The following is a 205892-nucleotide window of genomic DNA, read 5'->3' on the forward strand; positions in this document are numbered from 1 at the left end:
GTGCCAGGTGATACTTGTCATGTTCCCAGGATTTTATTTTTTAATTTTTACATGTCAGGAAGAATGCACAAGACAAGCACTGCATCTAGGCACTTCATTCCTCCCACTGCAACTGATGTTTCTATACCACTGTTGAGGTACCTGCAGTCATCCCTGTCTGTCCATGAAAATACAGTGAAATGGAATAAAAGCAGCTAGAACAGTGCCTTTTCACACCTGCTCACAAGCACAGAAATGCAATCACATAAGCCAATGTGTAGCAAAAATTATAAGCAGACTCACACAGATATAGGTGACTTATTAGACCCTAGTAGCCTTAGTATTATTATGACCTAGTAGAAAATAAATGATGATGTGTCAAAACAATGATTTAACACAGCAGAACTTAGCTATTAGTCATTACAGAGCATACTTAAATCATAAAATCATAGAATCATAGAATAGTTTGAGTTGGACTGGACCTTTAAAGGTCATCTAGTCCAACCTTCCTGCAATGAGAAATGAGGTCTCCCACTTGATCAGGTTGATTACAGGCCTGTCCAACTCTCCCTAGAATGTTTCCAGAGGTAGGGCAAAGTAAAACAGAATGCAAATCAAACTTGCATATGTGGGCACACACACAAAACAGCATGCTGCTCAACGTGAAATGAGACACAATTAGGAAGCCACTGAAAACAATCTGTCTCAAGCTATTATTTACTAAAATTACAACAGCCAGGAAAGATCCCAGAATCACAGAATTACATAATTTTTAGAGTTGAAAGGGACCTCTGGAGATCGTCCAGTCCAACCCCCTTGCCAAGGCAGGGTCACCTAAAGCAGATGACACAGGAACACATCAAGGGGGGTTTGGAACATCTCCAGAGAGGGAGACTCCATGATCTCCCTGGGCAGCCTGTTCCAGTGCTCTGCCACCCTCAGTGTAAAGAAGCTCTTTATCATGTTGAGGTGGATACAAGACACAAAGGAACACCTCTGGAGACATTTTTCTCAGACACATTGCTATACACAGCAGTGATGATTACACAGCAGTATAATTTTTTACCCTTGGTGACAGTAAGGCCCTAGGTAAGGCACCTCCCTTTTGACTCAGTGCTGCAGATCCAGCACCACTGGAGCAAAAAGCAGAAGTGCACTTGGGATTCTTTCCTCTTCCACTGGACACCTGCAGGCCCACTTGGGGTTGACCCTGGGCACCAAATGGCACCTTCAGTCACTGCAGAGACTTGCTCAGTCCAACCTCCTCTGACTGGCCGTCCCTCAAATTCAGCTCCTACTGCAGGAGCTGTTCTAAGAATGAAACAGTGGGACAATTTATAGACAAGACTCCAGAGTGGGACCACCATTATCCATGTTATGAAGAATGGAAGATAAATGCCTTGTGTTAGCACAGTGCCCAGTAGCACAAGCCAAAGGCTGCTGAGGTGTCCCCTCCTCCACTCATGCCTAAATTGTAAAAGGAGGGGAAATATGTCCAGCTCTTCTATCCTCCCATGCGTTCCTATTTCTGACTGTACAAATGAACTTGGGGGATGTGCTCAACAGAGGTCACATTTTCCTACAGCTCCTGGAGGATTTGTGGTTCATTCAGTGCAACACACTCTAACACTGGGCTGATCTTCGTGGCACTAAGCTCTTAATTACTACTCAGATGGATATATCAACAAATAATAAATCCTCTTAATTCAACTGAGTAACAAAGCAGAAAAGACTGTAGTCACACTATTATTTCAGTATAGTTAATAAGATTCTAAAGTACATGCAATTCATCCATGTAAAATCTACCAAAGGAAAAACAAAACCCTGATCCAATTCTACAATGGCACTAAAGTGCATAATGAGATCCTGTAATTCCAAAACAGTTTGCTGCATTTTAGTCTGATCATTGAGTTGTGTGCTGTACAAGAAGCTACAATATCTTGAAGACAATCAGAACAGGAGTGGGAACTCCAACCCTAACAGGAAGGCAACTTTTCTTTTCATTTTGACCAGACAAATATAAATGGTGACTAAAAACAAGCAGCCCAGCTTCTACCTAGAAGTCATATGCTCATTTTCCTGCTTTGAGACTGCTCAGTCTTTTCCCAAAGAAACTTCCATTTCTGCTAGGCAAAGTTTACTTTGGTAAAGACTACAAATGAGGATTTGAAGGTGGCAGTGCTCTGTATCATATAAAAGCTATATGGTGTGTCAGTGTGTGATAGCAGTATTTGCAACCTCTGGTGCAACACATCAGTATTTCTAAGATGTCACAGTTTTAAGAAGCCCAGTTCATTTACAGGAGCAGTCTTAAGGGATGTCCTACAATAATTTTAAAACATTGGATCAAACTGGCTGTAGAGAGTGTGATGGCCATGATGTCCCATTAATGGGCCCCTTTTTATTTCAAAATTAATGCCATCCAGAAAGGACAAAGGTGTGAGAAGCAATTCATTGCGTGGTGATGAGTAATATTGTTTTGTCTTTATGTTGATCCCTTTTTTAAAAAGACAGAACTTAAATATATAAACATATGAAATCCATAGATAAATATATAGAGATAGCTATATTAATATGTGGTTTGATCAGAACTGGATTAAGCAAAGACAATGTAAAGACACCACAACAGCATGATTAAATAAAATACTCATTACAATTTGCATTTCAGTAGTTCTGAAACCAAGCAGTAAGAAAGCCATATACAGCAGAAAGCCTCATTATTTTAAGTTCAGAGCCTTGGCAACTTAGATTCACTTAATGATGAGCCATAATCAAAAAATTTCAGGTGAAGAATTCAACTGTTCTGACTCTTTTTTTTTTACCTAGTTAAGAATCAGAAAGGCTTGGGAGCAAGATAAGAAAACTAGAAATACAGAGGATTTTTACTTGAGCCTGTACACAGAGGTAATAATGAGCAAAGCACTGACTTCCCTCTTTGCCAGTGGTCCTAATCAGTTAAATTAGCATTAAACAGATTAGCTGATATAAAATCACTCTCTGTTAAAATAACTCTGAATTATATTTGCATTTTGGAGAACAGGGTCTGCACGAGTACAAGTGAATAGTGCCTTCTTCTCTTTCTTGTTTAATTAATCCAAGTGTACTTACAGTGAGCAGTAATTCATCAGGCAAAAAAATCCTGAAATGTACTGTACCACAGTCACAGCAAATTCACCTGTACACAAGGAAAGCCTCATTTCTCCCTTCCACTGGTGTTACATTAACATGGCTTTAACATGGGCTGAGCTAATCCTTAACTCATTTTAGTGTGATAGGAAAAACAAACTTCAAATCTTCTGCCGAAGGCAGCTTTCAATTTGCTGCAATTTTTTTGGGCTTTGGATTGTTTTTGTTTTTTTTAATTATTTGACTCTAGTGTCAAATGAACCTTGGCTAGAGATATAACATAGTGACAGATTGCCTTCTGGGCTCAGATGAGAAACACTTAATTTTACATGATAATTTAAACTTTAAGGAGCCTTTCATAAGTAAATGAGGACATAAGACTAGATAGAGAAAAGTTCATTATGAAACCAAGCTAATGTAGCACTTGCAGGATTGAGAACAGGCTGCTCCAGAAGAAACACGTTCCTGCAACACAGGGAAATACTTTCCTTCTTTTAACAGCTGAATAGAGAAGAAGCAGCTCCACAATGCTGGGACTTGTCCTGCAACTAAAGTGCTGTTGGTCCATTTAGTAGAAGTCTCAGTCATGGCAGGGGGTTAAAGCACCAAGACCACTGATATTTTCAAATCTCTTAGCAGCAGTAACCACACAGCAGCTTTTCTGCAAAATAAACAAAACAAGAATCCAGTTAATTCAGCAATATATTTTTTTCATTTGGTTAAGTGTTCTGGGATGACCACATCGTGGTTTCTTTGTGCAAAAAAGCAGCACTGAAGCCTCTTGCTTACAAAGGATTCTCTCAGCCACCTTTTCTGTGAAATGTTTTATACAATATTAAAAAGACAAGGCTTCTTTGTTAAGTGGAGAATTGATCCTGGAGGTATCTCTTTAAATGCAGCTACTCTGCTTTTTTTACCTCTCTTGTCATACAGATCATGGTATGCAAAGGCATGCTGCAAACCTCTCCATTTATTTGTGTTACCACTGCAAGCATTTATAATGCCAGGTTTAAATCAACTGGCACTTGACTGCATTATTTTGGGTTAAATGTGGTAACCATACTACTTGCCTGATAAAAATAGCTAAAGGGATTCTTTGAAAATAAAGCACAGCTATGACTTTAGATCCACTCATTAAGTAAACTCAAATAAACTCCAAAAAGAAAAACACACTCAGAGGAAATAACACTGCAAAAGCCAAAACCAGATTTTCCTGCAAGTTAGATCATGGGTAGGTTACTATGTTACAAAGCTATTAAAAGTTTATTTAAAAATAATTTTGACTGCTGTTGGACAGTCAATTTATCTTAAAGTTGAATTTGGTTGTAACAGAAAATTGTGTAATGCAGTGCTTCCTGCATTACAGAGGGAGAATTTTCACCATTTTGTTGTTGTGTTTGTTGCCGCAAATTAGTGGCTTGAAATGGGAAACCCAGATACAAGCACTAATCTTGCAACAGGGCTGGAAAACCTGTTTAGAAATCTGCTGTGTAGAAGCACACAGGTGAGTGGACCAAAGCTTCATGGAATCTGTCTCAGCAACAGTGAAGTGAGGGTGAATACTGAGGATCACAAAGAGGTATAAATTCCCACTGGATTTCTTCTCCAGAAGCTAATGTTCAGATATTACCATATCAGGAAGTTGCATGGCTTCAGAGAGCAAGTGGGATGTGATAGTGGTACCTTAGTCCTTATTGGCTTCCACTGTATGCACTGAGAGGCATCTTCATGTCTTTGAAATAGCTCATGTAAAGATCATTACCTTCTGTGTTATTCCACTATTCTGCATAAAATCTGCTCTAATCTTACTTAGAACAAAAATTTCAACCCCTCACAATACTCTGTTTTCGACGTGTTCCTGGAAAAAACTTGTTGCAAAAAAAGCCAGTATATCACTTGTCCTACCAAGCAGATGATGGATGATGGCACCATTAAAAACTCGCCTTTTGGCAAGTGGTGAAAGGTGGACTACTTTTATTTTGGCATCCTGTTGTTACTCATGGCTCACTACTAAAAGGAAGTGGTTTTATAGAGTATGTGTGTGTTCTCAGCCTAATTCACATCTTGAACCTCCACTGAGTTTTGCCCAGAGATGGCCTCCAGAACCTTTGAGCAGTTCCCCTGGTCCCTGAACAGAGCCACCAATTTTTGTGGTAATTGGTGAAAGTGGTGGTGGGAATTGGAGTATTGGTTTATGGAGAGACTGCAGCGCCTGAGGCAGCGCGATTTCAAAGTGGCCAAGTGAGTCAAAGACCAGGGACAGAAAAAGAGAGCAGACTTGAGTCTGCCTCATCCCCCGGGGAGGCAACCAAGCCAGGCTGAGAACCACTAATGAACTGTTTGTTAATGAAAGGGCAAAGACAAGGAGCCATGGAGAAAGGACAGAGAGATGCTCTGTCAGACTCGTTTGGGTTGCTGAAGGGGGAGGTAAGTGCCCTGTCAGAACTGGGTCCTCAGACGTGTGGAGCAGCTTCTTTTAGGGGTCACCTTGCTTTGATTTTGCTGCAGTTAGTCAAGCTGCCCTGAGGGTCTGGCCTGTGCCTCTGCTAAAAAGTTTTTATTTTTCATATTTCTACCCTTTTTAAAATTGTACTTATAACCACAGCATGAAAACCTGAAAGCTTTCAGCACTGAAAAATTATTGGGTGAAATCCCTGCCCCATGAGAGCCAGTGGGAGCATAACCATTCCCTCTAAAATGGCCAGGGTTTGCAGCACATATGGCTCCATAACCATTAATTATTTTGCACGTTGCTGTTACTTGGTATAAGTAATAGAAACAGTTTACATTTTGAATGCTTTCCAGACAGCAGCAGGGATGGTGGTGGTGAATACAGTTTGGACTGTGCACTTTGTACTACCCAAGGTTTTCAGCTGTCCACTGATCGCTTCCACAGGGGCTACAGATTTTACATTTGAAGGAACATTTGGGACCTGAAACAAACCTTCTGTTTGGCAGCTCTTTCAGAGAGGTTATTTAGCCAGGGGTGCTTGAGACACACAGTCACCTTTAGCCTTTCTCTAAGGGGAAAAAAAAGAAAAGACACCGTTATTGGAGCACTAATTGAAGATCAATCACATCTTACTTCTGCTTAAGGTAATGGCAGAAGAGCACTGCAACATCAGCATGTTTAGTGAAGCTATTTTGCAAAGCACAAGTATGACCAAAAAAATATTGGGGGAGAAGATGCAAAGGACAACATGAGCTGTAAAGTTTGCATTAGGGTAGGGTTTCCTGAGAAAAAAAGATGGTGATAGGAAGGACAGCAGTTTGTGTTCTTGCAGCATTTGGAAAAGACTGTTCCCCAGATTGCAGAAATCAGAGCCTCACTGGAGCCCAACTAAAGGAGTCAAATTATATCCTACAAAAACCTCTGAAGATAACCATGACAAACTGTCCTATTTTTACTGTGCACACTAACTTACAAATCGTCTAATAATCTCATGGGCATTGCTGTTCTGGGAAATTACAACAAAAACTAAATTTAAGTGAAAATTAGAGTAATTTATTTTATTTTTTTTTACATCCTGTTTTATAGTAATTCTAGTTATCCTTAGTCTATAATGGGAACATCTTGCAAGGACAGATCTGACAAGATGCTGTTCAGTCCATCCCATTGCCTTACCAGTAGGGCTACCTCTGCTTGATTAGCATCATAATTTTTTTATTTTAATAACATTATTTTGTTAATTAAAAATATCATCTATTAATTCTTAATGATGGCTGTATATGAAAATGCATCTTGACATATACATCCTAGGCAATACAGCAGTCATTTTATTTAACACAGAAGTGCTTTGCCTGCAAAGAAAGAAGTGAATATTGCACTTTAACTGCTGTAAAAATTCTGAAAACTGCTTAAAATTATCCCCTTGTGAACCACTGAACCACGGAGTGAACTCACTTAGAAACAGCCAACAGAGGTGTCACCAACAGCGTGAATCTCCAAAAATTACTGACACAGGAATAACCAAAGTGATTTAAAATCTTGTTGCTCCTCCAACTCAGCCCAACTGAATTGTTTGCTTGAGCAAACAACTTCTTCTCTGTTGGCCACTAAACTGGCTACCACTGAAGGGCAAGAAGGTGTTTAGGTACCAAGGTATGCACCAGGTGAAGTTCCAAGCTCTGTAGGGAAAGGTATCTCTTTGGAAGAGGTAGGATGAAACAGCACTCAGGGGATCTTCAGGAGAGCCTGAAAGGGTTTTCAAAGTAGGAACAAGAATCATCCCTAGCTGGAAAATTCTTTTCATATGGTAATTCAGTGCTCATTTTGTAAATACTTTCATTTTGATAAGAAATTGATCCACTCAGCAACACACAGCATTGCAGGATCTTTTATTTCCTCCCAGACATGCAAGAACTCATAAGCAAACCGTGAGCATGCAAATTCTAACAGCTAAAAAAAAAGCAAAGGGACACACGTGGCTCACAGTGGCAAGAAATTAATCAGCAACAAAGACTCAAATGAAGTTAAGAAAAATGTCAAAGCAAAATAATGTGGCAGCACAAGAAGGCAACAGTAGATGCACAAGGATATTTAAATGTAGGGACCTGGAGTCTGCAGTGGAGCCTGTGGTCTGTTAACCATGGGTGTTTTAAGGCAGCAGTTGCACTTAATCTCCAGCTAGAGGAAAACCAGAATGCTATTAAGAGTTTTTCCCAGAATCTTACAATTCAGCAATTATCTGCTACAGGTCATGTGTTCTGCCATCTTGCAACACTGTCATTTCAGAACAGTATGACAGACAGCAGATTAATTAAGTTTTGTTTCAGAGCAAAAATGTATTCAGGTAATTTCAGAGCATTTGATGGATACAAGGAACAACATCAATGAAGTGTCATTATAATACTGTATGTGGGCATAAAAAACTTATAAGTCATATTAGTTCTGCAGTGGAGCAGCACAAGTGATACAAATGTGTCATGATGGCATGAAATACACATTTCAAAGATACAGGATTATATACCATTTTTCCTTGATGAGAAGCTTTGATATGAAATCTTTGGCTTCATCAGAAACATCTCGAAATTCCTCATCTTCAAAATCCCAGTTACAGGCCAGGATGTTGTTGAGGGTCTCATTGTCATCATCACCCAAAAAAGGAGACAATCCAGTGAGGCTGAAGTAAAAAGGAATATGTTCAGTCCTCCTGTCTTTCCCTCTTCCTGTACATGGTCTCCAATGTGCCAGCTAAGATTGTTCTGTCGCTCTGGCCTAACTTACAAAATACTACTCTCTAAGAAGGTCTCCAGACCATTCCCATTTTCTCATCTATTTACATGTTTAATCACCCCTCTCCTCTAACACACCAAGCATTATTGTCTTTCATGGCATTACTGTCTTTCATATTTTCTAGACCTCTGACTAGTCTTGTACTAACCACTGGGAATTTACCAAGCTGCTTACATTATTCTGGAAGTGTGATGCCCAAACACTCCTGAGATATGTGCAAAAAAACAAAGACAAAAAGTTCATGGCAATTGGAAAAGAGGAGAGATTTCTCAATATGGAACTTGGAAAGAAGTCAAAATTTCCTATTTTGGGTACACAGTTGTTCACTCTTCCAGTATAACAACAAACTTGGATGACTGACACAGTTCAACACAGAAACAGCTTCCAAAGCAGATACTGAATCCTACTTACAGCATATAAGCAATGACTCCTAAACTCCACATGTCTGTAGGAAAAGAGACAAACTCATAATTCACAACTTCAGGAGCAAGAAATTCTGGAGTCCCAAAGTTAACTCGAAGTTTTTCCCTGGGTTTATATCTAGGAAATGGAAACATTAACAAAGGACATCAATTACAGTTCTTATTAAAGCTACATCATCAATTGTCTAGCACTTAGAGGAATTCCAGAAGCATACAGAAAATTCAGTAGGAAAACAAGGACAGACAGAGGCTCAAACTAAAAGAAATATACCCACATATAGAACAAAAAGTATTTTCAAGCTTTGTATCATACTAGGACAAAATGCAATTGCTACAAAAAGGAAGAAATTTGTAATTTGAGGACTTCTTAGAGCAGGTCTTACCATCCTTTTGGGATTTCTCCATATCATAGGCATGAAATTTTTAACCAGTAAATCCTTCACTGAGATTATAGCACCTAATTAAACTAGAAAGGGATATAGCATGGGATATATTGTAAGACCCCTCAATGGTATCTTACACTCTCTTTTTAAGAATCTCTTAATACTGGAAGCAAGAGACTAGAAAAGACGCACCACTGGTTTTGTCCATTTTACCTGTTCCAAGATACTTATTTATATGCATTCTTAGTGAAAATCAACCCTCTTTCAATCATCTACCTGAAAAGAAGGTTTCAGGACAAATCTTTTTCATTCAGCTTCAAACATTGCGTATTACAAGATATCCCTGGTTAAGAAAAACAAATTTGTCCTAAGAACACTAGAAGACCATTATGTATCAAATATATCATTGCAGGGATGCAATACTCTTTTCATTGTTTCCTAATTCATTTATGGTTAGTGAGAACACATGCATGTACCTTCTTGCCAATCCAAAATCAATAATTTTTATTTGATTTGCCTCTCGGTTCACACATAGGATATTCTCAGGCTGCCAAGAGAAACAAAAAAAGAAAAAAAAAACTTGAATGAGAAACAAATATGAAAAACTGGGCTTTTAGTAAACTATAGGGAGAAAAACACTAATAACAGTGCAAATATCTCATAAGCACCTTCTGCTTTCCTCCTTGTTCAGATCTCTCTGCATGGATACCCCTCTTGCTGTCCCACAGCAATCAGAGCCATGCATTTTGTGCCTTCCAACTGCTTTTTCTACTCTACAGCTTTTCACTTTGACATAAGGCAGCAGTTCAGATAAAGAACTCATTAGGGGGAGGGGGACAGGGAACACAGACTTCCAAGAAGGGGTTTCAGGATGCTTTCACTGTGACTTTACAGACCTTAATAAGCTCACACTGATTTTTTTTTTTTAATTACATTTTTTGGGCTTTGAAATTTGTCTTGTAGCTTTACATTTCTGAGTGCCCAAATGTTCTGTCAGATTGAACATTAATATATTAAGCCGCTCACATCAACTTTATGTTTTTTTCAGGTGTTATAGCAAAAAATAGGATTCACAGGTTAAATCTCTCTGGATTTCCATAGGGCTAAATGTTACTCTTCACTTTCCTGGAAGAATCAATTAACTTCCAAGAATTACTCCAAATTCTTACAGAAGGAACTGAGAAAAGGATTTGGCCAATTGTCTTTGAAATGTAAATACCTAAAGCACAGTCCCATATTCACTGCCAGCACTTTTATAGCTACTCTGTCTTGTTGCTCAGTGAGTCCTCTTTGAAACAAAACAGCCCTCAACACTTAAAACATTAGTTAACCTTTGTCACCATTACTAATTCATTTTACATGTAGGACTTTTAAAACCATCTGTCCATAGTTTCTGAGGTCCTGGATGATTATGGTCAAGACGATTTTCTTTCAATTTCAAGCTTTCTTTCCCAAACTCATTTATTACTGACAGCAATCTATGAACAAGCAAAACAGAAGGGAGAAGCTGTAGCTGGCGAGCACATGAAAAGAGGTCTTTGGGATTAATTTCTTGGATTGTATATTTATCTTTTTGTCAGCAGTTTGACCTCATATTAAAACCGTGCCATCTCAAGATCATAATTAATGTGTCCCAAAGAACTGTGTGAACTTCTGTTTGACAGGTTTCTAGGTAACTGGATGTTTATAGAGAAAGAGAAAAGTAAGTCTGGTCATCGATCGGCTACAGAAGCAGGTCCCAACAAGCATCTGCTCATTTCCTTAACCACTGCAATAATATGTATGCTAACAACATTAAAGATGTACTATATTAACTCAACTATTACAAGCCAAAACCAGCAGCTGTTATAAAAATCTCACCAAAGAGAAAACCATCTTGTGCACTCCTTGTTTCTTTTTATTGTATTGTAAAGCACAGGGATCACTAGGAAGCTTTCTAGCCAGTCATAAAACTAAAGACATCATCCCATTTTATTCTTGCACTAAATAGAGGTAAGAAACAAGTCCATTACTTAATAAAAAATGGGGCTAAGGGAAAAAGACCCAGCTCAAGTGTACACTTTAATGAAAAATAATAACAAATGTTTTCTAAGGGGTGTCACTTGACCATTTGCAGTTGACCAGAGTGAGAATGTGCAATTACACGGTAGAGTACTTGTACATGTACACGTGCATGGTAGAGGATCTGCGACCTTTCTCTGGGCTTTCAGCTACACTAGACATATTTGTTACATTAACCACTGACTATTTTTATTCCTTTCATTTCAGAAAGTACTCTTTAATGTACTTTCCCTTAATCTAGCTATCTATTGATGCCTTTTCATGACAACAGCAGTTGAGTGTAGTCTTCAGAAAATTGCGTGGGCTTACATTGATCCTCAATGACCCTTGAATTTAGTTCTACTCACTCATGCCTTTCTGCATAGTAAAAAACAGGGACAATTGCCACCCCACAGCTGATGTGTAAAACATGCATCTTGTGCAGTTGAATTAAATAATATTTGTACAGTATCTTGGGACCTAAGTATTGAAATTTAAAATAGCAATGTATTTGTAGTCAACTGCTGGCTTTCTATGAAATCACTCTGTGGAAAATTTAGGCACTATGAAGCTTGATGACATATGACCACAATTTTCATCTAATTTACTTAGTCCTGTAGTAATTTAACCGATCTCAATGTGGTTAAAGTAAATATGCATTGAAATAAGGAAAGCAGAATAAGGCTCTTTGTTGTTTCTGCCACAGGAATCTGCTAAGCTTTATGGCCTACCATTAAGAATGGAATTTCCACATCTGTCATTGCACAAAACATATATCTCAAAACTCTACCTTGAGATCCAAATGAAGAATGTACATTTGGTGCATGTACTGAATTCCCTTGCAGATCTGTTTTATGAACGAGATTGTATCCATCTCTGTCAAATTGTAGTTTTCATCAATAATTCGGTCAAATAACTCTCCTCCTTCCACGCTGAGGAGAAAAAGACAATAAAGCAGTGACCAAGTTCAAATCCCATCCCATACAGTAAGACTAATGCAGAAAATACACTATTGACTATTTTTATCATTCACAGTCAAGTTCAGTAAGATGAGCTTGTACTTTAATCTGAACTTTCTGAAATCTGAGTTCTGATGCATACTGGCCTGAACGCCTTCAGGCCTAAGAGTCGAGTCTCTCATCCATTGAAAACCATGAACATCTTGAAATTTAATATTATGCTGTCTTGAGTTCTCATCTTGGACCAGTGAAATTAATGACGTTCCATGGAAAACCAAGACAACATGATGGAGAATCTGCATTTAAATCTGTGGTCTCTTCCCTCTGAGTTTAAGAGCGACAGGATCTAAAAGGTCAATCTCAAACTATCTAAAGTCAACAAAATTTACTTAATTTATCTTCATATTTCAGTATGCCTCTAGCTTATCTGTTCATAGGTGCACAGACACTTTCTTTTGTGATATGTTAATCATATAGACCAAATTCAGAGTACAATCTGAGAATGTCCAGAATAGTCAAATTCACCTAACTTTGAACCCTTCTGCCACACATTTCAATGTTTTAGTTTTGGCCTTTTTCGCTTCCTTAAGACAACATCTGCTTAACCTGAGCTTAAGGCAGGTATTTTGTGCCTAATTAGCCTGATAACCCAGCATAAAAAGCAGGTTTATCCTTTCAGGCACCCAATATAAGGATTAGGCACAACACCCACATCTGGCTCCTCTTTGATGCAAGATGTCTTCTTGTTTGCCTCCCAGAATAGGAGATATTCTAAGAGGTTTGTTTCTTGGCTGACACAAATTAAAGTATTAAATTAAAGATAAGATATGTAACACAGCTCTATCTGCAACTGAAGCAGTTGCTTTACAGCACCAGGAGTGTGGCAGACTGCTGGAAAAAATGCAAAAATGGCTGCATGGGAAAACTTTTCTCTTAAAATCCCTTTTTTTCCTGTTGTTCATGAGAACATATATGTGTTTTCTACCTGTAAGAAGCTCTATTTCTCATTTCAGGAGAAAGCAAGAAGGAAATTGACAATTCTAGCAAAAGTAGTAAACACAGAAAGGAAAAGTCAAGAACACACTTACTATTCCATTACGAGTACAATATCATTTTTAGATTCAAAGGCATCATATAGCTGGATGAGGTTGACATGATTCAGCTGGTTCATGACATTGATTTCATTTTTTACTTCATCCTGTAAAGAGCCATGTATATTGCTTCAGATACTTTTTTCCTGAGATGGCTACATTTGAAGCAAATCTACGTTATCTTCACGTTTTCTCTTGTGGCAACCAAACTCAGGGCTCCTGCAGCAGTAGATGTCAAAGCTATAGGAACTAACAGGCTGAACTCAGAGCTTGATTGGGGTGTTTACTAAGGTATTTAGTTACCTAAGGTATTTACTGGAAAAGAAAGAGAAGAGCCCACATGGACAAGAGGCAGGCTCCCAGGGATGTAAAGGAAAAAAAGAAGCAGAAGAGGATTTTGTTCAAACAGCTGTAGGTGTACAAAATCAGGCTGAGAGGAGTCCAGAACAGTCCTCAAAACCTAACTTTACAGTCGGAGGACTGGTACCTCCATTCAGCCCAACTATTTTAGGCACACTGAATGATGATGTCAGTCTCTCTCCATTCACCATAAAGGGACTCTTAGAGATCAGCTTGGTCACAGCTATACCTTAGCAACCTCAGTTACCTGAGACAAATCCCACTCTTGAATGCCTTTGATGACACCCATGACACACAAAGGATGTCATGCATGTCTTTCCAGTGAAATCCAGTCCCAGATGGTCGAGAGATTTGCAAAACAGCCCAGACTAATTCCTCTCATCTGTATTTGTGTTGATGTCAGGTGCCCAGATCATGTCTGCTATCAGCATCGCCCCCACTGACATCAAGTCATTATAACAAAGGCTACAGTGTGCTTGGGAGGGAGTACACTATGTCACAGGCCTGACAAATATTTTTACCATTAAAGAAAACACTAAGAGAATTAGCAACAGAAAGGAAAAAAAATATATAATATTTAAAAGAAACAGAAAACACCCCAAAAATAGAACTTTGATGAGTTATTGGAAGTTTTGGAGGAGAAGGGAAATAGAACTGGAATTAATGGTGTTGCAGCAGATCCTATGAGTGTGATGGCTCGTGAGACACTTGGTCATGGCCTGCTGTGTAGCTGAAGAACAGTGTGTGATCCATTGGGGAACAAAAGACTAATATCATTCTCCACCAACCTTCTGTTTTGGACCTTGTGCTTTTATAATTTTGGCTGCCAGCTTGAGACCTGTTGCTTTCTCTTCACATTTGTGCACTTGCCCAAAACGCCCTCTAGAAAAAAGGAGAAACAAACATCATCCAGTGGTACAGGTGTCAACTCCGAGTGTAAACTTCACTATAAAAAACCATAAATTATCCTCTCCCTACGAGCTTTCATTTCAACTGCTCTGTTGCTGCTCTTTTGTTGTGTAGATTGTACTTGCTACTACTCATTTAGGCATATCAGCATCACACAGTGTTCTATCTGGTACTACCCCATTTGTATGATTCACTATACTTACCTCATAATGACCAATCCCAGGAAAGTCAAGGATATACTGTAAGGATAATGGCTCACTTCTATGCATCATCTGCCCCTCTCCATCACATCATTCTCCTCCTTGGGAGGGTTGTGTTTTCTTGATGATATAAAGCCTTATCCAAGAATATGCTGCCATGAAAATTACAATATCCCACTCTCCTAAACAATGACAGCACAAGGGGTAAGTAACTCCATGGCCTGTCAGATCAGCCTGCTAATCTATCTGAAAATAAGAATGTGTTTTCAGGGATGAGACTCACTGAGAGGAAGAAGACTACAATATGTGTCTACATACTGCTGGCTGTAATTTGAGGTAAAGTATTTCAGCATCCTAGGAGCCCTGTCATAAAGCCTGATGGCATTTGGCTGGCCTAGAACACTGCCAAACACAGGCCAAGTCTGCTGGTGCCAAATAGCAGGCCAAAATTCACTCTCACTATAAAACCAGTCTCCTCTTTTCGTCCCTCTACAAAGCACTTTAAGAGCTTATACTTTCATGACTTCAGCTCTAGTGGGGCATGTTGCCTCCATTCACCTCCTAGGGTGCTTGGCTGTAAATTTGTGCCTTGCTTTCCAAGTTGATTTATTACACCTGACTTACCCTCCCAGAATTTCATCTTCGTTGACATTATAGTAATTGCTGATCCCCACCCTTTTGGCTGAGACAATCCGGTGATCAAATGGTGCTGGTGGAGTAGGAATATCATCTAAAAAAGACAAAACCAACAGAGACCATATTAGCAGTCACATGCAGTGCTTGTCTACCCCCTATTTTAGTTCCTCTTTTCCCCAGATAAGTTCATTTAAGAACTGAATACACTTACTGTAAGCTTTATAGAGAGGTCTTTCTCTGTTATTGAACAAGGGTTTTATTCCATAAGCTTTGGCTCAGAAATGAGGTGGTTGTTGGGAGCTACACTACCGAGACAAGGACTCCTTTTTTTAAATTATCATCTTTCATACAACAGTTGGGAGAGGTGAAGACCACTAGACTGTACCAATGTAGCTTCATATCCACAAGGGGCCTCTGCAATTCAGCCTAATCTCTGATTTTTTAAAATATTATTTCCTCCTCAGGGGCTGTTAATAGATGAGTATGCACTGTAACTCTCTGGTGGAATAGGAAGAGAAACAACTGTCCTGCAGGCCCAGCTAAGAGAGGCTATTTCCTAGCTTCTGGTGTTGACAGTGACTCCCCTTCTCAACTGACTGACAAAACTTGTCCTTCTCCACAGTGTGGTCATCACCTTTAAAGATTACATTTAGAGCTTGTGTACATGAGGGAGTTTCACCATGGTGGACAGCACTTGGGGTTTCCAGTATGCCTCAGGACACAAGGAAACTCTCATATGCTGCTTTGAAGAATTTCTGCCCTTAAAAAAAGATGGCAGATAAAAGGTAAAGAGGGGCACAGAGGAGGGATGGTTCCCAACATTGCACTGCAGCAGCTATGGAGTTTTGGCAGGTCTCAAGTGTTACTTTCTGGACCTCCACATGCTGGACCTTTCTGCCATCCTGGTCAAAATCCCTGCTGGAGACCAGCCCTCCATGCCTAATTTGGACTTTTTGCAGGCAGTTGTGACTTCAATTTCATACCCAAGTTGTTTTTCATTTGATTGATACTCCTGAGAGTGACCTTTGGCTGACCAAGGTGACAAATACTTCTTCAACCATTTGGGAGGGCTACAGCCCCAGTGTTTCAATATGAGCTTTCTGGTTTGGAATGCCAGCTCCTTTTTGTGTGAGGCTTGTTGAGCAATTTTAAAACCATTCATTACTCCAGTGAAAATGATCAAAAACACAAACAAGAAACCCCACGACAGCATGTAGCTGGCAGGAACACTTTGGTCATTAATGTGGCAGTAGATTGTCCTTATTCACAGTGAATGTCCATTTTTCCAGGACACCAGCTGTGTACCTAGATTTTTCCTTGACAGTGTTAATAACTTACATGGTCAGGAAGTTAGTTCATGGTCAAGGAATTGTGAAAAGCTGGGGCTTCTGGAAGTTTGCCACCTACTTGGGATTCTGCGGAGTTTGAATTGCACTACTGTAAGTATGGGTCTTTGCATGTTACTGAGACCCAAAAATGCCAAGAAAACCTCTAACCTAAGGCAAAATTTGACTCTAACACAAACTCCATCAGCACCAGCATGTAAGTGACAGAAGAAAATGTATTTCTGAAAGCTCAGCTAAAAACATTACCAAACTTTGGGCAAGGAAATATTTTTTTAAAGATGCCAGACTACTTTTCAAAACTATGTTTAAGTTTTTGCCTTCAAGATGTTCCCCATTGCAGACCCCATTTTTCTTTTCCCACAAACCAGAGATGTTTCCCTGTTCAAGAACAATTTCCTATTGCAGATCAAAGATGTTCCAACAGAGACACTATAACCTTAATATCATCCATAAAAATCTCCCAGAGCTCACAACAGTTTATGGATTTAAAAGTTTTAGTGTGTTATCTCCTGTTTTCTGCTACAAAAACCTAGCACAACCCTGTAATAAATGTTTCCCTCCTACACTCTCCCCCCTTTACCAAAGCAGATACATTCATCTTGACTCTTGTGTATGCACATGCACACTCATATATTTCCAAGTCTTTCAGGCCACCTCCTCACATGCCATAATCTCATTTACAGCAATAGCCACTGAAATGCTCAAGATGGAGGTCTGATATTAGAAATCTCTGCCTCACCATGGTGAGCACTGCTTCAAAGTTTGGTGCATGAGCACCATTTATCTGATTGTTAAACAGCATCATTCAGGCTTACACACAAAAGTCTGTATTTCTTTACTTTGTAGCCTGCAGTTGTTCTCACTTCAGATCACAGTGGTATGAATATGAGCAAGCTGTTTTTTCAGGCTATGTCCACAGCATTGCAGATTCCCTGTTAACACACATTCTCAACACTTCCTCAGGCTGACCAAGTTTGCCACACCTGATATAATTTCTCCCTCCACTCTACACTTAGGGATTTTAGCTCTTTTGTTAAAAGAAGAGGGAGAGAGGATAGTGTTAGTGGAGCAGTTGTGGCAGAAGCAAATTAATTTTGAATAATTTCTGACAGAGAAGAAGCCTCTAATATGAAAGCAAGCAGAATCGTGTTACTTCTCATCAGCTTAAGATGCAGCCCATGAAAAACTGTTTCCCATCAGAGCTACCATGCACATCTTTTTCCCCTAATAATTAGAATCACAAAGTCCTTCTCTTCTACAGATCTCTGTCTCTGTTCATCACTGTAATACCAAATGCATTGCCTTTAAGATACTTCCTTTAAGAGCTTTTTATAGTTTTACATATGCCATCAGCACTTTCTGCAACTACTCTGCTCTTTTTGTTGTCATCTTTGACAAGACTTTCATCATGCACTTGATGCTCACTTCTACTACTATGCTCAAATTGGCAGGTCTGCCCAGGGATTGAACTAGAATTTCCTGTACCTTTTTCGCAGCGTTTACACCTGCAAGGACAAAACATGGTATTAGTGCAGAGTACATTTAAAGCAGAGCAACTTTAGAAACATAGGTGAAAAATGCCTACACAGATATTGCATTTGAATAACATTAAGCTATTTTGTTTCATGGTGTAAAATTAACTGGTTTAATATTCATTTTGAGAAATAAAAATGGCCCTTAAATTAATCATGACAGCAAAACATTTCTCAGTTACTGAAAACCTCACCTGAGGTCTTCTAAACTTGACATTAGGCTATCAATCTTGCCTTTAAAGGAAGGGGAGAGCACTGAATTTCCCCTTTGTTCATACAGGTTCCTGAGGCCTTAAACTTGTTTATCCCTGAAAGGCTATATATTAAATCCAGCAAAGATAGAATTGCAGTACACAAATTTATTAGGTCAATTGCCTAGGCAAATTTTTTATTATTATTTTTAATAGTTTTTATTAATTTATTTTATTTAAACATTTTTATGTTGTCATTTAAATTACTACATTTGCAGTAAGTTAATTCCCAGTTGGCAGATGGCCTAATATATTTTGCTGATGTTATATGACATTTCAGTATATAGACATAACCATGGGAGAATTCTTCTCAGAGATAAAGAATAGCATAATGTAATTCCAGGGTTTCTAATATATTTCCCAAGCAAACAACTACAGCACACTGCTAATACTGTGTGTGGTGGATTGTTTGCCTGGCTTTTTTAAGAGTATAATTTCACTCAGATCACAGACATAAACAAATTTTTCACTTTTGTATTAGGCTAAATTTTCACCAATATTTGTATTAATCAGCCACTTTGACATGAAACTTGAACCACACATTTTTCTGAAGCAAAGGTCTCTTCAGAATGTGTAGTTTTGGTTTCAGACCTTACCTTCCCTCTGATACCTCTTCATCATAACTTTGTTCTGCCTCATCTTCCTTTTGGGAAGGAGCTGGTGGTTCCTCAGCACCTTTTTCACTCTTATCAGCATTTTCCTTTCCTTCACTCTCTTTCTCCTCTTGTTGTTCCTCAAGTGCATCTTCAGGCACCTGATGTTCCTTCGTCTCCTCAGCTGCTGGGGACTCACTCTCTATCTCCTGCACAGTTAGTTTTTGACAAGCATCATCAACAGCATCTTCTTCCTGCTGCTTTTCTGGAGTGAAGGATTCCTGAAAAGAGTTTCTCCTATATTCGTAATGGCTTTCTAAAGACAAATTATCTTGTTTCTCCTCTGACTCTTCAGTATGAAACCTGGGAGGATCCACTTCAAGCACAAGGGAACTTTCCCTCTTGGCATTTTCCTTGTTGAGCTTATCAACTTCTTCTTCCTGAGAGCAGGATTGACTCTGTTGGATGTCCCCATCTATAACAGATTACAAAGTAATATGTCAGTGGTTTTCTGATAGTCAGTAACAGTATTAAAGTAGGGCTGCACACTTAGCATAACTTCTGTTGAATTTTGAGCTAGGTTTTTGTTTTCCTCTCCCACCTTCAAGGTCAGTACAAGTGTCTCCTAAGCAAGAGAAGACTACTTATTTAAAACTGGGATTTCATGGGTCCCAAATGCTTTCTTTGAGACACAGCACTAGAAAATGTTTCTCTCACTCAAAGTTACTCTCAGCCAAGTCAAGGTTAATAAACTCCTCATGCAAAGCAACTTATTGAGCAGTTGGATACCCTGTGCTCACTCATGCTGATGAACACATGCATAACCCAAGCAACTCCACTGGAGTTGCTCAGGAAAGTCATGGCTATTTCTGTGTTATTTCTTAGGAACTAGAAGCTGATCAGAGAAAAAAAATAGTCTAACCTGTTGAATCTGGTGGCTTCTTTTCTTTTGTTTCTGTTTCATTGAAATGTGACTTTTCTTTGATGACCTATGAAAAAGGCAATTGACGTATTAGTCAATTTATACAGTGCACATGTTGTATTGGTCCTCATGAAATTGCAGCCTGATTTTTTTTTTTTTTATCAAATGCAAGTACTCTGTGTTCTAACTCACACATTTCCTATAAATGATAGTCCTTATTTTATTCACTACAAGCTGGTTGAATTAATACCAGTGCAAAGCAAGAGAAATTATCTTGGTTGTAATCAGCATCAGTGTTGCCATAAAAACAGCCTAGAAAAGATTAGGACTGAACCTCAGAGACTAAACCAAAGAAGCATCCAGGAATCGGCTGCTGCCCTGCCCTAGCTTTTGCTGTTAAAAAACTAGGTTAAACCAAATCTCAGAAAATTTAATATTCTAGGAAAATGTTTGGTAACAATCTTACTGGCACTTATCAAAAAGTTTCTTGCTGTTTAATCAACAGTTAGTAATGACTTCTTTAATGATGCAATGATTTATTAAGGGCTGACTGAGACAGTAACCAGGAACTGGAGCGTACAAGCCGTAACTTCAGCTTTGTGTCCTTCATTTACTTACATTTTACAATGTTGCAGTGACATCTAGAGGTGCTTCAGACCAATCCAGGTCCTCATAAAACCTCTGCAGTTCCTGTTACCTTTGTGGATATTAACTCCTGTTTCTACGCTATGTGCTCCATGTGTTTTTGTCCTGGCCACTCCTAGCCTTGCCAGAAGGTGACCACAGTACATGGTAGCTGCTGTTGCTCGGTGCTCCTTTTTTTACCTTCTTCCTCTCACACTGCTATGAAACTACCACCGTTATTACTATTATTAGATCCACATGGTGTGAAAAATGCTTTCACCTCAAAATATTTTCCAGAGGGGCTACCAGCTAAAGCAGTATTGTACATATCCCAACAAAATATACAAGTTCAGGCACTTAATTTTGAGTGTCCACCATGTGATCAGTCCCACAGCCCTGGGCACCAACCACTCATGTTACTAAACATTTGTTCTGGTAGGTCCTCCACATTTTTAATGCTTTATTTTTTTATTTTAATTTCATCAGGCTATATAGAAAATAGGCATGAAATCAAAGCAATGTGTATCCGCTATAAACAGAGTTCAAGGGAAAGGAAATTCCATGAGAAGCCAAAAGAGTTGAGACAAACTGGATGTAACTGCATGGAGGGATTTCAACAGGGCTTGTTCAGAAAATCTTGATCCACTAGGGACAAGGAAAATGTAATACGAGCGTAAGACCTGAGACTGACAATTATTTTGGATGCAGTTTGTCCCAGGAAGTTGCAGGCCATAAAATGAGAAAGGCCACAATACAACAAGGTAAATACCTTTGAAATATAAATCGAAGCCTTGTTCCCACAGAACTTAAATATAATGTAATGTTGCCAGATGGAACACAGGGAATCAACCAATGCCCTAAAAAGCACTAAAAAGAAATAAAATCGGGAAAAGCCGCAGACTGATTTATTCTGCACTGTGTTGGCAATTAGTAATGCACTCGCACTCCTGTAAGTACGTCAGCCTCTCCATGCCACTGAGAACATCAGCTCTGATCAAACACAGTCAGCTGAGCAAATAACCAGAGAAATGGCCTCCAAGCTCTTTGAAGCATGAGGCCAGATTTCACTTCTGCATTCAGAATTAATTGCAGACACACAGCACTTCCAACTAAATATTGCTGTAGTTTGCAGGTGTGAAATACAGAAGCCAGCTTTTGAAAATCCGTCAAGTGGAAGGAACACTGGACAGTGCTGAATACCTGAGACTGCCAGGGCATTACATAAATTACTACTGTGTTTATTCAAGCACCATTTTTGATCTCCAACATTTCAAAAGCATATGAGGACTTCATACTAATTTAAATGAAAAAAAAATTACAAATGAAATATTTACTGATATCTGTCAGAATCAATTTGCAATAAATATGGGGGCAAGAGTGCTCTAGAGTAAGAAATACTGATATAAGGACTAGACATTGAAATAACTGTAAATACATGAGCAGTCTATACATGAACAACCCAGTTTTCTCCACATTTTGTTGTTTGCAGAAACATGTGACTTCAACTTGTCAAATCTTGACCTGGCAATAAAAACAAGACCTTTTGCCCATTATTTCTTCCCTCTAAAGGGTGGGGGCTCACCAAGTTCTTTGGAGCTGCCAGAAGTCAATGTATCCTTCCTATCCCAGCCACAGGCTGTACAAAGACCTCCTTGTGGTTTCTCAGGGGCGTGTGTGACGTCCAGCCCCAGGCAGCTGAGCAGCTGCTCTGAGAGTCCACAATTCCCAAAAGCCATCACACTCTTTGAAAATCTCATCTGAAAGGTTTGGTGGCTTGTTAAAGACATCTATCCCACCTAATTACTCTTCATACCACCCCTCTTCCCTCAGTCTGTTAGAACTTTCTTAAGGGTCTTTATAACTTAATCCCTAATAATATTGTATTTATTTATGCATTATTCGTTGCAAACTATTCGTTACATGACTTTTTTTCAGTCTGTAATTTCTAAAATTACAGTAATCAATATTTCTTAGTAGAAAACATTTTTCCCTTTCTTTAATGACTTGAATATGTAAAATCAGGTAAATGGCACTACAGTAATTTTTCCAAGTCATACAAGCCAAAAGCTTCAAGAAAAGCTTTGTGAAGTACACTTTTTTTTTTTTTTGGGAATAAGCTTTTATTTCACAAAAGCTTAAACATCAAAGATAATGTTGTGACCCTGTAAAGTATACCACAGCAAAAATGTGTCTGTATCTACATAATTTTGTATTGTGTCTTCAAAAATATGTTTTCTAGACTTAAACATATTATTTCATAGAGTAGTGCCAGACCCTAAGTAAGAGAGACAGCATAAAAGCCCAGGTGATGATACAGAAAGCCCAGGTGAGATAGTCCAGAGGCTTAAATTTCAGTACAGACCAATGGGTAAAAAAAAATAAAAATTGGAAATTATTTAAATTGACTTTAGAACCTGCAGAAATCAAGAAAAAGCAATAATATATAAATATAATATATTCTAATTGAAATTTCAAATGCAGCAAGAAATTAATGTCTTTTATAGACATCTGACTCCTTTTTAATGAGCCCTACATGGTTAAATTCCTTCTTTATACTGCTGCAGTCCTACCTTTGGAATGTTTTTTTAGCTAACTTTCAGATTTTTTTATTCACCTAATAAAACTCTTTGATTCTTTTTTTCCTATTGCAAAAATTTTTGTAATGAATGGCCTCATGAAGGAACCCCAACCATTTAATTAGAGGTCCTTTATCACCCCACCACATTTCATTTTATACCAAGACATTATCCTCAGCTTCCATCTCCCAATAGCAAGACACAAACCTTTGCATGAGCCTAAACCACATTTTAACTGTGTCACTTTCTCATATTATTGATAGTTTGCAGAGCTGTATTATGGCAAGATAACCTGATTTGGTGTAAGATCTGATCACCATTCATTTATCAAAATTATTAAGTTACTTGAGGTTTGCAATTAATGAGTTTCCCTAACAGCCAGAACTCAGCCATGGGTTTGCCTCTAAAGGTGCTTCCAGTATCTCTGAGGGTGCTCCTAGCATCTCCTCAGCAGTTCCCAGGAGAGTGCAGAACACAACACAGAGACCTTGGAACAACCATGTGTGTGGTGATGCCTCCTGTGCCATCCATCAAAGCTGGAATCCATCCCCACCTGCCCTTTCGTGTTCCTCTCCAATACACAGACCTTTCTCCCCACCCCCAGCAGTGTAAAATAGTCAGTGAAAGCATTTTTGAAACAAACTTATAAATGCTAAAAACCACACACATGGGAATTCTGCTTTCATTGGCAGGTGGTGCATCTGCTTCCATGTAATTTTATTTTTGGTACACTATAACAACTGCTCGTACCTTCAGGCAAAGATTTTGACTCTTGCATGATTTTTATAGAGCTCCTTGAACTAAATAAAGAAACTATTCTTTCATAAAATCCAAACTCAATCTACAAGTATCTTTAATCACACACAAAAATAAGCTCTGAACCATGATTCCTTCAATATGAAATACAAGAGAAGTTTTATGTGGCCTGCTGCTTTGAAAATACATAGGTAATGAGGCAACAACCTTTGCATGAAAAAATCCCTCAGAACAACAAATTTATAAATGCTAAAAACCACAGACATGGGAATTCTGCTTTTATTGGCAGGTGGTGCATCTGTTTCCATATCATTCTTTTTTTGGTTCACTATAACAACTGCTGCTACCTTCAGGCAAAGATTTTGACTCCTTTATGATTTTTATAGAGCTCCTTGAACTAGATAAAGAAATCATTCTTCTATGAAATCTAAACTCACTCTACAAGCATCTTCTAATCACACACAAAAATAAGCTCTGAACCATGAGAATCATGATTCCCCCAGTACAAAATAAAGAGAAGTTTTCTGCGATCAGCTGCTTTGAAAATACATAGGTAATGAGGTAACAACCTCTGCAGGAAAAAATCCCTCAGAACAACATCATCCTAGAGAGGGAAGAAGCTGAAAATCAGTGAAGACAAAGCATTGTCCATTCCCCACTAAAGTTTGCTGGGGAAACTTCCCACCCACTGTGCTGGAGAAGCTGTGGCTATCCTGTTTCAAATGGATGCTTACTCATTCCAGGCCATTCTTCTCAAAAGAGGGATCTTACACTGAGGAGTAGAAAAGGCTTTCATGCAACCAGACTCCCAACAGAGCCCGTGGCCTCAGTGAAGATGCACCAGGTTGCACAAACAGGGACAGGTTGATTCTAAATGTCTTTACTTTTTTCTTGAGTTCTGACACTTAACAGAGTCATTTTTAGGCCTAAGAAGGCCTTTGGAGGTAGATTGATAACTCCAATTGACTGGTTTACTTTTAATGTCTCTGGAATGCATGGAGGCCTGTAATAATCACCGACAAATCTGAGGCTATCATGACACCCACTAGGACCAGAGCACTCAGCGTTACCTGGCTTTGACACATGTCCTTTCACTGCATTTGGGAAATCAAATCAACCAGTCACTGCTGGTTTGGAGCTTTTCATCTGAACAAATAAGGGGCAACAACAGGCAAGCACAAGCACTGGAGAATTCAGCTGCTTTTCTTACCAACACATTGGACAGCCTCATATCTATCCCTACTCTATACTGCTCAATTTCCTCACCTGTGTAATGACTGAGAGGGTGCATGTGTGCCTCAAATGCACCTGTGCCATAAGCCTAAAAGTCTTCCATGCGCTACTCTTCACATTTTTACTGTTACTATTAAATAGGACACCCTCCTAAGTGGATTCCACTATTGACACAGAAGAAAAAAAATCCACCTTGAAAGCAAAATCACTGGCAGATCTTTTTAACTGTGGGGATAAACTACCCACTTGTCAAACTACTCAGACAATTTTTTTTTATTACAGTAAGTAGCCTCACTATAAAGAGAGCATTTCTCAATTTAACTAACCCAGCTGATCTAAGCAGGCATTGGTATGGATGGCAAACACCTTCAGACTTCATGAACTGCTTAGGATGCTAAGCTTTTCTCCAAAATCACACAGTTGGGAGATTTCTATCCAAAGGGTTATAATCTTAAGAAATCATCTCCTACAACTTTGATGACTCACTTTGAATTGGACTCCAGAAATGCAGATTTCCTAAAAATTCATTTAACAAGAAGGGAGCTTGGGTTGTGGGGAAAGACTGCTTGGATCTTTTTTAATTTTCCCTTTATAGACAGACCATGTTTCTGTGGCACCTCACCATGCAGAACCCCACTATTAGAATGGGGTGGGGCTCATTCCAGGCTCTGCTGGGGCTGCTGCCCAGCCACCCATCTCCACTATTTCTCACTGCTGCACGTGTATGCAAAACTCAGCTGCCAGGATGGCACCAAATTAGTTGGGTTTCAGAGCAGTCACCCTTGTAATTAAAACTCAGTGTGATGGAGACCCCACATTTAGTTGAAATGGCACTCTCCTACCAGAGGAAATAGTCAGGCGTGGTACCCCTACACCTTCTGATAGGGGCTGAGAGGAGCCATTACCAGAAAACCAATTAAATGTCTCGGATATCTGATGACAATGGGTGAATTTTAGATGGCTGCAGTGGACAAAGACTTCCTGCCTGAGGAAATCCCTCCTACCACTGTCTCACCTCTTTAAGGAACTTTCTGCTTTTCTGCTTTCTGCTTTTCTTTCCAGGACTTCTCTGTGATGAGCTGCCTTGCTTTGCTTCCCTGCACTTATCAGTTACCTCTTTATTTTCATCATGTGGTCTCCCTAGTTTTGCAAAGGAATTGTAATGGATTCCTACAACTGTCACTCTAACACATAGTGATTTAGAAATTAGCTGTGTCTACTTTGATTTCACACATTTTCAGAGTTGCAGAGACAGCAAAAATCCCAACTGTGTTCAGGGAGGGATCCTATGCAGGGAACATTGTACAGCAGACAGCAAGTTCTGAGGGTAAATGGAAACAAAGTTAAACTGCATTATGAATTGAAAAGGCATGAAACAACTCCTGTGGCTGTCAGCAAGGGAGAGAACAGGGCAAAACAAGATGAAAACATTGTCCTAAGAAAACATACCAGTTTTATGACTGGTACACAGACAGGGAGAATTTTAACTCTGATATACTGCAGTTCACTCAAAAGCTGAAATTCTTCTACCAAGAACATATTTAAGTAAAGGCATCAGTCCTGAGGGAAAGAAGAGCATTCCCAAGTATAATGGCACCAGTGGGTGCTGACCAGTTGCATTGCCCAGGCAGCAGACAACCCATCTGTTGAGATTCTTCAAAAATCTCTACCCTTGAAACCACCAGTTCAGCAGAAACTCTTGCAAATAGAGGTTAAAAAAAAAAAGAAAAAAAAAAAGAAAAAAAAAAGAAAAAGAAAAAGAAACATTTCCCACCTATTTGGCTGAAAGATGAAAAATACACAGAACATGGCCATTTTGGAGAGAATTTAAATAATACATAAGAGACCTGTTAGCATTTGTAGGCAAAATGAAGGAATCAGAACAGTTATAGACTGAGGCTGAATAGATCTTAAAACACATGTGGCAAACAGCAGTTTCATTATGGGCTCCTACTAAAGCAGCCAGTGACCTGCAACTGCAGTGTGATACCTGCACAGGAGGTACAGAGGGTTCAAACAGAAAACATAGCTCCCACTACTGGCATGTCTTTAGTGTGGGAAACAGCCCCAAACTGCTAAAAGTTGTTATTCCTACAGCAAAGCCGTCGAAATATCAGGAAACCAAAGATACAGTCACCTGCAGGCAACTGCAGGAAGTTCAACACTACTTTATGATGGCAACAAAATGGACTTTCTGACTCTCCAGATGAGTATTTGCAGGTTAATAGTATAGAATCTCTAAAGTCTTTAATTTGGAGGAAATAAATGAAGTATTATTTTACCCCCTTTCTTTATAAGTGGAAGAAGTAGGACTAAAAATGGAGTTATAGACAGGAACATTTTGCAACAGGATTATCACAGACTACTTAAAAAGGTGAATTTGAGGAAAACCTCAAGGCTTTTAAAGATGCTAACTGTAGACTGCTGATTTCCCTGAGCAGCAATAGTGACAAAATAACTTGTAATTACTTGTGACAAGTAATACACACTACTCCTCTCAGCCATGTGGTGATAAGGTCACGCTGCCCTCAGTGGAAAACGGCTGGGAGACATTTGGCAGCATCGACAAAGCATGAAGTGTCTCCAAGCTACACCATATTACAACTTCAACCCAAACCAGAAATAAACTAAGCTCCTGTATGAGGCAGTGGAGGTATTTCAGGATGGCAATAAAAGGCAGGAAAGCAGAAATTTGCTTCAGAAGAGAGCAATCCCTACATTTTTCAAGAGCACAAAATGTGCCTGTGGAGCCTGTGATTAGCAAACTGTTACAGCTGCTGCTGATGCTGGGAGAGCAATTACACACCCCAGCTGCTTATACCCCTCCTTTATCTCTCTCTCATTCCCTCTCTTCCCTCTCTGTTCTGCCTCTTTCACAGCTCTCTACATAATATGGTTGTGCAAAAAGAGGCAGTTAGGAAAAACTGAAAAAACAGTACTACATTAAGCAAAGAGCAGCACCTCTCTAGAGAAGGAAGGATGGAAAGGCAGGTGAGCAGCAGGTCAACACCATACACTGCCTTATCCAGTTGTGCCCATGGCTACCTACTGCACCACCTCCTAGTCATTCATTCATAAATTATGGTTGGATTATTTTGCAGAACCAGGCTGGGGACAGACAAACATTTTGCAGACAGCTCAGCTATTAGAACCAAGAGATGGCATTTACCCGTAGCTGCAGTACGGTGGATGGCAAATAGGAACATCATCCAAAATATCTGATCACCTCCAGTAGTGCATAGAAGTGGGTTCTGTCCTTCTGAGCTAACTGCAGTGAATGGATGCCTTGTTCATGGCTGTACAGAAACAGAATAGGATTGTGCATGTCTAATGGGATTGAAGGGTTACTCAGTGTTGCCACAAAAATTCCATCTATGATACAAGAGATGATGTTCTTGCTTTCTTGCTGCCTGGCAGCTTGCACTTCTATGGGCCAGCACTGTTTAAAACTATCATTGTATAGGACTAGAGAACAAAGATCCTGTTGAGAGAAGCAAGGATTGGTATCTCCACATTTGGTTAAATGGGTTCATTGCTATGTCACCAGATACTAGTGGTGCATTTTAGGTGTAAAACTCTGCAAGGGTGAAATCCCCTCTTTTTTTTTTTTTTTTTTTTTTTTTATCTTTAATCACAACTATATAAAACAGATAGATAAATAGATAAATATGTAGATCTAATTCAAATATGGAGGTACAAGCAACCAATGTCGCAGTGCCTCATGGACCAGTATTTTGATGAACTCGCTCAGCGCTCAGAGATCCTGTCCCTTCCCTCTCACCCAGAGGAGAGTCTGTTTGCCCTAAATGCTGGTACACACTGTCTCCTACTAAGCTGACAGCTAAGCTCAGCAGTCCCTGCTGAGGGTTATCATTCCATGTTCTGTTACTCCTAATGCAGAGCTGACTTCAAGTCTGTTTTTACTTAAACCTAAGATGACTAAGTGTTTACCAAAGCCAGCTGTTGTTCATAGGATAGCTTGGTAATTTTATGATGGCCCTTTTCTAATAAATCACAGAGAGAGGAGGTAATGACAAGCTAACATATGTATGCTATCTCATAAAACAAACAAAATATAAACAACATAATAACATCATCAGCATGATTCCAGACATGCTCATGCTGCCTTTCCTAAGCCCACATGCTAGGGAAGTTCCTACCAAGTCCACTCAACAGCGCCAAGAGTCTGCCTAAACGAAAATGGATCAGTGAGGGAATTACAAATGTAGCTGCTGTTGGAAAAAAGACAGAGACTCCACTTTCTCCTCTCTTTATTGGGTCCTTGTCAGTAGGCTACCTGTGTTTCCATCATGTTCAAGGCCCCTTGTCTCTAATTCCAGGTATTTTATAGCCCTGAACTCTCCATGGGGGGCACCTGCATCTCTGCCATCCTGTCTCTCCTCTGACCAGTCAGGAGCACAAGCTCCTCATGTTCTGCTATGCCCATTGGTTCCCACAAACTCACTAGCAAAGCCTGCAAGGTCCTCTCCTTTCTCCAGCCCCGTGTTTCTACTGCAGAGAGCCTTGCACCTACTCCAGTCTCCAGGAGGTGCCAGTTCATTAACATGCCAGAGCTGATTCAGTTTACATTTATAAATAGTTTAGATGAGTATGTGCTTTCACTGAGATAAGTAGGTCTCTACCACAAACTGCAGTGACAGCAGCATTACAGAGATGACCTGTGGGTCTCACTCCAATGGGGATTTTACAACAGATGTTTTCATTGATGTTTTGAAAAGTAAAAGAAGCCTTAACTCAAATAATCAAAATAAATAATCTTTTCTTATCAAAGTAATTGTATAAAACAAGAAAACTTCTCTTCTGTTGAAACTCCTTTTTTTAAATCCGTCCAGCCTGATGTTCAAGAAGGACCTGTAATGACGATTTTTGTTATCAGTCTTCTCTGGCAAGGAAGCTATTTTTCTCTTCAGTTAATGATGCTCTGGAAGCAAGTTTGCACAATTTATATCCTTACATAGCGACAGATCAGTCAGTTCAGCTGACTGAGCTTTATAAGTTGCTCCTCTGCTGCTACTCAGCACTGACTGATATTTTTATAGTTTCCTTTGAAGGCTCAAATGCTTCTTGTCTATCTATGAAGTGGGGTTGCCTTAGGGTAACCAAGCTGAAAAGCACATGGTTTCCTGACCAGGTCATTCTGAGTAATATTGGCTGCAGTGCTTCTTTTCTTCAAGATATGCTGTTTCCAGTAACACCTTCACACGATGTTTTCCCTGCTCAAAAACTTTAGAAAAACAAACTCAAGAATTAGTCTTCAAATGAATCAGAGACTAAAGCCTGCATGTGACTTTTTGGGAGAAAAAAAAATAAGCAAAATGGAACAAAATATGAAAAGCAACCTTTTTGGTTCACTGTGTTTAATTAAATACCAACATATTTTGTCAGAAGAAATTCCCTAATTTTCTTACCCAAAAAAGAATATTCAAAATACCTTACAAAAACTTATTAGAGTCAAGAGAGTCCTTCAAGAGATTTTGGTGTCTTTTCATCTGAACTTTAAAGAACATGATGAAACTCTCATTATGGTAACAGAGGCATTTTTTACCCAGGGAAGTTTACACAAGCCACAGCTCCAGTTACCGTAACCCTACCTCAGATCCCAGTTTAGAAGTCCCCTAGTCCTCACCAATGGAGAGAAATACCAGATAGGAAGAGCACACTTAAGATGTTCCTTGAAATAAAGAACAAACATATGTACATGCCCTGACCCAAGGAGGCTTTTTACCAGTTCCACTAATCTCTAGACCCTGGTGCTCATATCACGACTGCTGCAACTTGATTCCCCCAGATAATTATAAATCCAGAAAAGATCATTGTAAAATTCATGGCCAGGACCCAAGACTCCTAAAGTCTGTCAATCTTTTTTATGTTCTTTGTTGTTATGTTTTACAGCTGCGAAGGAAAAATTAGGAAAAAAATAAAATGTCTTTATAACAAGTATATTTTTTTTATATTTTTTCCACATAATTTGCTCAGCTTGTACTTTTTGCTTTTAGAGCACATTGGTTGTTCTTTCTTAAATGCCAACAAAATGAAAAAGCTGAGCACGTAGCAGAACATATCCGTAGCTTGCAATGATTCCTGCCAAGATGAAACACAAACCTGGGCTCACCTTTTCATTTTTCTTCTTGAGCAGATCACCAGCTGTTGTCTCCGAGAAAATGTGCATCCTAAAGGGATGTCCAGCTCCTGCCTTGCAAACTTTACGTTTTTTAACATGATGTTTTACACTTGAATTATGAATTATTAATGTTTTCACCTTTTCTACCAGAGGTCCTACAAGTTTCTGTAGTCCAGAAACACTTTGTTCAAGTCCATCTAGCCTTTTAACCTGCTGCTCAGCTTTCTTGTTTATATCAGAAAGAGATTTTTGCATTTTAAGGCAAAGTCTCTTCATTTCATTATTTCTCATTTTTTTGTTTCTTTCCGTCCTTGATCCAGGTTCAGATGTTTCTGCCTTTACCATCTCCATGTCTTTTTCAATGCAACAGATTTCTTGAGAAAAACTGTTAAGCTTCTTAAGGACACTGTCTTGCAGAGTCAACAGTTTATCAATTTTCTCTTCAAGGGAGGCAAACTTCACATCCATGATGTTGAAACTTTCAGATGTGCTGACATCACTTCTCTCAACATGAAGAATTTGAGGAGGTTCCATTCCATTACCTGGCCCTTGGTTTTGCAAAGTGTTTGGATCAAATCTTTTGGCCAAGTTGTTGACCATAGACGTAGAAGAGCTCTGCCTGCTGGATGTGGTCATTTTGCTGGCTTGGGTATGGGAAGGAAATGCTCTGATGATCAGCTGCTTGAGGACAATATCAGTTGCAAAGGCTTTCCATCCAGGCTGCTCAGATATACAGCCAAGTTTGGCAACTCCAGCTCAACTAATTTATAAACTACTCTCATGTATTTGACTAAAACAGAGAGAAGAGACACCCAAATTATTTAGCAGAAAAAAGCCTTTCATCCATTCTTTTCTTTACATATATATTTAACTATCTATTTCGAAATGAAGTGAATATAGAGATGCATATCCTAAATGCACTCAGTCCAGTGACATCAGCCCTAGCAAGGACCAAACTATTTGCACTCCAATGGCATTTGACAGCAAAAAGGCTACGCGATATGTGAGAAGTCATTAAGGGTAGTGAAACTTTGGCAGTGGTGTTGTTGCTTTTCAAAAGCCTAGTATGTAATGTGATCCCTGCTCTGAAGAGAATAAGGGTCCTTACAGGGAACTTAAATCTGGCTGCTTGAAATTGCTGTTTTAAGGTAAACTTTTCAGATGAAAATTTTGATTCCTTGAAAAGCCTGTTACGCCAGGCAGGAAGTCAATAGAGTGGTTAAAAAACAAATACATTAAAGAAAATATAACAAGAAGGAGATGCTGGAATGCAAATATTTAAAAAAAAAAAATAGAGCCCTATCCTATGCCTCAGCTACCACATAGCCACTATATGCACAATTAGTTCCATAGCTAATATCTTCATTTAGTTCTGTACTTATCAAGACTGTTCTAATTTGTCACAAATTAAGAGGCTTATGTTTTACTATGATCTGGTCATCCAAATACAAAAATAGAACATTTGATAGAGACTCAGCTCTTTTCTTTGTTTTCCTGACAGTAAATGTCTCATGATCAGTGATTAATATTACTAGCTCAAATAGTACATTTAAGTTTTGCTTTTGCAAAAAAACTTTGTTTCTTTCAGAAAGACAACACTGAACAAAAAAGAAAGTTTATTACTGGGAACAGGTTTCCCCTAAGGGTAGGTCAGAATTGTTGAACATCTTTCATGTTGGTTAGAAAAATAAAAACAGAATTTAAAAGACAGTATAAACCCAGAATTTCTCAAGTCAGCTATACTCCACAGGAGCAAGAAGTAAATCAGTATGGATCAGCTTGATGGAGACAGGCTGCCTGTGAAACAAAGAAATAGCTACCTTGGACAAATGACTGTCATAGATTGACCACACATAGGTCAGTGTGCGCTGTTGCCACATCTTTTATAGAAATAAATGCATGAAGTTGGCCAGCTGGTTGAAAAACAGCCCGACTGTTGCTCTGCTCAAAGGATCAAGAGCAGAGCAACAGTCTGGCTGAGATCAAGAGGATCTTTTGTGATCCCTGTGAACTATTTCTTTTGCCAACCTCAGTTTCTCCATCCTTTAAACAGGGAGCATGAGGGATAATTAGGTAAGGGATATAGTGACTTCTGAATACCTAACACACTAGATAGTCTTTCAAAATTGCATGGTCTTCTCTTCAATTTTAGGTGGTAAACATGTCTTTTAGAGTCTGTAATTTCCAAAAGCTTCCAAAGGCATTCTCCCATAACCATTTGTGACTCAACATTTAGTCAGTGTTGATAAGGATAAGCTAATTCAGGAGCTTGTTCTCTGGTTACTGCAGGTTCATAAGCACATTTGTCACCTTCTGGGATCAGCATGTTACTGCAAGTGAAAGTGAACTGTGTTCATGCATGACCCTAAAATATGGACTGAAATCTCTTCTTTAAATAACAGACATTACCAAGAGGTGGCCATCATGTGTTACTTTGCACAGCATATTCAACTGAGAAGGTTAACTATTTTTAAAATAGGAAACAGGATTAAAAAAAACCAAAAGAGTTTAAAGATCTCTATTTCATGAAAAGAATAATAATACAGGACAGCAGTTAAAAAAAGAGGAAGTAATAACAAAACAAAGAACATCACATCAGTACCAGCAAAGTAGTTATGTTTGAAGCCCTTTTTCTTACTCTGTTCATCTCTGCTAAAAACATGAACTAAACTCTCCTGACAGTTTCATATCTGCAGAAGCGCCTGCTGGACACAAACTTCCAGAAGAAGCACTTGCATGTTGGTTAACTGGCCAGGTTTGAAAAGCCATTCATCTTGAATGAAACATCCTGCAGGAGTTCACGGTCAGCTTCCCCCTGTCCCCTGCCCTCCCTGCACACACACAAAAAAAAATGGTTAAAGGTTTATTAGACCTTGCCACCCATTCAGCTAAGATTCCTGGTCTGGGGAATTTCATAGGCAAAGACTGTCAGGCACAAGGATCCTATTCAAAAGGAACACTTTGTTAAAGCAAGAAATTATTAAAAGAAAAAAGAAAAGGACATACAGATAACAATGGTAAAATCATGTGTTACATTACTGTGCACAGCCACATATGTTAAACATTAAAATCTCTCCTAACTGTTGCCCAGGGAAATAGTATGTGAAATACCTCAAACCAGTACTATAAACACTAATAAAAATTTTAAGCTCTGTGAGGTAAGATCCTATTATCAAGTATCATCTATAAAGTCCTACTGATTTAATATTTTACCATGACATACACTGAAAGGGTAGAAAGCAAACTATAAAAAAATGCTTAATTAAAAGCTCATCAGTATGTTAGCACTTCTGTCTGAAGCTGAAGAGAAGTGGAAGAGAGAACTCCTATGTAGAGGCTTGAAAATAGGAATAAATGAAAGAAAACTAACATCAGCTTGCTTTCTAGGCTCAGAAAGCTCTTGTTCAGAAAGCTCCTTCAGAGCTGGGAATCTGTAATCCCTGCTTCTTGGACTGTAAACTGCAAATAACTTTACTCATCCAGATGCTTTTCAAGAGTCCAGTAAGAATTAATTACTTAAGGCAAATTGTTCTGTAAAAAATAGTGTGATTTAAAGTATTTGAATATTTCCTTCTTAGTGCTGTGAATTATTACTGCTACGTTATGCAATTCAATAATACTATATGCAAATAATTTGAGCCATTTATAATAAATATCTGAATTTAGTTTTCCTAGTAACTAAGATAATCTCTTAGAACCTGTACCTATCATTAATGCACAAAATAAGCCCATATAACAGCATTCTTATTTTTATCTCACAAGTTTTAGTGATGATTGACTACTGGATTTGCACAGCACCAAAGATGCTTAAAAGCCTGTTCGAAATTAAGAGTATGAGCTGCAGGAATATTTACTTTTCTGTAATTGAAAAATTTTCTGTGAATTGAAAACAAAGAAACACAATTGATTGAAATACATTAGAAAGAAAGCAATTCCACTGGTTTTAAAGATGACATGATTCCCCATGTTCCAAATATTGCATAATACTACAATTCAGAATATTAATACTAGGTCGCTTCATCATGGCAGTGACAATGTCAGCTCAAAGGCTGACACTGAACCCTGGGAATTTCTGCATACAGGTGTAACAAACACCTGCAAATCAAATGAGAAAATGTATGGTTTTACTTTAATAAATCTGCCATACAGATTAATTTCTCTATACAGTTGCTGCCCTGTTGATGATGAATTCTTTTGAGTGGCTTTTACATAAAAGAAAATTAACCTGCAGCTCTCTTTTACTTCAAAGAGAAAAGGCCTTGGAAAAGGCCTTAAAGCAGCTTATACAATTTTCCAAGTGTCATGGTACTGAAAATTTGGAAGAAATATCAATGAAGTACCAATGGATACATTGCTGCTACTGTGACTTTCACATTTTTAACATGTCTGTGGACATGATACAATGAGCCTGTAAGAGATGCCATAAAACTCTGTACCTTACATAGACATAGTTAAACAGGGTATAGGTGAAGATTCGACAGACCAGAGAAGTAAATTTTTCCTTCTGATTTCTCTCTTGAACTCAAATTTCAGCCAATGTTTTTTTCTCTGCACACACAAATGTGGAAAGCTGGCTAGCATTAGGAAATTATCCCAGCATCAAAGCTCTATGAGCTGTCTGCTTCTGAACAGTGATCCTATAATTCAGAGATGCCTAGACCAAGATTTTAGCACATTCTGCCCCAAGCCTGTAAAAGGCAGGAGTGTAGTCACATTTCTCTTCACAGAGAAAAGCAAGGCACAATTCATCCCAAGAATATTTCTGGGTTTCACATTCTCTGAACCTCAGAGAAAGAAAAAACAATTCTTATCTTAGTTACTGTGCCTGTGTTTGTGCCAAAGTAGAATGCAATATGGAGATTGTTTACCCAAAGTGATGGTGTTTTGTTTCCTTGGCCTATCAGGGCCCAGTGTCTGTGTGTGTCAGGACTGTCGGCTGACAGTCACGAGATGCTGTGCAGTTGTGTGCAGTTAAGTGCTTAGCAGATTCAGTTTAGATGTAATGTAATATACTGTAATATAGTATAAAATAATATAGTATAATAAAGTAATTAATTAGCCTTCTAACAAGATAGAGTTAGATACATCATTCCTCCTTTGTCAGGGGCAAAAATATCCACTATACAGGAGGACCTCAGTTCCACGGTGTTTAGATCTCAGACTCATAGGCATTGGAGAATAAAACATTTGAAAAAAAATCATAGCCCAAAAAAATGTAATATTTGTGGTTCTTTTAATTTCACATGACAACTTATCAGTCCAAAGAAAGCTTGCTTTCTGCCTAACAAAGTTGTTCACTAAGTTTTGATCAATTCTTGGTCCTCCGATCAGACAGCTGAGCTGTTATCTACCCTGCCTTGCCTTATCTTGTCCTACTGGACCCATGTTGCCAGGAGTTACCCTCTCCCTCCATGCTTTTTTAGACTGAGTCTCCTCAATTTAGTTCAGTTCAGTTCTCCATTTTTCTTAACAATTAAAGGTCCAGACAGTGCACCTCATAAATTTATGTCTGCTGGCATCAAACATTATAAACAAAAACACAAGTAGAAACGTTTTACTTGTAGACTCTGTTTCCAACTTTTTTGGGCTGTAAGCCATGTATCAGGGTATGGCATATTTTGTGGAAGAGTGCTACAACTGAACTTCATCTGGAGAACACAGTATGCCTTCAAAAATCTTGACTTGTTCTAAACAAGGTATCTCCAAAACCCCCATGTCCAGTTTAATATCTTATTGCAATGGAGGATTGGGGTGTTCTTCCCTCAAAAATAACATGGGGCCACCTGCCATGCATGAGTTTGCAGCATGTGTGTGATGCATGCTCCACGTTCCAGCCATTCCTCACTCATGTTCTCCTCACATTTCTGTGTCTGTGTCCTGGCAAGGATTGGGTTTACACAGGGAATATATTAAGGGGAGTGGGATGCAGGTATGTGAACAATTAACTCTGACTGACTTTCGGAGTTTTCCAAAAATACTATCTAAATTTCCCTTGGTGCAACTGAAGTTGATTTCTTCCTGTGCCATCCATGTGTGACTTGAATAATCTCTTCTCCTCTCTTTTGCAAATACATTTAATGTATTTGAAGTTTATTATTACATCTCCTTCCTAGTGTTCTCTCAAATATATACTTATATTGCACACAAAAACATATTAATGTTTCCTAGAAGTGATTGGTATTGAGAAAATTCAAGAAAAATTTTTCTTGAATACTTTTTTGGAGAAGTTGCCTTCCTAGATGAAAAGAAATCAAAGATATTCTGTGTTTCTGGATTTTTTATAAATTCATTTGTGAAATTTGTACAAGTTAACATGTTATGCTGTATCTCCCGGAAAACAATGTAAGATTTTGCTTTCCTTAGAAGATATTAATCTTCTTCTATATTTAAAAAAATGCTTAAATCTTTAAAATAAAATCTCAGGACAGAGAAAAGAAAAACTTCATAAACATACAGCAGGATATTCTTCAGGACCCTACATAAAAAAAAAGATTATCCATTGTTTTATATTTCAATGAGTTAAATAAGACCCTTGTAAGATTATCTACAATTATCTCACTTTTCTGCTGATTTTTCATTTATTTTTATTCTTTTAAATGTCTAGTTCATGCCTATATATCCCCTGCCCTACATATCTGGAATTTCCATATTCTTCTTCCTTCCTTAAAATTAATTATCTTCTGCCATCCTGACCACTGTTTCATCTTCAGCATTTATCCTATGGTTGACCTGAATTCATTTGATGAAAACCCATTCATAAATTAATCAATGTCAGTGAATATTCGTTATCCTACTTTTATGAAGTTCTAGTTCAAATTAACTATTCTAATGATCTATCTTCTACAAATTTTAAAAGCAAATACCAAACATAACCAATTAACCACTCCTTTTTCTGAAACTCTGATCAAGAGAAATGCAAACTTTGTTCTCAGATTTTCCCCAGCAATGCATCTTTTGTGGCTGGACTGGCTACAGCATATAGTAGAGGAGTTCCAATAGTATCTTTTATATCTGAATCACCAATTGTGTTTTACAGATAAATCATATATTTGTATTTTTCCCTATTGTGATAGTGGTCATAAACTGTAGACATCTCTAGCAAAAAAGTCTGTCTCCTTTAATTATTTGCAAACAAGGTGTTTTGAAGAAGACCCTTATATCATGCACAGAATATTTGTGTAGAAGTCTCAGTAAGATCCATATCTCAGTAAGTCTCAAAGAAGGAACAACTTGAGACTTTGGGGAACAGGAAAGCCACTGTCCCAAACACTCAAAGATTTCTATGTGGTAGTCACAAAGCTGAGAATGCCTGTACACAGTAATGCATGTGAGAGCCAAAGCACGTCTGCTCTTTCTCTAGTGCACAAAAACATCTCCCTGAGAAACAGTATAAACTTACAGCTGCCCAGCTCTGAAACAGATTAGAAATCAAGCATGAAAGCAATGAACCAGATTCAGAAAGTCATGCTGTTTACTGAAAATTCACAGATGCCCCTGATGGTAGAACAGAAAAATCATTCTCTTCCCTCTGCCCCCATTTCTCCCACCCTTCCCAATCAAAAAAGAACTATCAAGGATAGATGAGGAAATTTATCCAAAAGGATGTATTTCTGCAATCAGCAGTCATGTTGGACTCCTTCACCATGGGGGCTGAAATAACTGCATGCCTAAGATTAAGTGACATACTGTATCATAAGCGATATACCTTTATGACTCCTCTGGGGCCTGCCCAAAACACTTGTCTGCAGCTCTGCTCAGGGTCAGAAAAGGAAACAGCTTCATACAGTGCAGGAGCATACAGCAAGAAAAGTCTGGCACTGAACTTCATGAGGTAGGACTAGGGAATTTACTGCTCCACAGGGCTCTCTGCATGCAACTACTCTACGACCTGTTAATTAATTATGAATTCTGACTTCCTGTACTGTAATGACTCTGGTAACTAAGTACCCTGGAAAATCCTAGGGATAAATGATGAGAGCAAGCCTCTGAAACAAACTACAGAGAGATCCCAATACAGTTCAATGATCAATCTGCAGATGTCTGGTACTGGTCTTTCAGATACACTACCACCTTCAAATTTCGAGCCTCTCTGTAAGCATTTATGTGACCATCTTTTGCAGAAAAATAAACGTTAATTGACCTGTATATCCTTCTGTAGAAAATATCTTTGAAGATTAAAATGATAACAGGAGGCACAAGGCATGTTCTTGGGGTGAAATCTCTTGTACCCTGTAACTCTGAAGATCTCCTTCATGTGGAAAAGCATTTTTACAGGAAACATAGTGAAACTGCAAGTTGCATGGTGCAGCATGCAGCATTTATCCAGGTGAAGAACAACTAACTAATACATACCATCCCAGTGTTAATGGGTTTGTTTGGATGAATAAGAACTGCACAGCAGGTAAAAAATGCCACCAAAATCAGCATCTGTCTGCTTAGCAGCAAAAGTTCAAAGCACTTCACCATCAAAGTGCACAGTGTTCTTTCACTGAGGCTTGGTATCCACTATCATCTCCTGCTGTCAAGATATCACATCAAGAGTCTCACCTTTGCTTAGCTGTCCCCAATTAACTACACTAAAAACAAAACAAACCTCAAAACCCAGAGTTTCTTAAGGCTGAAAAATACTGTGTGATAAATTACCCATTAATAGCCTAAAACTCTATTTCCAGGAAGCCTGTTTAAAGGAAAATTCCTGACTTTCTGAGGCTAAAGCAGAGGTGTCATAACTCTGAAACAGAGCAATGAAAGAAGTACTGTCTCCAGGTGCAGCAGGAGCTATACCTCATTTCATCTGCTGGGTAGACTGGTTAAAATCTTTGGTTTCAGTCCAAAACTTTCTGGCAGCTAGCATCCTGTATTAAAATTTATAAACTACAAAAGGCCTTTTCTTACAAAAAAGTTAATTCAGGATGGATAGGCTGAAAAGACTTGAAAGGGACAGTCATCAGAAGTGGTTATATGGAAAACTGGATGTAAGTAACACCTTCTGCTTCATCAGAACATACTAAAAATACAGTGAATGCAATTTCAGTGAGAAAGGGAAACTGTACTGATTAAAAGATCTTTAAAAGAGCTGCAGAGAAGAGTCCCATGTGTACCTCAGGATGTCACTCTGCGGTCAGCTGGCTTCACAAGCTAACCCTTACAATGCAGAGGCAATCATCTTCTGATTCCCTCAGAATTAACCCATGTTCTCTGCTATAAGAACACTCCAAAAGATAACACCACCAGCCTAGTGAAGATCCCAGTGTGGCAAAGAGGGGAACGTAGTGCTCTTCTGGTGAATGACTACTGATACATTTGCACTCGTCATGGTTTGTTCCCTGCTGCCTTCTCCTGTGAGACCAGCCATGGCAGTGCAGAAGTGGGAAGGAAATTTTATGGATTTTTGCTTGTTTGTTTCTTTAACATAACACTAAACACTACCCACAACTACTATTAGCCCAATTCTTTATCATACACTTACTGCACCAAAAAACAGGAATTCACTCACTGTAAGCAAGCCAGGGCACTGGTTATTTATCCAAGCAGAGTGCTGAAGCAAACATTTTTTTACCAGTGGGATTGCAAGCAGATTTGGAATTAAACAGACTTTAACTAAGTAAACCAGCATAAAAAGCTGCATGCAGAAAATGCCTTGAATCATCTCTTGAAAATCTAGCATCAGAAAAAGTGAAATAAATGGTACATTCATATAAGGCATGGATGTCAGAATCCAGGACTGTGCAGAATAAAAAAGAAAAAGCACCATAAGATGCATATAGTGGTGACCAGTGTTTTCAGGGAAGGGGCAAATTGAACTTATTTTATCTCTAGGGTTGGCTAATTCTGGTCAATGTTGATATTTTAAGAGATTTAAGCTGACCCTGGCAAGTTTCCATAGCATTACTTTATGCTTTAGGGGTGAAGAATTCAAAGGAAGGGTGTTACCTAAAATTTAACTTCTGATCTATACTAAAAGGCCCTAAAATCCAGAAAGCTAAGTATTAAACTATTTCTCCCCTTTGGTCTATTTGTTTTATATCAATACAAATCGCCCATTTTACTCAATTTCATGACAGACTGAATGGACATGAGGTAAATAAAGGTCACAGAAATCTTTTTCCTAGTCTTTCTGTCCTGCCCAGGGTGCACATGCTAATATCATTTTTCACTAGTGGATATTTTCAGCAACAGAAATGCCTTTTAGTGACATGTCTTCTTTTTTAGCTACTTTCACCCCTAAATTATTCATTCCAAAATGAAACATGGCAAGTTCCCAGCCTTACAGCTGAACTTTGAAAGCCATCAAAATCATCACTTATTTTTGTCTCCTTTAAACCCCACATATTTTAACTAAATGATCATTCCAGATGCCTGGCCACCTGGCTGCAAAGATTAGCCACATTCAGTGCCCAACCAAAGACAGTAAATTAAGAATATCAACAGCTGTTACAGAGACCCTGTGTGTCACTTCTTCAATTTTGCATTTTGTGGTAAGTTCTAAAAGGTTCTCTGGTGCTGGTAGGACACTGATATACAAAACAAGCTGAGATTCACCAAATATCTTCTATAATAAAGCTTTTTGATTTTAATTAGTCAGGTTTTGTTCAGCTTGAAAACTTCCAAAGAAGAATATCAGTCTTGGCCTTATTGTTCTGAGAAATTTCTAATTAAATTATTTCCAAGAAAAAAATTAAAAAGATGTTTTGTGTGTACTAAATATACTCTTATGATCGTTTACACAAAATCTTGGGAGAGGACTCTCACTGCCAAGTGTTTGCCTTTGCAAATGGAGGAGGACTTTCCTGGCAGATGTAGGGAGTTTGAGCAGGATTTACCTTGCAGATGCTTCTTTCACATTCAAGAACCCACAATGGCCCTGGCAAATGCATCCCTGAACACTGATATTTTTTCTTCCCATGCTTTCACTTCTGTCTGTGACACCCTTCAGGCATTCTAGGGTAAGTAAAGAACCTGTTTAAATGGAGAAGAGTGAGTATTACAAGGAAGGATGCACTAAATAAGAAACAAAAGTTCTGAAAGTCAAGCTGTTGTAAACAGGCTTCTGTTTACCATCCAGGAAGGTCCCAAAAAAAGTAGTATGCATACAGATGTTAAGACAGTCCCTAAGAATTGGGGGAGAAACTCTGAGGCTGCACATTTGCCATTTTTCAACTTCAAGTGCTTTTCTTGGGAAGGAGTGTTCCCCAAGGCAGGCCAGAAATAAAATAACAGCTGTGTCATTCAGGAAAGAAGAGCTAAGGTTTTAATTTGTGGTGATGCTGCAGGAAAACTGCTTTCAAAGGTCAGTTTGGACATCTGATGAGCACAGTGACCCAAAGCAAACAGAGCTGGATTGCAGTGCCCACAACTGAAGTGCTATTTCCCCACCTTAATGTACAGTTTAAGTAAAATCATGTAAGAATTAAAGTGCTTGGCCTTTGGGCCAACTAGCTAAGCAAAAACAGCACTTCCTTTGGCCAGCTGTTGCTTTTCCCAGACAGAAGTTTCTTTTCACAGAAATTTTATCAACATGCAACACTGGATAAGTCTGCAGTTTGAGTAAATAATACAGTATACCAGTGCTACAGAAGTTGGCTAATTAAACAGAAGATGGTATTACTCATTTATTAATGTTCCTGAATATTAATGTGTTTCAGCCTTTGAATACTGAGGAAATATTTGTTTTTTCTTTTTAGGAAAAAAATATTTTATTAGTTCTATGCTATCTGATGAGAAGCCTCATCTTCCTACCACATTGTATCACTTCCACACTTGCAGTCCTACCTCTTAAATCCCTGATTTCATGCAACTATCAGAGTTTAGTCTTTTTTCTTCCAGAATGTCCGATGCAGTCTTTCATTAGACTTTCAAGAGCTCAGTAGTCAGATTATTAAGCTAGATCCCAAACCGAAAGCCTTGTGTTAACAGAATGGCTTAAGTTAGATCACAAGTGCTGAGGGCCAGATATTTTCTCTCAGTGAGTTCAGAAGAACCAAACCAATGAACTCACTCTGTCTACCAAAGCTCAGGAGTTGTATCGCTCCTTTGCCAAAATGCACACATTGTGCTTTCCTGTTGACACCTGCTCCAAATTAAAACTCTGTTACAGTGCACACCTGCAGGCCACCAAAGTGGAGGCTTTAAGCCTTTGCTTGGTCCTTGCTGTGGGATTTAGAATTAGTTTTATGAGGACAATTTTAAGCTACAGACACCAGAACTGAAGTATGAACCATTTAGGAGGGCCTATCTATGCAGGTGGTCACAACAGGTGCGAGGTAACCTTTGCCGACAGTAGCCATGTTTCAGTGTTTCACCATCTGATGTCATCAGATGCATCCAGAAGCATTTCTGACTGCTCTTTGAAAAGCCTTTGGGGAGAAGCTGTGCTTGCTGTTCATACTTACTTGCATGAACTTCTGAATTCTAAAGCCTTCTGGAGTGTTCAGGTGGAAACAACCGTGCTGCTGTGTGATAGGAGTGGGAACCCTTCAGAAGCTGAAGAAAAGAGCATTCTGAACAACTCATGCAGGACACCAGCCATATGCACTGGTAAACAGGCCTGGCTTCTCAGTGAAGCAGATGGTCAGAGCAGTGCTCTCCTAGAAACTTGTCCAGCAAAAGGAAAGACAAGTGAGGAGTTTGTACCCTTATTTTTCCCCATTTGCTCCATGTAGTTGGCCCAATCACTATCTGGATTTCTTATGCTGTCTGAGAACACAAAAGGGGGTGATGATGTTTAGACAGCGTGGTTTTCTTGCACCCATAACTTCCCCATTGCTGCATGAGAGGGGCTATAGGCTCCCTAAATTTGAATTGTTAAAATGCAAAGAAACAGCAGCCAGAAAAGTTAGGGCTCTTGCTGCATTGCACAATTCACCACGGTGAACATCCTATGTTATGTAGGAGTACAATAGTTGATAAACCTCACAAATAGGTAACTCTGACTTGAAAATACAGCAGGAGTAAGAAACATCATACCTATGCAATACAAGAAAACTAACATTTCCTAGGAGCCAGACCTATTGCATTTACTGAAGTGTTTTCAGGCTAATTTGTTACATATTTTTGTATTGAAAAAAAGGAAACATAATATTGCTTAGAATAGGTTTGTTGTATTTATGTTAATGAAAGATAAGATCTGGATTCCTGAGTGTCTAGTGACTGCTTCTGGGACAGGGAAACACGAGAAGAGCACTCATATTATGAAACAAACTCTCCTCTTACCTCAAAGTCACTTTCCTCTCTTCTCCTGACTGTCCTCATCTGTTCCCTGCTTCTATTTACAGAACTCCATTAACGTTACACACTCTAATTTGATCACAAGTTTTTGGGTTCCATACAGAAACCCCCTGGCCAATTTCCATGGCCTCTACACCATGGAAGGGCAGACTGAAAGATAAAAATGGTCCTTTCTCATTTCATGCAACTGATGAAAGCCTATGTTATGGGCCTTTTTACCTGTTAAACTCTGTAATATTTTTGGGATCACAGATACAAGTAGCATCCTCTTTCTCTCTCCTATTTGAAGGGAAAGCAGAGACAGATAAAGCCTCTGTGGCTTTCCTCTTCTCTTCAACAGGATAGCCAGCTATTACACGGGTTAAAGCCGAGTATAAACACAAGGAAAATGAAGTTACAGAACCTCTAAACCCCATAAAATAACGCTAGTCATCTAAAAGATGTTTAGCCTATGTTTAGCATTTTGTACAGTCAAGGCAGAGAAACAGTGAGCAATGTCTAAGGACAGTTCAACCCCAGATTATAATGGAGGACAAACGGAAAATGTCGTAGGTGGTATTGCTCTCCTTCCTGACTAAAGGAGGAGACCCGCTACTGTTTCAAGGACTAGGGGCAGAGAAGACTAATCTCCTCTTTTGTCCTCACTTCCACAAAGCTTAGAAAAATGTCTGTCATCACAGGAACTTGAATCATGGCTTTCAGCACTGTTTAAGTTTTGTCTCTCCCTATCTTGGGCAAGAGCCAGCCTTATAACCTTCCTTCTACTGCACTGTTGTGTTAGTCTGTAATGAGAGAGCACAAAGAAACAGAACAGTTTAATTTCATACTGAGTTCTCATTTCAGAACATCAAATAGTGGGGGTTTGATTTTGTGAGAAGATGGGGCAGATGGTATTTTTATAGTGACTTCTATCATGTAACTCATGAATGTTGCTTGGAAAAATGTCATGGGTGGGAATCATGGATTAACTCTTGTCCTAAAGGTAGGAAATATATGAGATCTGATCAGAAACCAAATATTAATTCATCACTCTGCCTACACAATAAAGAGCAGCACTGCAAAAGGGATTGTTCTTCTCAAAATACCTGATTTTCACTCTTTGGAAAGGCAATTTTTAGAAGCTGGAAAAAATCCACAGTCTTTGGAAAGGTGGGGCAATTTCACAGAGCAATCTCACTTCACAGTTAGACTACGTTGTTCATTTTTTTATTAGTGTGCTTACCTGGTTTAATGGTTTCATAAAATAGTTCGTTCTTCTCTCAGCTGCTCTTTCTTCCCCCCCTTTTTATTAATAAATACATGGTTTCTAACTAATACTTATGCCTTCACCTCAGTACTCACTGAAGAGTCATACATCCCCCTGTTAGAAGTACCATAGCTCTAGAAAATCATGATTTTTGTGACAAGATGAATAGGGACTGACTGACTGCTATTTCTCCCAGTGCAAGAGGATGCAGACACTCAAAACAAGTACTGCACATCAGTTTCAAATCAGAAACAACAGATTCTCACACTAATTACTTGTGGAGGACCTTACTGATGCAGGATATAGATGAGGTGGTGGAATAAGGGCAGATAAAAAGGAATTGAACAAAATTATGGAGGACAGTTGCATTAGGGGCAATAGCAAAGATTAACTTCTGGCCATGGTCTGATGTCTGACTGAAGCTTGGAAGGTCTCCCCAGGTAAGAATTTCATCTTATGTTCCCCAGTTTTAGATACTGCTACTAGTCACCTGCAGCTGGGATGCTAGCCAACCTCTAACTCAAAAATACTCACATGAAAACCCCTGCTTTATTGCTTGTAAGACTTTCTTTCTGCCACTAGAACATAGTGCTTGCACCTGGAAACATTTGGAAGCCTTGCCATGACCTCACTCACCTTTCTGCCTCTGGGATTCAATTTCGTGACTGCTACATTTGTTTTTACCTAAATTTTTCATCTGACACTATGGAAAATGAACTGTGATTACCCAGAGCACAAGCCTCTATTCCCTGACCAATTTATATGATCCAACATGAAAATTAAAAATAGTTGTCACTGGAGCTAAGCAAAGAGTTTTGAAACAAAACACTGGAATGTGTTGGAAAATGATGGCTCATGAAAACAGAAGACTGATCAACACATGATGTGCTAAGTAAAATTAAATAGGGAAGAAGGCAGAGCAATACTTGGAACCCTGCTGGAATGAAGCATATCTATTTTTCATTTCAGTGCAGTTTTTCTTTTGCAGCCTTCTCTTCAAGGGTGTGAAATTATTACAATGAAATTCAAAACCTTATGAAATGAGCCAGATTATAAATTTCTTTGAAAACTAATTTCAGTCAGCTTGGTTAGTCAAAAGGCTTTTTCTGTCTTCTAGAGACCCACTGACTGAACTGAAATGTACTTACTGTGAAATAGAGTCAACTAAACTTGACATAAAAATTTTACACGAACCTGAAGGAAGTTAATTTTTGTTTTAGATGCTGTTAATCTGAATACACCATACAAAGACAGAGCCTGAAGCTCTGACAACAGGTAGAAGTGCTGGGATCAGCACTGATTTTTTTAATATTTCCTCTTCATTTTCTCCTTTTAACCTCCATCACTATTTCCTGCTATTTTCCTTAAAAGATGGCATTTCTTATCAAGTTTCATCCACAGTATCTACAAAGCAAAACAAAATTCTTCAATTCTTTGGTTCTGCTGTACTTGCTGTTTTGAGTTTACTTTCAGTGGTAAACATGCCACAATGGGGAACATCACCATATATCAAGTAGCTGTAATCAGACAGATCAGGTACCAGTAGTTTTCCTAATAGAGCCCCAGTGTCAGAGATCAAGCATGAAGGCTCAGATGTCTGCATTGCCACCATCCAGAATCAAGTGTCAGGGATCAGGACTGTAACTGCCAGGAATGAAGAGTCACGTGTGGCAGAGCAGAGAGCAGATCCCACCCCAGACCTCAGTGGGGAGGCTGTGTCTCCAAAGCTTCACCACTGGGAGTTGAGGACTAATGCAGCAAAGGCAAGGGAGATTAAATGTTTGTCCTCCGAGGGGAACCCAATGCTTCTTTGCCAAGCGTTGATTCGTTCATGCAGGTGTGTCTCTGGGCAGGCAGCACCTGCAATTCTGTGTGTGCAGTTAGTCTTTTCAGTCACTGCTCTTTGTATGCTCAACACTTGTATGTTTTCTTAAGGAGTACACCCTGAATGCATGTACTGACAGGGGAACATCCCAAACTAGCACAGCAGTGCGCCTGAAGGGAGCTGAAGAGGCACGATTTCTTGAAAAGGTCCATTTTCAATCTCAAGGACCTGTCAGTGCCCTCTACTGCTCTTGAATATATTATCAGTATGCCCAGTGCTGTAGGACTTAGCCAAAACTGTAGTAGAACATGAAATAAAAAAGAAAAATAGGAAGGAAAAAAACCTTGGATTTTTAAAAAAAATAAAATATTTCCTCTCATTTTTATTATGTTTCAGGTTCAGATTTTTGAGATCAAGGGAAAATAACAGGGAACTAAAGTCAGTCAGTACTTGCTTGCATCTCCCTAAGAAAGTTGTGTAATACCTTTCTGACTCAGTTTCTCCTTTTTTTCAAACAAGGATAATAATACAGAAATGTCATTCAGAGGATTCATAACATGTTGAGTGCTTTGAGATTGGAAGGAAGCATCCAGCCATGAAAATGCACAGACTGTTAATCTGAAAGTTCTCCACAGGAGGAACTTTAACTGTCATGGACATAATTAGAGCTGGAGTGGAGTGGATAAGCATCACACCAACAGAAAGAATAATTATGCTTCTTTTAAGAAATGATAGTTAAAGTAAGCAACCTCTTTTAACCTTTCCATTTCCTGAAGAAGTGCTCACATATTTGCCTACTACTGTGGACGCAAAGCAATAAGACAAAGAGACATGATTCTTTGAAATTTCAAGACATGATTCTAACTTGAATATCAAGGACCAGTCAGCCATCTGCACCTCTCAAACACATCATCACTGTGTTCATGTTGCTGTTTAGAAGTATTTTGTGCAAACCTGTTGAATCCTGTAACCTGGGTGTTTGGACATGACAGAACATCCACCAGCAGCATGCTCCCTGCCTCTCACTAACTCCATGCACAGCAACCCTGAGGTTCTCAAAGTATGCAGAAACATTCAAAGAATCATTGACTTAATATAATACTAAATATATGAAGATTAAGTAGGGAGATCCTAGTAGGTTCTAAATCCGCATAATTTCAGCACACTAACACATGTTCACCTGCTTGAACACACTAATCCAAATCAAGAAAAAATTTCACTGGGCAGGGGCACTGAGGGAGCATGCAAGAAACAATTTACATGAACCCTGAATACCCTACTCCACTGCGAGGTACAACATGTGATTTTCTCCACTGTGATTTACATGTCCCAAACAGAGACTTAGAGGTGTGTTTTAATATGAATAAACAATGCAATTTGTTCCTTGGGGCCTCAGAATTCATTAGAAATTGCAGAGACAGAGTTAAACCTGGTAGCAAAGTAAAAGTTTCAGATGTTTCATTAGTTCTGCAGTCCCTCCCATGGCACTGTAAGGTAGTCTGCCTAAGTTCAGGACAGACTATTTGAGTACAATTGTTTTAAAATTTAGTTTGGTTTTTTAAGTACTTAGCAAAAGAATCTGAGGCAACAATGTACAAAGAAGAAAGAAAGGTAGAATGAAAAATAAAATTTAAAAAAAATTAATTTTTTCCCTCTTTCCTCTCTCCCCACCTCCCCTCCCCAAACTAAGGGTAAATATAATTGTGATATGAAACCCTGCAAATGCCTTCACATTGCAAAGAGCTTCAGTGGCTTGCATCCCAGCTTTCCTTTATCCAACGTGGGATAGACACAAGTTTCTAAGGAACACATTAGAAATTCTGTTTAGAGTGATATTGTTCATTCCTTATCTGGAAGCACAAATCTTATTTCTGCCCTGCTTCATCTTGAGTTGGCAAGTAACATTGCTGCATGCAAACACCTTTAACTTTTTTTTTCTTAAGCTAATACACAAAGCCACAGATCTGTAGATTTTAAGATAGGATGGGCGGCTTATAATTTTGGATTCTAATTAGTTTGCATTAGTTCCTAAAGATTATCTTGTGATTCTCAAGAATCACTCTGAAAACAATTCATTGTCAAGATGCCTACCACTGCTGAACCAAAAGAGGAAACAACCGTTGTCCTCAGGAAGCACTTCTGGAAAGTACTGGCACAAGTAGGTTCATGGAAAGTATCCAAAAGTATGGTTTGAAGCTATGACACCTTTTCATAGTGCTCAGTATTAAGTCCTGGGCATATGAGCCATCTGTAAATCACATCTATTATTAGCAGGGATAAAGAAATATGACTGGAACCATTTAAGGAACAGAAACAATTGAGGAGAGGTGGACTCGTTATAGTTAACATTCATAGCACTGAACACCACAATTAGAAAGTCTCATAAGGCCACGGGCTTCATCACCATCTGCAGGTACTTCAGTTCCCAATTTGCTTTGATGTAAATGACTTATAAGCCAGAAGAGCAGAGCCAGCTACAGCCATTGCACCACCACATTTCATGGCATAGGTCTGAACCTTTGTCACTACAACACCTGCTGTTCTGCTGACAACTACAGTCTTCTAACTTTTCAAGCTGCTGTGACACATCAGCATCTCTTCAGCAGTCCATGGTCTCTCAGAAAGGCATGAAACCTGATATCTGTGTTCCACTGCCCAGAGATTAGCAGTGAAACCTTACAGGGAGAGCAGCACATGCCTGCCACAGCAGAACTGTCCATGATTATGTTTATCACCAATTCTTCATCTCAACTCCAATCTGAGCCTTGCTGTTTTTGCTGGCCTGGACAATAAGATGAATGGACTATTTTTATACATGTTTACTCCACAGCTATGAGAAATGTGCACTCCAGTTCTAGGCATTTACAGGGCTTGCAAGGAGCAGGCTAAAGGGAGATTCCCAGGAAGCTAGGAAACACCTTGCCAGCATGACACCCAACCTCCTTCCCTACAGGATTAAAATACTCCCATGTACAAGCATAGTTGCCCCCTTGCAGCCCAGAGAAAGGAGTGCAGAAATGTGGTCAACACACCCTTTTCTTTTACAATGACAACAGGATCTTTCACTGTCAGTCACTGGGGTTGTGGCAAAGGTACAGCAAACCTCTGTAAAGGAAGTACAACAGCATCCAACTGATCTGTTTGGGAAGGATTTAGAAAAGACCTAGCTCAAGCACCGTTTGTAGTAGAATATTTTGTGCTCTCTTTCAGTGAGCTGCTCTGCTGTGTTGTTTAATTGCTCAGTTTGTTTTCCAAATTCTAGCCTATCTAGAGGAAGACAAGGAACTCCAACAACATCTCAAATACCATTTCAGAGGTCCAAAGAAAGTCCATGAGTATGAAAGATCCATAATAATCAGCAAAACTTAGGTCAGAAAATCAGCAAACAAGACTGTGCAAATTCTGAAACCTGATCTTCAGGCCTGTTTGTGTTTTATTCTGTTTATATAGAAATTCCCAGGAAAAAGCAATTCCCGGTATAACCATATTGGCAACTCAGAATATGTCCATTCAAGTAATGCACATGTGGATTTACATTCACTGCAGCTTTCTTAGGCCTGCTGATTTCTGATCCCTTGCATGTCTAGTACAGAGCACATTTACTTGGCATACATACAAAGTGCAAAAGAATGGAAATCATCTGTGAAAGGCAAGTGATTCCAGTGTCATATTAACTCTAAAAATTTCTTCTCCACCCCGTAAAAACACAAATTACCTGACATCTTGACTGCTCTTTGTAGAATTCAGCTCCATTTTCATTCCTGAATATAGCTGTCTATTTTCTACAGGGAAAGGTCAGTAATGCTGAGACGTGGAAGTAAAGAATTCAGATTATTCTGTGCTGCCCATAGTACAGAAGCCAGTGTGGGCAAAGACAAATATTCCTCTATTAAAATTGCTATGAGGGACTCTAAAGCAAAAAGGTATATTCTGCCTGGAAGAATATGGAAATATTTTCCCTTCACTCTCAATGGCACATTGCAGCATCATCAATTCCAAAAATCTATTCCTTCATACTATTTGGGGGGTCTAGGCTATCCAGATGAGTAAACATTTGCAGAATCAACTCAGCACAGACCACTGAAGAAACCACCTTATGCAAAATGGAAAAAGTCCTCAATGAACAACATATGTAAATATATGGAAAAGACAGAAAGAAAGATGTAGAAGAAGCTTTAAAGAAATTATGTACATTGAGAAGACTATTAAAAAATCAAGATTTCTGAGGGAAAGAAGAAGAGAACTGATCTTATGCCATTATACCAGGAGACACCTAATCAAGCAAAGCTTCATAGCTCATATACAATATGGCTCCAGTAGGACCATTGTCAACTATTGTCAACCCAAAAAGCAAAAAGATTCTGAAACAAGAAAGAGCAGAAAGAAGAAAGATCCAAGGTTATTTTTTTTAAAAAAACCAACAACAGAAACACAGCACAAAAGATGATAAATCAGAATGTATTATGCTGTATAGAAGTTGCATCACCTAAACCCTCTGAAGAATGACTTTCTGACAAAATTGGGTATTAGCTCTGTTCTTCTTCCAGAAGAGAGTTTTCACCACTGGAGGTCACTGTGAACTGTAGTTGCTCTTTATCAGCCTCTCAAAAGAAAAAAATACTGCAGGCAAGTTATCTAGAATGCAGAACCTGAGGAGAGATAGAAATGGAAGAACACTTGTAGAGTATTTTTAAAACACCCATAGCTAATTGGTGAGGACTTGTCCTTGCTGGACACAAACTTAGTCTTGTTTCAACTCATTCCAAGCAGAGCAACTGGCAGACTGCTGAGAGTTTAGACATGAGCCTGCCTACACACAAAAGCCTCATTTTGCATGTCAGCTTTTCTCTCTTACTGGCCTTGCAGACACTCCCTGAGCACTGGCAAGCTAATAAAAGCTATGGTGATGAGCACACAATGGGAGACCTATTACTGCAAGACATGAAAATCGCAGGGTTTTTTTAGAAAACAAGGGTAGGATTACCTGCATTAGGATTAGGACCTGTTAAAAAAGACAAAGGTTCGTCAAGAGCTCCTAATAAAAACAAAAGCCTCTAGGTTTGAAGGTTTACATCCTATGTAATCCATAAATTACAGCTCATCTGAATGTAATTTTCTTCTCTCACTTCATTGCATTCAGAGAACCATTGCTGGGAACAATCTTTCAAACAACCTTTCTAGGCCACCACACTCAATCAGATAGCAGGGCATACATACTATATTCATTGCTGATTTTAAACTGATGCTCAGACAGTGGAGGGATGTTTGTCTGAGTTCCTGTCTCCCATACTGTAGGAGTCCTACTGATACGAATATCAGAGGAACAGCCAATGCTCACAAAACAGTGGTGGTGGGTCACTTTTGGGGGAAATAAGTAAGAAAGCACTGGAAAAGAATAAAGATAAATGAGCTCAGCTAATTCCCAATGTATTACAAAAAAAATCAGCAGCTTCATAAACTAAAGAATTTACATTTCAAGTACACATCTGAAATGCCTACTTGACCACAATTTTGACAATCAATTAGTGACAGCTGGGCAAGTTTTATCTGAAATACACCATTTTATACACTGAAGTTTGGGGTTTTTTTATATGGAAGGGGAATCATCCCAATGGAGGTTTCTGTATTTTCTGGTCAGTGAAACACAACAGACCAATTCTTGGCTTATGTCAACCAGAATAACACCAAAGGAGTTTGGCCTTGTTTCACTCAAATTGAGAACTTCTGTAAAAGACAAGTAATATAAGTGTCTGAGAAATTGAAAATAAATTGAAAAGTGACAAGCTTTTCTTCACTCCTCTGATTTACCTTTTACTTTTCTCTTTATTCTTATGCACTTTAACCCATTTCAAGGAATCAGCAATTGAAGGCTTATCAACACAATCCATGGTACAGCAAAATCCTAACAAAGACCAAACCCCATGGAATGAAGATTGTAAAAATCCTCTGATATGATTAAAGCATCACCTTGTCAAGCACAGACTAGCTACAAAAACAAGTTCACTGAACAATAACGTTACTGCTTTGTTGTGCCATTCTTTTTTCATTTACCTTTACACACAGAATATGAGCTCCTTAAAATGCAACCTTTCACTGGATGTATGCTCACACAACTTCAATGTACATGAATACGTGATGCCAAACAGCACTGATTTAACAAAGCATTTCAGCACATGCCTAACTTCAAGTATGTGAAGAGACTCACTGTAAATAATGTGTAATCTGAGACCACCCACTTCGTGAAGCATCTCTGGCTATATCCTTTAGCGTATCATTTTGGCTTACTGGAAGGTAGAAAATCCCATCTTTCCTCTGGAACAAACAGTACTAGCTTATTTGCAATTATAATTGACAAACAGAAGCAGGACATTAAATGTCTTACGTAGTTCAGAAAGCTATGTTTTCATTTCAGTTAGTTCTTTCTAATACTGGAGGAATCTTTTAAGATACATGAAGTACCACAAAGACCAAACAAAGGATGCTTTTAAAAGTTGAGGGAAAAAACCCCAAGGACAGATACTGAACAATGGATAAACAGATGCTCCAAAGCAATGATTTTTGTAGGGTTTTTTTTTCAGAAAACATTTTTTTGGCATAACCTTCAGTGCTTCCTTTGACAAATTAATTCTCATTCCAAATTCATGCTGATAAAAGTTGTTTATAACACTATAGAATCACATTTCTCTTCTTCCTGACTTCCCTGGTATTGACAGGTCTTTATAAATTATTATGATTTCTAAGGTAAAAGATAAAATGCAGTTTCTAAAGTCAATGTTATTGAAAGATAATGCCAAGAGGTGGTTAATTTTGAGAGTCTATTTTTTTCTTTGGTGTCTGCTGAACATTTTGGGAAATTCATCGCTCCAGACACTGCATACATTAAGAGTATGATTCCAGATGCAGGATGATCATGGGAACTATAGGAGCATTGGCAGACATGGAAATAGAACTTAAATCATTATTACCAACCCATATTCCTTCAATTATGCATTCCAATGATTTTGGAACTCAGAGACAGCTAAGAAGCCAATACTCTCTACTGCAGTCACATGATGCTGAAATGGAGATGACTGGATAATTCCTGGGGGAAAAAAGGATCTCCCACATACTTGGCAAATGCTAGCTGACAACATGAAGACTTTCATACAATGTGTCTCAGAGAATACAGCTCTAGATATAAGAAACAGGTGTGATAAACAAGGCATTTCTTTTATTGCAAGGGGGTCCTGCTGCAGTAGCAGCATGACTTGGGCCACAGTCTGGAAGTGAGAGTCTGACTTTCAGCCCTGCCTCTGTAACAGATCTGTTGGGTGACCTTGGATGCTTATTTCCATCCTTCTAAGCCCCTGCTTCTCCACTCAGTTTCATAACAGCCTGTCTGCTTAGACTGTCGTGCTTCTGATGTGACAACTGTCACTCACAGTGTCCATAAATAATCTCTGATACATTTAAACTTTGTGTTGTCTGGGGACATAAGGAGCAAATTCTCATCCTGAGCTGGCTTCTGAAATATCTAACCATCCATGCAGTTACTGCTAACAAAGCAGGGGGACCTTGTAAAGCACAGTGTGAGCCAGGAACAGTGCATGGCACAAGCTTTCCTTACAAGTCCCATGTTGGCCCTCACACACTTTAAATCAATCTGTTGGCAGTCGGCGGCAGATAGAATTCCAAGCTAAAAATTTTCATGCCTATTCTCTGGAGTAGCTACCTGATGAAAAAATCATAGTGCAATTTTTATGCAGCCTTTAGTGCACAAGGTGTTCTCCTTAAGTAAGAAAAGTGATGCAAATACTGTCTTTAACAAGCCCAATAATTTACAATGGCAGGAGAGGCAGTAGTTGCATGCGGAATCAGTAAAAGGAAGAGCAAACCTGTTCAAAACCTGCTCAATTTAAGTTTTTGGATAAATTCATGCCTTTCTATGTTTCTCTATCTTAACAGACAGTGAATTATTCTACAACTAAAAATGGAGTGCACACACAAAGGAGATTAAAGATACAGATCTTGGCTGTAGTGGTGGAAATATGCATTTTAGGGGCTAGAATATTGTCTTGAAAAAAACGACAGCTTAAAGGATTAGAAGTTACTAAAATAAAAAATAAATTAATCATTTTAGTCAATTTTTCCTATTCATTTGTCCTAATCTTCTGAATTTTGTTCATTCTTCCATTTTAGTAATGCCATATGAAATTATGTTTAGATCCCCAAGCTCTTTAAAAACTCTCACCATCAAGTTACATTTCTATTCTTATAGAATAGGTTTCTTATGAAACCATTATAAAACCCTGCTAAGATATGAGTGGGAAGAAATACAGAGGGTAGGTATAAATAGGAGAATATAGGATTCCTCTATTATGGTCTAAAACATGCAGGACCAAGAGGCTTTAGGCAATTGCTCCAGATTTAGAATTACCAAACATGGGTCTACTACGAGTTTCAGAAAAACAGCAGAACACATTTGATTTGATAAAAGCAGTAATTCCTTCAGTGAACATGTCTTTTAAAATGTAGTTATGATAATAAGGGCTATGGCAGCATCAAAGGTCAAGAGAAAATCAACCCACAACTTGTTGTCTCCCTGCAAAATAGTTAACTTTAAAGGCTAAGATTTTTCTCTATCATCTTCAACTACAGTCCCTATTTAAGATACCAAGTAAACTACACAGAGTCATAACTAGGTGGGATCATAATTGAAATTAAACCTATCTGCCCACATATCTGCTTTATCACTGTTTAGTGAATATCTGCTCTATGACTGTTTAGTGATAAAGCATGGTGTCAGGGAGATCTCACGTACCAGAATATCTGTTTAGTTAGCCTTGAAGACAGGGAACGATGGAAAAATACTATTTTTATTGTCAATAACAAAAAAATCTACGTGTATTATAACCACATCCCATGCATGTTCTTAAGCATGAAGTCATATTTTAAAGCCTCATTTTCATTTCTCTCAAGAATTTAATTTGTAAATGGCAAATAAGCACTTAAAAGTACCTGCCTAGATAATACTAGAAAAAATCCTGCCTTACATAGTGTACAATGCATGTTTTCAATATAAGCAATTTCTTTAACTTGGGAGAGTTAAAAAAAACATTTTCAGCAAACACAGAAGGACCAAACACCAGGAATTACATCAGGTTGTCCATATAAGTGGAAAAATAAAGATACTGAACCCTTTAAAATGCTCCTTACATGTGAGGTTTCCATTCAAGGTAACAGAAATGCGCCCCTCCCAAGCAAGGGCCCTTGTTTGGAATTTTCATGCCACATTCAGTGCTGGAAAGTCACTTTTACTGCATCGTGACTTCTGCTGCATGTGTCCACAAGACATTGCACAAGGATGCCAGAAGAGAAAGGTCACAGGGACAGGCTGAATGTCTCTCCCAATCTACTCTCCGTGTAGATTACAAATTGGTTGGGTAGGTAATCTGTAACATGACACCTCTGAATGATTGTGGCCAAAAGAATTATTTGCTAAACTGTGGATCCAGGGTCAAAAAGAAGTTTTCAAGGGAAGATAGACAAGATGAAACATCTTTTACACAGAAATAAATATATATGCTTTGCTGTATTGAAACTGATCTTTCAGATGTTTTAACAGTCATGTATTCCAAAGGTTCAAATAAGACTTTAACCATGATATTCATTGGATCTAAATAAAAATCAAGCAGAATTAACAGGGAGAGGATGAAGTGAATTGTACGTAAATGAACACCAGAAAAATAAAGATATCTAGAAGATGCCATAGATTTTTGAAATGTTAGATCCTGGACCAAATGATGTATAGGAGCTTTGCAAAGTAATCAGCACTCACGAAATGGCTGGGATCCAGAAGTCTGAGGGTTCAGAGGCATGCCTCCCCTCAGATCTCAGCATAGAGCCACGTAAAGAGGACACTGGACACTAGACAGAGAGTCAGCAATTTCATTTCCACATTGTAGATGTCTCTGCACAGATGTCACTGACTGAGAGCATGACCTTAGCACAGTCCTCATCCATGTCTGTACCTGTTTCTCATTTCACTTCTTCCTTATCCAGATGTTCAGACAACAAATTCTGTGGAGTAGATCCAACCTGTACTAAGCCTCTCACAGTCCCAGTTAGGGACTCTGCTTGCTCATAATAACACACTTTGGCAATTATTACCAAAGGTCCTTCACAACCTGCTGAACAAACACAGGGTCACCAACACTCCAGCTACCTCCCACTGGCAGTAGTGTTCTGCTTTAGCATCACACACAGAAACAAAATGGATTTGCTGCTAGTTACTTGCTATAACTCTAAACCTTTTTTCTCAATTAGCACTTCTTTGGGGAAGGAGTATCATGATCAAAGGGTAGAACTGTTCCCTTAAAGTCTCTTAGGAAGCCAAACTCATATTTTCACCAGAACTGCAGAAAAATGAGCAAGACCCATAGAGTTCTCTTGATCAAATTCCCATTTTTCCTCATTTTTGAGTTCAAGGAAGAACCATTCTGAAATACGAATGCTGGTGAAGATCACCAGGCTTTCTCATCACAGAAAAACCTTCCAAACTACAGTCCAAAACCTCCACAGGTCTGAGAGCCACGGGACACATATCAGCATGCACAGCGACACGGGAGCTCGAGGAACTGCTTTCTTGCAGCTGACAACAATGCTTCTTCAGAAAGGAAGAGGGAAGGATGAGTCTGGAATGGACATGCCATGGGGTCCTGAGATGACAACACAACAATCTTGGTTTCAGGCAGCTGTTGCCTCATTTGCTCCCAAAGATAAGGATTCCAATTACCCAGGAATCCCTGCATAAACACAGTCCTACTGCCAGTTCCTGGAGAGGACACTTGCCCTGCCCTTGAAATACTTGTGAGTCCATGCCACCTTTCTTGTATGAGGACTTAGGAGACAGCCTGGGAAACTTGCACTTTATGAAGGAACTTTCAACTCAAAAGAACAAATGCAACATACACAGAGCAATAAAAAAAGAAGGGGGGGGGGGAGGGAAGTCTGACAGATAATGCCACTCTGAATTTCAAAAGTGAGTTAATTATGTGCAAGAAAACTGGCAAAGAGCTCTGACTTATGCAAAATTCAGGAAAAAAACACTTAAGTGCTAATAAGGACTAGAAAACAATCTCTGGTAGTCTTAACACAGGATATTTTAAAATCTGTTTTCTTTACAGTGCAATGGATACAATTCTCTTGTTACCAAATACCATGTATTTTGTTGGCCTTAAGTCTTAAAAACTGAAAAACAGATCGACAGTAGCAAAACAGTAGAAGTGTAATACAAATGGAAGGAAATTAACAAGAACGACATTGGAATGAAATTAATTTCTTTTTAATTTCAAATTACAATTCACTCAAGAGGAAATGCAAAATTTTAATGAGCTAGGCATAAAGAAAAGAGTGGATCCTTTTCAAGCCCAGGTGCAAATGCAGGAACAGTTTCAGACAAAATGCAAACTATGAACAACAGATTTGATTTTTTTATTTGCCAGGTGATTTCTTTGTGAATCGTATTAATCTTGCGTGCTGATATATGTAGCAATATTTAAATTAGTCTCCTTATCACTATTGTGTGAGGTCCTTATACTATGTGTGATAAATTCTGCTATAAATTCATACAATAGGTCATGACTCTTTTGGCTGATAGCACTAGAAGAACATACAAGTGTAAGGTTGCAAACTTTTCAGACCTCAAACCTTTGTCATGAAAACACTTTTGAGATTCTGCAAGTGGCTGTCTTCAAGGAAAAAAAATGTCATTTGTAGCAAACTAATTAAAATCCTGAGCATTTTGGCAATCTACATCATTCGGAATACTTTAGGAAGAAAATGTCTTCCTTTTAGCCTTCTTAAACTCATCTATTTCTTTTAAGTAATGTTTCCTGTTAGGAATTCTAAAAACTCTCAAGTTACCACATGATGGGTATCCCCTGCATTACTTTCTGGGAAACCACAGCAAACACGCATACTATCTTTGCAACGTGATGTAATAACAAGTGATGCCAATTCTTTGGGGATATAACGCTACATTCAATTGACCACAACAGGAAAATAAGGGGCTTACTAGGGATCTCTGCATCCCGCAGCAAGAAGGGCTGGCAACCTTGCTCCCACCATGGCCACGGACGGTAACCTTGAGGCACTCCCTTGTACTGCACCCAGTAGAGGTCACTAGAGGATGTTTTAATGGCAAGACAAAGCCCTCCGAATGCAAGGGAAGAAGCGATGCACCTTCCTGAAAAGCACATCATCTGCCTAGGATTTACTGCCAGCCAGACCTAAACACTGCCAGTATGAAAGAGAGAAATAAATGCCGCTCCAGGAAAAAACAAATAAGTTTAACTAGTTACATCCGAACACAAGCAGCATTCATCCAGTTAAACAATACTGAGACTGAGCAGTGAAATGTATCTAATTTATTAAAAGTATATCTACTACCTGTGCATTTCCAGGTGCAGGGATCCCTTTCTTTCTTCCACAGCTTAACACAGTCCACAATGTGTGCCAGAGATATGAAGCCAAAAGGCAGAAATTAGCTACAATCCAGGCAGCATTTCTTTGCAGGATTAGATCCATCCCTTTAATTTTAATCATCTGATTAACTTGGTTCTCCTGCTCTAGCAGATGCAATTTGGCAGGCACCCTCAAAACCCTCCCCAGCTCTCTAAGTACCACCTAGCTAGACAAGGTTCGGACACACCGCAGGATCCCATCTCACACTTCAACGCATTCCCTGAACCTATAAGGAAAAGAAGTGATGGATCACTGACAAGCGTGAAACAGGTGCAGGGATCTACACGGGATGTGTATTGCACTTGAAGGCAATTACTCCGACATTCCAGAACTTCTCCAATGAAAGCAAACTCTTAGCACAATCCATTTGCAGTTAACATTTCAGGCAATTGAGAATCTTTTTTTTTCCCCTTTTAATAGGCAAAAAATGGAAAAAAAATTCAAGGCAATAACCTAAGACATGTCACAGTGCATGTGCATAGAAAGGTCAGTTTGAAATGCCATAGTTTTACTGTCTTCAGTGCCTTCTGTTCCTGTGCTTGCAGTGTATTTCCATTGCTTCCATATCCAAACCAACACTGTGCAGAAAGGGAGTCCTAGCTGTCTGCCCTTTCATATCCATTTGCTCACCTGTGGACCGTCAATTCCTTGATCTGAAGGATGGATGGTGCCAAGTTATTTCAACAACATGGATGTGAAACCCTCAATATTATCATAAAAGTATCTTCTTTCCCCTAAAATTCCCAGAAGCAGATAAACTGTTTTAGTTGAACTTTCCCAAGCAATTCAAGGTGATGAAAATTCTGAATGGAAAATATTTGCTTGAGCAGACTAAACCTGGGAAATTTCTAAACAACTAAAAACAAGATATTAAAACTAGAAATGGTAAGTAACTTTAACCAAAAAAAGTCCTGCTACCAGGCCCATTGTAAGCCCAGAGATATTTATTTCTAGAGATTAAAAAATTAAAATCTGAGGAACAAAGCATGTTGTAGCTTATTGTCTAATAAATAAGGATATAAGGATATATATAAGGATTGTGCAGAACCATTACGTAAGGTCTCAGGTCTATAGTTATGGAAGTAATCCTTATATATAATGATTATATTTATTCCGTGCAATTCCTGCCCATAATTGCAGTGCACTAAGAGTCATTGAAGAGGCAAGAAGAAACGGTGTCATTTCTTCTCTGCTTGAGTATTTACTGATCAGAGGTGAATAAGCAAAATATATAAACACCGGGAATCTCAAGTGCTAAAAATTCACAAATCATTTGTCACGATTACAAATATCATGACATCATTTGGAAAAAAAAGTCATGAGATTTAAAAAATTAAATGACTGTTGCCCTTTCCTTAGTCAGCTTCTGACTTCTGTGACTCCAGAGCGGTCTCAAGCCACTTTTGAGTTTGTACATAGCTGTTATGCTGGGAAGGGTCAGTGTAGTGATAGAGGCTTTTTCAGTCAGAAAATGTTGATATTACCTTCTTTCTTTCTAAGAAAGACAGGAAAATATTCTCACAAGCATGGGAGCTGGGAGCATTAGGTAAAACACAGCCACCTGAAGTCACAGAATCACACACACATTGCCACATGACAGGAGAGCGTCATGAACTTGGGACATGAAGAGGGCACCACAAAAAGGATATTCCATAAAGCTGCGCCAGGCTGAGCTTGGCAGCGTGGTATCTCATGACAGCATTCCAAGCAAGCTGAAAAGGTGCTTGGAAAAACAAAATAGACTCAAACTTGGCTGAAGGCCACTTCCAATTTCCTGACCATACCAAGGCAAGCTTTAGACATAGTGCTTCAATTTCAAGGCTAAAGAAAGCCTTGAGGGTTTAAGAAGTTTTACTCCAAATGTACTGAGTCCCTTACAGGGTTTTGTTAAAAAGCCATTCTTGACTAAAACTGTAAAATCGGAAATAGGTTTCTGTCAAAATATATAGCTCGATATCTTGAACAGTGTTAGGTGCCAGAGGAGAGCTATTTGGAGTTCATTGTGTGACAGTGATCATTTTTTCTCTGTACAAAATATTGCCATGACTATGGCCTCCCTTGGAAAAAGGAACTTGTAAAAGTATCCTTACCACCACAGTCATTTCCAGCACAGAACCTGCAAGGAAAGTAACTGCTAGATAAATGGTGATGGTGGTGGAGAAGGAAGCGACAGAAGGCTCAAAGGATACAGGGAATTAGAGGACAATTAGTTATCCCCAGGCCTAGTTTAACTGAACATCAAATACCAAGAGCATCCAACAGCTCTAGCTACACTAAATATTTATAAATTAGTCCTAAACTGTTTACAGAATATCAGTAAAAGGATAGCTTTGCATAGAAAATGCTGTAAAATTATCTTCTTCAGGGTCAGTGACTTGTGTTTAAACCCCAGCTCCATAATTCATGAGTGCAACTTGGTTGTTTCACAATAGCAATGTTCAGAACTATAGAAGCTCCCAGGCTCCTCTTCACCCAGTTAACTCACCCACACTTGATAATAATTTCATGGCCACTTTTTGCAAATAACAATTCAAGATCAAACAATTTGAATTGCATTCTGACATCAATTACACAAGTAAGGACCAGAGGGAAGAGACAACAGGTTTGTGACCAACAGCAGACAGCTTTGGCTGGGTCATCAAAAGCAGCCCAGGTGTAAAACATGGAGCTCATTGGGATCTAATGCAGCTGGGTCAATTCTGTGGCAGTTTCACAATCAAGTTATATTTGCATAAGCTGGTGCTGTTGTCAAAAGGAATTACTTCTCACACCTGCTTGTTCCTACCCTGCGCCTTGGACCAGCACCTTCAGATATCTCCATGTGTCTGTTCAGTGCAATGGGTCAAGGATAGGTCTGGATTTTTAGTCTTCTTTTAATTTGGTCCTCACACATGAAAACAAAATGTCTCTTACTTGGTAATGTCTAACCTGAAGCAAAACTTCATAAAGTTCACTGAAGACAGAACCTAGCCAAGATACAAAGACACGTGCTGCCAACAGTACACATGGGGGACAGGAGGGCATTCTGAACAAAGCACAAGTAAAACACGTAGGGAGCAGTTCTGTCACGAGCTGTTTTGCCATCCTGTCCAAGAGGGAAGTGGTCGATGGAGAGCTGAAGTGGCAAAGGGTGCCATCTAGGGGGCACAGACAGCAGAACTGCTCGACAGCACCAACCGCTCATCATGGATGGTCAACGATTGAGGGGTTTGCTTTCTATTGAAGTCTTCTAATAGCTATGAAATTATTATTATTATTATTATTATTATTACCATTACTACTACTACTACTACATTGTGTTTGGGATTGAGCTTTTTTTACAAAAACATCCTGTACCAAAAGACAAAAATTGTGTTTGTTTCTTTTATTTAAAAAAAAAATCTAGAGAAATAGTTGTTTTGAGGAAGTGGATAATTTTCTTCTTTAGTTATAATTCAGTAGTTTCAGACAGAATTCTTTTCTCCAGCAAGTGCAGGCTTGACCACTGTCCTCTATTCAGTCTCTTGAGTTACAACACACTCCCATTTAAGTGAATGGATGTGTTGTCATTGCTTTCACCTTCACCCACAGAAATTACATTCACAAGGACATACATTTGGGCAAGGTTTACCATGTTTCCTGCCAACACACTCTTCTTTCCATCCTTTCCCGGTCAATATAATAAAACTGCTCCTCAGGCCAGCAGACTACACTAAGACCTTTTAAGGGAAGGTCTTGGTTTTCCTTTTATCAATATTAACAGACAGTTAGGGCCCAGTTTTTGATCCCATTGAGAAATTCCCAAAAAAAAAAACCAACAACCAAACAAAAAAAACCCCCAACAAACCAAAAAAAATCCAAACAAACAAACAAACAAAAACCCCCCAAAACAAACAAACCAACAAGCTGTGTGACAGTGAAGTTTTAAAAGCCTAGGAGAAATATAAGTAATGTTTATGTATCTGGAAGGCTCACTCTGGTGAGGTATATTACCAGAGTTCAATTAGATTGTCTTTCACCTTTGAAGTCTTGTTCCCAGGAGACTGACAAGCTAAAATGGGAATACAGAGCTATTTCTCCAGCTTGCAACTAGCCACCAGCTGTTCATCTTCTAAATGTATTCCTTTCTCCTCTACTGCACCACCAAAACCTCCCTACCCTTTCTTACAGCACTCTTAGCAAAGGGCCAGTTCCAGCCATCAGACTAAAGAAGCAAACATCAAGACAATGAATTAAGAGACTCTGCAGCACAAACTAGCAAAAAAATCCCACCACCTTCAGTTACTATCTGCAATTCAGCATCAAACTAAGATACATTAATACAGGCAAAGCAGCTCTCAGTCCTTTTGCTGATCTTTTGGATCACTGGAAGAGCTACAGGGCAGAAACAGCAGTTTTTGCTGTCTCACCGTGCAACTCATTTTCACATTGGAAGTATACTCTCTTAAAAGAGCCAATAACATCTTCCAAACCTCAAACACCCAATTGTAGGGGTTTTTTTTAGTTCTCATTTTCACTGTAAAGCTAAATGAAACTCTCTAAAATAAACACATCCTACTTATATACGATTTGTTTGTTTCATTATAAAGTTCTCTTTCTATGACTACAAAGTAAAAAATTGCAGTACCTTCCTCAAGACTGGAATAATTTTGAACAAAAGTGACTCAACAGATTAAGGAGTTTCAAAAATTCAATTTCTTGATTTGATAATACAAATGGAAACACCATGAAATTTACTTTACACCAATGCTCCAGGGTATCATCTGAACACAAAAATATTCAGAACACTCGAAAAACTGCTCTGTCATATTAGCACAATCAGCATACAAACAGCCAAAGTACAAATTTTTCAAGTATTTTTACAAACTGGTATGCAAAATTAATCTCTCATTCTCCTACTGCAAGTGGATTTTCTCAGTTCTTATCTAAATGATGTGTCAGTAAAAATACTGCTTCCTTTAGATTCTTGCATAGAAAAAACCCATAATACAAGGAAATGTGCTGTTATTTCTAAACATATTTTGGCTGATAACTGAGCCATTTTCCTACCAGAGACCCCATACCATGATGCCTAACGTTGTGGTTTGTTCTATGTTTGTTCAGTTTTCCCCTAAGTTGTTGTGTTAATGGTTCTGCCCGAAAAGTTTCAGTACATGTCAATCTCTGTACCCCTCCCACGTTGTCATGGTTTCCCCAATGTATCTCGTGTGTTCCCCTCCCCTGGCCGCCTGCCTGTCACCCAGCGCCCCTGCCTCTTTTTCCAGAAGCTTCTGGCTGGGGTGTTGGGTGATTGGTTCAGGGGCCAGGGCCCCACCCGCAACTGTCTCCCGTTGGCTTCTCACCACTGTCAGTCTTCAATGTAACTCCTGTACCCCTCTCCTGATTTGTTGTTCCAAACCCCACCCATTCCCTATATAAGCTGAGGCTTTTCGCTGCCTTGGGGCTCCGACTTTGGGTCCCCGACCTGTCGCCTTCCCTTCCAATAAAATCTCCCTTCCCAAGAAGCTGTGAGTCGCCCTTTTTTTCAGCGTCCTGCAGCTTTGGAGTTCTCTACCTGCGGCCACCTGCCTTCAATCTCAACACCGCTTGGGCACAGGGCCTGGGTTTCGCGCCTAGGCAGTGCTCGACTGGCTGGAGGCTGGCTGGACGTTGCTTCTCTAGCCTGGGCATTCTATATCACCCGGCCGCTGCTCCAGCCTAACACCATTCTTACTGGAGACAGGTGAAGAACAGAGCCTCACTGATAACACTCAGCCCTGCAAGTGTGGCAAGCAGCACGCGACCACGCTCTGCTCACCAGGTAGCAGGGAGCAAAGCACAAAGCTGCCTCAGTTCCTCTGGGGAATCTGCTCTTTGCATGGGATTCATTCAGTCCCCACTAACTCCAGAGCTGTTAGACAGGACAGATGCTTTCAAAACATGAATCCAACAAAATCCATGTTTATCTTCTGATTTTGAAGGGTGGTAGAACCACACAACCCTTTTACAATTTCTGAATATTAAGTCCAGTGGTAATTAAACCCAACATGCAACAACACATGCTTGCTTCTATAAACCCAAAAGATTAAAAGATGCTAACCAGTCTGTAAGAACTAAAGATCACAGCTGCCTGTCCCAAATACTGTTAGGGCCACAGAAGGACTTTGCCACAAGATAAGGACAGAATGGAGTAATAGTGTGGTGCTAACTCGAGACCGGGTGGAGGCAAGATCTGGTTAGCACACACTTGGTAATTCATCCAGACAAAAATTCCCAGTGTGGCAAACTGTGTAAAGAAGTAACTGCTTGTATGTATATCACCAGTCAAAGATCACCCCAAGTTATGGGACAGATGGCATCTGCCACCACCAAAGCCCTGCCCCAAATAGTTAAGCCACTATGACAAGAACTTGAAATAAGATAATGGGTGTTATCTCAGACTGAGGAGGAGGTTAACAAAGCCGGAGGAGAAGAATCTATCAATGAAAATGGACATGAAGAATGCAGAATTTAGGGGCCATGAGGAAAGCTTACTCAGCAACTGTGCTGAAATCAGCTCTGACTTGGTAAAAATTCATTCCAGCAGGGGGAGATTGAAACCACCCACAACTCAAGAAACCCACTGACCCATAAGACTCAGCATGTGCACTAATTAGTATTAGAAGTGAGACAATCATTTAACCAGTAGAATAAGAGAACTGTGTAGCCAATGAACATTAATTCCTTTCTCTGCTAAGACATATAAATAGTGAAAAGTTTTGAATGACATCAGGACCTCCACCACTGAGAAGCCATGGGTGAAAAAGGACCAATGGGATGTCATTTGATCCACAGATGGTGACTAGCTTCTACTTAGCCTCTCTCTCCCCCTCCTCTTTTCCATTTCTATCTCCCTACCTCAAATTCATTGTTAACTAAAATCCATACTATTGACTTTGGCATGTGGTCTCATTTGCACCTTAATTTGGGCAGAGGCATCTCTCAATAATCAGATCTTAACGCAGTCAGTCTCTCAAAGCTGCAATACATTTTCACAGATGATAATGAAAAATTCAAGTTTACTGGAAAATAACACAAAGTAAACTCCTTAACTAGCTGAAAAAAGAAAGAGGCAGTGGTTTTGGGAAAACAAAATTAATTGTGCAGTTAGTTAGTTACCTTTTTCTCTTCTGTTCCAGGATCTGATTCACTGAATTTTTCTTCCTGAAAGCTTCTAGTCATCTTCATTTTCTCCACACTCTGAAAAAAGGCTGTTTTTTCTAGTCTGCTTGTGCTGAATCGTGTATTTATTTCTTCCAGCCTGTTAATCTTAAGTAGCTTCATACTATGTCCAGTTAATTTACTGTCTGTTCTCCTCTCCACCTTAGATTCATAAACCAGTGAACACTCGTAACTTCTGATTTCTCCTCTTTCTCGGCTGTACAAAAGAAAGACAAATAAGAGGTCTTAGTGTTATTCATGCATTTTTGCTTAGAAAATTACCATGTTGCAACACTTTATATTTCAGCTCTCTCTCCTTATACTTGCTGAACCAAAACTCAGAGTATACAGCACTGCCTGTTCACAGAGACTGTTCTACACTGAACACCAGATAATTGAAGAAGGGTACAAGACCAATATAATTGAATTTGTTCATAGTAACTATTTAGCTCAATGAAATCAACACCTGCTGCTGTTGCTGCACACCTTGCTTATGGAGCACTCCTCACTTTTAGCCATCTCAGTGGTTCTCTGATGTTCAACAGGCTCTCTTTTCTGTTGCAGTTCCAGCAAGCTGATATGCAAGGACCCTGCTTATCAGGGGTCCAGAAGTCCATTAAGTCCAGAAAGATTTTAGAAACTAAACAAAGTAGTACAGGCCTGAACACAGGCCTTTTCTCTCTCTTCCCACCATCCTCTACCACAAAAATAGGCAGTTGCCAAAATGGTGGCAATTTCTGGCCCTCTGTTGAAGGCTGCAGAGGAGCACAGTCCTGAGCTGGGTTCTTCTCCTCTGCAGGCCCTTGTGATGTGCCTGGCAAGTACAGGATGTAGGATCACTGAGGCTTGTCTAACAGTAGGATCGGTTGGAAGGCCGCTGCAAGTCAAGCCTTCTCTCTAGAAGGCTTTTATTCCACAGCAAGGTCGTGGGTTCCCACCTCAAGCAAGCACTTGGTTACACTTGGAATATATGTCCTTCTGAACAACTAAATTTTTTTAAAAGAGTACTCTAAAATTTCACTTAGCATCTCTTTATACACCCAGGAAATAGAGGACCAAAACATTTCTATTGCTGCTTTTGCAGCCCTTCCTTCATTGTACTGGAAACCCAGCTACAAAAGAACAGTGCTAATGCCTTAGCTCTAGAAAGCTGAATCTGTTAAATCTCATTACACAGCTCATAGTTCAACTTAACTTGCATAAACACCATAAATTATATGGTGTAATTAAGAACTTATACACAACCTTACAGTCACTGGCAGCAGAGAGAAGCAGCTTTCAGAGTACAATCAAAGACCCAATTAAATCAGCTATTTTTATCCAAGCACCTTCCAAAAGAAAATGTTCCTCAGTGTTTTGACTCCACATCTGTGCACATGCAGCAGATCAAATGTGTACCTATACCAAGTAGCTGCTCTGCCCACAGTTAGCCCTCCAAGCTTCCCAGATGTGAAAGATGCCACATGCTATCCCATGTGACACGAGAGATGGTTGGATAGTGGTGACATTTAAAGATGATGGACAGCAAAGAACCACATAAGCTTGTAGTTTTCAAATGAGCCTTCCAGAGAGATTCCTGCTACCATGTTGTTGCAGACTGTGCTGTTAATATGGGAGATGCAGGCACACCATAATGGGCCTGTAAGGCATTCGTCATCTGAAGAAGTCATGCATCCAGTATGTAAAAATAGCCAATCTGCTGCATCTAGCGTTTGTCACCAACTTTCACAGCTCTGACATCCCTCCCTTTCCATTGCCATCAGCTGAAGGAACACACTAGGAGATTTTCTTCACCCATTTGTCAAAAGCAGGTTTGTGGATTTCTGAGAATTGCAGATGAAATACCCAACAGCTCAGTCTGACCTTTGAGCCATTGTTCCATGGATCATCTGATCCACTCCATGGCAAGGGATGATAAGATGTAATCAAAAGCTGTCAGAAAAAAACAGGACATGTTTCCAGATGCCCTTCTGCTACCTCCATGTCTACAGCTACTCAAATCCTACAGTGATTGAGTGACCTGGCTGTGAAGACCTTGTGGCCTGACAGGACTTCAACCAAGGAAAGCTGATTCAGGCTCTCCATAGCTCTCCAAAGAGCACATCATCCTCTAAGCTTTGATCACCAAATGTGGCCATCTATCTTATGAAAATGACATGTCCTAATTAAAGGAAGTTTCTTCAAGCTGACCAGTGAGTTAGTTATCTGGGAAAATATTAATGGGATGGCAAGCTCAAGTGTCTTACTGGGCTCTGTTACCAAGCAGAGACTAGAATTGAGTCCAAACATGATTGTGCTCTTTACCATTATTATCTTAATACATCCCTGAAACAAAAAGATGAACAATAGAATGTGAAATTTGTTTGCAAGTGCCTCCTCCAAAATCCTAGAGAAGAAATCTCACCCTGGTCTTGTGCCACTGAGCAATGGGAAACTATGACCTTCACGTGGCGTGAAGTTCCATTTTCCCCCAGAGGAAGGTGAAAACCCTTCCCCAGTCATCTACATTTCCCAGCTCTGGCCTGGGAGATACTTTCTTCTACTTTTTGGGTCATCTTTGGCAAGCCAATCACTCACTCCAAGCAAAATATCTTGCTTCATGAATCACATCTTCACTTGCACACTCAGAGACCACACATGCCATAAAAGCACTGCTTAGCTGTAAGCACAGGCAGTGCATACCTACAGTCTTGCTGCTTTTTCTACCCTATAGCAGCAAATCAATATGTTTGCACTATAAAAATATAAACAATATAGTAATTGTTTCTAAATCTGATCAGGAATAGAAATGGGCAGGCAAATAGGTATAAGCTGGAAAGTGGAACCCACAAACATCTCATTTCACTTTCAACATCTGCATTTAGATTGTAATCCCTTCAGTAAGAACTAGGTTTACATGATAGGCTGTAAAGCACTTTGCTTCAAACTCAGTCCTTTGGTCTCCATCATCAGTTCAAATAATTTTTTTTTTTTCTGACCTGCTGGCCACTTTCTAACTAGCCATTTTCAAATTTTAAGCCTGGGGGTACTGTTAGCCAGTAGCCAGACTTGTTTACCTCCTAATACAGCTGACATTAGATTGACCTGAATTTTACAAGCTGGGAACTATTATGTCACCGTGTATAATTAAACCTAAACATATACTTTAAGAAAGAAAACAAGATGTAATGTGGAAAGAATTACCAATGGGTCAAGTTCGGGTCGTAAATTAGGATGCGAATGGTACAGCTTACTGTGCCCATCTTTGAAATACAACCTGCCCTACATTCTGCGGAATACAAGAGTTCGGGTTTGAATCTAATTTTTAAAAAATTAGTAATTTATTGATTTTTTTTTTTTCACAGAGAATGACGTTTTCACATACTTCAATGAGAAACCAGGTGGATCCCAAGTCCAGAGAGCTCGGCGATGTTGCCCAGCAGCCGAGGAGCAGCAAAGCCCGGCTGCTGGGGCGGGGAGCAGGCCCGGGCGGACTACAGCTCCCGAAGGGCTGCGGGCGGCTCCGCTTCCTGCCCGGGCCGCGGGAGCCCATGGAGCCGACGGAGGGGGCCGAGGAGGAGCGGGTGGTGCAGTGCCCCGTGTGCCTGCGGGAGCTGCCGGGCGCCGACATCAACGCGCACCTGGACCGCTGCCTGCAGGCCGGAGGCGCCGAGGCCGAGCCCCCCAGCAAGCGGCCGCGCCTCGCCGCCGCCCCGCCGGGCAGCCAGGCCGAGGGGCAGCCGGAGGAGGCCCGCCCGCCCGCCGCGTCCCCCGTCTTCTCCCTCTTCCACAAGGGCCGCGGCGGCGGGAAGAGCGGCGCGGGGCGGGACGAGGCCGCCGTGCCGGCGGGCCATGGATGCGCGGCCGCGCTGTGCGGGGAGAGCCTGGCGCAGAAGCTGGAGGGGAAGCCCCTGGCCGAGCGGCTGCGGCCGGACACGCTGGGGGACTACGTGGGGCAGGAGCGGGTGCTGGGGGCAGAGACCCTGCTGCGGTCCCTGCTGGAGTCCCACGAAATCCCCTCGCTCATCCTCTGGGGGCCGCCGGGCTGCGGGAAGGTGAGTGCGGGCGGCCCCCTCGCAGCGTGCGGGGTCGGGCCGCTGCTGCTTTACGTGGCTCTTGAGGCCGCTGTACCTAAGACATGCTCATTTTCGGACTCTCCCTTTTCTTCGCTCTTCTGTCTTCTTGGTTTCTTCTGTAGATTCCTTATGTTGGCTGATGTCCATTAGTTTTCACTTAAGATTACAAAAAAACACAACCTGCCTCGTGAATAAAATAGAATTGGTCCGCCCTCATCAGCCCCGCTCCATGCAATTTGCTCTTTGGTTACACAAGGCCTCTCTTGCTTTCAGATAATTCAGATCTCGTAACTCCAAAGTCCATACCTACAACATAAGCCGTGGTTTAATTAATGGCTGAGAAGCTAAAAAACAGCCGGAACACAGAATCTCTAAATACGTTTAGGAAACCAGCAGGTTAATACAGCACAGTTTGTGAGTACTAGATTTGTTTTAGCCTATGAATTCTTGCCCCTAAGAGAAGGCAGCACTGGTGTGGAAGGCAGATAACTTCTGGCTATGCACTCATCCACCTTCAACCACTTTTAGGCTGGTGGGTCTTTGCAGGATCTGACCACTGCATCTTCATGTTCTGCCTCCTTTAGCATACCAGGGGCCATCATGAATCCCCAGAGACCGTCTGGCACAGCAGTGAAGGGATTCACAGTTGTTGTGAGGGAAGGACCAAAGGAATGCCTCAGGTGTGATTGAGCAGTGTTTACGATCTCGCCTTAATTTTGTCCTGTACTTCCATGTATTTCAGATTTGTTGTGTGGCAGGGCAAACAAAATACAGTTTTGTCTGTCACTCTAATGTGTTCACAACATTAAGTTTCATGTATTATATATGTCTATAATATGGTGTGTTGGTTGTGTGAGAGTGTGTTTGAGAAATCTGGGATAGGGGAAGCAATTAATGCTTAGCAGAGAAGGACAGAGCAGCAGCTTGCTCTTGTCAACGTACTTAATTGAAAAAAAAAGCAAGCACTTGCTATGTGATGTTTGAATAATAATGCTAGTCAATCACAGTAAATAAGGAGCAGGTGTTAGAATGAGATGAATACCATTAGCAATGATGCAGCAGGTTTCTTAGGCTAGATAACATACACCTCAAAAGAACCAACTAGTGAACTTCAATAATTGCCACTTCCTTTAAAATAACAAAGTAATAGCAGAAAGTAAGAGCTCAGAATAGATGGGGTGAAGAAGGGCTGTTTCTGAAAACTTATTAAAGGAGAGGTGGATTGACTGAAGTAAGATGGCCAGAGAGAGAAGTGGAATTCAGTTCTTCAATAAATAGGAATTCTTCTTTCTGAATAACACATTCAGGGGCTTGCTTCTATATTTTTCATGGTCTCCTGCCTTTTGTTTCTTGTTATCTCTGTCAACAGCATGTGCTGGCTCTTTCTTGAAGCCCTCTTTGCTCAGGAAAAAAAAGCTGTACAAGTACAGTGGTAGCAAAGCAAAGGCTGCAGAACAGCCTCTGCAAACTGGCACTGGCTTCAGTGGCCTTTGAGTTGTGATCTGATGAATGCACCTGGCTTTGACCATGGAAGTGCTTTTTCATGAGCTTATGACAGCTTAACAGTTGTGTTCCAGGTCTCCTTTAGGAACCTTCTGTGGTACTGAAAGTGTCTTTAAGTAAAGGGTGATCTGTTTTATGCCTGTGATGTCATAGCTTTCGTTCTCCTTTTATACGGCGCATTGTCCTCACCCATCTGCTTTATGCATAATTGTATTTAGTAAGCTTGCTTTTCACAGAGTTTAAATTCTGTTGTTCGTCAGTTGTCTGACTTGCATCATTTCTGTGCCTTTTGACCCTTCAAAGAACAGTTCCACAACTCTTCTGTTACATTTTTACTCACTAAGTAAAAATATTATTGGGTGACTCTTCTGCTTTCTAGGTTATTCCTTCTCAGCAGAGTTTTGAGTCTATCTGCTTTCAGCTGGCTCCTGATGAAACACCCATTATTGGCTGAACCAGAAATTTCTTCTGCAAAAAGTTGAATTTTGCCCCTTCACCCACATTTATCAATATTTCTAGGATGGTGCTAGCGTAGAGTTTTATCTCAGGCCTTCTTCCCCATAAATCATAATGTCTGTTTGAGTTAAATAGCTAAAAGTTCTGTTCTTTTTTTGGATATGTCCTTGTAAAATTCCTCTCCTGACAGATTTAACATGCAAGCAAAGTAGTCGACCTGAAGATGAAAAGGAGATCTGTTCTTGCCTGCCTATCCCACTCACTTACTGTTTGAGTTGTATGTATATAATGTGTCTAAGAAGACATTCCATGAAAAAGCAATATTGGGCTTGAAAACATGAAAGATCCTGTAGAGGAGAGTTAAGCTCACTGCCTCAGAACCTGGTTGGACTGATCAGCAAAAGCTGCTTCCATTAAGTACAGTGCTTTTCAGCAGTAACAAGGCCATATGCTAAGCTCTGCCCATCAAAGAGCTAAAATAGCAGCATAATTAGATATGTTGGTCTAAATTCAGAAGTGCTGTGTAAGGTGGTCATACATTTCTTAAACCTCTACAGGCTCTTGCTACCCATGGAATCTGGTTGTTGCAGCCCATCTATGCCTTCTTCCATTTCTACAGCCAAATGCCATGGTAACTGATACTTTTGAAAAGGGTAGAGCAGGACTAAGTAAAAAAAAATAACTGAACATGCAGTAAATCATCAGGGCCAAATTTCAAATCAATTTATGTATTATTTTTCAATCTGGATGTTTATGAAAAATTGTAGTTCAACAAACTTTTTCTAAGCAAGAAGAAAATAATCTTGCTTGTTAAAGTGCTATAGATGTAATATTTCTTATTGTAGGTCAAGAGTATTTTTGGAGAATCTTTATCATGACAGCAATAAAGCTAGGTGCTAGAGTAAAAACATGTGTGCTATGTAACTGCTCTGCCCAAGTCGATTTTGGCCTCAGCTTCACTTGAATATTGAAGGAAACATCCTCAGAATTGAAAAGACAAAATTGGGGTATTTCTGTTGCGATCCTCTTTTCCTTTGAGTTTCCATCTGTACTGAGTCCTCTTACTTTAAGGGAACATGATCTTTGTACCTTGAATCTGTCATCCTAATTATGTAGGAAGCCAAGGTGCTCTGATGAAAAGACTTTGACTTTTTGTTTGCCCTTTTGTCACTCTAAAGTGTTGAACACAAGAGCCAGTTTTCTTCTTTTAAGAAACTGATCAGACTCAGGCCAGAAGAAACAGTGCTTCAAAGAGATGCCGTGGTTATTAACTTAGGAACAGTTAGCTTGTTCATACTGACTATGCAAATTTTTAAAGGCCTGTATAAATCTGAGTGTAATGTGAGTAAGCTGTGCTGTAATTTATGGCACCTTAATACAGGGATTTAGATTTTTGCATGTCTGCCATTGGGGCACCAATTTTAGTAAAGAGTTAGCGGGGGGACACAGCGTAACTTGAGCACCGAATAATTTTGCTGCCACAGATGAAGTTTAAGCCTTATAAACCTGAACATTCCGTATTTAAGTACAGTAAACATTCCCTCTTATGGCTGCTGTGTAACAAGAAAAAAATAGGTAGCAAGTGGCATGAACCCACTCCTTACAGAAGATAAGACAAAGAGTGTTCATGCATGATTTTTTGAGGTTCATGTGTGCACTCCAATAATAAGATAAAATATGCAATGTGGGTATAAGTGCAAAACATTAAAAACCCCAGTAAGTGGTCTTTGAAGTTTCTATCAGATCTTCTCTGACATTACATTTTATTTCTAGGACTCCCTGTATTTTTTTTTCTTTCTTTGCATTCAATAAATGACCTATTGAAACACAGACAGAAAGTCCAACACCTGTTTTGGTGCCCACGTATTTATCATCACTTCTCAGTGCTTCCTATTTTGCTGATTCAAGTGGTTACCTAATGGGCTGTTTGATTGCTTGAGTGTATTTTATCTTCTGTTACTCATACAGCTTGGGACCTGATTTGAACAATTTGAACTAATGAGTTCTTTCGATTGATTACCATGAAATTTTAAACTAAAAATGCGTCATGTCTTTTACAATAGTGTAAACTGAAAGTCCAGGACAGCTCTGGAAAATGGGTTAGTCTTTGCAGTTACCTGTGTTTGCAACACTTCCTTTGCAGGGAGCAGTGTGCTTGGTTTTGCTTATGTCAATCTAAATCAGGAATAACTTGGGGTGGCTCTCTAGGAAGAGAACGCTGGAAGAGAAAATACCATTGTATCCATACAGCAGTTGGAATTCAAGTACACAATTCAGAATAGAGCAAATGGAGATACAGCTCCATTTCAACAAACATTATGCAATGACCTTGCATCTGTTTATGCTTGGTTGGGATTGGATTCTGGAAGTGCTGTAAAGCACATACTGTGTCTCTTGTTCAGTGACACTTACTCCTCCAGTAGTATCTCAGTGGGCTATTTGGGGTTTGAGGAACCAAACAAGATGGGTAAGAATAGCATCTGCCCTTATATAAACACCAACTGCTGCTACTTTTGATTGTGTTTATCTCTATAGACAGTGTCCCCAGGCCATGTTCACCTTCTGTGCTGCCAATTTCCTTTAGACACGGCCTGGCTTATCTCCTGTGACGCACTGTGGCACAGAGAACATCCACAGAGCTACATCCCAGAGAGCTGCTGCCCTGTGTGGCATCCAAGGATGCTGTTGGTGTCTCCCTCAAGGCAGTGAAACAGAGCACGGCCTTTCATGATTGCTTGGCAGCCACAGTGTGGCCCTGCTGCCAGCAAAGGGAGGGTTGAAGGTGAGGGGACACCATTGATGGCAACACCATGTAAACAAAGATTTGGAAATCCTGGTCAGAATAAAGGAAGAACAAAAAATAGCTGCAAAGTCATGGTCAAACAGCAGCAAAGAAAATCAGGATGCTAGTTCAGCACTCTGATAACATAGCTTAGACCCTACAAGTCTGTAGGTGTAACTAGCCTGTTGTGTTTTGCACTAGGCTTATAAGTCTCTTGTCATCCCTGCCACAAACATAGTTTACATTGTGATTTGCTCTGGAACAAGCCAGCAAAGTTACTTGTTGGGGAAACCTACATGCCAGCTAGATTATTCCTGCACAGGAATAATCCATGCTGTGCTGCACTTGTGCCAGTCTGTGCCAGATCTGCTTTGGTCACCTAAACGTGGCCTGGCAGAGCCTACAGCCTTCCAGACTTCCTGGGAGAACTGTGTAGGACCTTAGGTTTCACAGTATTCTTTATATGGTCTAATCCTGTGTTCTAATCCCTTCCCAGGTTTTTCCAATTCCACTTCCTGAAGTGAGTTTGGCAGTACCACTCTTCATTCTTGTAAGGAACTTTGGTGAGCTAATTTGGAGAGCATAGTTTAATAGCCTGGTGCAGAACTGCAAAAATCAATAAGATCATCTTACTTGTGAGCAGGTAGCATTGAAGATCAGCATCAATAAGACTGGCTTAACTTGTACGGGCTTTTAACTGTTTCTTCCAGCCGTGGATGTGAGAGAGCTTTGACTACTGGCAGTGCAGAGAAGAGGGAAACAGGTCATACCTAAAGTGTGTTGCCCAGTCAGGGAAACTTCTGGGTGTACAGTAAATTCTTGTCTCCTAGCACAAACACCCAGCTTACCAAACAGCAAATCTGATGGACTTTTCTGCTCTGACAGTGGGAGGTGTGTGGAGCCAAGCATGCTTTGTGGGTTGCTTTTGTTTCATCCGTAACTTGTATCAAAGCCTAGAAAAATGAGTAGCATAGTTGCTGTGAGTCAGCTTGCTTGTTTGGGGTTTTTTTTTGGTTGGTTGGTTGGTTGCTGGCTGTTTGTAAATCTGAGACAGTTTCAGCCGCTGGGAAAGGATATTCTCATTTGGGCTGACACAAAGCAATAGGTACAGGATGGTGAAGGAGAGTTTCAGTAGTTAAGTGTTTGTTCTGTGTGCAATGGGTCTGGAAATAAATGACCATGGGCTGAAGTTAAGTGTTATTCATTGGTGAATAATGGTTCGGAAGTTTCTTGGTGAATATGTTTTTGTTTCAGAACAGCTTTTTATGATGTCACTGCTTTAGCTTGTCTAAACAAGTAGGTCAGTAAAGTCTCACAATATTCAGCATAAAAGTTGAGATAATAGGTAGGAGTTTGAATAGTTTGGCATCATAGTAGAAGAGAACTAAGACTGGTTTCTAGAAAGGGCAAGGAGCTGTCAGCTCCTTGTAAGGTGTTATTTTTAGTGAAGTTAGCAAAAGGTCAGTTTGCAGGATCACTGGATCACTCCTATTCTTAATTTGTGGGAAACAATATTCCTGCTCCTGCCCATAAAGAAAAAAACATGAACTAAATAAGAAACACCTGTATAATAAAAGGAGCACATTACCAACTTGTTTGAATTTTCCTTTTGTGCCTGTTATGCAGGTTCTGATTCAGGGGTACTCACAGTAAATTGCAACATCAGTGTCACTATTTTAAAAGATTTGTTTTCCAGTGTAAGAATCAAACATCAAAATTTATTTTAGATTATGAAGGATAATCAGTGTATTTTCTTCTGCCTTATTCCATATCAGATTTCTAAGTTTCTTCTTGTCCCTTAAATACATTGCCCATGGGGGAAAACTAGGAAATTAGCATATGAGTTATAGGTGTTTTGTGCTAGTGCCTTCATACTTAAGCTACTTTGCTTACATGAATTCTCTACTAGGTTTTGGGTTCCTTTAGGTTGTAACCTGGAGTAACAAAGAGGGAGAAAACTGTAGCTTGTTACTGACTTTTGCTTGAGATGGCAGGACAAAAAGCAGCATAAAAATCCTGAACTCATGGGAAGTCTTTCAGAGGATCAGGGAAAGTTTTATATCTGTGTGATAGGCAGTTTGACTTGCTGAATGATTGATTGTGCAGAACAGAAGGAAGAGGTTGTGAACATGCCTGTCCTTGTCAAGCATTGCATTTGAAAGGCAATGTATGTTATTCTTATTGCAACCTTTGATGACCCACAAGTTGGCAGAGGGAGAAAGGTATCTGCTGGCTGAGATTCGTGCAGCAGATTTCAAGTAGATTCTTGGTCTAACAGTAACTTTCAAACAAATCTCTTTGATTTTTTTCCCCTAAATTAGGGTAAAATTGTGGACTCCTGTGCATGTGTATAAAACAAAGTCTTTACTGCTTTTTTTGTAAATAACAAAACTCTCTGAGTGACAGCCAGGGTACAATGTGAGCTACCAGTCCAGGTGAAGCTACAAGAAGAAGAGCTGCTTTATTTTTTTTTCTTTGTCCTCTCACCACTGCCACTTTTAGAGAAGGAAAAGCTACATTGTCTTTTTTCATCCTCAGATTTGATGTATTGGATCTTTGTGTGCTTTCAGAGATTTTTAAGGCATGGATATATCCTCTGAAGTTACATCCTGATTCAAGGCCCTTTTGTAAGGAAACATGAATTTTGGTTTTAATTTGATAACTCAGTTTCAAAGATATTTTTCTTTTGGTTTTGATGGGGTGGGGGTGGAATTTGCTTGTTTGTTTATTTTCTCAGATCTTGCTAATATCTGTAGGCTTTGCTGCAAACACTTTCCAAGTGTTTTTCCAGTCTTGTCTTCTGCAATGATGCAGCTTGGGGATGGGCTGGTGGATTGAGCTCCAGGAAGCGAGGAAGGATCTGACATGGGATGCGAGTCTTGTGTCAGGACCTGAAATGACACTGCTTCTGAAGGCAATCAGGAAGCCCTTATTAAAACTGAAGCAAGAATAAATAACAATATATCCTTCTCCTTAGCCTCCCATTTTCTAACTTGGGCTGGTTGCGGTTTCAGGGACAAGGAAATCCATTAAATGGACAGAGCAGGGTACTGCAACACTGTTGGTAGCCAAGTGGTAGGTGCTTGTTTCTGCAGCCTCCCTGCAAGAGGATCAGGTTGACACCACCTGCTGCTTTAACCTCAGCACTTAGAATATCTTCTGAGGTGGTTTTGTTGGCCCCTGTCCCTGTCCTCATCTGCTGAGACTCTCCTGTCTTCGGTCTCCTTTGGATCCTTCTCTAATAGAACAGTGAGCTTGATGGAAGAATCACCTGTTTTCTCTAGCAGTACTTTCAAATAGAGATACACTCTCTTTGGTGCATACACCTGTGTTAACTAAGGTTGTGAAGGAAAGTCTCAAAACCATGTCTGTGATATGTTCTGGTGTAATCAATCTACCCAGGAGGTTGGTGGAGGTTGTATCTGTACTTTGGTAGGCTAAATGAAATTATAAATAAATTTGAATTTGAAGGGGTTGTTCATAAGGACAGAAAAACAACATAGCTGCTTACTAAAAACAGCCAGTTTGTTCAGTCAGCTACCTTTTGCTTCTCTGGGTCAGCATTTGATTACTGTTAACTATTTAGATTTAAGAGTTACAGTTTTTGAAGTACACATGTCAATTTCTAATGCTAATGTTCTCATGCTTTTGTAGAAATTGCAGTCTGATTAATTTCATTTTTATATGTATTTGAAATATGTAAGGGTTTAGTTAATAACATTGTAGCTTTTTATTTCTCACATGCAGTTGCACTGTAAGCTCTTAGGCAGGTGTCTTGGGGTAGTCCAGCTCTTTATCCATTAACATGCTCTACAAAATAACTGCAAAGGGAATTGCAGTCAGCCCGTCTTCTGTGACAGAAATGTATTTGGCAGAGGGTTCTTCCGTGACAAAGGAGACAGCTGTCAGTGCTGTCCTTTTCAGTACTGAGGCTCAGTGGGTCTGGTATGGAAAAGTGCAGGCATTGGAAATGCAGCAGAGGAATTGGCAGCTACCTCTAGCAGGAAGTTTTTAAGTTTTCTGTGCCCTAGAATAACGTGAGCTAAAAGCTAAATGTTAACTGTAAACTGTCAACACTGTCCCTATGTCCAAAATATATAGCTTTGTTCTTTACATATTTCCTTTAAATTGGTACTTTCTGTGTCTGAAATGATTTTACAAAGCTTTCTCCTATTGCTGTTTCAGACTACACTGGCACACATCATAGCCAACAGCAGCAAAAAGAATGGCATGAGGTTTGTTACACTGTCAGCCACAAGTGCCAAGACAAATGATGTTCGAGATGTCATCAGCCAAGCCCAGAATGAAAAAAGACTCTTCAAGAGAAAAACTATCCTCTTTATTGATGAGATCCATCGTTTCAATAAATCTCAGCAGGTATTGTACTACACTGCTTTTTTAAAAGAGCCTTTGTCAGCACTTCTGTAAAATCTCCCACTTTGCCTTAAGGTGATACCTTCCTCTGGGCTTTTGATTTCAATGTTAATACTTGTAGTAGATGAATTTGGCAGAAACATAAAAATTAAATTCCTTAGCTGACTTCCAACCAACATTTAATTATTGTGATTCAAGGATTTAAATAAAAGACTGAGTTATATATATATGCCAGTCTTTATATGATACTTTTATGAAATTTTATTTTTTGCAAAGTCATGTTAGTAGTGTTTGCTGCACACATCTTCATTTTAGACTCCATCTGGGGGGTAGCATTCTGTATTACCTTTACAAAGGTCTGGAGTGTGAATGTGCCAAAGGTGGGTATTTTAATGTTGTCCTCTCTTCTGTGTAAGAAAAAAATAAGTCATGGCATGGTACTTCAGGATAACACTGCAGCCATCACTTGGGGTTTTTTTCTTTTTTCTTTCCTAGGTATAAGGTTCTTTTCAGTTGTGCCATGGAAAGCTTGAATTCTGTACTACAGGTTACAGTTTTTAAATTGAACTGTTCTGTAATCTTCCTGTAGTTTACTGCGTACAGAATTAAGCAGGGAATTGTAGCCCTAAAGGTTGATTCAAAGCGTATTTAGGAGTAGCGTCACTATTTGTTATCCTTGATAAGGCAATTTCATGATTTCTTGTGTTGCCATGCAATAAACCAAAGTCACACAAACCCAAAATTTGCAGATTTCTTTACCGTATTTCTTTTCAGCTGGCAGGATCATTTTCAGTGGAGTCATTTATTATTTCCATATCTGTGCACATTAACTGCCTTGTCAATGTGGTTATTTGTCATATCAACAGGGAACCCAAAGTCTCACAAGATGCAAAAAAAAAGGTAGCCTACTCACATGGGGTGTTTCAGGTTGTCATTGATCGAGATCAGCTTTTTCTGCTTCCCTCCCATGCTCAGGACACTTTCCTTCCTCACGTCGAGTGTGGGACGGTGACCCTGATAGGAGCGACCACAGAAAACCCTTCCTTCCAAGTCAACGCCGCTCTCCTGAGCCGGTGCCGGGTGATCGTCCTGGAGAAGCTCTCGGCTGAAGCGATGGAGGCAATTCTGATGAGGGCTGTCAGATTCTTAGGGCTCCAGGTTTTGGGCCAGGGCGACCAGCACGGCACCCCTGCAACTGGCAGCAGCAGCAAGAGCTCGGAGTGAGTACTTTATGGGCTGCGGGGTGTTAACGTGCACAACCCGAGGAGCTGACTGCCTGCCAGGGAGAGAATGAAGCAGTTGGGGGTGGGAAGAGAAACCCTAGCCACTTCTGATAGTAAAGAAAAGAAGTGGCAGCATATGGCAGGGGCGGGGGTGACAGGAGAGAGAGAATTCAAAGCATTGGCTCTCTCCATCCAAAACATAATCTCACCGTCTGGATTAGGACAGAATTTTATACTTGGATCCGTAACTCCTGACTCACCCTCTCAGGATATTTAAATCTGTTGTGCTGCTGAGGATTTGCTGTGGAAGCCTGTATCTGGGTCTTTGTCATGTCTTAATGTGTGTTACTTCTCGCTACTGATTGTAAAAGCATCATGTTACCGTTAAGTGCTGGATGGGCTATCCCCTCTTAATTTGGAAATGCCTGTCAGAAGTTTGTTGTTTTCCGAGAATATGTTTTTAATGAGATCAGGGAGGATGATGCTGCTTCTGTTCTTTGGTTGTAGGATAAGTCCTGTGCTGTGTTTTAGGATATCCAATGACGAGAGGAGACTGTTGCTGTGAGACATTAATAGATTGTTTTAAGACAGACTTTGTTTTTCTCTGCTCCTTGATGTCCAGACAGATAGATTCATATTAAACACTTTAGAAAGTTTTAGAAAAAGAATATCCAGATTTGTCTACAAGAGATGTTATCTGCCTTCTGAAACAAGAGGCTGGCAAATAAGAGTAATGCGTGGTACTGTGGTACTCACGTGCAAGCTATTACACTTCCTTCGTGTTGGTTCTTGGCTGCACTCCTGGTAATTTACAGTGCGTTGGCATAGTGGTGATTGACAGACTGTATGAAATAAATGAGAGGGAATCCACTTGAACTTTGTCACAGAATATAAGCACAAAGAATTGCCAACCTGAATGCTGAGGTCAGGACAGGTAAGGAAAGGTATTCCTTTTTTATTTTTAGGTTACCTGCCTCATGATTTACTCATTTGTAGCTTTTATGTGTTGTAGTAATGTGAATTTTAGAAGAGAAGGCAGTACTGCATGTCAGCATTAATGTAGTGGCACAGCTGTGGTTGTGGCTACACCCTGACTGGGGTTCAGAGGCTTTCCTTTCTATACAGGATTAAAGTACAAGGCATAGTTTCAGCTGCAGTTGTTTGGGTTTGGATTTCGCTAGACTCTCCATGTCTAACCTTCCAATAGCAATGGATGATTTAAACAGCACGGTGCTTCATCAAACTGAAAGAAGTCTGGCAGGCAGACATCAGACTAACAGTTTCAGAAATCTCTCCCTGGGGAGAGAGGGCCACACTCCAAGGCAGTCATGGGAGCCGAGCCTTTAAAAATAAAAATGGGGGTTTGAATTGAGGAGGTTTTGTTGCAGTTGTGTCTTTCTTACCTTTCATTATGCAATCTGGTACTGAGCTACAATTCCTACACTCTGTTGCTGATAAGTTCAGATTTTTATAAGCCATTCACCCTCCCATGGTTCTGGTTTGGATTTCTCATTGATTCCTGCTTCTTGCTTCAGTGTCTGTACCATTTCTGCTTCTTCATTTCCTCTCCACTGCTCTGCAGGAGCAGCTGTCTCAGCTTTTTACACCCTTTCCTCTATGGAACAGGACTGTCATTAGATGCAGGCAGGTAACTGTTCATGCTGTCCTGAAGAATAAATGGAAATCACCAATTACAATTTATTTGGTTGATAATGGTGCTCGCCTTTATACCAGACTGAGAAAAGGAGCTGTAAGGCAGCGCGTCCCCAAACCGTGGGGTCAACCCACTTTGAAAATGCTTCAGAGATCTAGCAGGAAGGCACAAGAGATGTGTACATTGAATTTTGGGTTTCATTTCCCATGTTAGTCTCCCTTTCCAAGCCACAGCAGTGTAGTATGAAGTACTGCATGTGCTACTTGGCCTCAGTTAATCAGATGGTTTTAGTATCACATCAGTTGTCTGACAGGATGACTTACCTAGGAGATTTTGAAGGAGAGGACGATTCTTTGTGGTCTCTCCTATTACCTTGAGGAATAAGGTGAGGGTGAATCTTCCTTAGTCTTTACAAGCATCTTCTGTGCTTGGCAAAGATGCAGCCGTCCCCAAGTGATTCAATGGATTTCATCATCTGCGCTCCACAAGGAAAGTGTGCTCTACCCAAAACTGTTTCCCTAGATTTTCTTTCTGGATTTTTCTTATCTTGCTTCCACCATTGGTGCAGGTTTCTGATAAGGTTAGATCACCTGGATTCTCTTTCACTCCACTGTGGCCTTTTCTTGCTCTAAAGCTAGAGCAACTAGCAGTGAGTTTTACTTCTTGGATATCTTTCTGTTGTGTCAGCATGGCTCACAAAGGTTCTTTGACAGTTTTTATGTTAATTACTGGATTTATTTAGGATAATATGTGCTTTTTGTTATATTTGCATCAGCATTACTGCCATCAAACTGTGCCTCTGAAGTCTTGAGTAAATCTGAAGACTGTACTTTACTGAAGTCTTTACAATCTGAAGACTGTACTGAAGTATAGTCTTCAGTATACTGAAGATGAAGAAATGAGAAAGGAAGAAACATACTCATGATGAAGGAAAGTAAGAAGTCAATGTTAAAGATGTTTTTTATTGCTGCCACTGCTTGTGCTTTCTGCAGTTTATGTAGCAGTGTCAGTAGCAGCACCAGCTGTTCCAGGTGTGCACTGGTACATTACACTTGTACTGTGTCAGGTGGAAGAAACCATATTCTTCTCGTGGCTTTTTATTTTTGCCATTCAAGTGCTGCCCTCAGAATGGTATCTCTAATTGAAGTCAGACAGTAAACTGGATGGTTGATTAATGTGTCTGAAGCTAGATAGCACAGAAGGCACACAGCTGAGGGAAATGGAAGGAACCCCAGGTTCCTGTTGGCAAGCCCAGACATCATGCAGTTCAGCTTGCTACTGGCTGTATTACAAAGTTCTGGCGTGTTTTGAATTCACTGGTTCGTAAATCACAGCACTGACGGTGGAATTCCTTTGGATCTTCGGTGTTCAATACTTTCTTGAAAGTTATTCCTTAGTTGGAATATCCATTCAATTTCCTTGCAGGAAATGAGTTGCTGAGGTGAGAGGCAATACTGGGAGACAGTGCTGTAAGGCAGTGAGCAGTGCATATCACGCTGCAGTAGTTCAGTTGAAGAACTGTTTGCCTGTAAAAGTGTTGTAATCTGCCAAGGAGTGAACATAGTGAGAATAATTGCGCTGAGAAAGTAAGAAAGTACTGATTTGTACGGGAAAGAAGCAGTGAGTGCTTTATCTCATGTTTTGCTCAGTAATTTTTTTAATCTTTGATCACACAGATTCTAGTTGCTTGGGATTCCTTATATTTACTCTCTGATTCTGCTTATGCTCTCTTGTCATTGGCTCAAGTGCAGTGGTGCTGTGTAGGTTTAATGGTTTGTTCATCAGACATTTCATGTTGGTTCTTGGCACAAACTGTCTCAAGGGAATGGCGATAAAGAGGACCTGGAAAAGGATTTATTATCCTGTAGTGGTAGTTTTCCATTCCTTGAGCTAGTATATCACCTTCAGCCCAGTGAGTGAAGGATCCCAGCACGTCCCTTTTGGCTTGTTTATGTTTTGGTCTCCGTATCATTGGTTACAAGGTACCAATATTGACCCTTGGCATCCAGTGGGCGTTAGGTGTTAATTTTGGAAGTTGAATAAAATATGGGATTGCCCATCTGCAAGCGTATCAGGAGCTTGGAAAGAAGTCAGAAAGCATGGCAGTTATTCTGCCTTGTGATTCTGATGGATGCAGAGGTTGGAAAAACTGGAGGGAGTAGGGCACTTGAGCTGAAGACAGGATGGGCTTAAAAATTTAAAACACAACAGTGGTTTTTGGAAGCCAAGGTATTGAAATAATTGCCATCCTGATTTTGAAATTAGACTCCTGCCTAGTGAAGTTAAATCATCAGAAAATGGAATTTAAGGTCCTAATTGCTCAGAAAAAAAATCTCAATTCAGTTATTCTGAGTATAACATTTTTTATTTTGAAATACCGAATGTGTATGGAGCTGAGATTATGCAACAAGAAAGCATTGTGTTATTTCTAATCAGTGATTCTCATCAATGTGCTGTGCAAACAGTTTGTATGTGGAAGTTTTCTCCATTTATTCTTGTTCTGTATCACATCCTGCATGTCATGCTATTTTAGGCATGGACTGGATCAGCCAATACATAATGCATTATTTGGATTGGAATTGCCATTACCCTTAGGTTACAACTGAATTTTAGCATGGAAATGAACAAGGCCATTGCTTGTAACCAGCTTTTTCATACTTTCTTGTTGCAGTGCGATTTCCTGTTTCACCTATCCCAACCCCCTCAGGTGTGCCACCTTTCCCTCTCCCGCTTTTGCCCTCCTGCCTAAGAGCTGTCCATCAGTCTTAACATTCCAGCAAGGGCATCGTGTGGTTGGCAGATGCTCCTCTGGTCTGGGCTCATTGGCCTGTCCTAGTGTCTGTATCCCTTGACCCTTCCCCTCCTCACACCTGGTTGGCCCTCACATGTCCCTCCCCTCCCCCTGTCCCCGGGGCTTAAAAGGACACGAGACCATGCAGCAGTGGTCTGTCAGTGAGCTGTTACCACATTCAGAGGTCTACCATGATGCAGTAAAACTCTACAATAGAACCCGCTTCTTTTCACTGCCGCTTGAACCTTTTCCACCAGCGGTAAACTGAGTTCCTGTTTTGCCTGGATTTGTTCCGAGTGCCCAGCTGCAGCCTCCAGCCGGCCAAAGGTATCTCTGGGGTGAAAACACCACAGCTGCCGCCTTTGGTCCAGCAGCAAGGGTCAGAAGAAGCCAGGCACCCCACACCCGGAAACATCGGGACTAATATTCAATACTTTCTTGTGTATATTTGTTTCACTTTCTGTTATATAAATTGCTTACGTTGAGTCAACAGGGCAGCTAGAGTCCTATAGTGAAACAAGAGACAGGAATACAACCCAGCTTTAAATTAGCAGATAAATTGGAAAAGTGCTCTGAGGCCTCAACTTTTTTTGGAAAAGACTGCACTTAGCTTCTTCCAAGGTAGTACCTGCCTTTTAGTGCTCTCAATGCTTCCCCTTTCTTGGAGTCTTGGAGTCTGCAGCTGTGGTATCGTGTGAGGAGGCCTCAAGCACAGGATGTGTTTCTTTGCAAGCAGCAGGCAAAGAGCTTAGTCCTTGAAGGTGAAACCCTCTCTCAAGTATGCCCTGCTGGTGTGTGAGAAGTGTTTGCTCATCATGTTGTATATTTGAAGTTGTTTCTGTTGAAGGAGGTCTTAGCAGCAGGATGTCTGTGTGTGGTGCCTGCTGTTTTTTTAAAAAGAGCTTTTGCTTTCCTTGCTGGCTTTTTTAATTTAATGCTTATGAAAGATCTGTAGTGCTGAGGGATGAATGTTGCTTCCTGATTTTCAAGGAATTTGATGCTTGAGATAATTGACTACCTCTCTGTGCAGATGCATTGTTCTGCTTCCTTGTTCAATGATGGTGTTTGAAACACCCTGGCAAAAGTGCCACTCTGTGTGTGTTAATATCTTTTATTAGATTCATCAAATACATGAGAAATAAGGAGATGGAAAAAAGTCATGATGAGATGCATGTGATGCATCTATTTTGCCAGGATGTGATGTCTACTCTCTGCAGCATGGGATTTGCCCCTAGAAGACATTTGTCAGCTTTCACTTGCAGTCGTAGATTAAGATTGCAGCTCTACTAATTCTTCCTTTTTATGTGTGGCCATGAAAGACTCAAATATTAACTGCTAAAATTTTTCCAGAACCTGCAGATTTTTTCTTTTGTGTGACAAGTGCAAAGTGGGTTTGCAAGGAGGACGAGATGGCAAGTAAAGAAAATCAGTGGACACATCTGTCAGTGAATCCTGATGCTGCCTTTTTCTACACCACTGGAAGTAATAGTAACACATCTTTTGGTAAATGAAGTGCAGGGCTGTTGTGAATCCTTAATTATTTGACACACAAGAGCTTCATAAGAAATGGCCTCTCACACCAAGCCCTATGTGCTAATCCTTACTGATACCTGTCACTCTTGATTTACAGTGCAGCTACTAGAAGTGGCTCAGTTAGGGCCCTTAATGTCATGTTTTAATTCCATTAGCTGCTGTCTCCAAATCAGATCAGTTACGCCCTCTACCTGGCAACGCCTTAGATGTTACCTTTTCTACATAACTGAGGTTTGAGCGTTAATTCCCCCAACAGGGTGCCTGGGAAACATGCAGAGGTGAACTGGTTTGGATGTGTCCCAACAGTGAGGACTGCAGCCTAGCAGATGAAAACCTGGAGACAAAGCTTGTGGACTTTGTTATTCTCACAGATTTTTCATGGACTCATTAGAAGATCTCAGGAGATCCTGCTGCTGCATTTCCCATCTTCATAGAATCACTGAATATTCTGAGCTGGAAGGGACCCACAAGGATCATCAAGTCCAACTCTTAAGTGAATGGCCCATACAGGGACCAAACCCTTGATGTTATCAACACCATGCTCCAATCAACTGAGCTAATCTCAGTGACTTGTTAATTTAGATTGTGATTTCACCAGAATTTGGCCTTTTTCATGTTTGTATAGTTCTGGCACACTTAGAGCAGTAGATGGCAAGAAGAGTGATGGACATGTATTGGGATGCAGCTTCATTCTAGTAAGATTTTTTTTTTGTACCCCAGTGACTAAGTTGTAATACCAAAAAAGTAGGATGCATGTGTTTTACATTGTAAACAATCTTTCCAATTGTTGTTTTCTAAAGAACAACTGATAGCACCTCTTGCTGTTGTTAGTAGTTCAAAACGTTATGCTAATGACTTTATAACTCACTATATTCTCCCACCTGCATTTGGATAGCTTGCTGCCTTTTCACTATTCTTCCACCAAGGAATTTGAAGTGCTCCCAGTGAAATGCTGATGGAGTAAAACTTTGTAAAGTTCAGCTGGCTGTATCAGAATTGGACTGTGGTGAAAACCTGACCCTATTTTTGTTGAATTTATTGAGGTGAGGAAAAATAAGGGAGTTAAATAGACGAGAGCTCCTGCCCTACATTTTTCATGCACAATTGTATTTAGCAGGCACTGGAGCAGGAGGAAGAGGGTGGGCGCCTAGTTCTGCAGGACAAGTTAAGACAGATCTTAAACCCAGCTGTGCATCAAGAAACTTTGTAAAGAAACATCATCTCCAGCACAACAGGCAGGGAGAGGAGTGTGATGGGGGCTAAGGGTGTGTGGTTATTCTGTTGCAGATTCCCGGTGTGCATAGAGGAGAAAGCTCTGAACACACTTGCCTATCTTTGCGATGGGGATGCCAGGACTGGGCTGAACGGACTCCAGCTGGCAGTTCAGGCCAGAGTAGCAGCAGGAAGGAGCGCTCCTTTGAACACCTCTGCCAAAGGTGGTGCTGCACATGGCATTCTGGTAACAGAAGAGCACGTAAAGGAGGGGCTCCAGCGGTCTCACATCCTGTATGACCGAGCAGGTGAGTAACAGATGCAGTTTCTGAGATGCAATGTTCTCCAAATGTGATAGCTTCTCTAATTTCTCTTTCTTCTCCCTTTTTTGTACCAGCTGCTCTACTGAAACAGTGGTTGTACTGAAGTTTGTCCCAAAAGTTACTTTTCCTCTACAGTGCAGTTCAGCTTGAAATTCCTTCTCAAGCAGGAAGTGTAGATTAGCTGAAAGACCCATTTGCTGTCCTGAGAACAGTTAGTTGCATGGTGAAATTATTTGTTATTTAAGGTCTATGAGGGAGGTTGGATATCTTCCATTGCACTTTTACTCCTTTGAAAGTCTTGGAAGTGCTCACATCCACAGCAATATGTTATGTGAAAACCTGAGCAGTTTGCTTTATTTTTAGAGTTGCTTTTTAAGGTAATGAATCCTGTAGCCTGCTTAGGGCAGGCCACATAAATTGCATTGCACTTAATACTTCCTAGAGTGATAACCACTCTTGCTAAATTTGTGACTTGGCAATCTTAGGCATCACAGTAGTTGGCCACTAAACCATTTTATGTTAGAGGGTTAAAGATCAGTGAGTGTCAGATTAGGTGAATCCCCTTGAATGAATATGCTGGTTCTTCAGCAACACTTGATTGACTGTGCAGAATAGTATGAAATGATTATGCCAAGCAGTATTTGGAGAACTAATTTTTTTTTTTTTTTTTTCTTTTTTTTTTCTTTTTTTTTTTTTTTTTTTTTTTTTTCTTTTTTTTTTTTTTTTTTTTTTTTTTTTTTTTTTTTTTTTTGGGCGTCTGTTTCTGATATCTGCATTAACTGCCACTGTTCAAAATCTGTGATGAGAGCTTTCTTGAGGCTGGTTATAACATATGCCCGCTTGCAGCCTTCTTGCTACAAAGAAATAATGATGACTCACTGTCAGGAGAAAGGCAGCTGGGCAGATACTGATCTAATGGCAGCTGAGAAGACGAGGGCTGGCAGGGGGAGGGAGAAGAAACATTTTATGGGGTCTGTGGCAGGAAGAGGTCATGATTAGAAGGAAGTGGAAAATCTGACTGGTTCGCTGGTATGAGTCTCTTGCACAGTGTAGGGTCCCTTGTGTGTTTGCTGTCGCCTTGTGGCCGGTGTCACACAGAACTCTTGGCTGTGTCACCTTCTTGCTCTGGTAGAGATGGCACAGAGTGCCTCTTCCTGAGGCTTGCATCAAGTCTGGGTAGAGTGTGTCAGGCTCTTCTCTGTTTCAGTAATCTTTGTTGTGGTTTATTGTGGGGTTTTTGGTTACAGATTTTCAGGATGGTGAAAGCAGTGAAGACTGTTTTTCTGGGTTGTATAAATGCCAGAAAGCCTGACACAGGTATTGTCACAGTAGCAGGTTGCCCAAGTACATGTCTTTTCAGAATTTCTTCTGTGGAATGGTCTATGTTGACCACTGACTGTTGACTGCAGGTTTACCACTTTTATCCATAGTAGAGGTAGCTGTCTGTCCTAAATACAAAGGACTTTCAGATGGTGGCTACTGCATAAATTTTATATTTTTTTGGTAGCACGTTTTAGCTAACACATTTTGAATCACAGCTGTGGTGATGGGATCTACAGTCCTCTAAAATAAAATGCTTCAGTCTTTTAAAGTGGAGGATCTAATCATGATAGCAACAACATACATGTGTTGCATGTTCATGTAGAAAACACAAAATAGTTTATTAGTGTTCAAAGTGTAAATATGGACTTTTTATTTTACATTCCTTTTTGTTAACCTTCTGCAGAATTTGCCAAATACGTGTAATTCAGCATTCTCTTCTGTATTTTCATCAAGTAATCTAGGAAAGAAATCATTCATAATGCAGTTGTTAGGCTGTTGTTCTAATCTATGTGCAGACATGTAAAGAAAAGGTCTTTGTGCAGATAGTTTATGCATTTTAGCTGGAAGGACAAAGAAACAACTTTAATCAAATTCCACTGCCAGCAGCTGCCTGAAGCCCTTGCAGTTGGAGAGGAAACAAAAACTGTTAGTCATATTTTAGCTTTTAATTGCAGTTGTTAAAATTTTGATCCTTTTAGAAAAATGATCTAGCTACCAAATTCATTGAAGTTTACCAGCAGATGGGCAGTGACTAGATCTTTTAAATAGAGTTGTACTGTTGCCCCTTCCTTTTACAGTTTGTATCACTCTGCTAGCACTGATTTAATAAGATAAACATAATTTCACTGCCTGTGTGGTGACATAACTTCATGTATGGTAAAGACTGGGAATGTGTTATGCTGAAGTTAATTTATTCTGCAGTCTGGAGCACAGTTTTTCCTTTACCTTCTCAGGAGGAGAAAAGAGAAGGCATCTCACTCTCCTGGGTTTGCTATCAGGGCAGAGCTTAGAGCCATGTGGACAGGAATAAGTTGCTATTCCATACCATGCACATCATTGCTAGGGTAGGGGAGGGGCTTATTTGGAGTTGGATTCCCAACTGATGTTAAATCACCACACTCTCACCATAATGGTTTTTTCCAGCTCAGTTTTTTTTCTGCTGGATCAGAATGAGAAGTCTTCTCATCCATGCTGTTGGTCTACTCTTACTTCTAGGGCTTTCTTCTTTCCTTTATCAGTGAGCAGTTTGATGTTTACCTTTGCCTAAGATAGAATATAATTTGAGGTGGGGACTAATTTTAGTTTTGCCCACTGCTTTGTGAATAGAAATTGTTTAAGAAGCTCAAATATTAATTATGGTCAGTGAACAAGGCTTTTTCCCATATCTTCTACCAATATGACCTGAGTTAAATCAGCATCTTAAACTAGCATGAAAACTCCTCATGAGCACATAAAGCAATCTGTGGGCATACGTCAACAAGATTCATATATCTGTATATGTCAGACACTAGAAAAGCCCTCTCTTCCACAAAGCCTCTTGTGCAGTATCTTGTTTCAAAAGGTATTTGCCTTTGTGGAAACTGCACAGAGAAAATTTATTTTGATTCAGAAAATTCTTCATAGTTTTGATTTCAAGAGGCATCTGAGATACAGCAGAGATAGATAAACTGGTATGTGTCTGTCTCTCAACTGAATTGATAAGGCCCAAACCTATATGTTAGCTAACCAGCATGAGAAGGCTAATAAATAAAGGTCTACTAAAAGTTCTAGGTTTCTTTAAGCTGCGTTTGGTATCTCAGGCTATCTATAAACTGTATTTTTAGACAGTTTAGAAATGTAATTTTAGACATTTTAGAAATGAAAGATGTCTCTCCAATGCACATCACTGTATTTTGTCTTTAATTGATAGTGCAACATGACTATACTGAAGTATTGTCATTGTAGCTCTGTCACCAACACGAACTTTGTAAGGAAGGAAATAAAAAGCAAAAACTAATTCCCTTCTCAGCCTGAAGTCTGAAGTTCCCTGCAGGTTTATATATCTAGACCAAACCTATCTGCTGGATTCTTTCTGCCTCTCCAGCTGATATCCTCACATATGACACTTTACAGTAGCCCAAACAGCACATAAAAGCCTCCAGCAGAAAACTCTGGATGAGTGCAACCTCTGGAGATATTTAAAGGCCATCTTCCTTACTTTTAAGAGACCAAGAGACGCCTCTTGCAAGAGGATGATGCGAGTTCAGCTGCTCGGGGTTACTGCTCCTGACTCAAGTGTTTTGGTGGAGCACGGACGTGCTGTTTGTGTTGGCTCCAGTGAGGGCTGCATACCAGGGCTCTTTGTGTGGAGTCCTAGCAAAAATAGCTGTCTGACTGCCTGTGCTCACCAGCAGCCTGTTGAATTCCCCACAGAATCACACTCCAGCAGGAGCAGAGATGGGGGCAATGGACCTGGGAGTTGAGGTCTTGCTGGCTACAAAAGAAACAACTACAGCAGCGTGGTGATTTTGCTTCCCTAACTCACTCAGGCAGCCCTTTTATTTTTCAGGGCCTACAAGTCACTGGTGTGTTCTGATTTGGCCAGGCTGTAAATCCTTTTAGCCTTAGGAAGAAGAGGAATATTAACAGATGGCTGTGCATGCAGCTAGTTGCCTTTAAAACACATACTTAGCTGTGAGCCAAGGAATGCCAGGCACTTGAAAAAATAAAAAAGGCAGATAACATGGAAAGTTTAACAATATTGCAGCAAAAGACTCTTACAAGTTTGATTAAAAGACATGCATAAGAATCAAAACCAGTTGAACAGAGGAAAACTGTAAGCAGGAAGGGTCTCATTCAGTGTTTGTAATACTGACTCCCTATTTTTAAGTGTAGCCCTAGAAGATCTGTGGAATAGCTCTGTTTCTCCTTGGAGTCCAAATCTAATCATAAATTAAGCTTAAATATTTTAAAAAAAAATTCCTTTTATTTCTTTCAGTCTTCCCACTTTTTACTTAGAAGCCTGGCATTTCAAGTGTTGCAATAGGGCAAGTGTCCACACACTTGAACTCAGCATTTCTTAGGGGTTTGGCAGGGTTGTGCACTGCAATTCTGTTTTTTCTAAATTGTATGATGTTCCATCATTGTATATCCATGGCATTTCCTTTTTTCTCACCCCTATACAGCACATCAAACTCGTGTTTTACTGCGCACTTCATTTTCAAGTTTTAGATTATATGAAATGTTGTTTTCTAAAATATCACTACTGTATTACTGTATCCAGTGCTATCTTGTATCTCTGGATTTCTCTGATTCTTGTGTTGTCTTCTCAGAGCTCTGTGTGTGTCCAAAAGCAATGATCAGTTATTTGTATGTGCTTGTACTTTTTGGCAATTACAAACTATTTATGTAGAGTTTTCTTCCTAACTGCTTAAGAAATCTGGGGTTATCTTTTTTTTTTTTTTTTTTTCTTTTGAAGGGAAGGCAGTTAGCTTACAAAACCCAAATTGTTTGCCTAGCAATATTAAAAAAAACAAAAAACAACTTCCTTTTCATCAGTAGTTGCTCTGATTTGCTTATGTAGTTAGGGAATGATTCACATGGGAAACTATGAAGGCCCTGAAAACAATAATGAATGCTGTAACCACATATCCCTAAAAAGAGCTTGAGAAAGCAGCTTATGTTTACAGATGTAATCTAGTAAAATATATTCTGTTCCCTTAAATGCATTTGAGTTAATTTCCTCCTAACAGCTTTGTGTATTGCTTCTCCCCCATCCATGAACAGGAGAAGAACATTACAACTGCATCTCTGCCCTGCACAAGTCTATGAGAGGCTCTGATGAAAATGCTTCCCTTTACTGGCTTGCTCGAATGCTTGAGGGCGGTGAGGATCCACTCTATGTGGCAAGGAGGCTGGTGAGGTTTGCAAGTGAAGATATAGGTCAGTATTTGCAGTATTTCACATGGGAAAATCATGTTGAATGAAGATCTGCCAGGCTTCTCTGGTTTCTAAAAGTTGGCTTCTGAAAAATAAATGCAAAATATGCAGAATAGGTACAAAATACTGAAATGCTGCACATGGCATAAAAACTTTGTATATGGAGGCAGAGACCTACATGAGGTGTCATTGTGATGATTACCTATTTCAGGAAAGACAAATGTTTTTGAGGTCAGGGTTGGTGTGTATTAATATGGATTCTTTTAAGCCCTGCTGATTGTAGATCACCGGTAAGCTTGTGCCACAGAGAGTGTGTATTTCAGGGATGTCTGATTGTCTGATAAGTTTTCTAATAAGTTCTGGCACATGAATACCTACCCTGACCTGCATTCCTTAGGTTTGATAGCTATAAGGCATCTTTATTTACTTATCCAAAGTAGCAGATCCAGGAACACTTTTAGCACATATGTGATAGGTGAAGAGTTAGGAGACCTTTAAAGCTATGTCTGTATATTTACCCATTTCTTTTTTAACTTCAAAAGGTAGGATAATCATTTGTGGTCAACTACTGCTCAGGCTACCACTGTGTGGCAGTAGATTCAGTCTAAATCGTACACACAGCTTAGACTTCTTTTTTCCTTTTTCTTTTTTCTTTTTTTTCCTTTTTTCTTTTTTTTTTTTTGTGGATGGAGGAAAGCTTGTAGATGGAGGGAGTGTATCTTATGTATGATTTGGTATTGTACCAGGAATTCCAATATTTGAGAAAGCAGCTCTGAAATGTGCATGGATACCTTACAGGAAAGGGAAATAAGAGTTTTTTTTAAAAAAAGACATTGAGTGAAGTAAATTGACTTCAACCTGCTTTTATCTGATTCCTTTCTGTAGGACTGGCAGATCCTCTGGCTTTAACACAAGCAGTTGCTGCTTATCAAGGCTGTCACTTCATTGGAATGCCTGAGTGTGAGGTAAATGCTTCATTAATTCACTGATTTGAAATTCTGCAATCTGTAAAACCTATCTGCAACTATAAAAAGAAGCAGATTGCAAGGACAGGGCAGACTTAGTTACTTGTTCATTCTGCATGTCCCTTCTTTGACAAGAGAACATTGTAGTTCTTAAAATAGATGCTGTAGTTTAAAAAGAAGTCACTGCATATTTATTGTTAAAATGTGATGCATGAACATATATAATTTTTTTGGTTTTTTATGATAGATAAAGTGGCTATTATTTTCTAGTAGTGAAAACCATGGAGCTATGGTATTGTTAAATAATTCATATTGTTTTAAGTATTCATATTATAGTAGCAGGCAGAGGTCAGTTTAAAAACAATCCCTGCCATGCTGTACAACCAACCTGAATAGCAGGCCTTTTCCCAAAGAGCTTAAAAGAAGTCATTTAACATTTCCCTCTGCTTGTTTGCAGGTGATTCTAGCACAGTGTGTAGTGTACTTTGCCAGAGCCCCAAAGTCTATAGAGGTGTACAGGGCATATGGCAATGTCAAGGAATGCCTGAGGATGCACACAGGACCACTGCCCCCTGTTCCCCTGCACCTGAGAAATGCCCCAACAAGGCTCATGAAGAACTTGGGCTATGGAAAAGGCTACAAATACAACCCCATGTACAAGGAACCTGTGCAGCAGGACTATCTGCCAGAAGAGTTGAAAGGAACAGACTTCTTCAAGGAACGAAAAACATGACTGCTGTGCTCAGAATGGGTTTTGATTTTATGACTCATACATTTCCACTGGGATCAAAATTCCCCTTACAGTGTCAGCTGCCTGTTACCCTGGTTGAAAGGATTAAGCCACCAAGCCTTCCAGATTCTTTTTTATCCTTCTGCTTTTATTGCTGTTGTTCAGAAGGTATTTTACAAAGGATTACAGTTAGGCAGTGTAGAAATGCAAAAATAAGCTTTATCCTATATAGTGCTGTCACTGGTTTAAATGAAATTAAGGAAAAAACAAGAGACTTGTGTTGCTGGCTCTTGCTGTGAGACAAGAAATATTGCTGTGCTGCTTTTTAAAATCAGTGTTTAGTTCAGATTTTGAGAACATTATTTTCCAGAAAAATAGTAAATTGTACCCCCTCAGCTAAAGTACTGTACAAAATATAATTACAGAGTAATTTTTGCTGTTACGATCTTTCAGAGACCAATTTTGTATGACAGTTATTGAACCAATAAAGCTGTTACAAATACTGTCTATGCATTTGTTTAAATAGTCCTATGACAGCAGTGTGGTTTTCAAAGTTTGATCTCCCTTTAATTTTATTATCCCTTCTTTCCAGAGCAAGTTTCATTCATTTTGTAAGCAGAATAGTCATGAAAATGACCACTGGAGTGATACTGAGCTCTTTGCACCTCTCTCCAGCTGTGATATGACCCAGCCACCTGCAGGTCAGCTGTCTGGACCACATCAGTTACAGGTGAGTATGTCTTGACAGCAGAGGTATTTGTGCTGTGTGGGGTTTAGATCAGAGGGATTGCCACAGCCACGTGTCTGGAGCTCATTCAGAGCAATGTTCACAAGCCAGGAGGTCTGTGGGCTGAGAATGCAGTGCCAAGTCCAGAAGCCAACTTTATTCTGCTTATTGCTCTTAATTCTCAAGACAGATTGCTGCCCCTTGGCCTTGATCAAAAGTTTTGGATATACTGCCTCCAAAACTTTGTGATTTGTATTGGAGGTGAATTTTTTTGTGAGACTCCCTTCATACGAAGTTCTGCATGATGTAGGAGTGAAGCCAAAGATCCTGATGTAATTGAAATGTTCCAGAAATGGAACCTTTTGCATGACTGTGTATTGTCAGAGGGTTTCACTCCTATTCTTTAAACATTTCTATGTTCTCCTACCTTAAATAAGTAGTTTCTGAATGGGCAAAATGTTGCTCTAAAGACAAGCAAGTATTTCAACAAGCTTTATTTATGTACATTTGCATGCTTTTCTTTTTAACACAATTCACTTTGTTGTTGTTTGGTTGGAACTTGCCTGTTGCATAAATTAAGGGGGTAATTAATTAGATTCATATTTTTATCCTAATGGTCCTCTGAAATGCCTTTGGAGGAATAAAGCAAGGTGTGGTCATTTCCAATGCTGAACCAGCATGTGCTCACCTTCAGAGGGCAGCACAGGTTGGCAAAGGGTTCAGACGTGGTGCTTCATTCCTCAGCCTCCAATGGAGGCAGAAATAGTGCTCCTCAGGTCAGATCCATCAGACAGTGCTGTTTAATTGGCTACCAAACGATTGGTAACAAGAAGTTAATGTTTCAAAGCCATCGTGTCACATGGCTGCTCTTCAAGCCAAGGGTTATTTGCCTTTTCCCTTCCTCCCTGTGGTAATTATCAGCACTGGAGAGTGGCTGCTTCCTGCTCTCTCCCTGCTGCTGATGTGCATCTCTTTTATATCCCCTCATGGAGGGTAATCTCCTCTCTTTGAAGAGCTCCATACTCCATTAGAAAGTCCATCAGGACCAGATGTACTCAGAGATGGACATCTCCCATCCCTCCAAAACAGACCCAAGGCAAAAACATCCATTTCCTCTCTCAGCAATTTATGCAGTCTCCACACGGGATTGGCAATGCTGCTTTCAACAAGCAGAAGCCAGTCTAGTGAAACTGCTTCAAAAGCACAGGATGAAAGAATGAAATCAAAAAATCATGGAGTACATTTTCTTTTGTGTTTTCTGGCTTTTGACTACCTGAAGTTTACCCTGAGAAGCTTGCTGAAAGGCAGAAATGGTTATGAATTGCATGCTGGTGTAGTGGTGTATTTATTTACTCTTCAGAGTGTAGAGTTTAAGGAAATACCAAACATTGCAGTGTCACTAGAAAATTTGGATTCCATCAGGTAATGCTTGCTTCTGCTGTGAGGAACACCATCAAAATCCATCATGCCATGGTCTCTTTTTCTCTTACATAAGTTGTGCCACTAAGAAATAATGTAGATCATGGGAAAGGCCATGCCATAGCTATTCCATATTGGGGAATTCAGTACTCTGAGAAACAAATTGTACTGATGTAAGTTGTTTCTTCCAGTAGTAACATGCTCATGTGAGAGATATGGATAACCACAACAGAAATATCAATTAAATAATTCCCCAAATTAGTTCCATTGCAAGATTTTTTTTAGAAAATTACCTAATGAATATTGTTTCCAGCATTTAGCTTGTTTGCCTCTTACAGATAAAAATTTGGATGACACAGCTGGCAAGGAGTTGTTTTATACTAAATATTTATGTGAAATCATTACTTGAATTTTATTTTTCTTGTCCTGTTTTCTCTGCACAAATGTTGAAACCCTCAGTTTAACCTCTGGGCTGTATTTTTTCCCTTTTCTGTGAGCGTTTTCTCTCTTGTTGAAAGAAAAGCGCTTGACCAAAATGACTGCATTCCATTTTCCATGAAATTACTTATAATATAAGTGTTTATACAAACTGGTTTTTTGAATTCCCATCTATCCTGAAGATACATTTTCTGGCTGCTGTGATGAGTTCATTATCTGAATTGCCAGCAGCTACCCTGCATCTTTAGCATGTTTCCAGACAGGCTGTGCTCTCCAGGATTTTGGCTGTGGTTTTTGTCTTTTATTGTACTAAGTAGTCTGGGATTGCGTAGGCTTCTTAATGAATGTGGCTAATAGCCTGCATTTAGATGGTACCACGAGATAATGTGACAGAACTAGCAGTTCACTACAGTAAAAAAAAAAAAAAAACAAACAAAAAAAGAACCTCAAAAAAAATTAACAAAAAAAGAAGGAAACCCAAAGCAAAAAGTGAGGTTCTGATTTCAATTGTACCCTTTTATCTCAATAGGTGCAAGAGAACTGGACTGGTCTTATTTCTGTAATAAACCATAGTAAATCAACTCAACCATCCATCTCCAAGACTTGATCAGGTTTATGAACTTTACAAGGATTTTGGTCATATGTAGACGTGCACATACATTTAACAGCAAAAGTATAGTTACACATGCTCTGAGTTAACTCATCTATGTAAATTTATCTCTAGTATAAAGTGACATAAAATGCAGAGATAACTGTCTCTTCCTTATCTACATTATGGTATGCACTTCCTAGGATGAGCCATTTCAACTGTATGAATCAGACAAAAAGCAGACAATTGGTGGTGGGTGGTGGTGGTTTTTCTGTGTTTAAGTGACAAAACCAAAGGGCTTTCCTAGGAAGTCTGTTAGCAGAAGTTCAAAGTCTGGATTACTCATCACAGCACAGTGAACAAATATTTCTCAGAGTTTTGTCTTGTTATATAAAGGCTAGTCTGCTTGGGAGAGGCCAAAATGGAGAGGGAAATACAACTACTGTAGTCCTCTATTTCACTGGAAGAAACTCACATGTTGTCTACTCAAACCAGCAGCCTGTTGCATATTGGTTTTGAACAGGAAAGTACTCAACGTGCTCAAGAATTTAGCAATTCCCTCCTACGAAGTTTAACTGCAGTCAGGCTGACTTTTTAATGTTGCATTCCTAAGGGTAATGTAAACCAAAGATTTTGCAAGCAGATTTTTTTTTTATGTGGTGCTTGTGAATTTATGAATGCTGCTTTGCTAAGACTAAGGCTAAGTTCCTGATTTTATATTGAGACTTCTGATGTTTCAATCTCTCATCTTGTATCTCTTTAACTCATTAAAATTACATTTTCTACCATTTTACTCAATTAAAACATCTTCTCAAAATTACCCTGCTTTGAACTTAGTGAGGCCTGTGTTCATTCAGTACTTCTACTAACAAAATCCTTCTCAAGAGGATAGTTGAAGAAGCTTATTATTATTTAGAAATGTGAATACAAATAGCATGCTGGTTTTCTCTGTTGCAGTCAGCCCTTGTCAGTCATTTGTTCTGACAAGAGCACAGGAAAAAAAAAACATGGAGTATTAAGGAAAAATACAACTATCCTATTGTGAGACATAAATTATGGGAGGGGAATAGTGGCCGGTAGGGTTGCTGGGTTTTTTGAAATGGTTCAGTGTGAAGCTGATTTTATTGAGATTCTTATTGCTGAAATTTTGTTTTGTGCACCCTGTCTGTAGAAAACCAGACTTGTTTTAATGTAATTGAGTTACAGTTCAGTTACTGAATGCTGATACCAACACAATAAATACAGACAGACATCAATCTCCTCATAAAGCTGATTTGTACTATTATGCAAGGTTTTATCTTTCTTCTGATTTCCTGGTAATTGCTGCCCTAAAAGCCTTCAGTCATGTATCCTGCACACCTTGACTGAGTTTGTGCAAATAAAGATAAGGATGTAATTAAAATGGAGTTTTTGAGCCTTGCTTTGGCAAACCCCGTCTACAGCAGCAGCAGCTTTTTTTGCTAAAATGCTGAAACAAAGCCCAGAAACTCAGAACCAACACAACATCAAAGTGTTCCAAATTCTTGCATGGGTTTTGTGCTAGTATTTTTTGTTTGCAAGGCATTGGGTTTTCAAAGCAGTGGGTGCAGAGAGTATTGCATTCACAACTGCAGGCTGCAATACACACTCTCCTCTGCAAACCTACCAGAGCCTTTGCAACCAGGTATTGCAGACGAAGATCTTGTGCCATTTCATAGAACCATGACTCTCCCTGTTCCCTGTGGGGGTGAGCAGCTCAGCTTACACTTCCAGGGGAAGCTGCTGGTTCATGCAATCATCTCTTCTATTGAGTAATTTGGTTTTCAATATTTTCACCTAATCTAAACTTCAGACAGCCGGTCACAACGGCTGTGCCAGTGGTTTTCTGTGGCTCTACTCATCACACAGTTATTTTGGTACTCTGAAATACTAAATCACATGCAAAAAAATTGCCATTTTGAACAAAAGTTTAGGTTAAAGACTTTTATTTGTTGCTTAAAGACAAGATTAAAATACAGTTTGCAATTACATCAACTATTGTGCCCCATTCAGAGCTGAGGTTGTCCGGGTAAATGTTACAGTACCCAAGATACAAGCAAATAGCCTCCAAAAATAAACCCGGAACATGACAGTATGAAATTGGCTACCAGGAATACAGTAACAGAGGTTTCTGCATAAAGAGGTAGTGGAAGTCAGCTCAGTAAATGTAGAATCCTTGTACATGAAGAGAAACATCAGATATTTCTTGCAGATCCTCCTCTGGGAAGCTGAAGTATCTTCTGGGAATGACAGAGGTACTGGCCGGAATCTGACGTCATATTGGCAGTTTCTGAACTTTCAAAAAGGCACCTAAAACCTCTAATCCCTGAAACATTTTAATATTTAATTTAAATTTTAAAAATCCTCTTTAACCACATCACCTAAAGTCTTACTCATTTTTTCATTCTCATTCAAAAGCTGTATTGCAGTTTTTCTGGCTACTAGCTTCAAGGGGTTACTTTTGTTTAAATAGCTTAATCCATTCTCTATTAATAGACGTCTCTAAACAAATGTTATCTGACCTTCTATTTCATGACAGAACTGGGTATACCCAGCTGTTTGAGACATGCCTTTTGGTGCCTAGAACGATTTTATTACAGTATTTTTGTAAAGCAAGATTTTAGGGAAGGGATAGCTCTGCAAGAACAACCTAGTATTTATGCATAAGGAGTGACTGGATTATTAAGGAGTGACTGTTTATCGCAATGGGGAGCTGTCAACACAGAAAAACCCATGTGAGGATGCAAAAGGCTGATACTGTGCTTTGAGAGATATGCGCTTCTTCCAAGAAAATTTGTTTCTACTCCAAGATTTTCCTTGTTCAATTAAAGATTATGTCAATCTCCAGAAAGAAAAATAAATTACTCCTCATTTTCTCTGAGGCTGTTTAAATGGAAAGGCAGAATCTCAGTCAAATTACTAGGAACTCACAACAGGAGGATTAACTTGTTCAGGAACAAAACTTCCATTAACAACAGCGGGAACTGCTGCAAATGCTAAGTTTTCTTTTATGGGGAAGCATATCTGCCCAAGAAAAGTATGCTTTGTGTTGGGTTGTGGCGAATAAAGAAAAGGAAAGGGTGGTCAGCATTGAAATCCTCTTCTATGGCCATGCAGAGCATAGCAATGCCAGCAGTGGCAGCTGCAGCTTCCGTGCCTTCCTCATTCACTTCCACAAAAGCCTTGTGGACAACTGCAGAGAGGAAGAGGTCACGTGCCCCCGACATTCCCGACAGGTCAGCCTTGCCACTGTCAAATACATCCAGCAAGCCCATAGCAGCTAAATCTGATTTAAGGTCATAGCTTTCCTCCAGCTTAAACTTTGGCAAACGCACGTGAACATCAGCGGAATACAGATGCTCTGGGCGTGTCCATTCCTGGAGCTTCTCTAAGGTAAGCTGCTTTTCCATCTAGAATTAAAGGACAGAGAGCATTACTTATCACCAGTGCAGTATTTCATTTTCAGTAACATTTATGAGGCTTTATTTATGGAACATTATACAAGGGTAAAGCAGCTCTGCAAAAATGAACATATGCATATCTTTGATAGCCAAACAGAGATTAAACAAATACTATTCAAATTAGGTGGAGTCAGTGCAGTTTTTACTTTACAAAGTAAGGCAGACATTTGCTTCTTGCTGCAGTGTACAGAAGGGAAAATCATGCACTGATAGCAAGCCAATCTTCTTACTGTTTCATCTAACTAAATGGAATTACCTAATTAAAAACAAGTAACAAAAATCATAATCAGAAAGCTCAAAGAAACTGGTCATTTAATGAAAAACAGTCTCACTACTTCATGGTTAAAAAAAGGAAGTCTTTCAAAGCTACTGAAAGACAGTCATTAAAAACAAACAAATGAGGCAAGGTAATTCTCACAGTTAACTCTGTTTTCAGTCTCCACCATGGTTCATTCAGTTCAGCAGAGGACACATGAACACAAGCTACAAAATTAGAACACAACCTCTCTTCCTGATGCAGTACATCCATTTATTCTTTATTGCTGCACTAGTAGAGAGTTGTCTAAAAATACACCAGATAGATCTGGTGCCCTGAGAACATGGGTTCACTAAGGCTTTCATTTTGAATGGCCAAACTTAAACATATTGAACAACTGCATTGGCTTAGATGGGTCACCTTCTGCAGTCCAGTGGAGTCCTCTTCAGTGTCATCAGGTAACAGGATGATCATACTAAGTTCTCTTCCATCATAAGGCAGCTCTAAAACACGGATCTTCTCTTCAGGGATGTATCCAAAATTAAATTTTTTTTTCTGATACATCATTTTTACTGTCCTTCTTTCATTCTGGATGCATAAAAGGCATAACAGTTAAGGAAATACTCATTTAAAGAACCAATAGAAGACAAGTAAGTTAAAACTGCATTTATGTAAACACTTATCCTCCTTTATAAAACTTTCTTCAAACTTCTGACTGCCTATTTAATAACGATTTCTTCTGAAGAAATAATGAGTTTGTATTATATTGGTTCTCCTCTGGCTTCTATAGCACAGTCCTCACAGAAACTGAAACAGTTTCTTCAGACTGTTGTACGAAAATTTTAAGCCAACAAAGATCAACTCTGTTTAGCATAAAGCAGATGACTGCATACAGGAACTTGTAAAGCTGTTAACATAAGCAGAATATAGAACAAGAAGATGGGGCTTAATCAAAATGTCCTGTCATTTTAAGACTGCTTACCTATCATCACAGACACAGTTCGTAGCTGCTGATCTGCTGCAGATCAGACAGAAAGCCTGCTAGGTCCTAAATCACAGGTGAGAATTGTCTCTAACACCGCTCTCGTAAGACAACAAATAGCTTGCTGCATATGGAAAAATACTAAAATCCATAAAAAATAATTATAATATTAATAATTTACTTTGTATTTTTAAAATATTTCATTTGCAAGCAATGCTTCACATTACCACCTATATTTGACCTTTTCATTAGATATGTCCTATCAGGATGTATCTGTATTACCTTATTTAATCGAAATGGTGCATCAGTGGTGTCAGCTTCTTGAAATTTCTCTGCCCAGTTTGCTTTGAAATAAATAGCATTCACCAGTACCAGCTTGGTCATGCTATCAACTGAGCCTTCAGCCAGCAGATCGGGGATTTTGCCTTCAGAGGTAGCAGAAAAAGGTCACAACAGAATCATGGAGTAAGTTGATGGCATATAAAATATACATTGAGAAACGGATGCCATAGAAATACTACAAATATAAAACCAATCCTGTAAAAAGGTGTATTTCAGTACCTGTCTCACTACTTCACCATACTTTTTCTTAACACACACTACTATAGCTTTTGATATACAGTGATTTGATGAAAACGTAATATTGTTAGTCTAAACTGTCACATGCAACTCATCTACTCCTCATACAAGAGCTACAGAATGCCCACATTAAGGAATACTGAATTTAGAAATACATATACAATATATATATGGATCAAGACAGACTAAGACAAATTCTCCAACTCATGTGTACATCTCCATGTTTAGCCATCTCTCCTGCATTCATGGCCTGAACACAAAAACAGAATGGAAAACTCTCAGGACTTATGGAACTGTTTAAATGTCTTGCTTAGGTAATTCCTGGTTCTGTCCATGCATCAAGTAAGTGTCCCAGGGCAGAATTAAACTGTTTGAAAGACAGCAGAGAATAAAGCTCATTCCTTCTCCCAGTACATCAAACCCTGCCAGTTATTAGCAAAAAATTAATTTACCTTCCGTTTTCTCCTCAACCCACTGGTTAATTTCTTTCCTGGCTTTATCACAAGCCTGAAGAAAATCAACTGTAGCCAAGTCAGCTCCATATAATTTCCATGTATTAGTCAGGAAATCCTAGATTTTGGAATGATAAGAATAGCTTTCACTGCATGCAGATTAGAAAACATCTAATTACTAGGTAGATAAGGTGTACTCAGATTGTCACCGACTCTGAGGTGGGCTTCTAACAGTGTGTTGCTTGGGGGAATTCTGAAGTTAAGGTTTTTTCCCCACTCTTAGAACAAGCCTCACAGTACAGCAGCCATGTCTAGAGCTGATAAGCACCATGTGGTGCTTACTACAGGTGTTGCAATATTTACCAATCATTGTCCTGAAACAGGCTCAAGCACAACTGGGATAAAACAAAACTTTCCAAAACAGCTGAAGAGGGACAAAAATATCACACAAAGTCGTAATTCACTGGCAAAGAGGCATGTTGTTAAAACATATTGGAGATCTCCTCCCAAATAAATAGTGTTTTCAAAAAGATGGAAGTTATGTGGTACTGCTACGATGAAAATCCTAAAAAGCTGATTGCAACAGGAACAGAACTGGCTACAACCTAAAAAGCTGGTTGCAACAGAGTGGGATGTCATGATGGTTACTGTAAATTAAGAACATAGACCAGTGATTCTTCTCTTGAGGACAAGAACAGCAGAAGTGAACAGAAAAGGGTTTACTGTGTTACACCCTTCAGGTGAGAGGCACAGAGGCTCACAGCTATGGAAATGCACACAGCAAGTATTAAGCACTTTTGTCAACTTTCCAGAAAAATTTAGAAATAGGCTTGGAAATAGTTCTACTTCATAAATACTCAAGTAGCTGCACTTTCCCAGCAGATCCCAGCACATGCCATCCTGATGTGCACCAGGATCACACGCCATCCTGATGTGTACCTGCAGAAAGCTGTAGGACTTCTCTCCAAAGAGCCGACTGGCCAGCCGTAAGAGATAGGGAGCATTGCTTCTGTTTATGTCTGCTGTCAGAGCCTGGAATCCTGAATGAACATCTTCAACTTTGTCAAGGTGAAGCGTCTGAAATAAAAAGAAATGAACTAACTGCCATTAATACTGTCTTAAAAGAGCATACTGTCAATCTGTAGGGTAGGCCTGATGCAGCAGGGTAGGATCCAGTAGGTAGGCTGAAGAAAGAGAAAATAAAAGTTGGAAGCTGTGAAGAGACTTCTGTAAATCTCAAAGAATGAGTCAAACTGTCCCTCAGTGCTACACTGCCAATGTCAGCCACTTGTATTGTGACCCTGGTTTATACACAGTCACAGCTCAAGCTCTTGATCACAACCCCAAGTCCTGTCTGCATTTCTGTGGGCCTCTCCTCTGTAGGCTCAAGAACTCGTTCCCAGGTGAGGAATCAAAAAGAGAGATGATGCCATGGAGACTCTTCTGCTTTCTTGGTTGGCCCAAGGGGATGTGGAGTTGTATATTTTCACAATATACAATCATCACTACCACAGGTGAGGTATTAAGAAAACTTAGAGAAATTATCTTTTATAATTTTATGAAAATGTAACTTAATAAATATATATACACTTCATATATACTTTATATATATATAAAAGTAAGTATTAGGTTTAAGATCAAATGTATTACTGCAATATCTCTTTATCAGTACCTTCTCTTCCAGAGGCAAGCTGGCTGGCCAGGGCTTAAAGATATGACAGCAGAAGCTGCCAGACCTCATGGACAGGGATGGCTACACCAAAGCAGGGACATTCATATTCAAACTTAAACCATGTGTTTCCCAGTAGGGAAGACTACTGTGAAGGAGTGATTGGATTCAAAGAAAAGCCTTCTCTTTCTCTCACTGAGTTTTTGGTCAGGCTTTGCCAACCACCTCAGCACAAGCTGTGCTGTACAGGTGCATGGCTGAGCAAGAACAACACAGGCAATACAATAGAACTATGATCCCGGAAACAAATTTTTTTGTCCCTGCAAACAGCTCTTGACGATTGCTAATCGCTCCCTCTTTAATTAGCACTGTGTTCATAAGTGAAGTATTGTAGTACAGAAACATGCCCTGTCGAGGATGACTGGGTTTAAAGACATTTATTTTCCCCCCAAGTTCCTTTTGCATGATTTGTGCCGTCAGTAGGTTTATCCTAGGTGGGGCTGTCAGTCTGATTACATGAAATATGTTCAAAGTCTGTTTGAACAAGTAGTGGGGAAGTAATTCTATTGAGTAAGCCCAGCAATACTCAACAGAATAAAACAGTCCCTCCTAAAGTCCAGAATACAAAGGTGAAATTATTCATAGGCAAATGCATGAGGATGACTGCAATGAGGAGACTCCCACACCTTTTTGCAGGCATTAGCCTTACGAGGGTGCAAAAATAACAGTGACTGAGTCCCTTTCATGACAGAGGTTTCAGGGGAAACTGGCATAAGCCTGTGTGCACCATTTTTACAATTTATAAGGTTTTTTTAAACTATCCTACCTACCCTAAAGCTATGGTAAGGATAACCATGCAGACTTAGCTCCTTCAAGATATCTGAGTGCCTGTTAAGTAAGAGATTGGTACTTAGGTAGCATCACCATGTATCATCATAGCTTTAGATATAAAATTATAGAATGCTACTGTGTTTTTTACAAAAACACAAAGAACTATTGAAATTGAACATACCATTGGTGATCTTGGGTTATGAAGTAATAGTCTGTCAAAATGTCTCATGAAAACTCATAGAGCCTTGCTGCTGGAAATTATGATCAATTTAAAAGGAGACTGACTAATGTAATTAGTCTCCTCTGTCAAGAATTAACTACTGAAGTTAAATAACAACAAGGGCAGTAGAAAATATAGACAGAGGGCTCTGGAGCAGGGTAGGCAGAGAGTAACTAGCTGCAGAGTCTGAGGAAACCTGAGTGTGCATGACAGAAATCTTGTCCTGAACAAAAACACCCTCAGTTCATCTTCCCCCTCTAAAACACAACCCTTTTTAATGTAAATAAAATAAAAAATTAATGACCATTTTATTTTAACTAACCTTCAACACCTGGGCTTCTGTATTACCTTTGGCCCCCAAAAGGACCATGGCCAGAGCAGCAGAGATACTGACAGGAGAAAAGAAGACATTTCCCGTTGGGTTGGCCTCACTAAACCTTCTGAGCAGATCAAGTGCAAATCTACTGTTGGCAGTGGACAGGTTCTCCATGGTTTTAGCTGAAAAATAAAACAGTTGATAAGGACCCTGGGAAGCATTCTTCAAACACCTTGTCTAACCTTGTGTGACTCACAGAGTAAAGACTGGAATGAACTGGATGCAGCTGCTTACAGAAACAGCAAGAATATCGTCATCAGTGCACCTTATTCTTAAAAAAAATCAGTCACACTGAAAAATGTGCTTGGGGAGAAAAATGTGAAAGGGGATTTTTTTCCATGCTACTGTTTGCTCCAACCTTCCTTAACATACTAACTTTATAGACGTTATTTTCTAAAAATTCCTTTCCTGCAGACCTGATATTGGAAGTGTATGTGCTGGTAGGGTTGCAAACGCCCCTCAGCCTCACAGACCCAGCACAGGAGGCCAGGGCTCTCCCTCCTGCAGCATTCCCTCTGCTCCTCTACAACGCACAGAGGACATTCAAAGTATCTGCTCAGGAACGTGCAGACACCTCTCAGTAACCCGCCTGCCTTCATGCCACAAATCCATGTCCCTGAGCGGTGTCAACCCTGCCAAAGGCTTCCGTGCCCGCTGACTTTCAGCAGTGGAGAGCAGAGCACCGCTGTACCCCGCCCGCGCTGCCAGGAGCACGGAGCTGCCTTCCCGCCGCATCCAGGACCGCCGGGGCTGGGCGGCCCTCAAGGCTCGGGCAGGGAGCCCGGGTCCCGGGGGCTGCAGGTGACCCCCCGACCGGCGGGGGCGACCCGAGCGAAGCGCAGAACAGGCGAAGCGGCAGGGCTGGCACTGAGCAGCGATGCGTTTTTGGGAGATGCTCGGGAGCAGGCTGAAAGGCGCAAGGGCCGGGTCAGGTACCAAACCCCACCCAAGGGCCAGCGGCGGCACCGCTGGAAGCTGCTCCAGCTTCCTGCCCGCCCAGCTCACAGTCCGGCTGCTCTGTGCTCGCTTGCAGCCGGAGTCCCGGTTTGTTTCTTTCTCTCCTCTGGACGCAACTGCGTGGAGGAGTTTACACCAAAATTTGGATGTTTCCTGCACAGTCTTTCTACAGCAATTGCAAATCATCACTATCGGCTTCCTCCGTGCCAGACAGATAAACATTGTCTGGCAGGCACCTTTACGACGTACTTACCGAGCTGTAGGCTAAAGACAGACCACCAACACCCCTAAAAATACACAACCCCATGCCCCAAGGCGTACTTTCACTTTCGCTTACCCACACCTCACTGCGCAAGCCTTTCCCCCAACCAGCTGTCCGACAGCGCCCACCCCCGCTGCCCGAGAAGCGCCCCCCGCCCCGCGCAGACCCCGCCCGCCGAGGCGGACAGGAAAAATTTCCCCTTCTCGTCCCGCAGGATGCGCCGGGGGCAGGAGCGGAGGCAGCCCCGCGGAGCCCCAGCGCAGCCCAGGGCCGCCTACCTGCCGGGCAGCGCGGAGCGGGCTGCGATGGGACGGGACGGGATGGATCGGAAGGAGACGAGCGGCGCAGTGACACCGCAGCGGGGACACCGCGGTGTCACCCGCGGGGACCCCGCCGGGGCGGGGAGAGAGGGCGGGGCGGGGCGGCAGGTGTTACCCCGCGGCCGCTCCCGTCCGGGTGTCCCCGATCTTCCGGCGGAGAGAAAAGGGAGCTTCGGGAGAGGGATTAACCAACAACCCCCAACCTGCCCCAGCGGTAAGAGATCCAGGTGTTTTAGACCCATGGGGCAAGCGCACCCCTGCAGCCCAGAGAGGCTCCTCTCTGCCTTACTACCCTGTGTCTCCATTTACACTCATCTTTTATAAAGTTCTTTTGCTTTTTTTTTTTTTTTTCATTTCAAAGAAAGTAACTGCATTGGGGAAGTTTCCGTGGTTTCTCACGATCTCCATTCCCCATCAGTCCTCAGGAAATCCCCAGCTGTACTGCCCATATTGGCTTTAGGTGCACAGCCCTTCAACTGCAGTGTATGGCATGTGTCCCTGTGACAAAAGTGTTGGGTCTCATCCCTCTCCCCTGCACATAATGATTTTGTTTGCTTCACCTGAGACAGCTGGCTTACTGTGCACTGAATAAAGATCTAGCACCTTTTGGATAATGTCCACCAAGCCTTGGCGTCAACCTATGCAAAAAACCAAGAGGAAGTATTGCAGTGCTGGCCAGAAAAAAAATTGTTATCTAGGGAGCCCCTTGGTATCCTTTGAAATACCTTGAAATCCTTTCAAGGCCAACCAATAATTCATGGTGAGCCAAGTAAGCACTTTGGGTTCACTATCCAGAAAAATCTGTTTTAGCAAAGAACTCCAAACAAGCTACATAGAAGCGGGTATTACAAGAAATAATTTTCAGAAAATTGGTTAAAAGATGCACTGTTAATAGTAGCAAAAAGAAACAGATCTCTACAGCACTTAGAGTTCTTTCAGTATTTCAAAAACAGAAAGTGCAAAAAAACATCCCTGTCTCAGAAATGCTGTTTCGGCTGTGTCCTTGGTATTCCACAGTTAGACTACATTCTTGTTAAAGGACTAGAACCAGGTGAAAAACTCAAGATCTCCTGTGGTGATGGTTCTCACCATAAACACCCTCTAAGGACATCTGCTGCAAAATTGTTCTTTACTAAGTGGTGGTCCAGTTGTTAGCCAAAACCACACATCTACACAAGAAGCTCAGCTAGAACCTGGAACAGGCTGCCAAAAACTCCTTTCAGCTCCAGGCAATGTCTCAAGGTACTAAATTGATGAGTCTGGAAGATAAAAGAGGAGGGCAGCTACAAATGTGCTCCAGCCTTGTCACAAGCAAAAGTAACTTCACTGCCATTAGCTCTCACTGCCTGACTCTGCCTGCTGGACACCAAAAGTGAAGTCAAGCACAGAAGAAGTGCTCACAGAGCAAGTGGGATGGTTCTTGTGTCAGCAAGAACCTGGAGGCCTCTGCACACAGGCACAGGAGGGGTTGGAGATGACAGGTGTTCTGTTTGTCTAAGCAGCTCACTCTTTCCTGCCAAAACCAAGATCAAGAGCACAAAAGAAAATCAGGCACAGCTGAAAGAGACAATTAGTGCAAAAAGGAGTCGCTCTGTTCCAGGGAAATATAGATTTATTCTGTGAGGGCACCTATGCAGCCAAGACATCTCCTCCTTAGGGACAGCAAAATCTGCCACAGAACAAAATGCTGCAAGTTTTGTTGTGCCGGATGAAGAAGAGGAAGGGATGATCAGCAGTGAATTCCGGAACTATCATTGCACAGCAATTCATGACCAGCCCAGTGGCAGCAGCTGCTTCAGTGCCTTCTTCATTGACTTCCACAAAGGATTTGTGAATCACTTCAGAGAGCACCAGCTCATTACCAGGTGAGATTCCTGAAAAGTCAGCCTTCCCTGACTCAAATGCATCAGGCATTCCCATGCTTCTTAAAATAGGTTTCAGATCATAATCTTCTTCCAGTTTAAATCTGGGTAAATACACCCTCATGTGTGCAGACTTCATCATTTCAGGGCTGATCCAACCCATCAGCTTCTCATATGTAAGTTCTCTTTCCAGCTGAAGAAAAATCCAAATTTACTTAATTACAATGAGAATTGAGATCATATTACATAGCCAAAGTACTGATTTCTGTTTGCTTATTCACATAGCACATAACATGCATCTTCTTTTTCTGTGGATTAAGCATGAAGACTGTGGGAGTTTTAATTTTTGATACTGGATTAAAAGGCACACAAAACCTCAGAAATAAATTCCTGGACGAGATTGCCAAAGAGCCCAAACAGGTATCCTACCCTCCCCACAAAAGAGATCCTGCCCTTTCCTCTGAGCCTCTTTCAAGCCAGTGAGCCACACACCACCTCCCAGCTGCTCAGCACACAACACCTACAGGACAAGCCACAGCACTTCCAAAGAGCCCACCCAAAATCCCCTCTCCACATTCCATCATCACCATACTGTGCCTTCCCCACAACCACAGCTGACCTCTGCCCCTGAGCAGGGCCAGCTCTGCTTCCAGAGCCTCTGCCTAAGGGAGCAGCACATGGCCTGAGCAGCACTGACATAGCAGGGGCTGTGGGCTGTCCCTTTGGGGACAGGGAGGAGAGGGACATTTCTGCTGGCCTTGAGCACCAGAGACACAATTGCTCTGGAACTCAACTGCAGGTCTCTGTGCAATATCAGACTTTCTTCCCTGGAAGGATTCAGGCTGTCTTTGCACTCAGCTCAACTACTTACTCTCTCCAAGCCTGTGGAGCCATCCTGGATTGCATCAGGGAGCAGGATGATCATGCTCACTTCATTACCCACATAGGGCAGCTCCAGGATTTTGGTCTGGAAGTCCCCAATGTAGGTCATGTTAAAATTTGCCTCCCTGAACATCATCTGCACAGGTCTGGTCTCGTTCTAGAAATCAAGAGATGCCAACAGTTAGTGCTGAGCTTCTCTGCTGGTCTCACACTACAAAGCAGGCAGCAAGTTACTCATGGCCTTTTAGGATTTGACCAAAGGGAACTGATCACACACCACAGAGTGCAGCCCTAACACTGCCTTTTGGAAAGCATGAGGTACAAACAGTGCATCGTATCACACCACAACTCAAAAGCAGATTATTCATCAGCCCTATATTCTTTTGGTGTTGCATCTTGATAGCTGGTTCTAAGCTTGCACAGCTGCACGGAATAGAAACAGCAACAGTGTCTTTGGATACTCCTGCCAGCTTTTCCAACACATTCTAATAGGGAGAGAACATGGTGGCAGGAGCCTAGTCATTCCAACAGTCTCTGAAATGCTGTTGGAGGTAGTCTTGGGGTAAGCAGCAACATTCCGTTATTTAGAAGTTATATCAGCACTTTCAAATACTCCTGGATTTATTTCACCACTGCAGGGAGGGACAGTTTCCAGGCAGGCATGAGGGCTTCAATTTTCCTCAATGGTTGCTTCAAGCAGGTGAGTTAAGGAAGGCACATTACCAGGTCTTGTTCATGACTCCTGGAGGCCAGCCCTGGGCTGCAAAGAATCCTGAGGGGCAGCCACAGCCTGCCCATGCCAGAGGCCAAGTCCTCCTCAGAGCAGTTCTAAAAACGAGACTGCAGAGCGGGTCTTCAGAGGAAATTTGCTTTCCATTTCATATGGATTGGCTCAGGGACAGGAATGCAGCAAGGAAGCTCTGACTGAAGAAGACTTAAATTCACAAACTTTCACGCCTGTCTTTGTGCTATATCAGAAGTTCTAGTAATGATGTGAAAGTTCAGAGAAAGTCAGCAAAGAGAGACTTCAAACGAAAGGGAGGGGGAATAAGGAATCTCACACAGCCTATCCGAGGGAACCCTGATTGAAAGATCTAATTTCTTCCTAAAGGTGGTCATTTCAGACAACATCCACCTAACAGTCTATTGTCAGCATTTTAGCACATCATACCTTATTAATTTGGAATGGCCACTCTCTGGTACTCTGTTTGTTGAACTGCTCTTCCCACTTGCCTTTGAAATAGATGGCATTCACCAACACAAGCCTGGTCAGGGAATCAAGAGTCCCCTCTGCCAACAGGTTCTGAATTTTACCTTTAAGGCACAAAGAAAAAACACACATTAATTAAGAGGTTGACATGGATCTAATTACTATCCAAGATAGTATCTGGTCTGCGATTAATAAACAATAGAGAAGAGAATCATGTACCAGACACAGCAACAGCTCAGCATTTGAGTTGTTTGAATTCCCAATCCTATATCCTGAACTAGGTGTTTACCCAGACAATGGCTCCCATTAAACACAACTGGGCCCTTGGAAAAGCACTCACCTTCAGTTCTTTCCTCCACCCAGCCATTGATTTGTTTCCTGGAATCCTCCCAAGCATGCAGGAAGTCCATCTGTTCCAGGCCAGCATGGTAGGATTTCTGACTGGACTCTATAAATGACTAACAGGGACATTCACAACAGATTTTCAGCAAGAGATTCACTCTCATTCAGACACAGGTGATTCTTGCACCCCCTAAGGAAATCTGCTGCTTTCTTCCTCAACTTCATATAGAGCCATTAATGTTCAGGCTGACATGTTCCTACTAGGAATTATACCACTTCTTTGAACTAGGTATTTATTTTTATGGCTTATGCACTATACTACAAACGTCTACAGTTCATTGACAATAATGAGAGTGTTTTTTTCTTGTATTCATTTTGTGCTTCGTTGGCACGACATATGATTTAATATGTTTTCTTTGTAAGACTTTTGCTAAGAGATACATCAACCATTTGTCCCACAGCCAAATAGATGAATGGATCACAGAACCCTCAAGAGACAAGCCTGATGGATTTTACCCTGCTTAGCATCACTTGTCCAGTTAGAACACAAATTATTTAAAAAGGAGATTCTCCACCAGGTTTACATACCAGGCTCTGGCAGAATCCATTGCACTCCTGACTCTCAGCACAGAAACATTGGAAATCAAACCCCAAAGCCTGCCTTGATCTCCAGAGGAAAGAGGCAGCAAGTGCATTGTCCTAAGAATCATCACAAATTTAATGGCTACTCACTGCAAGAAACTCAAAGGTCTTTTCTCCATAGAGCCGGTTCGCAGTTCTCAGGATGTATTTGGTGTTTGGATCATTAATTTCAGAGAGAAGGGACTGATACCCATTGTGAGCATCCTGGGCATTCTTCAGAGAAAGCACCTGCACAAAGACAACATCCACAGCAGTGTCATTAACTTCTCTAAACACACTTGCTTCAGCATGATCACTTTTATATTAAAATTACATTTAAGTTACATTTAAGTTAAACGCTGTGATTTGAAGCCATCACACCTCCCATCTGGAGCTTATCAAGGAAGGCATATCTGATGTACCCAGCAAGGTATTGCACAACTCATAAATTGGGGAGCAGCAGAGTCAGCAGTCCTGATTTTCCTTCCCTCAAGGCAAGCACTACAGGATCATAGAATGGCTTGGGTGGGAAGGGACCTGTGGGGACAATCTGCTCCAAAGCCCTGCCCAAGCAGGGACACCTAGAGCTGGTAGCTCAGACTGTCTCCAGAAGGATTTTGAGTATCTGCAACTATAGCAACAACACAGATTTCCAAGAAATTTTTATAAAGTACATGGAAACATGATTTGAGTTTACACTCCCCTCCTACTTTGCAATGGAAGCAAACCAAAAGGACTGATCCTGCACTTTATATTGTCACTTTCTACATAACACACAAGTCAAGAGATATTTGCTACCTGAACAAATTTTTAAAAAGGAACAAATCAAGTTGCAGTTACCAGTCTGAAATGTAGACTGTAGGATCTTAAAAATATTTTATTGTGCCTGGCTTCATTTTCAGAACGTATATCATATCATAATAAGCCCAAGCAAGAAAGGAAAGAAATAATTTATGTAGCCACCTATTGACCAATAAAAACAATTCCAGGTACATCCTAATTACATTATAAGGAACATCAGTCTCAAAAATGACAGAAAAACTCGCCCATATTGAATCCAGAAAGCTCTTCATTACGTACTGAACAAAGCTCACACTGAAAAACCAAAGAAAACAGGTTCTGTTTACACACACACTCCAGAGGAAGAGCTCTGCTCTCTCACGCCACAGTGACGATCACAGTTTAGCACAAGTGCATGTCACAGACTGGAGGACACATCTCTTCCTCATATGATCCCATCAAATGCAATCCAATAACTTTATTGTGACCTACCTTACGAATTTGGGCTTCAGTGCTACCTCTTGCACCCAGCAAAACCATAGACAAAGCAGAAGAAATACTAAATGGTGAAAAGAACACATTCCTGCCCGCTTTTCTTCTCACACAGCTTTCTTAACAGGTCCACAGCAAAAGTGCTGTTTGCTGCACAGAGGCTTTCCATGCTTCCCAGCTGGGACATAAAACACAGAACGAGAACGATTCAAATTTATTTGAATACAAAACAGTTATTTGTATACCTTCTACACTTCCCAGCATAAACTAGGCAGCAAAGGCTGGAAAATTATCAGCTCACTGAAAACTGATTTGGTGCCACAAGCACCTGAGATCCCATACTACACATTTGAGTTATTTTACCAGTTTAGTGTCTGCTTTTAAATTTCAGTCCCATGCCTACACAGGGTGACATCTTTTGACGTGATCAGGCACAACCGATTTTTGGTCATACAGAAGGCAGTTTCTCTAGACTTCACAAAGCAAATAATTTCCCTTCATTGGACCACCAGAGCCAAAGTTAGAACAGCAGAATTACCAACTCTTACCTTCTCTAAGTCTACAGACCTTCAGTGGTAGCTGCAGCTTGCTTCTGTGTATGCACGCTGGGTTTTAAACCTGCCCACCAGGCAAGGAGAAGCCAGCAGAAGGACTTTGCCTAAAAGCAAGAGAACAAGCAAGAATTTCATTGTCATTAAAACAATCTTTTACCGAAAAATAAGAAAAAAACCCCTCTCAAACAAATCGAAAAAAAAAAAGAATATTAAGAATATTATAAAAAAATAAGAATATTCTTTCACAATAAGAAATCCCAAACAAACTAAAATCCCCAACCATACTAAGCAAATATAAATCACATTATAATAGGATATTTCTTCTGCACATTACCAACAACTTTACTAATCGCTCCAAGTTAATGGGACTACATATAAAAGAAAAATTCGTTGCATTATAACTGGAAATTGGAAGGATTTGTGCCGGCAAACCCACGTTAAAACTCTTCTGACTGACACACCCCGCATCCCCACACATTTCACTCACGCAGCAGCTACCCCCACACTTCTTGAAGCAGAACTGGCAGATTTGCTGCTTCCTTTTATACCCAAATGTGGGCAGAAGTTCGCATCAGAATTTGGGGATTTCCTGCACTGCCCTCCCACAGAAATTCCTAATATCGATGCCAGCTCTCTCAGGCAGACACACAGTCGGCACGGCAGCTCTGCAAAGGTCTTTTAGCAAGCTCTGTGCTAAAGAAAACACCGGCACCTCCCGAGCCAACATCTAAAGCAACTGCCCAGTGGTGCCTTCGCTTCCCTTTGCTTCCACCGCCCGTGCGAGCCCCGCACCCAAACCCCTTCACAGCCCGCACCCCTCGCTGCCCGAGCAGCGCTGCGGTTTCGGGAGCCGAGGAAACAGTTCCGCCTTTCACCGCGATACCGCCCCATTCCCGCAGGATGCCCCGCGGGCGGGGACAGCGCGGAGCTGCCCCGGGCCCCTCCCGCCCCGCGCAGCCCCAGCGCGGCCGGGGCCGCTTGGCCGCGCCCCTGCCCGGCCGGCGACAACCGCGGCGAGGAGACAGCGCCCGCCGGGCCGGGCCAGCGACACCCAACCCCGCCGGGCCCTGCCAGAAGGCTCTTCCTCCTGCCACAGCCCGACACATACGGGTATAATTTAGAACTGAAAAAGGAGACATAGAACCATGCAGTGCTTATACTTCTTTTATTATTCCAGGAACGGGACCCACAAAATACATCCCAATATAAGGAAAGCTGTTACATCTCTGTCTTTGGTATTATACAGGTAAACTATGGTGTTTAAGAAAATATTAATAGGATAAACATATAACAGTAGCAAAAAAAAAAAATTTGAAATTAACTTTCTCCTTCAAATATTCCATAGGCAGCATCTGCCCTTTTATTTCATTCTTTGTTAAAGGACCAGAACCAGGGGACAGGTAATAAACCCAAGTGTCCTGGAGTGAGGAATAAAGGTACTCAGCCCCACAAATACCTCCCAGGTACATCTCTTATAACAGCATACTTTCATTCCCATTCATGCCTAAGTGCGGCTCCAGTTGTTAGCTAAAAGCCCCCATCTATGTAGGATGTTCTGCAATACCTGGAACAGGCTGCCAAAAACTCCTTTCAGCTCCAGGCAATGTATCAAGGCACTCAATGGAGAAGACTGGAAGGTAAAAGTGGAGGGCAGCTACAAATGTGCTCCAGCCTTGTCACAAGCAAAAGTAACAATCCCATGGGCTCTCACTGCCTGACTCTGCCTGCTGGGCACCAAAAGTGAAGTCAAGCACAGAAGAAGCACTCACAGAGCAAGTGGGATGGTTCTTGTGTCAGCAAGAACCTGGAGACCTCTGCACACAGGCACAGGAGGAGTTGGACGTGGCAGGTGCTCTGTTTGTCTAAGCAGATCTGTTATTCCTGCCAAGCCTACAGAAGAAGTTCAGGCACAGCTGAAAGAGACAATTAGTGCAGAATGAGTCACCTTGTTCTAGGGAAATATGAATTTATTGTCTGAAGGAGGGCAGCTACAAATGTGCTCCAGCCTTGTCACAAGCAAAAGTAACAATCCCATGGGCTCTCACTGCCTGACTCTGCCTGCTGGGCACCAAAAGTGAAGTCAAGCACAGAAGAAGCACTCACAGAGCAAGTGGGATGGTTCTTGTGTCAGCAAGAACCTGGAGACCTCTGCACACAGGCACAGGAGGAGTTGGACGTGGCAGGTGCTCTGTTTGTCTAAGCAGATCTGTTATTCCTGCCAAGCCTACAGAAGAAGTTCAGGCACAGCTGAAAGAGACAATTAGTGCAGAATGAGTCACCTTGTTCTAGGGAAATATGAATTTATTGTCTGAAGGCACCTATGCAGCCAAGACATCTCCTCCTTAGGGACAGCAAAATCTGCCACAGAACAAAATGCTGCAAGTTTTGTTGTGCCGGATGAAGAAGAGGAAGGGATGATCAGCAGTGAATTCTGCAGTGGACATAACAGCGGAACATCCACATATTACCATAGCTGTGGCAGCAGCTGCTTCAGTGCCTTCTTCATTGACTTCCACAAAGGATTTGTGAATCACTTCAGAGAGCACCAGCTCATTACCAGGTGAGATTCCTGAAAAGTCAGCCTTCCCTGACTCAAATGCATCAGGCATTCCCATGCTGCTCAGAACCGGTTTCAGATCATAATCTTCTTCCAGTTTAAATCTGGGTAAATACACCATCACCTCTGTAGATGTCATCATTTTTGGACTGATCCAACCCATCAGCTTATCATGTGTAAGTTCTCTTTCCAGCTGAAGAAAAATCCAAATTTACTTCATTACAATGACAATTGAGATCATATTACATAACCAAAGTACTGATTTCTGTTTGCTTATTCACATAGCACATAATATGCATGGGGTTTTTCCCTTTGTTATGCATGAAGACTGTGTGTTTTTCTTTTCATTTTTATTTGGGGAATAAATGACTCAAGAAGCCTTGGTAATAACTTCCTCAATGAGATTGCCAAAGAGCCCAAACAGGTATCCTACCCTCCCCACAAAAGAGATCCTGCCCTTTCCTCTGAGCCTCTTTCCAGCCAGTGAGCCACACACCACCTCCCAGCTGCTCAGCACACAACACCTACAGGACAAGCCACAACACTTCCAAAGACCCCACCCAAAATCCCCTCTCCACATTCAATCATCACCATACTGTGCCTTCCCCACAACCACAGCTGACCTCTGCCCCTGAGCAGGGCCAGCTCTGCTTCCAGAGCCTCTGCCTAAGGGAGCAGCACACGGCCTGAGCAGCACTGACATAGCAGGGGCTGTGGGGCTGTCCCTTTGGGGACAGGGAGGAGAGGGACATTTCTGCTGGCCTTGAGCACCAGAGACACAATTGCTCTGGAACTCAACTGCAGGTGGAACTCAACTGCAGGTCTCTGTGCAATATCAGACTTTCTTCCCTGGAAGGATTCAGGCTGTCTTTGCACTCAGCTCAACTACTTACTCTCTCCAAGCCTGTGGAGCCATCCTGGATTGCATCAGGGAGCAGGATGATCATGCTCAGTTCATTACCCACATAGGGCAGCTCCAGGATTTTGGTCTGGAAGTCCCCAATGTAGGTCATGTTAAAATTTGCCTCCTTGAACATCATCTGCACAGGTCTGGTCTCGTTCTAGAAATCAAGAGATGCCAACAGTTAGTGCTGAGCTTCTCTGCTGGTCTCACACTACAAAGCAGGCAGCAAGTTACTCAGGGCCTTTTAGGATTTGACCAAAGGGAACTGATCACACACCACTGATCGACAGCAGTCCTATTCACTGCAGCCCTAACACTGCCTTTTGGAAAGCATGAGGTAAAACCTGCCCAGGAGCAGCAGCAATGCACAATATTCCACCACAACTCAAAAGTTGAGATTATTCATCTGCCCTGTATCTTGCGGCGTTGCAACTTGAAACCTGGTTGTAAGCTTGCACAGCTGCACGGAATAGAAACAGCAACAGTGTCTTTGGATACTCCTGCCAGCTTTTTCAACACATTCCAATAGGGAGAGACCAAGGTGGCAGGATCCTAGTCATTCCAGCAGTCTCTGAAATGCTGTTGGAGGTAGTCTTGGGGTAAGCAGCAACATTCTCTTATTTAGAAGTTATATCAGCACTTTCAAATACTCCTGGATTTATTTCACCACTGCAGGGAGGGACAGTTTCCAGGCAGGCATGAGGGCTTCAATTTTCCTCAATGGTTGCTTCAAGCAGGTGAGTTAAGGAAGGCACATTACCAGGTCTTGTTCATGACTCTGGAGGCCAACCCTGGGCTGCAAAGAATCCTGAGGGGCAGCCACGGCCTGCCCATGCCAGAGGCCAAGTCCTCCTCAGGAGCAGTTCTAAAAACGAGACTGCAGAGCGGGTCTTCAGAGGAAATTTGCTTTCCATTTCATATGGATTGGCTCAGGGGCAGGAATGCAGCAAGGAAGCTCTGACTGAAGAAGACTTAAATTCACAAACTTTCACACCTGTCTTTGTGCTATATCAGAAGTTCTAGTAATGATGTGAAAGTTCAGAGAAAGTCAGCAAAGAGAGACTTCAAACGAAAGGGAGGGGGAATAAGGAATCTCACACAGCCTATCCGAGGGAACCCTGATTGAAAGATCTAATTTCTTCCTAAAGGTGGTCATTTCAGACAACATCCACCTAACAGTCTATTGTCAGCATTTTAGCACATCATACCTTATTAATTTGGAATGGCCACTCTCTGGTACTCTGTTTGTTGAACTGCTCTTCCCACTTGCCTTTGAAATAGATGGCATTCACCAACACAAGCCTGGTCAGGGAATCAAGAGTCCCCTCTGCCAACAGGTTCTGAATTTTACCTTTAAGGCACAAAGAAAAAACACACATTAATTAAGAGGTTGACATGGATCTAATTACTATCCAAGATACTATCTGGTCTGCGATTAATAAACAATAGAGAAGAGAATCATGTACCAGGCACAGCAACAGCTCAGCATTTGAGTTGTTTGAATTCACAATCCTATATCCTGAACTAGGTGTTTACCCAGACAATGGCTCCCATTAAACACAACTGGGCCCTTGGAAAAGCACTCACCTTCAGTTCTTTCCTCCACCCAGCCATTGATTTGTTTCGTGGAATCCTCCCAAGCATGCAGGAAGTCCATCTGTTCCAGGCCAGCATGGTAGGATTTCTGACTGGACTCTATAAATGACTAACAGGGACATTCACAACAGATTTTCAGCAAGAGATTCACTCTCATTCAGACACAGGTGATTCTTGCATCCCCGAAGGAAATCTGCCAGCTTTCCTTCCCCAGCATCATACAGAGCCATTACGGTAACATGTTCCTACTAGGATTTATTCCACTTCTTTCAACAAAGAATCAATATTGTTATGTCTTATGCACAGTACTCCAAACTTCTACACTTCATAGACAAGGATGGTGGCGGGGGGGGGGGGGAATTCTTGTTTTTATTTTGTGCTTTATGGACATGACATTTAATTTTATAAATTACTTTAAGAGACTTCTGCTTAGGGATACACCAACTATTTGTCCCACAGCCAAATAAATGAATGCATCACAGAACCCTCAAGTGTAGACACTGATGGACTTTACTGTGCTTTGCCATATTCAGATCCCATGTTATTTAAAAGGAGATTCTCCACCAAGTTCAGACACCAGGCTCTGGCAGAATCCATTGCACTCCTGACTCTCAGCACAGAAACATTGGAAATCAAACCCCAAAGCCTGCCTTGACCTCCAGAGGAAAGAGGCAGCAAGTGCATTGTCCTAAGAATCATCACAAATTTAATGGCTACTCACTGCAAGAAACTCAAAGGTCTTTTCTCCATAGAGCCGGTTCGCAGTTCTCAGGATGTATTTGGTGTTTGGATCATTAATTTCAGAGAGAAGGGACTGATACCCATTGTGAGCATCCTGGGCATTCTTCAGAGAAAGCACCTGCACAAAGACAACATCTGCAGTGCTGGTACAACTCATAAATTGGGGAGCAGCAGAGTCAGCAGTCCTGATTTTCCTTCCCTCAAGGCAAGAGCTACAGGATCACAGAATGGCTCAGTCTGGAAGGGACCTGTGGGGACAGTCTGCTACAAAGCCCTGCCCAAGCAGGGATACCTAGAGCTGGTAGCTCAGACTGTGTCCATGGATTTTGACTATCTGCAACTACAGGAACAACACAGGTATTTGAGAAATTTTCATGAAGTACATGGAAAAAAGATCAGAGTTTATACTTCACTCCCACATTTAAAGGAAGCAAACATCCAAATCAAAATGATTGATTCTGCACTCAATAGTGTCACATCCTACATAAAACACAAGACAAGAGATATTTGCTACCTGAGCACATTTTTAAAAAGTAATAAATCAAATTGCAGTTACCAGTTTGAAATACAGGCACAGGGATTTTTAATATAGTTTTATATGCCTGGCTGCTTTTTGAGAACATGTATCATATGATAATAAGCCCAAGCAAGAAAGGAAAAGAAAATAATTTATGTAGCCACCTATTGATCAAAAAAAAAAGCAATTCCAGGAACCTTCTAATTATATATTAAGGAAGATCACCCTCAAAAACCTGCACACACTAAATCCAGAAAATTCTTCATTTCATACTGAACAAAGCTCACACTGAAAAACCAAAGAAAACAGGTTCTGTTTACACACACACTCCAGAGGAAGAGCTCTGCTCTCTCACGCCACAGTGACGATCACAGTTTAGCACAAGTGCATGTCACAGACTGGATGACACATCTCTTCCTCATATGATCCCATCAAATGCAATCCAATAACTTTAGTGTGACCTACCTTACGAATTTGGGCTTCATTGCTACCTCTTGCACCCAGCAAAACCATAGACAAAGCAGAAGAAATACTAAATGGTGAAAAGAACACATTCCGCCCGCTTTTCTTCTCACACAGCTTTCTTAACAGGTCCACAGCAAAAGTGCTGTTTGCTGCACAGAGGCTTTCCATGCTTCCCAGCCTGGGACATAAAACACAGAACGAGAATGATTCAAATTTATTTGAATACAAAACAGTTATTTGTTATTTGTATACCTTTTACACTTCCCAGCATAAACTAGGCAGCAAAGGCTGGAAAATTATCAGCTCACTGAAAACTGATTTGGTGCCACAAGCACATGAGATCCCATACTACACCTTTGAGTTATTTTACCAGTTTAGTGTCTGCTTTTAAATTTCAGTCCCATGCCTACACAGGGTGACATCTTTTGACGTGATCAGGCACAACAGCATTTTGGTCGTCCATATAGAAGGCAGTTTCTCTAGACTTCACAAAGCAAATAATTTCCCTTCATTGGACCACCAGAGCCAAAGTTAGAACAGCAGAATTACCAACTCTTACCTTCTCTAAGTCTACAGACCTTCAGTGGTAGCTGCAGCTTGCTTCTGTGTATGCACGTTGGGTTTTAAACCTGCCCACCAGGCTAGGAGAAGCCAGCAGAAGGACTTTGCCCTAAAGCAAGAGAACAAGCAAGAATTTCATTGTCATTAAAACAATCTTTTACCGAAAAATAAGAAAAAAAACCCTCACAAACAAATCGAAAAAAAAAAAAGAATATTAAGAATATTATAAAAAAATAAGAATATTCTTTCACATAAGAAATCCCAAACAAACTAAAATCCCCAACCATACTAAGCAAATATAAATCACATTATAATAGGATATTTCTTCCGCACATTACCAACAACTTTACTAATCGCTCCAAGTTAATGGGACTACATATAAAAGAAAAATTCGTTGCATTATAACTGGAAATTGGAAGGATTTGTGCCGGCAAACCCACGTTAAAACTCTTCTGACTGACACACCCCGCATCCCCACACATTTCACTCACGCAGCAGCTACCCCCACACTTCTTGAAGCAGAACTGGCAGATTTGCTGCTTCCTTTTATACCCAAATGTGGGCAGAAGTTCGCATCAGAATTTGGGGATTTCCTGCACTGCCCTCCCACAGAAATTCCTAATATCGATGCCAGCTCTCTCAGGCAGACACACAGTCGGCACGGCAGCTCTGCAAAGGTCTTTTAGCAAGCTCTGTGCTAAAGAAAACACCGGCACCTCCCGAGCCAACATCTAAAGCAACGGCCCAGTGGTGCCTTCGCTTCCTTGCTTCCCCCCGTGCGAGCCCCGCACCCAAACCCCTTCACAGCCCGCACCCCTCGCTGCCCGAGCAGCGCTGCGGTTTCGGGAGCCGAGGAAACAGTTCCGCCTTTCACCGCGATACCGCCCCATTCCCGCAGGATGCCCCGCGGGCGGGGACAGCGCGGAGCTGCCCCGGGCCCCTCCCGCCCCGCGCAGCCCCAGTGCGGCCGGGGCCGCTTGGCCGCGCCCCTGCCCGGCCGGCGACAACCGCGGCGAGGAGACAGCGCCCGCCGGGCCGGGCCAGCGACACCCAACCCCGCCGGGCCCTGCCAGAAGGCTCTTCCTCCTGCCACAGCCCGACACATACGGGTATAATTTAGAACTGAAAAAGGAGACATAGAACCATGCAGTGCTTATACTTCTTTTATTATTCCAGGAACGGGACCCACAAAATACATCCCAATATAAGGAAAGCTGTTACATCTCTGTCTTTGGTATTATACAGGTAAACTATGGTGTTTAAGAAAATATTAATAGGATAAACATATAATAGTAGCAAAAAAAAAAAAAATTGAAATTAACTTTCTCCTTCAAATATTCCATAGGCAGCATCTGCCCTTTTATTTCATTCTTTGTTAAAGGACCAGAACCAGGGGACAGGTAATAAACCCAAGTGTCCTGGAGTGAGGAATAAAGGTACTCAACCCCACAAATACCTCCCAGGTACATCTCTTATAACAGCATACTTTCATTCCCATTCATGCCTAAGTGCGGCTCCAGTTGTTAGCTAAAAGCCCCCATCTATGTAGGATGTTCTGCAATACCTGGAACAGGCTGCCAAAAACTCCTTTCAGCTCCAGGCAATGTATCAAGGCACTCAATGGAGAGACTGGAAGGTAAAAGTGGAGGGCAGCTACAAATGTGCTCCAGCCTTGTCACAAGCAAAAGTAACAATCCCATGGGCTCTCACTGCCTGACTCTGCCTGCTGGACACCAAAAGTGAAGTCAAGCACAGAAGAAGCACTCACAGAGCAAGTGGGATGGTTCTTGTGTCAGCAAGAACCTGGAGACCTCTGCACACAGGCACAGGAGGAGTTGGACGTGGCAGGTGCTCTGTTTGTCTAAGCAGATCTGTTATTCCTGCCAAGCCTAAGATCAAGACTACAGAAGAAGTTCAGGCACAGCTGAAAGAGACAATTAGTGCAGAATGAGTCACCTTGTTCTAGGGAAATATGAATTTATTGTCTGAAGGCACCTATGCAGCCAAGACATCTCCTCCTTAGGGACAGCAAAATCTGCCACAGAACAAAATGCTGCAAGTTTTGTTGTGCCGGATGAAGAAGAGGAAGGGATGATCAGCAGTGAATTCTGGAACTATCATTGCACAACGCATCATCATCACTGCAGCTGTGGCAGCAGCTGCTTCAGTGCCTTCTTCATTGACTTCCACAAAGGATTTGTGAACCACTTCAGAGAGCACCAGCTCGTTCCCAGATGAGATTCCTGAGAAGTCTGCCTTCCCCAAATCAAATGCATCAGGCATTCCCATGCTGCTCAGAAGCGGTTTCAGATCATAATTTTCTTCCAGTTTAAATCGGGGTAAAGACACCCTCACTTTTGTAGAGTCCATCATTTCAGGATTGATCCAATCTATTAGCTTCTCATATGTAAGTTCTCTTTCCAGCTGAAGAAAAATTTCAGATTTACTTAGTTACAATGAGAATTGAATCAGAGTTATACTTGCAAATGAACTGATTATGTGATTTGTTTATATTGTATAAGATGCATCTTTTTTTACCTGCTCAGTGTTTCTCAAGTCAAAACTGCAAGTTTTACCTCTCACTAGAGCATACTGCCCCTGCCAAGATCATTACCTACTGTTTTTTCTGATAGCTATAATAGGGATCAATCTCCTCCATGTAATGTTAGCTTCTACAGAACATGTTAAATTGTCCATGGATTTTTTTAATTTTTTCTTATGGGACAGAAAGGCACAGAACAGTTAACAAGGATCCAAAGAATCTAAACCCAGTTCTTCTATCACTTTACCAAAGGTTCATCCTACAGGTCAGTCAGCAGCATTATGAAAACAGTGTGTTCACAAAGGCCCTTTGCAGTCAGTCTTAGAGAACTTTATTCATAAACTCCTGGTCCAGAGTTCCAAAGAGATCAAACAGGTATCCTACCCTCCCCACAAAAGAGATCCTGCCCTTTCCTCTGAGCCTCTTTCCAAGCCAGTGAGCCACACACCACCTCCCAGCTGCTCAGCACACAACACAACAATTGTACTGTAGGACAAGCCCCAGCACTTCCAAAGAGCCCACCCAAAATCCCCTCTCCACATTCCATCATCACCATACTGTGCCTTCCCCACAACCACAGCTGACCTCTGCCCCTGAGCAGGGCCAGCTCTGCTTCCAGAGCCTCTGCCTAAGGGAGCAGCACACGGCCTGAGCAGCACTGACATAGCAGGGGCTGTCCCTTTGGGGACAGGGAGGAGAGGGACATTTCTGCTGGCCTTGAGCACCAGAGACACAATTGCTCTGGAACTCAACTGCAGGTGGAACTCAACTGCAGGTCTCTGTGCAATATCAGACTTTCTTCCCTGGAAGGATTCAGGCTGTCTTTGCACTCAGCTCAACTACTTACTCTCTCCAAGCCTGTGGAGCCATCCTGGATTGCATCAGGGAGCAGGATGATCATGCTCACTTCATTACCCACATAGGGCAGCTCCAGGATTTTGGTCTGGAAGTCCCCAATGTAGGTCATGTTAAAATTTGCCTCCTTGAACATCATCTGCACAGGTCTGGTCTCGTTCTAGAAATCAAGAGATGCCAACAGTTAGTGCTGAGCTTCTCTGCTGGTCTCACACTACAAAGCAGGCAGCAAGTTACTCATGGCCTTTTAGGATTTGACCAAAGGGAACTGATCACACACCACAGAGCACAGACACCACACCGTCCTTTGTTAATAACTAAAAATCCTGAGATTTCCTTTTTAATTATTAACGTAAAAATGTTTGGGAATATTCATTTAAGGTAAATTCATGTTCTCACACTTTTGTTAACTTAAGAACTAGTGCCAAGCACTAAAGTGAGCTAGTAATAAGCAGGGGCATTGTTCTTTGCAATAAAAGAATAAGTTATTTCAGTGTATGTATTGTTAGTCCATGTGGTTCTGTGTGGCTATAACAAAGACTTAAAATATTTTAAAATGTATAACAAAGACTTAAAATATTTTAAAATGTAATTTTAAAATCCACTAAAACTACCAAGAAAGAGTATTATTATGAATTCTTAAAAGTCATGAGGATAGTAATAATGGGAGAGATTCTATTCTCATTTTCATTTTCTGCTATCTTATTCTATTTCCACATGGAGCATCAGCTACTATTGTTTACATCATTATTTTCCTTCTTCTCAGTTTCACTGCTTTCTCTCTTCCCTTCATGAGATTTTCAAATAAGCAGCTTTTTGTAATTAAACTAATGCCCATTGGAATAATGCCCAGAAAGAATATGGCAGAAATTATTTTGCAACAGCAGTGACACATAAAAAGGATCGACAAGCAAAAGGAAAGCCACAACACAATAGAAAATCATCCAGTTACTCATAAGAAGTGCAAGAGTCAGAGAAATAATTTCATAAGATGTTGGAAATGTTCCTGGGATGTCAAAGTAACTCTTTGTTACTGAACAGCATGTAAAATAACTAGCTTAATGTTTCAGCTTACACCTTGCATTTCCAAATGTTCACGGAGGACAAGGTGTCAGGAACCAAACCTGTCTCTGAAGCTCTTGTACAGAGTATGGGGTGAACAGTAACACTCCCTTATTTAAAAGTTCTAGTAGCACTTAAAAGCCTTCCTGGATTTATTTCACCACTGCAGGGAGGGACAGTTTCCAGGCAGGCATGAGGGCTTCAATTTTCCTCAATGGTTGCTTCAAGCAGGTGAGTTAAGGAAGGCACATTACCAGGTCTTGTTCATGACTTCTGGAGGCCAACCCTGGGCTGCAAAGAATCCTGAGGGGCAGACACAGCCTGCCCATGCCAGAGGCCAAGTCCTCCTCAGGAGCACTGATCTACTTCTAAAAACAAGGCTGCAGAGAACACAGGTCTTCAGAGGAAATTTGTTTTCCATTTACTTTGGATTGGCTCAGGGGCAGGAATGCAGCAAGGAAGCTCTGACTGAAGAAGACTTAAATTCACAAGCTTTCACACCTGTCTTTGTGCTACATGAAAGGTTCTATTAATGATGTGAAAGTTCAGAGAAAGTCAGCAAAGATGGTATTCATATGAAAGGGAGGGGACAGAACGAATCTCATACATCCCACCCAAGGCAACCCTGACTGAAAGATTTAATTTCTTCCTAAAGGTGGTCAATTCAGGCTACTTCAGATTAACAGGGTATTGTCAGCATTTTAGCACATCATACCTTATTAATTTGGAATGGCCTTTCTCTGGTACTCTGTTTGTTGAACTGCTCTTCCCACTTGCCTTTGAAATAGATGGCATTCACCAACACAAGCCTGGTCAGGGAATCCAGAATCCCCTCTGCCAACAGGTTCTGAATTTTACCTTTAAGGCACAAAGAAAAAACACACATTAATTAAGAGGTTGACATGGATCTAATTACTATCCAAGATAGTATCTGGTCTGCGATTAATAAACAATAGAGAATCATGTACCAGGCACAGCAACAGCTCAGCATTTGATTTGTTTGAATTCACAATCCTATATCCTGAACTAGGTGTTTACCCAGACAATGGCTTCCATTAAACACAACTGGGCCCTTGGAAAAGCACTCACCTTCAGTTCTTTCCTCCACCCAGCTATTGATTTGTTTCCTGGAATCCTCCCAAGCATGCAGGAAGTCCATCTGTTCCAGGCCAGCATGGTAGGATTTCTGACTGGACTCTATAAATGACTAACAGGGACATTCACAACAGATTTTCAGCAAGAGATTCACTCTCATTCAGACACAGGTGATTCTTACATTCTACAAGGAAATCTGCCAGCTTTCCTTCCCCAGCGTCATATAGCTTAAACTTCTCACTGACAAGTTCCTTCTAGGATTTATACCACTTCTTTGAACTAGGAATTGTTATTAAATCAAATGGCTTATTCCCTGTAGTATGGTTATTTTTTTTCCTGTTTGTATTTTATGCTTCAGGTATATACGATTTAATATGTTTTCTTTGTAAGACTTTTGCTAAGAGATACATCAACCATTTGTCCCACAGCCAAATAAATGAATGCATCACAGAACCCTCAAGTGTAGACACTGATGGACTTTACTGTGCTTTGCCATATTCAGATCCCATGTTATTTAAAGGAGATTCTCCACCAAGTTCAGACAGCAGGCTCTGGCAGAATCCATTGCACTCCTGACTCTCAGCACAGAAACATTGGAAATCAAACCCCAAAGCCTGCCTTGACCTCCAGAGGAAAGAGGCAGCAAGTGCATTGTCCTAAGAATCATCACAAATTTAATGGCTACTCACTGCAAGAAACTCAAAGGTCTTTTCTCCATAGAGCCGGTTCGCAGTTCTCAGGATGTATTTGGTGTTTGGATCATTAATTTCAGAGAGAAGGGACTGATACCCATTGTGAGCATCCTGGGCATTCTTCAGAGAAAGCACCTGCACAAAGACAACATCTGCAGTTCTGGTACAACTCATAAATTGGGGAGCAGCAGAGTCAGCAGTCCTGATTTTCCTTCCCTCAAGGCAAGAGCTACAGGATCATAGAATGGCTCAGTCTGGAAGGGACCTGTGGGGACAATCTGCTACAAAGCCCTGCCCAAGCAGGAACATTTACTGCCCATAGTCCAGGACTGTGTCCAGATGCATTTTGAGTATTTCCAACAATGGCAACAAAAATTTTTGAGAAACTTTTCTTAACAGTAAATATTTTTTAAAAATACAGGTTTTTACTCATCTCTCACTTTGCAAAGGAGCCCAATAACAGAACCAAAAGGACTCATTCTGCACTTAACTTTTTCAGGTCATATGTAAAACACATGACAAGTACTATCTGCTACCTAAGCAAGTTTAAATCAAAAAAGTCTAAACCATGCTTACAGTTTGGCATTCAGTCACTGTGGATTTTATTTTTATGTGTCTGGCTATGTTTTGAAAACATATGTTGTCTGATATTAAGCCCAAGCGAAGAAGCAGAGCAAAATATTTTATGGAGCTGGAAATTGATAAAGCTAAATTAAAAAAAAAAAAAACAAAACACCTCTCAATTACATATTAAAGATGATGTGTCTCAAAAAAAACCCAAAATCACCACACAACAAAACCAGGAAACTCTTATTTCATAATGAAAGAATGTCCCCTTTCAAAATCAATGAAAATTGATTGTCGTTATACAAACACCAGAGGAAGAGCTCTGCTCTCTCATGCCACAGTGACAATCACAGTTTAGACAAATGCATGTCACAGACTGGATGACACATCTCTTCCTCATATGATCCCATCAAATGCAATCCACCAAGTTTATTTTGACCTACCTTGCTTATTTGGGCTTCAGTGCTACCTCTTGCACCCAGTAAAACCATAGACAAAGCAGAAGAAATACTAAATGGTGAAAAGAACACATTCTGCCCGCTTTTCTTCTCACACAGCTTTCTTAACAGGTCCACAGCAAAAGTGCTGTTTGCTGCACAGAGGCTTTCCATGCTTCCAAGCCTGGGACATAAAACACAGAATGAGAACAATTCAAATTTATTTGAATACAAAACAGTTATTTCTACCTTCTACACTTCCCAGCATAAACTAGGCAGCAAAGGCTGGAAAATTATCAGCTCACTGAAAACTGACTTGTGCCACAAGCACCTGAGATCCCATACTACACCTTTGAGTTATTTTACTAATTTAGAGGCTACTTCAAATTTCAATCCCATACCTACACAGTGTGACTTCTTTTGAGGTGATCAGGCACAACAGCTTTTTGGTCAGGACTTCCTGAAAGAAGTTTCTCTTGACTTCACATAGAAAATAATTTCCATTTATTAGACCACCAGAGGCAAAGTTAGACATCAGAACAGCAGAATTACCAATTCTTACCTTCTCTAATTCTACAGACCTTCAGTGGTAGCTGCAGCTTGCTTCTACGTGGGTACACTGGGTTTTAAACCTGCCAGCCAGACTTGGAGAAGTCAGCAGAATGACTTGGCCTGCTAGATAAAAGAAGGAAAGAAAAAAATTTACATCACCAGCATGACAGGTAACTGCAATTTCCTGCTGTATTACAAAGAAAAAAAAAATCAAAGTTCATTTTAGTTCCATTTTATTGCCTGCAACATGGCAACGCACACAATCATAAACTGTCATACGCTGTATTCATCTGCTATAGGCAGTGAATCTGAGATTAAACACCACACCTATTAAATGAGCAATAGGTACTAGAACACTGAGTTAACCACAGATAAGTATCATAAATCATCATAAGATAAATGCTGATAGGTTTTACTATCTCTTTTCTTTTTCTCATTAGGCAGGGCCTAGTGTTGACATGTTGCTACCAAATACAAAACCACCACCTAATTCATACTACTGATTCATTATCTTAGAGAGTTGAAAAGAGCAAGTTTCCACATGCATGCTTTTCAAACCAAGAAAATTCCTTGCTAGCAGCTTTACTATAACCAGTAGCAATTTAATCCTATTTCTCTTCTCCCGTAACTTGAAAAGAATACAACCAAAAAACAAGCATGCTTAGATGGAAACAATCCTCCACTTGTGTCTGAATGAGTAATTTATGCACTGCACAGAATAAAGAAAAGACACATAGCATTCACATTAGTTACAATGTAGACCAGAATTTTCCTACTATCCCAGTATCTGCAGATTGCTAGCAATACGGTTTTTTTAACCTCCGGGTCAAAACACACAGGAATAGTGACACCAACAGGCAGAAATTTACATTTAAATTTCTGTTTTCTAGAAAGTGTCTTTAGGACTTCCACAACAGGCAAGAATTTACAGACAAAAGGATGCAACTGACACTATTTGCTTGCCTGAAATTCAGGGGCATTTAAATAATAATTAATATTCATAAGTATAATAAAAAATATTCAACAGCTGTGACACAAGGCTAGGAGTTACATCTGCACAGTCAACTATGCCTCCTCTGCAGCTCAGGAGTAGCAACATAACTACAGACAAACTTCTCATCAGACACAATGCACAATTTGGAATCTACAGTTTCAGAGACAATACACAATGACCACACTTTAAGGAACAAAAAACGTCATGATACAAATACATATTTGTCAGTCAATTGTAAACTGCTGCAAAGCCCTCAGTGGTCAAAGGGTTTGCTGACAGCAACTCATTCCTTACTCTGCTCTCCCCATGCTCTGCAGGTCAGCAATGAGACACTTCTGCAGAGGTTTTGTGTTCCTACCACTGAATTTCAAGTGTATATTCTCAGCAGTCAACATCTATGCTTCAGGACAGTCTTTATGGACTGAAAGGCTGTATGTAAATCAATTAGTAGACAACCACTGCAGGGCCTCGCCATGGGGAAACCACAGCAGGCTGCAGCTCTCCTCCAGCTCGCAACCCAAGAGACACTTCCCACAAAAACTACGACATCAGTGTCCGGCAAACAAGGACGCTTCCCCACGGTGAGTCAGCTACATCAGAGGAGTCTCAAGCTGACTCTTTCAACTCCAGAGGGAACTCGGGGCAGTGAGCACCAGGCCATGTCCATCTCCACGGACAAAGCCCTGTCTGTGGCACAGACACCCCTTTTTCCCATGCACTGAACCAAAGCAGGCTTTCTTACAGGAAAAGGCTTCATTTAGGATTTGGAGAGTTGGGAGCGATGTTAAAACACTTGCAGGGCAAGAGCGCGGACAGCTCCTAGTGATGGGCCTTGGCATCGCAGCTCTCCCTGGGACACAGGGAATGACACGGTCCCGCTGCTGTCGGGCTCCTGACCCCTGCGCCTCTGCACGGGCGGGGAAGGACAGGGAGGAACCTGACACTGTTCCAGCAAGCTGAGGCACAAAAAGCCAAAGGTTTGGCCCTCCCTGGAGCGAAGAGTTCCTCTTCCGCCCCCGCCCCGGGCTTGACCCGCGGGAGACGCCTCAACCCCGCAGTGCTCCCGGCGCACCCACACGAAGAGCTCCAGCCGCACCGCCGCGGCTCCAGCTGGCAAGAAGCAGCTGCGTTTAGGGAATGTCACGAAAGAGGGAAGAAAAAGAAACAAAACAGAAAACGCAATAAAAGCAACGCCATTCAGCCCTACTTCCTAAAAAACCCGCCAAACAAGAAAACCCTAAAAAACACAGGCACAGGCTTCCCCGTGGAAAACCTTCAAGACAACGCAGCAGCAACGCGGCCGCCGCACTCACCCCGCCGGCCGCCGCCTTCCCTGTTCCCGGAAGCGCAGCCGAGCAGAGGGAAAGGATAGGAGCCCGGCCCCTCCGGGATCTAGCCAGAGGCTGAGGCGCTTCTCCCTTGGCCGCCGGGAACGGGAGGCGCCGCAGCCCCTCCCGATAAAATGGCGGCCCCCCCGCCTCAGGGAGTCTCGGCAGCCGCCTCTCCCCTCCCGTTTGAGCTCCGCCGGCCACGGCCCGTGTTTGTCCACCTCTGCCTCCCTCTCGTGGCAGAGCTGACAGAAAGCACCCCAGGTCCGTGAGGCGCTATTAATTCCTTATTTCTAGCTAGGATTGCTTTGAGCCAAATCGAGCTGTTGCTGTAGCCAGACACCGTACGGGCTTAACCCTTCCTCGCATTCCTGAGGGTTTGAGGGAGGCAAACAGCCCTAAGAAAGCTGTATTTTTTTTTTAATTTTATTAAAAGGAATCTGGAGCAACATGAGGGTTATTGGGGGCTGATGAAGACTTGCAGCTGAAATGTGGAAGTAAAGCAAGGGGATGGCCACAGGGTGAAGGTAGGGAGGATTTGCCTCCAGTATTAACTCTAGGGCTAAAAAGCAGGAGCTGGGTCTGATTGCTGTAGGCTGGGGGTACATACTAGGACCACATGAGGATAAGTGGCCCTCATAATTAGGCAAAATATATTTGTGCACGGTGCTGTGAGTGGGAGAGATAGAAATGCCATGGTGATATAAAGTGATAAGGGCAGAGCTACACATGACGGCCTGATACAAATGATAGCTAGGATTGCTCTGTGGCTGCAAGGCATTGCACACTCCCCATGGCACTGCCATGGTTGTCCCTTCAGCTTAGGAAGGAGATATTGGAGTAGCTGTGCCTCAGGCACCAGAGTGTGTGGTCTAATGAGGAAGGGGTTCAAGTCCTGCTCCCCTGGTTACAGAAAGCCTCAGGTTTGGGGTTTGCCTCTGTGCTAGCAAGCAAGCATCTCCTGCTCTGCACAGCAAGGACTTACTGACTAGGGTGAGCAAAACCTGCCAAAGAAGAGGATGGTTTGTGATTTGTTGTGTCTGATAAAGAAGATAAAAGGGTGGTCCGCTTTGAAAGTCATTGTTGGGACTCTTGATCTCATCATCAAGACACCTGTGGCAGCTGCTGCCTCCGTACCTTCTTCATTGACCTCCACAAAAGCTTTGTGAATAACTTGTGAGATGAAAAGATCCTTCTTCACTGACATCCCTGTGAAATCAGCCTGACCCGGGTCAAAAGCATTTCGTATCCCCATGCTGCTCAGAGGGGATTTAAGGTCATAGTTTTCTTCCAGCTTCAACTTGGGCAGGTATAGATCCACTTCAGCCTTCATCATATTGTCTGATTTGGTCCATTCAGACAGTTTCTCATATGTCAGCTCTCTTTCCACCTGCAATGAGTTGAGGAAGAAAGCAATTGGAATGTGAAGGACAGAGATAAGACATGCACAGACCAGTGTCTTATTGCTCATCAAGAACATGTAAAGCAAGACCCAGCTACCAGCAGTGACTACAGATGCAACATGCATCATATTTACAGGGCATGATCTGACAAAGTGCTGAGTGACTTATATTCCTGTGTATTTTTTTAAAGGTGGGGAGGCCTGAAGCCTCAGAGTAGTTTATCATTTTTTCCCCTGGTGTGAAGAACATTGCTTTTTTTGCAGTGTATTACCTATAACAATAATAATAGGTGCTTGATGTGTGTGTATATGGATACATTTTCTCTTAGTAGTGATAAATAAATGGGATGCATGGGAACTAAGGTACAAATAAAAGTATTTGCTCTGCTCTGTTTAGAATCTGAAAATGATCCTGGCGTAGTCATGAGTTGCTGTGGGCACCTTCTGGGTCAGGGTAGTCAGCACTTAGTTTGAGAAACCCCACCCCGAACCATCAGCTGGAAATCCAGACTGAAAATGACATAAAAATTCATTAATACAGCCCTCAGGAGAAGATAACTCTAGGGCATGGTGATTCAGAGATGATCCTTGCTTTCCCTATGCTATACTGGTGATAGTAAAAAGGATACAAAATAGGCTAAAACTGTTATGTGGACATAGGTTTTAGATGTACTACGTTTGCAAAGTTACCGCATGTCCTGAATCCTAAACTGAAAATCATGGTGTTACAGTTTCTGAAACAAAGTACGAGCACATCAGAAATATTCTACTGTGATTTTGAAGCTTGTTCTTTCTCACTGTTTTCATCTGTTTCTGTTACTGTTTCATAGTATATGTGATGCAACAGTAGGTCAGCTTTACCAGCTCCAGGCCAGTAGTGTTATCATTGATGTCATCAGGAAGGAGAAGGAACATGCTGAGTTCATTTTCCACATATGGCAGCTCAATGATTCTGAATTTCATGGTGGTTTCATGGAGTATGAAAAATTTATCTTTCAAAAACATCATGTGTACAGGTTTAGTCTTGGTCTGGAAAAAATTCAGACATAAAAATTACCTTACACATTAAAAGGATGATAAAATTTACTTGCTTCATTGAACTGAAAACAAGTACAAGATTCAGCAGCATCTGGATACCAGGACCCTTTTCTTTAGACAGGATCACATACACCCTCTTTTCAAAGTCTTTGAGATCTTTATAAAAATTAGTATAAACACACAAGCTAAATACCTATTAACTGAATCTCATGTAATGTATTTCTAAATTTAAAATAAAGATTAAGCTTTGATAATCAAGTATCTCTGCAGGCCTTGCTGTTCACCCTGTGAATTAAACCCTTTCTGGCACCAATATATTTGGTTTGCATGGTAGTGAGGAAGCTGCAGGGATGGCTTCTGTGAGGAGACCTCAGAAGATGCCTCTGTCAGGCAGAGCCAGTTTCAGCTGGCTCCAGGACAGACCTGCTACTGTCCAAATCTGAGCCAGTCAGTGACATTGATAGTGCCTCTGTGATTGCATGTTTATGAAAGAGTAAAAACTGCTGCACAAAAGGAACTGGGACAGCTGAGTGAGATGATGTGGGAGAAACTGCCCTGAAGATGCCTAGGTCAGTGGGGAAGAAGGTGGGGAAGGTGCTCCAGGCCCTGGAGCTGAGATTCCTCTGCAGCCCTGGAGATCCTGGTGAGGATCACCCCTGGAGCCTGGTGAAAACAATGGTGGTGCAAATATCCACCCTGCAACCCCTGGAGATCCCATGCTGGAGCAAGCTCCTGGCAGGACCTGTCATGCTGTGGAGAGCAGCCTTTTTCTGGCATCGCCTGTGACCCTGCAGTGGACTCACACTGGAGCAGTTCTTGCAAAACTGCAGACAATGGAAAGGACCCGCATTGAATGTGAAGGATTTTGAAAAGATAGGACCTGGTGGGGGTATAGAATGTAAGAAAATAAAGATAGTGCAGAAGGTAGTCTCACACCTGAGGAGTTGCAGCTGTACTAATCACCAAAGATTAGGAACAGGCCTGCCCTTAATAGGCCACAGCTGTGTCCAATGAGAAGAAGAGTGCCACAAAAGAGTGGGTTAGGTGGGTGAGGAGAGAGTTGAAGTTTGTTGGCTGTGCTGTGAAGAAGAAGGACTCAGTGCTGTGAGGAGCTGTCCGTGAGCAATCACTGAGAAGGTATAGGACTTTTGCAATAAGATAAAAACAGGACCCCACACTTGAGCAGAGGAAAAGTGTGAGGAGGAAGGAGCTGTAGAAACAATGTGCAATGAACTGACTACAACATTAGCCCATTCCCAGTCCTCTGCACTGCTTTGGGGCACAGGTGAGTTGTAAGTGAGGTTGAGCCTGGGAGGAAGGGTGGGTGGGGGGGAGGCACTTTATGCTTGGTTTACTTCACTAACTTACTTTGAGAATTGGCAGTAAATTAATTTATTGAAGTTGAACCTGTTCCCGCCTGTGATGGCAATTGGTAAATTCTCTCCCTGTTCTTTCCCTGACCCATGTGTGACCTTTTCATCCTATTTTTCTCCCCCTATCCTGTTGACAAGGGGCAGTGATAGGGAGGCTCAGTGGCCACCTGGTGGGTGGCAAGGGTCACCCACCACAGCCCTCTGCTGTGACAGATCCTAAAACTGCACACGTAGTGTAGTAGGTTTGAGTACATAGTCACATCAATTGCTTCACACTGCCTGGCATACAAAAGGTATTTGCACCCTAAATCTATGTCAAACAAAATGTTTGTTTCCATTGACAAATAGTTTTGCTTGCTTTTGACACAGTCTAAAAATATGTGTGTCGTCAGCTACTGGGAATTGTCAGTGCATGATCATTTAAAAACTGATAGCTCAATGAATAGATCATTGGAATAGATCACCCTCACACACTCAGCTAAAATGACAAACCCCATGAAAATTCCCTGTGAGGTTTGGTGCAACACCCAGGGTAGGTGTGGGAAGAACAGCTGGATTAGATCACATAATCTCAGGGTCCCGAGAGCAGAAGTGAGCCCTAGGTGTGTAAACATTGCTCTCCAAAGCAACCTGGTCCCATTTGGAAATGGTACTTAGAGAAATTTCTTCTTGTCCTTAAGCTGCTTTTCTTAACTTTGCTTAGCTTACCTTTTTTAAAAAATTAACTTTAACTGTTCCTAAGTATTTTGGTACTGAGGAGTTATAAATAAAAAATCCAGATTTCATGGATATGCATAAACAAGACAATGCTGAGTTCTTTACACAGTTGGTATTCTCCCTGAGTTTATAGCACTTTGTCAGCAATAAGTAGTGTGGCAGTGGGATATGAAATACAGGTGAAGTATTTTCTCCTCAGTAATAGACATATTGACATAGGACAACAGGCATATCGACAAGGAATTTACCTTGCTTACTCTGAAGGGCATCTCAGAAGTATTTTTCTCCAGAAATTTCTTCTCCCACTTTCCTTTGAAATAAATGGCATTTACTAAGACCAACACAGTGCGAGAATGGAGTGATCCTGCAGGCAGCAGACTCTGTATTTTCCCTTCAAAATCAGAGAAAGAGACAGTTATTCCAGTGTGACTGCGCAACTTGCCAATTTTAATTGTTCCTTGTCTGTGCCTACCTCTCTTTCAAAAGTGTTTGCATTTTGGGAGGCTTTTTAATATGTATTTATCTTGTACATATGGTAAAAATGACCTTTTGAAGTATCTCTGTATCCTTTGTCCAGAGAAGTTGTGGATGCCTCATCCCTGGAAATGTTCAAGGCGAGGTTGGATCGGACTTTGAGCAACCTGATCTAGTGGAAGATGTCCCTGTCCATGGCAGGGGGCTTGGAATGAGATGATCCTTAAGGTCCCTACCAACCTAAACCATTCTATGAATTCTTTGTGTTTAAAAAAAAAAATTATTTATTGGAATTTTGGTAGTAAATGGCATTGGAAAGTGGGTAAAGCAGAATAGCCTGGATGTTCTGTGAAGTTGGTTGCAAGCAGCTGAAGAATGCAGAAGTAAAACCCTCACTAATCGTTGTGTAGCCACACAGTATGTACCTGTGCAGGCCTTCGAACAGCAATGATTCAGAGGGGGCTACAGCATAAAGAATTGCAGGAAGGACCTTGTAAGGAGTAGTAGTTAGGCTGGAGAGAGGCATACTTCAGACTATTTAGCTGTACTTTACTCATCACCTCCCTGCTGAGTTTCCACCTTTTATGGATTCTTGGCTGCAAGAGCAATAAATGTGGAAATGCAAAATATTTGAAAGTTAGACAAGAAAAAAAGCCATCAGAGTGATACTTACTCTCAGTTTTATTTTCTACCCATGAATTGATCTGTGCTCTGACTTGTTCTGCAGCTCTCTTAAAGTTTACAGCTTGTGGCTTTGCATTGTAATAGCTTGTGATGAGTTGTAAAAACTTCTGAAAGATAGGATTAAAGAATGTGTGGTTATTTAGTTAAACTTGAGTTATAAAAATATTAGTTACAATCAGTTTAACAAATTATACATTCTGCTAATACATAATTTAAGAAAACTTGGTTTACATGCAGTAACCTTTATAATAAGACCTGATACATTCTATTCTAAATATTAAGTAAGGATTGATCAAACTTCAGTCTCAAGGAGACTGATACTTCAAATTTTTGTGTTTGAAATCAAAGGTGGAAATTTTTAGTTTTGAAATATCCGTGAAAACTTTACATTTTTTAAATTTCTCAAAATGAAATTTTGATATAATTTAAATACTTTTTTTTCCCCTGATTTACAAAGTAGTGTTCAGTACAAGATGGAAGAATAGTCTCATATAAAGTTAAACAAAGGCTTTTAGTTTGCTTCAAAGGTGAGGAACCTGCCAAAAATTTATGAGGACAATAAAAGGAATGTTCTGGTAGAATAAAGTCATGGCAGAAAAGCAGAATTAACGTTTCCATTGCTGTCTGCTGTGAAATCATTCATGGAGATTCCCAGCAGGAAATTCCCTCGATTCTCTGTAAAGCAAATGTACATGAGATTATGGAGAAAATGAGCAATATGCATTCAGAAAGACAAATTACTGATTACTCAGAAAACCAAACAAACTCCAAAATCAAAGAACAGTAATCTCATTAAAAACCCCCTTCCAGAGACCTGGAAGATGATTACTACAACATCAGTCTTGAAAAGATTTCAGAGATACAGATGATTACAAACTCATGAGTCGGTGTGGGGCAAATTAATAGAATGGGAATATTAGGTATGTGGGTTAACATGACTTATTGGAGGAGTGTCAACAACATTTTGTTATAGGAAAAAATCTCAAATCTGCTGGAGCTTTCTGAGGGCATTAGGAAGTATGTGGGTAAAAGGGCTGAGCCATTACAGTCTTTTTGGGTTACCAAAATGCATTTTGTAGGACTTGTCAGCAAAGGCTGAGCATCCATGGGACTACAGAGATATGTCTCATTTGTTTAAAAGACTAGAAACCAAGAGGAGGAGGAAAATACATTCACAATGAAGGGTTATTACTGCTGGAGTACCACAGCAGTATGTGTATGTAGCAAAGTTGGCATCTTTGCTACAGTATTTTTTCTATAAAACCAAAGTTTAGATGTTTACATTAAAATATATATATTAACATATTTATTGGTGATCTGGTAAAGTGCTAAAATATAGGAAGTCGATTGTTACGGTTTAGGAATGAGGTATTGAAGCTGTAATGGAGAGGTGCATGAAAAAAAAACCTACCTAATCATGGCCAAAAATGCAAATAAAAATTTAGGAAATATGAAGGAAAGAGTAGGCAACAAAAGAGAAATTTCTATAATGGCACTTTATAATACTATGGTGTGTCCACTGTCTGAGCTTGCAATGCAGCTGTGGCCTCTCCAGTCTCAGAAATGCTACAGTATAAAAAATACAGACACAGGAGATGAGGGTGACCAGAGATGTGGAGAAATGTCCTTCAGAACAGAGATGAGCCAACAGTGGTGCCAACAGGCAGCAAGCTCAGAAAGCACAGGGGCTTCCTGCAGTGTACAGCTCAGCTGTGGAAATCCTGGTGCTGGGGGCTGAAGTAGATTCAGAAAACAAATGTGCAAAGTCCTGAAACAACAGCTCATCAGGGTCACTGGAGTAGACATGCCCTCTGGCTCAAGAAGTCCCTGAGCTGCAGGTCAGTTGGTGGCCACAGCAGATTCTGGAGAAGAATCACTGCAGAGTTTTCTCATGCACTTGCCAAACTATTGCCCACTGCTGAAAACAGATGGACCTCTTGCCTATCCAAACTCTCTCCTGCCCTCCATGGCTGTCATCATATTCTCACTCACACCCCAGTGCTATCATTTGGAAGTTTTTTATCATCTCTATTGATAATCACTCTATTGATAATCACTCTTCATGTCAGCATATTCCCACATAAAGATGTTCAACTCACAGGCAGTAATGGGTAGGTCTTTTCTTCATACAGTCGGTTGGCACTCTTCAGCAAGTAAGTGCTTTTGCGTTTGTTGATGTCACACAGGAGCTTTTTGAAGCCAGAGTGGATGTTTTCTGCTCCCTCGTGCTCAGGATCCTTGGAAAGAGACACCAATTAATATGGAGGGTTTTTATTTTCTTTTGTCTGATACACCTGCTTTATTTAAATTGTTCATGTTTTTTTAATTAAAAAGGAGTTTTAGGGAATGAAACTTTTTTGAGAATGTTATATGTTTGCAGCACTGTGCATAACTAGATAAATGGGATTCTACATGTAGGGTAGAATGATTTGTTTCTGCAGTGCTTTGTAGGCATTTGGGGGCATCATATGATGGTGCATCAAGGAAGCTGAATCTCCTCATTTTTGTCATTTTCAAGCCTGATTTTCAGTTTCACAAGACCTTTCAGTTTCACAGTGATCCATCAATGCATCCTGGCAGCCTTTGAGAAGGTGTTCTACCCTCACAGAAACTAATGCCAGGGCACGGACTTACCAACTATTCAAATTTTCCTGTTTCACGTGGATGTTTTCTGTTGCTATTTGGATTTTGTAGAGAGCTTGTTTTGGATGTCAGTGTTGATGGTTTTAGGGAGGATGAGGTTGCTGGCCAGCTGTTTCCAGCTGTTGCTTTGCAAATGGAGGAATGAGCTGCTACCTGCCAGCTGCTCCCCACCAGCTGCCTGGATGCATTGTCCTCCCCCATGTCCTGTACAGTGCCCTGCACATGAGATACCAAGAGTCTCTGCCACTGACTCAGGGTGACTCATCTGTCATTCTTTGCTGTGATCTTTTCCCACTCATGCTGAGATGTGGCCTGCCAGGAAGGACACCTGGGAAAGAATTTGGTAGCCAGAGGACACAGGATAGCAGAGGCTGGTTTTTTCAATGGGATGGGACCAGAACAAAGAGGCAATAGGGGAAAATATCTGAAGGAAAAGATTGGACAGACTTTGGTACAATTTATGAAGTCAGTGAGTTGCTAAAATGAATGTGAGTGCAGTTATTCATCTTGAAGAACCATCTCACACCATCAAGGAAGAGAATGATATAATCCCCTTGCCCTTTTATTTGAAGTTAATCTAATTTAATTTTTTTCAGCTCTCTTTTAGTTTCTATGCTGAAAAAAACATGGCTTGATTGAGTTAAATACTTTTCATTGATTAGGGAGTTAACTTGTTGAAAAAGATCTGGGCCATTTCTCCTGCTGGCAAGCCTCTGGGGAGCTGATGAGCAAGGATGAGTCAACGCACGCTACCTTAAAGGGGAATTTTGTCTGCCTGATGTGTCTGTGCATACAAAAGGAGGAAGGGACTTTATTGGGTAGGGCTGGAGACAGGCGAGAAGGCAGTGGTTGATTATCACTACAGAAAAAATATCCCAACCATCCCAAAGGGGATAAGAAATGAAATTGTCCAAAGCATATTAGGACCAATGATTTTTTGATCTTTCCACAGCCCATCTAAAACCAAGTGATACAGTATTATGGGCAATCAAAGTGCTGTTAGTGTTTCAGTTCTGCTTTTGAAAGACTGAATTAATAAGCTTTACAGCCATATTTCTTCCTTGTTCACTTTTTTTCTATATAGTTCTTCCTGAACCGAGACAGTAGATAATAGACTGAAAACAAGCAGATGTTAAAAGCCTAAAAGCAGTGGTTGCATTGGACTTATCCCATTCTCAGAAGTTTTTATATCACAATCTTTTGTTGTAATAAATACCATCTTTCTTTTCTTTGGTCTTGCAGGAGAAGGCCTTGTTGTCTCAGCTGATCCTTCTTCACTTGCAGTTGGGTTAAAATGAAGAACCTATGATGATGATGATAAATGTTCATAAAGACAGCTTGTTTGTTTGAGATTAATATGCCCATGAGTTGTAAATATCTTAGTTTTCTATGGTAATCCACCAGCCGTACCCAATGATAGCCTGTTGAAGTTATTGAGGACAATTATATGTTATTGAGGACATTGATTAAATCTCTGTAACTATATCATTACTAGATAGATTTTGGCCACATGGACTGCTTAATAATAGATCAGTATTTTGACTGGAACAGGCTCCCCAGGAAGGTGGCCACAGCACCAGACCTGGCAGAGTTCAATAAGCTTTTGGACAACACTCCCAGGCACATGGTGTGACTCCTGTGCAGTGCCATGAGTTGGACTCAATGATCCTCATGGGTGCCTTGCAACTCAGTATATTCTATGGCTCTCTGATATTTCCAATACTCACACATCTCCATTATTTGTTGAAGCATTATTATTTTTATGGACTAACTATGTCACAAATAAAGACTTCTGCCTCTCCTGTGCAGCCAAACACATGTCCAGGAGAGCTTGCTTTACTGTGTGCAGTATGAGAAAGCAGATATACTCCTGCCAGAACCAGCTGAGATGTAGAAGCAGTGATATCTTGCTCAAGAGATTGTCTCCAGATTTCCTTTCTCTAGGATATCATAGTCCCATATTAATTTTTTTAATAAAGGTGTGTCCTCATTACTTTTTGGGCATTATGTTAGTTTAATTATTCTGTTCATAAGGCAGTTAAAATGGAACAGGGAACTCCAAGCAAGACCAAGAGTAGCCTCTAAATGTTGAAAACTGCTTCTTGGCAGATCCCTTGTAATGCTCTGTGAACTGTAAGTGTAAGCTAAATGTAGAGTTGGTGAAGAGCAGAGATCATGGAAATAAAGTGGAAGTGAGCTTCCATAATGTTGGTACAGAAAATATCCCTACTCATGCTGTCAGCATTGCAGATCACTGTCCTCCCATGTTGTTCCTTGCTGTTCTGCATAGGTAGAATAACAGTGCAATTTATGTAGGAACCCCCTGAAGGTGGTACATGGCTAATTTCAGAGCTTACCTCAGCCATCTGGCTTGCAGTGTCACCTTTTGCACCCAAGTGGACCATGGCAAGAGCAGTTGCAATACTCCAAGGAGAAAAGAAAATGTTTTGGCCTTTGGAAGTTTCATTCAGCTTTTTGTAAAGGTCCAGAGTGAAGCTGTTGGTTGACACTGAGAGAGATTCCATTGGTACACCTGAGACAAACAAGTATCAGAGAGGGGTTGGTGACCACTCCTTCACTTCTTTTTAAAAATACAAAGCTGCCGGTGGGAGATTGCCTGCACCTCTCAAAAACAGTCTGAAGGTATCCCTGGGTAAAATACTGCACAGAGACCAAGTACAGTCAGCTAGCAGGTTCTTTCTAAGACCTGTACTATTTTTTCCTTCCTCATCACTTTCAGTGTCCTTGCCAGGTTTGTTTGGTTTTCATCAGCTGAGTTCAATTTTAGCTAGAAATGTTATCAGAGTTTAGACTTGCTTCAAAAACTTATTTGCTCTTTCCCTTATTTTTATAGAGCTATTATTTGATTCTGAGAGACTGAAACAGAATAATTTCTCACCGTGCTACTTTGGGCTTTTTTCTATTTGTTTAAACTTCCTGTACAGTTATTTTCTGCTGAAAAAAGTTGAATTCAGGTGATTCACTACATCCAGATATATCCTGAAGGCTACTAGAGAGATACAGATTATTATATGTTCTTAGTGTAGATAAACCCATTTTTAGATGATGTGTCTGGATTTGCTAATTTATGTTTTTCAAGAAAATTCTTTTATCTTACATACAACTCCAAATAGTTCCTCTTTTAACCAACAACAAATTTTCTCTGGTTTCCTGCTGGTTTATCCAGCATATTTTCCATCCCTCTTCTTCTTCTTTTCTTAGGTATGTTTTTTCAGGACAGAACCAAAGAAAACAAATAACCACAACCCCAGGATTAAATTGATTTTTCATACATGGTTCTGGAATAAACCTGTGCATCCTATTCGTATTTTTTGGTCCATATAATACTTTGATAAATATTAGGACAAACTCAGACATTTCTATTGTCTTCACCAGAATAAAAACTAATAAAACATTTGGTAAAGTCAGCGTAAGATGGCATCAAGTATAATTTAAGCATTAGACCAACAACAGCAACTGGGCATTTAAATCCATCTTCACCCACAATTTGTGTGGTTGAATCAAAAACTGCAGTCCTCAAAGGAGGCTGATCCCATGAAGTGTCCAAGATGCCTGGAGCCTCTGAGGTCCTCAAGTTCTGTTTTCAAAGCTTCCTAGAGCTCTGCAACAGCTTTGAAGCATTCCCAGGAGTGCTTCAGAGGTGAATACTATGCAGCCTACTCACACCTAAGCATTTTTAGGTCCTTCAAATCACATATCCTACTGCTGTTCATGGAGATGCTGATGGTCTCTGGTGATTAAGGCTGCCTTTCTACAGGTCAGGAAACTTTCTGCCCTCCCAGGCTCTGAAGGCTTTGCCCAGCCCTGGTTTGCATTCTGTTCACTGTGCCTCACCAGAGAGCTTTCCTAAGGGTTACACTTCATAGTAAAAAAAATAAATGCTCCCTTCCTCTGAATGACTTTTGTGCCATCATTTAACAACTCCATTCCAAAGAATTTTAAGTGAGTTTTTAAGACTTTCAATTAAAGCTAGTTATTTTGATAGGAATATCTAATTACCTGAAATCCTGAGAGAAAAGAGTTAAGATCTGTCTTCAGTCAGGGTCTGTGGCAGTCTGTGGGGCAATGAGTCCTTTTGGAAATGTAGAAATATTTGCACCTCCCTTTTCTATCTACATCCTCTTCTGGTATTAAATGTGCATGTTCCCTCATTTAGTCCTAGTTTTGCTCTCTATCACCTGCTTTCAGAACTTAAGAGACCTCTTCAATTCAAGGTCCCTGCTAGAGCATGTATGTCGTGGAACATGAAGGCCAGTATTCCAGTTCCCTACAGGTGTCCTCCACAACCTTGGAGTTGGCCTGCAAAAAAAGTAGGAATTGCAGAAAATAATTCAACCACACTGCATTGCCAACAGATGCAGTGAAATTATTTTACAGCTTCCTTTTCTCTATACTCTACCAGCTGGGGAAATTAACAGTAATTGATCCCAAAGCTATGGCTAAAAGGGAATATTGAAATAGACTGTTAATCTCATTGATCCTCTGGTTAAATTTGAGGCATCTAAATACTTGTAGACCTCAGGCCACATAAAGCCTTTATTTTGTACAAGGATATTTTGCACTTTTGCTTTTTTTTTTAAAGAAAACACATCACAAAGGAAGTTCAGAAGGTATTTACACAGTCACCTAAAATAGGTGATGAAATAAGTGTGAGTTCTGGGCTCATTTGAACTGGTAGATGTTGTTTTGAAAGACTTGTGGTCCTAGCAAAGTCAGCGAAGGTGCTTTAGATACCTACAGGCCCTGCATTGTACTGAGCTCATTATCCCTCTCTGGTGGACTTAGTGATTATGAATCATCCACCAAAAGCTGAAAAGCTACTTGGAAGCTCTACTTGTAATGATTTCTTTTACTGAAACTGTCATATAAGAGCAGGGAGCAAAAACAGGAGAATGTGTAAAACTGGATATCAGCAAAGGTGTAATGTAAGATGTAATCAAATGTTTTACTTTAAACCAGTGTAATTCTGATCTTAATCTTTGTAACTCAGATTAAATTGTGTTGATAAATTTCATTTGTGATCATGATCTGTCTTTTCTGCTACACTCAACCTTAGTAAAGAATGGCCCCTGCCCACCAGTATGGCACATGCAGAGTAAAGAAATTACCTACATGCTGACAACCTATATGGAAAAAGCATCAGTATGAAGTTCATCTTTTGAACAAGGATTATATTTTAGTGCTTCTATACACTTAAAATCTGACTACTGTATATGCTATGCGAGGTTTCAAGAGAGATACGTATGCCTTGCTTTCTTCATACCTTTTGTTTTTAAGTGCAATTTTTGTGCTTGCATGTTTATCTTATTTTCTTGCTTCAGAAACATATTAGGCAATGTTGTATTGGCTTATGAGCTTAAGAAATGTTCTGCTGTGTATCTTAATATGCTGTTGTTTGTTTTCTAGATAAATTCATAGAAGAAAAACTCCCAAGCAGTTAGTGGTACTACAAGGTCCGAAGATTGGCCAAAAATGCAGGAAGATGAAGAAAGGGTTCCCAAACTGTGTAGACACTCTTTGTGGTATATACCAGCTGCTGCAAGATCCTGTTTGGTAAGAGACATTGGAGTTACAGAAGGAAACACATTAGCCAAGTAAGTGCTCTTGGTTTTGCAGTGCCAGATGTAAACAGTGAGAACAAGTTGTGAATTGATGCAGAGAGAATGGTTAAAAAAAAAAGGTTTCACTGCATCACAATGCCAGACCTATTGACTTCAAGTGGATTGACCTTTGATAAATGGTTATAAAAAAGTTTTCAATAAAACTAGTCATTTTCCCCTGACATACTGATTAACAAATTTGGTCTTTAATGAAGCCATCTTTCATTCCTATCTGGCTCAGCAGGAAAGTTGTATCTTTCTGCCTGATTAACTACCATATTCCTATATCTGTACTTTGTAAATTATCCACTCTGAGTGAGCCTTTTGGGCATTTGTTGAAGATGAGTTCTCTTGCAGTTATTGCTAGTAATAAGCAGCAGAATTTAAAATCAGTGTTAGACTAAGTCTAATTATGGATTTTTGGTCTGCAAAAAATCCTATTCAGCTATATTGCTTGGGAAGAAAATGAGACCAAGTGTCACATCTGTTACAATAGAACTGCAAAGACAGGACTCTAAATAACACCTGAAAAGCGGGGTTCTTGTGCCTCTTTCTGTTGAAAAAATAAAACCTTTAAAATATGGATGCATTTGCATTTCGGTTAGAGTGGGGGTTTATATGTCCTTGTCTTGTATACTAACAGTACACCAACACTGTGAATTTTCTTGGCTTTATTAATGCAACCTATGTCTACCATTTCTGCTTTTCATGAATTCTGTCTACCGCAGAGGTGTCAGGGATTATTTTATGAATCTGACATTGGTACTGGAACACAAAACGCCCATGTTTCGTTGTAGGATAAACTGAAAGCATGTTAATATGCTGTGTTTTGACAAGTGTGGAATCACTTAGTGACAAGTGGTCTGTGCTCACAATGTGTTTGTGTTGAGTCTTGCTTTATCAGTTTCTTGTAAGTACTTATTTCTTTAGTTTTCAAAGTTACTGTGGCTTTTCAAAGAGGAGTTTGTGGTCCTGAAGTTGCAAATTTTGATGATACAGAACAAACCCAAGGCTTCTTGAAAACAGTTATTTGGAAATGCAGTCACGTTGCACCTTTTACTTGACTTACAGGGTGTAACGAAGAAGGAACTAGGCTCTTCTCAGAGGCTCCCATGAGTTTTGCACGGCCTGGTTTTTGGTAGCAAGGAGGCCACAGAGGTGGTTCCTGTGAGAAGCTGCCAGCAGCTTCTACCATGCCCAACAGAGGATTCCCTGATCCTCTGAAGAGGGACATGCTGCTGGCCAAAGCTGAGAAAGGTTGGTAACACCTCTATGATAACAAATTTAAGAAGAAGATAAAAACACACAGTGTTTTTCTAACCAGAGAAAAGGAGGAGGTGAGAACATGTGAGGGAAACAACATGGAGACACCAAGGTCAGTGGAGAAGGAGCGGAAGGGGGTGCTCCAGGTGCAGAAGCTGAGATTCTTCTGCAGGCCATGGTGAGGTCATGGTGAAACAGCTGTGCCCCTGCAGCCCATGGGGATCCACAGGGGATGCAAAAATCCACCCACAGCCTGTGGGGGAGGTGCTCATGCTGGAGTGAGTGGATGTCTGGAGGAGGCTGTGATCCAGTGGGAGACTGGATGGAGAGAGGGGGCCCTTGCTCCCAGGCTGGAGCAGCATGGCCTTGGAGGACTGCACCTCATGAAAGAATGATCCATACCACAGCAGTTTTGGGAGGACTTCTGCTTCTGAGAATGGACCCATGCAGGAGAAGTTCATGGAGAACTGTCTCCCATGGGAAGGACCCCATGGTCTCACAGGGGAAGGACTTCTCTCCCTGTGCTGCAGAAGAAAACCTCAGGTGATGAACTGACCAAACCCCCATGCCCTGTCTCTCTGCACTGTTGATGGGAAGGAGAGAGGGGTTGGGGGAGGAAAAGGTGTTTAAGGGCTTGTTTTATTTCCTATTATCCTCCTCTGATTTGGTTTGTAATAAATTCACTTTGTTCCTCTAATTCACTTTGTACCTCCACTGCCCTTGGAGTGTTTTCTCCCTTCATGAAATTGAGGTTCGTGAATTGAGTCCTTATCTCAATTCATGAACCTTTTGTCAATTTTTTTTCTCCTCTGCCCAGCTGTGGCAGAGGAGGGTGAGTGAGCAACTTTTGTGGCTATCTGGTGTTTGGCCAGTGTCAAACCATGACAGATGATAAGAGGCAATGGCACAGACTGATAACATGAAGTTCAATCTGAACATAAGAGAGGATGAGGATGGTCACTTATGAGGATGGTCAAACACTGGCACAGGTTGCCAAGAGAGCTTGTGTATCCTTCATTGCTGGAGACAGGTATTCAAAGTCCAGTGCATATGGCCCTGTGCAACCAGCATCAGTTTAGCCTGTTTGCATAGTGGGTGGGACCAGATGATCTCAAATAGTCACTTCTACCCTGACAATTCTCTGTTTCCGCAAGGGTTACCCTGACCTGAGACCCAGATGCTGGTTACCATGACAGTAATGCAGGGAAGCACAAATGAAGCAGCTCAGTGTTGCTTGCAGTAGAAGAGCTCTGCAGTACTAGATGGGTTCCTTTTCTTCTCTTTCACATATTTCACTTGTACTCCAAGCCATACACTGGAATGTGTACTCTTCAAGGAAAGCTGAGACTGGGAGCGGCTTGGTAGCCAACCCAGCCTGTTTGACCTTTTGCATCTCTCGCCAGCTGGCAGTCACTGTGCTGTAGTGAGAGAGAGCCACAGAGGTTCTGTTTTCCCTCCTTTTATTTTTCACAGCCTTCACTTATGTGTTCTTCCACACCTAAAAAACAAACTTCTCAGTAAAGCCAAGTCAATAGCACACATCTGGGCTGCACTGGGGTCAGCCCTGAGGGACAGACAACTAAATCCTGAGCTGTGGCTTACAGGCAAGGGAGGGTGCTAATTTTAGAAGCAGCACTTTGTACAGGGAAGATGATGTGGAAATTGTTTGTTGAAGGGAGATGTAGTTCCAAATAGAATACCTTCTGGGGAGGTGGAACAAGTTGTAATTATAGGTGGAATTTTGTTGAGAGTAAATGCTTTCCCAGTACCTCCCTTGTACATTCAGATCCTGTTTTCTTACATAATGTTCTCTGACACATATTTGGACTACGACAATGGCCTCAAAACTTTATCCTATTCCTGATGCCACAGGGATAGCACAACTGCTGCCCTCCCAAGCTGTCAGAGGGAACTGATGCTGCCAGTACAGCATGACTTGTTCATTATTGCACATAGGTAAGAGGGATGTGTGGAAGGTTCATTTTGTTTTTCACATTGCTTGTTCACTCTTGAACAAGGTCAAAAGGGATATTTGGAAGGTGCTGTTCTGGTCTATAGCTTCTGGTCAGACTCCTTATTTCTAGTGTGTTGTGAAAGGTATGTTTGTAAATGCTTGGATAACACACAGAATAACAGTGTTTGGAGGCCTATTTGAAACCTGGTGAAAATAAGACACAATTGTGTTAAAGTTTCTCAGCTTTGTCAGTTGGGATGGTGTGGTGGTTGATTTGGAATGACAAGAATGGAAACATGCTCCAGCTGTGCAGATTGCAGGATGCTGTAAGAGAACCAAGTAACTCAGTGTCTTGAACAACACAAACACAAGTTCAAGTTTATTTATTTCATTAAATGCAGCTCATGGTAAAATAGTAAGTAAAGCATCAATCAAAATCAAAACTTCACTGGTGTTTCTGTCAATACCACAAATATCTTTGCTAAGATGCACTCATAAGATACAAATCAAACATTGGTCATTATTACAGGTGGCAAGGAAGCTTTGCAGGTATTAAACAGGAAACAGGTATAACTAAGCAAAATTAAAAAGAGGAAACAGATTTAAATTCTAACAGGTTTAGATTACATATCAATAAAAAAGGTGGCAAGAAGGCATGTTGCTAATAGTTTTCTTAGCATTTTTGCTGGTTGGAAATCTCAACAACCTTAAACTAAAAAAATTAGAAAAATGAGCAAAAAATGCAATGTGATTAGAAGTCAGCAATTTAATATTAAGGGTTGGACAATTTTCTCTCACAGTCTTTTTCAGGAAGCTGAAAGAACAGGAGAGAATGAATGTGATGTGCCTATATACATGTGGTGAGACAAGGGATGGTAAGGGGCATTCTGAGATTATTCTGGATTTGTATTAAATTTTTTTAAACTCCAACAGTCATTGAAATTTGAAATTAAGGTTATGAAATAGCATTGCAGTACAAATGCAGGTTTCCCAGTGAGGAAGGAGAGAAAAAGAGAGCATACAGATTTCTACAAGTTTGGTTTTTTTCTTTTCAGGGTTCTTTTTCCTCTCTGTGAGAGTCAAAAGAATGAACTGAATTTCCCTTGTAGTCAGCATTTGACACAGGGCTAGATGATGGCCTGTGTGCAGAGAGCTTTTATGACTCCGCCTTACTTTTAAACAACAAAGCCAGAAGAGCAGATTTGATAAAAGGGAGCAAAATTCTGTTCTTTCTTTTCTGTTTAGGACTGTCTCGTTAGGACAAGAGAAAGAAGCAGTAGAGGGCTGTTCTTTGGTGGCTCAGGATAGTTTCTGTTTGCTGCCTTCTTTGAGGGCGGTTGGGTGGAAGGAAAAGAACAGGCACTTCAGTACAGGTGGCTACATGGCTTAAGGTTGAGATTTTAGCACCGCAGTTCACATTTTTTCCATTGAACAGTGAACCTTGGTTGCTGTCTGAGAGCAAGTAATTATTCATTCTAGAGGAGAGCAGAATCTACCAAAAAAAAGGATGCTCTTGGACTTGTTGTGTCTGATGAAAAAGTAGAAAGGGTGGTCAACCCTAAATTTCAGAACATGGCTAACATGTGCACTTGTTAGTTCTATAATGACAGCAGTAGCAGCAGCTGCCTCAGTGCCCTTCTCATCAACTGCAACAAAAGACTTGTGGAAAACCTTGGAGATCATCACTCTCTCCTTCTCTGTCATTCCACTGAAATCAGCATTGCTGCTGAAGGCACTGCGCATTCCCATCCTGATCAGATTATCACTGAGGTCATATCTCTCTTCCATTTTGAATTTAGGTAGGTACAGGTCCACAAGAGTCTCAGTCATCTTCTTGGAGTCAGTCCATTCGGACAGCTTCTCATATGTCAGTTCTCTTTCCAGCTATCATTTAAGAAAGAGAAGGAATTTGGATTTTGCAGGGAAAAACAATTCATTAACTATGAATTAATCAATTTTATGGCAATGTAATGAATCAAACATTTTAAATAGTAAATGTAACATTTAGCTGAAAGCATGAAAGAAATTGGTTTTATTAATGATCAGAGACAAGGTGTGCCACAAGTATTTGAGTCTTACTGCTGCAAAGTTTTGAGCAGTGCCCTTTCCAAATTCATAGCAAAAGAGAGATAGGAAGGGCGTTCAACAGCTGCCATCCCCCATGGTACTTCTTTCCTCTCTTTAAATTCAGTCCTGATGTGACTAAAATTGCTGTGTGGCAGCAATTGGTCCAGTTTGGTCCAGTTCTATAAAAACAGGTGTTAAAATTATTGCATATATTTCCTTGACAGCTTTGAAACAAAGTGCTTCTAGTCTTTCACTGCCACTCTGTATCCTGGGCACTATGCCACCAGGGTTCAGCTCAAAACAAATGTAGGAAAGCAATGAATGGTATAGACTCCAAGAATTTAACAATCTTGTAATTATAGTAACTACAGTAGCAGATCTCATTATTGTAGCAAATGCAGTCTCACCAATATTCTAGTTTTTTATCGAGCAGGCAAACGGTGGGAGGGGAGAAGGGGAAAAAGAGTGAGAACAATATGGAAATAGACTTCTAGGCCATCAAGAAAAGCTGTAATCTCAGGAAGAACCTATGACTTCGTATGTGGTGGTGTCTCTCCTGAACATGCAAGGAAGTAAGATCAACCCTTACAGATCATGTAAAATTGGGTGTCAGTCAAGGGGGCTGTTGAAGAGCTGAGCATCTGATTATGCAAAGTGTTGCCTGTCTTCAGTTCCTGCCAAACTAAGGGCCCTCAGCATGGAAGAACTTTCTTGGAATTAAAGAAGCATTAAAGAAAATTAATTCAGCTAGTGGATGAGGTCAAACAGCACGATGGCATGTCCTCAGAAAGGGAGATATTATTGTCAGCCTGCCCTTCTTTTTTTAAATGACTGAGCAGTAATACAAAATGGTTGTACCTGTTCGAGACCCGTGGTGTTGTCTTTGATGTCATCAGGAAGGAGGATGAACATACTGAGTTCACGTTTCACATATGGCAACTCAATCATTTTGAAATTCATTGTTTCCATGATGAGAACTGGAAATGTATTTCTCATGTACATCATCTTTACAGGCTTGGTCTTGTTCTGGAAAGTATTTTTTTATAAGTAAGAAATCATTGAATGGAAGGGTGATGATGTCTCAGTGCAGGGAGAGGAAATTTTATAAACTTTTAAAACAGTGATTTATCATCCATTTTCCAAAGCTTTTCTTGACTGAACAACATTGCTTATCTTGGTGTCTGTCCCAAAGCTTTTGTAGGGGGCTGAAGAGATGTTTTTCTCCCCAAAAAATGCCTAAGGAGGAAGAGAGTTAGAAATGTCTGCAAGGATTAGGGGTATGGAGCAGGTGTGGGATATGGCCTTACAACACTCTGGCAGAAAAGCAGCTGTGGTTTAAGAGGATGAGTGTTGTGCAGTTTATCAGTGATCTCTTCTCTCTGGCAATAAAAGGTAATTGCTTGGAAAAAACAGCTGATTGCTTGAGAAAAGATAACTCTAGTGTGAGAGCAAAAGAGCTCATGATGAGAGGAGTTCCTGGGAGACAGTCACATTGTCAGGAGTGTGTAACTTCTATTAACATCTGTATCCCTTCATTCAAGGAAGCAGACCATGTGTATGTGCTAACCAGAGAGCAGAAGGCAGATTTTGTGGAAGTTGCACAGAGTTCTTTAACTGTGAATTCATTAACATCTCTCCTGGGTACATGCAATTAACCTTGCTTCTAGCCTCACACAGACATGCACCAGTTCAGGGCACCCTGTTGCAGCTGTGTTTGAGCAGGAAGGATTGTGCCCAGCCTGGTTGCACAGCACAGAGGCCTGGTGCTGTACTCAACCATGATATGCCATGTAGTTACCATCCATGGAGCCTGGAGTCTCAAAATCATGTTTTTACAATTTAGTCAATTTTAGCACTGCTTTACTGCAAAGTTTTAAATGTCTGTAGTGATTTTGGAAGAAGTAGCTGTTACCTGGAGCTCACTAACATTTACCTGAGCACATCCTAATGTTTCAGTGAGCTGAGAACTGACAGATTTTGCTGCAACCAGCTTTTCACAGGGTCTAGTTACCACAGGGCTACCTAAAACACTTATGAAATGGAAAGATTTCAGCAATAGATGTTGTGACCAGGTTGTTTACAGTAAGAAGGAGGAACTTACCTTGCTCAGTCGGAAGGGTTGCAGCTCTGTATCTTCTGCCTTAAATTTCACTTCCCATTCTGCCTTGAAGTAAACAGCATTTATCAGGATCAGCTTGGTGGAGTTTGTCACATCTCGTGGACCCAGCAAATTCTTGATTTTGCCTTTTGAAAGCACAAGAGTCAGGTTTCATTCCAGCATAGCACAGTGTGGACATTTTGATCAGTTTTTCTCTCAGTTCAGCTTCTTAGTAAAAAGTCCATGCCACAATGCCCTGCTCCCTAAAATGCTCCCCTGAGATAAATCAGTGCAATTTTTTACACTCTCCAAAGCTGTTTCCTGACCTGTCCTCCTGGCTGACAGGGCTTTACTCCTTCTTCCAAAGCTGTCTCAGCTTCATGGCAAGCAGCTAGAAGCAGAAAGCCTCACTGACTGGTTACACCAGGTAGAAGGAGGAGCCCCTCTGCCCAGTGCAGGGTGGTCCAGCAAGGCAGGCATCCCCCCCTGCCCTGGAGCACTCTGGTAGGCAGAGGTGTTTCTCCCCTCTGTCTGCTCTGCCAGTGGTGCAGCACCAGGGCATGTTTGTGCCAGCAGACCAGCTGCTTCAGAGCACTGTGGAGTCAATGGGAATCTCCTCAGGGAACTCAATGAGGTCCACATCAGGTGTTTGGAGCTGCTCAAGTGTGCTGCTCTTTGTCTGTCCTCCCACCATATCTCTGCTCACTGCCCACATCCACTTTGGAAGGCATGACCTGGCTGCTGCAGTAGCACCTGGGGAAGCAAGGGCACCTGCCCAAGGGAAATGGCAGCCTGACTTTGTGGGAGAGCAAAGATGTTGGGGTTGAGCCCAGCTTACCCTCAGTTTGTTTTTCAACCCAAGTGTTGATTTCCTTTCCTGACTGTTCTGGTGCTGTCTTAAAGTTAACCTTCTGTGGCTCTGCTTTGTAGTAGTTCTTACTGAGCTGTATGTATGTCTGAAAAATAAAAAATAGTGAGCAAAAAAGTTCTGTACTAGAGAAATATGCTATTTTTAGCCCCAAAAGGAAGTTATTAGCTCTTATACTTGATAGATTATTGGACCTAGAGGACTGCAGGATCTTGCTTGTTACTCTGTGCTGGACGGTGGTTTAACAATTAAGAAATAAGCAAAGAACAGAAGTTTCACATCTTTTGTTCCAAGATTTATCTGGAGAAGTGAGGAAGGCTGCATGCATCCTATGGATGTGCTTATTTAATTTCTCATTTACAATTTTATATATTGGGGGTTCCAATACTAAAGGCACATTTCATGTAAAGGATTGTAGGGATCTACAATACAGTCAAGGGCAATGCATCCTTAAATTCTGTGAGCAGACTGACTGGTATTTTCCAGTTAAGGTTATCACTGGAGTCCAGAGCTCCTATTTGCAGTATTAAAGGTCAGCTTCCAAACTGTTCCATTAATGGCAAGTAATTAAAAAGAGAAATATTTTTGCACTTTTTCTTCCTCTTCCCTGAGTTTTAACTTACAGGCAATAATAGGAAGGTTTTTTCCACGTAAATGCGGTTGGCACTTTTCAGGGAGTAGGTGCTTCTGGGTTTGTTGATGGCAGTCAGGAGCTTCTGGAAGCTAGAATGAATATCTGCAGTTTGTTTGTTCTCAGGATCCTTGGAAAAAGAAAGCAAACATTCAGCAATTTAATTTTTGCATCAAGCCTTCAAAACATCCTAAGCAATGCATATAGGAGAGGGATTTAGGTTCCTCTTCCTTTTTATTTTCCCAAGTTTACCATCACTGCAAATTTGCAGAGCTCTGTTCGTGACTGGATTAACTGAATTGTCATATAACAGACCATCCAGACTATCCCAGTGACTCACTCATCCTTTCAGCTTCTGAGAGTCTGAGTGAGTGAAAGGAACTGAACATCATCCTGTTGTGAAGTATGGCTGGGGTTTGTACTTTAAAGAGGAGTGCAGACAATAAAGGCTGGACTCCTAAAACTGTATCAGGACATTTTGATTCTGCAGGTTCTTTATAATGGAATTTCAGTTCAAATAGATACCAATTTTCTTCTCTTTGGTCTCCCCCGAGAAGGTCTGGCCACAGAAGAATAAGCTTCAGCTCCTGCTCCCACAGTGAAATGAAGGACCTGCAAGCAGAATTTTCAAAGATAAGAAATAGGCATGAAGGGCCTTGTGAGACTTAAAGTCAAATGGGGATCAAATGGTTGTCATGTTTCTCTCCTTGTGATAACTCACTGTGCTATCTGCTGCTTAGGTGACTAATCAAAGGGCTGCTGAAGCTGTACTGACAGTAAATCCCATGGAATAACAATGAGTAGCACCATACCCTTCCCAGACCACCAACACTGTGCTCTTATCTACATGCTGCAAGGCAGAACTCCATTCCACAGCTGTTTCTCCCAACAGCAGGAATGTGTTTGTGCAAATCCAAATGGTTCTCCCCACAATAATAGTGCAAAAGTAACCTACCTCTGCCATCTCAGTTGCTGTAGTTCCTTTTGCTCCGAGGTATGTCAGAGCCAGAGCAGATGATATGCTCCAAGGGGAGAAGAAAATGTTCTTTCCCTTGTTGTTCTCATTCAGCTTGTTGAAAAGATCAACAGTAAAGTTGCCAACTGATGTGGAGACCACTTCCATTTTTACAACCTGGAAAGAGGCAACAAACAGAATTGTACTCTTGAATGTTTAAATTTTTGTACATATTTCTATACATTTGTATACATTTTTGTACACATTAATGAGAAATGTTGCATGTGCAAAGCAATCCATTTAAGCCACTAAAACTAATAGCATAGTTGTATGTTTATCTTCCACACACATACTGGTTGCCACGTGTTAGGAGCACCAATTTCTTTTAGGTTTTTTCCCGCTACAGCTGCAGTTTTCTTTGTGATTCTTTCTGCCTTTGATTTCCAAAGATGTGCAGATTTATAACCTCTGTATTTCTTTCCTTTTTTGTTCTTAACTAATGATTTGTGAAAGCAACATTCACAGGGGAAATTATATGCATTTTTAGTACATTGGTTCACATTTTAGTACATTATTTGAGTTTCCCACTACTACATTTGGATCTGTATAGAATTGACAGCTGATACTGCAAAAGGATTTAGGCATAATTTTTAGGCTCATTTGCTTTTCCTGGCCAGCGACCTATTCTGAGTAGTTTCATGAACAGCAAAGCTGTTGTTTCCATTTAGACTTACACAGTTTATTCATTCTGTGTACCTACCACCCCTTCTGAATGTTCCAGCAATTTTTTTCCCCCAGAAACTGCCAGATGCCTTGAGGTTATGAGTGCTCTAGGCTTTAAGATATCTGCCCAGTAATAGCTGCCTCATGTAATTTACCATTTAAAAAAACAGAAATGCTTATATTATTCTCATTGTCTTATCTATGGAATGGAGCAACAAAAATTGTGGGGCAATCTCTGAAGTCTGCAGATATTTATGAAGTGATTGGTTTCCAGACAACTGCATTCTTTCTAGTAGTCAGTATACCCTCAGGACCATGTCTGTACCAGAGTGATTTTCTTTCCTTGGAGAACACAACCAAGAGAGCATCAGGATGGGAATTTCTGTTTTCAGCTAATGAATACTCCTCTGAGTCTCTGGCCTGATAATGTGCAGTGCTGTGCCTTCACCTGAAGTACAGAATTCTTTTATCAAAATGAAGATTTTACTTGTAATGCAGTTGCTGCCCTAAGAAAACTTTCCTGCTTGTGAATAATTCTGCCCCAAATTAGCAGTTTTCCATAGGCTTACAGCATTATTTTCTCTAATGGTTGACATTTAGAAAAACACCAGGCAAGAATAATGCATTACAACACAGGTGTATTATCATTTATCCATACAGTCACACATGGCACAGATTGCATTTAAAAACACCATAAAACTTCCTTAAATTGATTTAAATATTTACCTTTAATCCCGTGAGAGAGAAGACTTAGCTCTTGTCCTCAGTCAGGTTCTGCATTTGTGTGTTAAGCAATTTTTAAATTAGGGAACACAGTACTGCTTGCCCCTCCCTTTCCTTTTTATCTACATCCACATTGTGTCCACCTACCCAAAGTTCCTTTCTACCACATCCCCAAAACATCTTACAAAGTTTTGGCCTTTTTGTTGACTTGGTCACTTTTCAGATTTAGAGATTTCAAAAGGACAATGGAATAAAATCTCAAGTCTGTTGTTGCACCAAAATAGCCTATGGACAGGATAGCAAAGCAAGTTGCTGATTCCAAAGGTTTTCTGGTGTTGTGGAGATAACTGCTGTGTTGTTTTAAATAAGTGAATTTTAAAAAGGTTACACAATACTTTGTTTTGGTTTCTGGATTTAAGCAGATATTGAGAGTCGGATTCTCCGCTCTGTGACTCCTGAGTTTCAAATGCAGTACCTCAGCATAAAACACCAAGTTTAGTGATTGAATTGGACACTGGGAGTCCAGCTTCAGACTGAAGATTATTAGGAACACAGACAGACACAAAGCTGTGAAGGAGGGCAAGGGATGGAGAACCCCACTGGTTGGTGAAGAAATCTCATTGCAGTCATGGCTGGGAATCATTTGAGACAAACACTGCAAAACCCTGAGTTGCTGCACAATAAGGAAGAGGGCAAGAATTGAAACAACCCTGCTGGGAGGGCTCAAGCAAAGACGGAGACGCAAGAGAGGTAAACATGGCACAAGAGCTGTCATTTTGAAGTCCCAGAAGAGACACAGTGATGGAAGAAGAACAAGGTGGTAACAACTCTAGAGGGTAGCGGAAGGAGCAGGAAAGGAAGGAAATTGTACTGTTTGCTAAGCATTTTACTGCAAGCCTGATTACAGGAATACAGTGGGTCAAGAATTCTAAAAAATGTCAAAAATCAGTGTTGTGCAAGGCAGTGAAGAAATGCCAGAAATTAAACAAGTGCTAGTTTTAGTATGGTGAGTACGTTCCCCACAAATCTGGATAGGAGAAAAGTCAACTGAATGGTTAGGTGGTGAGAAAGCCCAAGCCAGGAGACTCCCAAGTCCCAGAGATATATGTGCGAGCAATATAGTTGCCTTTGCTAGTCAAGATGCAAGGAAGCCATACATGGTGAGAAAGGGAGATTGCAAGGCAGAGTGGTTTTGACAAGAGAGAAAAAAAGAATCACAGATATTAACTGAAAGGGGCATCCAGAGATCAACCTCCTGCTTGGAGCAGGGCCATGAGTAGATAAGGTTAGCCATAGCCCTTCCAAGGATGAAGATCCCACAACATTTCCAGCACTGCTCTTCACCCCGGGAAAAAGTTGTTCCCTAATGTACAACTCACTTTTCATATGTTGTGGCCACTGCCACTCAGTAATGATATGGCACTGCCAAAAGGACATCAACTGTGTCATCTTTGCAACCATGCTTAAAATAGTGAAGGAGGGAGAAAAGGTGACTCATATTTCCATTGACTTTAAAGGCCTGAGTGAGTCTGTGTCCATGTTGTCATAGTTTTGTTTCTCCTTGGCCTTCCAGGTGTGACTTTTCTGTCTTTATTCCCAAGGCATATCAGGAAGTGCTTAGAGGCTTATCCATGGGGACATGCTGCTCTTCCATGAGGTGAAGGAGGGCATGGCAGAATTGGACTGAATGCACAGGGATCCAGTGTCATGTTTCACAGCTGAGACAGGCAGAAGGCATTTCTCTTGGGGCTCTATAGGGATAAAGTACGTGCTTCATAACACTTTTCCTATGTTCCTTCCCATTTGGGAAGCAGAGCCAGAAGGGACCCTGGGAGCAGCTGACCACTTGAATGAAAAGAGAAAGGATGCAGGGACAGTCAGCAGTCTCTGCCGGGAAAAGGGAGTTTCTGCTGTTTCAAGAAAATGTGTTTGTAGTAAGATAGCTGTTGGTGTGTGCAAGTCCTTAAGAAACCTGGTCCTTTGCTGTCTGTTGTGAATTCATATAGTCAGGAGCATTCCCTGCAAACATGCATGATTGATCAGGGCACTCTCTTAGGAGAAAGAGCAGTGACAGGAGTAAATATGACCTGGGAGATTCACATTCATCTTCCAGAAAGCACTTATGGCCATTAGTATTACTTGTATTAGCTGTAGACTTGGTTCTCCTATTTTTTCTTGTCTCAAACCAGTGAATAAGTGGCAAATTAAAATGAGAGCAAAGCAGCACACTGCTAGGCTGGGCATAGTGTTGTAAGGGTGAAAGTTTACAAAGGAGAAGGTTGTGAGGCACATGTGTTTTATTTTCCTAGTTCTATTGTGCTGTTAAATATTTTCCAGTTGCTGTGGCATAGAGATTAGAAAGTACATGTGTTAACCACTTTTCGAGCAAAAAAAGAAGCACCACTATCAGGAACAAAGGTGATTTTGCAGGTTTATTTCATTGCCAGTTCTGCCAGGTTGCAGTTTTTTACCAGAGTTGGTAAAAAACTGACAAGAATGTGGGTGAGTAGCCTGCTTTGGGGATCAGCATAAGCTGAAACCAATGGAGATGCAGCAGCATTCTGCAAGATTTTCCTGGGTTTTTGTCTTCTTAGGTATCAAAACTTTAAAATTACTGGTCGAGCTCAACTCAGTCTGTTCTGAATTGTCAAAGTTCAGGTTCAGAAAGTGCTAAAAAGACACAGTAATGTTCTTCTTTGCACAGTTGGGTACTTAGTGTGTAGTGCTAGCATTTTGGGGGTTTTTGGCCAGGAAAACGAGCCAGAGGCATAAATTTGAGGTTATTTTTCATAAATACTCTCTTCTAACATTGAGAGGTTTGTCAACAGTACAGGAAAATTAAGAAGTGCACAGGCTATTGAGAGGTTCTTTGTGGTGTGTATTTAGTTCATTTTTGTTGTTGCAATAACCTGTTTAGTAATCGAGCTTCTAGGGGGAAGAAAACCTTCCCAAGAAGAGGATAGTCTTGGTCTTGTTGTGCCTGATAAAGAAAAGGAAAGGGTGATCTGCCAAAAAGATAATAGTAGCACCAAGACTTCGCGATGCCAGTGTTGACGCACTGGCAGCTGCTGCCTCTGTGCCTTCTTCATTGACTTCCAGGTAACACTTGTGGAAAACTTGTGACAAAAACAGATCACCAGTCTTGGACATTGCTGTGAAATCAGCTTGACCTTCTGTGAAGGCATCTTGTATCCCCATCCTGCTCAAAGTAGATTTGAGGTCATATTTCTCTTCTAACGTGAACCTGGGCAGATAAACTTCCATGTTCATTTTTTCCATTAGTTCTGGATTTGTCCATGCAGACAAGTTTTCAAAAGTCAATTCTCTTTCTAGCTGCAGTAAGTAAAAAAAAAATCAGAAAATTAAAATATGTTCCAAAACGTGTGCTCTACAGGCTACTTCTTCTCTTAAATGGAGAACTTTTCAAGAGGTTGTAAGAGTACAAGAAAAACAGTAATGAAACAGCAGTTTGGAGACATGTTGTTCTAAAGGAGAATGTTGTTCTATGATATATCAATGCAATATTTGAAATGCTCTCAGTAACTGTCAGGGAATATAGCAGAGCTATGATAGTCTGGCTGTTCTTCTGTTCCCAGGACTGTCTTCCCCACATTTTAGAATTCACTGAAAAGAGCTTTCTCCTGCCCCCCACACAACACTTTAAAAATTAAAATTTCTTAAGGGTTTGTTATCCAAAGGCAGAATCAGGCTTTTTACAGAAGGTGGCAGTATCCATACGCATTAGTTCCGGACATCCTGGAACATAACAGAGGCTGCCCAATTTTTGGTGGGTTTTTTCCAGAATGAAATCATATCTGTCTGAATTGGTGTGGACAGTGGATCTCAGCAGGGCTGGTTTTGTGTACTCATTTTTGTTCTTCTGGAAAAGAGGTAATCTTACGGGGTTTGGGTTACCTGTTTCCGGGACTTACGAACTTTAGTAAGCACAGACATGCTGGCTTCCAAGACTAAGAAATCTAGTCTGAGCGTCAAGAGCTTCAAGCTCACAGTACTGGACCAGATTTTGGATTTGCTTTACCTTCAGCCTCATCAGTATCCTCCTTCCTAGAACCATGACTACAGCCTGGTCTTTTACCTCACACATGCATTAAGTAAGAAGATAATGACACACTTACTTTTTCACAGCAATTATGTTCTCAATTTTTTTACCTTTTGTAAGCCGGAGATGTCACTCGGTAGCAGGATGAACATGCTGAGGTCATTATTGACGTATGGAAGCTCAAGAACATCAGCCTGAACTGATTCTATGTAGTTTAAGTTAAATTTATCCCTCAGGTACATCATGGGCACTGGTTTAGTTGTATGCTGCAACAAATCAAATGGAATGTTTTACATTTATACTCTGAACAGTAAAAGACTAAGTTAAAGTAGCACAGTTTACTCTACAAACTGCCCAATGTGTCTGAGACATCCTAATGGGTAGGACACAGAACACAGGATCTTCAGAGGATCCCTGCAAGGCACTGGGAGGCATGGCATGCTATCTGAGATGTCTCAGATGACACCAATTGTAGGAAACTGTATGCCACTCTGATTTGCTGAATGGTTAAAAGTGAACATGTAAAGAACTAACCCATACAGTTTTGTTCTCTTCTATTTTTTCCTACCTTTGGAGAATGGAAGCTTTTTTGAAGTCAGCTTCTGATAATTTGCTAGTGCCTCAGGGCCTGGTATGTGTGTACAGTTTTAGTGTTGAAAGTGGTGAAATAAATATACTGAATGCACTGTATGCTTTAAATGAAATAACTATACTGCCACATGGATTTAAAGGGTGACAGGATTTCTTCCTCCCCCTCCTCTCCCCCCATCTTTTTCAAGTTTTTCCACCTTCATTGTAGGAAATAGGGCAGTATATTGCCATACCATGTTTATTCTGAAAGGCCTTTGCCTGGTAGCTGCAGCTTCAAACTTTGTTGCCCAGTTTCCTTTGAAGTAGAGTGCATTTATCAGGACTAGGCTGGTGAGTGAATCTACGGATCCAGGAGGCAGCAGATTCTGGATTTTACCTAGAGAAAACAGAGGGACATTCACATATCTGTGCAGTTTCACTGTTTCAGTCTAAGAGCTGGCACAGTTTCTGGGGATATAAACCAGGGAAATTTTAAGTGCTGCCATAGCACTCATCTAGCTTGAGATTCTTTGCAAATATGTAGTTACTGAGGTAACCATGATTTGCAAAGAATGAGACATATTCCTCACACACTGAGATGGAGGACACTAATTTTAGTAAGGGCTTGTTGGTAGATGAGTAATTTAGAAAAAGTCTGATTTACCTTTCTGAGGTGAATTGTTTACCTGCCATGGGCCCCTTGGGCACAGTGAAGCCAAAATGACTCCTTTTTGATTTGGAGAGGAGAGGCTGGAACTCACCTTCAGTCTGTTGTTCAACACTGGAATTGATGTCTCTCCTGACTGCATCTGCTGCTCCCACAAAGTCGACTGATTGTGGCTCTGCACCGTAATATCTCTTGGCTAAAAATAAGTATTCCTGCAGGGCAATAGAGACACCTAACTTAGGTTTGCTGCCTGCCAATATGAGTACTATTACAGCCAGAGATGAAAATTACATGGGCACAAGCACAGTGTTTTCTCAAAGGAACAAAGTTTTTAGTTCCTTTCTCGAACAAATTTTTTAGTGGAAACAGTTTAAACATTCTCATCTAACTACATCTACAAACCACTCTGAAATTAGATACACATTCCAAAAAACTAAAATTTTAGTGTCCAAAGTCTAAGGAAAAGTGTCATAGAAAATGTTAATGTTAAGGATAATAACATAATTTGCAAATGTAGCAAAAATATTTAAAGTATATAGCTTATGTTGCCATAGGTTGATCATGAAGATTAAATGACACTGCATAATCTAAATAAAAGTATTACCTTGCTGAAAGGCAATGATTTTTCTCCATATAGCTGGTTGACACTTTTAAGTAGGTAGCTTCTACTGGGTTGGTTGATTTCAAAGCTGAGTGCTTTAAATCCAGTATGGATATTATCTGATTTGCCAATCTCTGTCTTGGAGAAATAGAAATAAAAAGGACATTATTCATCTGTTGTGTAAAAATCCTGGTTTTTTTCCTTCACACAGATCCAAGTAAAGTAATTCTCCTTGGGTGATCTGTTACCTATATTACAACAGAAGAGGTGCTCTAAACTGGACATCAAATAAAAGAATAATTTTAAAGTATTAGAAGTTGCAGGTGTGGTATAGACACACATAGACACTCAGTGTGTGGGTATCTTGGAATGTAAGTGTTAAGAGCCTGAATTATGTAAAATATTTAAGGGTTTATAAGTGGATATTGTGAAACTTTGGATATCCAGAAAACAAAAGTCAGAGAGTAATTCTTAAACAATGTGTGAGACTTGGCTCTATCACTCCCTTAATTTATGAAAGTAGTGTTACATGGAAGGTTTGCCCCTAAATTTCTTAATGTCTCTCATAATGGTTTGGCGTTTTTTTTATATTTCAGTAATTGCAGTAAATTCTCTATATTGAAGTGACAGGATTAAATGAATGTGGGTTCAGAGTCTCCAATGAGCTCAAGGAATAAGCTGTGAGTTAGTAAATTTAAAATCTGTACCTGTGCTGTATTCATCTCATCATTTTATCAGAATTAGAGGCACAAACAGACCCTTAAATCTCCAGAGTGTTAGAACCCATAGCACTACCCATAGGGCTACCCACAGCACTCTGTAATTCTTACAGTGAGGGCAAGTGTTACTCGTGAGGAGCAATCCCTTTCCTGTTCATGCCATGCAAATGAGATGTTGACATAACCCCTAAAATAAATCTTCCCACCATGGGATTTGGCTGTGGGATGCAGATCCATTCATCAAAACTAGCAACAGTTGGGGTTTTGTGGGAAGATTGCAGGGAAACAGCTCAACCCCCTAGAGAATAAGGATGACGGGAAAGAGCAGGGAGAAGAATTTGATATCACCATCTTTGAATTGTAAACTAGGAAAAAGCCTTTTCTGACTCAGAGGGATTACATTTGCTCTTCTGTATTGTTCTGCTATGTTAAATCACATACAAATTGAGACAAAATGCCTGCCAGTATGGCAAAGGCTTATCTCAGGAATAAAATTATTCCCATTTGTCTTAGATTTATTGCAGGCAACTGGTCTACTTTGGAAAATCCCAACACGTAAATTTATACTGTTAACTTCTCAACTGAAATGAAGGCAAATTTCTGAAACATATCAAGAATAGGTAGCCTGGAAAAGTTAGTGTTCTGGTTTTCTTTGTCTTGATGCTGCAATCAAATGTGTGGAAGAACATTTCTTTTCTTGGGATTAGCTCTCTGCGGTAAGAACTGTGCTAGCTTTTGAATAGTAATAGTTTGAGAAAGAAATCTGTCCTCAGAGCTAAAGGAAAAAGATCAGAAGATCTATTGATCATCAAATGTTAAATTTTGCAAATTTGAGGTTAGATTATGCAATTCTGTGTAAAAGGGGGAAGCATGCAATAAGCGTTGCATTAGTTGAAGGTATCACACAATGCTGCACCAATTAATTTTGTATACTGAATCTGAGGAAAGCAAACATAAGCAAACACAAATGTGGAAGGAAAATACAGGAGAAAATGTGGCTATGCCCTTAGCTTGATAACCAGTTTGGGTGAGATACCTTCTGGAAACATGCACGTCGATTTGATAGACTCTCTTCTGTTCTGGCATAGACCTGCATTCTTATGGTTGTGGTGACATTTTTGGCTTCTTCAGCTTTGTTGAAGTGAAGTACCTGTAGTGGAAAAAGCAATAAGAAATGCAACAATAGAAAACTTGCTGTTTCAGTGAATTTTTCAGTGACATCAAAGGGACTAGTAATGATGACAGTCAAGCTCAGATTTTATTCTTGTGTCCAGTCCTTACTGAATATGAAATCTTTGTCTAGGTCTCAATGCCCATGTGTACAAAATAGCTTGTGCAAACTAAGCTGAGGGCTGCAGGGCGAAACTCTTAGGTACCTGGCCTTTGTTGAGGAATCTGCCTGCTTTGAGTTATGCCCTGATGGAGTCTACCAAAGGAGAAGTCTTAATGGAGCTCTGCTATGTGTCAAAAAGCCTGAAAAGTGTACAGGCAGTTCCATGCCTTAAATCCCTTTCTCTGGACTTGTTCACCTTAACCAGGCTACATAGGGGTGCAAACAACCTTGGAACACTTTTCAAAAGAGCTGAGTCTTTTGTTTTGTTTTGTTTTGTTTTCCCTTCATCCTAACAGAAGATCACTCTTTTTTTACCCTGCTGGGTCTTTATTGTCCTATAAATCGGGAGTTAGATCACTGCAGGTGGGACAACTTCTGCCACAGCAGAAGCAAACTCACAAGCCTCCCTTCCTCCAACAGAAGCTAGGTACCTGCATTAGGTGTTTAACAACAAAGCATTGGGACTGTTCTCACTGTCCTCTGATGACGCTATAAGCTTTGAACAAGTGTGACTTGGCATTTCAGTACGTAATTTTGCCTGTAAAATACATACTCCAAAGAAAGGATAGTAGTCTCAACATAGTTTTTCTCTAACCTTGTAGATGTGGATTTATGTTTAGCAAAGTGTAAAACTTGAAATAACTATAGAGAAAACTCTTTTCCTCTGTTTCAACACAGCAAATTTCTGGCATGGAGGACATTACTCCAAGAGATCAACCCTTTCAGACAGCTACTTTTGAAGCCCAGACTCACCTTTGCCATCTCGTCTGCAGTGTTACCTTTGGCTCCCAAATAAACAGTAGCCAGGGCAGATGAAATGCTCCAAGGAGAGAACAATATATTCTTGTCACCATCTTCCTGCAATTGCTGTTTGAAAAAGTCAAGAGCAAAGCTTGTGTTTGCTTTATTCAGTGTATCCATTGTCCTGAAGCTGCACAGAAAGACAGAAAAGATGCTATTAATGAACCACTAACTGTGATTGCTATTTTTTTAGAAGCTCCTCTTCACTGTTTGAACTTTTTTGTGATTAAAAAGCTTTCTAAAATTGCTTATATAAAGAGTGAGGAGCATTAACTATTATAAAGTCACGCAAAGTTTAGCATGTCCATGTTTCACTGATGGCAACAGCTATCATTTTTAGGGATGAACCAGCCTCTAACTGTGTTTCATATTTGTTCACCAGGAAATTTATTGCACTGCCCTTTACAGCATCTTGGAGTGATAGTTGATAGCAAATTTTGATTTTTTGATTACTCAGCAAACCTAGGCTAGAGACCACCGAGAAAGTGTCTCTTAGGACAAATTTTATGCTTCAATTTGTTTAAGAGTCTTTTGATGCCCATCTCTGTAGTGAACAAATACTCTGGTAACAGGAGCAGTCAAACTATTCCTTTAGGTCAAGACAAAACTCTCCTTCACTCCTACACTTGAGCAAGCACTGCCCCAACTATTGCATGCTAAGCATCCTGAATTACCTTTATGACTTTTAAAAATGTCTTGAAACCCTGTCTTACAGCACTAGCCCAGATCCTAGCTTCCCAGTTCTTCTGCAATAGAAGCTTTCTATATTCAGCAGACCACAAAGGCTACTATTTGTTATTTGCCTTGCAGGTTAGCTGAGGGTTCTAGTCAGAGACTAAGAGCTATTTTGGTTGGTATAGGATGACATTAGAATAAAAGATAGTTTGTGACCCTAATAGCTTGCAAACCAGGAGCCAAACTGGTACTTCTAAGCACTAAAGAGTACAAGAACAAATTACCTGACTTAGGCAAACACAATGGTTCTAAGGATGCTGTGATATATATGCTAGTCAGTGAGCTCTAGAAATTATAGAACTCTGAACAATAAGTTGTCTTCTGTATATTTTTAAGACTCATCTTCTAGGCTATGCCCGTGCAATCCCAAGTTAATTACTTTTCCCAAGCATTAGTTGTTTCCAGTTCAGATACCCGCTTCCTTTTTTCCTATTCGTCAACAAAGCAACATCAGACAAGAATAAGTAAAATAAATAGTATCTAGAAGTCATTACAGTACCTTGTTTTGTGTGGGAAGAAAGACTGCTGCTCTGGGTGTCTCCAAGGTTTCTGCAGTTGACAGGAAGGGTAGGATGAATTTATAGTGTGCCTGGCCAGTTCTGCAAAGGTTCTTATGACTCATGACTCTGCAATGAGATTTGCCCTATAGGCCACATCCCTGTGGAAGAACTGAATCACCTCAGAGTAGGATGTGAAGTGTTGGTAAGAATGATACCATAGAAGAATTTTACAAAAGTGACTGCTTAAGTATTTCTATAAACACTTTTGTGGCAACAGGCTAGTAACAACTTGAACCCACACTACTTTGAACAATCTTTCCTTTGTGGTTTGGAGAGTTTAAAAAAAGGCAGTCACTGACCTACTTATTTTATGGTTTGTATTACAGAATTTATCTCTGAGAAACAGACAGACAAAAAAAGAAAGGGACCTCTTATGTGTGAGTTTTTCTACTGCCTGCTTCCTTCTGAGAAAGTATTTGTCATTCCTGGTGGGTTTCTCTTTTGGAAAAAGGGTTTTGTTAGTTTTGGAGGATTCTAAGACTGTACAGCCAGGGAAACTCTGTAACTGTGAGATAGGGAAGGTTAAAACTTAGGCACTGGACCCTGACTTGTATTAGCAGTGGGCAACATCCCTTGAACTTAGTGTGGGTCTTAGATTAGACTTCTATTTCTCCACCCAGTCTGGAAGCTGTTTGGCCCATGTAGCACATCGGAGATCTATTCCTTATTTTCCATTCCAGCGATTAATATTCTGTCAAATCTTCTTTTTCTTCTTTCCTGGGCTACTAAAATACCTCCTTCCCTGATTTTCCTTGCAATCATTCTTCTGTAGTCCTTCCTGTATCTGTTCGTCCCCACTCTGACTCCTAACTGAAACACCCTTTAAAATCCTACCTTGCCCTTTATTTCATTTTTTCTCTCTTCACTGTTGATACCTCCACCTTGAAAACCTGAGTAGGAATTGGATACTTCCCCAACACTGAGCAGGATTCACTCACAAAGTCTGTTTCCTCAGCATAAAATGCCTTCGGAGAGCTTTCTTCTGATCTTCTGTCTGTGAGCATACATTCAACGTGGATTTATGTTGTAGGGTAGAGGTTTGCATGAAGGATCTCATAATGAGGAATGAACCATGGAAATACCTACAAAATTTGGTGCGGGGCATAGGAGGGATCCCTTGACAATAGTAACACTTCTGTATCAATGTAACTTGGGAATTGAAAGCTTTGCTAAAGTTGTTTTCCTACCTGTGAGGAGCCACATTACTTTAATTGGATGGTGTTCTCCTGCCCCTCAGATATTTTGAAATGGTAGCTAGGCAAAAGGGGCATGTTTCAGTGTGAGTTGTAATTTGATGTACCTGTTACGTTTTGCAGAGAGCAGCATAGTGTAGGAGAGGTGTTCACTGCAGAACTAATTGCTCCCATAGCGCCTGGGAAAGTTGTAATCTGTTTACATTGGCCTTAAATGGTTTCCAAAGCATAAATGATTTGAGTAATCTTTGCAAATTTAGCCCTGTTGTTGAAGAGTGATAGATATCTTGAAAAGACTTCATCCCTTAAAGCAATTGGTGTGGATTTTCTGCTTATAAAGTGGGGATGAACTTAATTTGCTAACTAGTGCTACTGCTTGCTGCCTTACAAGAAGTGACTGAGGTGTTCTGTTTACACAGAAATGCTGGGTTAGGCTGAATGAGAGGTTTGTGCTTTTGCACAAGGTTTTACAGCTACCTTTTTAGAACACCTCTTAGTGGTTAGGACATAAAAATAAGAAAAACATACTGAGTAACTAAAATTATACTCATCTCAGAAGACAAAATATGCTTTATCAACATGATGGGTTGATAATATTTTCTAATATCCATTTAAATTAGCATCACTGGAGGACACAACTCACTGTGGGATCCTACTGCTGACTCAGTAACGGCAGTGCTCCCACTCCTTACTAAGTCAACACAGCAGCACACTAGGAGACTTATATTTGTGTTAGTAGTGTCCTTCCTGTGGGAAGTAAACTTGTGTTCCCTCTCACTGCAGTCATTCATGCTTCCATTTGGTTAGGGCAAATATTGGCAGGATACCAGCACCCTGGCCAGCTGCATAAAAGCATTTTGTTTTCCTCCAGTTTCACTGTAACTTTGCACACGTCATTTTGACTACACAGTGTCTGGCTCAGTTCATGCCTGGGTTCAGGAGTAGGTGATATGTTTGATGTCTGAACAGAACATTATAAAGTGCTCTATGAAGTTTCTTAAGGGTCTTGAGAAAAAGATTTGCTGTCACAGAAAAGTGGTAGCTTCTGCTCTCACACTGTATTTTTAGGATGCAACTTTCCATGGGTGGTTTTCATGTCCATTGGTAGCTTATTTTTACTATCAACTCTGTATAGCTCTTGGAAATCTGATTTAATTCACAACTAATGTGTTGTATAGACTAATGTGTTCAGGTAGATCAAAAGAAAAAGTGGTTTTGAAGGAAAGCTCTTCAGTTTTTCTGACATCCTCAAGTGTTTTTTACAATTACAAGCACTATTTATTTACTTGGCAGGGAAGAATTTCTGATACACCCAGCAGAGCACTCTATTCAAGTTTCCGACTCAGACAGAGTTGGCCAGATTTTAAACATGAAAGGATTTAAAATACCTCCAAACCTTTAAAAAGACTTTAGGAGATACAAGAAGCATAGGGAAGAAAAGAGTTTTGAAATCTGCTAATATTTTAATCCCTTTTTACGTGTGATTTTGTTGTTGTTTTAAATCTCTGTGTAATTTATTTAAAAACTGTAAGGAGGACAGGGGCACAGGAATTGAGAAAATACTAAGAGTGATAAGGGCTCTACTCTGCATTTGTATGGCCTCCCCTTGAATACTGTGTGCAGTTTTGGACACCACAATATAAAAAAGACATTGAGTTATTGGAGAGTGTCCAAAGAAGGGCCATGAGGATGATGAAGGGCCTTGAGGGAAAGCCATATGAGGAATGGCTGAGGTCACTTGTTCTGTTCAGCCTGGAGAAGAGGAGACTCAGGGGTGACCTCATTGTGGTCTTCAGCATCCTCTGGAGGGGAAGTGGAGGGATAAGAACTGATCTGTTCACTCTCATGACCAGAGGATGATTGGGCACTGGAACACGATCCCCAGGGAAATGGTCACAGCACTGAGCCTGTCTGAATTCAAAGAGCATTTGGACAACACTCGCAGGGAACATTGTGTGGCTCTTGAGGCATCCTTTGCAGGTTGGACTCAATGATCCTCATGGGTCTCTTGTACCTCAGCATATGATTCTATGACTAGAAACATAACATTTTCTGTGCTAAGGAGGGCTTTTTCCTGGTTGATAACCCTGTCATAGTGTAACTGAGAGCATGGCATGAGCTGTACCTAACATTGTCAACTGAAAAAAAACCTATATGCATCACCCAGACTGATTATAACAGATTTTGGGCTGTGCTGTAAAGGATTTTTATGCGTGATGGTGTCAACCTGAAATCTCATATAATTTTTAAGTTAAAGAGATATTAGTTCTTTGAGTGTCCTTTTTCCTTTTAAAGCTTTGGTCGATAATACACGTGTCTTTATTTTGAAACAAAGTAGATAGTGATCTGTTCTGCACCTCCTACAAGTAAATTTGCAAGCCTTCCCTTGCCAAGCAATCCTTGCTGACATACTCTAACACTATGTAAAACCTTATGAGTTCCCAAAGGGTGTGGTGAGGTTCCTGTATAAATATTATTGAGGCATTTTGTTCCACACCTGCAGAGGCAAAGGTGTGGTAAAATTTGACAGTTCCAGCAGAATTCCTCTTACTTCAGTATTACTTCTACATGCTTTAGCTTAGGCACTGTAATTAATAAAGGCAATGTTTGTCCTGAGAAATTCTGCTTTGGTAAGAATCACAGCACTTCTGATAAAGGACTGGTTTGTATATCTGAAAAGGGGTGGTTTATCTGTGAATGAATATGCATACTGTTTCCACACATGCAAGGGTGCAGTTTTCCTTTGAATGACTCAGGTGGTGAGCATTTTAAAAGTATCACAGGTCACGGATGACACCAAAAATATGAAAAGTGGCCTGAATTTCTCAGCCATGATACACAGTTCTGCATTATGAGTCATGATGTATGTGTGGCTTGTGTGCTCTTTGGCTGAAACTTGTCATTTTTCCAAAGAAATCTCTCAAAGGGTGGAACTGTATGTCAGCTGCACAACTACTCTATCAGAAAGCTGATCCCATCTTCCCCTTCCAGTGCTATCGTGAAGGATGTGCCACATTATGAGGTGAAGGATGTGAATATCAAGTCAGTGTATCTTCAACATGCATTTCTAAACAGGTGCCCATCCTAAACAGGAGCCTTGTACTTAGGTGTCAGAGCAGAATATAGAGGAAATACTCTCTTTTAAGAAAGCCATTTAGATATTTGCTCTGTTTTTCATACAGTTTGATTGCAAGTATTCTTGCTTGGTGGAAAGACGCAGATTTTCCCAAGGCAGTTGGTCTTTTCAGAAGTTTCACCAGGAGAATTTTCCCAATAATCACTCAAGGAGATGTACAGAAAATCTTTGCTATTCATTGATCTGCTTGGCACTTGCTGTCCCTTCATAGTTTCATGCTTTTTAGGCTAATCTTGGAACTGATATAAACTACCTGCTTAAGTGTACATACAGCAGCATTAATGCTTTGTCCTGGAAGAGGGAGACCCAAAAAATGGGGACTTGGACTGGAATTCCCCTTTTGGATTGACAAGAACCTTGTCTAAGGTGTAGTGTCATAAGCATCACTTGAACATATCTCATCAATGCCTTTGCCATTTCATTTTTCCATCTCTCACATTCCCTGCCTGTTGCACAAAGGATCTAAATCTCTTGAGACCTGACATCCTTTGCATGGTTCAAGTTAGCAGGCTTTTCACAGCCAAGGCGAAACTAATGACCTGATACATGACAATATAAGATGATCTCATGTTCGTTTCTGCTCTCAGGTAAAATTAGATGGAAAGCTTTCATTTTGTTCCTCAAACTTTTGTGAGAGTGGCAAAGTGTGAACTTGCAGGGTATTGCACTGAGGACCTTCTTTTAAACTATCCTGATGAACATCTGCTCTTTACCAAAGCATTTCCAAACTCTTTTGATTCAACTGTAAGGAGATCTTCATGACTCTATTATCTTTTGTACTGATATCTGTGGCTGTTTTAGCTCTTTGAAAGCCAAAAGCACAACTCTCTCTGTGTAGTTTAAATCTAGTGCAGTAGTCCCTTTCAGTTGCTTTAGACTTTTCTTTCTTCTTGGTGTATCACCCTTACTTTTCTTTGGCCTAATCTTCCTTAATATCCTTTATCTTTTTTAATATCTTTTGCTTCTGTGGTTGCTAATTCCTTGTCTGGGAACATAGACCAACACATAGGTCAAGACCAATTTGAATTCAGTGGACCGTTGGCAAGATCAGGCTAGGGAAAGTTACCAGAAGACGTGTAAGGAAGGCAGAGCAATGGCTCCCTGTTTGTAGATGGAGGAAGGGGCTCTCCCCCCACCTCATGCAGATGCAGCTTGGCCTCTGTAGCTGACACAGCATCATTTCACAGCAGATGGTCCCTCCAGGCCCCACAGTAGGAGGGGTAAACTGTCCTCCCACTTTCTTCCTCTCCCTGATATTGCTCCTCTTAGAATCAAGCCTTGACTCCAGCCCTGCCCTCTTCCCTCACTGCCCACAGAAGTAGAGATTGCTGAAGGGCAAGGAGGAAAAAGGAGGGCATGGTAAGGGTGGGGATAGTCAGCACCTTGGGAAAAGATGGTTAATGAACCACATCCAAGGGAAATGAGGCAGAATGAAATAGAAAAGAAGGAAGAGGAATTGCTCCTGCATACAGCCCTGTGAAGTTCAATGATTCCTCCTCTGCCCCCTTTGATCTGTAATTCCATTCCTTACAAAAGCACATCTGGCACCTCACTATTCTCCCACTCCTTATTGGTGTCTTATCAGTGCCACTAAACTGGAATTTTATCTGCGTGACTAAGAAGTCAGCCCTCCTTGTAAGGATCTGCTCACCTCTAGAAACATTTTCCTGTTCTCTGAAGGTGCCACTAATAGAAATTCATTGTTTGCCTGCTGTGGAATGCTATTGCTAGCATTTAAAAAAGTAGGAAAGTGATGAATGAGTTAAAAAATAAGAGCATAAAATTAGTTTGGATTTTTTTTCCTGGGAGTAGCATGCAATTTGAGACTGTTTGTTCCCTTTACAAGACAGCTGGACTATATGGTATTAAACTCTTTTTCTTGGGAACTTCAATACTGTAACAATATGGAAATAGAGGCCAGGTGCAAACAATATCCCAGTGATATTGCCAAATAATAAAATGAAGATAAAGTATAAGTAATGCTTCTGGAATAAAAATGCATAACATGAAGCTATCTATTATTTCACTTCTGTTCCTAGTCGTTGTTAGGAGCAATGGAATTTTCTAGGAATTTCCTGTTCACATGGTTCACTAAACACTCCTTGGGATTTTCAGAGGTATTCTGCATTGTCTCCAAGAGGTTTAAAAGTAAGGGAAGATAATGAGAGCTTTGCAGACTGGACATGGGAGAATCAAAATGAAGGAACTGGTGGGGCTCATTTTCACATGTGGCCAACTCCCATTTGGTGAGAGAAAACTAAGCTGGCTAGATAGTCTACACTACTTCTACATTAGTAATATTTGGATTTATGTTTAAAATTAAATTAGTCCTAGCACTGCAGATTCCCCAAATTTAAAGATATGCAACATTTGACTGGGAAGGGCCCTGATGTGTTTCTGGAGTTAGGACCAGGTGACTGTCAGCTGCCCATTCCAGCACAAGTTAGTCTCTAATTCTGTGAACTTCAGGAGACCAATTTTTGCAAATAACTGACTTTGTTCGACCAAACAATATTACTTGCTTTTTTATGTATTAGAACAGTTAGTACTGGAATAAACAGTAAGGCCTCAGGGTCAAATTCTGTCATCTCTGTGGAATTACCTTCCCATTGTAAGACCACAAGAAAGCAAGCGAGTGTGGTCTTGTATCGACACAACTCACTAATCTTTTGAATGCACGCTTGAAATTACAAATATATGTGGGGTGTGGTGGTAGAGCAATAAAAGCCTCTAATGACAGATCCTAAAGCTGTATGAACCTTCTTCCATACTTGTGCTGAAAGACATTTTGTGGATAAACAAGAGAATAATCCACCTGTACTTCATGACACAGCAGAAAGCTGAAGTCTCTAGGACATGATGCTACTATTTTGCTTTGAGGATGGTGAGATGAAGCTGTAGCCTCATTTGGTGGCACAAAGGAGAGGATTTATTCCATGCTGAGTGGTGGACGTTTGATATCTGGCACATAGCTTGGGGCTAGATCCAGGCATATTCCTCTAGGGGCCAGTACTTTGGGTGCCTGTTATTGCAGAATCTGCAGTACCTCAGATGTGGAAGGCTATCTTCAAGCATTCAAACTAATATTTCTCTATCTGGGATCTGAGGACTCCGGCATCCATTCCTTAAGGGGGACATGATTTGCCAAATTCCAAAACGATTTCTGCAAACAGGTCTGGGAACACATGGGGTTTTTTTCTTTTAAGGAAGTGACTACTGAGGACAAGAATATGACTGCTTGTTGCTGTGCTGGCAGCTGAAGTCAACAGAAATCACGAGGTAGCACTGAAAATATCTGTCCACATACAGGAGCAGATGGACTTCTTTGTGTCTTCTGTTTGTGAAGAAGTATGCTTTAATTGATAAAAACTTGAACAGACTGGAAATACTGCAGTTTTAGAAAAAAATTTGCTGAAATTTAAGTGTCCTTGGGAATTTAGGTGCCCTATTTCCATGACCAGATCAACAGAAACTCTAGGATCATAGTAAACACACTATTAGCTCTCTTGCAGTAAGTTTCCCCATTGTTATCTCTTGATCAGCAATCAGCTCTGATAAAAGAAAGTGGAGGAATATATTTGAACTATTTACATACCAGTGAAGGTGTTGTCATGTTATCTTTGTTCTTTCCCAAGGTCATCCTTGTTACCAGCAAGTCATGTCCCCGAGGTCCTGCCAAAGTATGTGTTATTTTGGAGGATGGGGCAGGGAAATCCAAAGCAAGTAGAACAAGTAAATATTGTGTGGTAGAACTGAAAAAGTATTCCACCACAGTTCTCCCAGTACTGGTGCTATGCTGTATATACTGGAATCAGGAAAGAGCATAGCCTTCTTCTAGTAACTGCACCCCCAAAATTTTTCCATTTCACTCTCCTGGTGCTTTTTTGTGACAGTTCCTCACAGTTCTGTTTCCTTTCTTGCTTCAGTGTCAAAGAGATGAATAATTAATTCCAGAGAAAAACTATAACTCACCATAGACATTCCATCTCCTAGCATGATTATTCTCTTTAGCTTCTGAATAAAAGCCCATAAAGCTTTGTAAACACACCATAAAGATAAGTTAAAAACTCCTTCCTATTTCCCATTCCCCTGTATTCTCTGAGGCAATGCTTTGTCTCAGTGGCATGTAGATTCTGCACATATCCAGCTGCTTTTCAGACTGCCTATCAACTGCTGTTTCAGAGAAACTGGATGAATCATGTTTTGTGCAGAAATTGTTGCATCTGACTAGTTTGAGTAGCATGCATGAGGGAGTATGGGTCACACACATCCCTTCCTGGCAGAAAATTGGTCTGAATATTCTGTCTTAGCCCAGAGTTACAACAGACTTATCCTCATCTCTCTGAAATCAATGAACCAACTTAGGCAGAAAAATTGCAGAAACATAGAATATTTCAAGTTGGAAGGGACTCATAAGGATCATTGATTCCAACTCCCTGATCCTCACAAAACTATCTATAAATAAACCATATGACTAAGAGCATTGTCCTGATGCTTTTTGAACTCTAACAGGCATGGCACAATGACCACTTTCTTGGGAAAGCCTGTTCAAGTGACCAACCCTCTGGATGAAGAAACTTTTCCTAATGTCATGTCCAATCCTGATACAGCCTCATTCCATTTCCTCATGCCCTTGCTGGTCATCAGACAGAGAGCAGCACCTCCCCCTCCCCTGCCCCCACTAGGATGAGATGAGGTCACCCCTCAGCCTCCTCTCCTCCAAGCTGAACAAGCCAAGTGACCTCAGACACACCTTGTAAGTTTTGCCCTTGGGAGCTTGCACCATTTCAGTCCCCCTCCACTGCACACACTCTTAGAGTGTGATGTTCTTCTTATACGGTAGCACCCAAAACTGCCCCCAGCACTGGAGGTGAGGTTGCCCCAGTGCAGAGCAGGAACAATCCTCTCCCTTGCCTGGCTGGCCATGCTGTGCCTGATGCCCCCCAGGACACCCCAGGTTGGCCCTCTGGGCTGCCAGGGCACTGCTGTTCAACTTGCCATCCACCCAAAGCTGCAGATTTGTATGCACAGCCAGGATTACCCTGTCCCAGATGCATTTAAAATACTCCAAATGAAAAGCATTTTCTTAAGTTTTTATTATGATTAAAGTTTTTATTATGATTAAAGGAGCAAAAGTGTACACTCACAAGACCCATTGTATATAGGGATAGGACACATGGAAAAAATTTGAATAGCAACCTGCAAAATCACCACACTTGGTCATGATGATTGATCCAAAAAGGCTTAAGAAGAAATATGAATTACAAAATTTCTATAATGCATTCTTAGAAAGGGAGGAAAAGCCTGGCAGTATCAGGGGTAGAAATAAAAACCAATTGCTTTATCAGAGTAGGTATGATTGGTAGTAGTTTAGAGTTTAATTTAGGAAATTTTGAGTGACTTATTCCAGGGGAGACATCAGGAAATTTGTCTGTAGAGAAATCTGGCTAAGTTAGAAGATTGCATTTTTTTTTCCCAAAAAAGGCGATGTGTTTTTTCAGTGTGATGATTCGGCACTATTGTTAAATTGCACCAGGAACATCTCTGTTAATGCTCATGCTTTCTTTGGGTCAGATTTTCATTCCTTTAACTCTTCATCTATGAGTAAATAATAATACTCAGCATAGAGGAAAGGCAAAGGGCCTCTGCTTTCCAGCAAAATTTCAAAATTTCTCTGCCTTAACTTCTTTTTTTTTTTTTTTTACTTTTTTTTTAATAAAGCATTCTGGTTTTAGAAAATATGGACAAATGAGAAAGTTTGTGTTTCTTTTTACCCTTGATACTGCAGCACTTTGGGTCTTGCTGGGAGGGACAGAAACTCTTTCAGCTTTCCTCTCTTTAAGGGGAAAAGCATCTGCCAAAGAACACGATGCTGTCAGTTGGGTTGTGCTTGATCAAGAAGAGGAAAGGGTGGTCAGCTCTAATCTCTTCAGAGACACTTGTGTCATCTACTCCAGCTTCTGATGAGCGTACCACCTTACTGCCTGCTTCATGGATCTCCACAAATGCCTCATGGAATGCTCCAGACACCTTCAGGCTCCGTGCTGAAGAGATACCAGAGAGATCGGCTGATGAGCTGAACAGGTCGGTGATACCCAAGGATTTTAAGACAGATGTGAGGTTATATTTTTCCTCAATCCTCATGCGGGGGAGATAAACTTTAATCTTCCTCTCTTCCATCTTTCTAGAACTGGTCCACTCCTTGAGATTTTCAAAGGTGATTGCGGTCTCAAGCTGCAAGGAAACAAACAAATTAGATCTCTGGGATGAGAGCACGACACCTTTTGTAGCAATGCAGTACCATTGTGGGTTTTTTCTCTTAAACTGACTGCTTTTCTTATGGTGTATTTTCTGGGTATATATGGATTAACGTGTCTAGAAGAGGAAAGCAAACCATGACTCTCTCTTCTCTGTCCTGCTTCCTATTTCTTTAATAGGCTCACTGGCAATTTATAGTCCTGACTAGATGGCTACTCAGCAAATTTCCCAAAGCTCTTGCCAATTTATCTTCTTTTCTTCAGAAATATATTCCAGAGGTCATTCTGTGCTTCTGAGTTTTAAGCTCTATTTACATTTAGGACCTCCAAGTAAGGAAGTGTTAAAGGTTTTACTAATACCTGAAGTATCTAGAGGCATTTGAACACAGCTAAATTTCTTCAGTAATAAATGAGCTATCAGTTATTACTGAAGAAATTTAGCTGTGTTCAAATGACTCTTTAATTTTATAATTTAGGTTCTTAGAGTTAGTGCGCAATCATTTCAATGAACTCGGATTTATTGCATAACTTTACCTATTCAAACTGCATTCCTGCTAATGACTATATTCTTTTCATACCGACAGTAATATGTCATGTATGTTTTACTTTCTGAAATTGCTTTAATAATTCCAGTACTCGTATTCAATTTTTAGATAGTTTAATTTTTGAAGACATGAAGGAAGCATGTTGAAGGCTATCAAACCATTCAATAATTACAAATACTCAAGCTAATATCGACTTCCCAGTAAGTTCCTCAGTATGCAGAAATTGAAATATAAAAGCTTTGGAGCTCAAAGTGCTGGAGTAACAGCTGCTTATCTGAGAAGAATCTGTTCTGCAGTGACAAAAATTTAACCCATTAAAGTATTTGCTTATCAATCCATCCTCATACAAACTTTTGCAGGACCACTGAGAGAGATGCATGTCTCTATGCAACAATCCCGTGCTGCCAATATTCAGATCTGTGCTGGGGATGTGCTTTAAGATAACTTTATTGTGAAGAGTTTCTTTGCACCTAAAATTTCACTGTGTTCATGGTTTTCTGAAACCTAGCTGCCAGGGGCATACCTGCTCCAGGCCAGAGATGTCATCAGGCAACAGCACCCACAGGCTCAGCCGCCCACTGGCATATGGAAGCTCCAGGATTCTGCATTTCTCAGAAGGGATCTCTGCCACTTTAAATGTACCAATCTGAGACATCATCTGCACAGGTTTGCTTTCTTGCTGCAAAACCAAAGAAAACAATATAGTTTTCAGAAAGAGTATTCCTAGAGTGTAGAAATGCCTACTTATGGGTAAAGCTGATGATTGCTCTTTTTCAGTAAGATTATACAGCAACTCGTCGACTCCCTTCATAAATTCTCGAACATGACACGTTTAAAGTGATGTAGGCCCACATACCTCAGAAATTCTGAAAGGAACTGTCTGGGTATCTTCTTCCTTAAATGCTTTCTCCCACAATCCCTTGAAGTAGATGGCACTGACCAGGATCATGTCAGTTTGTGAGCTCACAGAGCTTGGTTGAAGGATATTTTTGATCGACCCTTTCAAAATGCACAGGAAAAGAGAACATCTATAATACATCTGTGTATAACACATCTTACTTGGCACTTTCAACATTAAATGGAGGGTAAAGAATTTGTAGGAAGGAGAGTGTAGGGCAAGGACATTGCTTTGGTTTTGTAGCTGTTATCTTGTAGTTCCAAGGTTGATTTGCTTACTACTGTTGGCAATAGTTGTTGTTTCTCTCCCTATAAAGAATTATAGTGAGAGATAAAAGATCCAGAGATTTACTTGATACAAAATTAGCATATTTTGTGTCAATGGGAAGAACCATTGGAACCTTGTATCCCAGGATGGTCTCCCAGCCAAACATTTAATACTTTTTGCATCAAACCAAAGTGGAAACATTGGTGTCAAACTATTTGTCAATGTGTAAAAAGCATATTTTAGTGCTGTCCCTTTTATCAGGACTGGAAATCTTTTAGCATATATTAGTCCCTTTTATCAGGACTGGAAATATTACATATCCAGAAAGCCTCTACAGATAGAGACAGTCTTCTAACAGGGATGTGTCTGATGTTAGATGATAGTTCTGTATCTGATTTCTTATCCAGGATAATGAGCACAGGGAGATGTTTTGATTTTTCATCACCTGACTTAAATGTTCTCACATGTTGTTCAGACACGGTGGCAGAAGGGAAAATACTTGTGCTGACATTTGGCTTCCTCTTACCATTCGTCTCTTTTTCAACCCAGGAATTTATGAGCTCTCTGGATTTTTCTGCAGCTGTTTGAAAGCTGATGGATTCCAAGCCTCCCTTATACAGTTCCTTCACGCATTGAATGTATTCCTGCAAAGAAAGAGTATGCCATTTTCAGCTCAGAATGTCAAAGCATTTTGCAGATGTAAAAGGCAAGAATGAAATTAACAGATATGAGCAATCTGCTTATTAAGGCTCATCAGTAAACTATGAGCTAGTTCATAAGCATCTTAAGATTTGACATGCATTGTTTCAAGCAAGAGTATATGCCCACATTTTAAAAAATATTTTCCAGAACTGAGTTTAATCTAAAACATTCATTTCAGTTAAGTATGGGGTTTTTATTCTCTTTGCCCACTTTTAATTTTTTTTTTTTTTGGCAATGAATTGAATTTCAAATTAAATGTTCCTTTCAATGGAAAACCTTGGAACATTTTTGAGAACCTGAAGTGTTTTTCAGGTTTGTTTTCCAAGCTGAGAAAAGAGTTGGAGTTATCTCTTTATTAATTATACCTTGACTTAATTGGATCTTTATTGTACTTTGCACAAACATCTTTTTGGCTAGTCACTTTTTTTCTCAAGAGTTTCAGGGGTTAGGGCTGTGATAGATAGAATCTTTCCATATGGAAGAAAATTTTTTTAGCAGACCCTACACTTCTGACAGTCCTTTTTGCATTACAGAAAGTTACAGTTTTGACATTCAGATCAGATCTTAGAGCAACTCACCGGCAGAATTGGGTATTTCTCTTCAGCATAAAGTCTGCTGGCGATGCTGATGGAATAATTGTCACTTGGTTTGGTGATTTGGGTGACAATGTCCTTAAGTGAAGCGTGGATGCTCACAGATGTGCCACACTGATTGATATGAATACAAATATAGAGATGATGTTACCCTAGTTTTAATGATGAGTAGGTATTACATACTATATAAAAGGAGTAGAGTAGTTCAGATGCTTTTGCTTAGAAAATGGTTCATCCTGTGCTGATGTAATTTTGTGATATATATAATTCAGTGCTGGTTTTCTACTGTAATTTCCTCATGCCATTTGGGGGGACTTTTAATTTTCTGCTACAGTAATCTAGCTTCAGCAGACCAGTTCCCAATCAGTTCTGTTTAACCACTAGCACCCAGCTACTTTGCCTAGTTATACAAATATCTATAATTTCCCCCTATTGGCCCAATATTATGGTGATGGGTGTCATTTTATACTTGCTCTGAATTCTCTGTTACCCGCCTTCTCTGTTCATTCTTATGAATTAAATGTTCCCCCCAAATGCTGGATGAAGAGCTCTATGCACATTGGAATAGGGTTGGAACTGGTACAAGACTGCTTTATCTGATAGACTTTGCTCCCAGGAGAAACCGACATAGAGAAGGGATTAAATTGTTTCTGTACCTGAGATTCAGTACTCTCTCCAAATCCTGGGATTTTATCAAAGTGGATAGCCTGTAATTAAGAATAATAGTAGTTGAAATAACTGGTGTGACAAGAAAAAGGTTATGCAACAGAGATTAACACATCATGTTTGAAGCAAACCTATTGACTAACTGAGAATGACTCAAAAAGTGCAATCTATCAGTACCATCTCTGAACAGCCATGCATACTGTTGCCTGCTTAGATGATCCTTTTTTCTATTGAGCATCTAGGATTCAGCTCCAGTGTGTGCTACCAATAATGCCAACCTTCTTGTAGGTAACAAGCCAGCCACTCTGTGAAGATAGTGAGAGCTGTAGGAAACACATGAAACACTTTGCAGTCTGTGGATATGTTTTGGCTCTTTCCCTATAGATTTTATTTCCTTTCCCTATTAAAAAAAAAAAAAGTGTTGCTAGAATGTATTTTTGTCTTTGAGAATTCTACTGCTAAACTATGATAAAATTTAAATCCAGTCTCAAGATTTCGGGCTGATGCATTTATTTAGCACTGTGGGAGTTTCAAGTGGCCACAGGTTTTGATAACTCTGGATCCACATTTCTTAGCCTCTGAGGGACATTATCATATCATTAAGGGCTGTTGCTCTGGAGGGTTTAAATCCTCAATGTAGTCTCACCTTTTCTATCTGAGCCTTGGTGTTATCTTTTGCACCTATGTAGACCATGGAGAGGGTTGAAATGATGAGCAGAGGGGAGTAGCAGACATTCTCCTGGACACTCTGGCTTCTCAGCTCCCTGAATATGTCACAGCAAACTTCTGTGCTCACTGGACCGATGGAGGCCATTGTGCAGCAGTATTGCCTAGAGCAAAGAGCAGAAGGACAATAGCAATGTAATGATGGGAATAGCATACACACACACAACACGTGCACTTTAATAGGAATTTTCAGGCTATAAAATGTAAACAAGTAATTTGGAAATCATTCTATGTTAACATGTCTGTTTCTATTCTCACCTCTCATGCGTGTTAGAAACTCTGTTTTCACAAATCTGTTTCCTTCTGCATTTCTATACATTCACCTTTTTTAACAGCTCCTCAGAGCTCTGGAATCTGTATGTGGTTTCTGTTTACCTTTTCAAAGAAGTCAAATAACAATTGCCTGTACTTATTTTATTCACTGAAGGCTACAGTTCCTTAGTACTTTGTAGCAGCTTGATGAAAACATGAAAATATTCTCTCTTTCATATACTTGCAAAGCTGGAAATTTAAGCACAAATTACATTTCCATTTGGTTTAGCTCTGGGCAGATAAAGGTAAAAGCAGAGGCTAGCTATTTTTATTTTCTAAGAATAAGTAGGTGTAGTAAAGTATCTATTTTTTGCACAATACTTACTGTCAGTAGATCTTCAAAGGCCTGTAGCTTACCCTTGTTTTAGTAATAGAAGCATGGACAGGCAATATAATTTGTCTAATGTCACCAAATCTAGGAGCAAGACTGATGCACAAAATTCATATTTCATTGTATTGTGCTTTCAGATATAGTTTGCTTTGCATCAACATGCTACGTTTTCTCAGACTGTAATCTGTCTGAGAAATTAAATTACTGTTTTTCAAAATCCAGCCCCTTATGTAGGAGCTAAATGCTAGGATCTCAAGTTTCTCTTTGTAGTGTTCAACTCTACCAAAATGTTTTGTGACTGGCCTCTTGGATATACACATACAGCCACACACATTTTTCTCTCACTTTCCTATCTGTATACATGATCCCACTTATAAGTTATTTAAAAATTGTACATCTGTGCACCCACGTACCTTTTTATGTTGTGTTCACCAACTCTATATTTTAGAAATGCAACTCTTAGAGAAATTTCACACTAAAATAAACTTAGCAAATTCACAGAACACCACAGTTCTGCTCTCAATTCACTCTTTTGAATGAGAGGTCAAGCAAGGAAACTTATTGCTTGTCTGTCAAAATCAATCTTAAAAGATACGGAATGGGAAGATAAGATGCTCTGAAATAGAATAATGTTTTGAGCACAAAATAACATTTTAAGCACAGAGAATAACTTTAAAAACCTCCCCAAAACCACAAACATTCAGATTTTACATATAACAAAACTGTGTAGAATGCATGTACACTGGTGAGATTTGTAGAGAACATCATGTAAATATTCTGTCCTGAAAAATAGCAAACACAAGACAATCACTTCTCTCTTTTTAAGTTTAGTCAGAACCAAGGAATAATGCAGTGAGAAGGTAAATTTTTCTAGAAAAATTCTTACCTTCAGGCTTCAGCACCAAAGACAATACAGCTTTCCAGCTGTATGTGGGTATACTGGCTGAGCCTTTGGGAATTTATACAGTCTGAGTTGTGACCCACCCACTGCTGTCCCTCAGAAGTTTGACTTTTGACACCATAAAAATAAATTAATGGTATTAGGTCAGGTTTTTTTGTTTCAATGGGTTTGGGTTTGAAGGGAGAACAAATATTAGTATTTTATGCTTTTTAACAGTGCTTTCCACCAGTACATCAGGACCATTTGGCTGGAGAAGAGGCTGGAAAACAATGCCTCATTTGCAATGAGATACTGGGATAGCAGTAAGAAACAAAAAATGTGAAAACCTTAGTGACACATAATTAGCAGTTATTAGTCAATATGTCAATAATTAGTCAATTTGTTATTATGGTCATAGTAATAGACCAGAACTCTCTTTCAGTTAGTCCTTTCTGAATGTACAAAATGCAGCCATGCTGGACAGAAGAGATAAGAGGACAGGACTTAGCCTTTTATTCTTCTTAAAAAATGGGGAAATAAAGTAGGGTGCATGTGACAAAACCAATTGAGATGAAAGTCAAAAACAGGAACATTTTCTTTGAGAAGCTGGAATATTTATAAAAGATCTTTCTATGAATGTGGTTTTATAGCAAAGTATTTTATTCTCAGGGATTAACAGCAAAACATAACTCTAGATAAAGTAAAAAACAGTCAGTTCAAATGTATTTGTGTATGCATTTGCCTTGTATCTCTCAGATCTTCCATGAGTAACTTAATGGCATGAGAGATGATGGAGGAACTGTGAACTAGAGTGTTCATGGTCTGTGGGATAATCATAATATATAATAGCAAGTATATTTCATTTATAAAAGCTATTGTTCTGTATTGGAATAATAGAATGGACAAACAGTTAAGAAACCATTCTGACCTCTGCAAAGCACAGTGTGATTTTTAAAAGCGGGGGAAGAAGGGGGGAAGGCAGGAGGGGGATGTCAAAGTCAGTATGATGTAATTCTTTAGAACATATGGGACATAACCGTGATCTCTGTTAAGCAGAGTAGTCTCCTGTACTGCTGTCAAAAGTTTAGGCAGTGCAGTATTCTTTACCTCAGTCTGCTTCCTTTTGTGAAAATAAATGTGCCATATAAATCTGCATTCCCCTCGATGAGTCGTTGTCTGTCAGCGTGTAGCTCAGGAGGTGAGGTGAGGTGGTAACACAGACATCAGGAGAGGCAGAAGTGCTTTCTAGAAGTGCTAGGTAGCCAGAAGAAAATCTCACATATGATTAAATAGTGGGAGATGTGCCTGGACCCCAAGTCACACGTTGCTTTCCTTTTAAGCTTTGTGCCCACAAAATATTGATTATTAGTCATCCTTCTAAGATGATGATGAAAAAGCTGAAGTGAACGTGCCAGTGTGGGCTAATGCCAGCTGTGCTGAACTAGGAGAAACTGTGGACTCCCTTGAGGGTCTTAGAAAGAGATCTGGAAAGACCGGAGAGCTCAGCAATCACCAAATGTATGACATTTAACAAGAGCAAGTGCCAGATTCTCCATCTGCGATGGGGTGATCCTCATTGCAAGTACAGATCGGGGGATGAGAGGTTAAAAACAGCCCTTCATAAAGAGATCTGTGGGTTTGGGTCAATGGCAAGTTGAATATGAGTCAGCAGTGTGTCCTGGTAGCCAAAAGGACCAACCACATACTGGGGTGCATCAGGTTCAGCATCACCTGCTGGTTGAGGGAGGTGATTGACCCTGCCAAAGGCAGGGGACATCTTTAATGTCCCTTGAAACCCAAACTATTCTCTGATTCTATGATTTTCCCTCTCTACTCTGCACTGATGTGGCCTCACCTCAAGTCCTGTGTGCAGCTTTGGGCACCTCAATATAAGAAGGACATCTCTCTGTAAGAGCCTGTAGAGAGGAGAGTGACAAAGATGGTGAAAGGCCTCGAGGACAAGAAGAGAAGGCTGAGGGGTGACCTCATCTCAGCCTACAACTTCCTCAATGGGTACAGTGGAGGGAGAGGTGTTGCTCTCCTCTCTCTGGTGACCTGTGATGAGCCACAAGGAAATGGAATGAAGCTCCATTGAGGGAAGCTCAGATTGGACACTGAGAAAAGGTTCTTCATCCAGAGAGTGGTCAGTCACACCCTGAAACAGACTCCCTAAGGAAGTGGTCACAGCACCCCGTGTGTCAGAGTTCACTGAGTATCTGGACAATGCTCTTAGTCATATGGTTTATTTGTAGGTAGTCTTGCAAGGATCAGAGAGCTGAACTCAATGATCCTCATAGTTTCCTTCCAATTTGAGATACTTTATGATTCTTCAAGCCTGTGTGTCTTCACTTAACAAGCTGTTTTATCACATTGTTTATAGTGCATCTCAGATTTATGCCACTATTTTCACTCCTTATCCTTTTTTTGTATAGGGCCACTTGATGTCCACAAGGGTTTAGTTCTACTTCCAACACACTGGTCTTCAATTGCTGCATGTGAGAGTTGGTCAGTGTATTTACCTCAGTGAAATCTGCCTTTCAAATGTCCTTCAAGACTCTCTGCTAAACAACCATAATTCCCATTCCCTTCGTCTGGTTGATCATACATGAATTACAGAAGTGTCCAGACCTGTATCACAAGTAGAGCTCATCTCATATGACCTGAATTTTAGGACTTACAAACATATTCAGGAAGGAGCTTCACTTTTGATGATCTTTTTTTTTTTACACACTATCACACTGCAAGAATAGAATTAAAATTATCCTAGTTGTTTTTTTTAATCTGGTGAGTTTAACTTCTGTGTAGTGTCCTGGTTCCAGATCTTCAGAACAGCTTTGTATGCATTTGATGCAGAGCTTTGTTGCATGATTTATAGGAAAATCATGTTTTCTCTCCAAGAATTGGAGCTTCAGGTTCAGAACACACCCACAATAAGCAAATACATGGAGGATAAAAAGCTCTGCTGTGATAATGTTTGGTAAAGGGAAGCTGTGTTCTTTATGAGGGGTCTGGTGTGGTTTTCTGTGCTCAGACTGGGAGTTAATGCAAGGCCCATTTTAAGCAACAGAATATACCCATGAGCAAATGAAGAACTGGAACAGAGCAGACCAGCATCATAACGTCGACCCTAAAAGGTCTTTTACAGTCTGCTTGACATGAGGTCTAAAGTAAGCAAACCTTCCTGCACTTGGAAGACTACCTGTGACAACTGGCAATGGATTGTCCTGTCAAATACAGCTGTACTTGTACCAACAATTCAGTCACACATCCTTGTTTGACAATGCTTGTCCCAAGAAAGAGGTCAGCTAAGGCTCAATTGCCCATTCCTCTGCCAGGCATTTCATTGTGGAGCTGTCCCTAAACCAACAGACTCTTGACTACCTAAGCTTTGGACAACTGACGGTGTAAAAGGAACTTAACCAAAAGGATATGAAGTTCAGGTCAGTTCACAGAACAAAGCCTCTCATCTAATCACAAAAACCTATTCAGAACTCAGGATTCTGTCCTTGATCCTGCTCTTTTGCCAATAGAAAGGAGCATATTAATTGTTTTGTGTTTGTCTTCATTCCACCTTGTGACTCTAGAAGCTGGCTTTCAAGCAGGGACAGAGGTAACCAGTCACAGAGAGATTTACTGATTGCAGCTGACTGTCTAACTTGTTACCATTGCAGACCTGGGTGCTGCAGCTATCGATGGTTTCTCTCTTCATTGTTCTGTGGTTCTGTTTTTTTCCCCAGTACTAAGCAAATGAAGTATCTGGTCAAGCTCCTTCAGAGCCCATGGCCCACATGGCACCTTTCTACAACTGCTCTATTCCATTGGAGATGTGCACTGTTGCCTGCAGTGCTGCCTTGATCTCTCACAGACAGTGACAGGGCATTTGTCATTGCCCTTAATTGTCATTGCAATATCCCATATGACATCTCACATCCCTTTATTCATTTGAGACTGACACAGGCTTAGACTTCATTATACAGATGATGATTTCTTACTGCTCCCCCTGACATAGGTTGATGTGACCTTCATGGCATAATTTTCAATGATCACATCCCACAGGCCAGCAATGGGTTGGATGGGAGTCTTTGACTCCCATGTTTGAAAAACATCCTTACTGTGGTTGAATGGGTTTTAGCCTCACATACATGCAAAGCCTTTGCCTTTCTTCCATACCTGCTAAATATCTTTCTGTGAAAGCAACATGTGTCTGATGATAAAGGTGCCTTCATTCTGTCCAAGCTCAAATGCAAAAAGCAAGTGTACAAATGTTGAAAGCAAGGAGAGTCCACCAGGCAGGAGTATAGAAGCTTTCACCATGCACTCAGAGATGAAATCTGAAAAGCAAAAATTGTGCTGGAAGGAAAACTGACAAGGGATGTGAAGGACAGTAAGAAAAGTTTTTTGGGTGCAACAGCAAAATGAAAACTAGAGAAAAGTCAGGATGATTGGAGAAGGTTCCTGATGATTTGAAAAACTGACTAATTTTCAGAAAGGAACAGGAGGAGAATTGAGGAGACTACAGGTCTCTGCAGTCACTGAAAAGGTGTAGTGCACTGCTGCAAGGCACTAAGGGTTAGTACTCATCTGTGTCAAGAAAAACACAGTCTCTGAGACACTGCCTAAAATACCATTTATTCCAGCTAACATTGAAAGGAAAAAGAGAATAATATAGATAATTTTTATTGTCACTCACTACAACTACCTGAAAGGAGATTATAGCCAGGTAAGGGTCGGCCTCTTCTCCCAGGTAAGTAGCAATAGGACAAGAGGACATACTCTTAAGCTCCACCAGGGGAGATTTAGGTTGGACATCAGGAAGAAATTCTTCACGGAAGAGGTGATTGGGCATTGGAATGGGCTGCCCAGGGAGGTGGTGGAGCCACCGTCCCTGGAGGTGTTTAAGAAAAGACTGGATGTGACACTCAGTGCCATGGTCTAGTTGACATGGTGGTCTTAGGTCATAGGTTGGACCTATAGCCTGCTTACATAGGTTGATCACCTCAAAGGTCTTTTCCAACCTAGTTGATTCTGTGATATTCCCTTAGCTGCTGGGAACCCCAAGCTGTGCAGCATTGGAAAGATCACCATCCACAGAGATAGGTGTTCACTGACACTTTGGTCTTTAGAGCTCTTGCAGGAATTTTTTAAGAAGAAAGCAGTTAATTTCTTCTGAGAAACGGAAGGATGTTCACATGAAGACCTGCTGCTTCACTTTATGATAATGCAAGGAGGCAGGGGATGCAGTCACTCATGCCAAGTGGGAGCTACCTACAGATTCCTCCCTTCTGACTCGTACACAGAGTTCATGCTGCAGCCCAGGGCGATGTGCAGGACAGCACAGGATGGGAAGCCAAGCTCCACGCTCGACAAGCTCAGGCCTGCACCTTCTCCTGTCAAATACTATGTAGGTCACTAATGCCCTGGTGTACCATTGTATTTGAGCTCAAATCCCTGCAGAAGGCTTCCAAGCATAGCCTCCTGGGAACATTTTGAGACATGTGAAGGAATAAAAGATGATGAAGAAAACCAGCTCAGATTTACCAAGGACAAATCTCTCCTGACAAACATCATTGGTGTCTGGGATGGGACAGTTTGTCGTATAAACAAAGGGAGAGCAGAAGATATTGTACACCTGACTTTAGTAAGGCCTTCTGGATGATCTCCCATAATATCCTTGTAGTCACATTGGAGAACTATAGCCTGAGTAAGCAGGCAGTATTTTGAGTGGAAAGCTGTCTGACAGCTTTCTGAGAGAAGCAGCAGGAGCAGGGCTGCTGCATGAGAACAGTGAGCTGGGCCAAGAGTCAGCCCTCAGGGAGGGCAGTGCCCTCACCACAATATCTGACCATAGGGAAGCAGAACCAAATGTCAGTGACAGGGTCATCCAGCATCCATGGACACAGCAAGAGGAGAGCCAGGGCCATGGTCCATTTCCAGAGCCTAGGTTAGGGAGCAATGAAAACTGGTTGCTGCCTGTGGAATGGGAGGCTGGCTGACCTGGGCCCGGCCCCATAGCACCTGAGCAAGGGAAACAGGACAGACCCTGAAAGGGTGACAGCTCCAACCAAGCCTTCAGAACATGAGGCAATATAAGCCGGGAAGTCTCTCCACAGGTGAAGGCTGCAATCAGATCCAGTGACTACAAGGCAGGTCAGCAGTGACAGAGTAGGCTCAAGTTCAAGCCAGGACATGAGTGCACAAGTTGTTGTCAAGCAGGCCATGGCCAAGCAGGGCAGGACTGAGGGGAACAGGAGAACAGCCCCTGATGTGGTGTCACTGGGGTGGGGGCTGATGGCCCGGGGTGGGGGGTAGCATGGGATCTGGGGATTTGGGCAGCTGGGAGAGGTCCCATGGAAGAACAAGGCCACTGAGGGCTTCTAGTGCAGCCTCTCCTGTGGGGACAGCGTGCCCTTGCTCCTCAGGGAGACCTGTGCTCAGGAGGGACTCACTTCAGAGTGACTCAGTGGCTGTGGGGTGCTAGGGGGCTGTTTCAGGGGACACAAAGCTGGGACAAGGGCAGTGGAAAGGAAACGGACATGGCATGAGAGGTCAAGAACGGAGTGAGATGGTCCGGGCATCCCAACAGTCCCCAGAGGCTGGTCAGGAACAAGCCAGGAAGGATGGTCTGGCTGGGTGGAAGGGGAATATTCAGGAGCCTGGCTCTGAGTAATGAGTGAGTGCTTTGTGGAGATTGGGAAGGTTTGTTAGGACAGGGCCCTGTGTGACCGGAGACCCAGGCTCCTCCTGCTTGGCAGGGGGCTAAGGCAGGACTGAGCTCACTGTCCAGGAGCAGCAAGGGCCATCTTTTCCCAAAGAGGAACAAACCAGGAGGCAAGGGGGGGGATGCCTCAGCTGGAGTCCTACCAGCCAGGGCTCAGCAGCTGAGCAGAGCAGGCCTGGAGACCATGGGCAGAACAGAGGCAGGTGCAAAGACAACATTGACCACAAAGTCAATTCACACAGCAGAGGCAGGTCCAGGTCCAGTGATCACAAGCCAGGGCCAAGGTCACATTAGGAGTCCTTGGCCAGGAATGGGCACAGCTGTGTTTGTACTGGAGAGTGACACACCACTGATGTAATACACATGGGAACTGAAAGTCCAGCACATAGCTCAGAGCTCCTGGGGTCACAGGTGTGGGAGAGGCTCCAGGACTCTCACAAATTCATTAGTGCAGGACTATTACAAATTCATTAGTGCACTCGGAGCTCTGTCATACACTTATGAGCAAAAGAGATGGGCCTGGAGACAAGGCTCCAAGGCTTAGGACTGAGGTCTGTCAGGAGGTAGAACTGGAACCTGTAGTGCACTTCAGTGCTATGTCTAGGCTGAAACAAGCTTCTGTTGTGGACAACAGCTTTGGCTTGGGGAGTTTCACTTCATTTCTTGCTGATTAACATTAAATTTTTGTTGTTTATTTGGTGTCTGACAATGTAACAAACCATGAAACAAACAGACCCTTCATCCTGCTTCCCCACATTTCACTTCAATACAAAAAGTGTCCTCTTGTGCTTACTAGTTTCAGCTTCCTTGTTATACTCAGTGCTCACCAGTCCCTTTGGTGGAGCAGCAAGCAATGGAAGAGGTTGTGATTGGTGTATAACTGTATATATCTGCCAGATAGTGCTGCTCACTTTTATTCTGTGCTCTAGTCTGCTTCCACAAGGATGTCCTTGCTGCAGCATCAGTGACCAGCAGGCTGCAGTTCCTCTGGAGTGTCACTGCCCTGCCATGAGCTGCCTGTGGCTGCAATGCCCCAGAGGTGACTCCCAAGAGTGTGCCTTCAGCTGTGCTCTTTATAACATCCCCTTCTTATTAACATCTCCATGTCTTCTCTTCTGTTTCTCCAGACACATCTGTCACACGTCTCTGTCCACTCTTTTTTAATTACACTCAAGCAGAGGTGCTGTTTGCTCTTCTGACTGGAGATTTGGCACAGTATGAGCTCTTTTCATTCATTACAGGGTCTGCTGCAAATGGCCAAGGACAGTTTGTGTCCTCCTCTCACCAATGGTGCCGGTACCTAATACAGGCTCCAGACCCATGTGCAGAGGGTGCTGGGGAAATCTCTTGCTGAAGCTGGCTGTGCTTTCAGGGTCCTAACACTGGCTGTTGTCAGTCCTGGAACTTAAATAGCTGATAGTATTTTCTGTACATTTATTACCTCTCAACCGATTTCTTTTCCATGGTTTTGTCCAGTTCCCCTTTAAAATCATGTGAAATTTTATCATCTTCCACATTGTTTGACCATTAATTCCATCATTCAGCTGTTTGTTGTCAGCTACCTCTATGTGCTGGGGTTTTTTAACCACTTTCTGCTGACCTCTTTTGATGCCATTAAGTTCCTATGTCAGAAGATACACCAAATAGTCCACCTCTGACACTGCCTCCATAACATTCAGCACTTCAGAAACCTCTGCTCTTGAGCTCATCCCTCTCCTAAAAGTTTGACTGCATGGGCTCAGGGACACGTGAAGCAGCTTCCAAGCCTTGAATCTGAGCACTGTTTGTGGCAGAGCTGTGAGATGCCTCCATGGGGGTCTACATCCCCCTCACTCAAGAGAAGAATTTAGGTGGTGTCTCTTGACCGGCCCTTGCTAGTTTGCTTGGCCATGAACCTCAAGCAAGATGGACACTGCAAGTATTCATTTTGGACACTAGTAAGAAAATTATTAAATTTCCATTTCCATTTTATTGGAAATGACATGAGAAGGGAAAAGGAGAGAGCATAGTCAATTTCATGTCCCTTCCAGTGGTCAGATCCCAAAGTGGTGCAGCATTGGATAGGTCTTTATTCAGGGAACAGCACACTGCATATCCCATGCATGCTGAGGTTCACTGGTAGTGTGATCTTTACAATTTTATGGGTATGTTCTGTTTATAATTTCTACTGATGAATGAAAGTATACAGAAAAATGCTGCTTCACTTCAAGATTAAGACAATAATATGCCAGCAATATCATCACAGGGTGCCAGTTCAGGACCATCTGTGAGGTTCTCCATTCCTCCATCTGTGAGGCTCTCCATTATGATTAGCAGATGAAGTTTAGCCCACAGCCCCATGATATGTTCAGCACCGTATGGTCCTGGACACTACGCAGTATGTGCAGCCTAACTTAACACAAAACTGCACACACTGATCAGCCTGATCAGATCCATTTTTACATGGTCACTAACTCCTCAATGTACAGTGTTGTGTACTAACCAGTGTTCTGGTTAGGAGCACTACAGACACTGATTTTTGGATTTAACCTGCAGGCTTGATATTTGACCTACCTTATCACCACAGGCTTGTTTGGCAATCACTGGACTGTAGCAGTAGTGTAGGGAACTGCAGTATCTAATATCTTATGGGAAAGCCCCTGCCTTTCTGGTCTTGTTGTCACCTCCTGCTGTGTATCCCTTTCCTTGCCAAGCAGCCCCACCCTTGCTGCTTTTTGACAATCTCCTCTCTGCTGTCCCTTTTCCCTACTGATCAATCTTAGCTCACTAGCCAAGAAACAGAAAGCCCTGCTGTGTGTCAAAGCCTTTCTGGCAGACATGTAGCTTTCAGTTTGATTCAGCATGATGTGCTTTCTCAAATACCATTTGGGAACCCAGGACAACTCTGCCCTGGAGTTCAGAGGGTTCTCTGCACTTCCTCTAGTGACTATGGTTACAGGATAATGCCTGCTAAATCTTGTGCCTTCAGCCATGGATTCAGTTTGCTTAGGAGACAGCAGGCCTCTCTCACAAGTCATATATGCAGGAATGTGGAATAGTCTCAGAAATTTATATTCCCCAAAGGGCAGGGAAGATATGTCATCTTCAACCCTTCCTCAAATGACATAACAAGGAAGGCCACAAATAGTTCACACAGCATTTCAAATGCTGTCCTGTGTGTGTCTGGTTTTGTTCCACACACCCCTGGCAGAACAGTAAACCCAGAACCACATGGCACATAGTGAAAATGGAGTGTAGTGAATGGACAGATGGCAGTTTATTGACATACCAGCTTCAATGACGCTGCCAGGGGGGTAAGAAGGGCTGCAGGACAATACCCAGACTTTGTGGGAGCTGGGATTAGTTTTATTAAACTCTTACCAGACTTCAGAGCCAGGAAACAGCAGGCAGAGTTTGCTCTCCTCATGGCTGCTCTTCCCTCATCCCTTTGTAACACCCTCCACGCTGGTCTTTTCAGAATTGCTTCCCATGGGAGCTGCAGCAGCCACACTGACCTTGGCAGAGCCTTTGCAGCAGGTCCTGCCAGCCCAGACCAGCAATGCACAAGTGCAGTACTGGGCCCAGCCATTGATATAGAGGATCTTATTCAACTTCCCTGAATCTGCACTTTTTCCTCTCATTTTAGCCTCTTTAGAGGGTGGTTTCTCTTTCATAAACAAAACAGCTCCATCCATTCTACAGTGTTTGACCATGATATTTTTTCCAGGACACAGACATTTTAAAATGCCTCTGATGTTTCACCAAATAATATTTCTGTCTTTTTCTTCAAAAAATTACCGGGTTTCAAGCCCAGTGCCACTGGCTTACATTTTCAGTATATTGATCATAATCATCTGCTTGCACAAAAATTAAGAACAAAATTGGAACCTACATTAAGCTCCCAGATCTAGTTTTCAACAGATGTCTCTCTGTCAGAAGACTTGAGACATCATTTTGTATCCCTAGTGACACCTAATGGCCCAATGTAGAATGAGTCAAATAGTTCTGTTTCACAGTGAGGACATTAGATGGACCTCTCTCAGATGTAGCTTTAGGAAACCATTTACCATTTCATTCATCTTCATTTCATTACCATTGATTTTCACAATTTATTTTCTTTAAAATAATCATCAAGCAAAGGAACAATTAAACAAGAGAATAGTTATTTTCTATATTAATGTTATATAATTCAATAAATATTAATTTTATTTTCATTGTACCTAGAAAGCACAGCGTGACAGATATACTTGTTTCAGTTTAATAACAGATCTATAATTGTTTATAAACTTTCACCCTCTGCTTCTTAGAAAAGTATTTTCTACATCCTGCCTTTTTCTTTTTTGTTTTACTTGTAGCAAAACTCTCTTTGCTGCCTTAGGTTTTAAGAGAAGCAGAACATTATATGCATAGAAATGCTTGAAATTGCATAAACAAGAATATGTTTTTACTTGAATACTTCTAACCGTGTCTAATCCCTTAAAACTGTCTTGGGAAGACCAGTATTTGCAGCTCTTCCATAGGCTTCATAGCAGCCAAGATATGTTTCCCTATAGTCAGCATCATCATTTCAGGTTCTATTTAATACTTACTTCTGAAATGTTTGAGGCAGCTCCAAATATTGCCAACTATCTCCCTTTTCTAAGCACTTTTTTAGTACTGTGATTTGAAGTTCTGCACGTGTATGCCAGCAGAAGAAAGATTGCTTAAGTCTGTGATCAACACTAGTAAGTCTTTCAATTGGAAAAACTGCAACCTGAAGAACCTTCCCCCTAAAGACTCTGAAATAGGAAATGATACCTCTAGTGGATTATGTTATCAAAAGGCAGTAACAAAAGATTTTCTCACACGGTTCCTGTGGGTATTAGACAGCTAAAGCAGTCCACCTTTTAAGAAAAATAGCAATCCTTTCCTCATGTTTTTGAACTTGTATCTCTTAGGCATCACCTTAATGTATTTCCTGGGGGCAATTAGAGGAATATTTTAAAACTCTCTGGAAATACAATAGCAGATTTAAAAAACTGAGTTATTTGATATGTCATATGGAGATGAGTACAAGGTAAAAATAGGAGCTATGGGGCTTATCTTGCTTAGATTCAGAATTTTAGGAAAAGAAATGTTAGGCTCTTGAATGATTTCATATATAGGTACATTCTGTTTTTGAAAATAGTATCTAAATCCTAGTCTAAACTCATTCTGTAAATAACGATGACCCAATATATTTTGGTTGTGTGGTGCAGTAACACAAAACAGGTAGAACATGTTTAGTTTGCAGTGCTTTTATTAGAATAAATAGAAAGATCAACAATTGACATTCACAAAATCATTGGCATATCATGGGAATGAAGATGGGAAATTGTATCAGTCAGGCAGGTGTTGTGTTTGGAGATGATGATTTAAGAAGAAATGCGAAACTTTCTGTATGCCCCCTCTGAACAAGACCTTAGCCTTACAGTATGTGCAGCACAAAGAAGCACAAATGCATTACTCAAAGAATGATTGCTGAAATTAAGAATTTCATCTGCAAGTTGTCCAGGCATCAATTCAAAGATGGTTGCACAGTGAGATCAACAGAAAGGAACAGGATTATTTTAATAGCTGTGTTTATTTCCTGTAGAAAAACCAGACTCTCAGTAGCAGTGTCAGAATTTCTCACAAGAATAAAAACAGTGGTCCTGAATCCTAAGTTGTTCAATCATGATGTTAAGCTACCTCTTGAAGTTCTTATTTATTCCTGGATATAAGTCCTAAGTACAACTTGTGTAAGCAGAAATATCAGCACCCAAAGATCTGAAAAGTCACATGCTTCTTCAGAAATATACCCTAGATACTGAAGGCTTTCCACTTAGTGAAGAGATAAGATTATACTACAATACTAGAGTAAAGGGGGTCTGTTTCTTAGGGGTAGGCAAGCATTATTTCCAGCCCTTTTTTCATTAGGGAGAACAATATCTACCAAAGAGGAGTATCATGTCACTTGGATTGTGTTTGATCAAGAAAAGGAATGGGTGGTCAGCCCTGAACTCTTCAAACTCAGAGGAATGTTGGCTGTCTCCAGTTACAACCTCTGAGCCACCTGCCTCAGTGCCCTCTTCAGTGACTTCCATGTATGCCTCATGGATGGCCTCAGACACCCTCAGGCTCTCTGCTGAAGAGATGCCAGAGAGGTTGGCTGAGGGGCTGAACAGGTCAGTCATACCCAAGGAAGTCAGGACAGATGTGAGGTTATATTTCTCCTCGATCTTCATGCGTGGGAGGTACACTTTCACCTTCTTCTTTTCCATCACCCTGGGACTGGTCCATTCCAGGAGTTTATCATAGCTGATTTTGTTCTCAAGCTGCAAAGAGAGGCAGGGAATTAAATGTCTGAGACAAAAGTTAAATGGAATGCTTTCTTGGAATGCTTTCTTCATCACTTTCATTTTTTATTTCCCCTAGGACAAACTTCTTCTTTAGTAAACATTTGAAACCACTCACAGTAATAGAAGTCCTGCTACCTTGCCTGCCTCTGATACCTGATGGAGATTGGTGCATATGGCAACATCCTCTTCTGCAGGGCTGCAGCAGCACTACACTGCTTTACCTTCATTTTATAAAACCGAGTTCAGGACTCTCCTAAGAGGCTCTGCCTCAGCACCTGGCAGATTTTGTGCTCCCCTCCCAGCCCAGCACACAGCCATGGGGTGGGCAGCTGCAATGTCAATGGGCAGCAAAAGGTCTGACAGCAGCCAAGCCCCACTAAAGTCACAGCTCTTCTGCTCGCCCTGCCAGGGCCATACCTGTGCCAGGCCAGAGATGTCATCAGGCAGCAGCACCAACAGGCTCAGCTCTCCACTGGTGTATGGAAGCTCCAGGACCTTGATTTTATCTTCAGCCACTCTTCCCACTCTGAAGGTGCTGTTCTGATACATCATTTGCACAGGTCTGCTCTCTTGCTGCAAAAACAAAAATGTGAGATGATGCAATGTGGGAGCAATCTTTTTCTTTGGTCAGACAAATGTACAAGGCCTTTGAAAGGACAGGACTCAATCTTCAACCATGCTGCCTTTGGAAAAGAGCTGTATCTCCATTTTCCTCTCTTGCTTGCTTGTGTGTCCTGGAAGCGTGGTCAGACACAGATCTTGTGAACACTACTTGGCTTTAGGCCCACTTACTGACAATGATGGACTCAGAAAAATCACCCAACCTGTGACAGATATTTGTAGCACCCAGACTCCTGCCTGTGTGAGCCAACAGCTGCCCTGGCCAGAGGTGTGTCCTTGCCCTCCTACCTCAGTCATGTTGAAAGGCTCTTCCCGAGTGTATTCTTCTTTAAATGCAGTTTTCCATATCCCTTTGAAGTAAATGACATTCACAAAGACCAGCGCAGTATGGAGATCAACAGAGTCTGATACCAGGAAATCTTGGATCCGTCCTTTAAGAAAGAGACGGGGCAGAGAGAGGTAAGATCCAGCTCCTCTGCACAAATCTCTGTGATGTTGGGTTGAGGGTGGTGGCTCCTGTTTTGTGGAGTTTAATTTTCACAGCAATAAGCAACCTGCACTTGCTTGACCCACCTTTTCTAGAGGTTATGAGGAGAGGAAGACAAGGATGTAGTTTATGGTAGGTGAGCGAAAATGCCTGCTACCAATTTTTGAGTCCTTACCATTTGTCTCTTTCTCCACCCAGGAATTGATGAGCTGTCTTGCTTCCTCTGCAGCTGTTTTGAAGTCAACTTCTTCCAGCTCTGCTTTGTAGAATTTCTTTGCACACTTTATGTATTCCTAATAGCAAAAGGGTTACAGTTGTCAGACTGATGAGGACTTGGAATTGTACAGATGTTTTAAGCAAGATTGTGAAATAAAGCAGAATGGTTTAAGGAACAGTGAATGTTTACTCCTGGGTTTGAGCATCAGACACTGAACATGTCAGTCACATCTGTCTTCCTTAACTGAATCTTAAAGCTGTACAAGAAAGACTGCTTCACATGTATAGGTCTGGCACTTTTTGATGAGACAGGGTTCCAAGTTAAAATTTTGATATATTTCCTTTGTTTTACCAAAACAGTTTCACTTTAACAAACATTTCTAAGGACAGACAATGTTTGTCTCCTTCTCTTTGTGTTCACTCTTTAGGGTTTTGAACATTGTGTTCTCACATTCTTAGATTTCAAAAGCAAAGCTTCCTTTCACTAGGAAAACTGACAATTCCAGTTTCCAATATTTCAACTAATAAATTTTATTTAATTTCCCTTAAAATTTACATTTTTCATCACATGCCATTTTTCTAGTAAATTAACAGCAATCTTGATTACTCCCTGTGATTTGCAATATAGGCATATTTTATGCCATTATATCTTTTGCCTTCATCTAAGAGGCACAGAAAAGTCCAAACTCATTTTGTACCAGTTCCTTTCATGGCTCACAAGCACCTCTTCATCAACAGAGTGGGCTACTGTTGGTGGTGCATCTCTAGGGCAGAGTCACAGGGCATTTACAGGAAATCTCATGGAAGTCAGTTCACAGTATAACTCACCTGAAGAATAGGGTATGTTTTTTCAATATAGAGTCTGTCAGCAATCCTGAGTGAGTTAGTAGCATTTTGCCTCCTGATGTCTGAGAGGAGATCCTTGAATGTTTTGTGGATGTACTCAGCAGTGCCACACTGAGGTGATGACATGAAAAAAGAAGATAGATTGCATAAGGAAATAAGATCCTAAAGTCTGGTCCCTTTCAGTTAAGAGTGATGCTACAGGGCAGTCTTCCGCCACAGACTGTCTCCTTTGCGACAGCCAGTGCTGTGGTGGTGGTGCATTGAACGGGCAAGTTCATCCTTGTCAAGACAAATCCCCTGAAATGTGCTTTTTAAAAGATGCAGTTGAGTTCCTATCACTGAGACTTCTGGGCTCTTCTCTGCCCAGCATCTTCCTGCCTAGCTGAAAATTGTCCTGCCCTGCTGTACCCTGGCTCTGGGTACTGAGCCCTCTTCACTCATCCCCCGGCAGCAATTGCCTGGGAAGACACCCTGGTGCCCAAAGCATTCTCCCCACACCATTACTTGTTCTGATGCAAGATAAGCAACCTACTGTCTTTCTATGTTTGCTCCCTCCCTCCCTCCACAGATCCCCTTGGTTTGAGGCCATTACTATAGTTTTTGTCAGGGTCTGAAACAGCTAGGAGGAGAGGCAGAAAAGTTCTACTTTTGTTCTGAGAAAATAAGACAGAAAGGAAGATTAAATTATTTCTCTACCTGGGAGTCAGAAATGTCTCTATCCTCTGTAACATTATCAAAGTGAAGGACCTGCAAGAGAAAATACCGGTGGTAGAAATGAGAAGCATGACCAAAAACAATGTGAATTTGAGATTTATACATGAGATTTTACACATGCTTGTGTAAAAGAACCTATTGGGTCAGAAAAAAAAAATATGAGAAAATAGATTAACTAAAAATTCACAGGTAAGTTTGCAAGTGGTCTAAGCCATCTGTGACCTTCTTGTAAACTGTCAATACTATTCTTTCCTTAGATTATATTTTTTTTCTACTGAATATCTAGAAATTAATTGAGTTATATATTATGTATTGCTAAAAATAGTCTGTCTTCCTGTCTTTCTGGGATTTATCTTCTATATGTATTAAAAAAGCAAATCTGATAAGGTTATTTGGAACTTGTCAGAATTTAAAAAACATAAGATTGCTGACTGGTAATCTATTTTGCTATTGTCCCTGAGTTGTTTTTTTTTTTAATGTTTAAGTCAACTGCCTGTTATATTGAAAATATGCACCTTTCTATTAGTATTTTCTATGTGTAACTCTTGATTCAGTTCTCTATTTTGTGACTTTGGCTTAGTTCTTGTGCCTTGAAACAGGTAAAAACCTCACCAGTGGATATTTTTCAGTGATGTTACTTAGAAGGAACAAGTAGCATAAGTAGAGGTGACTTTACACCTGTGTAAATAACGTACCTTCTGCATCTGGGATTGAGTCTTACCCCTTGCTCCCATATACACCAGGGCCAGGGTTGAAAGCATGCTCAGGGAGGAAAAGAGCACGTTGTCATTGCTGCGGTGCAATTTCACCTCTTTGAATACATCAAAACAAAATTCTGCATTTGCTGCACTGATGGAGCCCATTGTGAAATCCCTGTTGTCTGAAGGAAACAGAAAGAGTCTGACTTACTGTGGTGAAATAGGTCAATTGTAATGCAAAAAATTCAGTGCACATGAACCCCAAACAGAGTTTTTTCAGTAAACAGAATCCAGTCATGTGGATTTAAAAGGCAGATATGGTTTTGGATTCATGAGCAATCAAAGTGCTGGACATCTGCCGGCTGTGCATAGGCTGGTGAAAGAAGAAAACACAGACTAGAAAACACAGTGTGCAGCTGCTAGAGAATAAAATCCTGGGTACTCTGCCGTATCTATCACAGTCCCTATCAAATCAACATGTTCATGTGACAGTCATCTCCTGATGTGAGGTAATTTGAACAACAATGCATCTAACTGTTCCCCTGATAGAATGGATGCTCATTCTCTCTCTAAATTGAACTGATTGCATAGGCGACATAAGGTAGATTTTTTATTATTTACCTATTCTACTTACTGTGATATTTTAGGCTCTAAGCTCTGTTTTTGTTCCTGGAGAAGAAACAGATTCATGAAGCAAATGCTTGGGGGTTTTTTTGTTGTCATTTATCATTGAAAATGTAACTATTAAAGATAACACAGAACTGTAGAATGATGGGATCATTTGAACATTCTGCACTCCTTGATTTCATTCAGAGAATATCTTACATAACCCCTGGAATTTAAACAAATTCAATTTTGTCTTTTAATACTAAATGAAAAGTTAAAGCAGTAGAGGAAGAAGGAAGAAAGTCTGTTGTAACTTATCACCAGCTTTACAATGTGGAAGAGTTGGTAAACAAAATTATAGTTCATAAATACAAATAATTTGACTTTATACATGGCAGACTGTGAAACAGCAAAATAATACAGACAATACATCTGAAGGTAGGTAAGGTTTCTGCAGAAGGCATCCTGTGATAGTTTCTTCAACTGATACTGAAGGCCACAAACATGAGGTTACATCAATACAGTTATAAGTATTGTAAAAGACAATTGTTATTATCTTGCATATTAGAACTTAAGCCATAATTGAAAGAAATGCTTACCTTATCAGATTCAGCAGGGAAAGGTAGAGCACAGCTTCTCAGCTGTACTTGGGGCAGACTTGACAAACCCCTTGGAATATATCTTGTGTTATTTTGTGACACGCCCCATGCTGCCTGTTCTGTGTTTACCCAATAAAGTGATGGATGGAGCTCAATATCAGACGTGCACTTTTACTTGGAATAAGTCCATTCTTTGAAACAAAAAAAAAGAGCCCGAAAAAGGGATTTTAATTTAAAATTTCTGAAAAGGAAGGTTTATTCATCATAGCACATGAAACCTTGCAGAAAAGACAGGAGAACATAAAAATGACTGAAGCAAAAATAATGATAAAGGCTATTCATTGGAACTTGAATAGTAAGTATGATTTGGTTATGGCAGCAAATAGTGTAACATTGCTTGTGAAAATAAAAAGGAATGGTGAGGAATTCAGTCTTGTAGAATGTCTCTAAGGAATTTTGTCTTATTTTCCCTAATATTCCTGTCTTGAGTAGTGACAGGCCAGATCCATTTCAGAGTCACCATTTTGTGAACTTACAAATTTTGCTAAGCTCAGCATATGCAGGGCTGTATTTATTGCAAGTTTTCTCCCATTGTTGGCTGGACTACCAGTATCACCAGTCTTCATTCCCACCAGAATCCATAGCTCTACCTAAAGAACAGAGAAAATTTGCCACTGAGGAACATAAGAAAGAACATTTCTTTCAATGTTTATTGCCAAATTTAATAAAATTGAAGTACATTTTTCTGCAAGAAGTTATATGTATTTGTCTGGTGTCCCTTGCTGCATTGTAAAAGACCAAAGACATAGTGTTTCATGGAGCACAGTTTTTCATTCCAGAGCAATCTAGTTCAAGAAAATCAGACACAGTCACAGTCTGGGCAGCACATCAGTGGAAGAAAATCCTCAGTGAGAGTGTTTTGGGAATACAAATTAATTTCAATGCATCTATACAGGGAAGAACAACTGAAAAATGTGTTAGGGAAAGAGAATTTGACAAAGTAAGAAAGACAAGATTTCTGTAACTTTTTAATTCAGGCATCAGGATACTTAGATCCTAGTCAGATGCTACCAGAAAAGGATTTGAAGTCACCGCTACAATTTTGAAGGGTAGTTTAAGGTGTGCTGTTCTTTTCCACAGGTCACAGCACCAGATGCTAGGTTCAAAATGTGCCTTTTTTACATACAGAGACCATTCTTACAAGACCATTCTTACATTCTTCCACAAGCAACTTCATGGCACATCAGCTGAACAAACCAGCTGAAGAAACATTCATGGTCTGCAACACAGTCATAATATACAATAGCAAGGAGAAGCCAGTTGCATAATTCCTTTGAAATAAAAGAATAGACGGACAATAAAAGAAAATGCTTTGACCTCTCAAATGCCACATAATTTTAAAACAGAAATCCAAAGTCAATACACAAAATGGCTCTGAAATTGTCTAGAACGAATTATGCCTCAGGAGAGTAGAGGTGGACTTTTTAACCCTTTTCGTTGTCTGTGAAAGAGGAAAGCCTCTGGATCATCCCTACCTTTCTGTCTAGTACAGTTCTTCATAGTCCCATTCAGCTGAAGTTGCGCATGCAATAGGAGCCATGAAGAGCTCGGTCTGGACAGGTATTTACATCACACTGGTACTTTACACAGTATAGTGTGCAGTCCAGGCCAGTCACCCTTGTTATTGCAGCAATAGGGCTTTTGAGGAAAGATCTTTAGACTTTGACCCCCTTGGGTGCCTGATCACTGCAGGTCTAGTGCAAAGAGAATGAGATATTCTCTCACAGGAGCAGTGTGTAAACTGGTCACCACTGCACTGTTGTGAGTCCCATTTAGCTGAAAAGGGTCCCACCTTGCTGGAGGACAACAGTGCATGTGCCTGTGGAGCGTGAACCTTTAAATGAGTGCATGTGCCTGTGGAGCATGAACCTTTAACCACACAGCTGGGAGATGCTCCCTAGTCTGCAAGCTGTTCCTGCAGCTGCTGCCTGTTCTGCCTTTCCATCTTAAAACTGTCTTGTTTCTGTTCGAACTGCCTTCTACACGTGTGGCCACTGTCCATTGCAATATACTTGACAGCTCAGAAGGCAAAGGATTAGCCAGTATGTTTGTCCCTGTCACTTCTAATGTTTGAATATGCCTTGAGTCTTCTTCCTTGGCAATCGAATTATCTAGTGGTGTGCCTTAACTCACCATGTGTGAACCACCTTGGCCCTTGTGCACCATCCACCTGAATCATATTTGTATCATCATAGACAGCCTGTAACTTGGTAGCTACAAAGATGTCCCATGAGTTGGTACAGCTGTTTTCTAACAGCCAACTCACAGCACTGATGTTGTTAGCAAAATATTTCTGAGTTCAATGTATTCACTAATGAAAT

The 205892-nt window shown here is 40.8% G+C and overlaps 11 protein-coding genes across 18 annotated transcripts; 1 reads left to right on the plus strand and 10 right to left on the minus strand.

Annotated features, from left to right (window-relative positions):
• Window positions 1–238: 238 nt before the first annotated feature.
• MYLK4 (myosin light chain kinase family member 4) lies at window positions 239–32145 on the minus strand. 2 transcript variants are annotated; one of them, XM_036396047.2, is made up of 14 exons: window positions 31308–32145; window positions 19986–20052; window positions 19067–19538; window positions 18173–18192; window positions 15330–15435; window positions 14385–14478; window positions 13234–13343; window positions 11977–12118; window positions 9623–9693; window positions 8753–8881; window positions 8076–8228; window positions 7660–7732; window positions 6050–6125; window positions 239–3766 (listed from the first exon to the last, which is right to left on the minus strand). In XM_036396047.2, exons 1-13 carry the CDS (start codon window positions 31950–31952, stop codon window positions 6078–6080), a joined length of 2130 nt encoding a protein of 709 aa, XP_036251940.2. In that variant the 5' UTR covers window positions 31953–32145; the 3' UTR covers window positions 239–3766; window positions 6050–6077. The 2 variants fall into 2 exon arrangements, with proteins under 2 accessions (XP_036251940.2, XP_054373475.1); XM_054517500.1 differs by having other exon boundaries at window positions 18113–18192.
• A 38595-nt stretch (window positions 32146–70740) lies between these two features.
• Window positions 70741–96625, plus strand: WRNIP1 (WRN helicase interacting protein 1). Its single transcript, XM_036378575.2, has 7 exons — window positions 70741–71310; window positions 80258–80449; window positions 81422–81666; window positions 88935–89167; window positions 94271–94426; window positions 95309–95388; window positions 95846–96625. Exons 1-7 carry the CDS (start codon window positions 70807–70809, stop codon window positions 96119–96121), a joined length of 1686 nt encoding a protein of 561 aa, XP_036234468.1. The 5' UTR covers window positions 70741–70806; the 3' UTR covers window positions 96122–96625.
• Window positions 96626–101238: 4613 nt separating this feature from the next.
• LOC118695785 (leukocyte elastase inhibitor-like) lies at window positions 101239–109739 on the minus strand. 2 transcript variants are annotated; one of them, XM_036397562.1, is made up of 7 exons: window positions 109633–109739; window positions 108082–108257; window positions 105979–106116; window positions 105040–105157; window positions 104291–104433; window positions 103447–103614; window positions 101239–102719 (listed from the first exon to the last, which is right to left on the minus strand). In XM_036397562.1, the coding sequence occupies exons 2-7, from the start codon at window positions 108247–108249 to the stop codon at window positions 102318–102320; spliced, it is 1137 nt and encodes a 378-aa protein (XP_036253455.1). In that variant the 5' UTR covers window positions 108250–108257; window positions 109633–109739; the 3' UTR covers window positions 101239–102317. The 2 variants fall into 2 exon arrangements, with proteins under 2 accessions (XP_036253455.1, XP_036253462.1); XM_036397569.1 differs by lacking the exon at window positions 109633–109739 and adding an exon at window positions 109346–109367.
• A 1529-nt stretch (window positions 109740–111268) lies between these two features.
• Window positions 111269–116578, minus strand: LOC118695775 (serpin B6-like). The gene is given in 8 exon segments (XM_036397551.2): window positions 111269–111729; window positions 112408–112575; window positions 113590–113732; window positions 113969–114086; window positions 114703–114840; window positions 115864–115953; window positions 115955–116041; window positions 116412–116578. Coding segments are annotated over 7 exon segments (1137 nt in total). The 5' UTR covers window positions 116033–116041; window positions 116412–116578; the 3' UTR covers window positions 111269–111327.
• Window positions 116579–117565: 987 nt separating this feature from the next.
• Window positions 117566–123895, minus strand: LOC118695737 (serpin B6-like). Of its 2 annotated transcripts, none has more exons than XM_036397504.2 (7): window positions 123776–123895; window positions 123198–123375; window positions 122196–122333; window positions 121466–121583; window positions 121087–121229; window positions 119868–120035; window positions 117566–119167 (listed from the first exon to the last, which is right to left on the minus strand). In XM_036397504.2, the coding sequence occupies exons 2-7, from the start codon at window positions 123363–123365 to the stop codon at window positions 118760–118762; spliced, it is 1143 nt and encodes a 380-aa protein (XP_036253397.1). In that variant the 5' UTR covers window positions 123366–123375; window positions 123776–123895; the 3' UTR covers window positions 117566–118759. The 2 variants fall into 2 exon arrangements, with proteins under 2 accessions (XP_036253397.1, XP_036253389.1); XM_036397496.2 differs by having other exon boundaries at window positions 123757–123895.
• Window positions 123896–124905: 1010 nt separating this feature from the next.
• LOC118695751 (serpin B6-like) lies at window positions 124906–134026 on the minus strand. 3 transcript variants are annotated; one of them, XM_036397539.2, is made up of 8 exons: window positions 133868–134026; window positions 131590–131683; window positions 131015–131192; window positions 130002–130139; window positions 129307–129424; window positions 128933–129075; window positions 127148–127315; window positions 124906–126182 (listed from the first exon to the last, which is right to left on the minus strand). In XM_036397539.2, the coding sequence occupies exons 3-8, from the start codon at window positions 131180–131182 to the stop codon at window positions 125778–125780; spliced, it is 1140 nt and encodes a 379-aa protein (XP_036253432.1). In that variant the 5' UTR covers window positions 131183–131192; window positions 131590–131683; window positions 133868–134026; the 3' UTR covers window positions 124906–125777. The 3 variants fall into 3 exon arrangements, with proteins under 3 accessions (XP_036253432.1, XP_036253417.1, XP_036253408.1); XM_036397524.2 differs by having other exon boundaries at window positions 131571–131680; window positions 133868–134025; XM_036397515.2 differs by having other exon boundaries at window positions 131571–131683; window positions 133868–134025.
• An 844-nt stretch (window positions 134027–134870) lies between these two features.
• Window positions 134871–144738, minus strand: SERPINB10 (serpin family B member 10). 3 transcript variants are annotated; one of them, XM_036397582.1, is made up of 7 exons: window positions 144571–144738; window positions 143430–143516; window positions 141670–141807; window positions 139560–139677; window positions 138661–138803; window positions 136146–136313; window positions 134871–135272 (listed from the first exon to the last, which is right to left on the minus strand). In XM_036397582.1, the coding sequence occupies exons 1-7, from the start codon at window positions 144736–144738 to the stop codon at window positions 134871–134873; spliced, it is 1224 nt and encodes a 407-aa protein (XP_036253475.1). The 3 variants fall into 3 exon arrangements, with proteins under 3 accessions (XP_036253475.1, XP_036253492.1, XP_036253483.1); XM_036397599.1 differs by lacking the exon at window positions 143430–143516; XM_036397590.1 differs by lacking the exon at window positions 143430–143516 and having other exon boundaries at window positions 141670–141792; window positions 144550–144738.
• A 7617-nt stretch (window positions 144739–152355) lies between these two features.
• On the minus strand, window positions 152356–157838 carry LOC118694819 (heterochromatin-associated protein MENT-like). The gene is made up of 7 exons (XM_054515032.1): window positions 157671–157838; window positions 157241–157327; window positions 156708–156845; window positions 156055–156172; window positions 155220–155362; window positions 153977–154144; window positions 152356–152935 (listed from the first exon to the last, which is right to left on the minus strand). The coding sequence occupies exons 1-7, from the start codon at window positions 157836–157838 to the stop codon at window positions 152522–152524; spliced, it is 1236 nt and encodes a 411-aa protein (XP_054371007.1). The 3' UTR covers window positions 152356–152521.
• A 4206-nt stretch (window positions 157839–162044) lies between these two features.
• LOC118701507 (serpin B10-like) lies at window positions 162045–167987 on the minus strand. Its single transcript, XM_036406157.1, has 7 exons — window positions 167820–167987; window positions 166770–166883; window positions 165018–165152; window positions 164508–164625; window positions 164001–164143; window positions 163287–163442; window positions 162045–162449 (listed from the first exon to the last, which is right to left on the minus strand). The coding sequence occupies exons 1-7, from the start codon at window positions 167985–167987 to the stop codon at window positions 162045–162047; spliced, it is 1239 nt and encodes a 412-aa protein (XP_036262050.1).
• An 11342-nt stretch (window positions 167988–179329) lies between these two features.
• Window positions 179330–184233, minus strand: LOC118684422 (ovalbumin-like). The gene is made up of 7 exons (XM_036379275.2): window positions 184066–184233; window positions 183410–183460; window positions 182739–182867; window positions 181985–182102; window positions 181150–181292; window positions 180817–180972; window positions 179330–179725 (listed from the first exon to the last, which is right to left on the minus strand). Exons 1-7 carry the CDS (start codon window positions 184231–184233, stop codon window positions 179330–179332), a joined length of 1161 nt encoding a protein of 386 aa, XP_036235168.1.
• Window positions 184234–197625: 13392 nt separating this feature from the next.
• LOC118684420 (ovalbumin-related protein Y-like) lies at window positions 197626–202480 on the minus strand. Its single transcript, XM_036379273.1, has 7 exons — window positions 202304–202480; window positions 201591–201641; window positions 200877–201005; window positions 200008–200125; window positions 199634–199776; window positions 199142–199297; window positions 197626–198700 (listed from the first exon to the last, which is right to left on the minus strand). The coding sequence occupies exons 1-7, from the start codon at window positions 202469–202471 to the stop codon at window positions 198299–198301; spliced, it is 1167 nt and encodes a 388-aa protein (XP_036235166.1). The 5' UTR covers window positions 202472–202480; the 3' UTR covers window positions 197626–198298.
• Window positions 202481–205892: the final 3412 nt, after the last annotated feature.

This window comes from Molothrus ater, chromosome 1 (genome assembly GCF_012460135.2).
Source record: "Molothrus ater isolate BHLD 08-10-18 breed brown headed cowbird chromosome 1, BPBGC_Mater_1.1, whole genome shotgun sequence".
Classification (NCBI taxonomy): domain Eukaryota; kingdom Metazoa; phylum Chordata; class Aves; order Passeriformes; family Icteridae; genus Molothrus; species Molothrus ater.

Bases quoted from the DNA above. Each gene is read 5' to 3' on its own strand.
- LOC118695751 (XM_036397539.2), bottom strand. From the start codon at position 131,182: ATGGAAAGCCTCTGTGCAGCAAACAGCACTTTTGCTGTGGACCTGTTA. The intron at 129,425-130,001 runs GTGAGTAGCCAT...TGTCCCTGTTAG, and splicing joins AGACCTTTGAGTTTCTTGCA to TCATTTATAGAGTCCAGTCA. The intron at 129,076-129,306 runs GTGAGTGCTTTT...TGTGCCTTAAAG, and splicing joins GGTGGAGGAAAGAACTGAAG to GTAAAATTCAGAACCTGTTG.
- SERPINB10 (XM_036397582.1), bottom strand. From the start codon at position 144,738: ATGGAATCTCTCTCAGTGTCAACCAACAGCTTCACTCTGGACCTTTAC. The intron at 139,678-141,669 runs GTGAGTTGAACA...CCTATCTTTCAG, and splicing joins AGACCTACCCATTACTGCCT to AAGTTTTTACAACTCATCAC. The intron at 136,314-138,660 runs GTAAATTCCTTG...AATTTTTTCCAG, and splicing joins TGCCCTTCAGAGTAAGCAAG to ACCAAGACTAAACCTGTACA.
- WRNIP1 (XM_036378575.2), top strand. From the start codon at position 70,807: ATGGAGCCGACGGAGGGGGCCGAGGAGGAGCGGGTGGTGCAGTGCCCC. The intron at 71,311-80,257 runs GTGAGTGCGGGC...TTGCTGTTTCAG, and splicing joins GGCCGCCGGGCTGCGGGAAG to ACTACACTGGCACACATCAT. The intron at 94,427-95,308 runs GTCAGTATTTGC...TCCTTTCTGTAG, and splicing joins GTTTGCAAGTGAAGATATAG to GACTGGCAGATCCTCTGGCT.
- LOC118684422 (XM_036379275.2), bottom strand. From the start codon at position 184,233: ATGGCCTCCATCGGTCCAGTGAGCACAGAAGTTTGCTGTGACATATTC. The intron at 181,293-181,984 runs GTAAGAGGAAGC...GCATTTTGAAAG, and splicing joins GGTTGAAAAAGAGACGAATG to GGTCGATCAAAAATATCCTT. The intron at 180,973-181,149 runs GTATGTGGGCCT...TTGGTTTTGCAG, and splicing joins TTCCTTTCAGAATTTCTGAG to CAAGAAAGCAAACCTGTGCA.
- LOC118694819 (XM_054515032.1), bottom strand. From the start codon at position 157,838: ATGGAAGTGGTCTCCACATCAGTTGGCAACTTTACTGTTGATCTTTTC. The intron at 157,328-157,670 runs GTAGGTTACTTT...TTCTGCTTGCAG, and splicing joins CAGCAACTGAGATGGCAGAG to GTCCTTCATTTCACTGTGGG. The intron at 155,363-156,054 runs GTAAGCTGGGCT...TGCTTTCAAAAG, and splicing joins GGTTGAAAAACAAACTGAGG to GCAAAATCAAGAATTTGCTG.
- LOC118695785 (XM_036397562.1), bottom strand. From the start codon at position 108,249: ATGGAGAACCTGTCCACTGCCAACAGTAGATTTGCACTTGATCTGCTC. The intron at 106,117-108,081 runs GTTAGTTAAAAT...TTTTTATTTCAG, and splicing joins CAGAAGCCCAGGTGTTGAAG to ACGCTTCACCTTGACAAAGT. The intron at 103,615-104,290 runs GTAATACAGATA...TTATGCATCCAG, and splicing joins CACCATTTCGATTAAATAAG to AATGAAAGAAGGACAGTAAA.
- MYLK4 (XM_054517500.1), bottom strand. From the start codon at position 31,952: ATGACCACATCCAGCAGGCAGAGCTCTTCTACGTCTATGGTCAACAAC. The intron at 19,539-19,985 runs GTTAGACTATTT...AATCTGTTATAG, and splicing joins GAAGCCACCAGATTCAACAG to ATGGGGACATCCAACAGAGT. The intron at 18,193-19,066 runs GTAAGGTCTGAA...TTGTCCTTGCAG, and splicing joins GAAGAGGTATCAGAGGGAAG to GTGTAAACGCTGCGAAAAAG.
- LOC118701507 (XM_036406157.1), bottom strand. From the start codon at position 167,987: ATGGATACACTGAATAAAGCAAACACAAGCTTTGCTCTTGACTTTTTC. The intron at 165,153-166,769 runs GTATCTCACCCA...TATTTCTCCAAG, and splicing joins GACGTGCATGTTTCCAGAAG to ACAGAGATTGGCAAATCAGA. The intron at 164,626-165,017 runs GTAATACTTTTA...ATTGCCCTGCAG, and splicing joins AATCATTGCCTTTCAGCAAG to GAATACTTATTTTTAGCCAA.
- LOC118684420 (XM_036379273.1), bottom strand. From the start codon at position 202,471: ATGGGCTCCATCAGTGCAGCAAATGCAGAATTTTGTTTTGATGTATTC. The intron at 199,777-200,007 runs GTAAGGACTCAA...TCTTTCTTAAAG, and splicing joins GGTGGAGAAAGAGACAAATG to GACGGATCCAAGATTTCCTG. The intron at 198,701-199,141 runs GTATGGCCCTGG...CTCTCTTTGCAG, and splicing joins ACATCTCTGGCCTGGCACAG to CTTGAGAACAAAATCAGCTA.
- LOC118695737 (XM_036397504.2), bottom strand. From the start codon at position 123,365: ATGGAAAGCCTCTGTGCAGCAAACAGCACTTTTGCTGTGGACCTGTTA. The intron at 121,584-122,195 runs GTGAGTAGCCAT...TGTCCCTGTTAG, and splicing joins AGACCTTTGAGTTTCTTGCA to TCATTTATAGAGTCCAGTCA. The intron at 120,036-121,086 runs GTATGATGTGCT...CTTGATTTCTAG, and splicing joins GGCCATTCCAAATTAATAAG to AACGAGACCAGACCTGTGCA.